Genomic DNA, 288358 nt, shown 5'->3' on the forward strand with positions numbered 1-288358 from the left:
CAGTCAGATTATATTACAGTCAATGTAAAAGCAACACAAAAGCAGATAAATGGACCTTGGACATTTACACTTAAATGTAAAGAACAGCATAATAAGTCTTGTACATTTATTCCTTTCAGGCAAGTGAAGACCATGAAATGTTAAAAATTAATTTAAATAAAACAAAGCTGAAAACTTTCTTATCATTCATTAGCTATTTTAATAAATACAGCTCATTTATCTTACAAAGTAACTAGTTCTTTTTTTCATAAATAGGATTATTATTATTAGGATTCCCTATCTTCACTTGAAGTGTAACAAGCTTCATTTACTCTGTGAAAAGATTTTTTAATTTAAGCTGGTCATGAACCTTCATCTTTTGTGGTCCAACGCCACCATGCTACCTTCATTCTATCCCAAACATTTTCCCAAGAATCTAAAGCAGGACGAACATCTAGAATTGCAAACTTTCCAGTCTGTACATTAACTTCACCACTATCATAATAGTCAATAATATACCGAACTTCTTTCCCACAGCGATCGACTATCCAGTCATGACGATCAAAAGGCAGTTCATAACTAAATTAAAAGTAAAAATGACATTGAGAAAAATTATAAAAAATAAATTTTTAAATATTTCAATTAGAAAACAGTCAAGACTAGACTACAAGTGAATAAATGAATATTTGGAATTTTTTTTTGATAAGGGGCTCAGCAAGATGCTGACACCAGACTAAACCAAGAACTCATTCAAAATTCTCATAATATTTTATATTACAGATGTATACACTTGAAAATCTTTTAATTGTACAAATGGTACAGTCAATTAATGTAAATACAATTCTTTTGTTGTTGTTAGTTTGCATTTCCCTACTTATCTGTTTCACATAACTGAATAAAAATACATATGGTCTATCTCATTAGAATCTATTTTTTGTTACAACTGCTTGTTTCTAAACAGGAGGAAAGAATGTACATTCTTTTCAATGTGTCTATAAATATGACTTTCATGTCAACATAGCCGTCAGATTATATTACAGTATATAATCTGACGTATATAATCCTATATAATTCCACCACTATAAAATGCCAATGAAATTTGCTAGGTGCAGAGACTGTGAAGAAATCAGGCACCAACTCAGCATTCTGATGGGCATCTATAAGAGTCTGAGGTGTAGGGTAAATACCCTCGAAGAAATTAATACGAGGGACTTAGCTGGTTCTCAGCTGCCCAACTCAACGACAGAGCTCACTCCTGTGCATCAGGCAACACAAGGGCAATCTCCAAGGCAGAATGTACTGGTCCCACAGGAACTAGTTATTGTCAGTGACTCTATTATCAGGGAGACTAGGAATATATTATACAAAAAGGATAGGTGGAACAGGACCAGGGTATTTCTGCCAGGGGTAAAAGTTAATGACATTGTAGGGCAGATATCATCTTTTAAGGGCACAAAAGGTGATATTGTTGTACACTTTGGCACTAATGACCTTAAGAGTAAGAGATCTACAGATTTACTTAACAAGTACAAGTCAATGCTGGGAAAAAGTCACGAATTAGAGTTAAATTTGAAAGTGTCTACAATTCTGCCCAGACATGATAGGAGGGAATATATGAGGAGAGTCTTGTCAAGCAATTCGGCCCTGAAGAGATTGTGCAAGGCTCATGGGACAGAATTTTTTTCAGCGTGGTCTGTGCTTCCTAACAGGAGAGACGGCTTCCACAGGGATGGATACACTTAAATAGAATGGTTGTGTGCAAGAATATTTGCTGATGCTATCGAGGCAGTGTTCGGTGGGTTGGAAAACTGCTAGCTTGAAGGGATTCACAGACTAAAAGATTAACAGTAGCTGCAGGCAGAGGCGAAAGCGGTTCTTGTGCTGCTTCTATTGTAATGAGCAGCAGCCTAGAGAGCAAGATGCTGAGGACTTCAAGAGCTGCTGGGAATCATCATGGAACAAGTAAATATATGGGCTGTGTTAGGGTGACTAAGAGTAAGAACAAGTGCATGTACACTAATGCTAGAAGTATAGTAAATAAAATTTATGAATCGGAAGTGCTGATCAAGACATCAAAGCAGATATTGTTGGGATATCAGAGCCATGGTGTCACACAAATATAAGAGTGCAGAATTACAATTTGGGGAGTACAATTTGTACAGAAAGGAGAGACAAGGTAGGAAGGAAGGAGGGGCTATGCTGTTAGTTAAGAAACACATAAAATCTAAGGAAGTGCATCCAGTTGACATGGGTGGACAGTGCAATGTTGAGTCTGTTTGGTGTGACATTAACACTGAGAAAAGGAAAATGAGAGTAGGAGTATGTTATAGGCCTAATGACTCTGATGAGTACAATGAACAGTTGTGCAGAGAAATAGAATGGGCCAGTAAATCAGAATGTCTTGTAACAGGGTATGTTAACTTTCCAGATATTGACTGGAACTTGTGGTTTGGTCACTCGCATGCTAGCAAGATTTTTGTCGATTTATTGGAGGATTGTTTTCTACAGCAACATGTTCGAGAGGCAACCAGAGGGGGTAATACCTCAGCAGGATTGTGATTTCCAAGATACTAATACTGGCACATATACTAATACTGCCAACCACCATGCATGTTCTAAGTTATTTAAATCTTTTGTCTTGCCCATTTTCCCACTGAGCTGCACACAATATAGCATCCCTACATATCTGGCTGGCTGCTTTATATCACATGGTACGAACACATATTGTTGTTACTGAATGGGCACTCCATTTCATGAAAAAGGCAGGTGTACCTAAAAAAGTTTATGAAGTACATGTGCCTTTATATTAGTTGAATGGAAAAATCTATGATGGAAAATAATGGAAACAAAATTAATTATTGGCCAAAAAACTGATATATGTAATCTCTGAATCTCTTATCAATGGAGGGTTCCTATGGCAGAAGTCACTTTCAAATTCTCAAGGAAACCTACTGTTTAAGTTGGCACACAGACTCCAACTGAATGTCATGTTCTCAGGAATACAAATTTTTGAATTTGCTCATAATGACAAGTCAGAAAAAATTTATAACATGTTGAGCCATTCTAGCCCAATCCATCAATTCCACTTGATAAATAAATATTACATAACAAAGTATGGCTAAGAAACTCTTTGGATGTAAATGCTCTTCTGATAATTCTTTCAGAATATACACTAATCAAAGGCAAAGCTTCAGGGAATTCTGTCTCAGCTTTTTGTTAATAACTGTAAACTAAGCTTGTAAGTCCCAGTACACTAAGACTGATTGTAAAATATTGCTATGTGTATGCAATATTAATAAAGTTAATTTCCATCATTCAAATATCAAACCTTTTGATTATTCCAACATTAATATTATACTCCAATAACACCATTTTTTATAGCAAACTTTGAACTTGTTGTACTGTATCACTGTGAAGAATCCCTTCATTCTTTTTAATCCTTCCAGTGTTACAACTGAAACTATGATTCTATATCATCTATAACTGACAGCAAAGTAGAGGAGAAATTGTTGAAGTTAAACATAAGAAAGGCACTTGGGGTGGATGGGATCTATCCAGTTATATTAAAGGAGGTGGCAAAGGTAATACAAAAACCCTTAGCCATAATTATGAGAGCATCCTTGGACTCAGGGGAAGTCCCCACAGACTAGAGATGTGCAAATGTATTCCCAATTCATAAAGGGTAACAAGTAATTACAGATCAATTAGTTTAACTTCTTTTCTGGAGAAAATAATGGAGTCACTGGTTAAAGATGTATTGCAGGATCATCTAGACAAGGCTGCAGAAATAATTCAGACACAGCATGGGTTTGTTAAGGGAACGTGTTGTCTGACAAATTTGATTGGATACTATGATGTGGTTACAAAGGAACTGGATGCAAAAAATAATTTTGATATCATATACTTGGATTTCAGGAAAGCTTTTGGCACTGCTGAGCATGGAAAACTACTCTACAAACTGGAGAAGTATGGTATTAAGGGCAAGTTGCTAAAATGGATAAAAGGGTAGTTGAGTGGGAGAAGAAAAGAGTGCTAACCAATGGACACAGCTCTTTGTGGACTAATGTTATTAGTGGAGTTTGAGCCCATTTTTTTCTATATCTAGCAATGATACTGATGAAGGTATATCAGGCTTAGTGTCAAAATTTGCAGATGATACAAAGGTTGGCAAGGTTGTTAATGACAATAATAGAAGTGTACTACTGCAACAGGATCTAGAAAAATTAGGCAGATGGGCAGAGGAAGTTTAACCTTGACAAATGCAAATTACTGCATATGAGCAGTAGTAATCCCAGAGTTACATACTGACTGTGTGGCACTACACTCAGGGTAGTGGAAATGAGAAAGAGCTGGGTATTTGTGCAGACAAATATGAAATTTTGTGCATAGTGACTTATTTATTATTTGGTTTTTTTTTTAGGAGCATTAGCAACTAAGGCCATATTGCTCCGGGATATGCGGTGGTCATTCCTGACCTTTCTGCATCCTCCGTATTTGGTGGTGACGGACTCGAACCCCGGTCTAATCAAGAAGCGTGTGCTGCTCCTTCCCACCTGGCTACGGAGGCGCCTTGTGCATAGTGACAGGCTGCCACAACAGCTCATGAGGTTTTGTCAATGATATATAGAAATTTTGCTATCAGGATAAGGAGGTGATTATCCCATTGTATAAGGTAATGGTCAGGTCACTTCTTGAGTAATGCTACAGGTCTGGAGGCCTAATTTTAGGAAGGATGTAGACCTGCTAGAACAAGTACAGAGAAGGGCAATGAGATTGGTGATGGGAACAAAAGGATGTTCTTACCAAGAAAGGCTCCAGTTCTACAAATTGCAGCACCTGTGAGGTGATCTGACTGAGGTATTTAAAACTTTGCATGGATTGAGCAAGGCAAGCTCAATGCTGATGGGATTCTTTCTCAGGCTATGCACATGAGGGGGCATAAATTCAAATTGAGGAAGGAAGGCTGCAGAAGAGATGCACGGAAGTTTTCTTTTAGGCAATGGGTGGTTGATTGCTGGAACAAACTTCCATCCTTTGTTGTAGAAGATGATAGCTTAAATAAATTCAACGAGGAACTATAAAAACTATTGGAGGGAATGAATAAGTGAAATGAGGTTTTTTTTTGCTGATGCTGCATAAGCTTGCTTTCTTGCATCATTTAACAATACTAATGCTAATCATCAGTGACCTCATAATAGTAGCTAACTAGATCAGGCAAGGTCCCAAGGTTTCTCCGCCCCCTCCAACTTTGTGAACCCATGCTGTGATTTTTTTTCTTACCAAGTTGGTCCTGTATGGTGTCTTTAACCATAGAGTCCATGATCTTGCTACTGCAGAAGTCAAATTCACCAGCCTGCCATCATTTTTCAAGATCATCCTTTATGGACTTGGAAAACTATAGCATCAAAATGAATATGGATATTCATTTTGTCTTGCCTGAATATATATAACCATGTTATAACCTTGCTGTTGTGTTATGATTATAACTGTGGTTTTAATCTAGTAAAATTAAAAGGATTTGTATTTATATTAATTAAAAGTAAAAACATTTATTATGCAAAATAATTAATTCAATATCAGACAATCCATTAAAATTAGCCTTATTTCCAAATATACAATCTAATTTCAAGGGAAATTAAAAAGTCTTTGGGAGGATTAACTTTAAAACTGGTATCATTATCAGAATATACAAATAATATAATAACATAAAACAAAATAATTACCCCAAAAAATTTCTTATTCTGGCTCTTGGAGAATATTCTTGAGCTTTACCACCAAACTTTTTTAACTTTGGATTATCACATTCCCTAAAGGAACAAAAAAATATTGTCGATAAGAAAAAGGTTTGAATATTTTTTAATGTATTTATTTACAATTGAAGAATGAATATATGACTTGTTACAATTAGTTAAATTTACAAGGGCAGAAAGTTGATCCTATAATGATAACTTAATCATATATCTTAATGAATAACTTAACAGTGAACATCTCTACTAATAAAATTCCCAAATAATGAACTGATGCTTGTTTCTATCAACCAGTTGGATTTCTTTTGAATACAGAAGACATCACAAAAATTTGGTCATATATTATGCTATTGAAGGTGAATTTAAAATTACCTAAGTGAAATAATAAAAAAGAAGAAGAGTTTTTAAGCAAAGCAGCAAGAGACACTACTACAGTCTAAATATTTTAATTTGGAATGTAGGTTTCATATTTAGATACATTTCTTACATTATTATTATTATTATTATTATTGCTCTTATATTATTTCTCCCAGATTGGGGATTCCACCTCGTGAAAGGTATTACTATCAAGTACACAGGGTAGTGGTTGTTATTTATGTCTGGTGTTACTGTTGGTCAAGGAACTCTCTGACTATCCTACAGGTGAGGATTGTGACTTTCTTGAGTTCCTTGTAGGTGTTCGCTGGTAGACCTATTGCTGCTAGGCTGTTATGTAGTTGACACAATGATCGGGATGGTAGCTACTTCTTGCATATGCCACATCTCTTTGATCTCCTGTCTTAGGTTCGTGTACATCCTGATTTTTTCCCCATGGGTTTTCTGCAGGTTGCCAGTGTTGGGTACCGCTATGTCAATCAGATAGGTAGCCTTTTCCTTCTTGTTCACAAGGGTTATGTCCGATCTGTTGTGCGGGATTGTCCTATCCGTTATTATGGCACGGTCCCAGTACAGATTGTGGGTTGGGGTCTCTAGTACTGCCTTGGGTTCGTACTTGTAGTATAGTGCACTTTCTTCGATCAACTGGTATTTCCTTGCTAGCTTCTGATGTATTATCCTGGCTGAGTACACTATGAGTGTACTCAGTCTGGGTGATCACCTTGCATCCTGCTGTGATGTTTTGGATCATTTCTGAGGCCAAGGGGCATCGTCGACATGTGTCATCGGACACTCCGGGCTCCTTGGCAATGTATTTTCTATAGTTCCTGGTGTTGGATGGCGCGCATGAATCCTTCAGTCTCGAGGAAGAGTGTCTCGCTCATGAGCCATGCATTAGAAGCAATGTTATCTATGTGATCTTGATGGAGATCATTGTAGTGTCTGCCATGGAGTGTCTTTTTTGCCCATCTTTCTAGCTTTGTTTGTGCCTCCTGGTTGGGGGTGACTTAGGAGGGGCTCCTCGCTTAGGTTGAGTTGGGTATACCACTTGTCTATCTTCCGTATGGCCTGCTGCTTATCATTATTATTATTATTATTATTATTATTAGCGTATTAGCTATATGGTGCAAGGAAGTCTGAGGCTTATGTGCACCAGGCAAAAAAAAAAAAAATTCTGAATTACCCTGAGAGAGAGAAGTAGAAGGGAATCACCAAGAAAGAGAAGAATAATGATATCCAGCTCAGGACCCTGGGTGTGACAAGTCCATACTCACCAGATGTGAGCCCCTGGGGATAAATTAGTTTCGCAAAAAAAAAAAAAAAAAAAAAAAAAGAAGAAGAAGAAGAAACCGCAATTGACTACAATTTTACCAATACTAAAAAGTAACTATTCAATTCTGCCTTTATCTTTGTTATTGTTATTTGGTTTTTAGGAGCATTAGCAAATAAGGCCATATTGCTCGGGGATATGCAGTGGTCATTCCCTGACCTTTCCACATCCTCCGTATTTGGTGGTGACGGGCTCGAACCCCGGTCTAATCAAGAAGCGTGTGCTACGCACTGCTGCTCCTTCCCACCTGGCTACGGAGGCGCCTGCCTTTATCTTTTTCACATCTTCTAGATGGGAAGGAAACTTATTACAATGATCAGAATATGATGCCCAAAGATGAACTTTATGAGAGCTTCCACTGATTTCCAAAATTTTAATTTGTCTCTTGTTCTAGTTTCACCTGTCAGCAAGAATATACTTCCCTTATTCATTTTGCTGATTCCTTAAAGATCCTTAAACTGTGACCAGGTTACCGTTAAGGTGTTTTTGTCTCCAGGTTCTGTGGCTAACTATGTCTTTATTATTATTCTTTTTTTTTAAGTGAGGCCTTCAGACCTGAATAAAAATATTTCCCATTTTAAAAAGAAGATAACATCTTTCTTTCTGTTTGTAAAGGTGTCCTATAGATTACAGATAGTACGCCTTGAACTTTCCATCATACTTGATGGTAAATAATACAATGGAGCAGTGTGGTGTCTCAAATTGTAATAAAAATGGTGGTGCTGGACATGATAGATGACAACTTTCTTTTTAACTTTTTGAAAGAAAGCTTGCTTTTTTTTTTTTTTTTTTTTTTTTTTCTTGGGAGTATACTAAGATTTCTGTTTAATATTTTTTAATCAATTTCGATGCTTAAAATTTAAATATTTAAGAAATAGAAATATAATTCTTATATATTTTTATATATAGCATGCTATGCTTTTTACACCTTTTATTTAAAAAAAAATATATATATATATATTATTGGTTCTCCTATAAGTCTTTCCTATTTTCTAGTTTACAAAATCACTAAGCATGCAAAATTTAAAACATGTACATATATTTATGCTTATTTTGTATCTAAATATTTTTTAAAAAGTTAAAAAAAAACTTATACAGTAAATGCTTTAAAACACTGTGCCTTCGGGGATGGATAGGTGCCACATTTAAAAATTTCCCAATTTTAGAGAGATATACCCAGCTTTAGAAGAGCACATTTCAATAAATATTAAGCACATACAATTGAACTTATTTGCATCTGTAAACATTTACATTATCTATCTTTTCCTTTCACCTGTTTTTGTGAGCAGCAGGATTTAAGTTGTATGGAAAATGCAATGGTCTCAATTCTCACAGCAGACTTGAACCTGGGCAGGACTCTCTTTACAAATTCCAGCTGTGAATTACAGGCTCCAAAAAAGCTCTAATGTAAAACTAGATAACGTAATACATATCACTGCAGTTAGGATTCTAGTAGATGTGTAATATTGATAATTAATTAATTAAATTTATTGATCTTATCAATTTTCAATATCATGCCTCAGACTAGAGCAGCAAAGCAACGGGCACAAAGTGGCAGGAGTGCTGTGACTTGGGGGAGAACTGAGGGTGGCAATTCTCCAACGCATCACAGCCTAAAAAAATGTGCAACTTGTGAAATGTTTGCTGAACTCGCTGTAACAGAACATGATCTAGCCAAGGAGGATGTCTTTGTGTGTGTGTGCTAGGTGCAGAGTGTCTAGAAATTAGGCACCAACTCAGTGTTCTGATGGGTGTCTACGAGAGTTTGAGGTGTAGCGAAGATGCCCTCCAAGAAATTAATATGAGGAAATTAATATCAAGCTCTCAGCTGCCCAATTCAATGCCAGAGCTCACTCTTGTGCATCAGGCAACACAGCAGCAATCTCCAAGACAGAATGCGCTGATCCCACAGGAGTTAGTTATTGTTGGTGACTCTATTGTCAGGGAGATAGGCAGCGTTGAATCCAAGGGGTTGACTGGAGGTGAATTTCACCCCGGTGGAATAAAATCCCCCACCCCAGCAAAAAATAATAATATTTATTTTAACATTCGTTCCAAGACCTTTGACACTGAAATTTTCGTCACATTTTTTGTTTAATTTTAATTGAAATTTTCTTCTTACTGCACTCTTTCTGGACCATTTTATCAGTTTACAGAGTGTTGAAATTATAAAATATGAATTCGATAAATTTATCTCAAATAACAAAACAAAAAACACATCAACTAAAGCAGTGTTTCCCAAAGTATGGTACTCTTACCACCGGTAAAGATAATTAAATAGGCAACATTTCTGGCTGCATAAATTGTAACTAAAAGCCACTATTTTGTGTCTGCATTTTCGTCTTATGGTTGTCAGGTTCCACTATTTTCACACAAACCATCTCTTGTTAAGTGTTTCACACAAACCTCTACTCGCAACTAATTCTTTGTTTGTATATTGCAAACAAGATAAAAGGCTGGATCTCAGGCCATGAATAGATTCATCTGAATTGATTCCTCAGTGACGATTACTAATGTAATTAGTGTCCTGCAGCTTTAAGGGGGGGAGGGCTAAACAATATCTGGGCAGAGAGAGAGTGTGAGAGAGAGGAGTCTATTGCAGCCACTATTTCAATCTTTGGCAGGTCCGCTTTATGGCTTTCAGGTTCCCTTCATTTTGTTTTTTTTTCATAGCAAGAGTCTACTTGTGGCTAATTCTTTGTTTGTATACTCCAAACAAGATGACTTCTGGCAGCATATTCATTTTATAACATTTTTATTATATATATATATATCTGTACTATATGTAGTTTGTGGTGGGATCATCTGTTGCCAGGTTATCTTGATGAGTCTTGGAATTTGATGAAAATTTGCCCTTCAAAGGACAAAGAAATAATAAAGCTATATACATGCATGGAAAGCTGAAACAAAGAAAAACGTGCAGAAACTGAAATGAGAAAAATTCAGCAGATCACAGGGATATCACAGAGTATATGATGAGAGCCTTGTCGATCAATTCGGCCCTAGAAAGATTGTGCAAGGCACAAGGGGTAGAACAGGAAATAACAAAACTTGAACAGGCGCAATATAGCCGAAGTTGCTCTTGCGCCATTAAACCCCAAACAACAACAACAACAACAAGGGGTAGAATTTTTTTCAGCCTGGACTGTACTTGTAAACAGAAGAGACTGCTTCTACAGGGATGGGATACACTTAAATAGAAAGGGTGCAAGAATATTTGCTGATGCTATCGAGGCAGTATTAGGTGGGTCGGAAAACTGCTAGCTTGGGGGGAGACAAAGACAAATAGATTAACAGTAGCCACTGGCAGAGGTGAAAGGGATTCTTGCACTGCTTCTATTGGAATGAGCAGAAGTCTGAAAAACAATATGCAGGATATTTCAGAGACTGCTGGAAGTTATTGCGGTACAAGTAAACATATGGGTTGTGTTAGGGTAGCTAAGAATAAAACAGGTGCATGTATACTTGCATGTACACCAATGCTAGGAGTTTAGTATATAAATTTGATGAATTTGAGGTTTTGCTCAAAACATCAAAGGCAGATATTGTTGTGATATCAGAGACATGGTGTCACACAGATATATAAGGAATGCAGAACTGGAATTTGGGGAATACAACATCTACAGAAAGGATAGACAGGATAGGAAGGGAGGAGGGGTTATGCTATTAGTTAAAAAACACATAAAATCCAAGGAAGTGAAGCCAGTCGAAATCGATGGACAGGGCAGTGTCGAGTCAGTTTGGTGTGACATAAGCATGGGTAAATCAAAATTGAGAGTAGGAGTGTGCTATAGGCCTAATGACTCTGATGAGTATAATAAGATACTGTACAGGGAAATAGAATGGGCCAGTAAATCAGAGAGTCTTATAATGGGGGATTTTAATTTCCTAGATATTGACTGGAATTTGTGGGTTGGTCACTCACACACTAGCAAGGCTTTTGTGGATTTATTGGATGATTGTTTTCTACACCAGCATGTTCGGGAGGCAACTAGAGGGAGTAATACTCTTGATCTGATTATCAGTAGTGATTCTATATGCATTAAGAATCTGCAGATAAAGGAACCACTAGGTGGCAGTGATCATAGTGTGCTGAAGTGGGATTTACTCAAGGAGGTAACTACCATCAGAGGTAAAGGGAAGGGTTTTTGCTTTCGTAAAGGCGACTATGATGGGCTGAGACAGTATTTAAATTCTATACATTGGGACCAACTGATGTGTTACCAACAGCAAATTCAAAATGGGAAGCATTCAAGGAACTAATCTTGGAAGCTACCAGGCTTTATATACCAACCAAGAAATATTGTCCAAGGTTCAGGCCTAAATGGTTATCAGATGAACTAATGAGACATATGGCAGAGAAGAAAAATGCATGGGATACATACAAATTAATGGGTGACATGGAAGCCTATGATAGATATACGTTGGTCTGTAACCAAGTCACAAAGGAGATTAGGCAGGCAAAGGCAGATTATGAGAAATCCTTGGCAAAGAATGCAAAGAAAAACAGAAAACAGTTCTTTACCTATTTAAACTGAAGAAGGAAAGGGATGAATCAGATTGGTCCACTGGATGTTGATGGTTCAACAGTTGAGGATCCTGCTCAGGTGGCTAACAATCTAAATGAGTATTTTGCATCTAAATTCACACATGAGGAGTTATTCAGGAAGGGGAATGTCGTAGGTGAAGTAAACATTGGCAGTGAGCTAGATGATTTTCTAATAACTGAGAGGAAATTGGAGGAGAAATTGTTGAGGATAAACATAAAAAAGGTACCCGGGGTGGATGGGATCTATCCAGTTATATTAAAGGAGGCAGCAAAGGAAGTAAGCAAACCCCTAGCCATAATTATGAGAGCTTCTTTGGACTCAGGGGAGGTACCCATAGACTGAAGACGTGCAAATGTAACCCCAATTCACAAAGGAGGATCAAAGGCTGACACAAGTAATTATAGACCTGTTAGTTTAACTTCGGTTCCAGGAAAATTAATGGAGGCACTGGTTAAAGAAGCACTGCAGGATCATCTGGACAAGAATTCAGTTATAGCTCAGACACAGTATGGTTTTGTTAAGGGCAGGTCTTGTCTGACCAATTTTATTGGATACTATGATGTAGTCACAAAAGAACTGGATGCAGGGAATAACTTTGATATTATATATTTGGATCTTAGAAAGGCTTTTGATACTGTTGCGCATGGAAGACTGCTGCACAAACTGGAGCAGTGTGGCATTGGAGGCAAATTGCTGCTATGGATAAAGGGATGGTTGGGTGGCAGAAGACAGAGAGTGGTAATCAATGGACACTGCTCAACGTGGACTAATGTTATTAGTGGAGTTCCTCAGGGTGCAGTGTTGGGTCCATTGTTGTTTTCTGTATTTATAAATAATATAGATGATGGTATATCAAGCTTAATGTCCAAGTTTCAGACGATACAAAGGTTGGCAGGGTTGTTAAGGACACTACTGATGCTGTGCTGCTGCAACAGGATCTGGAAAGGTTGAGCAGATGGGCTGAGAGGTGGCAAATGAAGTTTAACATTGACAAATGTAAAGTACTATATATGGGAAACAGTAACCCCAGATCAACGTATCAACTCTGTGGTACTACGCTGACAGTGGTAGAGAATGAAAAGGACCTGGGGGTAATTGTGCAGGCAGATATGAAGTTCTCTGAGTAGTGCAGACGAGCTGCAAGAGTAGCTCATGGTGTCTTGTCAATGATATACAGGAATTTTTCTAGCAGGAATAGGGATGTGATTATTCCCTTGTATAAGGCATTGGTCAGGCCACACCTTGAGTACTGTATACAGGTCTGGAGGCCTCATTTCAAGAAGGATGTAGAGTTGCTGGAACGAGTACAGAGAAGGGCAACAAGATTAGTGAATGGAACAAAGTGTTGCTCTTACGAAGAAAGGCTTATGTTTTGCAAATTACAGAGTCTGGAGACTAGGCATCGGCGAGGTGATCTGATAGAGGTGTATAAGGCTTTGAATGGCTTGAGCATGCTCAATGCCGATGGGATTCTTCCTCTTGCTCAGAATAATCACCTGAGAGGGCATAAATTCAAATTGAGGAAGGACGGATGTCGGATAGATGTGCGGAAATTTGCCTTTAGCCAGCGGGCAGTTGGTTTGTGGAATAGACTTCCATCACTTGTTGTTGAAGTTGATAGCCTAAACAAATTTAAGGCTCAGCTGGACAGGTATTTCGAACGAACGGAGGGGTAAAATGGGAGTAGTGGTTGTGCTTTTTTTTTTTTTTTTTTTTTTTTTTTTTGGCTGATGCTGAATAAGCTTGCTTTCTTGAATCATATGCCTCTACTAATGCTAATGCCCAACTTTCATTGTTTTATCTTTGCTACCTTTTACAAATTATATCATTCAAAGTCATGCAGACAGTGCAGTTGGGATAGAATACTTTTTAAATCCAATGAAAACAGTGAAAGGAGCAAAGGTGGAGTTTGCTTTCTGGTCCATAAAGATATAAAAAACATTTTGGAATTCAAAAGTACATCACCAAAGGTGTCAAGAATGATACTCAAGATTTCTAAGAGGTAAAAGCTAAAGGTTATAATAATTTATGCACCAACATCGAGCCATGATGATGAAGAGGCTGAAGAAATGTACACCGAAATTGAGAGTCTTCTATATGAGCCAAAAACCCACTACACTATCATTATGGGGGACTTCAATGAGACAAAACAATGCAGAAAGAGGAACCAGGAAATTTTGGAATTGGTGAAAGAAATGAAAGACTTTTGGAATTTGCAGAATCTCGAGGAATGTCAGTGATGAACACTTTTTTCAAGAAAAGGGTGAACAGAAAGTGGACATGGAAGAGCCCAAATGGATTAACAACTAATGACATCAACTTCATACTTACTAACAGAAGATATATCATGATCGATGTTACCGTCCTGAACAAGGTAAATGTTGGAAGTGATTACAGAATGGTAAGATACACACGTGATATAGATATAAGAAAAGAAAGAAAAAACTGACTCAAGTAAATAACACGAAGGTCTTTGAGATAACAGAGGAGGAGATAAAGCAGTATGTACTGGAACTTAAGAACAACTTTGAGCTTCTGTAGACTGTTCAGGACCAAGATATCAATGAGAAATACTACAACTTTCTGAAAGTGATAAAGCCCAAGGAACCTATAGGTAAAAAGAAATCCAAAGAAAAAATTAGTCAAGAAACACTTGTCGTGACAAACCGAAAACGACAAATGAAGAGCAAAATAAACAGCAGCATGGATAAAATTGTGTATACTGAGTTAAGCAAAGCCATTAGAAAGCGACTCAGAGAGAACATAAAAAGATTTAACACAAGAAAAGTAGCACAAGCATTAAGGGAAAACAAAGGACTTGAATCAGCAGCCATGAGCAGTAATACAGAAAGACAAATGACACTGAAACTGAAGAATAGTGACGGTGTACTTATAAACAGCAGAGAAGGCATAATTCAAATAGCAGAAGCCTACTATAGAGAATTATACAAGGAGAGAGGGAATGATGCAGGCAGCGGGGAAGATGGATCACAAATTACTAACACATTCGACATACCCGATATCCTTCCTGATGAAGTAGTACATGCGTTGAAGAAAATGAAGGATCAGAAATCCCCAGGAGAAGATGAAATTACTGTAGAGTTATTAAAATTGGGAGGAAGAGACAAGACAAAGAAACTGGCAAGACTTCACAAAATGCATTAGAAAAGGCATGACTCCTAAGCAGTGAAATAATGCTATCATAGTTTTGCTGCATAAGAAAGGAAATAAATCATCAATCAGATTAAAAAGAATACTTGATGAGAATCAACTGTAAGAGCAAGCTGGCTTTAGGACAGGATTCTCAATTATGGATCACCTTCACATAATATCACAGCTAATGGAGAAAGCAAATGAATATTAAACACAATTATGCCCGGAATTTGTGTATGGTGAAAAGGCATTTGACTCCATACAGCATAAGGCAATGTTTCAGGCACTGGAAAAACAAGGCATAGATACCCTATACGTTATGATTTTGAAGAATATATATGAGAATGTGACCTCCTTTATTAGACTAGACAAAGACAATGGCAAATTTAATATTGAGAAAGGAGTTCGACAAGGAGATACAATATCTCCGAAGTTGTTTACTGCTGCCCTTGAGGAAGCTTTCAGAAGATTAGACTCTAAATAAGTAAATGGTTTAGAGTAACTAAACCATTTACGATTTGCAGATGACATTGTGATCATAAGCCATGATCCCAAAGAATTAGAGGAAAATCTTAGTCAGTTATGCAGAGTTATTAAGGATTTTGGACTAAAGATGAGTATGGCTAAAACAAAAGTAATGATAAACGAGTATTCCACAGAAAGAGATATAATCATTGAAGGAGCAGTAATTGAAAAGGTGGATTCATATACTTATCTGGGACAAGTCATTAGCTGTAATAATGATAAATGGCTGGAAGTAAAGAGAAGAATAAATTTTGGATGGACAGCATTCAGGAAATACAGTCACATACTGAGGAGCAATATCCCAATCTGTCTGAAACGCAAAATAATGAACCAACGTATACTCCCCACCATGACTTATGGAAGTGAAACTTGCACACTCACCAAAAGAAATTAGTTGCTTTTGAAAAACAACTCACATAAGTTGTTACAGCAAATCACAGAACTTGTGGGAAAATAAAAGCAATTAACCTTGAACTAGAAACAAACACAATTCGAAACTTTGTGGTGTTGGCACCTGTCAGGTCCCACACCACTCTTCGGGTTATGGAGCTTCCTGCATTTGTATTTTAACAGACCTCAACCCCAGTTGATGCCTTAAAATCCTGAGTGACATTTTGCAGGGATGTCTGATAAGATTGCTATACTGCCCTTCTGAGGAAACTTTAGTCATGTGGAGTGAGCTTTCGTAGCCTACCTATGGACTGCAGGATGACTGGTATTGTCACACTTTCATTTCACGATAACCTCACTGATGATTCACTTCTGATGATGCAGGCTGTCAGCAACCACATAAATCGACAAGCCAGCAATGTGACACCCAATAATAACATTCCGCTTAAAATCAGTCATCTTGGCGCTGTGCCATGAAAAGAACAACTAACTTGTGTGACACATATACCTTCTTTATATACCGGTGTGAGCCATTTGTTTATCTGGGAAGGACTATGAAAACAGATATGTGCAGGTACTTTTTAGAAGATAGTGTATCCAAGCAAAAATTTTAAAATTCTTGATTAGCTATATTTTCTATGGCACTACTGAATATCAAAAATAAATAAACTCTTTTATATCATAATGAATATTATTTCAGAACTGTAGCATTACCTAGCATGTAAAGCTTCCCATTTTAATACTTCCTGCCATGCTACTTCATTATTGATATTGTGAATACGAATTATGTGAGCCATATCATTAGGAGACAAGTCATCATCTTTCCACTTCCATCCTTTTCTAAGCATGGCATTCCAAAACATCTGTTGCGATGGGTATACCCAATGTTCATTTTCTGTACCTGCTTTGGGTATTGTGGATACCTCACGAGCAATGGGCAGTGGAAATGGTTGATCAGGTGCAGGCCTTTGATTTGGAGGAGTTTCCTAAAAATGAAATGAAAGATAATTTTAGGATAAACTCCAGAAACCTTACTAGAAATTTTGGGTAAAAAGGTCAGTTAATAACTTAAAATGTTAATTAATGAATATCGAGTTATCTAAATAAATAAATAGTTTTGGGGGAAGACATACAATATATATTTTTTTATTAAGTACTACTTGTAGTTTTAATGAGTATTTGTGGTAAAGTGACTTCATCACTAATTACTTGGAAAGGTATGGATTCCATTCTTTCATTACTTGAAGAAACTAGGTTATAAAGAGACTTTTTTTCAGTGAGCTGCAGTTAGCTTGATTAATGTGTACATTTCCTTGCTGGATTTATTCTGAACTTTTAAACTTACAAATATGTAATGACAACCTATCACATCACTAGGTCTACACTGCCACTGGGTGGGAGGGGGGCGGAAGTTGGGTTGTTACAGTTGTTAAAGAGCATGGGGGAACCCTATTTAAAGATTTTGCACAGCATGGCAAAATTTGTAGTTTCATTACTGCAATATGAAAATGCTGATGATCCCACACAATCCTCCATCTGAAATAGGGGATTTAAAAAAGCACTGTGATTGGTTGACCCTATAGAGATGGAACAAAAATTTGAACAGTAAAAAAAAAGACCATCTGTAGCTCTGATACAGGCTTCAACAAATCTAACAGTAATAGCAAAAAATTACAAAATATTAACAAGTAAATGAAAAAATAAGATAATGTATGCACTTGCATTATTTCAGGAATGTTTGAATTTTTTTTTTTTTTTTAACCCATAAATAATTTCTGGAATTACTTTTTATTTAATTATTTTTATGTAATAAAGTACTATAAATCCATGACCATGGCATGTAGTATTTTCTACAGAACTGCTCCAAGGTATATCTGGCTTTGTGTATGAAAAATTTTGAAATTCATGCCTTATCTAGGTCTTGTCAGATGTGTGACAAACTAATTACAAACCAATATCAGTGCTCGTCCATTGGCAGCACTCTGTTATGGCACAAATCTTATTGATTAGAGTTGTAACGTATTATGAAGAATAACTGCTGTCATTTTCCTTCATATGTCATAACGCAGTTTATTATGATAGTGTGAAAATGAAAGAATTATCTGAAGAGGTAGTCTGATTTGTTATATAGCACATTTGATAAATGTACAGGTGCCAATATTTGACTTGGAAAGCAGGACATTTTTGTCATTTTTATCAGAAAAAAAAGCAGATTTTTTTAAATTCAGACTTTGGCCCTGATATTAAATTTTACTGACAACAAACACAATTTATATTAAAATATAATTATTCACCATTATAGTATGCTTTAAACTATTAGTGCACTCAGGATTTTTTTTCTTGTGGATTTCTGTCTTGGGTTATCTGTTACACACTACTCTTTATCATTACTTCAAGACAAATACTGTTGCAGTCCAAGTTTTCTTTTGTTTGTAACAATGGTTCTGCATATGGGTGTCAAGAGCATTTAGAAAGTTTCATCACAAAGAGGAGTTATGAACTGAGTTTTAATTTTTTAATTTTTTTTTTACTAAGTTTCAATAGCAAAAGCTTAATTTTTTTTTTTTGTGAACAATTTTCTAGTGTTTCTCTGTATCATTGAAGATAAAGAAAGAGATGAAGCAACTGATGTTTTGCAGCATCTAGTCCAACATTTTTAATGTTTGAACCTACCTGAAGCTATTTTGAAAGCAGAAAGAACTGATGTACAATGGATCTTAGTTGAGGAACTAGCAAGTGCAAAAAGAATGACATATAGCAAATTGTCTGAACTTGACATTTTAATAATTCTTCATAGCAATGCAGTAAAAAAAAAAAAAAGTTAAATGATGTGCTGGCAACTAGTAAAATTTGTAACATTTATAAGATTATTTTTCAGTGTAAGCTTGTGCACTATTCAGCAGTAAAATACTTCCACAATAAATAAAAGACAATTCTCTTGTTTCAGACTCTCCACAACCTCTGTAATGGTGATCAATTTTCAAAGGGGAAAAGGACAAAAGATTTAACAATTGTTGGCTAAATATTTGATTGAATAACTATGCCTGAATTTTCAAACACTAGCATAAGAATGAAATGGAATAAGCGAAATAAATTATTCAAGCCAGAAGAAAGGGTGATGAAGAACCTTTTTGCATGTGTAAATTAGCTTGCCTAGATTGATTGGTATGTAGATAATGTAAATATATTAAAAGGAGGAATGAAACAATTTTAATCTAAGTAAGATCTAAATATCTGTTCATTTCCAGTTGAAAACAAGTAGCAATGAGAGTAGCAATCACTGATGAAGTGGTAGGAACACGAGATTATATGTCACACGAAAAATATGTCAGATTTCCATCTGTTTGTAATTTACAAACAGAAATAAACAGATATTTAAGAATCCAAAAAATCTAAATATTTGTATTTAAATATATAAGTGTTTCATTCCCCCTTTTATATTTGTAAAATAATAAGAGAAGTTTACCTCAATATAGTAAGTAGAACACTTCCGTATGATACTCTCCAGAAATTAAAACGAAAAAAAACGAAATTCAGAAATTATCTATGACGTTTTGGTCATAGATAATTTCTGAATCACTGAATAATTTTCTCAGCAACAACTGAGGAAATTATTCAGAACACAAGATAGGAACTATTACCAGTTACAAAAGAAGCCAATTAGAATGTTTCCAGAAGTTGCAGAAGTCTTGGAACCAACATATAAAGTAAGATGCAAAAATGATGCATGAATTACATGTCAGTTAACTATTTTGCAATCCGAGGCTTATAGCCTTAAAGTGCTCTATAATCTTAATTACTTGCACACCATCAGACACCTTTTATATTGTGGAGTTATACTTCGCAATTGGGTTGTCATCATTTCAACGCCAGGGTACCTGCCTACCCACCGATGCGGAGCCAGCAAGCTCCGAAACAGTGCTGTCTGAGAGGTAGTATCCACCGAGAATAAGTAACAGTAGCCTTCTCCGTTGGTGAAGCGGTAATTATTCAAGGTAGTGCAATATCATGGTAACATGTTGTTAATACCTTCATCATCAGTGCAATGCCATGGTAATTCATTGTGAAGGTATGGTAACGCACTGTGCATGGTAAGGCGTGAATACCTTCACAACGCGTTACCATGTTACAGATCCTAAAATTTGAGAACTTGCCACTCTCTGCATGGCAAAACCTGACTGAGATATGTTGCTTTCCCAAATTTCGCATTAAAACCGACTGATTGACTAAATTTATTGAATTTTTCCTTTTTCTATGATTAATAAATAAATATCTAATTATCTCATTACCAATTAATTACTGATATATCCCATAAGAAACACCAATTTTACTTGTGACTTTGCAGATAGTAAAATGGTAATCATTTTTGATCAGATCAGGAGCAACTGAACCACTGATTTTTGAAGTTGAAGGACCATCTCCCTTGGATAAGCAGGCATCTTTAAACTTTGTGAACCACTGAAAAGTCTTTGAAGACATGTGGCATCTTCTTGAAGAGCTGTTTTCAACATTTTGTAAATTTCTGTTAAATATTTTCCCTAATTTTAAAAAAAATCAATACAAGTTTGCAATAAAATCATTCATTTTATAATGTGATGTGATGAGACACAGAAAACACCTATTCAATGAGTGCTACTTCAGATTGAATGCTGATAAATAGGTGATACATGTGTTCATGTCTAGATGAGTCAGTGAACATGCCACAGTATCTTGATACTGCAGCACTGGTGAGTCCCTGAACTTTTTAATCATATCTTGCACTCATTATCTGATTTTTCAACAGCTTATCTTTCTAATTATAAAGCAATTAACAATGTATATTGAAAATCAAAATTTTACTGAAAGAATACTAGAATTTACACTAACATTACTTTACTGTTAAAGTGATGTTAATATATTTTAAAGTATTAAAATTTTTAATACTTTAAAAGTATTTGCAATATAAGAAAGTTTGTACAATTAAGTGTCTAGTATTTCAAAACAAATTTGTTTTTGAAAATACTTTGCACAGTTACTTGATCATTTTTACAAATTTCAGTTAAAATTTTTAAAAGAAATGAATGATCTGCATTTTAAGTAGTATAAAAAAACAACAAAAATTACAAATCATACCTTTTATCAAATGCACTGTATAACAAAATGTTAGGTAATTCATGCAGTATGTCATTTGGGCATATCAAATTTTTACTTCCTAAATTTATCAGGTTTTCTCTTTTTCTGTGATTAATAAGTAAATATCTAATTATTTTATTACCAATTAATTACCCAGTAAAACTGTTAAAAAAAAAACACACAAAAAAGCAACAGTTTTCATATTAGCAGACTAAAAACATTTCTTTTCTGCAGGTCTACCACGCTGCCTATTCATTCCTCCAAGAAGTGCATGTCAGCAAAAATAATATCCAGTGCTTCAGCTACGATATACAGTATATTGTTCAGCTACAATAAACAGAAAAAATATATATAATAATAATTGCTGGATTTCTTTTTGTCTGAGTTTTTAATGAAATTTGGAACCTTAATAAATGTTTTGAACATCCACCAATGGAAGTCAAGTTGTTAGATGTGAATGGGCAGACATAGTACAGACAACAGACACTTTATGGAAGAATGCCTAAAAAGAGAATGATATTTACCTTCAGATAATGTTCATTTTCATGCTATAACAATAAAAGCTGAATCTCACTGGTTAGAGAGCTATTATTTTTCATCATATGAGACAGATCCACCAGTCAAAATTCATGCCGAAACAGGGAGATGCCAATGATTAATTGGTGTCTCTCTGTTTCAGCATGCTGCTGTAATGGTCAGCAATTAATCATCACACATTTGACAACACACTGAATAAGGTTTAAATAAAAAAAAGTTGTTGTTTTTTTAAACATTGTGTGATGTGTGTCATTCCAAAGTTTTGAGGAAAACACTTTGGAACAGCACTGAAAAAATTGCTAGGCATTCTAATAATTTTAAGAGCCACAGCAATTGACCATTGTTATGCTGTATATGTGACATGCTGAAGAAATAATTTTATTTAAAGGCATTGGGACTTTGATACTTCTGACTACTGATAGTTTAAAAAAAAGGTTAGTTGGTTGGTTGTTTGGGGGGGGGGGGACTCCTTAGCATTAATAAAATATTTATTGACTATTTTGGTATAGCATACCCACCAGTGGCGTAGCTACCACGTAGGCAGGGAAGGCAATTGCCGCCGGGCCCAGGCCCTTTAGGGTCCCGGTGTCTTTGGCTGTCTCCTGTTTTTGTAATTTTCATTAATTAAGTAGGGACCCGAACATGTTCTTTGCCTCCGGGCCCAAAAAAGGGTAGCTACGCTACTGGTATCCACCCATATTGCAGATGTTATTTTTATCATATATTACATCTGTATAAAGTGTGTGCTCATGGATTGATTGACATGTTTTAATTTTGGTTTTAAAAATACTTTACTTCTCACTCACTTTTATAAATTTCAATGAACCGAATCATATGCATTTTATGTAATAATAAAAAAAAAAAGCTACAAAGTCATGATAAAATTTATCAAATGCACTGTATAACAACAAGTTATACAGGGGAGGACTGAGGGGGGGAAGTTGTCCTCTGAATCACAGTCTATTGAAATGCACTGCTTGTTTGATGTTTGTGGAGCAATCAGGAATGGGACATGATATTGCTAAGGGGAATGTCTTTGTGTGTGCAAGATGTAAGGAGTGCGAGGAAATCAGGTGCCAACTCGGCATTGTTATGAGCTTACACGAGAGCTTGAAGGACAGGGTGGATGCCCTCGAAGGATTTAAATTGAGAGGACAATCAAGCTCTCAGCTGCCCACATCAATACCAGAGCTTGCACTTGAACATCACACAAAATGCAGTGACAACCTCCAAGGCAGAATGTGCTGTTCCCAAAGGAACTAGTTGTTGATGGTTCTATATGTTCCCCATTTCTCTGACTCTATTGTCAGAGAAATGGGGAACATATCGTGCAAAAAGGATAGATGGAACAGGACCAGGGTATGTCTGCCAAGTACAAAGGTTGATGACATTGTAGGGCAGATATCATCCTTTAAGGGCACAAAGGGTGATACTGTTTTCACATTGGCACAAATGATATTAAGAGTAGGAGACTGGAAGAATTACTTAACAAGTACAAGCCAATTATGAAAAAAAGCTGTGAGTTAGGGTTGAATTTGAAAGTGTCTGCAATTCTGCCCAGACACGATAGGAGGGAGTATATGATGAGAGCCTTGTCAATCAATTTGGCCCTGGAGAGATTGTGCAAGTCTCAAGGAGTAGAATTTTTCGCAGCCTGGTCTGTGCTTATTAACAGGAGAGACTGCTTCTACAGGATGGGATACCCTTAAATAGAAAGGGTGCAAGAATATTTGCTGATGCTATCGAGGCAGAGTTAGGTGGGTCAGAAAACTGCTAGCTTGGGGGGATCACAGACAAATAGATTAACAGTAGCCACTGGCAGAGGTAAAAGTGATTCTTGTACTACTTCTATTGAAATACAATTGAGCAGCAGCCTGGAAAGCAAGGCAATGGGAATTTCCAGGACTGCTGGGAGTCATAGTGGAACAAGTAAATACATGGGCTGTGTTAGGGTAACTAAGAGTAGAAACAGGTGCGTGTATACTTGCATGTACACCAATGCTACGAGTACAGGTAATAAATTCTATGAGCTTGAAGTGCTAGTCAAGACATCAAAGGCAGATATTGTTGGAATATCAGAGACATGGTGTCACACAGACATAAGCAGTGCAGAACTGTAACTTGGGGAGTACAATGTGTACAGAAAGGATAGACATGACAGGAAGGGAGGAGGGGTTATGCTATTAGTTAAGAAACACAAAATCTAAGGAAGTGCATCCAATTGATGTGGGTGGACAATGCAATGTTGAGTCTGTTTGGTGTGACATAAGCACTGGGAAAGGAAAAATGAGAGTAGGTGTGTTATAGGCCTAATGAATCTGATGAGTATAATGAGCAATTGTGCAGAGAAATAGAGTGGGCCAGTAAATTAGAGTGTCTTATAATGGGGGATTTTAATTTCCCGGATATTGACTGGAATTTGTGGGTTGGTCACTCACACATTAGCAAGGCTTTTGTGGATTTATTGGATGATTGTTTTCTACACCAGCATGTTCTGGAGGCAACTAGAGGAGTAATACTCTTGATCTGATTATCAGTAGTGATTCTTCATGCATTCAGAATCTGCAGATAAAGGAACTACAGGTAACCCCCGCTTAACGCTGATAATTCGTTCCGTAAAAACAGAGCGCTAAGTGAGCGCCAAGTGAGCACCGCATTCCCATAAGGTAACATATGTATTTGTGAGTTGCGGTCGGTGCCATAGGATATTTCCCAATCAATAATAAACAGTAGTGAAAAGATGCACAAATGTCGGTCAAAATATTTAATATTCAAATATTTGTACATATAAAATATTCTGCATTACATACATATATAATTATGTGGTAACTACTCATGTATCAAAATTAAACTTAAAATTCCAATTAAAATCATGAATTTAATTGATTTAATTTAATTGATGAATTTAATCATGAAAAATGTGTCGATTTTGGGTTGAACTTTGGCCCTCTTCCAAATAAACTAAAAGGGGTATTAATTTTAAATCCCCCGCAGTTTAAGTACCACCCAACAATAAAGTCAACCGATCCTTCGCCGCTTTGAAACCTGGCATGTTTTTTAATTCTCTCAATATGAAATTTCTTTTGACATTCGTTTCCACAAAAAGTCCTGCTTCATCTATGTTAAAAACTTGTTGAGAAGTACAGTATAACAAATAATATCCCTCTTCAATAATTTTAACAAGTTCTTTTTTGAAAGTTTCGGCTCCTTCTGCACTTGCAGCTTCTCCCTGGATTTTAAATTTATTCAACCAGCCCTTACTAGTTTTAAATGGATCCACAATTTTTTTTTTTTTTTTTGGTGAGTTTTCTTTAGATCATCATATTGGCTAAGCTCTTTCTCTCTCTTTATTTTTTTTAATAATATTTAACTTACCTGAATTCTCCATTGGATATTATTTTCTATAAAATTAGTTAAAGTCTTTCAATTTCAATTCTAATAGCCGGCCTGGCCCTAGTTGCTTGCAGTGGAACAGCTATCTTTCCCGCTGCTAAAATTAATTCTATATTTTTTTTTATATTTGTTCTTACAGTTAAACTTGCAAGTCCTAAGTTATGGCACACATCCGCTTGTCTTTGAACGGAATCGATTTGCTTCAAAACGTCTAATTTAATTTTCAAATTCAGTCTTTTTCTTACATTTATAGTCTTCGTACTGCGCTCAGACGTTGCTTTTTCATTCTTATCGGCCATTATTAACTCTTCGAAAATGTACTGCATTGGTTGCATTAATTATGATACAATGTTCAAGTAAACTGTCCGTTTTGCATGATGTCTAATACGGTACAGAGTGATGACTAGACTTTGGATAAATGCATATAACGCAAATATTACAAGCAATATACTTGATCATTTTTTAAAATGTTGATCTCGGAACTATGTAACAAGTCACTGTACTGCAATTAAATTAGCATGCAAGAAAATTTCACTGAGCGTGGGAAAATTTCTCAAGTCAGCGTGGGAAACGTTTTAATGCTATTTTCCTATTCATTCTCAAGCTATCGACTCTATCAAATGAAACGATTTCGTTAAATATGCCAAAAATGCAATTTGTAAAAGAGCGTTATAGTGATCTGTGACAGCGTTTTAGTCAGATATGGTTTATAATATAAGAACAGCATTATAGCGAATCAGCGTAAAGCGAACCGCGTTATAACGGGGGCCTGCTGTACTAGGTAGCAGTGATCACAGTGTGCTGAAGTGGGATTTACTGAAAAAGGTAACTACTGTAAAGGGTAAAGGGAAGGGTTTTTGCTTTAGTAAAGGTGGTCTGAGACAGTATTTAAATTCTAAATGGTGCAATCAACTGATGATGTTACCAATAGCAAATTCAAAATGAGAAGCATACAAAGAATTAATCTTGGAAGCTACTAGGCTTTTCATACCAATAAAGAAATACTGTTCAAGATTTAGGCCTATATGGATGTTAGATGAACTAATTAGACATGTGACAGAGAAGAAAAATGCATGGGATACATATAAATTAACATGTGACACAGAAGCCTATGATAGATATAAGCTGGTCTGTAACCAAGTTACAAAGGAGGTTAGGCAGGCGAAGGAAGATTATGAGAAATCTTTGGGAAAGGATGCAAATAAAAACAGCAAAGAATTCTTTACTTATGTAAATTCTAGAAGGAAGGGGAAATCAGATTGGTCCACTTGATATCGATTGTTCAACTGTTGATGATCCTGCTCAGGTAACTAATAAACTAAATGAATAATTTGCATCGACATTCACACATGAGGAGTTATTCAGGAAGGGAAATGCCATAGGTGTATTCAACCCTCACAGTAAGCTAGATAATCTTGTAATAACCGAGAGTAAAGTGGAGGAGAAATTGTTGAAGATAAATACAAGAAAGGCACCTGGGGTGGATGGGATCTATCCAGTTATATTAAAGGAGGCAGCAAAGGAAGTAAGCAAACCCTTAGCCATAATTATGAGAGCTTCCCTGGACTCAGGAGAGGTACCCAGGGACTGGAGATGTGCAGATGTGACCTCAATCCACAAAGGAGGATCAAAGGGAGACACAAGTCATTACAGACCTGTCAGATAACTTCTGTTCCAGGGAAATTAATGGAGGCACTGGTTAAAGAAGCATTGCAGGATCATCTAGACAAGACTTCAGTTATAGCTTGGACACAGCATGAGTTTGATAAGGGGAACTCTTGTCTGATTAATTTGATTGGATACTATGATATATTCACAAAGAAATTGGATGCAAAGAATAACTTTGCTATCATATATTTGGATCTTAGAAGAGCCTTTGATACTGTTGCACATGGAAGACTGCTGCACAAATTGGAGCAGTGTGGCATTGGAGGCAAATTGCTGCTATGGATAAAGGGATGGTTGAGTGGGAGAAGACAGAGTGGTAATCAATGGACACTGCTCTTCGTGGACTAATGTTATTAGTGGAGTCCCTCAGGGTTCAGTGTTGGGTCCATTGTTGTTTTCTGTATTTATAAATGATATTGATGATGGTATATCAGGCTTAATGTCCAAGTTTGCAGATGATACGAAGGTTGGCAGGGTTGTTAATGACACTAATGACAGTACACTGCTGCAACAGGATCTAGAAAAGTTGAGCAAATGAGCAAATGAAGTTTAACATTGACAAATGTAAGGTACTACATATGGGAAGCAGTAATCCCAGAGTAATGTATCAACTCTGTGGTACCACACTGATAGTGGTAGAGAGTGAATTGGACTTGGGGGTAATTATGCAGGCAGATATGAAGTTTTCTGAGCAGTGCAGATGATCTGTAAGAGTAACTCATGGTATCTTGTCAATGATATACAGGAATTTTTCTAGCAGGGATAAGGAGGTGATTATCCCCATGTATAAGGTCAGACCACACCTTGAGTACTGTATACAGGTCTGGAGGCCTCATTTTAAGAAGGATGTAGAGCTGTTGGAACGAGTATAGAGAAGGGCAACAAGATTAGTGAATGGAACCAAGGGTTGCTCTTATGAAGAAAGGCTTAAGTTTTGCAAATTACAGTGTCTGGAAACTAGGCACCTGCGAGGTAATCTGATTGAGGTGTATTAAGCCTTGAATGGTTTGAACATGCTCAATGCTGATGGGATTCTTCCTCTTGCTCAGAATAATTGCCTGAGAGGGCATATATTTCAAATTGATTAAAGACAGTTGTAGGATAGATGTGCGGAAGTTTGCCTTTAGCCAGCAGGTGGTTGATTGCTGGAATAAACTTCCATCTGTCGTAGAAGTTTATAACTTAAGTAGATTCAAGGCAGAACTAGACAAACATTTGGAGCGAGTGGATGGGTGAAATCAGGGTTTTTTTTTTTTTTTTTTTTGGCTGATGCTATATATGCTTGCTTTCTTGCATCATATGCCTTTGCTAATGCTAAAGTTAAGTAATGTTCCTGAAAAAATAAAAACATTGAATAACTTAAACAGGGAGAACTTTACTGGCTTCATCTGAAAGCGACTAATTAGCCTCAACTGAAGAGACCTTTAAGAATTCCTTCAGATGTGAACTCATGCTGCTAGAGTTTGCAGCAACTTTTGCATCAAGTGAAACTATTCATTATGATAATCTGACAGAAGAGTAAACCAGTTATAAGATGTGTACATTTCAATAATATACTATCAGGCATCTGGCTCTGTGATTTGATTTTTTTTTTTTTTTTTTGTCTGCTAGATACATTCAACTAAAAAAGTAAATTATAAAAAAATTCTGCATTAATTTCAAAATATCTCTATATTTTCCCTTGGTTTTAAACAGATCATATTTTTTAAAATAGAATGCCTCTTTTTAATTACAGCATACAAAGTACTATATTAAAACATTACCAAATACTAACCATATTGTTGGGATTAATAGCATCTTTTTCTTCAGCATGTACTGGACACTCCATGGGATAATTTTGTGAAGTCAAAACATCATTTTTCATACCCTGATGAAAAGGACACTCGTTTGTTGACAGCTGCACAGCATCTTTAGTAACATTAAGCGAGTCACTTCTCTGCAAAGTAAGTGTTCTTGTACTCCCATGGATTGGATAAGAAGCATTTTCTTTATCCTTTAGTTCATTTACTGCAGCAATGTTTCCAAGGGCTTTGTTAGCTGGTGTCAATGCTGAAGCAGAATTACCCATTATTCTGAAGAGCACAATTAGGAGGAAAAAAAAAAGTTGTAATTTAATTTTAAAAACTAATTATTAAAATTATAAAATAGAAGTCAATTACTGTAATTTTATATTAACTTTTTTTGAAAAACATACTTTATTCTGTAATTACTTAAAATTATCATATTATCAGCTTATTCTTGCTTGCACTTATTTGAAAACTAAGGTGGTGTTTGTAATATGTCTGTTTGCAAGTTATATACAACATGCAAGTGTCTCAGGCTTTCCACTATGAAACAGGCCATTCTCTTTCTGTCTCTCTTTACATGTATTTGAAAATTTTCTCATTGAACAAGCTACATGAAATCAAAAGGAGACCAATTCTTTTTTAATAATCATTAATCCTTCTTAATAAATATACTTATGGCTGTTTAATGCAACGACAATCACCAAGATATTGGAAATTCTTTAAAATTCAGCATAATCAGAAGAAACATGTTGCATGTAACAGTGTGTGTCAGCCTTGTGTAACATAAATACTAGGAAAACAAAAATGAGTAAGAGTCTATTACAGGCGAAGTGACTGTGAAGTGTATGATAAACAATTATAAAGACAAATGAGTGGGATTGCAAATTAGAATGTCTTATGGGAAATTTTAACATTCCATATATCAACTGGAACTCATGGGTTGGTAGCGTGCTCAGTAAAACATTTTTATGATTTGTTGGATGAATGCTTTTTACACACCAACATATTAGAGAGGCAATAATATTTGATTTAATTACCAGCAGACTTATCAACAGTTTTGGCACATTTTCTTGATCTGGTTATCATGACGTATTAAAAATATTCAAGTAAAGGAACTTTGAATGGCAAGACCCACAGAGTATTGATGACTGATTTATTCAAATAATAACTACTGTCAAGGTAAAGGGAAGGTTTCTGTTTTCACAGCAGGCATTTATAATCCCCTTAATTCCTAAAGAGCACCAGCCCCTGGTGCTCTTTATGGATTAATGAGATAAGTGATGATTCACAGGGATTGATGTGTGGGTTTCATGTGCATAACTTTAAATTTTCAATATATGTGCACATAACTTGAAACATGATTTTGTAAGATGGCACATTATAGCATGATGTACTGCATAGTTATCTTCTTATCTAATTACTAAGATTATTAACTTTACCTTAATAAAATTCTAGTTTTACACCCTCTAAGCTTGGCTATTCATTTTTTTGGGTTGGAGGTTGACAACCTCCTACTTGGCTATTCATTCAACTTGGGTTGGAGGTTGACAAGACGAAAGAAGATATTTGGTGACATTGGACTTGAACTTCTGTAGACTAATTTTCAGGAAATATGTATGAAGGAAGGTTGTTCAAGAAAGCGGCAGTTGAATGAATAAATGAGGAAGATGAAAAGTTGGTTCTGTGAGTTTGAAGTTGAACAGTAAATGGATGTTGGCTGGTGGCGGCACATGTCCAGACTGTTTTGAAAGAGGGAGCGGGAATTATAGAATCCAATTCAGAAGAACAGTGCCCATGCAAGTATTTGTAGAAAAGGCATGCAGCAGAAACAGTATGCTTATGAGACAGCGAGTGGAGAGATTCTGTTAGAGAGGAGTCATTAATTAAATTAACTGCCCTGTTCTGAATGGATTCTAGAAGCCTGAGAGAGGTTTTGGGGGCTCCGCCCCAGATGTGGAAACAATATTCCATGGTATGGCTGATTTGCGATTTGTACAGAGTTAACAGCTGTTTGGAAGAAAAGTAATGCCGAGAGCAAAAGAGAAAACCAAGTTTTTTAGATGCAGAGGAAGCAATATTTGTAATGTGCTTGTGCCAAGAGAGATTAGAAGTCAGGGTAATCCCCAAAAGAGATATATCATTTTGCCTAGAAATCAGAGTGTCACCAAAGATAAGCATAGGAGCAGAAAAATCCTTTTTGCGAAATTTAAGACAAGATTGAGTTTTAGAAGGATTGAAATCAACTAAGTTGTCTTTGCCTAACTGGAGATCGGCATTTAAGGAATCGGTAGCAGATATTCGAGCAGTTGAAGCTGATTGAGCAGGGCAAGGTTTCTCAAAATGGAAATTGGAATGCAATGTGCTATTGTCGACAAAACTATGGATAGGATTTCCAGTCAATGGAAGAAGGACATTAACATACAAGATGAAAAGAGAGGGGGAAAGAACTGAACCTTTGGGGATATCAGCATTAGTGGAGAAGTTAGAAGACAAAGAGCCAGCTACCATCATCCTCAGTGAGTGATCAGAGAGAAAACTCGATAACCAATTACAAAAAACAGTTGGCAAACCATAAGATGGAAGTTTGTTTAGAAGACCTTTATGCCAAACACAATCGAAAGCCTTTGAGACGTCAAGAGCAACTGCGTGTGTTTAACCGAACTTTTCCATTGAATTTGTCCATAAATGGGTAACATATGCCAGAATATCAGCAGTGGATTTACACAGATGGAATCCATACTGGCAATCATTGATCAGATGGAAGGTTTCTAAGTAGTTTAAGAGTTGGCAGTTAATTGATTTCTCCATTACTTTAGAAAGAGTAGAAGTAATTGCAATGGGACGATAATTGGATGGGAGGTATTTGTCATCCTTTTTAGGAACTGGCTGGATGTGAGCAAATTTCCAAGCAAAAGGAAAAACACCTTTGGAATAAGAAAGTGAAAAAAGGTGGCAAAGAACAGGAGTAAGTTCAGGAGTGCAGGTTTTGAGAACAAGTGGAAAAATACCATCAGGACCTGGAGCTTTCTTAGCATCAAGATTCGTCAAAATCCATCTGACATCTTTTTGACGGAAGACCACAGGAGGCATTGAATGGAGCATTTTGGGAATGGTGGGAGGTGTTTCACCAAGATCATTAATACACAAGTTGGAAGAAAAATGGGATGCTAGCAGGTCAGCTTTATCCTTGGCTGAAGTGACAACAGAACCATCTGGTTTTGACAGAGGTGGGAGCAGAGATGGGCAAAAGTTGCCACAAGAGAACAGAATGCTCGGCTACCATTAGGGTAAGAAGCAAGTTTTCTACTCTTAGCCTTTTCAAAATCTAGTTTGTACTGATTAATAACTGCTTTACAATTGTTGCGAGCATTGGTGTAGGCAGAAAATAAAACTGAAGAACTGCAAACAAGCCAATTATGATATGCAACATTCTTCTTTTGAACAGCCTTGGTACATTTATTGGAAAACTAAAGTTTAGATAAAGGACGAGATTTTAAAGTGGAGTGTGGGATAAAGGATTCCATTCCTGCAAGAATAATTTCACTGACACGATCTGAGCAAATGTTGACATCAGAAGTTTTGAAACTGTAATCCGACCAAAGAAAAGAAAAGAAATCCTTTCTTTCATCATCCCATTTTGCATTTTTGTAATGCCAAACAACATGAGGTTGGGAATAGCCATGCGATAAACGCTCCACTGGAGAAGAGAAAATCGCCAAGTTGTGATCTGAGGTGCCTAAAGGACCACTCATTTCAACCGTGTACTTAGAAGGGTTGTTTGTGAGAAAATGGTCAAGCATGTTGGCTGTATGGTTAGGATTGTCCAGTATTCTTGTAGGTAAATGAACAATCTGTGCAAGGTCATTAGTAATTGCAAAAGCCTCAGTATCTCGACCAGCTGTGACTAGAAACCGGCACAAGGGCTTCATGTGCCCTAGGCAAGATTTAAAATTTGCACCCCCAGTTGTATTCTGTACCATCCATCCACCTATCTATCCATCAACCCTGCCTACCAACAAGCTTACCTATTCCCACCCATTCATCTATAATATTTATTTGCTTGCTGTATATTGGTTTTCATCAACAGTTCACTTTTCACCAGTGTTTTGGTTTAGATGTTCATTACGAATCCTGATAATATTATAGTTGAGTTTTCGGCATCAGAATTTTGGTGTAGAGGTTTGCACTACATTGTAGCTGCTGCGTGAAAAATAGAGAAGGCATCTGACATAAAATATTATCCCTTCTTCCCTACCTTTTCTATTAATATTTTTGGAAGTTTTTAATTAAATATCAAAGAGATGCCCTAACAAAGCAACCCCAAATGTCATAAAACCATAAAGAGGATTATGTTATAAATCAATCTTTTTTTAAAATATATTCTTAATATTTGATAAAATATTTAGATAATGTTATTTCTTTTTTTAGAAATAATTATTACCTTATTTAATTTAAATAATTATTTTTTTTAACCACTAAAAAAATTACATTTTGTTGGAATGCACCCCTAGGAACTTTGCACTCTAGGCAACCGCCTAGGTTCACCTAATGGATGGGCTGGCTCTGTATGCAAGCCAATTGCAATATGCAAAAATCTTATCTTCAACAGCCTTAGCACATTTATTGGAAAATCAAGGTCAAGATTTTAAGGTGGAGTGTAGAATAAAGAATTTCATCCTACAAGAATAATTCACTGACATGATCTGGGCAAATACTGACACCAGAAGTTTTAAAATGGTAATCCAACCAAGAAAAATAGAAATCCTGCAGATCAATCCAAGATTTTGCATTCTTGTTATGCTACACAACACAAAGTTGGAAATGGTCACAAAAGAAAGACTCCATTGGAAAAGAGACCATCTCCAAGATGTGATCTTAGGTTCCTAAAGGACCACTCATTTTGACCATGTACTTGGAAGGGTTCTTTGTGAGGAAAAGGTTTTAAGTGCTGGCTGTGTAGTTAATTGCCTGGTATTCTTCTAGTAGGTAAATGAAAAATCTGTGTGAGGTCATTAGTAATTGCAAAAGCATCAGTATTTTGACCAGATGGGTCTGTGTGACTAGAAAATGGAAGCCAAGTAAAGTTGTGAACCCAGGAAAATTACCTCACTGTTAGGAAAGTTACTGGAGAAAGTCAAACTTTAAAGAGAGGAAGTCAATGAGTTCCAAGTTATTAGTGGAGTTGGAAAAAATAGAGGCAGATGAATTTGACAGAATGGGGCAGAGAGAGATTTTAAGCCAGAGAAGATTAAAAAGAGGAGATTCCAAATTATTAAGTCTCTGACAGAGAATATCAGGGCAGACATATGCACAAGTACCACCTTTGAAGAAAATGGAATCATATAGTGAATAATTAGACAACTGAGATGAGCAGTGGTTGAATTAGGCAATAATTGCTATTCTGTCAGAATAAGTATGTGTAGCTTGGAAGACTATAAGTTGATATGAACATCACGGTTGAAACAACTGAGACCAAGTATATTTGTGAAATGAACAAGGATGTGTTTGTGAGGTTTAGTTCTTTTCACAGATAAGTTTATTCTATTCGTTTGACTATTCACAATGCATTCAATAGTAAGAAAAGGTGGGGATGACATGTTATATGAAATAATGAAATTTTTGGATATGGCGTACCCATAGCAAGAATATATATACCCAGCCTCGATATAATGTGGCCTCTACAATGCCTCATGCATATACACACTACTTGGACTCCCTCCAGTCACTAACTAGCGGAAGAGAGACAGTGAGATTATACATTAGCTGAAATGGACACCTGTTAGAGAGTCAGCATTAGGTTCGGTCAGGTGGATTATCTAGTGGCTGGTGTGTGAACATATTTCAGAGCCATACCCTCGAAATGTAAAGAAGATTGGATCTCACCACGATGCCAATGATAACCTCAACAGTCTTGATGGATGCAGTACACCCTCTGAAAAATGGTCTCCATAAAATAGGCAGAATAGGACCAAGGTATGACTGCCAGAGAAAAAAAGGTGATGACGTAGAGCAGATCATCATAGTGCCAATGTTATACTCATTGGCACTAATGAAATTACGAGTAGGAGATCTACAGACTTAATTAACGGGTACAGGGCAATGTTGAAAAAAAGTTGTGCAAAAGTTAGAGTTAAATTTGAAAGTGTCTGCAATTCTGCCTAGATATGATAGGAGGGAGTAAATGATGAACACAGTGTCAATTAGTTTGGCCTTGGAGAGATTGTGTAAGGCTCATGGGGTAGAATTTCTCTCAGTTTGGTCTGGGCTTGTTGACAGGAGAGACTGCTTCTACAGGGATGGGACACTCTTAAATAGAAAGGGTGCAAGAATATTTGCTGATGCCATCAGAGCAGTGTTAGGTGGGTTGGAAAACTGCTAACTTGGGAGGCTACACAGACTAATAGATTAACAATAGCCACAGGCAGAGATGAAAGTGATTCTTGCACTGCTTCTATTGGACTGAGCAGCAAACTGGAAACCAAGGTGCCAGGGATTTCAAGGACTGCTGGGAGTCATCATGAATCAAGTAAATACATGGGCTGTGTTAGGGTAACATGTATTTACTTGATCCAAAAGAGTAGGAACAGGTGCATGGATACTTCCATACACACCAATGCTAGGAGCACAGTAAATAAATTTGATGAATTTGAAGTGCTGGTCAAGACATCAGATATAGACGTTGGGATATCAGAGACAAGGTGTGACTGAGATATAAGCGATGCAGAATTTGAATATTGGGGGGGGGTTAAAATTGTGCAGAAAGGACAGGAGGGGAGTTATTCTCTTAGTTAAGACGCACAAAATCTAATGCAGTGCAACCAGTTGACATGGGTGGCCAGTGTAATGTTGAGTCAGTTTGGGAAAGCAAAAATGAGAGTAGGGGTGTGTGATAGGCCTAATGACTCTGATGAATACAGCGAACAAGTGTACAGATAGAGTGGGCCAGTAAAGAAGAATGTCTTATAATAGGATATTTTAACTTTCTATATAATTATTGCGACTTGTGGGTTGGTTGTTCATACATTAGTAAGAATTTTTTCGATTTATTAGATGACCATTTTCTACAGCAGCATGTTAGAGAGGCAACCAGAGGGATTAATACTCTTGATCTGATTATCAGCAGTGAATTAATCATGGAAGTTACTAGGCTTTTCATATCAACTAAGAAATACTGCTCAGAGTTTAGGCCGAAATGGATGGCTGATGAACTAATCAGACTTGTGGCAGAGAAAAAAAAATGCATGGGATGCAAATAAATTATCAGGTGACACAGAGAAGCCAATGGTGGATATAAACTAGTCTGTAATCAAGTTACAAAGGAAGTCAGGCAAGCAGAGGTAGATTACGAGAAATCCAAGGGTGCAAAGAAAAACAGCAAAGACTTTTTTACTTGTATAAACACTATAAGGAAGGGAATGAACCAAATTGGTCCACTTGATATCGATGGTTTGACTGGGGGGTGATCGTGCTGTCGTTGTTGACAAACTGAATGAGTATTTTGCCTTTACATTCACACAATTTTTTAGAGAAGTGCAGGCCAGACGTTTATCAAACTCTAATAGGGAGCAAAATGATTTTGTAATAACTGAGAGGAAAGTGCAACAGAAATTATTGAAATTAAACATAACAATAGCACCTTGGGTGGATGGTATCTATCCAATTATATTAAGGGAGGCAGTACAGAAAGTAGGGAAACCTTCAGCCATAATTATGAGCGCATCCTTGTATTCAGGGGAGGACCCTGTGGACTGGAGATGTGTGAATGTATCCCAAATTCACAAAGGGAGATCAAAGGGTGACATGAGTAATTATAGAACTATTAGTTTAACTTCTGTTCCAGTGAAAATAATGGAGTCACTGGTTAGCATTAGCAAAGGCACATCATGCAAGAAAGCAAGCTTATATAGCATCAGCCAAAAAAAAAAAAAAAAAAAAGCCCCTTTATTTCACCCATTGACTGCCTCCAAATGTTTGTCAAATTCTATCTTGAATCTATTTAAGCTATTAACTTCTACACTGATAGATGGAAGTTTGTTCCAGCAATCAACCACCGCGTGGCTAAAGGCAAACTTCTACACATCTATCCTACAATTTTAATTTATGCCCTCTCAGGCGATTATACTGAGCAAGAGGACGAATCCCATCCGCATTGAGAATGCTCACACCATTCAAGACTTTATACACCTCAATCAGATCACCTCGCAGGTGCCTAGTTTCCAGACACTGTAATTTGCAAAACTTAAGCCTTTCTTCATAAGAGCAACCCTTTGTTCCATTCACTAATCTTGTTGCCCTTCTCTGTACTCATTCCAACAGCTCTACATCCTTCTTAAAATGAGGCCTCCAGACCTGTATAGAGTACTCAAGGTGTGGCCTGACCAATGCCTTATACAAGGGGATAATTACCTCCTTATCCCTGCTAGAAAAATTCCTGTATATCTTTCAAAAGACACCATGAACTACTCTTGCAGACCATCTGCACTGTTAAGAAAACTTCATATCTGCCTGCAAAATTACTCCCCAGGTCCTTTTCATTCTCTACCACTGTCAGTGTGGTACCACAAAGTTGATACGTTACTCTGGGATTATTGCTTCCCATATGTAGTACTTTATATTTGTCAATGTTAAACTTCATTTGCCACCTCTCAGCCCATCTGCTCAACTTTTCTAGATTCTGTTGCAGCAGCATACTGTCATTAGTGTCGTTATCAACCCTGCTAACCTTCGTATCGTCTGCAAACTTGGACATTAAGCCTGATATACCATCATCAATATCATTTATAAATACAGAAAACAACAATGGACCCAACACTAAACCCTGAGGGACTCCACTAATTATTATTATTATTATTATTATTAGCTATATGGTGTAAGGAAGCCTGAGGCTTATGCTACACCAGCCAAAAAAAAAAAAAAAAAAAATTTCCCGAGGTACCCTAAGAGAGAGAGAGAGAGAGAGAGAAGTAGAGGGAAATCACCAAGAAAGAGAAGAATGATGGTATCCAGCTCAGGACCCTGGGTGTGCCAAGCCCATACTCACCAGATGTGAGCCCCCGGGGTTAAATAACATTAGTCCACGAAGACCAGTGTCCATTGACCACTCTCTGTCTTCTCCCACTCAACCATCTCTTTATCCATAGCAGAAATCTGCCTCCAATGCCACACTGCTCCAATTTGTGCAACAGTATCAAAGGCTTTTCTAAGATCCAAATATATGATATCAAAGTTATTCTTTGCATCCAGTTCCTTTGTGACTACATCATAGCTGTTATTGTTGTTATTTGGTTTTTAGGAGCATTAGCAACTAAGGCCATATTGCTCGGGGATATACGGTGGTCATTCCCTGACCTTTCCGCATCCTCCGTATTTGGTGGTCACGGGCTCGAACCCCGGTCTAATCAAGAAGAGTGCTACGCACTACTGCTCCTGCCCACCTGGCTACAGAGGTGCTCTACATCATAGCGTCCAATCAAATTAGTCAGACATGACTTCCCCTTAACAAAAGGGAAGGACATCTCAAAGGCTTTCGATTGTGTTTGGCATAAAGGTCTTCTAAACAAGCTTCCATCTTATGGTTTGCGAACTGTTTTTTGTAATTGTTTATCCAGTTTTCTCTATGATCGCTCACTGAGGGTGATGGTAGATGGCTCTCTGTCTTCTAACTTCTCCACTAATGCTGGTTTCCCCCAAGGTTCAGTTCTTTCCCCCTCTCTTTTCATCTTGTATGTTAATGACCTTCTTCCATTGACTGGAAATCCTATCCATAGTTTTGCCGACAATAGCACATTGCATTCCAATTTCCATTTTGAGAAACCTTGCCCTGCTCAATCAGCTTCAACTTCTTGAAAATCTACTACCAATTCCTTAAATGCCGATCTTCAGGTAATTCTCCAGTTGATTTCAGCCCTTCTAAAACTCAGTCTTGTGTTATATCTCGCAAAAAGGATTCTTCTGCTCCTATGCTTATCTTTGGTGACCCTCCGATTTATAAGCAAAGTGATATATCTCTTTTGGGGATTACCCTAACTTCTAATCTCTCTTGGCACAAGCACATTACAAATATTGCTTCCTCTGCATCTAGAAAAGTTGGTTTTCTCTTTCACTCTCGGCGTTACTTTTCTTCCAAACAGCTCTTCACTCTGTACAAATTGCAAAACCGCCCTACCATGGAATATTATTCCCACATCTGGGGCAGTGCCCCCAAAACCTCTCTCAGGCTTCTTGATTCCATTCAAAAGAGGGCAGTTAGGTTAATTAATGACTCCTCTCTAAGAGAGTCTCTCCGCTCTCTGTCTCATAGACATACTGTTTCTGCTGAATGCCTCTTCTACAGATATTTCCATGGGCACTGTTTTTCTGAATTGGCTTCTATAATTCCCGCTCTCTCTTTCAAAACAGTCCAAACATGTGCTGCCACCAGCCAACATCCATTTACTGTCTAACTTCAAACTCACAGAACCAACTTTTCATCTTCCTCGTTTATTTATTCAACTGCCGTTTTCTGGAACAATCTTCCTTTGTACGTATTTCCTGAAAATTAGTCTACAGAAGTTCAAGTCTAATGTCAACAAATATCTTCTTTCGTCTTCTCAACTGCCAACCGAGCACGGTACTAAGTACTATAGGTTCTAATACCTCTCGTGTTTGGGGTTTTCATAAAAAAAAAAAAAAAAAAAAAAAAACCAGTTAGGTACATGCCCTGAGAAAAGGCAACCCTGAGTTGCCATTTCTCAGGGCATCTTGCGAGATTTGTCAATGATATACAGGAATTTTTCTAGCAGGGAAAAGGAGATAATTATTCCATTGTATAAGGCAATGGTCAGGCCACATGTTGAGTACTGTATACAGGTCTGGAGGCCTCATTTTAGGAAGGATGTAAAGCTGCTGGAATGAGTATAGAGAAGGCAATGAGATTGGTGAGTGGGAAGAAAGGGATGCTCTTACCAAGAAAGCTTCAATTCTTCAAACTGCAGAATCTAGAGTGTCTAGGCACCTGTGAGTTGATCTGCTTGAAGCGTTTAAGGCAGTGGTTCTCAAACTGTGTAGCTGGGGTACCCCTGTGATTTTATCTGATGTGATTTTTAATTTATGGACTCATGTTCAATCCTGTAATTTCGTAACATGGTATTGGCCAGATTCTCTAATTCTGTAGTTATTTGCCTTCACTATAATGACCAGGTCATCAGCAAAGGCATCTGCTGTATTTGGATATTTTAAATTTTCGTGGGAAACACAGCGATACTCAACGTCTGTCGGACACCGCGCAAACTACTAGCTCGAGGTAGTTCAGAGTTTCAACATTATTTATTAAGTTGTTTGGACCTAACTGCTTAATAAACAGAACTGTTAGGTATTTCTTTTGGCCTAGGTGTGCTATGAAAAAATTGCTGAGAAGCTAAGGGCGCTGTGAAAAAATTACTGAGACGCTAAGGGCACTGTGAACTTAGAAAGTTTGGCAACCTCTTGGTTTAAGGCTTTGAATGGATTGGGCAAGCTCAATGCTGATGGATTCTTTCACTTGCTCAGACTAAGCACATGTGGGGGCTTAAATTGAAATCGAGGAAAGGCAGTTTCAGAACTGATGTGTGGAAGTTTTCCTTTGTGGTTGTGAGTGGTTGATTGTTGGAACAAACTTCCGTATGTTGTTGTGGAAGTTTATAGCTTAAATAAATTTAAGGAAGAACCAGAAAAACTATTGGAGGGAATATACAAAGGGTACTAGGAAAGTTTTGCAATATGACGCAACAATGAATCACAGGAAGCTGCTTGTTGCTGCATGTTGAGACATGTTCATACGTGCATAGTAGCCGCCGCGCCAAGTCGATGGGCTCAGTTATTCATTAGTAGCGAGAGTGTAAAGTGCTTGCGATGGCATCGTGGTCACGAAATGAGATAAGGACAGTTTTGCGGTATAATTTCGTGCGTGGTTTAACCATAGACCAGTGCTTAGAAGAAATGACTCTTGCACTAGATGATGATTGTCCACATCGTACAACGATATTCAGGTGGTATAGAGAATTCCAAAGGGGAAATTTCACTCTGGAGGATTCTGAGAGGCCGGGAAGGCCTACGAACGTCAGTTACGGAGGAAAACGTTACTGCTGTGAGGAAAATGCTTCACGAAAACAGGCGAGTGACCTACCAACAGATAGAGGATACTTTGGGCCTAAATGCACCAGCAATTCGCTCGATTCTGCAAGATCATTTGCACGTGAAGAAACTTTGTTCTCTCTGGGTGCCGCATCAACTGACTGAAGAGCAGATGACACGACGTGTGACTTGGTGCCGGGAGATGTTAAAAAAGTTTGATAAGGGACAATCTCGGTATGTGAACAACATCGTGACAGGTGACGAGACGTGGCTGTACTATTACGATCTGCAGACCAAGGCTCAAAACAAAGTTTGGGTCTTTGATGATGACGACACACCCGTAATTGTCAGAAAATCCCGATCTGTAAAGAAGAAAATGATAGCTGTATTTTTCAAATCGAGTGGAATTGTGGAACATGTCGTTTTGGACACGCAGAAGACAGTCACAGCTAAGTGGTATACTGAACAATGCCTGCCTAAAGTCATTGGATCTATGAAGAACCTGCGGCCAAAGTCAAGAATGGACACCTGGTACCTCCATCACGATAATGCTGCAGCTCACCGCGCCAAAGCCTGCACCGAATATTTGACCACGACAGGACTGAAACTTCTCGAGCACCCTCCCTACAGTCCAGACCTTGCTCCCTGCGACTTTGCACTGTTCCCGCATGTGAAAATGAAGCTAAAAGGGAGGCGGTTTTCCAGTGATAAGGACCTTCTACGGATTGGGACAACGAGTGTGCTTTACTCCCTAGTGAAACTTGGCAGAACTGGTTTAAAGATTGGTTTCGAAGGATGGAGAGGTGTATTGAATGTAGAGGAAATTACTTTGAAAAAATTAAATAAACAAAGATGTATTGCACTTTCCTAGTACCCTTTGTATAGGTGAAATCAGAAGTGGTTTTTTTTGGCTGTGATGCTGTATAAGCTTGCTTTGTGCATCATATCATCTGAATTATTAACAGCTTTGTTTACCTTTTTGCATTATCAGATGCTTAATAGTTATACTTTACAGTTATCCATTTTAATTTTTATGAGAGTTTTTTTCTGATACTTTATAGTTATCATTTTTATTTTTTTTCTGATACTTTACAGTTATCCATTTTTATTTTTATGAGAGTTTTTTTCTGAAAGTATACATCTTATTATCTAATGGAATTCTGTCTTCTTTTTCTCAGAGTGCATACATCATTAATGAAATTATAAAAGAAAGAAGACAATTTTCAATTAATTTTAAAACAGAAATTTGTTTTAAAAGACTAAATGGTTTATTTAAAGAAAAAAAAACGCATATAACAGAGAAATTCATAAGTGTTACCTTAAATAAATAGGTTAAAACTGAAAATATATTAAAAAACTGCAATAATAGAGATCCATTCATAAATACAAATACATTCATACCTTACAAAAAAAAATTAATTATCTTTCTCAACATCAAAATTCTACATGGTGCTCCACTATTTCAGATGAATTACCATTCGTTCTATCTTGCAATAGTCTCTTCCAATAAAATTTTATTAATTGTTGTTCCATTAGCAAAATCATTTGATAAAATCTGGGTGTAGTTATCAGTTTGGATTATAACGATTTTTGTGTAAATGGGAAATGCTTTCACTGGCTCATCATTCATCAGATAAAATTCTATAATGGTTATACTTATGACTGGATCTATATTACTGTTTTTTTTTATTATTATTATTTTTTATGTAATTTCTGCATAGTGCCAGCCTGAGGTAAATCAGTGCCCGTACGTGGTCTACTTTCAGCACCCCCTTACTATTGCTTTTTTTTGAGCACTTGGTTCTCCCTAAGATGATTCCTAAGCAACTGCTCAGTCGGCTGGTACCTCAAGTTGACTGTACATATTTTTGAATGTAAAATGTATGCATGTAAAAAGATGTTAGTTCAAAAAGAAATTTTATAAAATTTCTTTTTGAACTAACAACATCTATCTTTATAATTTCATAAATGATCTATAATACCCATAGAAATGGACAACAGTAATGAATCCAATGAAGGCAAAAAAAAAAAAAAAAAAAAAAAGAAGAAAAACAAAAGAAAGAAAAGGGGGGGTAAGCAACAGAATCCAATAGACAGGGAGAGTAATGAAAACAGAGTACATTTAATCTGTCACGAGATCATTGAAAACAGAGCATAGTTGACCAGTGAAATTGAGCACAGCCAACCAGTTCACTTGACCAATAAACAGGGGCAACAGTAAGATTCAACTGGAATTATATCATTATAGCAGGTTTACCCCATTCCATTCAGAAAAAAGTTTCAGTTTCTCAAAATTTCATGCATGGTTGTAGCTTTAATGGTTCTGGCTATAAGCCAAAAATTTCAGCAAGTTCCCTCAATACTATTGTTTTCCATCATTTTCTGATTATAATGTGACTTGAGGTATTTTCTTATATAATAATGAAGTGGGAGTTAAAGCTAGAATTACCATCTCTTCAAGTTTAACTCAGTTTTTAGGTTTGAGCATGTAATGTTTGGGTTTCAGGTCTTGTTGTTATTTGTCCATGTAAATTTTATATATATATATATATTTTTTAAATATAAAGTTTCCATTCCTTTTTGACACAAATGCTATATTACTTGTATATGTTATGTGAATTAAACATACTTATTTAGAATGAAACATACAGAAACATTAATATTTGTATAATGTACCATTGTATTTTAAATTATGGCACTGATGAGGACCAAAACTGGAAATTAGAGAGTTATACAAGTCAGTAGTTATCACAAAACTAGTCTTTTTAGTAAGTAACACAGATTACACTATACTGTTTAGAAAGTAATAATTTATTGCCACCGAGGGTTTCTGAAATAATCTAGCATTGCCATCTTCAGAATGGTTGAAAGTGCCACCCCCTTACTATTAATGTTTAGTTAATACCTATGCAGATGTCTTGAAATAGTTGTGGGGGTCCTTACAGTAATTTTTTCCCTAAAATTACAGGATTGTCCCCCCTCCCTAGAAATTAGGTCAGAGATTTTGAAAAGGTGGCAACTGTATTAAAACTTTGTTATGAAGTGTTATATGGCTGAGGTTGTTTTCTTTTTTTGGAAGGCAAACTTCTAAATCATTAACATTCATCTATAGTATTTTTGTGATGGACTATAAGGTAACTGTGTGTGTGTATATATATATACATAAGTTGGTAGTTGTGAAGGGCAATGTTTACTAACTTATGTAGAAATTATAATCGTTGGGTACTTTCTGCATATAGCAGTGTCCCAGGTCCATAATCCATTATTATTATTATTTCTAATATTATATATACATATATAATATTATATTATGTATATAATATATATAATAATATATATATAACCAGCAGAATTACTTAACAAGTACAGGTCACTGTTGAACAAAAGCCGAGAATTAGGGTTAAATTTGAAAGTGTCTGCAATTCTGCCCAGACACGATAGGAGGGAGTATATGATGAGAGCCTTGTCGATCAATTCGGCCCTGGAAAGATTGTGCAAGGCTCAAGGGGTAGAATTTTTTTCAGCCTGGACTGTACTTGTTAACAGGAGAGATTGCTTCTACAGGGATGGGATACACTTAAATAGAAAGGGTGCAAGAATATTTGCTGATGCTATCGAGGCAGTGTTAGGTGGGTCGGAAAACTGCTAGCTTGGGGGGAGACAAAGACCAATAGATTGACAGTAGCCACTGGCAGAGGTGAAAGAGATTCTTGCACTGCTTCTATTAGAATGAGCAGAAGCCTGAAAAACAAGATGCATGATATTTCACAGACTGCTGGGAGCCATTGCGGTACAAGTAAACACATGGGTTGTGTTAGGGTAGCTAAGCATAGAAACAGGTGCCGGTATACTTGCGTGTACACCAATGCTAGGAGTTTAGTAAATAAATTGATGAATTTGAGGTATTGCTCAAAACATCAAAGGCAGATATTGTTGGGATATCAGAGACATGGTGTCACACAGATATAAGGGTTGCAGAGCTGGAATTTGGGGAGTACAACGTCTACAGAAAGGATAGACAGGATAGGAAGGGGGTTATGCTATTAGTTAAGAAACACATAAAAACTAAGGAAGTGAAGCCAATCGACATCTCTGGACAGTGCAGTGTTGAGTCAGTTTGGTGTGACATAAGCATTGGGAGATCAAAATTGAGAGTAGGAGTGTGCTATAGGCCTAATGACTCTGATGAGTATAATAAGAAACTGTACAGGGAAATAGAGTGGGCCAGTAAATCAGAGAGTCTTATAATGGGATATTTTAATTTCCCAGATATTAGCATTAGCATTAGTAGAGGCATATGATGCAAGAAAGCAAGCTTATTCAGCATCAGCCAAAAAAAAAAAAAAAAAAAAAAAAACCACACCACTCCCATTTCACCCCTCCGTTAGCTCGAAATACCTGTCCAGTTGAGCCTTAAATTTGTTTAGGCTATCAACTTCAACAACAAGTGATGGAAGTCGGTTCCACCAACCAACCACCCGCTGGCCAAAGGCAAATTTCCGCACATCTATCCGACATCCGTCCTTCCTCAATTTGAATTTATACCCTCTGAGCTGATTATTCTGAGCAAGATGAAGAATCCCATTGGCATTGAGCACGTTCAAACCATTCAAAGCCTTATACACCTCTATCAGATCACCTCACCGGTGATTAGTCTCCAGACTCTGCTAGAAAAATTCCTGTATATCATTGACAAGACACCATGAGCTACTCTTGCAGCTCGTCTGCACTGCTCGGAGAACTTCATATCTGCCTGCACAATTACCCCCAGGTTCTTTTCATTCTCCAGCACTGTCAGTGTAGTACCGCAGAGTTGATACGTTGCTCTGGGGTTACTGTTTCCCATATGTAGTACTTTACATTTGTCAATGTTAAACTTCATTTGCCACCTCTCGGCCCATCTGTTCAACCTTTCCAGATCCTGTTGCAGCAGCATAGTGTCAGTGGTGTCCTTAACAACCCTGCCAACCTTTGTATCATCTGCAAACTTGGACATTAAACTTGATATCCCATCATCAATATCATATATGTGGACTAATGTTATTAGGGGAGGAACTCCACTAATAACATTAGTCCACGTCGAGCAGTGTCCATTGATTACCACTCTCTGTCTTCTGCCACTCAACCATCCCCTTATCCATAGCAGCAATTTGCCTCCAATGCCACACTGCTCCAATTTGTAGGCGCCTCCGTAGCCAGGTGGGAAGGAGCAGCAGTGCATAGCACACGCTTCTTGATTAGACCGCGGTTCGAGCCCGTCACCACCAAATACGGAGGATGCGGAAAGGTCAAAGAATGACCACCGCATATCCCGGAGCAATATGGCCTTAGTTGCTAATGCTCCTAAAAACCAAATAACTAACAGCTCCAATTTGTGCAGCAGTATCAAAAGCCTTTCTAAGATCCAAATATATAATATCAAAGTTATTCCCTGCATCTAGTTCTTTTGTGACTACATCATAGTATCCAATCAAATTGGTCAGGCAAGACCTGCCCTTAACAAAACCATGCTGCGTCTGAGCTATAACTGAATTCTTGTCTAGATGATCCTGCAGTGCTTCTTTAACCAGTGCCTCCATTAATTTACCTGGAACAGAAGTTAAACTAACAGGTCTATAATTACTTGTGTCAGCCTTTGATCCTCCTTTGTGAATTGGGGTTACATTTGCACATCTCCAGTCTATGGGTACATCCCCTGAGTCCAAAGAAGCTCTCATAATTATGGCTAGGGGTTTGCTTACTTCCTTTGCTGCCTCCTTTAATATAACTGGATAGATCCCATCCACCACAGGTGCCTTTTTTATGTTTATCCTCAACAATCTCTCCTCCACTTTCCTCTCAGTTATTACAAAATCATCCAGCTCACTGCCAATGTTTACTTTACCTACATCATTCTCCTTTCTGAATAACTCCTCATGCGTGAATGTAGATGCAAAATACTTGTTTAGATTGTTAGCCACCTGAGCAGGATCCTCAACTGTTGAACCATCAATATCCAGTGGACCAATCTGATTCATCCCTTTCCTTCTTGAGTTTAAATAGGTAAAGAACTCTTTTCTGTTTTTCTTTGCATCCTTTGCCAAGGATTTTTCGTAGTCTGCCTTTGCCTGCCTAATCTCCTTTGTGACTTGGTTACAGACCAACTTATATCTATCATAGGCTTCCATGTCACCCATTAATTTGTATGTATCCCATGCATTTTTCTTCTCTGCCACATGTTTCATTAGTTCATCTGACAACCATTTAGGCCTAAACCTTGAACAATATTTCTTAGTTGGTATGTAAAGCCTGGTAGCCTAAAAGATTAGTTCCTTGAATGCTTCCCATTTTGAGTTTGCTGTTGGTAACATCATCAGTTGGTCCCACTGTATAGAATTTAAATACTGTCTCAGACCATCATAGTCGCCTTTACGAAAACAAAAACCCTTCCCTTTACCTCTGATGGTAGTTACCTCCTTGAGTAAATCCCACTTCAACACACTGTGATCACTGCCACCTAGTGGTTCATTTATCTGCAGATTCTTAATGCATGAAGAATCACTACTGATAATCAGATCAAGAGTATTGCTCCCTCTTGTTGCCTCACGAACAGGCTGATGTAGAAAACAATCATCCAATAAATCCACAAAAGCCTTGCTAGTGTGTGAGTGACCAAACCACAAATTCCAGTCAACATCTGGGAAATTAAAATCCCCCATTATAAGACTCTCTGATTTACTGGCCCACTCTATTTCCCTGTACAATATCTTATTATACTCATCAGAGTCATTAGGCCTATAGCACACTCCTACTCTCAATTTTGATTTCCCTATGCTTATATCACACCAAACTGACTCGACACTGCCCTGTCCATCGATGTCGACTGGCTTCACTTCCTTGGACTTTATGTGTTTCTTAACTAATAGAATAACTCCCTCCCCTCCTGTCCTGTCTATCCTTTCTATACACATTGTATTCCCCAAATTACAGTTCCGCATTCCTTATATCTGTGTGACACCACGTCTCTGATATCCCAACAATATCTGCCTTTGATGCTTTGAGCAATACCTCAAATTCATCAAATTTATTTACCAAACTCCTAGCATTGGTGTACACGCAGGTATACATGCACCTGTTTCTATTCTTGGCTACCCTAACACAACCCATGTGTTTACTTGTACTGCAATGACTCCCAGCAGTCTCTGAAATATCCTGCATCTTGTTTTTCAGGCTTCTGCTCATTTCAATAGAAGCAGTGCAAGAATCACTTCCAACTATTGACTGGAATTTGGGGGCTGGTCACTCACACACTAGCAGGGCTTTTGTGGATTTATTGGATGATTGTTTTCTACATCAGCATGTTCGGGAGGCAACTAGAGGGAGTAATACTCTTGATTTGATTATCAGCAGTGATTCTTCATGCATTAAGAATCTGCAGATAAATGAACCACTAGGTGGCAGTGATTACAGTGTGCTGAAGTGGGATTTACTCAAAGCGGTAACTACCATTAGGGGTAAAGGGAAGGGTTATTGCTTCCGTAAAGGCAACTACGATGGACTGAGACAGTATTTAAATTCTATACAGTGGGCCCAACTGATGATGTTACCAACAGAAAATTCAAAATGGGAAGCATTCAAAGAACTTATCTTGGAAGCTACTAGGCTTTACATACCAACTAAGAAATATTGTTCAAGGTTTAGGCCAAAATGGATGTCAGATGAACTAATGAGGCATATGGCAGAGAAGAAAAATGCATGGGATACTTACAAATTAACACGACACAGAAGCCTATGATAGATACAAGTTGATATGCAACCAAGTTACAAAGGAGGTTAGGCAGGCGAAGGCAGATTACGAGAAATCCTTGGCAAGGGATGCAAAGAAAAACAGCAAAGAGTTCTTTACTTATGTAAACTCTAGAAGGAAGGGGATGAATCAGATTGGTCCACTTGATATTGATGGGTCAACTGTTGATGATCCTGCTCAGGTAGCTAACAAACTAAATGAATATTTTGCATCGACATTCACACATGAGGAGTTATTCAGCGGGTGGAATGCCAGAGGTGTATTCAACTATAGCAGTAAGCTACAGAATCTTGAAATAACTGGGAGTAAAGTGGAGGAGAAACTGTTGAAGATAAACACAAGAAAGGCACCCGGGGTGGATGGGATCTATCCAGTTATATTAAAGGAGGCAGCAAAGGATGTAAGCAAACCCTTAGCCATAATTATGAGAGCTTCCTTGGACTCAGGGGAGGTACCCATAGACTGGAAATGTGCAAATGTGACCCCAATTCACAAAGGAGGATCAAAGGCTGACACAAGTAATTAACCTGTGAGCTTAACTTCTGTTCCAGATAAATGAATGGAGGCACTGGTTAAAGAAGCACTGCAGGATTATTTAGACAAGACTTCAGTTATAGCTCGGACACAGCATGGCTTTGTTAAGGGGAAGTCTTGCCTGACCAATTTGATTGGATACTATGATGCAGTCACAAAAGAACTGGATGCAGGGAATAGCTTTGATATTATATACTTGGAACTTAGAAAGACTTTTGATACTGTTGCACATGGAAGACTGCTACACAAATTGGAGCAGTGTGACATTGGAGGCAAATTGCTGCTATGGATAAAGGGGTGGTTGAGGGGGAGAAGACAGAGAGTGGTAATCAATGGACACTGCTCATCGTGGACTAATATTATTAGTGGAGTCCCTCAGGGCTCAGTGTTGGGTCCATTATTGTTTTCTGTAATTATAAATGATATTGATGATGGTATATCAAGCTTAATGTCAAAGTTTGCAGACGATACGAAGGGTGGCAGGGTTGTCAAGGACACTACTGACACTATGCTGCTGCAACAGGATCTGGAAAGGTTGAGCAGATGGGCTGAGAGGTGGCAAATGAAGTTTAACATTGACAAATGTAAAGTACTACACATGGGAAACAGCAACCCCAGAGCAACGTATCAACTCTGTGGTACTACACTGACAGTGGTAGAGAAGGAAAGGGACTTGGGGGTGGTTGTGCAGGCAGATATGAAATTCTCTGAGCAGTGCAGACGGACTGCAAGAGTAGCTCATGGAGTATTGTCAATGATATACAGGAATTTTTCCGGCAGGGATAAGGAGGTGATTATTCCCTTGTATAAGGCAATGGTCAGGCCACACCTAGAGTACTGTATACAGGTCTGGAGGCCTCATTTCAAGAAGGATGTAGAGCTGCTGGAACAAGTACAGAGAAGGGCAACAAGATTAGTGAATGGAACAAAGGGGTGCTCTTACGAAGAAAGGCTTAAGTTTTGCAAATTACAGTGTCTGGAGACTAGGCACCAGCGAGGTTTGTTTGTTTGTTTGTTTGTGTTTTATTGGCGCATCAGCAACTGAGGCTATAATGCGCCAAATACCGGTCATATATAAAAGGTAAAAGATTCAGTGACCTAAGTAGTTAGGCCACCATGTCCATATGTATAATAACAAAGATATAAAAAGTAAACCAATAAATACGTAACAATAACGTAAATTTTTATATACAATTAAAAACTTTTATTAATTTGAAATAGCTAAAAACAGCAGACACGTTGTCGTTGTCGGATAAAATCTGACTGAGTGTATACGGCTCAGTCAGATGATTAAAAATGCTAGAACGGATATTGCTAAAATCTGGACATTCGATTAAAAGGTGTCTAATTGATATAATTGTGCCACAAGACGCATACATAGGAGGGTCATCAGCCCTCAACCAGCGAGGTGATCTGATAGAGGTGTATAAAGCCTTGTATGGTTTGAGCATGCTCAATGCTGATGGGAGTCTTCCTCTAGCTCAGAATAATCACCTGAGAGGGCATAGATTCAAATTGAGGAAAGACAGATGTAGGATAGACGTGCAGAAATTTGCCTTTAGCCAGCGGGTGGTTGGTTGGTGGAACAGACTTCCATCCCTTGTAGTGGAGGCTGATAGCCTAAATAAGTTTAAGGCTCAGCTGGACAGGTATTTTGAATGAACGGAGGGGTGAAGTGGGGTTTTTTTTTTTTTGGCTGATGCTGCATAAGCTTGCTTTCTTGCATCAAATGCCTCTACTAATGCTAATGCTATATACAGCATTAATATATTTCATGCTTACTCTTTCTCATACATGCATAGTTCAACACTTTTTATTTATAAGTTGGACTGAATGGAAGAATTCGTATAGACCAGCAAATTCAACCACAATTTTTTTTTTTTTTTAATACAGTCCTATATATGAGATATCATCATTTATTCTATTGAGTACTGTAGTAGCAAGCTCATCTTGTCTTAATGAGTACGATTGTAGCCTTCGGGCTCAAGTGTTTTCAAGCAATACTGAAAAAGGTTGTAAAGGCGTCTCTAAAGATAGTACTGGAGCACCTATGTGAACATCTACACTGAGAACGTACAGGGCACATTAATTGGAACGTTACTGGAGTGCTTGTTGTCCAATTTCTAACTTAAAACTCTTGATTTGGCTGCCAGAAACGATTTTGCTTTACCAATGCAAACTAAATGATTTGCTGCACGTGGTTTCACATAAAAACATAAGTGTATTGTATAAATGCACTTACGTTTTAATTTAAAGAGTACATGCTAGTAAAATATAATTCCTGGCACACTGTCCGAAGAAAACGGAAAATAACAAATAAATAAAAACTGAAGGCTTACTTTAAGATAACATTAACGGACATAAACATCTAATTTCAAGAAGCAACCAGCCATCACGTCTCGTACAGCAACGGAAATGTTACGAGAACAACCGGGTTTTTGCCCTAATACGATTGGTGAGAGAGTTTCTTCTCAGAGGTAGAATTATCTTTAGATCCCAATGGCGCCAAAGATGAAAGGTGGAGGTAAGAGATGTGGACGTTCTAAAGTTGCTAGCAGTGTTTATTATGCTACACTTAGCAAAAAAGATAAGCGAGCAGTACCAAGGTAATTACAACTATTTCATACAGTAGAGAAATTATAAACTGCAGTTCAAAAATTTTCTTTTCGTAAAACGACAGCATCCCGATACCACTGATCCATTACTTTTTTTTTTTTCCGTGTATTGAGGAAAAAAAATAAATAAACAAAATGGATAAATAAATAGTGATATATGCACGTAGGAGAGCGGTGCAAGAGACCAAACCCACGGGGCATCATGTTTGATTTTGTTGGGGGAAAATGATAATGAAATTTTACAATGGTTACATATGTGAAATCGATACATATAGTATATATATAATAGTATACATATATAGAAATAGTATATATATAATATTTTGCATATATGTATTTATATATGCACACACAAACATGATATGTTTATTTGTAATTATAAGAGCGAACTACAAATTTTGTACTCCCGCGAGTTACTCGAATTGAGTGGTAGTAATTGCAGTTATATGATATTTTTTAACAAGGATCATCCAAGACTAGAATGTATGTTTGATTGGCAAAACAAAAGCACAAGAAGTACCAATCTAATTGCAGGGAATGATGGTAGCCTTGAAGGAACCTACTATTAATAAGTAGTGACAACTGATGCAAGAAATCAAGCTTATATAGCATCAACCAAAAAAATATACAAAATACTTCCCATATCACCTGCCCATCCCTTCTAATAGTTTGGGTTTTCCTTGAATTTATTCAAACTACCCACTTCTGCAACACCAGATGAAGTTTGTTCCATCAATCAACTACCTGCTGGCTGAAGATAAATTTCCACACCTCTATTATGGGTTTTAAAACTCTCCCAAAAAGCTGATAATATTGAATCCCACAGGAGTTTTTTCTTTTTTTGTGATGTCTGATCTTGGTGTGAGTTGTAATTTATTGTACAGTAATAGAAAAATCTGGTGTCTATTAATGATCATTTAGTTTCACTGGAAATATCACTAAATTTCATGCTAATTTTTAAGTGCAGCTACTGCAGTGCAGGCATAATATCTTTTGCAGTGTTTCAGTGTGATGTTTTGCAGTTTCATTCATACATTATAAGAAACAGCCCTACTTATCATGAGCCAGTTGAGCACAATTTGCTCAACAATTTAGTACACCCATATCAACCCCGGAATTTGTACTGAGATAAGTCAATTTTTTTTTTTTTTTTTTAAAAATAGCGACTCCCAGCATGAAAGGTGGCACAGTGTATAGTACTTTAGTACTTTTCTGGGTTGGTATGACAGGATGCTTGTAATGCTGAAATTGAATTTCTGTAAATTGTAATTTTTAGGAAATTCAAAAGGAGAAAAAGTTTAGTAAGCTAGTAGTTGAGCTCTGAGTGGATATTGACTAACTAATGGATGTTTTTTTATGTGCAGTGCAATGTATAATATATGCAGTAAAGATTCTCGACTTCTAAATGGCAGTTATCAGTTAATGCTGTGAAGTTTTCGAAACTCATTGATATATTGAACAATGCAGTAATCAAGAAAATTATATATTCACAAGTATAGACATCTATGAATAGTAATGGTCTACATTCAATTAAAATCAAGTTTAATCACTAGCATTTTCTGAATGAGATAGAGTGAGTACATAGATAGCTTAGAGTTTGGGATATAATTATAAAATTCAGTTACTGATATTTTCCTGACACATTTATAATTAACTTTTATGATAACAAAGTGGGTTTGCAATTTGTTCTTGAAAAAGCTTATTTGCTTATTCTTAAAAGGTTTCTTTAATTTGCTGTGTAATTAGCCAATCTCAAAATTTTTTTAAGTAACTAGTAATTTATGTATTAATAAATTTGTAGCTCTCCCCCTCCCTCCCCATTTCACAGTGAGGTTTTATGCATCATATCAGAGTGGTTAGTATGTACAGAAGTCTTCCCATTTCACCCACCCATTCGCTCCAAAATTTTGTCTGGTTCTTCCTCGAATTTATTTAAAATATCAACTTCCACAATGACAGATGGAAGTTTGTTCCAGCAATCAACCACTCTCTGGCTAAAGGCAAATTTCTGAATATCTATTCTACAACTGTATAATCTTTACTATATATATATATATATATATATTTATTTATTACGAGGGGTTTCCGAAAAGTAAGGTAACGCATTTTTTTTCTTAATAATGGTGAAAGCTTTAGCAAAGGCACATGATGCAAGAAAGCAAGCTTATATAGCATCAGCTGAAAAAAAACACACACACCCTTCTCATTTCATCCATCTACTCGCTCTAAATGTTTGTCTGGTTCTGCCTTGAATCTATTTAATTTATCAACTTCTACGACAGATGGAAGTTTATTCCATCAATCAGCCACCTGCTGACTAAAGGCAAGCTTCCGCACATCTATCCTACAACTGTCTTTAATCAATTTGAAATTTATGCTCTCTCAGGCGATTATTCTGAGCAAGAGGAAGAATCCCATCAGCATTGAGCATGTTCAAACCATTCAACGCTTAATACACCTCAATCAGATTACCTCGCAGGTGCCTAGTTTCCAAACACTGTAATTTGCAAAACTTAAGCCTTTCTACGTAAGAGCAACCCTTGGTTCCATTCACTAATCTTGTTGCCCTTCTCTATAATCGTTCCAACAGCTCTACATCCTTCTTAAAATGAAGTCTCCAGACATGTATACAGTACTCAAGGTGTGGCCTGACCATTGCCTTATACAAGTGGATAATCACCTCCTTATCCCTGCTAGAAAAAGTCTTGTATATCATTGACAAGATACCATGAGTTACTCTTACAGATCGTCTGCACTGCTCAGAAAACTTCATATCTGCCTGAACAATTACCCCCAGGTCCTTTTCACTCTCTACCACTGTCAGTGGTAGAGAGTGAAAAGAAAACTTCTGGGGTTACTGCTTCCCATATGCAATACTTTATATTTGTCAATGTTAAACTTCAGTTGCCACCTCTCAGCCCATCTGCTCAACTTTTCTAGATCCTGTTGTAGCAGCTTACTGTCATTAACAACCCTGCCGACCTTCGTATTGTCTGCAAACTTGCACATTAAGCCTGATATACCATCATCAATATCATTAATAAATACAGAAAACAAAAGGGAATGAGATGAAATGCGGTGGACAGATAGATCGTTAATAACGTTAAAAAAACCTCACTGTCGCCTCACAGCAGATTCCAGTTGCAAAATGGTGGCTATCTTGCGAATGTGGTCCAAAACAGGTGTTCGTGAAGTTATTCACTTTCTGCAAGCAAATGGGACTTCACCAAGTGACATTCACCGTGAACTGGTTGCTGTGTATGGCGAAAAGGTGATGACAAAGAAGCAGGTGTGTTTTTGGTGCAATGAATTTAAAGCAGGCCGTGTTGACCTTGAAGATCGACATCATGGCCACAGTGTTCTTGGCTTGTTGTTGTTTGCTTGTTATTTGGAGCATTAGCAACTAAGGCCATATTGCTCCGGGATATGCGGTGGTCATTCCCTGACCTTTCAGCAACCTCCATATTTGGCGGTGACGGGCTCGAACCCCGGTCTAATCAAGAAGCGTGTGCTATGCACTGCTGCTCCTTCCCACCTGGCTACGGAGGCGCCTAGTGTTCTGGGATCGCCAAGGCATTCTGTTGGCGGATTTCTTGCTGAAGGGAGGAACAATCAATGCACAGCTTTACTGTGCAAAGTTGGAAAAAGTGAAAGCCAACATTCGATGCAAACCACCAGGACTCCTGACAAGTGGCGTGATTTTGTTGCATGACAACGCAACCCCACACACTGCCCACACCACTTGTGAATGGTTGCGTCATAATTGTTGGGAAATTCTGTCACATCCCCCCCACCCTCCACTTGGCACCTCTGTAGGCAGGAGCGTAGCACACGCTTCTTGATTAGACCGGGGTTCGAGCCCATGACCACCGCATATCTCCGGAGCAATATGGCCTTAGTTGCTAATGCTCCTAAAAACCAAATAACAAACAAACATCCCCACCCTACAGCCCAGACTTAGCACTTTCAGACTTCCATTTGTTCAGCCCTCTGAAAAAACACCTTTCAGTAAAGCATTTCACCACGGATGAGGAGGTTCATCAGGCAGTGCGACGTTGGTTACTGCATGTGGGCACAGACTTCTTCAGTACTGGTATTAATAAACTTATCCATCATTGGGAAAAGTGCATCAATAAAACTGGAGACTTTGTGAAGGAGTGCATGTTCACTTATGTCTTGGTGTGTAATTTCAACTTCATATTATTAAACATCATCGAGAGAAAAAATGTGTTACCATACTTTTCGGAAACCCCTTGTATATTTATTTTTATTTTATGTAATTTTTTTTTTTTTTGTTTTTAAGGACATATTGTTATCAGAAATATAAGGAACAAAAGGAAATAATTGAAGAAATAACTCCTGAAGATTCTGTACAAAATGTCAAATGGGATGTTAGTACTGAAATGACTGCTGAAATACTTAATGATATGGGTGTGTCTTTTCTTGATGATCATTCCTGTGATAGCAATCAAGAGTATGGGCCAACACCTCCAGTATCTACTGTGAATACAAATAATCCTCCAAAGGTGGGCTATTGTGAATTCTCATCATACCCAAAAATGGGTTTGTGCATTTATTTAATTAATGTTTAACTCGGTGGTGGGGGCAGAAAACTTATTATACAAAAGTTGGTACAGACAGGTGCCAGTTTTATTTTTAATTTCTGGAAAAAAAAACCTTTGATGTTTTTAAATGCTCCTTGGATAAATACAAATACTTTATCTTTTCTTAATGGATTACAATACTTATGTAAGTTTTTGTGTTTAATAAAAATTAAATACTTAAAATATGTTTTGTTTTTTTTTTTGCACTTGTTATTTTCAAAAAAATTAATTCTTCTGAAAATAATGAAAGACATTATAGAAAATGTATAGATATGAATCTGTTAATCTGGTCCATTTTCCAGTTGAGAAGACCATTAAGCACTCAATTTTAAATGTTTGCATGTGCATATATCTTTGCTTATTATATTTTAATATTTCTAAAAAAATTTTAAAAAGATATGTTATTGTTCTTCAATTCTACTTTAGAATTTTTTCAAAATTTATTTCAAATTTGGTGCATGTCACAGCATGTAAAATTTGATATCTATGTATCTTGCTTCTTGAGTGAATATAGGGTCTCATTTCTGTGGCTTTATTTATATGAAAGTAGTAAAAAGTCTTTCAAAAACAGGTCATGTGAGATAGATGTTTACATAACTTATGAAAGGAGAGAAAAATAATTTTGAACTTTAAGAAACATTAATTTTAAACTTCATATAAATGTCAGCTCCTATCAGTTCCCATGCTATTCCTCATGCAAATAAAAAAGTGTCACGTAAACAGTGCAATGGCACCTGATAGTTGCATGCGTTTAATTACCGTGCAGAAACATGAGAAAAAATTGCAGAAACTGTTGCAGTAAAAGTTTGACTGTACAGTATTTAGGAAGATAGAAAAAAATAATTGTTAAAGGGTAATGTGGGAGCATTATTTCTGATAGGCACCTGTCAGTTCCCATGCCACCACAACCTGGTTAACAAATGAGATAAATATTTAATGAAAATTTCTTCTCAAGTACTGAAATGGAATTCTGTTATTTTGCTTGAATATCATTTTAACAAGCTAATTGATTATATGTTTGTTTTTTATGTTGTATGTCAGGTGCAGAGATGGTGAGAAAATGAAGAAATTTAGTGTTTTTTGAATTTGAGTGTGTGAAGAAAAGAGATATTCTTCAAAAGAATTAAATCAGACTCAGTTGCACAAATCATTATTAGAATCTACCCTCATACGCCTGACTGCATGGCAGGATCACCAAGAGCAGAATGCACTGATCCCATAGGAGTTAATTATTTCTAGTGAGTCTTGTCATGGAAACAGGGACTGTTTTATAAAATAATGATAGATGGAAGATAGTTTTAAAATGATGGATTGGATAAGACCAGCATATGTCTTCCAGAGGCAAAAAGTTAATGATGTTGTAGAATAGTTATAATTTTTTGAGGGCACAAAAGGTGATATTGTTGTAATTAGGTGCTGATAATATTAAGCATAGGCAGTTTTTAGACATTGCCTAATATAGAAGGGGTGGTGTTGAGAAAGAGCTGCAAGTTATGGTTGAATTTGAGTGTCTGGAATTTTGAAAAGGAATGATAAGAAGTTCATGATGAGAATCTTGTCAGTCACTTTGGCCCTGGAAAGTTTGAAGAAGACTCATAGGATAGAATTTTTCTTATTATGGCCTGCACTTGAAAAAGATTAAACATAAGAGATTGTTTATATAGATGAATAGAAGAGTTGTAAGAACATTCATAATGCTAGGGATGATGTGTTTCATAAAACTACTAATTTAGGGGTGGATGGGTTGATTCTTGCATTGCTTGCTTCTAGTGGGATATGCAGTAGCAAGAAAAGCAGGAGGGTGGTCATAAGGCCTTCTGAGGGTCCACATGGGAGTAACAAAAAAAGTTCAGATATATATGACTGTGTTAGAGTTCTAAGAGTACAAATAGGTGCACTTATACTTGTTTATACAGAAATTCTAGGAGCCTAGTAAATACATTTTATGAATTTTAAATATGGTATTAATATTAATAGTGACAAATCGTGCAGGGAAGCAAGCTTATAGTGTTAGACAAAAGAAAAAACACCATCTCTATACCCCACACCTTTGCCATTTGTCCAATCCTTACATTTATTCAAACTGACCATTTCCATGATACCACATGGAAATTTGTTCCAATAATCAATTACTCTCTGTCCAAAAGCAAATTTTCATGCATCTGCAACCATCCTTTTTAAATTTATGTCCATTTGTGTGTGTCATCTGAGAAAGAGAAGGGCGCCATCAGTGTTTAGTTTACTCAATCCATTTAAATCCTTAAGAATACTTCAGTTGGGTCTCTTTTTGGGTATCTAGTTTTTAGGTGCTGCAATTTGCAGAACTGAAGTCTTCCTTGATAAGAGCACCCTTTTGCTCCCTTCTTCAATCTTGTCCTTCTCTGCACCCACTCCCTCAGATCCACATCCTTCCTAAAATGAGGCATCCAGACCTGTAAGCAGTGCACAAGATGCTGTTTAACCATTTCCTTATACAATAGGATTATCATCTCCTTATTCCTGTTGGAAAAATTCCAATATATATCATTGACAGAACCCCATGAGTTGTCTTTGCAGAACCTGTCTGCACTGCTCAGAGAACTTCATATTGGGCCCATACAATTACCCCTATGTCTGTCTTTTTCATTCTCCCCCACCTTGAGTGGTACTACCCAAATGATGCAGTCACAGGCAGTTCCTGCTTTGAGTTCCTGGGTTTACAAGTTCTTTTTTTTCAAGTATCAACAAAATCGAAAATATGAACATTAATTGCAATAAATAATTGCTAAACATTCATAAATACGGCACTTAAAGCCATGCCCGTAGCTATACAATACTACTGTATTGTGTAGCTATGCATACTACTGTGCGTGCATTTTTTTGTTTAGACAACTTCTCACTGACTCATGTAACATAAAGCAGTTATTTCCTAATGTTACAAAGAATGGTTGTGTTGCTCTTCATTTTCGCTGGGTAGCAGTAACCCCAGAGTAATGTACGAACTGTGTGGTACTACACTCGGGTAGTGGAGAATGAAAAAGACCTGGGGGGGGGATAATTGTGCATTCAGGTATGAAGTTTTCTGCAGTGCAGACAGGCTGCCAGAGCAGCACATGGGGTCTTGTCAATGATATACAGTATAATTCTTTTAATTTTTTAGCCATATTTAGCCGCTTATTGAATATTTTTTACATCAAATAATTTTTTGTAAGTAGCTTATAGACCTAGTAAGGATCGTTAGTTTATACTGAATCGAGACAGCGAGATTTGAAAGTTAATTAATACTTAAGTGTCCATAGGTTACCGTTCGTAAATTCCCGCCTTTGTCTTTGTCATACGATCGTTATATATCGAACCTAGATAGCGTTAGTATAGTATAGGTTATAATAGTTTCAGCGATCAGTAAAATCTATTAAACTTGTTGAACTTCGTTGGCATTTAAATTGCACTTTAACTAAATACATATACCGACTTAGATTACAAACGTAACATAATTAATTAATACATAACTGATACGGAAGTTATATAAAGGGAACTCGGAGATAGTTAATACTTGACACTAAAAAATATATATACCATTATATAACTGTGTTGGGAGATAAGTTAGGGCTATAAACTGAAATTGAAATTTTATTTAAATTAAAAGTAATCATGACTCAGACCAGAGCAGCAAAACAAAAGGCTCAAGCTAATGGAAGTGCTGTGGCTCAGAGGAGAACTGAGGGGGGCAGTTGCCTTCTGAATCACAGCCTTCTAAAATGCACAGCTTGCATGATGTTTGTGGAGCATTCAGGTACGGGACATGATATTGCCATGGGGGATGTCTTTGTGTGTGCGTGATGCAAGGAGTGTATCGAAATCAGGAAACAACTCAGCGTTCTTATGGGCCTATATGAGAGCTTGAAGGACAGGGTGGATGCCCTCGAAGGAACTAAACTGAGGGGCCCATCAAGCTCTCAGCTGCCCACATCAACGCCAGAGCTTGCACTTGGTCATCGTGAAACACAGCGGCAACCCCCAAGGCAGAATGCGCTGGTCCCAAAGGAACTAGTAGTTGTTGGTGACTCTATTGTCAGGGAAACGGGGAACATGCTTTGTAAAAAGGATAGGTGGAACAGGACCAGGGTATGTCTGCCAGGGGCAAAGGTTGATGACGTTGTAGAGCAGATATCATCTTTTAAGGGCACAAAAGGTGATATAGTTGTGCACGTTGGCACTAATGATATCAAGAGTAGGAGACCGGCAGAATTGCTTAACAAATACAGGTCACTGTTGAAAAAAATCCGTGAAATAGGGTTGAATTTGAAAGTGTCTGCAATTCTGCCCAGACACGATAGGAGGGAGTATATGATGAGAGCCTTGTCGATCAATTCGGCCCTAGAAAGATTGTGCAAGGCTCAAGGGGTAGAATTTTTTCAGCCTGGACTGTACTTGTTAACAGGAGAGATTGCTTCTACAGGGATGGGATACACTTAAATAGAAAGGGTGCAAGAATATTTGCTGATGCTATCGAGGCAGTGTTAGGTGGGTCGGAAAACTGCTAGCTTGGGGGGATACAAAGATGAATAGATTAACAGTAGCCACTGGCAGAGGTGAAAGAGATTCTTGCACTGCTTCTATTGGAATGAGCAGAAGCCTGAAAAACAAGATTCAGGATATTTCAGAGACTGCTTGGAGTCATTGCGGTACAAGTAAATACATGGGTTGTGTTAGGGTAGCTAAGAATAGAAATAGGTGCATGTATACTTGCGTGTACACCAATGCTAGGAGTTTAGTAAATAAATTTGATGAATTTGAGGTATTGCTCAAAACATCAAAGGCAGATATTGTTGGGATATCAGAGACTTTGTGTCACACAGATATAAGGAATGCAGAACTGGAATTTGGGGAGTACAACGTCTACAGAAAAGATAGACTGGATAGGAAGGGAGGAGGGGTTATGCTATTAGTTAAGAAATACATAAAATCCAAGGAAGTGAAGCCAGTGGACATCGCTGGACAGTGCAGTGTCGAGTCAGTTTGGTGTGACATAAGCATTGGGAGATCAAAATTGAGAGTAGGAGTGTGCTATAGGTCTAATGACTCTGATGAGTATAATAAGAAACTGTACAGGGAAATAGAGTGGGCCAGTAAATCAGAGAGTCTTATAATGGGAGATTTTAATTTCCCAGATATTGACTGGAGTTTGGGGGCTGGTCACTCACACACTAGCAAGGCTTTTGTGGATTTATTGGATGATTGTTTTCTACATCAGCATGTTCGGGAGGCAACTAGAGGGAGGAATACTCCTGATTTGATTATCAGCAGTGATTCTTCATGTATTAAGAATCTGCAGATAAATGAACCACTAGGTGGCAGTATGCTGAAGTGGGATTTACTCAAAGAGGTAACTACCATTAGGGGTAATGGGAAGGGTTATTGCTTTCGTAAAGGCGATTACAATGGACTGAGACAGTATTTAAATTCTATACAGTGGGACCAACTGATGATGTTACCAACAGCAAATGCAAAATGGGAAGCATTCAAAGAACTTATCTTGGAAGTTACTAGGCTTTACATACCAACTAAGAAATATTGTTCAAGGTTTAGGCCTAAATGGATGTCAGATGAACTGATGAGGCATATGGCAGAGAAGAAACATGCATGAGATACATACAAATTAACACATGACACAGAAGCCTATGATAGATACAAGTTGATCTGTAACCAAGTTACAAAGGAGGTTAGGCAGGCGAAGGCAGAGTACGAGAAATCTTTGGCAAGGGATGCAAAGAAAAACAGCAAAGAGTTCTTTACTTATGTAAACTCTAGAAGGAAAGGGATGAATCAGATTGGTCCACTTGATATCGATGGGTCAACTGTTGATGATCCTGCTCAGGTAGCTAACAAACTAAATGAATATTTTGCATCGACATTCACACATGAGGAGTTATTTTGTGAGGGGAAAGCCAGGGGTGTATTCAACTCTAGCAGTAAGCTAGAGAATCTTGTAATAACTGAGAGTAAAGTGGAGGAGAAACTGTTGAAGATAAACACAAGAAAGGCACCTGGAGTGGATGGGATCTATCCAGTTATATTAAAGGAGGCAGCGGAGGAAGTAAGCAAACCCTTAGCCATGATTATGAGAGCTTCCTTGGACTCAGGGGAGGTACCCACAGACTGGAGATTTGCAAATGTGACCCCAATTCACAAAGGAGGATCAAAGGCTGACACAAGCAATTATAGACCTGTGAGTTTAACTTCTGTTCCAGGAAAATTAATGGAGGCACTAGTTAAAGAAGCACTGCAGGATCATTTAGACAAGACTTCAGTTATAGCTCGGACACAGCATGGTTTTGTTAAGGGGAAGTCTTGCCTGACCAATTTGATTGGATCCTATGATGCAGTCACAAAGGCACTGGATGCAGGGAATAAATTTGATATTATATACTTGGATCTTAGAAAGGCTTTTGATACTGTTGCAGATGGAAGACTGCTGCACAAATTGGAGCAGTGTGACATTGGAGGCAAATTGCTGCTGTGGATAAAGGGGTGGCTGAGGGGGAGAAGACAGAGAGTGGTAATCAATGGACACTGCTCATTGTGGACTAATGTTATTAGTGGAGTCCCTCAGGGCTCAGTGTTGGGTCCATTATTGTTTTCTGTATTCATAAATGATATTGATGATGGTATATCAAGTTTAATGTCGAAGTTTGCAGACGATACAAAGGTAGGCAGGGTTGTCAAGGACACTACTGACACTATGCTGCTGCAAGAGGATCTGGAAAGGTTGAGCAGATGGGCTGAAAGGTGGCAAATGAAGTTTAACATTGACAAATGTAAAGTACTACACATGGGAAACAGCAACCCCAGAGCAACGTATCAACTCTGTGGTACTACACTGACAGTGGTAGAGAATGAAAGGGACCTGGGGGTGGTTGTGCAGGCAGATATGAAGTTCTCTGAGCAGTGCAGACGGGCTGCAAGAGTAGCTCATGGTGTATTGTCAATGATATATAGGAATTTTTCTAGGAGGGATAAGGAGGTGATTATTCCCTTGTATAAGGCAATGATCAGGCCACACCTAGTGTACTGTATACAGGTCTGGAGGCCTCATTTCAAGAAGAATGTAGAGCTGCTGGAGCGAGTACAGAGAAGGGCAACAAGATTAGTGAATGGAACAAAGGGGTGCTCTTACGAAGAAAGGCTTAAGTTTTGCAAGTTAAAGTGTCTGGAGACTAGGCACCAGCGAGGTGATCTGATAGAGGTGTATAAAGCATTAAATGGTTTGAGCATGCTCAATGCTGATGGGATTCTTCCTCTTGCTCAGAATAATCACCTGAGAGGGCATAAATTCAAATTGAGGAAAGACAGATGTAGGATAGACGTGCGGAAATTTGCCTTTAGCCAGCGAGTGGTTGGTTGGTGGAACAGACTTCCATCCCTTGTCGTGGAAGTTGATAGCCTAAATAAGTTTAAGGCTCAGCTGGACAGGTATTTTGAACGAACAAAAGGGTGAAGTGGAAGTGGTTTTTTTTTTTTTTTTTTGGCTGTGCTGCATAAGCTTGCTTTCTTGCAATATATGCCTGTACTAATGCTAATGCTAATTTTGCTAGCAGGGATAAGCAGGTGGTTATCTCTTTGTATAAGGCAACGATCAGGCCATACCTTCAGTACTGATACAGGTCTGGAAGCTTCATATTAGGAAGGATGTGGAGCTGCTGGAACGAGTACAGAGCTGGGCAAAGAGATTGGTGAGGGGAGCAAAGGGTTGCTCTTACCAAGAAGAGCTTATATTTTGCAAATTGCAGTGTCTGGAGACTAGGCACTTGCAAGGTGATCTGATTGAAGCGTTTAAGGACTTGAATGGTTTGAACAAGCTCAATGCTAATGGGATTCTTCCTCTTGCTTAGATTACACATCTGAGGGGACATAAATTCAAATTTAGGAAAGAGAGTTGTAGAACAGATGTGTGGAAATTTGGCTTTAGCCAACGGGGTGGTTCATTGCTGGAACAAACATCTGTCATTGTGAAAGTTGATATCTCAAATAAATTTAAGGAAGAACTGGACGAACATTTGGAGTGAATGGTTGGGTGAAATGGCAGTTTTGTTTTGTTTTTTTCTGGCTGATGTTGTATAATCTTGCTTTCTTATATGCTTCTATATGATATGCCTCTAATAATGCAAAGTCTAAATCCTTCCCTGTTTCCAAGCCCCTCCCCTGTGGAGGAATGTTCCCCCACAGGGGTGCCTCTCTGTTCTCTTAACTTCCAGTTTCCTGGTGGATGTCTTCCTATTATCCATCTACTTTATCTTCACCTTGTGTCCAACTTGAACTATCACCTCATAAAAATGTCCTAATTTTTTTTTTAAGGGACCCCTTTCTGCTCAGGCAGTGCTCAGGGTTCACCTATTGTGGATTCATTATAAGAATCCTTTTAGAGTAAAATTTTATAGGAAAACACTTTTGCACGAAATTTTACCAGTAGACACACACACACACATACGCACACACACCAAGGTGTTTTGTTTTTCACAAATTAAAGAATTAAAATCTGCAAGCATAATCTTAAAAAAATTTTACCTTTTCTTGTAGAAAATACTAAACTTAGATAAAATAACTTCAACATAAGCAAAGAACATATGAAACTGTGAACCAAGTATACAACTTTTATGGCACTCTCTATACAATGTGATTGACACTAAGCAAAATCCTATCCGAAAGGCAATAGTCCATGGTTCAGTCAGTATACTGATATTTCTGAGTTATTCATTTCACGTGCTTTTCCTTTTGCAGTACTCATTTATTGATCGCAATTAATTGTATGCACATGTGCATTAAACACAAAAATTGCAGTTTGTTTGATGCAATTTTGTATTCAGGCAGTGGACATGTTTATGGTGTAATGTGAAGTTTTGATTTTATTCAGGTTACAAATGATATGTAATGCTCAGTGCTTTTGTTAGAATTGTTTCCAATATATATGATAATGCAATTTTTTAGTTATTTATTCTTTTTTAGACACCACATGCTGATAGCCGTTCCTGTAATATAGAAAAAGGGTGCTTTAATATTTCCAATGAGTCTGTTTCCACTTCTGATATTGATGAATTTATACTATTCAAACGATGTAAGATTTTTGGAAGGCGTGGACAGGGTAAGTATTAGGGAGCTGAAGAATTAATTCAATTTAACTAATAATTTTTATAATCTACTATAAGGTTTACACCACTTTTGATTTAAAAATTTTTCAATTTTTATTTCAAGTAAAAGAAAGGCTATTTTCATTTTATGTGTACATTCATACTAGGTTCTAGCCTGTACTCAAAGACTCCAAACCAAATGTTTCCTTGCCAGTTGTATTGTGCTGTCTTGCTGATTAATTTTGTATTACAAGAGTAGGAATTATTTATTATTGTTTTCTTTTTAGATATTACTTCAGAGGCAGAAGTGCCATATCAAAATTAATTTATCTGATTTCTGGTGATGGACGGGATCTATCCCTTGTAATTATGTGGCATTACCAGTTTATAGACTGTCTAATGTATGATCTTTAATTTTCCCATTATTAAGTATATCCTGTTTTACAGAGTTTAGTATTATTGATCAGAAAAAAAAAAACCCTTATGATTCATTTATGTTTACATGGCCATTTCATGTTTAAAAGATTGAATGGAAAATGCACACATTTCATAACTTATGATACCTTGTAATATAAGTTAAATACATTTTTAAAAATCTATTGCCAATATAAAATGATATTTTATTTTTAACACTGTGGTATGCTCACTAGAAAAAGAAAATTTTCACTGAGAAATATCTATCCCACGGCAGCTTCATAAGATTTGAAATTTTTGGTTTGCAAAAATCAGCTGTAAGTTTAACCCATTGGTGTTGCCACTGCACCATAACTCCAAAATAATGATCCCATATTACCCTTTAAGTGATGATTAAAAATCTGAAAATTTTTTTTTTTTTTTTAACTTCCTAAGTATAGACAAAATTTTGCTACAGTTGTTTCTGAAGTGATTTTTTACAGCTTTCAGAAGAATTAATTACTTTTGATTTTTTGAAAATAAAAGGTGTAAAAAAATGTGGCATTCTCTAAACATTTAATTTTGTATTAAAATATGAAAGGTTGCATACAATACTTATTACAATCATTCGAAAAGATTAAATATTGGTATTCTTCAAGGGGAATTCAAAAAACCAAAAAATTTTTAGATATTAAAAAGAAATTGTATACCTGTCACAGTAGTGCCACTGTGTTTGTTGTACTTTAGGGCACCACCAGTGGCAAGTTAAGGCTATTTTTTAAAAAAAATGGCTACTGCCATTATGAATATAATATTTTAGGTTTAGAGGTGTTGGCTGTTTATAGTATTAATGAACAAAAAATCAAGAAGTATTCTTAAGTGATGGCATTATAAGTTTAAATTTTGTGTAATCTGCAATGTCAAGTGCCTAATTGTTACAAAACTAGTGTGCCTGCTGATCAGTTAATGGATTTCTACATCACCATAAAATGAGCATTAAGTTATTAAGACTGTAACTAAAGGATAAAGATTTATCTGCGCTTTTTTTTGAGATTAGCTAAATGTGAAAATATTTCGGTTCTTCCGGAATAATGCCAGAATGTTGCAAAATAGGATAATTAAGATTAACTAGGATTCTCATGATCTCTCTTTGCCAATAAACTTGTGAGAAAAATTTAGGACATGATAGCAATTTTAGAACATTTGCTGAATTCACCAATGCAAGAAAAGTAGACTTATATTAGTAGGTTAGCTTTGTAGTGTCAGCAATACTGTCTGGACATAGGTGAGTGGAGTATGAATGAATAAATTTGCAACTAGTAAAGTTAATGAAAAGCTAGACTTCATGGCTGCATTTGGGACAAGATGGAAAAGTAGTGAAATACTTTTGACTAATTAAAAAAAAATTGATTTGGCATTTTTTAATTGTCTGTTTTGCATTTGCATAGAAAGATGGGAGGCATTGGGTTTTGCATGCCAGTTGCATACAATATCTTATCTTTGAACATCTTTTGTGCATTTATTGTCAAATCAAGATTCAGATTAAACATGAAAATTTAGATTTGATGTCATAAATGTTTCGACTCCTCTTAGAATGATTTCAGTGATAAATTCAAAATAAAGAGACTAAAAACAGTAGTCCGATTGAGGAGAAAGAGAATAGCGGGCAGCAGTTGAGGAAATCTGTTAGTTTAAATTAGGAATAGTTCAGAAGGCTGTAGATGGTTTGATTTTGAGATCAGGTGAATTGTTTCTATAAGGACATAAGATAACAAAACAATATACACTGAGTGGACAGAAATCATGGGATACCTACCTAGTAATGGGTAGGCTCACTTTCACCTGGATAAGGGCAGTCACATGGCAAGGCATTGAGTCCACTAGTTCACAAAAGTGTTCTGCAGGTATTTCCATCCATGTTTGCTGCACTGCTGTCCATAATTTCATCACATTCCTGGGTTGAGGATCCAAAGCTCATGTTGACCTTTCCATAGCATCCCAAATATATCCACAGGGTTCATGTCCGGTGAACGGGAAATCCATTCTGCGGTGGTAAATTCTGCAGAGTGCTCTTCAAACCATGTTCTAGTCACCATGGCTCTGTGGGGAGGCGCATTGTCATGCTGGAAGAGTCCATTACCCTGTGAGTGCACAATGAGAAAATGACCATGAAGAGATGCAGATGGTTTTCAAGGATAGACACATAACCTGGACCATTCAGAGATGCATCTAGATGTATCAGAGGTCCCAATGTGTGCCAGTTGAACATGCCCCAGACCATTACCAACTGTCCACCTGCCCGAACAGTTCCATGTTGACGTGACAGGTGCATAGCGTCATGCGATTTCCGTCAGATATGCACCCTCCCGTTCGCTCGAAATAACTGGAAATGGGACTCATCAGACAAGGAGACCTGTCTCCAATTATCCAAGGTCCAGTGCCAATGTTCCTTCACCCAGTGGAGGCATAGAGTCTTGTGTCGTGGTGTTAGCAATGGGACTCTGGTGGGGCGGCAACTTCCATAACCTATTGTGGCTAATGATCGCCTGACTTGGTGAAGACGTTTCGGGCACCTACTATCATCCTTCTTTCAAAGTCAGTTAACTCACAACATTTATCCATACTGACATCAAATTTCCGTCTATGCAGTGTGCCTATATACCTGCCAAGCGGTGGGTTCATCTACTAGTGAGAGGGGTGACAGTGTTGCATTGCCCAGGAACCAGGTATCCCTTGAATTTTGTCCTTTCAGTGTAATGCTAAGGTTAGTAATACTACGTGGAGATATGTATTGGGTAAAATAAAAAGTTTCAGAAGGATTCACATTCTAAACATAAGTAAACCTAGACACAGTCTCTCTCAAGGTACTCTTGAGTAGTAATGCACTTTTGTCACCATTGGTGGCATTCTGGAACTGTTCTGGCTAGAAAGCACAGAAAGCATCTTAAGTTAGTATTAGTAGTGGCAAATAATGCAAGAAAGCAAGTTAATACAGTAAAACAAATAATCCATTTCTACTATTCGTCTCCTTCAATAGTTGTTGTCCTTCCTTCTTTCCATTTGTCCTTCCTTCAATTTATTCAAACCATCCACTTTACAACAATGGATGGAAGCATATTCCATCCATCAACCACCGATTGGCTAAAGGTAAACTTCTGTACATCTATTCTGCTACCATCCTTCGTCAAATTTTAATTTTTTTTCCCCTTATGTGCATAGTCTGAGCAAGTGGAAGAATCCCATCAGCATCGAGTTTGTGCATGCAATTCAAAGCCCTAAACACCTTAGTCAGATCACCTTGCAGATGCTTAGTCTCCAGACTGCAATTTTCAAAACCGAAGCATTCCTTCGTAACAGCATCCCTTTATTTCCTCACCAATCTCATTGCTCTTCTCTGCACACGTTCAAGCTCTATATCCTTCCTGAAATGAGGCCTCTAGACTTTTATGAGGTACTCAGAATGTGGCCTTATACAATGGGATAATGACCTCCTTATCCCTGCTAGCAAAATTCCTGTATATCATTGACAAAACCCCCAAGAGCTGTCCTGGCAACCTGTGTGCACTGCTCAGAGAACTTCATATCTCACTGCAAAATTACCAAGGTCCTTTTCATTTTTCGCTAACCTGAGTACCACATAGTTGGTATGTTACTCTGGGATTACTAGTATCCATATGCTGTACCTTGCATTTGTCAATGTTAACTTCAATTGCCATTTCTCAGCCCATTCAATTGCTTAATTTTTCTAGATCTTGTTGCAGCAGCACACCTTCACTACTGTCTTTGACCATCCCATCAATCTTTGTATCATCTGCAAACTTAGGCATTAAGCCTGATATACCTTCAGCAATATCATTAATAAATACCAAAAAACAACAATGGACCCAGCAAAAAGGCCTTGTGGGGGTTCCCCTAATAACATTGGTCCACAAAGAGCAGTGTCTATTGATAATCCTCCCTGTCTTCTACCACTTAACCATCCCTTTTTTCATATTAGTAACTTGGCCTGAATGCCATGCTACTCCAATTTGTATGGCAGTCTTATTGTTATTATTTATTATTTTTATTAGCTATATGGTGCAAGGCTTATGCTGCACCAGCCAAAAAAAAAATTCCCGATTTACTCTGAGAGAGAGAGTAAGTGAGTGAGAGTCAAAAGTAGAAGGGAATTACCAAGAAGAGAAGAATGATGGTATTCAGCTCAGGACCCTGGGTGTGCCAAGCCCATACTCACCAGGTGTGAGCCCCTGTGTAACAGTATCAAGAGCTTTCCTGAAATCTAAGTATATGATATCAAAATTATTTTTCGCAACCATTTCCATTATTACTGCATCATAGTATCCAATCAGATTGGTCAGACAAATCTCCCCTTGACGAACCCATGCTGTGACTGAAATATAACTGCACTCCTGTCTAGATGACCACAAATTACTACTTTAACCATTTCAATAACTTCTTGTTCACCGTGGAAGTGATTGCCTTGTAGACATTTCTCTTTTGGAAAAGAAAGAAGTGCACAGTGAAAATCAGGGGTATAAGGAAAGTGTGACAACAGAACAGTGTTGTGGGTGAAAATCTCTTATTGTATGAGAAATAAACCATGTTTGAATGCATTATTGTGCAACTTGAACTCTTTTGCTGCCTTTTTCTGGAAATTTTCCAATTGTTTCTCACAGCTGGTGCAATGCCTGTGTGCATCTTTCCTTATTCACAATGGCTCCTTGAAGAATAATTTCATAATAAAACAATTACACAATGGTAAAAAAAATTCTAACATTTTCTCTCCTTTCAACTTGTATTGAGATCAGGTGAATTGGTTTTTAAATTTAAAGAGCCTTGTCGATCAATTCAGCCCTGGAAACATTGTGCAAGGCTAAAGGGGTAGAATTTTTTTCAGCCTGGTCTGTACTTGTTAACAGGAGAGACTCCTTCTACAGGGATGGGATATACTTAAATATAAAGGATGCAAGAATATTTGCTGATGCTATCACGGCAGTGTTAGGTCGGTCGGAAAACTGCTAGCTTGGGGGGATACAAGGACTAATAGATTAACAGTAGCCACTGGCAGAGGTGAAAATGATTCTTGCACTGCTTCTATTGGGATGAGCAGCATCCTGGAAAACAAGATGCAGGATATTTCAGAGACTGCTGGGATTCATTGCGGTACAAGTAAACACATGGGTTGTGTTAGGGTAGCTAAGAATAAGAACAGGTGCATGTATACTTGCGTGTACACCCAGTGCTAGGAATTTGGTAAATCAATTTGATGAATTTGAGGTATTGCTCAAAACATCAAAGGCAGATATTGTTGAGATATCAGAGACGTGGTGTCACACAGATATAAGGAATGCAGAACTGGAATATGGGGAGTACAATGTGTGCAGAAAGGATGGACAGGATGGGAAGGGAGGAGGGGTTATGCTATTAGTTAAGAAACACATAAAATCCACGGAAGTGAAGCCAGTCGACATCACTGGACAGTGCAGTGTCGAGTCAGTTTGGTGTGACATAAGCATTGGGAGATCAAAATTGAGAGTAGGAGTGTGCTATAGGCCTAATGACTCTGATGAGTATAATAAGAAAATGTACAGGGAAATAGAGTGGGCCAGTAAATCAGAGAGTCTTATAATGGGGGATTTTAATTTCCCAAATATTGACTGGAATTTGTGGATTGGTCACTCACACACTAGCAAGGCTTTTGTGGATTTATAGGATGATTGTTTTCTACAGCAGCATGTTCCGGAGGCAACTAGAGGGAGTAATACTCTTGATCTGATTATCAGTAGTGATTCTTCATGCATTAAGAATCTGCAGATAAAGGAACCACTAGGTGGCAGTGATCACAGTGTGCTGAAGTGGGATTTACTCAAGGGAAGGGTTTTTGCTTTCGTAAAGGCGACTACAATGGTCTGAGACAGTATTTAAATTCTATACAGTGGGACCAACTCATGATGTTACCAACAGCAAATTCAAAATGGGAAGCATTCAAAGAACTTATCTTGGAAGCTACTAGGCTTCACATACCAACTAAGAAATATTGTTCAAGGTTTAGGCCTAAATGGATGTCAGATGAACATATGAGACATATGGCAGAGAAGAAAAATGCATGGGATACATATAAATTAATGGGTGATATGGAAGCCTATGATAGATATAAGCTGGTCTGTAACCAAGACACAAAGGAAATTAGGCAGGCAAAGTCAGATTATGAGCAATCCTTGGCAAAGGATGCAAAGAAAAACAGAAAAGAGTTCTTTACCTATTTAAACTGAAGAAGGAAGGGATGAATCAGATTGGTCCACTGGATGTTGATGGTTCAACAGTTGAGGATCCTGCTCAGGTGGCTAACAAACTAAACGAGTATTTTGCATCTACATTCACACATGAGGAGTTATTCAGGAAGGGGAATGCCAGAGGTGAATTAACTCTGGCAGTGAGCTAGATGATTTTGTAATAACTGAGAAGAAAGTGGAGGAGAGATTGTTGAGGATAAACATAAAAAAGGCACCTGTGGTGGATGGGATCTATCCAGTTATATTAAAAGAAGCAGCAAAGAAAGTAAGCAAACCCGTAGCCATAATTATGAGAGCTTCTTTGGACTCAGGGGAGGTACCCATAGACTGGAGATGTGCAAATGTGACCACAATTCACAAAGGAGGATCAAAGGCTGACACAATTAATTATAGACCTGTGAGTTTAACTTCTGTTCCAAGAAAATTAATGGAGGCACTGGTTAAAGAAGCACTGCAGGATCATCTAGACAAGACTTCAGTTATAGCTCAGACACAGCATGGTTTTGTTAAGGGAAAGTCTTTCCTGACCAATTTGATTGGATAGTATGATGCAGTCACAAAAGAACTGGATGCGGGGAATAATTTTGATATTATATACTTGGATCTTAGAAAGATCCAAATATATAATGTGATGTGAAAGTATATAATATATGTAATATAATAATATATATATATAATATTCCAAGTATATAATATAATGTGAAATACTATTGCACATGGAAGACTGCTGCAGAAATTGGAGCAGTGTGGCATTGGAGGCAAATTGCTGCTATGGATAAAGGGATGGTTGAGGGGGAGAAGACAGAGAGTGGTAATCAATGGACACTGCTCATCGTGGACTAATGTTATTAGTGGAGTCCCTCAGGGCTCAGTCCATTATTGTTTTCTGTATTTATAAATGATTTTGATGATGGTATATCAAGCTTAATGTCCAAGTTTGCAGATAATACAAAGGTTGGCAGGGTTGTGAAGAACAATACTGATGCTATGCTGCTGCAACAGCATCTGGAAAGGTTGAGCAGATGGGCTGAGAGGTGGCAAATGAAGTTTAACATTGACAAATGTAAAGGACTACATATGGAGAACAGTAACCCCAGAGCAATGTATCAACTCTATGGTACTACACTGACAGTGGTAGAGAATGAAAAGGACCTGGGGGTAATTGTGCAGGCAGATATGAAGTTCTCTGAGCAGCGCAGACGGGCTGCAAGAGTAGCTCACGGTGTCTTGTCAATGATATACAGGAATTTTTCTAGCAGGGAAAAGGAGGTGATTATTTCCTTGTATAAGGCAATGGTCAGGCCACACCTTGAGTTCTGTATACAGGTCTGGAGACCTCATTTAAAGAAGGATGTAGAGCTGCTGGAATGAGTACAGAGAAGGGCCACAAGATTAGTGAATGGAACAAAGGGTTGCTCTTATGAAGAAAGGCTTAAGTTTTGCAAATTAGTGTCTAGAGACTAGGCACTGGCGAGGTGATCTGATAGAGGTGTATAAAGCCTTGAATGGTTTGAGCATGCTCAATGCCGATGGGATACTTCCCCTTGCTTAGAATAATCACCTGAGAGGGCATAAATTCAAATTGAGGAAAGACAGATGTAGGATAGATGTGTGGAAATTTGCCTTTAGCCAGTGGGTAGTTGGTTGGTGGAACAGACTTCCATCCCTTGTTGTGGAAGTTGACAGCCTAAATAAATTTAAGGCTCAGCTGGACAGGTATTTCAAACAAACAGAGGGGTGAAATGGGAGTGGTTTTTTTTTTTTTTTTTTTCCTTGACTGATGCTGCATAAGCTTGCTTTCTTGCAATATATGCCTGTACTAATGCTAATGGCAAATTTCTTTGATTGTGGCAAGTGAGGTAATTTCAAAGTCAATGAATTGTGTTGTTTTTGGGTCATAGAGAAGGCACCAAACTTTGTTCTGTGGTTATGGACTCGGAAGTTATGGACTGCTATTGATTTTCATTCATTCATTGCATTGGTCATCAGTAAACATTCGAGGTACCACATGCCTAACAACCTGATGCATATTCAACTCATTGTTTAAAATTCCATGACAGCTTTTGTGCAAAATCTTTAAAGCTTTTGCAAGGTTATTAACAGTCACACGACAGTTCTTACTCTCACGTTATCTTGCTGTTTAAATTTTTTTAAGCATGTGAGCAGTTAAAGGTCTTCTGGAATGGTTATTATCTGTTAAACCTTTTCTTTCCTCTTTGAATGTATGATGCTATACACGTTCTTTTATACACGCACTGTCCCTAAAAATAGTATTCACTGTTGAAACAGCGAGACCTAATTCCATGCAGTAGATGACAAACTTTGTCCTGCTTTGTAATTCTTTATTAATCATCTAAATCAATTTTGTTTCGTTTCCTGGCATTGCCAGCACTTGCACTTTCCTTGGTCCCTTTCCCTTCATCATTGTAATAAATAAATAGGAATATTTAACTAATAAATATCATATCAATAAAATATTCTAGCGCTGCCAGCGCTTGCATCTTCTGTTGGTCCCTTTCCCTTCGCCATTGTAATAAGTAAATTGGAATGAAGAGAAGATTCTGAAAATTTATTAGTGATTTTTATGTTTGTTTGTTATTTGGTTTTTAAGAGCATTAGCAACTAAGGCCATATTGCTCCGGGATATGCGGTGGTCATTTCCTGACCTTTCTGCATCCTCTGTATTTGGTGGTGACGGGCTCGAACCCCAGTCTAATCCAGAAGCGTGTACTACGCACTGCTGCTCCTGCCCACCTGGCTACGGAGGTGCCTTGATTTTTATGTGATTGAAGGTTTCAGTGAAGGGGAACACATTTCACCACGTAAAATGTAACAACGTTACATTTTATAACATAACAACCCACACAATTCCAGTTATCGGTATTATCGCAAATGCAATAAGATCGAGTTTTCTACCCATTTATAATAGATTACACTAACAGAAAAGCCCAATAAACTGGAAAGTGCAAATTGTTTTTATTGTTTTCTGGTAGTGACATCCAGAAATGTGTTTTAGAAAAATACCACAAAGGCGTTCAAAATTGATTCTTATAACGGAACATATATAACAATGAAAGTGTAGTGCAATTTCCATTATAAAAACGACCTTTTAGAGAGATAAATACGTTTCCATAATTTTTTTAAGTTTGCACTGCCGGAAAAAACTTACGTAAAGTCGAATTTCCGTAAGTCGAGTATTACATAAGCTAGGGAGTGTCTGAATGTGATTCGTACTATTAAAATTAAACTTGTTTTATCTATAAACAAGATTATTTTACTTGGATTAACAAGGATTTATTCACTTGTGAATAAACATTTCCACTAATGCTTATTAAAACTCAAAACAATTACAACTGTATCATTACAACTATCTTAATTTTTATTTATTTTTTCTATACTTTATCACTCTGATTTGGTCACACTGCCTACTTTATTGCATCTTGCTACTTTTAGTGATAACATTAAGTTTGAACAGTCGGTATATGATTACCAACCAGACCCCATTTCAAGTCCAGATGATGAGCTGTTTTCCATTCAAATCGATCGACAGCAGCTTCGTCAAGCCATCAACTCGCTGCGTCCGTCATGCACCGCTGGCATCGATAATGTCCCACATTTCATCGTAAAGTGCCTCAGTCCATATATCCTTGATCCTCTGCTCTACTTGTTCAACTCCATCCTCTCTCATAGAGTGTTTCCGGCATCCTGGAGCAAATACAGTCTTGCCCCACTACCTAAAGATCAATTACCAAGCCAGCCGAAGCACTATAGACCGATTTCCACTGCATCCACGCTCCTAAAGCTACTGGAAAAAGTCCTTCTTCCGCATATAACACGCCATCTTCTTCCACAATCATCAAAACAACTCCATTATGTTCTCCCTAATAGATCAACTGTCTCCAACCTTCTGGCAGTCCAAACGGAAATTTTAAATGCATTTGAGACCAAATCAGAAATGGCAGTTGTTTATGCCGATATTGAAGCTGCTTTTGATAGCCTCAACATCTCAGCCCTTCTGAATCTCCTAACCAATTTCTTTCGGATCAAAGGTGACGTTTTCGCTTTTCTGCACTCGCTCCTCCGGAACAGAACAGTGTACTTCACTCATCATAACCTCTGCCATACCCGATCCATCAATGCTGGTGTGCCGCAAGGTGGCGTTTTATCGGGGTTACTTTTTACCGCCCTCCTTATTCCGTTTGTGTGTAACAGAGATGATGTCATTACCTACGCCGACGATATAAAGTTCCTAACGGAAATACCACCATCAGCCGACAGGGGAGTGATCACATCGGAAATCTGTAATAAGATCACAGCTTTCTGTAGCCATCTCAACCATTTCGGTCTCAAACTGAACCCCCAAAAATCCGTTATTATGGTTTTTTCTCTGAAGAAGTGTCCCACATCCATACAACCCTCACTGCAGGGTGCAGTTATTCCAAGTGTTACTAAACACAAAGATCTCGGTGTAACCTTCGACCCAAACCTTAGGTTCAACTGTCACATCGAATGTGTTCTACGCAAGATCAACCGAATGCGCTGGATTGCCCGTCAACATCTTCTTCATAACACAGACGCAAGAACCACAATCAGATATCTGGAAACCATTGTGTATCCTACCTTTCTGTATGCCTCTGAAATATGGGCATCTGCAGTACCTTCTCTCATGAAGCCCATCTTCGCCAGTGAATACTGGATATTGAAGTGGGCAACCCACAAGCATCGACTCCCCCCCCCCTCAGCAGAGGACCACCAGCATGGCTGACCAACTCCAAATCCCGCGGCTGCCTCAAATAATCAGCATGAGGAGAACTGTGACCACAGTCAAAATCCTGGTTGGAAAAATCAACTCCCCTGACTTCTGGGATATATGCCAGTGGCATGTTCCACTTCCGTCCTTACGAGCCACCCCTCTTCTTCAGCTACAACGGAACAGGCTGAAGATCAGTGACAGATTCCTACCTGGACAAGTACTTCCTACAGTACAAGCCCTGCTAATGATCGGAGTTGACCTGCAGAAATTCGCTTCTGATCTCAATTACAGGCGATCGTTGGCCGAACTTGTTCCCCTTTTGTTTGGCCCCTGATGTCGACTCATACTGATATCTCCATCTGCTATCTCCTATGAGGCGCATAACGGCACGTCGCAGGCAAATCGACGAACTATCTTCACAAGAAAATGCAATACCGAACAATAATTTGGCACTGTGAAATATTCTGACTTGTGTGAATATGCTTAAATATGTGCTTTGTACATATGAACGTGCACATACCTTGGTGTACTGTCTGCTTCACATCTATGTACATACTCATATCTATTGAATGGTTAATGCTACGTTTTTAATTGTTATGTAATCTTTTATACTGCACAAATTTTTATACTGTACATATTTTTATATTACCCTATATCATTGTCAAGCCCCTAGCCTCCTGGCTGTGGCGGGCACATTATTGTATCTTTACTGTACAATAAAGATTTTCTTCTTGGTGAGGGAAATACTTTGCAAATCTGTGACGAATGTGAAATTTATCTGTTAATTAGTCAAATGTTTCCTGCACAGGAATACAATGTTTTTAATGTCAGGCAAATAATATTACTCTTAACCTTTCTGCTGTGTTAAGCAAACATGTATTATTTGATCAATGTAATATTTATAGTGACCATAAGAAAATGTCATATGCTATATATAGTAAACCCTTAATTTTATGGACTAATGGGAGAAGGGGTTACACTATTGCCAAATGTCTTAAATTGAAAGTTCTTTTCCAAGACTGTTTTTACCCCTAGTTATTTCTTAATAGTAAAACAGTAAACACTGGATTTTACACAGTGGAATGGGGTGTCTGTTATTGGTGAATGTTAAATTGATAGTTTTTCGTTTTAAAACCATTTATATCCCACTTAATTTAAACAGTTACTCTGCATAGTTTTTTTTTTTTTTTTTTTTTTTAGAAACACAAAAAAAAAAACAAGCTTTTATTTACCTTGATTATATTGGTTGATACATAGTACATAGTCAGTAGAAGATAATTTATTGTGACTGCATAGTGGTGTCTGGAAAAAAAGAGTCAGAACATGGAGTCAAAATTTAAATACTGGCGAATATTCATAGTTTGGAATGGTATTCCCAATGTGTTCATCTATTTTTTTACCAGCTGAACTCACTTTTACAATGTGAACACCCATGTCAAGTAAGTGCTGTTGTACATACCACTTATAAACTGCATCTTTTAGGTTAATACTAGTTGCTTCTTTCATGTACTTTCTGTTGATAACTGTTGAAACACTTCTATCAGCACTGTACATCAGTGAACACTCTTTCATTCTGCAGTGTCACCATTACACCTGTCAGGTTCCTCTTGAAAATAATGAACCTGCATTAACTGTTGGAGCACCAATGGATTGTATTCTCTTTTTTGAAAAGTAGTGCAGTAGCAGTGAAACTTGTTGTGAGCATAAAGACCATTGCAGTAACATTATGATGCTTAGAATTGCATTTGTTTGAAAAAAGCATTAGATTGCTTTTAAATTGTCTGCAGCTATTTAATAAATAGGAGAGCTAACCTTTTGGAGATGTAATTTATTCAAAAGTAGTGCAATACCAGTGAAACTTGTTGTGAAGGCAAAGTTTGTTCTGCTGTGAACATAAAGAATAGTAGAATATACTGTCTCTAGTTATTTAAGCTTAGCCTTGCTTTTTGCAATATCTGATAAATTTCAGTTTTTCACTATATTTCTCACAGATTGTGGGAACAAGACACCAAATACTCTTAAGGGTGATACTATACGACTTTGTAAAATGCAATATATAGCATGCGTGTTCCCTATGAACATTGTGTGAGACTAGATGGGGTGTTAGAAGTGCATTGTGTAACACAATGTAGCAAACTATACAGGCATTTTTTATTAGGCTCATCAAAATGGATGTTATTCGGATTGATTTTGTGTCACCAATCTGTGTCCACTTAAAAATAACATCAAAAAAGAGAAATCGTGTTGTTGTTGTCCATCCAATGATTTGGAACATTCTAAGTATGTTTATGTCTATATAAGTTTCAATGATCAAAAAGTGCCTTCCAAATTCTTTTCATATTTACCATCTATACATAATAATCAATATATTTTGCAATTTTCTATGTAAAAACAGATTACACAATCTGTTTTTACATAGTGAAATTGTGAAAACAGATAAGTAATTGTTTTGTTTACTGTCTCCTATAAGCATAGTTCATTTTTATGGTGCTAGCAGGATTTAAACTGCCTAGTTAATACAATGTTCACAGCAGAAGAAACTTTGCCTTTGCAATTAGTTGCCCTGTTATTGCACTTCTTTCAAATAAATAGCACTGCCCAAGGTATTTTTGTCTGTTTTCTCGTCATTTACGAGGTGTGGCAATAAGGTTTCTGCCAATGTGCCATAAAAAATTAAACCAACCATCCAATAAGTTCCTGAATTGGTGCTGTTTCAGTTATGGTCAGTGAGTTGGAAGTAGGATGTTGTAGTTCAAACTTCCTCCAACAGATGATACAGAGATTGTCCAGTAGGCTGACAGGTTGCAAGTAACAATCAGTTTCATTAGTAGGGTAAACATTCTATATCACTATTTTGCAATGGAGCAACAAATAAATATCAAATTTATAAGTGGTTCAAAGATCGACCAAGAAGTGGACAAGACAATCTTAATTTCCTTGACCGTATTGCCACTGGAGATTGTTGCATGTTTCAGTATGACTCAGACTCAAAGTCGCAGAGCATGCAGTGGCTTCAAAATCATCAACAAAGCCCAAAAAAGTTTTGTTTACAGACAGGATCAAAACAATGCTGATCATGATTTTGGAAAAATGAAGTGATTCGTGATGAATTTGTGCCTGAAGGGAAGAGAATCGATGCTACATTCTATGCACAGGTGCTTCAAAGACTTGAAGTGCATTTCCTGGGTGAGGTCACAATTTTGGGAGAAAAGCAGCTGGTTCTTGTTGCATGAAATTGTCTCTGCCCATTCTGCAATGAAGACATTTCTGATGAAACACGCCACTGTACAGATCAACCCTCAATCCTACTCTCCTGATCTAGCACTAATGGACTTCTTCCTCTTTCCCAAGGTGAAAATTGCCTTCAAAGGAAAGGGATTTCAGAATGTTGAGCATATAAAAACGTAACCACTGAACTGAATATCATCTCTTTTGGGCACCTTCACTGACTCTTTTCAGAAACTTTTAGTACAACGTAATTCAGTCAGGTGGTGATTACTTTAATAAAAATATGACTATTTTTGAGCTCTGTATTTTGTATTCTTTTTATTGTGCCAGTCCAGAAACTTTATTGCTACATCTTGTATAATAGATACAAATTTATCTATTTTCAGAGAAATAATTTAAATATATGAAACATTATTCATAAGCTTATTTTATTATAAATACACATAGGCTGAAAGCTCTTGAATAAGTATGTATCCTGTAGAGTTCACTTAGTTCTTTTCAAAAATAAAATTGAGGGATATAATTACAGTTAAACACATACCAAACATTTAATATTTTGCAGATTACACAGTAATATCAAGGGTATTGCTGATTATACATTTCTTGAAAGATCTGGGGTTTTTAGAAGTAAGTAGGGGTTTGTTGATCTTTTATTAGGAATAAAGGAAAAGAAGAGCTCTAGTGATACGTGCATCAATTCTCACTTGCATATGCCTAATAATATATAGTGTATATAAAATATATATAGATACATAAAAAAAAATACATAAATTTAGAATATGTTAGACAAATAATTGAGCAAAAGGAAGAATAGTTGAGAATAAGGGTATTGTAGACAGAACATGTTTTGAGAATAATTTAGCAGTATCTCGTTGAACCCCCACACAGCTGAATTTCAAATTTCTGATTATCACTATAAAAAAAAAAAAAAAAAAACCCAACTAGAAACTTGCCACAACAGCATGACTAAAATAAACACGAATGAAAATAAATTAAAACAGACTGACTTTGAGTCCCATCTCATCAGAATTAACAAGGCTTACGATAGTTGTAGAATCACCACATTTCAAATGTTTAAATCTATTGCACTGGCTCTGATTATTTGTATTGATCCATGCATGCATGCACAGTGATGTGCATGTATGCAATGAACACAAATGATGATGGATTTTATTTAGTGAAAAATTAAAATATAGCAGGTGAAAACCCTCGCAATGTAAAGCCAAACTGCTAAAAGAAAGCAAAGTTGAATAAGAAAATGAAAAAAAAAAAAAAAACAGGCAACATAAATGGTGCATTTGCATCTCAGCCCACTGCTACTACCATGTAACATTCATTTAAAATAAACTCGAACTAATAATGTAAGTAGAGAAATACGACAAAAGAGAAGCTAGGATTGCTTTGAAATGCAATGATTCGGGGGGTAATTGTGCAATCAGATATGAATTTTTCTGAGCATTGCAGACAGGCTGCAAGGGTAGCTCATGGGGTTTTGTCAATGATATATAGGAATTTTGCTAGCAGGGATAAGGAGGTGATTATCCCCTTGTATAAGGCAATGGTTAGGCCACACCTTGAATATTGCATACGCCTCATACTAGGAAAGATGTTGAACTACTAGAACAAGTACAGAGAAGGGCAACGAGATTAGTGAGTGGAACAATGGGTTACTGTTACCAAAATTGGCTTAATTTCTGCAAATTGCAGCATCTGGAGACTAGACCCTGCAAGGTGATCTGACTGTATAAAGTCTTGAATGGTTTGAGCAAGCTCAGTGCTGATGGGATTCTTACTCTTGTTCAGATTACACACCTGAGGGGGCATAAATTCAAATTGAGGAAAGACAGTTGTAGAATAGGTGTGTGGAAATTTTCCATTAGCAAGCTGGTGGTTGATTCCTGGAACAAATGTCCATCTGTCATTGTGGAAGTTAACAGCTTAAATAAATTCAAAGCTGAACTAGACAGACTTGAGAGTGAATGGATAGGTGAAACGGGAAAGGGATTTTTTTTTTTTTGCTTTCTTCCATCATATGCCTCTACTAATGTTAATTCCATGAATGTTATTGGCTTATGGCATTCCTACAAAATAGGACTCAAAGATCAGTCTGTTTTAATTTATTTTGATGATATTATTGGTCATACTAGAAATTAGGAACCTACTGCTGTTGTGTAGGTTTCTACTTCCTTTCTGTAGTGATATTTCAGGCCATGGATTCCATAAAGAGGGCATCGTTAAATTTGTTTTTGTTAGTCAACTTCTAAATTCTTTTAGGAACATGTTCCCTCTACAATACCCTTATTCTAAAATCTTTTATCTCCCAACCCCTTCTCTTTAGTTGCTGTAGTAAATACTGGTTTCTTTGTATTGGTTTTTCACTAAGCTTAGCCATTCTGCTAACTTATTTTTGATTTATGTATTTTAATTTTATATTCCGGCAACGTCGTTGGTAATGTATTGCAGTCCCACACATACATATATATGCTATCTGGTCAAAATATTATGACTACCTACTAGTAGTGGGTATGTTCTTCCCCTGCTGATAGTACCACCTCCATGTGGTGAGACATGGATTGTTAAACATCTTGAACATTGCAGGAGGTATGTTGTACCATGCTGCCTGTAGATCTGTCATTCTACCTAATCCCAGAAATGGTCTTTGGGATTCATATCTGGCAAATTTGGCAGCCAAGATAGCACCTAGAAGTCAGTTTCATGTTTAGCCACAATGGATAGTTTTTAGCATTTAGAGTGCTGTATAGGGTTATGAGGCTTAAAGAGATTCTCAGGAAAACATCTCCCCATACTGCTACAACCTGCCTGTTTCTGTTGGACCAGGAGTGATCCCTCTTTGCAGTTTATTGCTGTACCCTCCTTGTACTATCTACATGGCACAGCAGGAAATGTGATTTGTTGGAAAATGCAACTTTTTTCTGTTTGGGTATAAAATTTATGCATTGTTGGAGATGGATGGCCATAAGCATGGGTACCTTACCAAGTGCCCACTCTGGAGACCCATATGGGGGAGAGTTTGTTAGATTGTGATCCTGGAAACACTGCTGGTCATTCCCAAGTCCACGGTGAACTGTTCCATCATTTTCTGTCTAATGGCTCACACAAGGTGTGATGGCCTATGTTAACTACAACCATCAATGAGGAGTGGATGCCTGCTGCTCTGTCCACTATCCGTCTGCTCTTTGATTTGAAGTTTCCGTACTTGATTGACATGACCTCAACCATATCAATCAAGTACTTTGTGTGAACTGAATGCCACAAATCTGCACCATCACATTTACTAGTTCTCATCACAACCTGTATGCCACCAGTGTGTGCAGGCTGAAATGCATACTGCAAGGTATACTCAGTGCATACAGATATACATATAGACATCTCTGTGTGCACAGAGATACCTTCAGACCCTAAGACATGGGAATTTTAGACATTGTCAGGAAGAAAAGTACATTTTACGATGTGGGAAATATTATACATATATATGAATAGGATCATTTTGTAGATTTTGGAACAGCTTTCCTTTGACCAGCAAACCTATTATACTGGTAAAAGTAAAATTATACAAATATTAAAAGTGATTCACATTTGAATTTTTATTCATTTATTTGTAAACTCATAATTTCTTCTCTCTTTAGATATGTATATATTTTTAAGTAATTTATTTATTTTGTGATTTTTTTTATTTGTACAAGATCACTTCTCTAAACTGTCAGATGAAATTATTCTTCATATCTTCAGATGGTTGCCAAAATCAGTTTTAGTGAAGTGTGCCCAAGTTTGCAAAAGATGGAAAAGGCTGAGGTTTGCTTATTTTATATATTTTATATTACTTTAAAGTGCTTAAATGTTTGCAATGAACAGCTTGCTGTTCCTATCATAAGGAGTATCTGGAAATATGAGGATCCACTTAAAAGTGCATGCTATTATTTCTCTTTCAGATAAATACTGTATTGTTATTGGAGTATGCCCACGAGCTGCGGTATATAGTTTTTTGGTGCAGAGTGTATTTACACGAACAGTGAAGAAGTCATGTTTGAATTTTCAAATGCACTGAGAGAGTGTTTTCTTCTCATTTATAAGTTAATTAGTTTAGACCTTGCACATGTGGTCTTTCCCAACTGTTTAGTGCCAGTCTTTCTTCTAGACTTGGTGAGAACACAATAAATTGAAGGATATTCTGACTTAGTCATAAGCATTTCTTCCACCAAGATCATGGAGAGTCTATTTCAAGGTTGGCAATCCTTTTTAAGTGTGCATGCCAAAATTGGCTAAAACTTTTAGCCAATTTTGCATTGTTGGAGATGGATGAATTTTAAAAAAACTACCCTCGTGTGCCCATAATGCAAAATTGGCTAAATCGTATGCCAAAATTGGCTAAATATTTAAAAAAACTACCCTCATGTTTCAGAACACAAAATGCATAATGCTTTATTATCCTTCAAAGCAAATCTTTCACTCCAAGATTCTTGAAATTCTCTGCTATTCCCCTCTTCATTTGAACATTTTTGTTTTTTTGCTGGTTGAACTGACATTCTGAACAATCTGTAAAGGGCAAATAGCAATTAAAATATTTATGAGAATTTATGGGAATTAATGAAGAATAATCTCCATGCCACTTACAAACTGAAATTAACAATGAAGGAGGCTACACTAAAATGTGGATAATATATCTCATATAGCTTTACCAATAACTTATGTTCTGAATAAATGTGCGAAATATACAAATTTTTTTTTCTTAATTTCATTTCCTTGAGGTTGTGACAGACATTCTCTCAGATATGCCAGACAAGCTGTACTTGCTACCTGGGAGTCTAAAACACTGATGGAACTGATATTTGGGTGACATTCAAGTTGAGGACCCAATTTTGGAGAAGTCCCGACAGTCTGTGACAGCCAAATCCTCTGCATGCTTCTTCACGATGATGTGACTGTTAGTAATCCTGGGTATAACTTTCATGAACATGCACACTGTGGGTGACCACCCGGGTGTGAACCAACGTAAGCAGGTGACAAGGTGTGAATCGCGGTCTTTAACGCGTTCATTTTGCATATGAACACGTTAAAGACTGCGGATTATGAAAGATCTGCTGTGGCAGAACATTTTTGGGAGGAGCACCATCAAATCTCCCCAGATGAAGCTGTTATCGTTGACCAGCACACAGATTTTGGGACCGCAAGTGACTCGAGAGCTTGCGGATTTGTTCCTCTGAGAACAATACCATTAATAGAGACGGGAATTCGCATTCATCCCCTCTTCGAGGCAGTGGCTGCCCTTGTTCCTGTGGAACCACATGCTGAGAACCGTGAGCCTGCTGATATTTAAGGATGTGCCATACGATAAGCCTTACTGTTGAAAAAGGAGGCGGATGCCTCTGAAAGCTACAGTTATTTTAGCACTTTTATCATTCTGTTCAGTTAAAATTCTTTGCAGTTTAAATTCATATTATATTGTACAGTCAATTTTTATCAGTTTTATTGGAATTTTATTTTATTTTATTTACAACATTATTTTAATACACTTAATACTATTTATAACATTGGTTGGTGTATTGTGTAATTATTATGAATATGAATATTCCCAACCCCAGAGGCCTATTTGAAGATGCATTTCCAAATGAGGATGTAAGTCAAATGTCGGCCTGCAACAGCTGTCGTGGCTCTCAAGAACAAAATGATTCTGGCTTTATCAAAGTGAAATGGTTTTAAATATCATCCAATGCCACAGCACTTGCCAAAACTAGATTTTTAACAGGACTTCTTGTATCTCTGAGGCTCCCATCCATGCAGATTCGTCACATGTGCATTTGTACGGTCAATACGGGATCATTGCTAAGTTATTAATGTTCACCTAAAGAAGTTTCATTTAACTTCTGCTATGCATGCACAGCACACACAATTTTTTTTTTTTTATACAAGAAATAACTTATAATAAGTTTGCCAAAAGTTTGCTGAATTGTTCCTCTTTATAATGATAATAATAATAATAATAATAATAGTAATAATAATGTGGATTAAGTTTGAATAGAACTTCTAATGCATAAGATTTTTTTATCATATACAGATTGGTATCTTTAACAGAAATGTGTTTTTTTTCACTATGGATCCATCCCTGGTCTGCCTATAATAACTCCAAAGGATTATTCACATGTTTTACAATTGTAGAATGATTTACATTTTTGAGAACTTTGCAAGCAGGCGAATGTGGACAAGGATTTTTTTGTCTAATTCCCACATACCAAATGACCAGTATAACAGATGGAGGCAGCTGCCGTTTCATTGGTGGATGTCCAGATGTACTTTTCTTCACTATCTTGATGAATTTCACAAATAGTATCATCATAAGTAGCAATATGATAATTCTTCCTCAAGTAAATGCACATAATCCAATCTCTAGTGATTATTTTCTCACGCTTAAGATGTATTTGAATAATTGAAGAATTAATTACACTGTGTTTATAACTAACTTATGAAATTATCAATTTATAGTTTAATTGTACTACAATTCCATCAGAGATTGCTTGCAGATATGTATATGTGTGTGAAACAAATAGATATCGAAGTTTTTGTATTTTATATTATTTATTTTATATATTTATATGATGCATGTGTATTTTACAAGCTGGGATAGAGAGTGTCATAAATTTTATTTATTTAAGTTTAATAATCAGTCAATTAAATGTTATTTAGTTCAATGATTATGTTAAAACAGCTAAAACTTATCGTCCAGCAGGTTCTTTAAATTGTTTTCTAGTGTGGTAGTTTTTACAGAGTGGTGGTTTTTATTTTGTGAAAAAGTATTAATTTGAAATGTTTTCTCTATAATTAATGTGTGGAGTATATTTATCTGAATTTCTCCCATTTAGTTTTGATGAAACTCTATGGAAAAGAGTAGACTTAGGTCGTAAACATCTTCAAGAAGGAGTACTTGGAAGAGTCATTAGCAGAGGTGCAGTTATATTGCGATTAGCAATGTGTGAAGTAAGTAATTTATTGTAGTTGACCTACAATAACCTACATTTTTTTGATCAGTGAAAATCAATGAATGGAATCTTCTAAACAAAATCTGGTTAGAAGACCCACTCTAAATGGGTCTGATGAGCTGAATAAATTTTTTCAATATCCATGGGTGAACTTGCTTTTAAATGTGACAGCAATAGAATCCAGATAACATTGTGATTTGAATGAATTTGTGAGTAGTGGCAAGAGACTGAAGAAAAAATATTGCACTTAAAATTGAACGTCACGAGGAGCTGATGGAATCATATATTAGATGTTATCAGCAGGAACCAATTTTCAAACACAGTTGTTGATTAATGATTGATCTGTGCTTTACCTTAGAGCTTATTGTACCAGATGATCACACAGATTCTCGATGGGATTTGTGTCTGGTGATTGTGCAGACCATGCCATAAGCTGCATTTTCCAGGAGTGCTTTGCATATGGTTCTGCACAATTCACACACTCTGTGACATTGTCTTCTTGAAACAATCTATTACTGTCTGTTATAACAGTAATGTTTTATGGTTCATCCCTTAATGCCGACATTATAATGCCAGTATTATGGTAAAAAAATTTTTATTGAGGATTGTTTCATTTAGGGCGCACTGCAGAGGGTTCATAATATTATGCAGGTGTTTCAAGATTGATATCAATTGATGATGCAAATTGGGCAGGGCAATGGCATTAATTGGAATGTGCTACTTCAAGATGATCTACATGAACTAGTCAGATTTGCTGAAAACAATCAATTGAGTTATAATAGCAGTTATATTGAGATTAGCAACAATGTGTGAAGTAAGTAATTTATTGTAGTTAGCATTAGTAGAGACATACGATGCAAGAAAGCAAGTTTATGCAGTATCAGCCAAAAATAACGCTCTAATTTCACTCCTTCATTCGTTCCAAATGCCTATCCAGCTCAGCCTTAAATTTATTTAGGCTATTTAGCTTCCACAACAAAAGATGGAAGCCTGCTCCACCAATCAACTACCCGCTGGCTAAAGGCAAATTTCCACACATCTATTCTACAACTATCTTTCCTCAATTTGAAATGTGTCCCCTCAGGTTTTTAGTCTGAGCAAGAGGAAGAATCCCATCAGCATTCAGCTTGCTCAACCCATTCAAGGCGGCGCCTCCGTAACCAGGTGGGCAGGAGCAGCAGTGCATAGCACACGCTTCTTGATTAGACCGGGGTTCGAGCCTGTGCGGAGGATGGGGAAAGGTCAGGGAATGACCACCGCATATCCCTGGAGCAATATGGCCTTAGTTGCTAATGCTCCTAAAAACCAAATAACAACAACACCAACAACCATTCAAGGCATTAACACCTCAATAAGATCACCTCGCAGGTGTCTATTCTCCAGGCACTGCAATTTGCAGAACTTAAGCCTTTCTTGGGAAGAGCACCCCCTTTGTTCACCTCAACAATCTTGTTGCCCTTGTTTGTACTCGTTCTAGCAATTCTACATCCTTCCTAAAATGAGGCCTCCAGACCTGTACACAGTATACTCTAGGTTTGGCCCGATCATTGCCTTGTATAATGGGATAATCACCTTCCTGTCCCTGCTACCAAAATTCCTATGTATCATTGACAAGACTTCATGACCTGCCTGGCAGCCCATCTACACTGCTCAGAAAACTTCATATTTGACTGCACAATTACGTCCAGGTCTTTTTAACTTTCCACTTCCCTGAGTGTAGTACCACAGAGTTGGTACGTTTCTCTTCGGTTATCTCTACCCATATGCAGTACTTTGCATTTGTCAATGTTAAACTTCAGTTGCCACTTCTCAGCCCATTTTTCCAACTTATCTAGATCCAGTTGGAGTAGCATACTGTCTTTACTATCGTTAACAACCCTGCCAACCTTTGTATCATCTGCAAACCTGGACATTAAACCTGATATACCTTCATCAATATCATTGATAAATAAACAAAACAACAATGGGCCCAACACCAAACCCTGGGGAACTCCACTAACAACATTTGTCCACGAAGAGCAGTGTCCATTGATTACCACTCTCTGTCATCTCCCACTAAACCATACCTTTATCCATTGTAGCAACTTACCCTTAATGCCATACCTCTCCAATTTGTACAGCAGTCTTCCATGTGCAACAGTATCAAAAGCTTTCCTGAAATCCAAGTATATGATATCAAAATTATTTTTGGCATTCAGTTCCTTTGTGAACACCTCCTAGTATCCAATCAGATTGGTCAGACAAGACCTCCTTTTAACAAATTCATGCTGTGTCTTAACTATTACTGCAGTCTTGTCTGGATGATCCTGCAATGCTTCTTTAACCAGTGATTCCATTATTTTCCCCGGAACACAAGTTAAACTAACAGGTCTGTGGTTACTTGTGTCACCTTTTGAACCCCCTTTGTGAATTGATGATACATTTCCACACCTCCAGTCCATGGGGACCTCCCCTGAGTCCAAGGAAGCTCTCATAATTATGGCCAAGGGTTTGCTTTCTTCCTTTGCTGCTGCCTCTAATATAACTGGATAGATCCCATCCACCCCTGGTGCCTTCCTTATGTTTAACTTCAACAATTTTTCCTCCACTTTGCTCTTAGTTATAACAAAATCACTTAGCTCCCTGTTAGCATTTGATAAACTTATGGCACTCCCCTCATTGAATGACTCCTCATGATTACTGACCTACAATAACCTACATTTTTTTATCAGTGAAAATCATGAATGGAATCTTCTAAACTAAACAAAAGTGGAAGGTTTGGGTCACAGTAATCTTAGAATAAGATTTCATTTCTGTAATCAATAATGAAATAGACTTGTTCAGTGTGACAAATTTCTGTTATCAGGCTGCTAGGACAGCACATTCATATACATAGAAACTTGACCTAGTGGGAATCAAGAGTTAATTTTTCACTTGTGTGAAGTCGTGATTAGACCTAACAAGTGACACCTTCATCTTGGTATTAAATTGTCATCGATGAAGTGCCACCTTCATTTCGACATTAAATCATCTTCTAACAAGTGACACCTTCATCTTGATATTAAATCATCATCTATGAAGTGATACTTCATCTCAATGTTCAGTCGTCATCTAACAAGTGACACTCTCATCTCGACATTAAATCATCATCTAATAAATGTTAGACTTAGTTCGAGTAGTAAGGTTTTTAATGTTGAGATTAGGGTGTCATTTGAATAAATGATTTGATTATTCCATTTATGATTTATTCTTTTATGATTATGATTTTTTCCATAGTTAAATGATCCAGATTAAATGGTTTAATCATCTGGATCCAATCATTTAATGATCCAGATGATTAAATAATATAACCTAACCTAATTAAATCATTTAATTATTTAATCTGGATCATTTAACCATGGAATAAATCATCTAGACATTTTAACATCTTGTAAAAACTGCAGTAATTGTGACACATTTAAATTATATTGAGCATACAGTAGTTAAAAAAAAAACAATCAGGCTTATCAATTTTTCATAAATTTTCAATTAAATTACTTACGACTTATGCGCTTTACGACTGATCGACTTACGACTGCTACTGCATCTCGCACCGCATTTCAGTCTGAACTGAGCATACATACAAGATTGTTGCTAGGAAGAATGCTGTATGCACATCAACCCTCTCTTAATGCAGTGCTCTCAGATTTTTCTACTACACTCACACACCCTATCCGTGTGGTCCCCGAAGACTAATGGGAACGGTTGTGCATGTAGTGCAGTGGTTTTCAACCGGGGTGCCGCAACAACATTCCAGGGGTGCCACGTAATTTGGGTTTAAGTTACTTAAACTTATTATTATTTTTTAATTTATATGTTTATTTCATTATAAAAAGGCATAGAGTATCTTTTTAATTTTGTGGTGGTCTATAATTGATGTTTACTTAGTACCTCTATATAAAGAATAAAATTATATACTGTATATATATAATTTGTATTATGAAATGTATTTTTTATAATTATATTATTGTAATAAATATCATATAACATATTTTTTAATATTATATATATATATATATATAGAGAGAGAGAGAGTCGGATCTCACAGGCAGAAAATTGAGTAGGGGTGCCGCAAAATAAAATAAATTACTTAAGGTTGCTGTTATTAAAAAAAGGTTGAAAACCACTGGTGTAGCATCAGCCCACTGCCCAGTAACGTGTGTTTGGCGCGAATAAGCCAGTCTTAACTGTTTAGTCAGCTTTGCCATCACAGTCGAACAAAACATCTTACCGATGTATGTATGTCGTGATTCATGCATCTCAATCTCTGTTTGCATACATTACGTTCACTATATTTGGTTCAGTTATATTTGTGTTACAATTAGCATTTTTTTAAAACCCCTAAACATGTCAACAAAGAGGAAAGTGCCTTTGTCTACTCCTAGACCTGTCAAGAAAGAAAGAAAAGCCATTGATTTAGACACAAAATTGAAAGTGATCAAGCAGCATGAAGAAGGAAAGAAGGTGAACACAATCGCACATGATTTTAAGTTGTCTCATTCTACAGTGTTGACGATTTTGAAAGACAAAGAAAGGATTTGTGAAGTTGTTAAAGGTTCGGCACCCATGCGAGCAACAGTGATAACGAAACAACGTACAGGGCCCATCCATGAAATGGAAAAATTATTGTTTCTTTGGATGGAAGGTCAGATACAAAAGCGAACACCCTTAAGCCTTCTTACAGTGCAGTCAAAGGCTAGAAGTCTCTCTCAGACGCTGAAGAAACGTGCCGAAAAAGATTACACTCAGACATTTATAGCAAGTACAGGATGGTTCAAAAGAAGATTCAACCTTCATAGGGTTTGAGTCACTGGAGAATCAGCAATTGCGGATGTGGAAGGAGCTCAAGAGTTTGTTAAAAGTCTGGATGAAATAATTACGGAAGAAGGGTATCAATCAGAGCAGCTTTTCAACTTGGATGAGACTGGATTGTTGTGGAAAAGGATGCCAGAAGGCACTTAAAGATAGGCTGACTTTGCTCCTTGGCGGGAACATCGCAGGTTTTAAACTGAAGCCTTTTTTAATTTATCATTCTGAAAATCCCCGTGCATTCAAGAATGTAAACAAGCACACTCTGCCTGTATACTTTAGTTCAAACCAAAAAGCCTGAATGACTCAAACATTGTTTGAAGAGTGGTTTCTAAATTGTTTTGTACCTCAAGTTCGTGAATATTGCTTCGAGAAAGAAATTCCTTTCAAAATTGTATTAATCTTAGATAATGCACCTGGCCATCCACCTCACCTAGACCACCTCCATCTAGATGTAAAAGTTGTTTATTTGCTGCCAAATACACTCCACTCATTCAGCCTATGGACCAAGGGGCGATTTCCACATTTAAGGCGCACTGTCTTCAAACTACTTTCGCCGAAGCTATAGCCGGAACAGATGCCGACCCAGAACTATCTTTGCGAGAGTTTTGGAAACAGTACGATATTTATAAATGCATCAGAAATATTGCGGCCGCGTGGGAGGTTGTGACAAAGAAATGCATGAATGGAATCTGGAAAAACTATGTCCAGCGTTTTGTTAATACTATTGATGAATTTGATAGTGAACATGAACTTGAAATGGTTATGGAAAATATTGTAACACTGGCAAATGGACTTTCTTTAGAGATTGAAGTGGAAGATGTTGAGGAGCTGCTACGGCAAGAATCTGGAGAACTTACGAATGAAGAACTTATCGCTTTGGAAGAAGAAAGAATAGCCGAAGAAGAAGAAAGGATGGAAGAAGAGAAAAATGAAGATGAGGAAGAACCAGAAAGAAAATTCACCACTAGAGGGTTATCTGAAGGTTTTTCTCTACTAAATAAACTTCTTACACATTTTGAGGAAATGGAGCCAAACATCGAATAATTTGCAGGGATTGAACGAATGGTACAAGATGCTTTTCGGCCATACCGTGAAATTTACAAGCAGAAAAGGAAACAGACAATTCAGACAAAAATCAACATGTTTATGAGAAAAACAACTCCCACTACATCAAGTGGCGGCATTGATGACCCGCGGCTTGACATATTTTATTGATGAGTGGTCAGTAAAATATTTCTTATGTATTTTCTACATATGTTTTGTTTAGTTCTTTAAGAAAAATTATTTTTTAGGTTTTATACAATATTTGATGTCTTTTTCATATTTTTTATTTTTGTAAATAGTAAACCAATTGTGTTGTACACAGTGTCTGATTTACCTAAACTGGTCCGACTTATGTCCAGATCGCTTTACAACCGGTCGGTCAAAACCTAACATGGTCATAAGTCGACGACTACCTATATAGGTAATGTTTTGGATTAGTTTTTATTAGGTGGATTAGTTGTGGTGGGTTTCTAGTATGATTTTTTGCAAAAATATAAATGCATATAGGGAAGTGTATATGTTCCTTATAGCTTTTAAATAACTACAACCACATTCATATAGATAAAACTATGCAATTAACTTTACGATATTAGATGCATTATGGCCCTTGGGCCGTAAAGCTCATAAGCAAACAAACAAACAAACAGAATGGATCCATGCTGCGGATCACTCTTTGGGAAACGCTATGTTAGATGCTTTGGAAATGCTTTTTAAAATTTCAGTGCAGTTTATTAATTTTTTTTCAAAATATCTGTTTCAGTTGGTTAACTTTGAGCCAGAAGGTTTCTGTATCAACTGTGTGGCACTACACTGACAGTGTAGAGAGTAATAAAGGATCTGGGGATAATTGTGCAGGCAGATATGAAGTTTTCTGAGCAGTGTAGACAGTCTGTAAGAGTAGCTCATGGTGTCTTGTCAATGATATACGGGAATTTTTCTAGCAGGGATAAGGAGGTGATTATCCCTTGTATAAGGCAATGGTCAGGCCACACCTTGGGTACTGTATACAGGTGTGGAGGACTCGTTTTAAGAAGGATGTAGAGCTGTTGGAACAAGTACAGAGAAGGGCAACAAGATTAGTGAATGAAACAAAAGGTTGTTCTTAAGAAGAAAGCCTTAAGTTTTGCAAATTATAGTGTCTGAAGACTAGGCACCTTGCGAGGTGATCTGATTGAGGTGTATAAAACCTTGAATGGTTTGTGCATGCTCAATGTTGATGGGATCCTTCCTCTTGCTCAGAATAATCGCCTGAGAGGGCATAAATTCAAATTGAGGAAAAACGTTTGCAGGAAACGTGTACGGAAGTTTGTCTTTAGCCAGCAGGTGGTCGATTGCTGGAACAAATTTCCATCTGTTGTTGTAGAAGTTGATAGCTTAAACAGATTCAAGGCAGAACTAGACAAACATTTGGAGCAAGTGGATGGGTGAAATGAGAAGGGTGTGTGGTTTTTTTTTTTTTTTTTTTGGCTGATGCTATATAAGCTTGCTTTCTTGCATCATGTGCCTTTGCTAATGCTATATAGAATGGCTATTCAAATATGTGAGAGTTATTTGATTTCAATTTCTAGCTTCTCATTTATGTGTGATTATAATATGATGATTTGAAATTTTCAAATCTTAAGCTTCAACAAGGAAAGGATCCCAAGATTTGCAAGATTCAGCTATGTTTCCAAAATACAGATTTCAGCCTGGCTGCATTTGAAAGTTTACTAAATGTTCCAGTAATATAGCAGAATATTATTTGTATTCTAATGTGTAAAATTATAATAAGGCATACAAAGTAATTGTATATAGTTAAAAAGATATAAAATGAAATATATGCTCACTAAAATTTTTTTAAAAATGCATGTAAGATGAAGAATTCACATATTTTGTGTATGGTTTATTAATTTAAAATATAACTCAATCAGCAGCAGCCATGGTAATTAGCTTTCAAATATTTATCTTCCTTAATATTGATTTCTTTGACAGGTGAAATCTCCACTGTTTGTAGATTTTCATTCAGTTGTTAAAAAATACACTCACCAAAGGTAAGCTTTTCAAATAAGATACACTTAATTCATGTGCCTTTTTAATGCCTTAATTTTTGCATTTACAAAAAAATTTCTGTTATTATCATTGAAGAAAATTGCTTGGAATTTGGTGATCTTCAGAGCATGTTATTAGTAAACTGCTAATACAATCTGGATGTTGGCAAAAACCTTTATAACTATGTCTTTGTTTTTGGGTAATTTTGGCACATCAGTGGCTTGGCCAATAGAGTGCCAGGTCATGTGGTTCTCTTTTTGTGTGTGTGTGTGTGTGTGAGAGAGAGAGAGAGAGAGAGAGAGAGAGAGAGAGAGAGAGAGAGAGAGATCAGTATTAGTAGTGGCAAACGATGTAAGAAAGGAAGCTTATACATCAGCCAAAAAAAAAAAAAAAAAAAAAAAACCCTCTCCCATTTCACCTATCTGTTTCCTCCAATAGTTTGTCTAGTTCTTCCTTGAATTTATTTAAGTTATCCAATTCCACAACAATAGATGGAAGCTTGTTTCGGCAGTGAACCATCCACTGGCTATAAAGGCAAACTTCCAACCATCCTTCCTCAATTTGAATTTATGTCCCCTCATGTGTGGGCTCACCAAAATGAATCCCATCAGCATTGAGCTTGCTCAATCAATTCAGAGCCCCAAACACCTCAATCGGATCACCTCACAGTTGTCTAGTCTCCAGATGATGCAATTAGAATAACTTACTGAGATAACGTCAAACTAATTAGACCACAGTTGTTACTGGATGAGAGATGTTAAGATGAGAATAGTGGTAGAGAAGAAAAAAATGCATTGTGATGATTATGAATTATCAGGAAACACAGAGAAGTCCACAGTAAGTACAAACTAGTCTGCAATAAATCATTAAGGGGGCAAGCTAAACCATATTATGAGCGGTCTGGCTTAGAATGCAGAGAAAAGTAGCAAAGAATTCTTTGCTTATGTTAACCCTAGGAAAAAAAAGTTATGAATCACATCGACCCACTAGTATGAATGGTGAATGTTGTAACTGTTGATGATCCCGGTGAGGTTGCTGAAAAAATGAATAAATACACTCATTAGCTAAAACATTATGACCACCTACCTAATAGTGTGTTGAGCTGCCTTTTGCCATGACAACCGCCTGCACTGGGTGTGGCATTGATTGCACAATATCACAGAAGGTGTTTTTAGGTATCCTGGACGAGCTAGACAGAAGGGTATCCTGGAGTGAGGCACTGATGTGAACTGGTGAATGCTGCATTCCACCGGATGGTACAAATGTTCAATGGGATTTGTGTGGGGGGAATTTGACGGCCAGGGAAGCACACAAAATGCTTCGACATGATCCTTGAACCATTCCTGTACAGTGTAGGCCTTGTGATATGGGACATTTTCTTGTTGAGAGTCCAATGCCATCTGGATATACAGTCACCACATAAGGCAAACTTAGTCCCATCCCATGCCATCTTTTTTCTGCTCTGTAACTTGTCAAATTAGAATATTCTGTATTTGTCAATCCCAGCATCCTCCTCTTACTATATATGGCTTTAAAGATATTCAATAATTCTAATGCATTAATCCTCCTTGTAATATCTAACTAGTTTATACAGGCCATACAACAACTTAAATTGTCATAGCCCCATTTCCTGAAATTATATTCCATGCTTTTAACAACTTCAACCTCTTGTCTCTATATTCCAGCTAAGGACTGCATGATTGCTTCCTGCTAATGGAAAACTGTGAGCCCTATGATGTCATCTGGTTTGCAAGTAATGATCAGGTCTAGAATAATCTTACACTTAGTATTTTTGTTTATTGTTTACATGCTGATGTAAACAATGATCATTTTAAAAATTTTGTCCCCGTGCCAAGCTTTCCTCCTCCTCCACTTGCTCTAACCAATAAGGGGCAAATCGTTACATCCTGTTCGTATTTCCATTCCGTCACTACCACTACACTTGTTTTATCTTTACATCCATCTTCTTCACACCATACAGATTTTATGCTGTCAAGCATAAATTCTGAATCTGGGAGAGCATTAGCATTTGTAGAGGCAAATGAGGGAAGAAAGCAAGCTTATATAGCATCAGCCAAAAAAAAAAAAAAAAAAATTCACCTATCCATTCACTCCAAATGTTTGTCTAGTTCTGCCTTGGACTTATTTAAGTTGGTGACCTCCACTATGGCAGATGGAAGTTTGTTCTAACAATCAACCACCAGCTGGCTAAAGGCAAATTTCCACACATCTATTCTACAGCTGTCTTTCCTCAAATTGAATTTATGTCCCCTCAGGTGAGTAATCTGAGCAAGAGGAAGAATCCCATCAGAATTGAGCTTGCTCAAACCATTCAAGACTTTATACACTTCAATCAGGTCACTTTGCAGGTACTTAGTATCCAGATGCTCCAATTTTCAGAACTTAAGCCTTTCTTGGTAATAGCAAGCCTTTTTTCCATTCACCAATCTTGTTGACCTTTCTCTACTCGTTCCAGCATCTTAACATCCTTCCTAAAATGAGGCCTCCAGACCTGTATGCAGTACTCAAGCTGTAGCCTGACCATTGCCCTATACAAGGGAATAATCACCTCCTTATCCCTGCTAGCAAAATTTCTGTATATCATTGACAAGACACCATACTGTGTCTCAGTTTAAAATTTTTCAGCCAACCTGTGCTTTCCTTAAAATCTTCATTACCTCTTAATTTTCGATTAAGAGGGAATGAAACTCAGAAAACTTCATATCTCACTGTACAATTACCTCTAGGTCTTTTTCATTCTGCACTGCCCCGAGTGTAATACCCCCACAGTTGGTACTTTACTCTGGGATTACTGCTACCCATATCCAGTACTTTGCATTTGTCAATGTTAAGTTAAATTTCAGTTGCCACCTCTCAGCCTATCTGCTCAACTTTTCTAGATCCTGTTGAAGTAGTGTACTGTTATTAACAACCGTGCCAACTTTTGTATCGTCTGCAAACTTGAACATTAACCCTGATATACCTTTGTCAATATCATTGATAAATAGAGAAGGTGCCTCCGTAGCCAGGTGGGCAGGAGCAGCAGTGTGTAGCACATACTTCTTGATTAGACCGAGGTTTGAGCCTGTGACCACCAAATACGGATGATGCGGAAAGGTCAGGGAATGCCCACCGCATATCCCCGGAACAATATGGCCTTAGTTGCTAATGCTCCTAAAAAAACCAAATAACAACAACAACATAAATAAAGAAATCAACAATGGGCCCAACATCGAACCTTGAGGAACTCCACTAATAACATTACTCGGCGAAGAGCAGTGTCCATTGATTACCACTCTCTGTCTTCTCCCACTCAACCATCCCTTTATCCATAGCAGCAACTTGCCCTAATACTGCTCCAATTTGAGCAGTAGTCTTCTAAGTCCCAGAGGATCACATTCTGTGAGTATGGGCTTGGGAAACCCAGGGTCCTGAGCTAGCTGGATATCCCCTCTCTCTCTCTCTCTCTCTCGTTTTTTTTTTTTTTTTTTTTTTTTTTTTTGCCAGTGTAGCATAAACCTCAGGCTTCCTTGCACCATATGGCTAATAATAGTAATGTGCAAAAGTATCAAAAGCAACTAAAAAGGTCTGTAATCACTTGTGTTACTCTTTAATCCTCCTTTGTGAATTGGGGACACATTTGCACATCTCCAGGCCATGAGGACCTCTTTCATAATTATGGTTAAGGGATTACTTACTTCCTTTGCTGCCTTCTTTTATATAACTGGACAGATCCCATCCACTCCAAGTGCCTTTCTTATGTTGAACTTCAACAATTTCTTCTCCGCTTTGCTCTCAGTTATTACAAAATCATTTAGCTCCCTGCTAAAGTTTGATAAGCTTCTGGCCTCCACTTCCCTACAGAATTCGTCATGTGTGAATGTAGATGCAAATACTCATTCAGTTTGTCAGCTACCTCAGCAGGATCATCAACAGTTGAACCACTGATATCAAGTGGAATAATCTGATTCATCCTCTTTCTTCCTTCTAGACTTTATATAAGTAAAGAAGTCTTTGCTATTCCTCTTTGCATCCTTTGCCAAAGATTTCTCATAATGTGCCTTTACTTTCCTAACCTCCTTTGTGACTTGATTACAGACTAGCTTATATGTACACTATTTTTTGTGTCACATGATAATTACATATCCCATGCATTTTTCTTCTCTGTCATGAATCTCTAGTTCATCTGACATCCATTTAGACCTAAACCTTGAACAGTATTTCTTAGTTGGGACAAAAAGCCTAGTAGCTTCCAAGGATACTTCCTTGAACTTGCTGTTGGTAACATCATGTTGATCCCATTGTATAGAATTTAAAATCTGTCTGAGACCACTTTAGTCACCTTTACGAAAGCAAAAACTCTTTCCTTTTACCCCTGATTGTGATTACATCTTTGAGTAAATCCCACATCGTGATCACTGCCGCCAAGTCGTTCTTTTACCTGCAGACTCTTAATGCATGAAGAATCACTGCTGATAATCAGATCAAGTGAATTACTCCATCTGGTTGCATCTCAAACATGCTGCTGTAGAAATCAATCATGCAATAAATCCACAAAAGTCTTGCTAGTATGCGAGTGACCACCCCCCAAGTTCCAGCTTATAAGAAAATCTGATTTACTGGCCCACTCACTTTCTCTGTACAGTTGTTCATTGTACTCATCAGAGTCATTAGACTTATAATACTCTCCTACTTTCAATTTTGCTTTCCCAGCACTTGTGTCACATCAAACTGACTCAGCATTGCACTGTCCACCCATGTCAACTGGATGCACTTCCTTAGATTTGGTGTTCCTTCACTACCAGCATAATCCCTCTTCCCTTCTTATCCTTTCTGTACACATTGTACTCCCAAAATTACAATTCTGCCTTCCTTACATTTATAAGGTATGTTCGTGTCAGACGGCACCTGGCATTTCTCCCATCTCCGCGTGTGTTTCGCGGAGATGGGAGAAACACTGTATCGAGGACAGTACACTGTCAAGCCAGAGACTTGAAAGTGTGTGGGCCGTGTCTGTGCAGTGTGATATGTTGTGCCCATTGTTTGTCCAGCTTATTGGCCGCCAGGGCCCAACATTGCCCATACCTTGCCACGTGGAGGCTAGCCGGGTGTATCCAGTATCACAACAAATTGCTCTGGCAGGTCCTGCCACCTAGTTTTCTAGGATTTCTTTGGCTAGGACCTAAAAAAAAAAAAAAAAATGCGTTTGACATTAATGCTTAATGAGATTGCTGTTAGAAAATCGCTGGTTTGGGGTTGAATGCTAAAGAGATGTGTTAAAAGCCTAATAGGTCGGGCAAAATTTTGATGTTATTAAATTTAGACATGTGAGGCTATACGCAAGATAAATGCTAATAGTGTTAGTTGTCTTGGAGATTTACACGAAACCGGTAGAATTTAGCGGCATTGTTTAAGGGTATACTTGGTCGATTTAGTGAGAGAGGGGGGAGACTGAAGACTGGGGGAAAACAGATAGAAGAATAGGGATGATAGAGTAGGCATCCCCAAAGAGGTCAGTGGAGACGAGCCCCACCAGGGAAAAGTATGGGGGGTAGGCAGGGAGGAGAGGAGACAGAGATCCATCTCCTCCCTACCCTGCCTGGGGATGGGGTTTTAAAAGGAACCAGGTTAGAGTACCCAGTTTAGATCGCTAATGGCGTGCTGGCAGCAAAGCCGCAGAATATCTTCGTCAGTGTCATGTCCAAGCAGTGTTGAATCCGGTATGAAGGTCAAGCTCCGGGGGTGGGATATGTTAGCTGGCAGTGTTCATTGTACTCATCAGAGTCATTAGACTTATAATACTCCCGCTCCGGGGGTCGGATATGTTAGCTGGCAGTGGGGAACCCACCAGGCGAGGGGATGGGAGAAACACACATTTACTTCATTCATAATCTGCATTCTCACTCTACTTGCATTCTTTTTTTTTTTTTTTTTAATTTTTTTTAATACTTTTTTCTTATTTTATAATTTTTTTTCCAAGTCTTTTATATATATATATATTTTTTTTTTTTCCCACTCAAATCATTCATCTTTTTCTTACACACCAGAAGGGGATGCAATGATGTGTAGTGTAAATTTAAATACTAATTAAAACTAGGTTTAGTGTGTACTTAACTGTAGCATTTATGGTTTGTGTTCTTTTTGTCACACATTTACACTTTTATTCATTCTTCTAGCTCTCATCTCATTTATTCGACTCTTACTTTCTGCACTACACTCTCTGGGCACCTCAACTTACTGTTATTCTTCAGTTGTGGTGCAGGCCTAGCCGCAAGTTTTTTTTTTTTTTTTTTTTGTAGGCCAGGGGAGAATGCAGTGATAGTGTTTATGTGGTTGGTAAATGTTTGTTAGTACAGTATATATAAAGTAATGTAGGTTATTTTTAACTTTGTATTCTTTTGGCCAATTACATTTGCTCTTCCACTCATTCCCATTCACTCTCTCTTTCCCCTCATGGTAGGTCACTCTTTCTTTCACCAAAACTGCCATTTATCCCCTTTTACCATAATTCCTAGTTCACTCAGTGCCCAGCCTATTTATTATATCTTTCATTTTCATTCATTCATTCTGTTTTCATTCTACATTGCATCCTCTTGATACTAGCTTAAAGGCGCCTCCGTAGCCAGGTGGGCAGGAGCAGCAGTGCGTAGCACACGCTTCTTGATTAGACCGGTGTTCAAGCCTGTGCCCACCAAATACGGAGGATGCGGAAAGGTCAGGAAATGACCACCGCATATCCCGGAGCAATATGGCCTTAGTTGCTAACGCTCCTACAAAAAAAACCCCAAAACCAAAATGTGCTACTAGCTTACTGTTATTTTTCAGCATTTAATCTGCTAAGACAAGTTAGGGTTAAATTAGACAGACACTGTCTAATTTAACCCTAACTTGCAAATTTTTTCAACATTGACTGTACTTGTTAAGTAAGTCTGCAGATCTCTTACTCTTAATATCATTAGTGCCAACTTGTACGATATCATCCTTTGTGCCCTTAAAAGGTATCTGCTCTACAATGTCATCAACTCTTGCCCCTGGCAGACATATTCTGGTCCTATTCCACCTATCCTTTTTTTTCACTATATATTTCCGTTAGTCATGCTCACGCTGCTTTTGATAAGAAGCATGACTGTGTGCTTATCTTGTCTTGTCTGTTTCTTCCTAAAGACATTACATACAGGGTGATTTATGAAGATATAGCCTCGATTTGCTGATTTCTGAGTCAATTTTCAGTATAAAAGTTTGTATAAATAAACATGGGTCTGATTTTGAATAATTACAGTTATATAATGTTCATAGAGTCACCATTTGCATCATTACATCCTATTCAGTGATGAATCACATTTCACTCTGGACGGTATCAAGAGCACATGCAATTTCCACATTTGGTCAGAAATGAATCTGTGGAGAGTAATTTTCAGCAGTGATTCAGTGTTAATGTGTGGTGTGGAATCTTCTATGATCAGATGATTGTCCATTATTTTTTGAAGGTTTTCTTACTGGGCAGGTCTATCTATAATTTTTGCAAAATGAATTGCTGCAACTGTTAGAACATGTATCTTTGGCTACACAATGTCGAATGTACAGTCAGTCCTGACGCCTCCATAGCCAGGTGGGCAAGAGCAGCAGTGCGTAGCACACGCTTCCTGATTAGAGCGGGGTTCGGGCCCGTGGCCACCAAATATGGAGGATGTGGAAAGGTCAGGAAATGACCACCGCATATCCCCGGAGCAATATGGCCTTAGTTGCCAATGCTCCTAAAAATAAAATAACAAACAACAACAAATAGTCAGTTCTCGTATAGCACAATAGATGTGTTCCTAGAAACCCTCTTGCAATATAAATAACAGACCCTATAGGAAAAATACGATTCGGAGCTGACCACCCAAGATTGAACACACATTTGTAACGAAAACATTACCAAACACAATAAATAATCATAATAAAATACGTAAGTATTTTATTATGACTATTACGTAATAAAATATTGCTAATGCTTTTTGCTTCTATCGTAAGCAAACTTGTTCTCTGTTTGATTTTCTATCCAAACAGATGACAGCCGTTCCATCTGTTCCAATTCTTTGTGTCTTGATCTAATGGATTTTGTTACACTTTGAGTTGTTCCTGCTATGAAAGTTGTTTTTATTTTCTCTGCATTCTTTCTAATTCTTGGCATTGCTTCATTTAGGTTTTTCATTTTGCTCAAATTGTTTCACAATTTCATATTTTTTCTCTCTCGACAGAGGCGGATTGGCCATAAGCCTTACTGGGGAAACCCCTGTGGGCCGGAGGCGAGTGTGATTTTGTCCATAAACATTAGTATGAGGCTGCTACAAATTTTCCCGGGTAAGAATTTTTGACCCAATCAGCCTCTGTCTATCGATATAGCTTTTCTTTCTTTTTTTTTTTTTTTCAGAATCTGTAGTGTCTTCACCAGAACGCTTCCTTTTCACACCTTTTAAGTATTTTACTCATTTTTAGGGAATAAAGCACAATTACAAAATGAGGAGGCACGATTGATACACGTAAACAAAGCTGCACGCGTGTAGCAACTGAAGGCTACACCGTAAAGGCAGAGACACACTATTAACACCTCACTATCTCACATTTTACTAAAGCACATTTCTGGGGGTTACTACCATAAAATAATAAAAACAAGTTCTTGTTGCATTTCTGTTAGTGGAATCTGTTATAAACTGGTAGTAAACTCGATCTAATTGCATTTCCGATAATATCCGATAGCTGGAATTGTGTGGGTTTTTATGTTATTATGGTGAAATGTGTTTCCCCTTCACTGATATAAAAAACATAAATACATTTTCAGAATCTTCTCTTCATTCCTATCATATTGTTCAGTTGGGGTGATTCTGCGTTCCACTGCCATTTCTTGTGAACACAAAGGCGAATCATGCATAAGCGAATTCGGTTTGTGTTATATACAATATCGTTCCCCTATTTATAAATTGTATATGATCGAATTTGTGTAGTGTAAACACGTGTTATACGAAGATTGACTGTACTTCCAACATGATGGAGCTCCTCCTCATTGTTTCTACATAGTGGTTACTTACCTCAGTGACTGGTTTTATGAGTGATGGATTAGTATCAATGGTCCCAAAGGTTGGCTACCTACGTCACTGGACATAAACTTTATTTTTTGCCTGTTGGAGTGGGTAAAAGACCTTGTATACCACACAAAAATGCAAACATGCTCATTCACTTGCTGACTGCTGTGGTCTCCATAAAAGATAGTCATGATAAGCTTAGGCGAGCAGCAAGCACGATTCATGAGTAGCAAAATGCATTAAAGTTGAAGTGTGAAAGTGGTGTTTTGGAGAATCTACTCTAGCCATATGTATGTACATATCTTTAAACAGGCTGTAACTTTCCTAAATAAAAATAAATTAATTAATTAACACTTTATCAGTTATGTATATGTTCTATTGTTATTTTTATTTTATATCACTCATAATTGCTTTGTTTTTTTGTTTTTTTAAGATTCAAACAGCTCTAGTTCTATAAGCATTCAGAATCAGACCCTTGTTTATATGCACTTTTTAACTCAAAATTGCCTCAGAAATCAGCTCCTGACATTGTCATATCATTGTGAATCACCCTGTGTGTATACCATAGTGAAACTCATCATCCTATTTTTCAGATGACATCATGTTTGTAGCATTGAATACTTTGTCCGTGGCTATTGGGACTCAGATGGAAGTGGCCATAGGAAATTCCCATATGAGTCACAAATTCATCATTTGCATAGGTGCATCTGTGGCATGTATTCAAGGTTGATCTAGTTGATAACCACTGCTCAACTGAGAATTTTCTTTATTCCCAATAGTGTAAGGAGTGTACCAATCTCAAATTAAAACCTTGTGAATTACTAGAATAATATAACTCACTGAAGAAAATATAACTGAGAGGTCATCAAAAATTTCTGAATGGTAGGGGAGCATGTAATTCCAGCTGGAGTTGTTTTTTTTTTATCTAAAAGTCAGTTTAACTTGCCTGCGGGCATATTCACCTGACTTTTAGTTAAAAAAAAGAACTTCATGGGCAACTGGGATAGTGAGATCGGCAAAAGGATAACCATATGACTTCAATTATTTAGGTTACAGAGCTTGGCAACAGGGCACCTCAGAGGTGACCTGATGAGGTTTATATGGCTCTGATAGGGATTAGTAAAATGCAAGGAGGAATTTTCACTGTTATGAATTTATGCCTATTTCCAGAACTAGGGGCTATAAATTCATATTACAGGGGTTAAGGTTTAGATTAGATCATAGGAAGTTTTCATTTAGCCAGCTGTTTTACATATTGGGTACACTCGTATTAGTGGTCAATTAGCCATTATATAATATAAGAAGAGGGTGAGGTCATCAGCCATGATACAATAAGAGGATATCTATCTTTCAAGTTTTGTTCCTCTGTGCAATGGGTAGGTATCCCTTCAAATTTTCCATGTGAATCTTCAGTTCCAACTAGAGCTGTTTTTCACTCAAAAGTTGGCTGCACTTGCCTGTGACTGATATAACCACATTGTAATTGCAGCAAAGTTTAGCCATGAAGATGCCCAAATTCATAAATTCAGTCATTTCATTAAAAAATAATTCATTTTTGAATATAAAAAAACAAAATTTTCTTTGCTCCTAAAAAGTTACAAACCGTGAAAACAAAACTGATCTGTAAAATGCACATATGGGTATAGCATTAAATCCACTGAATCTTATAAGTGCTTAGTAGAAACCAAAGTTGCAATGGCTTGTAGCAGCATCACATTTTTGTATTTTATCAAAAACATTTCTACAATCTTTTCCAATTCCATAAACTCCTAGATTTTGTAAATGTATAGTGCAGTTTTCTCCATTTTAGTAAATATTTAACACCTATTTTCTGTTCTAACAATTTATCACACATTTTGTTCAAGGAACTAAACAGTGCTACTGTTCAAAACAAATTGAGTACAATTTGTATTAAATAGTACCACTGATTTGTGCAGTCATGTAATCCAACAAATGCCACCTCACCAGTATTGCTTGATGTTGCCCAAAAAATTAGTCTGGATACTTTATTTTTAGATCTCACTGGCTCTCCTTCAACCTTACACTGAAGGTGTTCCTTATGAAGTGTGAAGATTACACTTTTCAGACATAGCAGTCCAGAATGAACTCTAGTTTACTGTTGTTATTGCTTGGGAATTTTTGACATTAGCTATTTTAGTCAAAGAGTACCATTTCATGGTTTATCATATGTTACACTGTGCAAAATGTGTGTTCACTGGCTGAATTATGTATTGTGCAGGTTGGTAGGCTTGTTGCAGGATCACCTTAACAGGAATGCAGTTATACAGCAATCATAGTATGGTTTTGCTAAGAGGAGACCTTGCTGCTGTGGATAAAGGGATGGTTGAGTGGCAGGAGATAGAGCATGATTATTAATGGACATTGCTTTTTGTCGACTAATGGTATTAGTGAAGTACATCAGAGGTTTCAGCTTTGGGCCCTCTTACTGCTTTCAGTATTTATTAAAGATATTGGTGAAGTCATATCAATTTTAATATTAAAGTTTGTGCAAAAGTGGTCAGGTGCTAAATGATAGTAATCATGCTATTCTACTCCAATAAGACCTAGATAAATTAGGCGGATAGGCTGAAAAGTGGGAGTTGAGGTTTAACATTGATTAATGCAAGTTACTGCATTTGGGTGTGAGTAATCTCAGAATAATATGCTAATAGGCATATTATTATATGATTTTAAAAAGATTATCTTTTCAAAAAAAAAATTTGTGAGGTTCTTTGGTTTTTTTTTTTTTTTTTCCTGATATAAACAGGAATGGAGAAAAATCTGAGCATGCAGCTGCCTTAGCTGAGCAAATCAACTATGACTCTACCTCACTTTCTGGAATGATCCAGCAAATGAGGCAGCTCCATTCAGAAGTGAGCTTCAGCAAAGATGGTGACCACTTATTTATATTAGGAATGAAATAAAAGGCTTAGTAGCTAGTTTCATACTTGATGCATTTAATAAATAGTTTTATATTTGGGTACTGCATTTTTTCAATGATAATTTACAGGGATTTCTGGAATTTTCAATAGAGATATCAAGGAAAACATTTTTTTTTTTTTTTTTTTTTTTTTGAAAAGTATTGGCAGTATCATTTGTTGTGTGGATGGACTGGATGAAGAACACAGAATTAATGTAGGATTTTGAATACCTTGCCCACACAGCTGAAAATGGCCTCAAATTCCATTCAGACTTGACTCCACGAAATACCTGTAAGAGATCACTAGCAGTTTATTAAATGCATTAAACTAGTAACTCAAAATTAGTAAATATGCTTGAAAAGTTGTGAAATGCTTATGATGGAGTTTAACTTTTTATTTTTATGTATGTTATTCATGGATTTAGGCAACTGGCACTCACCAAGACAAGCTTTATCAATGACTGATTAAAGCTGACACATTACTTCAGCTGTTCTTCTGAAATAAAATTTGTTAGTATCAAAGCAACCCAAGTGAGGCAACATGTCTGCACAAGAACAATTTGGTAAAATTCTAGCCCAAGACTACACTGCTTGACAAAATTAACAGAACAAGATGTTTTTCATGAATATTTTATTGTGAACAGTGTTGTCAAAGGCAAATAATTGATATAAATGACATCAAATTCCAAGTATACAATAAAAAATCGATCTACCACCTTGCAGACTGCACGTTATGCAAATTATTCATGCCTATAAAAACACAGGCTGCGACAACATCACTTCATTCCTGTTATTTGGTTTGCTGAGTGGGATAGCCAAATCTCCAGTATTTTGGATGAGTTGAAGCAGGCAGGCGGAGTTGGCATGTTGGCTTAATGTGCCATACAGTATTAGCACTATGGAAGCATTTTCAGGAGACAGAAACCATTACAAGAAGAGCTGGCCACGGTCACCCAAGGACTATGTCAATCAGAACAAATCACTATCTGGCTCTAACAGCAAGACAGAACCCTACGATGTCCTGTTATTAAATGTCTCTTGAGGTTGCTGCGACCACAGGTAAAAACATTTCCAACCACACTGTGTTAAGAAGGCTCAATTCGGTGGACTCTCCTTAAGGAAGCCAGTGATTTATATCCCACTAACACCTGACAAATGGGGTACAGTTCTGTTCTCTGATGAGTCCCGTTTTAGCCTACAAACAGATTCTAGATGTTATTTCATCTGGAGACAGCAAGGAATGCAGTATCATCCTTCCAACATCAGAGAAGGGGACACTTTCAGTGGACACAGTGTTCTTGTGTGGGGCAGGACAATGATCAACAGCCACACTCCCATTTGTGTTTTTGATAGGAGTACCATAACTGCGCAGAGGTACCGAGAACAGGCCCTCAAACTCTGTGTGACTTTTTTGGGGGTGCGGTTGGCCCAGATCTTCTTTTCATACATGACAATGCCACTGCACATAGAACTCAAGTGGTGGAGGATTATCTGGAAACTGAAGATGTCCAGTGACTGCCATGGCCAGCACGATCACCAGACTTAAATCTGATTGAACATGTGTGGAACACCCTTGGGTGTTAGCATTAGCATTAGTAGAGGCATTTGATGCAAGAAAGCAAGCTTATGCAGCATCAGCCAAAAAAAACCCACTTCCACTTCACCCCTCTGTTCATTCAAAATACCTGTCCAGCTGAGCCTTAAACTTATTTAGGCTATCAACCTCCACTACAAGGGATGGACGTCTGTTCCACCAACCAACCACCCGCTGGCTAAAGGCAAATTTCCGCACGTCTATCCTACATCTGTCTTTCCTCAATTTGAATTTATGCCCTCTCAGGTGATTTTTCTGAGCTAGAGGAAGAAGCCCATCAGCATTGAGCATGCTCAAACCATTCAAGGCTTTATACACCTCTATCAGATCACCTCGCTGGTGCCTAGTCTCCAGACACTGTAATTTGCAAAACTTAAGCCTTTCTTCGTAAGAACACCCCTTTGTTCCATTCACTAATCTTGTTGCCCTTCTCTGTACTCGTTCCAGCAGCTCTACATCCTTCTTGAAATGAGGCCTCCAGACCTGTATACAGTACTCTAGGTGTGGCCTGACCATTGCCTTATACAAGGGAATAATCACTTCCTTATCCCTGCTGGAAAAATTCCTGTATATCATTGAAAATACTCCATGAGCTACTCTTGCAGCCCATCTGCACTGTCAGAGAACTTCATATCTGCCTGCACAACCACCCCCCAAGTCCCTTTCATTCTCTACCACTGTCAGTGTAGTACCACAGAGTTGATACGTTGCTCTGGGGTTGCTGTTTCCCAAATAGCACTTTACATTTGTCAATGTTAAACTTCATTTGCCACCTCTCAGCCCATCTGCTCAACCTTTCCAGATCCTCTTGCAGTAGCATAGTGTCAGTAGTGTCCTTGACAACCCTGCCAACCTTTGTATCATCTGCAAACTTGGACATTAACTTGATATACCATCATCAATATCATTTATAAATACAGAAAACAATAATGGACCCAACACTGAGCCCTGAGGGACTCCACTAATAACATTAGTCCACGATGAGCAGTGTCCATTGATTACCACTCTTTGTCTTCTCCCCCTCAATTACCCCTTTATCCATAGCAGCAATTTGCCTCCAATGTCACACTGCTCCAATTTGTGTATCAGTCTTCCATGTGCAACAGTATCAAAAGCCTTTCTAAGATCCAAGTATATAATATCAAATTTATTCCCTGCATCCAGTTCTTTTGTGACTGCATCGTAGTATCCAATCAAATTGGTCAGGCAAGACTTCCCCTTAACAAAACCATGCTGTGTCCGAGCTGAAGTCTTGTCTAAATGATCCTGCAGTGCTTCTTTAACTAGTGCCTCCATTAATTTTCCTGGAACAGAAGTTAAGCTCACAGGTCTATATTTACTTGTGTCAGCCTTTGATCCTCCTTTGTGAATTGGGGTCACATTTGCACATTTCCAGTCTATGGGTACCTCCCCTGCATCCAAGGAAGCTCTCATAATTATGGCTAAGGGTTTGCTTACTTCCTTTGCTGCCTCCTTTAATATAACTGGATAGATCCCATCCACCCCGGGTGCCTTTCTTGTGTTTATCTTCAACAGTTTCTCCTCCACTTTACTCCCAGTTATTTCAAGATTCTGTAGCTTACTGCTAGAGTTGAATACACCTCTGGCATTCCCCTCGCTGAATAACGCCTCATGTGTGAATGTCGATGCAAAATATTCATTTAGTTTGTTAGCTACCTGAGCAGGATCATCAACAGGTGACCCATCAACATCCAGTGGACCAATCTGATTCATCCCTTTCCTTCTTGAGTTTAAATAGGTAAAGAACTCTTTTCTGTTTTTCTTTGCATCCCTTGCCAAGGATTTCTCGTAATCTGCCTTTGCCTGCCTAATCTCCTTTGTGACTTGGTTACAGACCAACTTATATCTATCATAGGCTTCCATGTCACCCATTAATTTGTATGTATCCCATGCATTTTTCTTCTCTGCCATATGTCTCATTAGTTCATCTGACAACCATTTAGGCCTGAACCTTGAACAATATTTCTTGGTTGGTATGTAAAGCCTGGTAGCTTCCAAGATTAGTTCCTTGAATGCTTCCCATTTTGAATTTGCTGTTGGTAACATCATCAGTTGGTCCCACTGTATAGAATTTAAATACTGTCTCAGACCATCATAGTCGCCTTTACGAAAGCAAAAACCCTTCCCTTTACCTCTGATGGTAGTTACCTCCTTGAGCAAATCCCACTTCAGCACACTGTGATCACTGCCACCCAGTGGTTCCTTTATCTGCAGATTCCTAATGCATGAAGAATCACTACTGATAATCAGATCAAGAGTATTACTCCCTCTAGTTGCCTCCCGAACATGCTGGTGTAGAAAACAATCATCCAATAAATCCACAAAAGCCTTGCTAGTGTGTGAGTGACCAACCCACAAATTCCAGTCAATATCTGGGAAATTAAAATCCCCCATTATAAGACTCTCTGATTTACTGGCCCACTCTATTTCCCTGTACAGTTTCTTATTATACTCATCAGAGTCATTAGGCCTATAGCACACCCCTACTCTCAATTTTGATCTCACAATGCTTATGTCACACCAAACTGACTCAACACTGCACTGTCCAGCGATGTCGACTGGCTTCACTTCCTTGGTTTTTATGTGTTTCTTAACTAATAGCATAACCCCTCCCCCCTTCCTATCCTGTCTATCCTTTCTGTAGACGTACTCCCCAAATTGCAGTTCTGCATCCCTTATATCTGTGTGACACCACGTCTCTGAAATCCCAACAATATCTGCCTTTGATGTTTTGTTTCAAATTTATTTACTAAACTCCTAGCATTGGTGTACACCCAAGTATACCTGCAGCTGTTTCTATTCTTAGCTACCCTAACACAACCCATGTGTTTACTTGTACCGCAATGGCTCCCAGCAGTCTGTGAAATATCATGCATCTTGTTTTTCAGGCTTCTGCTCATTCTAATAGAAGCAGTGCAAGAATCTCTTTCACCTCTGCCAGTGGCTACTGTCAATCTATTGGTCTTTGTCTCCCCCCAAGCTAGCAGTTTTCCGACCCACCTAACACTGCCTCGATAGCATCAGCAAATATTCTTGCACCCTTTCTATTTAAGTGTATCCCATCCCTGTAGAAGCAATCTCTCCTGTTAACAAGTACAGTCCAGGCTGAAAAAAATTCTACCCCTTGAGCCTTGCACAATCTTTCCAGGGCCGAATTGATCGACAAGGCTCTCATCATATGCTCCCTCCTATCGTGTCTGGGCAGAATTGCAGACACTTTCAAATTCAACCCTAATTCTCGGCTTTTGTTCAACAGTGACCTGTACTTGTTAAGTAATTCTGCCGGTCTCCTACTCTTAATATTATTAGTGCCAACGTGTACAACTATATCACCTTTTGTGCCCTTAAAAGATGATATTCGCTCTACAACGTCATCAACCTTTGCCCCTGGCAGACATACCATGGTCCTTGCATTGCAAGGTGTTGCATTGCAAGCCGACAGTTCTTGTCAATGCAAGTATTAGGGTACATATGATGAGTTCAAGTTTTACCTGATCACTAATCTTGCAAATAAAGTGCAAAGAATATGCACATTTAGTAATACTGTACATTTTCTTCCTCTGAGTTTTTGTTGTAAACTGTTCACATGTGTAGTAAAATTTCTCAGAATGATTCAGATATTTCCTTTGCTTCTGCTTAAACATTTTAACAATGCAATCCTAAGCAAAACACAGAAAAACAAAATATATGCTGATATGTATATAAACTGTGTACTTACTCACGTGATAACTAACTCTCTGTTACTGAAAGAGAGGTGGGAGGCAGACAGATAAGGTTGATACATTAGCCCTCCCAAACATGATTGTCATCTATGAGCACATGTAAGCATTATTATTTGCAGGTAATGCAACAGATCAGTGTAATATCTGCTTCCCTGAATTGCACTAAGATATACATATTATGGTAAACACAAAAACCTGTGTATGTAGAATTTGTGACTTTAAGTGAAATTTTTAGAATTATTTTTGAAATTCTGCATTAAATTTGACTGCAAACAACTGTTATATTAGTGGAAGCAAAAATAATGTAGGCTAGTGTTATTGGTAAATTCCTTAAAATTCCAAAGTCAACAAACTTCATGGAAGAAGTTGGTTGATGCTTTAGAACTTCACAAATAACATTATACAGGTTTACATACAAAAAAAAAAAAAAAAAAAATTAGTGTTGTAATTGTCACAAATATTAATAATATTAAAGGTGTATATTTTATTTAATAAACATAATAATAATATTAAGTGGCTGTTTAAAGTTTTAAACTGTGACTTATTTAACAGGTTTTATTCACAATACAAATTTATTGCAATGTCTGTAATTATATTTTATACCCACGATTTTCAGGTTCAGCAGACTTCAATATCTGGATCTTAGTATGGCTTCCATAATGTCAGATACATTAGCAGAATTATTGTCTGTATGTTCACAGCTAAGAAAACTTAGTTTAGAAAATTGTCCTCTTGATGATAAAGTTTGCAGGCAAGTGGGTAGAATTAATATATTCATATTAATCTAACCTTAAATAAATCTAATTAATAATCTAACCTTAAATAAATCCTTTAATAATCTGCTTATTAACTTAATGTTTTAATATATTCATATTAATTATAATTAATAAGACATTAATAATATAATTAACATTACTTTATCATAATTATAGAAAAGCTGTTATTTAGATTAATTACTTGTTTATTGCCTTGTGTAATTTGCATTAGCTATAATGTATACAGAATTTCAACATTTATATACACTCTTCAGAAATTATAAAGTTAGCAAAAATTTAAAACAAGCATCATTAACTGGTCCTGTCTTCAAGTAAGATAACTCTGTTAATAGATATTAATTTTTTAGCATTAATTAAATTTATATAAGTAAAGATAGTGGTAAAACTGTTGATCTGGTGAATGAGATCAGAAAATGCTGCGATGTAGATTATAGAATGATATAAGAATTGAAGATCACAGTTTGTTGTAAACTAAAGTTGTAAAAAGATTTAATATATAGTAGGGGCTCAAAGATTGCAGCCCTGATCATATGTGACTGATTTTCCCCCCTGATTTGTACTTATGTTAATGACTTGTGGTTATAACTTGTCTCTTTTATGATGGTGGTCACTGATGCGAGAGAGAAGAGAAGGAATGGAAAGGGGAAAGTCAACACATCATAATGGATGCTCAGTATTGGACAAGTAAAAATTCTATACTTGAACTAAATAATACGTTATGGATTAATAAGGATGATAATATGTGTCTTGAGCCTAAACACAGCCTCTCTTAAATGTACACCCTTTATGAGAATAAATTCATCTTGACTGAACTTTACTTATATGCATTTAATTTTCACAAATAAAGTTTATATATACACACATATATGGTGTGGGTGTGTGTTTGGAGTTTGTCTAGTTTTACCTTAGTTACAATAATTTTCTATAGAGGAAGCCCCTCTATAGAAAATTATTCAGGAGTACAAGGGACTTAACCCTTGTGTACTTTGAAACCCTACTGTATACTACAGTATACCATATATTTTGGCATACCTGGTTTTTAGGAGTTTGCCTTGTTTTACCTGGATTTACAGTAATTTTCTATAGAGGGAACCCAACTTATGTGGGGGGGGGTGCCAGGAACTAAACACTTGTGTACTTTGAGACCCTGCTGTATACTATGGTACACCATATCTTTTGACATACAAGTTAACTTCTATTTTTTATTTAAAATTTGTGCTTAACCATATGTTTCCCATATAGACTAATTCCCCTCTTCTCTTTTTTGCAGTAACACCTGCATTAAGAATCACTGTCTGCTTTTTAATTTAATTTTTTTTTTTTCTCTTTCTTTTAAAAGTTTACATTGTGACATTTCATTGCACTGCACTGCACAATCAACTGTAAAGAAACTGGTAAGCATATGCAGTTTGTAGAAGGTAAAGTCACCAAAACATACAGGCATAGGTGACATGATATGTTATTGATGCTATTTATGTACGTGAAAGGCTTTGATTATGTAACTGACCAGAGCTTTGAAAGTGTGGGGCGTGTTCCTCTGTACAAAGTTCAGTTACAAAGTCAATTTTATGAAGCACCTTTTTAATGAAATATAGACAAACCATCCCACTAATCTAAGTTTGAAGCATATTTTATTTCAGTCTTTGAGATTAAATGTATTGAAGTAGATATTAATTTATAAAATTATGTATACCAGTAGTTAACTTTCATGTCAGATTTGTTTATTTGAACTTGTGGAAGGGAATGTATGGTAAAAGTATGGGAATCCCAGAACTGCTGAGCTATTCTTTATTGTATATTTAGTACAATACTGCAAATCAGTTTCTCAGTAAACAAAGTTTTGGTGTGGAAGCACATTTCCTATACAACCCCAGGGGCTCATATCTGGTGAGTATGGGCTTGGCACACCCAGGGTCCTGAGCTGGATGTCATCATTCTTCTCTTTCTTGGCGATTCCCTTCTATTTCTGACTCTCTCTCTCTCTCACACAGGGTAACTCGGGAATTTTAAATTTTTTTTAGCTGGTGCAGCATAAGCCTCAGGCTTTCTTGCACCATATGGCTAATAATAATAATAAGAAGAAACTGACAATCTTGAAAGCTTACTTTATCAAAACTTGAAAAGTAAACTGGAAGATATAATGCCTGGTAAATAAAACGAACTGTTTCATTTTATTTGCCAGAATGAAAAAGATGAATAAGTTCTTAGGTTTTAAAAGGCAACCAACTATGTATATTTAAGTAAAAATATATATGTAATAAATTGTAAGTATATAAGTTTCAATTTGTGTCTTTCTAATCTTAAGTGCATGCCTTTAGTTCAACTTTAGGATTATATACTTGGCTTATAAGTCAAGCTTAAAATTTTAAAACTGTCCATACATGTAGCAGAAATTCTCGGGGTGATTCATACACTTTCTTTGCTTCTTCTTCTTCTTCTTCTTATTAAGCATTTTAACAATACAATGCTATGCAAAACATAGAGGAAACAAACAATATGCAATAGATATGCAGATTAACTGTACATGTACATGTACTTGCACTACAGTTATCTTTCCATTACTGAAAAGGAGATGTGGGAGGCAGACAGACATGATTGAACATATTAATCCTCCCCAACATTAACTGCTGTCTATGAGCAAATGCAAACATTATTTGTAGGTAGTACAACAATTCAACGTCATATCAATTTCCCAAATTGTAGTGAGATATGCATGTTAATGATAAACACAAAAACCTGTATATGTAGAAACTGTGATGTGATATGAAATTTAAATGTTATTTTTATGGTTACTAATACATTATCTAATGTATTAGTATCGTCACCACTAGGAGGGGTAAAAATCATTTTGGCCAGTGTAATGGAAATATTCCTGAAATATAACACAATGCATTACGTTTTAGGCACGTTACCTCACTAGAGATTACCTCACTTGTTCAAGATTATAGCATTTTGTTAACTGGGCATTCTTTGTTGTTTGTGGTTGAGAGCAGTTTTATATCATTAGCAGAAATCAAACAGTTACCTTTTTGTTAATGCATAATAATGGAATGTCATTAACATTAACTTGTTTTGACAACATAAATTTAAATATAAGTGATTCATCAATACCATATGATATTAATTTATACATTGCAGATAGTCTAGCAGTAATCTAGTTGATGAGTGGAATTTTGATGGTTTTTTTTTTTTTTTTTTTTTGATATATAGGTAGCAAATTACATTACTGTGGTGTCCAAAAATTTTTTTTTTTTCGCAATAGAATTACCACATGAAATTGAATCTTTATGGCTAGATGTTTTTGACTCTCTGCATGTTTTCACAAAAATAATTTGTAGGTTGAGGAAACCCATTGTAAATGGAAACACTCCTCTTGAAGAAGAAGATTCTTTCCACTATTTATAAGAATAAAATTACGTTTTAATGATATGAATTTGCAAAATATTTTCTAAAATGAAATACGCATAACATAATCTTTATTCATCTAATATTAATAGTAAACTATTTTGTTAACTGTATTATACCTATTATATTGTTACCTGTTTAATTATGCTTGTTATATTGTTTAGGCATATTGCTGCAAACTCAGATTTGAAAGTTCTAAATATGACACTGTGTAATGGATTAACACCTGCTGGGCTAAGTGCAGTTGCAACTAATTGTAAATGGTAGGTCTCATATTTTTAATTACCCAGATGTTATTGTCAACTAAAGTTGTTGAGATGGTTAACACTTTGGTGCATTATGATTCCTTACTTCTATAGAAGTTAAAAAAGTTTTTGTTTTCTTTTTATATTTAGTGCTTAGTTGTGTGAGAGCAAGCCAATATGATTATCACCAAGCAGTTTGTAATGTGCTGAACAGGCTCTTACTAAGTCAGTTCAGTATACCTATCACATTAAAATTTAACAAGGAGATGTATTACAGTAGGAGTAGAGAACTTTTTACCACTTTACACAGTAATTACACATATAAATGTGTAATTACTGTGTAATCTTTATTTATGTACAAAATCTTTGTTTATTTACATAGCTAAAAAAAAGTTTGCTACAAAACATATCATGCTTATATTTGTGAAGCAAGTCACTTTGAATTTCCCCATCTTGTACTTCAAATAAACATCGTTTATTTGGGAGAAGTATATTGCAGTTTATTTGTAAAAGTGTACCATTGCCCAGACAGCCATTTCACAGATTAATTATCGTCTTTCTATTAGGGTATAACTAGACACCGTCACGGTAGGACCTGACACCCAGCAATGAAATATTTACACAGATATTAGAAGCTTAAAGGTATCGATAGTAATTCAAACCTCAAGCATATTTAGAGAAAAGGCTCTTTGCTCTAAATATGCTTGCAGTTTGAATTATTAATGATACCCTATAGGCCTCTAATATGCTGGGTTTGAATTATAAATAAAATATGCTTGAGGTTTGAATTATTAAAACCATAAAACAGTACTATACATGAAGTGTAAAAGCCTCATTTGTATATGATTAAAAGCAAATGAAATGAAGCAATATGAGATTATTATGAAGCCAGTCACCAAAGATATATACCTAGATGAAACAGTCACATGCACACACATGTAATGGCGCACATTAGAAATAAATGGCAACATATTTTTTTAGGGAGCAGTGCTTTATTTGAAGTGCAAAACTGAGGCAGCTCACAATATGAAATTGATGCATTTTGAAGCAAACATTCATAAATTAGGCTTTTTCCAGAATGTTGAATTTTGAACAATAACCAAACTTAATATTTCTATAATTATTTATTTAATTTCATGCATGTTTATCAAAATCCATGGGTGTAAATAATGCTGTAAAATAAGTTTACTTGATTGCATATCTGCAAATTGGAATCAAGCTCTAGTCATTTTCTTATATATTGATTTCTGAGCATAGAAAGATTATTTTAACTCGTTGGCAGCCAGGTGAAATCATATGCAGTATTGACACTGAAGATATTTTTACCTTATTCAGTCCCCTTCCCCCAACATGGGCACTTGTATGTGGTAGGGTGCCTCCCAGTGACACTACTGGACATCCAGATTACCATCATAAGAATATAATGCCCACAGCCTAGGTTCCAGGCTAACATCAACGTCATAGGAATCTGGCTTGTTTGCTGTGACCATGGAAATTTGGTTGAGGGGCCCAGCTTCAACAAGATGGGTCGTCCTGGATGGCTAAGCCAGGATCAATCAGCTAGTGGGTTAGCCTGCAAGGGAGCAGTGTCAATACCATGCCTATACCTTCATGGTCCAAGGGGACAGGATTCAGGCTGGAGGTGGTGTGGGTATCTGGTTGGCCCTAGTATCTGATATCCCATTCCAAAGCATATTTATTGCTTTCCAGGAAGTGGGTGTCCAATTTGGGCTCGATGGTGGGTGGGAAACCCGGACACTGAACCAAAATTAAAATACAGTAGAGCATCAGTTATCCGGAATAATTGATGTCAGACCTGTTCTGGATAGCCAAATTTTCCGGATAATCAGACCTGAAAATTTCCTGGATAATTTTTCCGGTAAGGTTCAATAAATATAATCTAATTATTTAATTAAATAAATTTCATTAAATAAGGGTCAATAAATTTCATCTTACCTTGCACCTTCACGATGGTGGGACTGTTAGTAATCCTGGGGTATAACCTCCATGCACAAGTACATGGTGGGTGACCACCCAGGTGTGAACCAACGTAAGCAGGGGTCGAGGTGTGGCACCCAAACCACATGCAGGAAAGCCGCCCTCTATGTTGCCAGGCAGTACTAGGTGGTAGATGACTCTCATCAACCGGTGCAATACCACCACTCTGCTTATTGGAGGCTTCAAGTGGTGGAACCCATGTTTAGTCTCTAGAGCTAAGTTCCGGTCAACCCTTCCCTATCTCTTCCATCGTGCAGTATGATTGATGAATTTTGAGGTTATGATGAACATCGTGGCGAGATCCAGTATTCCTTACACTTCGAGGGTACAGCTCTAAAACAGTGTTCGCAGGCCGGCCGCTAGTTAGTACACCAGACCGAACCTATTGGTAACTCTCTAGGAGGCTTCCGGATCAGCTAGTGTATAATTCTGCTACCTCTACTCTGCCAGATAGTGACTGGAGGGAGTCCGAGTAGTGTGTATGTGGGGAGCATTGTCAAGGCCATGTTATGTGAAGGATCTCGGTATATTCTTACCATGTGTACGCCATATCCAAACATTTCATTACTTCATACAGATTGTCCCACCCACTTTTTCTTACTATTGAATACACCATGAATTATCAAACTAATAGAGCAAGCTTATCTGCGAAAAGATCTAAACCTCCCAAGCACTTCCTAATTCATTTCACAAATATACATGGTCTCAATTCTGATCTTAACAGTGTCCAATTCCACTTGCAGTCTGCCAAAGCTCATGTACTTTTTCTGACAGAATCTCAGTTATTGGTTGATTCAACTACTGCTCATCTCAAATTCCCAAATTATTCGCTGTATGATTCCTTTTGCCTCAAAGGTGGTACTTGTGCATATGTCCGTTCTGATATTCCCTGTCAGAGACTTGGCAATTTGGAATCTACTCTCTTTGATCTTCTCTGGCTTAAAATCTCTCTACCTCATTGTGTAAAATTCATCCGTTGTCTCTACCGTTCTCCCAGCTCCACTAATCACTTGGAGCTTTTTGACTTCCTCTCTTTGCAATTTGACTTTCTCCAGTCCAACTTTCCTAATAGTGAGGTAATTTTCCTAGGTGATTTTAATGTTCACAACTGCAGCTGGCTTCCATTTTCTAGTCACACCGACCCAGCTGGTCGAGATGCTGAGGCTTTTGGCAATTACTAATGACCTTGCACAGATTGTTCATTTACCTACAAGAATACTGGACAATCCTAATCATACAGCCAACACGCTTGATCTTTTTCTCACAAACAACCCTTCTAAGTACACGGTCGAAGAGAGAGAGGTCCTTTAAACACTTCAGATCACAACTTGGTGATTGTCTCTTCTCCAATGGAGCCTTTATCTCATGGCTATTCCCAACCTCGTGTTGTTTGGCATTACAAGAATGCAAAATGGGATGACCCGCGAGATTTCTTTTCCTTGGTCGGATTACTGTTTCAAAACTTCTGATGTCAACATTTGCTCAGATCGTGTCAGTGAAATTATTCTTGCACGCATAGCAATTGTAACTTGCTATTTTCTCATCTTAAAACTTGGTAGAGGCATTTCTCTTTTAGTGGCTAGAGTTTTTCTTGGTTATGCTTTACATAATAAGCTCATCTCATCAACATTATAAACAATTTCTTTCTCATAATTTGCACAACTGAAGTGAACTTACTTTTAAAGGACAGTGCTGCCGATTCATGTGCAGAAAGTTTCTCTCCTTGAATGTCTAGTTCACATATACTGTGTCTCAGTTTAAAATTTTTCAGCCAACCTGTGCTTGCCTTAAAATCTTCATTACCTCTTAATTTTCAATTAAAATCCGATGCGTTTTCATACAACATTGGGCCATACACTGGTTCACCTAAACTTCACTTCTGAAGAAAATAAAAAAATAAAGTGCACTTTTTAAAGTGGCATTTTCAGGTTTTGACATATTCTTTTTCCTGCTAGATCCTCCTTCACTATCTATAATCGACACAAATTCTGTTATAGCATTAGAATTTTTCTTGATGTCATAAATTGTTGAAGTCTCCACATTTGGAGATTTCCTAAGTTTTCACCTTTTCTAACTCTATTAATAATTTTCGTTTTTGTTGCAATGTTAAAACTACGCATTTTCTTTTCATTTACATTTTTCCTTAAAAAATTGAGAAAAATAATAAATTGCACATGCCGATATTATTCTTACTGAATACTGAATCTGGAGCTAAGCTAATCTGAATTTCAATCATGGTTTCCGAGAAAACCCTGTAGTCTCTGTGATATTTTTCTAGGGTGCCTCCGTAGGCAGGTGGGAAGGAGCGGCAGTGCGTAGCACACGCTTCTTGATTTTTTTTTTTTTTTTTTTGTAGTTGTTGGCACATCAGCTTCTGTGGCCATAGTGCACCTCCCAAGGTTTTTGCAGTACTTTGATCCAAGCCCGAGGTGGGATTCGAACCCATGACCTTTGGGTTGCCAGGCAAGCACTTTACCCACCCGGCTAGCCCGGTCGGCGCGCTTCTTGATTAGACTGGGGTTTGAGCCCGTCACCACCAAATACGGAGGATGCGGAAAGATCAAGGAATGACCACCGCATATTCCTGGAGCAATATGGCCTTAGTTGCTAATGCTCCTAAAAACCAAATAACAAACAAAAAAAACAAAAAAAGATATTTTTCTAAAGCACATTTCTGTAGGTTACAGAATTCTAGAGGATACAACAGTAAAACAATAAAAACAAATTTGCAATTTTCGGTTTATTGGGCTTTTTGTTTGTACAATCTGTTATAAACGGGTAGTAAACTCGATCTTTTGCTTATTATAATCAAAATTCAATTTGCAAATGTGATCGCTATAACCGGCGCTTACTGTACTACCGTCAATTTAAAAAAAGAAGACAGATGAGTCTTTCAAATTATTCCCGATAACAGACGTTCTACTATACTATGAATCCTGATAAAAGTATTTCTTCTGGGATGGCGCCTCCGTAGCCAGGTGGAAAGGAGCAGCAGTGCATAACACACGCTTCTTGATTAGACCGGGGTTCGAACCCGTCACCACCAAATATGGACGATGCGGAAAGGTCAGGGAATGACCAGAGAAATATGGCCTTAGTTGCTAATGCTCCTAATAACAAAATACAAATACCTCTTCTGGGGCCCCTAACACAGTCCCTACCTGAAAAATTAGACGTTGACCCCAATAAAGTCACTTGAGCAAAAGGGCAGAAAACTGAAGTTATATCAGGTTCAACATCCCGATACCTGATAATGCACTCTACAAGTGAGAAACCTTTAGGGAAAATGTCGCCCTTCTTTATCTAGAAATGTTGGCAGTCTCTCTTAAATCAGTGAAATGTTGGCAGGCTCTCTTAAATCAGTGAAATGGCTGTTTGGACAACATCCTTGTAGAGACCAGAAGTGACAAACATTCAGTGCCATACACTGGTTCACCTAAACTTCACTTCTGAAGAAAATAAAAAAATAAAGTGCACTTTTTAAAGTGGCATTTTCAGGTTTTGACATAGTCTTTTTCCTGCTAGATCCTCCTTCACTATGTATAATCGACACAAATTCTGTTATAGCATTAGAATTTTTCTTGATCTGAGCCACATCTATAGATGTGGCTCGAACAGCTGCTCTGAGCCACATCTATAGGGGGAATGCCTACCACAGTTACCTCCACAAGACAATGAATTTATCCCATGGTGTCATCACTGAATGGGGGTCTTATGATAGTGTCTGAAGAGGAAATATGTTCTGAATTAAAATTACAAGGAGTGGCAGCTGTGAAACAAATATTCATGCATAGGGATGGGAGACTTGTTCCCACAAGCAACATCATCCTAACGTTTAATTCATCAACACCTCCTAATGAAATCAAAGCTGGCTATATCAACAGTCCAGTGCATCCATATGTCCCAAATCCTCTAAGGTGATTTAAGTGCAATATGGACACTCATAAATGACTAGTCGTGGAACTCTTGCATGCACTTGATGTGCTGCAAAAACCACGAAACTATATGATGTTCAGCTACAAACCCACCTGCATTAACTGCCAGGAAAAACACCCTGATTACTTGCAAGCATGCCAGAGGTGGACGGAGGGAAAAGAATTTCAAAGAATTAAGGCAGAGCTGAATATATCATATCATGAGGCAAGAAAAGTGGTGAAACCTACGAATACAAACAAACCTACCTGCGCTCGGAAGGTTGCAGGGAGATGTTTCATTGGAACTCAGACCAAAATGACCATCCTACCAAAAGAGTCATTCACTCCCATCGCATGCTACCTATTAAGTTCAAGAAATCCTGCACAGAAGGACCAATGAACTGCCACTCCTATATCTGTACCTCCTAATGCTCCACCAGTAACAAAAGAAATTAGTGGAGAAGAGAATAAGAAGCTTGAAACACCTCCTAGTTCTCAAGAAAAAAATGGTTGTTGAAGAAAGGAGATGCAGGACAAAATAGTCTTGGAACTCTTTGCAGAGGAAGAAATGGATACGGGACAATGTCTGTACTTCCCCAAAAGAGATAAATCCAAGAATCTAGGAAGCTATTAGGCTTTTCATACCAACTATGAAATACTGTTCAAGGTTTAGGCCTAAATGTATGTCAATAAATTAATGAATTGTGGCAGAGAAGAATAATGCATGGGATGCATATAAATTATCTGGCCACACAGAAGCTTGTGGTAGATATAAACTAGTCTGTAATCAAGTCACAAAGGAAGTTAGTCAAGCGAAGGCAGAGTACGAAAAATCTTTGGCAAAGGATGCAAAGACTTCTTTACTTATGTAAATTAGATTGGTCCACTTGATATCGATGGTTCAACTATTGTTGATCCTTCTCAGGTAGCTGACAAACTGAATGAGTATTTTGCACTTAGTTTGGACAGGAATTTTGTGGGGAAGTGAAGGTCAGAAGTATATCAAACTCAAATGGAGCTAAATGATTTTATGATAACTGAGAGCAAGGTGGAAAAGAAATTGTGGAAGTTAAACATAAGAAATGTACCTGGGGTGGTGAGATTTATATTATATTAAAGGGGTGGCAAAGAAGCAAGCAAACCCTTAGACATGATTATGAGAGAATCCTTGGACTCGGGGGAGGTCCCAACTGACTGGAGATGTGTAAATATATCTCCAATTCACAAAGGGGATCAAAGAGTGACACAAGTAATTACAGACCTGTTTGTTTTAACTTGTTCTGGAGAAAATAATGGAGTCACTGGTTAAAGAAGCCCTCCAGGATCATCTAGACAGAACTGCAGTTATAGTTCAGACACAGCATGGGTTTGTTAAAGGGAAAATTTGTCTGACCAATTTGATTGGATACTAAGATTTGGTCACAGAGTAACTGTATGCAAGAAATAATTTTGATATCATATACAGCCACTCCCTGATTAACATAAGGGTTGCATTCTGCGGAACGCTACGTAAGTCGGAATTTTCCTAAATAAGCATTTAGGGAAATTCCGGACTTGCAACTATGTGTGCTGAATTTGATAGAAGCAAAAAAGAAATGTTCAACGAACATATAAATAGAATTATTCAATTATTTTATCTCATGCGCAGGAAAAATTACAAAAGTGTACAAAATTACAATATTATAAAATTACAAAAAGAGAGAGGAGACAGGCATAACGTCAGCAAGTTTTACCTTTCGAGCATCGTTGCCACAATTAACTCTCCAGCTGATAAGCACGCCACTGCTGAAGTTGAGGACTGTGCAGATTTAGAAGGGGTTGTGTTTCCAAAACATCACAAAATTTCTCTGCAGCTGCAGAATTGGCACTGGCAATTTCACCACATACTTTAATGTTTCGGAAATTGATAATAATAATAGTAATAGTAATAGTAGTAGTGGCACATGATGCAAGAAAGCAAGTGTATGAACTTATGCAGCATCAACCAAAAAAAAAAAAAAAAAAAAATCACACCATTCCCTCCAAATGCCTGTCCAGTTCCTCCTTAAAATTTATTTAACCTGTCAACTTCCACGACAGATCAGTTTGTTCCATCAGTTAACCACCCGCTGGCTAAAGGTAAATTTCCGCACATCTATTCTACATCTGTCTTTTCTTAATTTGAATTTATGCCCCCTTAGGTTCGTAATCTGAACAAGTGGAAGGATCCCATCAGGATTTAGCGTGCTCAATCCATTCAAGGCCTTATACACCTCAATCAGATCACTGCGCAAGTGCCTAGTCTCCAGCCACTGCAATTTGCAGAACTTAAGCCTCTCTTGGTAAGAGGATCCCTTCATTCCCCTCACCAATCTTGTTGCCCTTCTCTGTACAAGCTCAAGCAAATCTACATCCATCCTAAAATGAGGCCTCCATACCTGTACACGCAGTACTTAAGGCGTGGCCTGACCATTGGCTTATACAGAGGGACAATCACCTCCTTTTCCCTGCTAGTAAAATTCCTATATATCATTGACAAAACTCCATGACCTGCCCTGGCAGCCTGTCTGCATTGCTCAGAAAACTTCATATCTGACTGCACAATTACTCCCAGTACTTTTTCATTTTCTACCACCTTAAGTGTAGTACCACAAGTTGGTACATTTCTCTGGGGTTACTTCTACCCATATGCAGTACTTTGCATTTGTGAAGGTTAAACTAGGTTCCGCTGCTTCATTAATACTTCTTGCTTGAATGACCATTAGATTCAAGGGCACTTGTTTCTGAATCTGATTTTCTATCCATGTTATTAATAGCTTTTTCCATCTTCGATATAGCACCTGAACGCTGTTTTTTGATCACTGTTGATCCTTTAACATGTTCTTTTATACGCACGCTGTCCATTAAAATAGTATTCACCGTTGAAGCAGCGGAACCTAATTCCATGCAATGACAAACTTTGTCCTGCTTCATACTTCTTAATTAATCATCTTCATTTCTAAATCAATTTTGTTTTGTTTCCTAGCACTGCCAGCACTTGCACTTTCCGTTGGTCACTTTCCCTTCATCATTGTAATAAGTAAATAGGAATGAAGAGAAGATTCTGAAAATTTATTTATGCTTTTTATATGAACGAAGATTTCAGTAAAGGGGGGAACACATTTCACTATAATAATGTAAAAACCCACCCAATTCCAGTTATCGAGATTATTGAAAATGCAATAAGATAGAGTTTACTTCCCGTTTATAATTAGATGCACGAACAGAAGAGCCCAATAAACCGGAAAGTGCAAATGGTTTTATGGTAGTGACCTCCGGAAATCGGTTTTAGAAAAATATCATAAAGGCGTTCAAAATTGATTCTTAAAACGTATCATATGATATCAATGAAAATGCAGTGCAATTTCCATAATAAAAATGACCTTTTAGAGAGATAAATATCTGAGTTATATAGCGAAAAATTCAATTTCCGAGGTCTTGGAAAGAATTACCAAAAAAAAATAATGTGTTATTGGGTTCACATTACGATATTTTCATGACCTCCATTTATTCCTACGGGATGCAAAATATGTTTCCACGATTTTTTTGTTTGTGCCGGCCGGCAAAAACTTACGTAGATTCAAATTTACGTAAGTCGGGGAGTGGCTGTACTTAGATTTCAGAAAAGCTTTTGATACTGTTGCACATGGAAGACTGCTGTACAAATTGGAGCAGTATGGCATTAAGGGCAAGTTTCTGCTATGGATAAAGGGATGGTTGAGTGGGAGAAGACAGAGAATGGTAATCAATGGAAACTGCTCTGTGACATGTCCTGACCAGCAGAAAATTGAATTTTGGCTTTTTTGGGATTGGTGAAGATGAATGTTTCCATTATTTGCTCATCAGTTTCATTTCTGGGGCATAGTGATGTACAAAGATAGGGAAGATAGAAGGGGTCGTGGTTTTTATCAAAAGCAAAATACAGCCTGAGCACAAAAAGAGCTTTTGCTGAGTCTGAAGTTAAATCTGCCAGCATAGAATTTGTGTGGTGTGAGTTAGTCGGAAGCAAAGAAACAATGAGAGTGTGAGTAATCTACAGGCCAGAAGATTGTGAAGAATATGACAAGAGTCTTTACATGCAGATGGAATGGGCAAGCAAGCACGAATGTCTTATTATGGGTGACTTTAATCTGCCCCAGATCAATTGGAATAAGTGGGAGTGAAACTCCCATTTATTCCAATGATTTCCTTGCCAGTTTTTAAATAAGGGTATAGGGGGAATATACATTATATTTGGAGTATAGTGAATGCATTACCTAGACGACTTGCCTGATAGCTGATATATTTCCCCTATGCCCTTGTTTAAAAATCATAAAAGTAAATGAAGCAGGAAATTATCATTGCTTCCCCTTTTGCTTCCCTGTCCAATCATTTCTTTTCTGATTTTTAAACAAGGTTGTAGGAGTGGATATTCACTATATTCAAAATATAGAGAATACGTTAACCAGACAACCTCATTGAGATAGCAAATATATCACCCTGTGCCCTTCTTTAATAATCAAAAAAGAGATTATCGAACAATGTGAAAAGGGAAGCATTCATAATTTTCTGCTTCATTCACTTTTCCAATGTGGGGAATAAAGGATGCACAATTTTGTGCATCCTTTATTACATGAGGCGGGGTGTATCTACTATTCTACAAAGTTTCTGAGTAACATATTCACTATATTCCAAATAAAGTGAATAAGATATTCAGTCATATCAGTTTGTTTCTATGATTTCTGTATTTATGTTTCTATACTAGAATTTGGGGACTTAGAGGGGAACAGGTATCCTGTGTGTTATTAGACACTCAGCCTAAAACACTGATGGATCCAATATCTCTCTATTACAGAAGATTTAGAAGAAGTCCGGTTGGCCTGCCTCCCTAAAATCCACTCATGCACACCTTCTCGATGGTAAGCCCTGTTACATCACTTAGGTGGCAACGAACGTGTAGAGTGGTTCTCTTCAAGACGCCTGGTCAGCGTGAAGAGGAAAAGACCAAACCCTCCAGCAATGAGAGCACAACAATACAAATGGCCCTCAGTCCCCAGCAGCTTTCACTCTCCCTCTCACGGCAGCGAGAGGATCAGATTGGAAGCAGAGGGTGCTAAGAATCTCTGGGTACGAACAGGCTGCCATGCACGGAAATTGAACTTGGCCTGTTATAACGTACGATCACTCATCGGTGAAGACAGGATATTAGAGCTGGAAAAGGAATTAGAAAATGTGAATTGGAATATCATCGGTTTGGCTGAAACAAGAAGAAGAAATGAATCACTTATAAGTTTATCAAGTGGAAATCTGCTGTACACCAATGGAAACAGTGAAAGGAGTGAAGGTGGAGTTGGGTTTCTGGTCCATAAAGATTTTAAAAACAACATTTTGGAATTCAAAAGTACATCACCAAGGGTGTCAAGACTAATACTCAAGATTTCTAAGAGGTACAAGCTAAAGATTATAATGATTTATGCACCAACATCGAGCCATGATGATGAAGAAGTTGAAGAAATGTACACTGAAATTGAGAGTCTTCTAGATGAGCAGAAAACCCACTACACTATTATTATGGGGGACTTCACTGCTAAGGTTGGAAAAAGGCAAAACAGCACAGAAAGAGGAACTATAGGAAATTTTGGAATTGGTGAAAGAAATAAAAGAGGTGAAAGACTTGTGGAATTCGCAGAATCTCAAGGAATGTCAGTAATGAACACTTTTTTCAAGAAAAGGGTGAACAGAAAGTGGACATGGAAGAGTCCAAATGGATTAACAACTAATGAAATCGACTTCATCCTCACTAACAGAAGATATATTGTGAATGATGTTACCGTCCTGAATAAGGTAAATGTTGGAAGTGATCACAGAATGGTAAGATGTACACTTGATATAGATGTAGGAAAGGAAAGGAAAAAACTGACTCGAGTAAATAATACAAAGGTCTTTGAAATAGCAGAGGAGGAGAAAAAGCAGTATGTACTGGAACTTAAGAACAAGTTTGAGCTTCTGCAGACTGCTCAGGACCAAGATATCGACGAGGAATATTACAACTTTCTGAAAGTGATAAAGCCCAAGAAACCTATAGGGAAACAGAAATCCAAAGAAGAAAAAATTAGTCAAGAAACACTTGTCATGATGAACCAAAGACGACAAATGAAGAGCAAGAAAAACACTGACAGGGAGAAAATTGAGTATACTGAGTTATGCAAAGCCATTAGAAAGAGACTCAGAGAGGACATAAGAAGATTTAACACAAGAAAAGTAGAACAAGCATTAAGGGAAAACAAAGGATTTAAATCAGCAGCCATGAGCAGTAATACAGAAAGACAAATGATACTGAAACTGAAGAATAGCGATGGTGTACTTATAAACAGCAGAGAAGGCATAATTCAAATAGCAGAAGACTACTATAGAGAATTATACAAAGAGCGAGGGAATGATACCAGCAGTGGGGAAGATGGATTGCAAAGTAGCAACACATACGACATACCCGATATTCTTCCTGATGAGGTAGAACATGCATTGAAGAAAATGAAGAATCGGAAAGCCCCGGGGGAAGATGAAGTTACTGTAGAGTTGTTAAAATTGGGAGGAAGAGACATAACACAAAAACTGGCAAGGCTCTTCACAAAGTGCATTAGAAAAGGTGTGATGCCTAAGCAGTGGAATAATGCAATCATAGTTTTGCTGCATAAGAAAGGAGATAAATCAGAAATTGGAAATTATAGACCAATTAGCTTGTTATCCCATATCTACAAGTTGTTCACAAGAGTCATTACTAACAGATTAGAAAGAATACTTGATGAGAATCAACCGAAAGAGCAAGCTGGCTTTAGGACAGGATTCTCAACTATGGATCACCTTCACGTAATATCACAGCTAATGGAGAAAGCAAATGAATATAAAACACCATTATGCCTGGCATTTGTGGATTATGAAAAGGCGTTTGACTCCATACAGCATAAGGCAATGTTTCGGGCACTGGAAAGACAAGGCATAGATACTCCATATATTATGATTTTTAAGAAAATATATGAGAGTGCTACATCCTTTATTAGACTAGACAAAGACAGTAGGAAATTTAAAATCGAGAAAGGAGACACAATATCTCCAAAGCTGTTTACTGCTGCCCTTGAGGAAGCTTTCAGAAGATTAGACTGGTCGCAGAAAGGAGTCAATGTGAACGGAGAGTACCTAAACCATTTACGATTTGCAGATGACATTGTGGTCATAAGCCACGATCCCAAAGAATTAGAGGAAAATCTTAATCAGTTATGCACAGTTAGTAAGGATTTTGGACTAAAGATGAATATGGCTAAAACAAAAGTAATGATGAACAAGTATGCCACGGAAAGGGAAATAATGATTGAAGGAGCAGTAATTGAAAAGGTGGAGTCATATACTTATCTGGGACACGTTATTAGCTGTAATAATGATAAATGGCTGGAAGTCAAGAGAAGAATAAATTTTGGATGGATAGCATTCAGGAAATATAGTCACATACTGAAGAGCAATATCCCAGTTTGTCTGAAACGTAAAATAATGAATCAGTGTATACTCCCCACCATGACTTATGGAAGTGAAACTTGGGCACTCACCAAAAGAATGGAAGAGAAGCTAAGAACTACACAGCGAAGAATGGAACGAATTATATTGGGACTGTTAGATAAGAAGAGAAACACATGGATTAGGCAGCAAACTCAAGTAAAGGACATTCTTATCAAAACTAAAGAACTAAAATGGTCTTGGGCAGGACACATAGCTCGAAGACATGATGACAGATGGACTAAGAAAATAACAGAATGGTACCCAAGAGGAGCTAGAAGAAAACCTGGAAGACAAAGGCAGAGATGGATAGATGAAATTCATGAGTTTTTGAGTAGTAAATGGATGGCCAGTGCTCAAAACAGAAGGAACTGGAAAGTTGCTGGAGAGGCCTTCATCCTGCAGTGGATTGAAAATGGCTGATGATGATGATGACTAGAATTTGTAAAGGCATCTTTCCTAAAGAGAAAAAAAAAAAAAAAAAAATTTATTTATTTTGAATTGTTAATTTTTATAAGTTACCTTCATCATCCATTTGTCAAATTGAACTTGAAAATGGAAAGATTTACTGTATCAGAGTGGTACATGTCAGAAATAACATGAAAAGTGTTGATATTTTGAGCATTGACAGTAACATACATAATATGAAATCCTTAACTCATATATTTCTAGGTGAGGGTAAATACTTATTAATCTCCCTATATTTATTGAAATGGGCTCCTCAAAACTACTCAACCACATAGTATACCTCTCAAAAATCCAGAAAATTTTGAAATGTGGGACTTCTCAATCCCAAAGGTGCTGGATTTTAAAGAGTTTACTGTATTTCATTTTTTGTGAAAACAAAATGCAGTAAACAGTAGTAAATATATTACCCAGACAACTTGTCAGATCGCTGATATATTCCCCCTATGCCCTTGTAAATATAATCAGCTGAAAAATTACATGAAATATTTAGAATGCACTTTTTGTAACATCTGTTCAGAAAAGTTCAGTAACATTTTTGAAAAAGAGGAAATTGTTAACACGTATTTTGGGGAATGGAAGGCTAACCTTGTAAGCTGTGTGCAACTTTCAGTATGCAAATTGGCAGTCCTAGTTTAGAGAACAATTTCACAAATTGATTATTTTCTTGCACTTACTTTTCCATAATACCAAAACTTTTTTTTTTTATACAAACGTAAACAACTGTTCTCTCTAAAAAAATTCATTTGCAAACTTTGTGAAAAGTTTATGAGTGTATAAAATCTGGCTTATCTGAATCTGAAATAGCAAGTGGTTTATTTTTTCCTCAAACAAAAGCACTAATTTCTAAACAGTTAATGATAAATGTTTCCAGTATTGTATTTCAGACCAAGCAATTTCTTTTGAATTAGCTGTCTCTTAAATGTGAAATTATATTCCTCATCTTTCAACAAATTTTACTGATATCTTCTTCAGTTGAAGAATGAAGTTGTTCTTTTTAGTAGCATGGTGTGCAGGTACATTAAAATGAGAATAATGAAATTTAAGCACTTCAACCTGTGTTAAATAAAATTCCTTTAATTTCTTAAAGGAATTCAGATAATTCTCAGACATTTCCATATCTGAGTGGTTAGGTGTGAGGATACATACGTACACATGCTTTTAGTGACTGTGGTTTGAGCCTGCATGATTACTAAATATGGTGCTGTTTCTTGTATTCTCTCTTATATTGTGAACTCTCACTGTTTATAAACCTGGAGTATAAACAAAAAATTTATTTCCTGTTCCACTTCTTTGGTTGATTAAGTTGGTGTAACTTTTGGTTGCAAAACTTCTTCATCATTTGGTTGCATCATTATCTGATGTGTAGTTCAATTCCCTTTACAAGTAGTGACAGCTTTTTTCCTCTGACAAACCAGAGAATTAAAGCTTCAAGTAATGTTTGATACATTAGGTCCTGAATAGCTTACTGTCCTTAATTCAAAGAATACCCGGCTCATGAAGATCTCAGTATTGTTATTAGCATTAACAAGGGCACATGATGCAAGAAAGCAAGCTTATATAGCATCAGCTAAAAAAAAAAAAAAAAAAAACACACACACACACACACACCTCCTTCTCATTTCACTCATCCACCCACTCCAAATGTTTGTCTAGTTCTGTCTTGAATCCGTTTAAGCTATCAATTTCTGCAACAACAGATGGAAGTTTGTTCCAGCAATCAACCACCCGCTGGCTAAAGGCAAACTTCTACACAGCTACCCTACAACTGTCTTTCCTCAATTTGAATTTATGCCCTCTCAGGCGATTATTCTGAGCAAGAAGAAAAATCCCATCAGCATTGAGCATGATCAAACCATTCAAGGCTTTATACACCTCTATCAGATCACCTCGCCGGTGCCTGGTCTCCAGACACTGTAATTTGCAAAACTTAAGCCTTTCTTCATAAGAGCAACCCTTTGTTCCATTCACTAATCTTGTTGCCCTTCTCTGTACTCATTCCAACAGCTATGCATCCTTCTTAAAATGGGGCCTCTAGACCTGTATAAAGTACTGAAAGTGTGGCCTGACCATTGCCTTATACAAGGGGATAATCACCTCCTTATCCCTGCTAGAAAAATTCCTGTATAATATTGACAAGACACCATGAGCTACTCTTGCAGACCGTCTGCACTGCTCAGAAAACTTCATATCTGCCTGCACAACCACCCCCAAGTCCCTTTCCTTCTCTACCACTGTCAGTGTAGTACCACAGAGTTGGTACGTTGATACATTGCTCTGGGGTTGCTGTTTCCCATGTGTAGTACTTTACATTTGTCAATGTTAAACTTTAGTTGCCACCTCTCAGCCCATCTACTCAACTTTTCTAGGTCCTGTTGCAGCAGCGTACTGTCATTAGTGTCATTAACAACCCTACTGACTTTTGTATCATCTGCAAACCTGGACATTAAGCCTGATATACCATCATCAATAGCATTAATGAATACAGAAAACAAAAATGGAGTCAATACTGAATCCTGGGGACTCCACTAATAACATTAGTCCACGAAGAGCAGTGTCCATTGATTACAACTCTCTGTCTTCTCCCACTCAGCCATCCCTTTATCCATAGCAGTAATTTGCTTCCAATGCCACACTGCTCCAATTCGTGCAGCAATCTTCCATGTGCAACAGTATCAAAAGCTTTTCTAAGATCCAAATATATGTGACTTTGTGACTACATCACAGTATTCAATCAAATTGGTCAGACAAGACTTTCCCTACAAAACCATGCTGTGTCCGAGCTAGAACTGAAATCTTGTCTAGATGATCCTGCAATGCTTCTTTAACCAGTGCCTCTCTTAATTTCCCTGGAACAGAAGTTAAACTAATAGGTCTGTAATTACCTGTGACTCCCATTGATCCTCTTTTGTCGATTGGGGTCACATTTGCACATTTCCAGTCCGTGGGTACCTCCCCTGAGTCCAAGGAAGCTGTCATAATTATGGCTAAGGGTAGTATAAACATCCCTTAATTATTGTTGAGCTCTAAAGTAACATTAAAAAACACACTTCTGGAATGTATAATAAATAAGTGAAATACTAATTTGCTAATAGGTGGGGACCATGGACTCAGCTCTGTAATTTCTTTGTGCAGTAGTGGTGGGGGGATTAGCCAGATAGTGGGGTGGTTTTTGGCATGTACACAAGCTTTCCACTATGAAATGGAAATAAAATGTCCACATTTTACTTCTTAAATCAGTATCAACTGTTGATCTGACCCTTGTGGAAGTCATGAACTGTCATCAACTTGCCATTTCTTAACATTGTAGTCTGCTTGCATGTGTGCCATTAAAAGTTTATAAATGTATTACATACATTTATAAACTTTTGAAAATATGCTGTGTATAATTTCAATGTAAAAAGCATAAAATTTTTAAGCTTGAAATATTGTTGACTTTAACTTCTCTTAATATGTAGCTCTGTATTTATGGTTGTACAGATTACTTAATTTGAATGGCGTTAAATAGTAAAGTTTATTTTTCCCTGACAAAATTAATAATTTTATTTTTATATATTTTAATATCTCAGTTTAGAAAGTTGGAATATATCTTGGACCAGTCTCAGTTCTGAATCTGTTCACGTTCTTATCAAAAATATGCCTTCATCAGTTAAATACTTGAATTTGAGTGGGTGTCGTCATACTCTTTCTGATGACCGTAAGTAAATTCTAAAAACGGTTCTATTTATGTATTAATGTTTATAAATATGACTTCTTTAATTTAGTGATTTCATTTGGATTTTTTTTTACGGATAAATATGGTGTAATGTACCAATGTCTTAGTTGGGCAAAAACCAGTTTGGGCGGAGAGATGGGGAAATTTCATATATACATATAAAATTTAAAATAATAGTTAAGTCCAATGAATATAAAAAGATAGAAGTATAGTAAGAGGATGGAATTATAATTATAATTTAAATTATTCTTGGCTTTTTCCCTCCTTTCAGATTTTATTATATTTCACTGTTGCTATACCTCCATCCACGATTGCTACCATTTTTATATTTTTTAGCCTTATATTTTTAAATTGATATACAGTAATACCCCGAAGTTATGCGATAGGTGGGTCCAATGAAAATCGCTTAAGTCGAATTCGCATAAGTCAGGGTACAACTTTGCATATGAATACATATAAATTTTGTTTAATTGGGAACAAGGACTAACAAAAACACTAGTTTAGAAGAAAAATATTTAATAAAATTGTAGTTCTTTATACATATTAATAAAAATATGTATTAAAAAATAAATGAGTTACGTAAAAAAGTTATTTCGATGTCAATGGCTTCATAAAATCTAACAAATTCATCTGACGACACAGCGCCTTCTTTTTTTCACGCAGAATTTCTTCGTAGCAAGCTAATAATTTTTTTATTTCTTGGTTTGTAGCTATAATGCGTTCTCCATTGGAGTCTGTTTTCTAAAATTTTTAAGCCCTTTTCAATTGAGCTGAGACCTTCTGTCAAGCTTGCAATTGTCATGTGCTTTTCTGGTGGAACTGGATCTGAAGTGTCGGATACTTCAGTGATGTTTTGCTCATGCATCTCTATGAGCTCATTCATTGTCAGCTCCTGACTATGTGAATCCAACAGCTCATTGACATCATCACCATTGACTTCCAAATCTAATTGCCTGGCAAGATTAACAACTTCTTCTATCACATGAGCGACATGATCAGTTTCTAGTGTTGTTTTCATCTCGTTTTTGAAAAAAAAATGGACAAAGTTTCTTCCAGACACCATTCAATGTTTTTTTTGCGAATTTCATCCCAAGATTCTTCAATGATTCTTATGGCATCTAAAAGATTGAATTGTTTCCAAAATTCTTTAACAGATATCTCACTATTTTGTCTCATAGCTTCATTCAGACGTGCAAATGAACGCCTCGTGTAGTAAGCCTTAAATGTTTTGATGACTCCCTGGTCCATCGGCTGAAGCAAGCGGGTTGTTTGGAGGCAAAAACACAACTTTCACATGTGGGTTGAAATTAATTAGGGTGGCAGGAGGGTAACCGGGTGCATTGTCAATAAGAAGCATCACTTTAAATGGAATCTGTTTAGACTTGCAATAACGTTTGACTTCGGGTATGAAGTGGTGACCAAACCAGTCCTCAAAAACGGAAGCTGTCACCCAAGCTTTATGATTTGACTTCCAAATCGCTGGTAAGCTAATTTTAGATATATACCAAATGAAAAAATCAATAACCACGTAACTCAGAGTTCGCATAAGTCGGTATTACTGTATTTAAGCAAAATTAGCATCCACTGTTTGTGCATGGTATTTCATCATGGCTTTCATGTTTGTTCATATAGCCTTTATATATGTTTTACTCTTTCACACATTTTATTCATATTTTATATAATGTATATAATACATAATTTATAATAATGTATAAAATTAATAGATCAGATGTTAATTTGCATAAAGTTGATTATTTTGATTAAGGACCATTAAAAAGTAAGGGCTTGTGCCCTGTGAGATGCAAATACAATTAAAATCAGTACAAATATACAGAAAAACAATGAAGAGATGGGAATAAGTCTAAATTAAGAATAAAAGTGTTCGCAGAAGTAATATGGCGATACTTAAATGTGATAATTTAGAATACATTAAATAAAAGGCCAAAACAGCTAATTTATAAGCCAATTAATGGTAAATGTGGACTGGCACCTTTTGATATCCTGAACCGAATAACACAAAATATCAATTAAATCACTGCTGAAAACCAATTGCAGTGGCATGCTCAATATATGAAAACAAAAAATTAAAACAGTGACCAGTGAGTGTTAACTCGTTGGAAGATCATGAGGACAGCAGTGTTTTTGCATTTTGATTATTAACAGTATTAGTGAATCAACCTGAAACTGACAAATAAGTTATCAGCATTCTGATGCAATATATTTGCATAATGGCAGCCTTTATATGGCGGGAAATTAACCCACTGTATAAAGTTGCCATTATGCAAATATATTGCATCATAAAGAACAAGAAGAAAAAATAAACTAGATTACATGTAGTGGTATGAGCAGTTCTTAGCATCTCAGGTTATTACTATCATTTTACATGAATTGAAATAAAAAGTAATTGCAGGGATACTGAAAAATAAAGAAAGTTAAAAGAAAGGATACAAGTATTAGTGGCTGAAAAGCATAACCAGCTATATGTTGCTTAAAACTGGTGATAAACATAATGAAATTATTAATACTAATTATTTCAATTTTGAAATATTGACTATGTGCAAATTGATCAGTATGAAAAGAACATTATGTTCTTTTCATGCAGATCATCAACAAGAAAACTGGTAGGGGAGAATGTAGGGATTCAATCTGATGTTATCTAAACTAAAGATAGTGCTGCTACCATTGGGGCAACAGTTTCGTTATTTATCTCTCTCTCTCATGATTTCATGATCTACTAATTTGCATAAAGTTGATTATTTTTATTACGGACCATAATCAATTATGCCCATTATTAGTTAAAATGTAAGTTTAAATTACAAATGCAAATTAAATTAACAAGTCGGCTGAGTAAGTTCTGCGAGATACAAATACAATGAAAACAAATAAATAGAAAAACTGAAGAGACGTTTTCATTTTGTTCTCTTCATTGCAGGAGTATGTACCTGGTAATTTAGAATACCTTAAATAAAAGGCCAAAACAGCTAATTAACAAGTTAATTATGAATAAATTTAGATCAGTAACAGAACCAAAAAAATGTGAAATGATGTTTCTTTCAATATCATTATAATGATACTGAAAAACAACTACAACAGTATGTCCAATAAATGAAAACAAAAATAAAGCAGAGTGACTATTGAATCCCAACTTGTCAGAAGGCCATGAGACAGCAATGGGTTAATTTTTCACTGCATAAGGGCAGTGAAAAATCAATTTTATCAGTGTGGTTATAGATTTTCAATCTCAGATTGATGCACTGACTTGTTTAACTTTTGATATGCAGTGATTCCATGACCATTGTTGTCTTGTGATGAGCTAGGACTTGATATTCGCTGTCTTTTAATTTTTTGTTTTCACATATTGGGCTTGTTATTGTGATTGGTTTTCGGTGTTATTATAGTCACATTTCATGTTATTTGGTCCAGCAGGTGCCAGTCTAAATTTATTCCTAACTGGCTTGTAATTTAACCATTTTGGCCTTCTATTTAATATATTCTAAATGATCGGGTACATAGTACTTCTGTAAACACTGTTATTCTTAATTTAGTTTTCCCCCATTTCTCTTTATTGTTTTTCTATATATTTACACTGGTTTTCATTATATTTGCATCGCACAAGGCTCAGACACTCTGCTGACCTATCAATTTAATTCTACAGCAAGTGCACAGTGGCCATTACTCTACATGATGTGTTGTCCCTCAAGTGCTGCATTTTTGAAATTTTCTTTTGGCAAGAAATAATTCTGAATTCTTCACATTTTTGATTCTTTCACAATTATGAACACAATTGTGAACAATGTTATTTTATATTGAAAACATATATTTTTAAATATTTTTGTTTAAAATAATACCATTTGGCATGCACATTTGTTCTTGTTCAAACTCATCTTGTACTCTTGTGATTAGCAGAGAATGTCATTTATGAAAAAAACAAAACTAACACATTCTTCAGTATTGGTGCTGCAGTTGTTTATGTTGGCACTTTTCATTTTCATTTATGAAAATGAAACTCCCATGTACTTTGGTATTGGTGCTTGAATTGTTTTTGGAAGCATGTGTGCATCATCAATTAAAGCTACTTCTAAACACATGATGATCGTGCACTGACAGAATTGTAGAGAACAATCCTGCTGATTTTAAATTTTTAGTGACTGCATACATTAGGTTTAATGAACATGTTATTTTATATGTCTATGGCCAAACTTCTTCATTAACAAAATTAATGATTCAGATCAAAAGGAAACAATAATTGAGGAATGCTAAAATTGACATTGATGCTACTCTGGTAGACAACTTTTTATTCTCATTTAATGACCATCATAGCACGTTTTGGTCACATGTTCCCACCACAGGGTTAATTTGCATTTGTAATTTCAGTTGCTATGTTTAGATAACATGTGGTGTTGGCTAAAGATAGATAAGGACAAGCACCAGTGGCTTTGCAGCCACTGACACTTATCTTTATTTATCTTTAATTTTCTTTATTCTTCATTATCACTTCAATTATTTTTAATTTCAATATAATGAAAAGCTGAGTTGGTTCTTCATTAGCAACATCTGCCTGATACCTCATGAGGCCACCTGCCCATAATACAGCCTGTAGATATCATGGCATGGCCTCTACAAGGTATCCTGTGGTAGTGCTATCCATGCATTACATAGTGTGCTCAGTAATGTCCACATATTGTCAGGTGGATGGTCATAGTATCGAATATCTTTTTCCAGTAGATCCCAAACATGCTCATTAGTTGAGATCTGGTGAGCTGGGTGGCCATGTGAGGACAGAAAATTCATTATCAGATTCCTGAAAGCTGTTAGCAACCTGCTGGGCTTTATGGCATGGTGCATTATCTTGTTGATAGAAGCTAAAGTTGTCTGGATGCACTGTCATCATGAAGGGGTGTACATGATTGGTGATAATGGAAAGGCAGGCGTTCCCATCAAGCTGTTGATTAATGGTGATAAGATGACCCAGGACATGCCATAAAAATGGCCTCCAAACTTTATCACCACTGCCTCCAGCCTGCTGAACATCAATAGTGCATCGAGGTTCTATGGTCTCACGTTGCCTTCTCCAAATGCAGATATGGCAGATATAACAGCATGATAGAGTTGGAAATGGGATTCATCAGACCAGGCAACAGATTTCCATGTCAATGTTGATACTGACATGCCTGTGTAAAGTGTAGTTTCTTGTGTCTTGAAAGTGAGCATGAGTTGCCGTGGCAGCTGTTGACTGCCATAGCTTGTATGAGCTAATGTCCCATGCATAGTCCATGTGGATGTTGACCTTGCTATTGCTATTCCTACATTGTACAGGATGGTTAGCTGGGCTGGACCACTGTGCTGTGTTATGAGATGAGATACATTATGCTCGTTGTGGGCATTGGCTACACATGGGATAGTCATGTGTGGCCTTTGGCTGGTTGCTCGACTGCTGTTAAGCAAGCACAGTAGACTTTGGACACCACAGAATGGGAGAACTTAACCATGATGGCTGTTGTTGAGATCCTGACACATTCACATCTTGTCTCACATTGAGGTGAAAAGAACTTGATACCAAACCAGTTTTCCCTCACAGCCACTCAAAACCTGATTATCAAGTGTGCACACTTCAATCTTATATCAGTGGTTCCTGACTCTGAACTTTCACCACTGTCACAGATCAGTTTATTTCTATACTGGGTAGAGGAGTTGCTGCTAATGCAAAACCAACTCAGTGTATATAATTGTGATAATGCTATATTTTTCAAAGAAATTTAAAGGATGGTTCAGTAGCATTAAACTCCATACATATTTTTTATTTATTTTTATTTATTATTATTTTTTTTGCGAGAGGATTTAACTACATCTCCCTGGCAATGTTTACTGGGTTAAGGAAAACAAAACAGAAGGTTTGTTAATGACAATATGCTACTGCAACAGGATCTAGAACAGTTGGGCAGAGAAGTGGCAACTGAAGTTTAACATTCACAAATGCAAAGTACTGCATATGGATAGCAGCAACCCTAGAGAAATGTACAAACTGTGTGGTATTGCCGTCAGGTTAGTGGAGAATGAAAAAGACTTGGGGATTATTGTGCAGTGAGAACAGGTCATAGTGTTTTGTCAATGATATACAGAAATTTTACTAACAGGGATAAGGAGGTGGTTATTCCCTTGTATAAGGCATTGATCAAGCCAAACCATGAGCACTGCATACAGGTCTGGAGGCCTTATTTTAGGAAGGATGTAGAGCTTCCGGAACAAGTACAGAGAAGGTTAAAGAGATTCTGATTTCTTAAGCAGTGAAACTTTAAAATTTGCTACTAGCAAAGAATAAATTTTCTATTTGAGTCTTGTTATAAAAGATTGTTTATATATATGTATGCATGGTATTCATTTTATTTGCACTATTATTTTAAAAAAGTGATTAAAGGATTTACAAAGTGACTCCCATAGCTATTAAAACAATTTTGATATCATATATTTGGATTTCAGGAAAGCTTTTAATACTATTGGACATGGAAGAGTGTTGTACAAATTGGAGCAGCATGGCATTAAGGGCAAGTTGCTGCTATGGATAAAGGGATGGTTGGGTGAGAGAAGACAGAGAATGGTAATCAATGTACACTGCTCTTCATGGATTAATGTTATTAGTGGAGTTCCCCAGGGTTCAATGTTTGGCCCATTGTTGTTTTGTAAATTTATCAATGATATTAATGAAGGTATATCAGGCTCAATTTCAAATAGCAAAGCTTAATAGGTATATCAGGCTTAATAGGTATATCAGGCTCAATGTTGGCAGATGACACAAAGGTTGGCAGGGTGCACATACTGCAACAGGATCTAGAAAAGTTAGGCAGTTGGGCTGAGGGGTGGCAACTGAAGTTTAACATTGACAAATGCAAAGTACCATATATAGGTCACAGCAACCCCAGAGCAACACACCAACTGTGCAGTACTAAACTGAGGGTAGTGGAGAATGAAAAAGACCTTGGGTTATTTTGCAGTCAGATATGAAGTTTTCTGAGCAATACACAGAGGCTGCCAGAGCAGCTCATGGGTATTGTCAATGATATACAGGAATTTTGCTAGCAGGAATAAGGAGGTGATTGTCCCCTTGTATAAGGCAGTGATCAGGTCACACCTTGAGTACTGCATACACGTCTGGAGGCCTCATTATAGTTTGAGGAAGCTCAGTGCTGATGAGATTCTTCCTTTGCTCAGATTATGCACCTGAGGGGACATAAATTCAAATTGAGGAAAGACAGTTGTAGAATAAATGTTTGGAAATTTGCCTTTAACCAGTGGGTAGTTGATTGCTGGAACAAACTTTCATCTGTCATGGAAGTTGATAGCTTAAATAAATTCAAGGTAGAACTGGACAAACTTTTACAGTGAATGGATGGGTGAAATGGGAAGGGTGTGGTTTTTTTTTTTTTTTTTTTGCTGATGCTGAATGAGTTTGCTTTCTTGCATCATATGCCTGTACTAATGCTTAAAAAGGAAAAAAAAAAAAACTTGTCTGTCCCTTCCAATAATTCACTATGTAACATAAAATTTTTATGTTTATATTTGATTGTTCTTTATATATATTTTGTATACTGAATCCAAGTGTATCATTGATTTTTCTCTTGTCAGTATTTACAAAGAGTTGAAGGTTTTATGTTTTTGTGATGTGTATATGTATTACATAAGTATGTACCATTACTGTGATATTTAAAAACCTGTAGTATTTATAAAATTAAGGTTTTTGCAATTTTCTAGCACTACCAAATGAAGTTTAACTTCATTCAGTAGTCATTAAGTGTATGCCTTTTGCTGCACCTTGAATATGGAGAGAGCCCAAAAATTATGACAACTTCTTATTTTCTGTGGTGGATATATCAAAGTTTAAAAAGGCTGCAGATTGAAAAGAAGTACTGTATCTCAATATACCATTGTTGATTGCACTGTTAGCACACAATGAAGACCTGCTAATTGCCAATTTGCCTTCCAGAAACGAGTCTCCAGACTTAAATGATCAGCCTGGTGAATGAGATCACACCTCGGAAGTCTCTGTCTCTTCAAGTAAACTGCCACATTTTCCTAATTAGCAATAATTGGTTGACCTTAGTGAAGGACTTTTGTCTAACAAATCTAGTGCAAATATCTTGACATCTAATTTAAAATAATGGAATCTACTAAATCCCATCTGCAAGGCTTGAAGAGTCTTGCAGAGAGGCTTTTTTTTTTTTCTTTTTTTTTTTTTCGTCATTGGTAGCCAGGAATTGCAAGTCCTCAACCCCCACTATTTTCTCCATTGCTGGCAGTTTAACTCCTAGAATTGGCAATCTTTCAGAGTAGCAGTTGCTTTGTGGGACTTGTCTACAGGAACATTGTCATAAAGAAGCAAGACATACCATGTCAATTTCTCCCTTCCTCTGTTCTTTTATGGCTCCTCTTAAACTTTTGAGAATAGTAGCATAGGTATCTCCAATGATTGTTTTCTTGTTTGGCATGTAGTCTATCAAAAGAATTCCTATGGAATCCAAAAAATGATAATGATTGTGATCTTTCTAACATAGGGTGGAGTCCTCAATTATTTGGATGGTGGTGACCCATAATTTCCTTTGACTCCTGTTTTGTTTCCAGATCCCAGTAATAAATCCAGATTTCATCACAAGTTAAAATTCTTTAGAGAAACTCTTGTGGATCTGCATCATGCACGTGTAAATTTTCCTCACAAATTTCAACTTTGCACCCTTTTGAAGAGGTGTAGAGTAGGCTTGACACCCACCAAGAATTGACCTTTAATATGGCCAAGTGTTTACCAAACAGAAGATAAGAAGTCTTGTTTCCCAAACTTTTTATTTAGATACTTTTAGTATATAATGTTCTTATTATAAATATAATAATAATTACAAAATATTAATGAACATAATTTCATATTTCAGAAATTGCAATTCTTGCAAAAAGATGTCCAAGCTTGGTAGAACTTGACATTAGTGATGCCACCCTGTTAACTGGAGCGACAATTGAAACAATTGTTACCTGTCTAACACATCTAGAACATCTTCATGTTAATCGTTGTTATAATATACCTCCACCCCATTATCTGTAAGTGTTAGAATTTGTTCCCTCTTTCTGTCTCTCTCTCTCTCTCTGAGAACTTTTATAAAACTAATAATCATACTATTAACATAAAAATATTAGAATAAGTACTCATTAAAATGGACAAACTGATATCCTCAATTTTTTTTTTTTTTTCCCAATGAAAATCCCACATTTTCTTTGATGTGTCAGGTTTTACTGATATGTATATCATGATAATGCATGTGAGTGATGCATACCAAGGCAATCATCTTGGTGATTTTAATGTTCACAACTGTAGCTGGCTTCCGTTTTCTAGTCACACCGACCCAGCTGGTCGAGATGCTGAGGCTTTTGCAATTACTAATGACCTTGCAGAGATTGTTCATTTACCTACAACAATACCGGACAATCCTAACCATACAGCCAATACGCTTGATCTTTTTCTCACAAACAACCCTTCTACGTACACGGTCAAAATGAGTGTGTCCTTTAGGCAGCTCAGATCACAGCTTGGTGATTGTCTCTTCTCCAATGGAGCCTTTATCTCATGGCTATTCCCAACCTTGTATTGTTTGGCATTACAAGAATGCAAACTGGGATTACCTGCAAGATTTCTTTTCCTCGGTCGGATTACTGTTTCAATTATTGTTATTATTCTTGTAGGAATGGAAAATTTCTGATGTCAATGTTTGCTCAGATCATGTCAGTGATATTATTCTTGTAGGAATAGAATCCTTTATTTCACACTCCACTTTAAAATCTCGTCCTTTATCTAAATCCTGGTTTTCCAATAAATGTGCTAAGGTTGTTCAAGAGAAGAATGTTGCATATCCTAATTGGCTTGTTTCTAATTCTTCAGTTTCATTTTCTGCTTACACCAAAGCTCACAACAATTGTAAAGCAGTTATTAATCAGTCCAAACTAGATTTTGAACAGGCTCAGAGTAGAAAACTTGCTTCTTGCCCTAATGGTAGCCAAGCATTCTGGTCTCTTGCCAAAACTATTGGCTGCACCTTTTGCCCATCTCTGCTCCCACCTCTGTCAAAACCAGATGGTTCTGTTGTCACTTCAGCCAAGGATAAAGTTCACCTGCTAGCATACCATTTTTCTTCCAACTCCTGTATTAATGATCTTAATAAAACACCTCTCACCATTCCCAACACCCTCCATTCAATGCCTCCAATCAGAAGGATTTTGCGATGCTAAGAAAGCTCCAGGTCCTGATGGTATTTCTCCACTTATTCTCAAAACTGTGCTCTTGAACTTACTCCTGTTCTTTGCCGCTTTTTTCACTTTGTTATTCGAAAGGTGTTTTTCCTTCTGCTTGGAAATATCCTCATATCCAGCCAGTTCCAAAAGAGGGTGACAAATCCCTCCCATCCAATTATCGTCCCATTGCAATTACTTCTACTCTTTCTAAAGTAATGGAGAAATCAATTAACTGCCAACTCTTAAACTACCTAGAACCCTTCCGTATGATCAATGATCGCCAGTATGGATTCCATCAGTGTTGATCCACTGGTGATATTCTGGCTTATGTTACCCATTTATGGACAAATTCAATGAAAAAGTTTGGTGAAACACAAGCAGTTGCTCTTGACATCTCAAAGGCTTTCAATCATGTTTGGCATAAAGGTCTTCTAAACAAGCTTCCATCTTATGGTTCAATTTCAATCCTTCTAAAACTGTCTTGTCTTAAATCTCGCAAAAAGGCTTCTTCTGCTCCTATGCTTATCTTTGGTGACACTTTGATTTCTAGGTATCTCTTTTGATATCTCTTTTGAGGATATCTCTTTTGAGGATTATCCTGACTTCTAATCTCTCTTGGCACAAGCCCATTACAAATATTGCTTCCTCTGCATCTAAAAAACTTGGTTTTCTCTTTTGCTCTCGGCGTTACTTTTCTTCCAAACAGCTGTAGGAATCACCAATCCGCCCTACCATGGAATATTGTTCTCACATCTGGGGTTTCCCCCAAAACCTCTCTCAGGCTTTTAGAATCCATTCAAAAGAGGGCAATTAGGTTAATTAATGACTCCTCTCTAACAGAGTCTCTCAACTCTCTGTCTCATAGACGTACTGTTTCTGCTGAATGCCTCTTCTACAGATATTTCCACGGGCACTGTTCTTCTGAATTGGCTTCTATAATTCCGGCTCTCTCTTTCAAAACAATCCGAACACGTGCCGCCACCAGCCAACATCCATTTACTGTCCAACTGCAAACTCACAGAAACAACTTTTCATCTTCCTTGTTTATTCATTCAACTGCCATTTTCTGGAACAACCTTTTTTTTCATATGTATTTCCTGAAAATTACAGTCTACAGAAGTTCAAGTCTACTGTCAACAAATATCTTCTTTCGTCTTCTCAACCTCCAACCCAAGCACGGTACTAAGTACTATAGGTTCTAATAACTCTCGTGTTTGGGGTTTTCATAATAAAAAAAATACCAAGGCAACCCATAAATATGAGAAGGATTCTGTATGAGAGATTTGTGCTGTTACTGTAAAAAAAAAAAAAATATATATATATACTACCATTAAATATTGACAAAAGTTACATTATAATAAAATAAATAATCGAAATTATATAGGGGTTTCTGGGCTATTATTTATGTCTAACTTTTATTCTTCTTTTTCGTTTGTTTGTTTATTTGGTTATTTTTATGTTAATTTTCGCTCTACAGTTTTTGCCATACTACTGGCTTATGTTTTATTTTATTTAATTTTTAAAAAATATATATATACCCACACACACACACACACACACACACACACACACACACACACACACACACACAGTGCTTTTTTTGTAAAAAAATAGGTGCTGGTACTCATTCTTTGCTATTAGGAAAAAATGAAAATTAAAAGGACATGAAAAGTACAGTACAGTCAGTCCTAGTATAGCAAGATAGTTCTGTTCCTAAAAACCTTCATGCAATGCAAAATCGTGCAATATAAATAACAGGCCCTATGGGAAAAATACGGTTAAGTGCCGACCACCCAAGACTGAACACACATTTGTAACTAAACCATTACCAAGCATTAAAAAATAAGTAAAAAAATATGTAAATATTTTATTACAACTCATCATCAGCCATTTTCAATCCACTGCAGGATGAAGGCCTCTCCAGCAACTTTCCAGTTCCTTCTGTTTTCTGCAATGGCCATCCATTTACTACCCGTAAACTCATGAATTTCATCTATCCATCTCCGCCTTTGTCTTCCTGGTTTTCTTCTAGCTCCTCTTGGGTATCATTCTGTTATTTTCTTAGTCCATCTGTCATCATGTCTTCGAGCTATGTGTCCTGCCCAAGACAAGACCATTTTAGTTCTTTAGTTTTGATAAGAATGTCCTTTACTTGAGTTTGCTGCCTAATCCATTTGTTTCTCTTATCTAACAGTCTGATTTCCAATATAATTTGTTCCATTCTTCGCTGTGTAGTTCTCAGCTTCGTTTCCATTCTGTTGGTGAATGCCCAAAAGAAGAGAAGAGAAACTTGTTCACCATTACTTTTGTTTTAGCCATATTCATCTTTAGTCCAAAATCCTTACTAACTCTGCATAACTGATTAAGATTTTCGTCTAATTCTTTGGGATCGTGGCTTATAACCACAAGGTCATCTGCAAATCGTAAATGGTTTAGGTACTCTCCATTCATATTGACTCCTTTCTGCGACCAGTCTAATCTTCTGAAAGCTTCCTCAAGGGCAGCAGTAAACAGTTTCAGAGTTGTTGAACTCCTTTCTCGATTTTAAATTTGATACTGTCTTTGTCTAGTCTAATAAAGGAGGTAACGTTCTCATATATTTTCTTCAAAATCATAATATGTGGGGTATCTATGCTTTGTTGGCGCCTCCGTTGCCAGGTGGGAAGGAGCAGCAGTGCGTAGCACACGCTTCTTGATTAGACCAGGGTTCGAGCCCATCACCACCAAATACAGAGAATGCGGAAAGGTCAGGGAATGACCACCGCATATCCCAGAGCAATATAGCCTTAGTTGCTAATGCTCCTAAAAAAAAAAAACCAACAAACAAACAACAAACATCTATGCCTTGTCTTTCCAGTGCCCGAAACATTGCCTTAAGCTGTATGGAGTCAAATTCCAGGCATAATGGTGTTTTATATTCATTTGCTTTCTCAATTAGCTGTGATATTACATGAAGGTGATCCATAGTTGAGAATCCTGTCCTAAAGCCAGCTTGCTCTTTTGGTTGCTTCTCATCAAGTATTCTTTCTAATCTGTTAGTAATGACCCTTGTGAACAACTTGTAGATGTGGGATAACAAGCTAATTGGTCTATAATTTCCAATTTCTGATTTATCTCCTTTCTTATGCAGCAAAACTATGATTGCATTATTCTCCTGCTTAGGCATCACACCTTTTCTAATGCACTTTATGAAGAGCCTGGCCAGTTTTTGTGTTATGTCTCTTTCTCCCAGTTTTAACAACTCTGCAGAAACTTCATCTTCCCCCAGGCCTTTCTAATTCTTCATTTTCTTCAATGCAGGTTCTACATCATCAGGAAGAATATTGGGTATGTCATATGTGCTGCTAATTTGCAATCCATCTTCCCCACTGCTGGCATCATTCCCTCGTTCCTTGTACAATTCTCTATACAAGGAGCGAGGGAATATTCTATATAGAGAATATTCTATTCTCTATATTATGCCTTCTCTGCTATTTATAAGTACACCATCGCCATTCTTCAGTTTCAGTATCATTTGTCTTTCTGTATTACTGCTCATGGCTGCTGATTTAAGTTCTTTGTTTTCCCTTAATGCTTGTTCTACTTTTCTTGTGTTAAATCTTCTTATGTCCTCTCTCAGTCTCTCTCTAATGGCTTTGCATGACTCAGTATACTCAATTTTCTCCTTGTCAGTGTTTATCTTGCTCTTCATTTGTCGCCTTCAATTCAACATAACAAGTGTTTCTTGACCAATTTTTTATTCTTTGGATTTCTTTTTTCCCTATAGGTTTCTCAGGCTTTATCACTAACACGAACCTATAGAACTTAGTACAGTGCTTGGGTTGGAGGTTGAGAAGACAAAAGAATATATTTGTTGATATTGGACTTGAACTTCTGTAGACTGTAATTTTCAGGAAATAGGTATGAAGGAAGATTGTTTCAGAAAACGGCAGTTGAATGAATAAACGAGGAAGATGAAAAGTTGGTTCTGTGAGTTTGGAGTTGGACAGTAAATGGATGTTGGCTGGTGGCGGCATGTGTTCGAACTGTTTTGAAAGAGAGAGAGCGGGAATTATAGAAGCCAATTCAGAAGAACAGTGCCCGTGGAAGTATCTGTAGAAGAGGCATGCAGCAGAAACAGTACATCTATGAGACAGCGAGTGGAGAGACTCTGTTAGAGATGAATCATTAATTAACCTAACTACCCTCTTCTGAATGGAATCAAGAAGCCTGAGAGAGGTTTTGAGGGCACCACCCCAGATGTGGGAATAATATTCCATGGTAGGGAGGATTTGCGATTTATACAGAGCAGCTGTTTGGAAGAAAAGTAACGCCGAGAGTGAAAGAGAAAACCAACTTTTTTAGATGCAGAGGAAACAATATTTGTTATGTGCTTATGCCAAGAGAGATTAGAAGTCAGGGTAATCCCCAAAAGAGATATATCATTTTGCCTAGAAATCAGAGTGTCACTAAAGATAAGCATAGGAGCAGAAGAATCCTTTTTGCGAGATATAACACAAGACTGAGTTTTAGAAGGTCTGAAATCAACTAAGTTGTCTTTGCCCCACTGGAGAATTACCTAAAGATCAGCATTTAAGGAATTGCTAGCAGATTTTAGAGAAGTTGAAGCTGATTGAGCAGGGCAAGGTTTCTCAAAATGGAAAGTGGAATGCAATGTGCTATCGTCGGCAAAACTATGGATAGGATTTCCAGTCAATGGAAGAAGGTCATTAATATACAAGAGGAAGAGAGTGGGGGAAAGAACTGAACCTTGGGCGACACCAGCATTAGTGGAGAAATTAGAAGACAGAGAGCCATCTATCATCACCCTCAGTGAGCGATCAGAGAGCGATCATCTTATGGTTTGCCACCGATCGAAAGCCTTTGAGATGTCAAGAGCAACTGCTTGCGTTTTACCAAACCTATCCATCGAATTAGTCCATAAATGGGTAACATAAGCCAGAATATCACCAGTGGATCTACACTGACGGAATCCATACTGGCGATCGTTGATCAGATGGAAGGTTTCTAGGTAGTTTAAGAGTTGGCGGTTAATTGATTTCTCCATTACTTTAGAAAGAGTAGAAGTAATTGGATGGGAGGGATTTGTCACTCTTTGGAATAAGAAAGTGAAAAAAGGCGGCACGGAATAGGAGTAAGTTCAGGAGCACAGGTTTTGAGAACAAGTGGAGAAATACCATCGGTGACCTGGAGTTTTCTTAGCATCAAGATTCGTCAAAATCCTTCTGACATCCTTTTCGCGGAAGACCAAAGGGGGCGTTGAAAGCGTGTTGGGAATGGTGGGAGGTGTTTTACCAAGATCATTAATACATGAGTTGGAAGAAAAATGGGATGCTAGCAGGTCAGCTTTATCCTTAGCTAAAGTCACAACAGAACCATCTGGTTTGGACAGAGGAGGGAGCAGAGATGGGCATAAGTTGTGGCCAATAGCTTTGGCAAGAGCCCAGAATGCTCGGCAAACATTAGGGCAAGAAGCAAGTTTTCTACTCTTAGCCTGTTCAAACTCTAGTTTGGACTCATTAATAACTGCTTTACAATTGTTGCGAGTTTTGGTGTATGCAGAAAATGAAACTGAAGAATTAGAAACAAGCCAATTACGATATGCAACGTTCTTCTCTTGAACAGCCTTAGCACATTTATTGGAAAACCAAGGTTTAGATAAAGGACGAGATTTTAAAGTGGAGTGTGGGATAAAGGATTCCATTCCTGCAAGAATAATTTCACTGACACGATCTGAGCAAACATTGACATCAGAAGTTTTGAAACAGTAATCCGACCAAGGAAAATAAGAAATCATCCCATTTTGCATTCTTGTAATGCCAAACAACACGAGGTTGGGAATAGCCATGAGATAAAGGTTCCATTGGAAAAGAGACAAACACCAAGTTGTGATCTGAAGTGCCTAAAGGACCTGTCACTTCAACCGTGTATTTAGAAGGGTTGTTTGTGAGAAAAAGATCAAGCGTATTCGTTGTATGAGTAGGATTGTCCGGTATTCTTGTAGGTAAATGAACAATCTGTACAAGGTCATTAGTAATTGCAAAAGCCTCAGTATCTCGACCAGCTGGGTCGGTGTGACTAGAAAACGGAAGCCAGCTGGGGTTGTGAACATTAAAATCACCAAGGAAAATTACCTCACTATTAGGAAAGTTGGACTGGAGAAAGTCAAGTTGCAAAGAGAGGAAGTCAAAGAGCTCCAAGAGATTAGTGGAGTTGGGAGAACGGTAGAGACAACAGGTGAATTTGACTCAATGAGGTAGAGAGATTTTAAGCCAGAGAAGATCAAAGAGAGGAGATTCCAAATTGCCAAGTCTCTGACAGGGAATATCAGAATGGACATATGCACAAGTACCACCTTTGAGGCGAAAGGAATCATACAGTGAATAATCTGGGCATCTGAGATGAGCAGTAGTTGAATCAACCGATAACTGAGATTCTGCCAGAAAAAGTACATGGGGTTTGGCAGACTGCAAGTGGAAATGGACATCATTGAGAATAGAATTAAGACCATGTATATTTGTGAAATGAATTAAGAAGTGCTTGGGAGTTTTAGATCTTTTCGCAGATAAGCTTGCTCTATTAGTTTGACAATTCATGGTGTATTCAATAGTAATAAAAAGTGGGTGGGACATGCTGTATGAAGTAATGAAATTTTTCGATATGGCGTACACATGGTAAGAATATACCCAGATCCTTGACATAACGTGGCCTCGACAATGCTTCCCGCATACACACTACTCGGACCCCCTCCAGTCACTATCTGGCAGAGTAGAGGTAGCAAGATTATACACTAGCTGATCCGGAAGCCTCCTAGAGAGTTACCAATAGGTTCGGTCCGGTGTACTAACTAGCGGCCGGCCTGTGAAAACCATTTTAGAGCTGTACCCTCGAAATGTAAGGAATATTGGATCTCGCCACGGTGTTCATCATAACCTGAAAAGTTATCAATCATACTGCATGATGGAAGAGATAGGGAAGGGTTGACCGGAACTTAGCTCTAGAGACTAAAAATTGGTCCCACCACTTGAAGCCTCCAATAAGCAGAGTTGTGGTATTGCACCAGTTGATGAGAGTCATCTACCACCTAGTACTGCCTGGTAACACAGAAGGGCGGCATTCCTCCATGTGGTGTGGGCACCACACCTCGATCCCTGCTCATGTTGGTTCACACCTGGGTGGTCACCCACCATGTACTTGTGCATGGAGGTTATACCCAGGATTACTAACAGTCCCACCATCGAGAAGGTGCAAGCAGAGGATTTGGCTGTCACAGACCGTCAGGACTTCGCCTAAATTGGGTCCACTTGACTTGAGTGTCACACGAGTATCAGTTCCATCAGCGTTTTAGACTCCCAGCTATCAAGCAGCTTTTCTGGCATATCTGAGAGAAACTCTGTGACAACCTCAAGGACCGTTTCTAATGATTTATGCACCAACATCGAGCCATGATGATGAAGAGGTTGAACAAATGTACACCGAAATTGAGAGTCTTCTAGATGAGCAGAAAACCCACTCAGGACCAACCTCTTGGTCCTGAGCAGTCTGCAGAAGCTCAAAACTGTTCTTAAGTTCCAGTACATACTGCTTTTTCTCCTCTTCTGTTATCTCAAAGACCTTTGTATTATTTACTCGAGTCAGTTTTTTCCTTTCCTTTCCTACATCCATATTAAGTGTACATCTTACCATTCTGTGATCACTTCCAAAATTTACCTTATTCAGGACAGTAACATCATTCACGAGATATCTTCTGTTAGTGAGGATGAAGTCGATTTCATTAGTTGTTAATCCATTTGGACTCTCTTCCATGTCCATTTTCTGTTCACCCTTTTCTTGAAAAAAGTGTATATTACTGACAATCCTTGAAATTCTGAAAATTCCACAAGTCTTTCACCTCTTTCATTTCTTTCACTAATTCCAAAATATCCTATAGTTCTCCTTTTCTGCACTGTTTTGTCTTTTTCCAACCTTAGCATTGAAGTCCCCCATAATAATAGTGTAGTGGGTTTTCTGCTCATCTAGAAGACTCAATTTCGGTACATTTCTTCAACCTCTTCATCATCATGGCTCGAAGTTGGTGCATAAATCATTATAACCTTTAGCTTGTACCTCTTAGAAATCTTGAGTATTATTCTTGACACCCTTGGTGATGTACTTTTGAATTCCAAAATGTTGTTTTTTAAATCTTTATGGACCAGGAACCCAACTCCACCTTCACTCCTTTCACTGTTTTCATTGGTGTACAGTAGATTGTCACTTGATAAACTTATAAATGATTCATTTCTTCTTGTTGTTTCAGCCAAACCAATGATATTCAAATTCACATTTTCTAATTCCTTTTTCAGCTCTAATATCATGTCTTCACTGATGAGCAATCTTACGTTGTAACAGGCCAAGTTCAGTTTCCATGCATGGCAGCCTGGTCGTACCCAGAGATTCTTAGCACCCTCTGCTTCCACTCTGATCCTCTCTCTGCTGTAAGAGGGGGAGTGAAAGCCGCTGGGGACTGAGGGCCATTTGTTTTGTCATGCTGTCATATGCTGGAGGGTTTGGTCTTTTCCTCTTCACACTGACCAGGTGTCTTGAAGAGAACCACTACAAGTTCGTTGCCACCTAAGTGAAGTAACAGGGCAGGCCAACCAGACTTCTCCTAAATTATTACTACTATTACGTAATAAAAAATTGCTAATACTTTTGCTTCTATCATAAGCAAACTTTTTCTTTGTTTGAATTTCTAACCAAACAGGTGACAGCCGTTCCATCTCTTCCAATTCTTGTGTTTTGATCTAATGGATTTTATTACACTTTGAGTTGTTCTTGCTATTAAAGTTGTTTTTATTTTCTCTGCATTCTTTCTAATTCTCGGCGTTGCCTCATTTAGGCCTGTAGCATGTGCAATATCACATGTTCTTTCATTTCACTCAAAGTGTTTCACAATTTCATATTTTTTCTATAACAGAGGGGGACTGGCCATAAGCCTTACTGGGGAAACCCCAGTGGGCCGGAGACCAGAAGGTGATTTTGGCCATAAATGCTAGTATGAGGCCGCTACACATTTTCCCTGGTAAGAATTTTTGACACAGTCCGCCTCTTGTCTATCGATATTGCTTTCCTTTTTCTCTCTGAACCTGTAGTGTCTTCACTAGGATGCTTCCTTTTCACACCTTTTAAGTATTTTAATGAGTTTTAGGGAATAAAGCACAATTACAAAATGAGGAGGCTTGCTTGATACACATAAACAAAGCTGCGCACATGTAGCAACTGAATAAACAACACAATAGTGTCTCTGCCATAAAGGCAGAGACACACTATTAAGCACCTCACAAGCCCACATTTTACTAAAGCACGTTTCTGGGATTTACTACCATAAAACAATAAAAAGAATTTCCAGTTGCATTTCTTCTAGTGAAATCTGTTATAAACTGGTAGCAAACTCGATCTAATTGCATTTGCGATAATACCAATAGCTGCAATTGTGTAGGTTTTTATGTTATTATGGTGAAATATGTATCCGCTTCACTGATATAAAAAATATAAATACATTTTCAGAATCTTCTCTTCATTGCTATCGTGTTGCGTTCAGTTGGGGGTGATTCCGCGTTCGACTGCCATTTCTTGTAAACACAAAGGCGAATCGTGCATAAGCGAATTCCGTTCGTGTTATATGTGATATTTTTCTCCTATTTATAAATCTTGTGTGATCGAATTCATGTAGTGTAAACTCGTGTTATACGAGGACTAACTGTACTCTAAAAAATTATTTCCTGATATTGTTACTTTAATAGTAATGTTTTTGGAATAAGAACAACAAATCAAGTATATTAACACAGTTTACTAAGCATAGATTTATTATTCAAGTATATAAAAAATAAGTAAAATGTGTAAAATATAAGTAATAAGTAAAAAAATAAGTAAAAATTAGTAAAAGTAATTTCATAATAAAATTTTTATAGAATATTCCAAATTTTTATTCGGTTCTCATCCAACACACTATGCTGACTTCTTTTTTTACTGTTTGTATCAACATATTTGCTGAATTAAAGTGTGTCACCGGTGGGCCTACAATTTTAAGAAATAATAGTGCAGAAATTGTTTTTGTCATCTACGAAGCTCCTGTTGGGCTGACAATCAGATTCATTTGTGAAAATCCTCGTTCACATTCACTCGATGAAATTTGTATCGTACTTGTACTCAGGGCTTTCATCAAATGCTTCAATTCTTCCGAAACCATCTTATCAATTAGGTATTCCCGAAATGCATGAATTGTATCTCTTTCATTTAACTGAAGCTTAATTGGCAATTTTCTAACTTCCTTCTCACCAAATGCCAACATTTCATGTTTAGAAGGTTGGTTTAATACCTTCATTGTCTTCATTTTCCTTCTCTCATCATCAATATTGCCACTAGTTCTTAAATTTGAATTTTTTCTTTCTTTCTTTTTTTTTTTTTTTTTTTTGAAACTGTCCAGAATGTCGGTGTCATTCGGGTATTCAGCTACTGTGACCAAACAAAGATAGGGAAAATTTGCGATAAAACGCATTTCGGCAAAACAACAGATGATTATTTGTCGGGGTAAAAGAAAATCACTCCCTCCTAATTCTCGAACAGGGTGCTTACAATTGATTCACAGCTGGGTCCAACCTACGGCCCGTGCAGAACGTGAATTAAAACAGCATTTTAAATTTTGTTGATTGTCAAAAAAATTTTACTCATCAATTAAATGTTTTGTTTAGTAAATCTAATCATGTATTGTACTTAATAAAATTTTCAAATATTTTCAATTTTAAGTGTATCATTATTTTTATTTATTCACCTTATATTCTTAAGCAGTGATCCTTTCAGGTTGTAAATTTTCTGAAGTGAGCATGTAAAGGCAAAAGTAAGGGTTTTTTTTTGATAAACAAAAGAAAGTATATTTTTTATAATTTTAATAAAATCTAAAAAATAAATTAGTGACACATAAAAGTGTTGGGAATTTGCATTTTTTTATATATAGCCTGAAAATAAGAAAGTGTAGCACGAAAACTGAAACTTCCTTTTACATGTAACAAGATACGGAAAATGTAATGCACTAATTTTTCTCGAATCACTCAGTGCGACCCCCGAAAGAAATCTAACTTTGAATATGGCCACTGTACGGGAAAAAGTTGGACACCACTCGAGTAGAAGGTGGGCCTGAGCCCATTGGGAATACACTTGATCTGCTTACTGTTGACTAGCGCGGCTTCTCCGCATGTGGGACAGATGATCAGATAGGTTTTACCGGGTACCACTGAGTTGTAGAATGGTAATCCGTTTAGCGCTCTCAATTCTTGCGTAGCAGCAGCACTAATTTCCTAAGTTGTCTGAAGGCCAGAAGTGCAAATAATGTGTGCCCAGTTAATCTCTCCTAAGCCGTTTGTTATCTGAAAATTTTCTTTGCTCAACAGAAACTATTTTAAATGTAATTTCCAAGGGGATTTCAAAAAAATTGCTATAAAAGGAGTTGTTAAACAGAAATCCGACTGAGTAATTTAGAATTCTAAAAATAGTTATAAAGTTTTATATAGAGAATATCTTAACAATAGACAGCAAAAAATGCAAATTTAGTTAAATAACTTTAAGCTTATTTGAATAGTAGGTAAACGTGAAAAAAAAAATCGGAATATTACAAATTTCGAAGTGTACTAAAGGTGCCGGTATGCCGTACCGTCGCTTACCATCCCAAAAAAAGCACTGTATACAGTAATACCCCGACTTACGCGAACTCGGAGTTACGCGGTTCTTGATTTTTTCGTTTGGCAACGCTGCCGCCCACTATCTTCAAGGTCGTTTTTCATATGTTATCGATATACGGTGCGACGGCGGAGAATGAGAGCGAAAGATGAACAAAATTCAACTTTGCTGTTTTTATGTTTTTTATAACAGTGAAGGGGAAACACATTTCACCATAATAACGTAAAAACCAACACAATTCCAGCTATGGGTATAATCGCAAATGCAATTAGATCGAGTTTACTACCAGTTTATAACAGATTTCACTAGCAGAAACGCAACTGGATTTTTATTGTTTTATGGTAGTAACCCCTAGAAATGTGAGGTGTTAATAGTGTATCTCTGCCTTTATGGTGTTGTTTATTCAGTTGCTACATGCGCGCAGCTTTGTTTATGCGTATCAAGCATGCCTCCTTGTTTTGTAATTGTGCTTTATTCCCTAAAAATGAGTAAAATACTTAATTAAAAGGTGTGAAAAGGAAGCGTCCTGGTGAAGACACTGCAGATTCAGAGAGAAAAAGAAAAGCAATTATCGATAAACAGAGGCGGACTGGATCAAAAATTCTTACCCGGGAAAATTTATAGTGGCCTCATACTATGGTTTATGGCCAAAATCATACCGGCGCACAGGGGTTTCCCCGGTAAGGCTTATGGCCAGTCCGCCTCTGTCGATAGAGAAAAAAATATGAAATTGTGAAACGCTTTGAGCGAAATGAAAGACCATGTGATATTGCACGTGCTACAGGCGTAAATGAGGCAACGGCGAAAAGCATATGACAATTGCAAACTTGACAGAAGGTCTTAGCTCAATTGAAAAGGGCTTAAAAATTTTAGAAAACATAGACTCCAACGAAGAACGCGTTATAGCTACAAAGCAAGGAATAAAAAAATTATTAGCTTGCTACGACGAAATTCTGCGTGAAAAAAAGAAGGCGCTGTGTCGTCAGACGAATTTGTTAGATTTTATGAAGCCATCGACATCGAAATAACTTTTTTACGTAAGTCATTTGTTTTTTTAATACATATTTTGTATTAATATGTATAAAGAACTGCAATTTTATTAATATTTTTCTTGTAAACTAGTGTTTTTGTTAGTCCTTGGTCCCAATTAAGCAAAATTTATATGTATTTATATGCAAAGTTTTACCCCGACTTACGTGAATTCGACTTACGCGATTTTCGTCGGACCCACCAATCGCGTAACTTCGGGGTATTACTGTATATATATATATATATATTTTTTTTTTTAGTAGTAGTAGTAGTGTAAAAAATCATGGTACTTCAAATAAACTGCATTTCCTTGTTTCGATATTAGAATTTGTGTAAAACCAAAGCAGTTCACTATAAAGATAATGAATAATGATCCATATGAAAGAGAGAGCCTTATACTTTAAATAGTGCAGTATAATAGCATCTTCTTGTAAGGGTCGAGGAGGGAGAAGAGATCTGTGCCATTAGCCATTAAAGGAAACTTGTTTTCTTTTTTAATATAAAAATCATTATCTGCAGTAAAAGGTACTTCCTCATTTTAATTTCAAAATAATGTGACACCAAGGCAACTCGTGAAAGTGGAGAGTGCACCATATGAGAAATTTGTATTGTCGCAGAAATACTATTTCCTTTTTCTGTTCCAAAAATGACTTTAGAGAATCAAGAATAGTTACTTATCTGTTGTCATTCCAGCTTCTTGCCAGGTTTATAAGAAAACCAGTCTTCTCCATTTAGCTCTATCTTCTCACCATTCCTCTCTCTCCAGCTCTTCCCAGCTGCCTTTTCTCTCTGCATCACTTTTCACCTCTACTTGCCTTCTTCTTTTCGGTCTTCCTCTTGGTCTGTTGTCCTCCATTTTTATTTCTAACATCCTCTTTGGCAGTCTATTATCCTCCATTCTCTTTATATGATCAAATCATCTCAGTCTGTTCTTCTCAATCTTTTAGTCAAGAATACTAAAAGGAAATATATCCAACTAACACTGCACTTCTTCAAATAAATAACACTTCACTATTGAGAGAGGAAGTACTGTTAATAATAAAAGCTCTATATTAGGCAAATTAGAATAAAGTTAATCACAATTGGATGGAAAACAAAATCCAGTGAAGTCTTTACATAAAATTATATATGTAAATATATAATTTTATGTAAAGTTTTTTTATGTATAATTTTAGTGCCTTGGGCACTAAAACAGTCCGATGCAGAAACAAGGGCCAACATTTTAAAAAGAAAAGTCAGCAACTGTCAACAAACATAAGAACTGGTATAAAAATTTTAAATTATGCTCATAACATTAACAGAAATTTGTTTTTATTTTGTATTGTTCAAATGACATAAATGGCATTAACCTATTAAAGAAAGGTAAGATACTGAGAATTAATGAGAAATTTGTTCAATAGTCAAGTAGCAGTCTTTTTAAAAACAACAAAAAGCATATCTATTGATATATAATATATCAAACTACATACATCACAGAATAACATAATACCTTTATTTGTTTGTATACTGAAATTAAGCACTACTAAGTATTTGTTTGGGATTGATTTAAAAAATAGTCATAAGTCCAAAGCCATATGTGATTTTAGGTGAAAGGCTCAATCTATAAGTCTCTTGTTGACATTTCTACAAAAATCTTGTCTTGTATACAATATGAAGTACAATTTAAAACAGATTATCTTCAAATATATTTAGATATCAATGATGAATATTATTTTTGATCATATATCATCAGAGAAAATGTATTAAACATAAAAAAACTTGGAACTTCTATTAAATGGAAGTTCTTCCAAACGTCAGTGATAGCAATAATGTTACACAACCAGTGTTGTATGTACCATTAGGCTAAACCAAATGTTTTTATTTGATGAAGATAATACTAAAGGAATTCATTATGAAGCTGGCAAGTGCTACTTAAGATAGCATTTTCATTTTGAAATACAGCAGCCAGGTGCATGATTTGAGATTGAGTTTTTAGTATTATTATTATTAATAAAGACCAAAAGCTGTAAGGAAGTCAGGCTGTTGTTGCATCAACCAGGGAAGAAGAGAAGCAAACATACACAGCATGTTAAACTTAATTCACTCATGTCATACCTTTTCCACTGCTAGAAGGTACTGATCCATTGCCTCTTAAATTTCATTAGACTGTCAACCTCACCCATCCAGGAAGGAAATTTATTCCAGTGATTGAAAACGTGCTGATCAAATGTAAACTTCCAGGAGCATAAAAATAAGTAATTAGTTTCCCTAATTACTTATTTTTATGCTCCCTTGTTTTTATGTTGGTTTCAATGTGAAATCTTTCAGTTTGCTATCTCCCTCCCCTTCACCTTATACATTTCCATCAGATAACATCACTCCTTCCATTTAGATTATTTATTTCCAAGCTGTGCATGCATCATCCACACCTTTGTAGTCTTCTTCTATGGATATCTACTTGCTGTTCTCACCAGTGAGAACAGCAAGTGGTGAATTGTACATATTTGGGCTCTCTTTTGTTAAAGCTGTCTCACCATTGACTTATATAACAGAACTATAACCTCCTTCTCCCTAGATGCAGAAATATGATAAATCATTGATAAAACACACCGCATCTTTTGGACTGCTTGCATACATTGTAGTCTAACATGGTAGATTGTATCAAAAATGCTCGAGTTTTTCTTTCTTTATGCTTTAACTCCATAAATTATTCTTGAGTTATTATTTCCAAAAAAAAAGGTAGAACCTTACATTTGGCAGCATTAAAACATAATGAAGTCCAACATGACTTAATTGTCCTCCAGGCCTTTTATATCATCTTCAAATTTTAACATGCCCTTTGTTGCCTTGTTGATACTCAAGAAAATCAGACACTAGAGTGGCACTAGCACCAAACCTTGAGGAACCCTGCATATAACTCTGGCCCAAGCCGAAAAACTACCCATTAAAGAGGCCTCTGGAGTCAGGAATTCGATAATTAATTTTTAATGTCACTAACAACTGACTCAAAAATGCATATATAACTTTATTTACAATAAAACATACTAGTAAATTAATAAGAGGAGTTAACCTCAATATAGTACGTGGAACACTTCCGTATGATACCCTCCAGAAATTAAAACGGAAAAAACGAAAAAATCGACAACTTACCGGTACATTAAAGTAAAATATAAATAATTAAAGTAAATTATAAATAATTAAATAATCAATTTAACACAATTCAAAATCAATTCAAAACAATTAAAATTCAAATTAACGCAATTAAAAGAAGCTAACGAAAATATTCAAAACGATTTTCCTTCCTGAAGCTGACAATGCTTTTCGACCGACTGTCGTGATCACAGGAATGAAAACCTCTTATTAATTTACTATATCATTATCAACGTAGAACATATTGAGTATTACAGCTCTGATTCATACTATCTAAATAAAACATACTATAAAATAAAATAAATGTGTATATTACGATAATATATTACGATAATATAAAATCACTGATTAAAAATTTTTTAAATACATTTAAAGGTTGAAATCACTTAAAACCACTATAGAATAACTTCTGATAGCAACAGCTGCCTTCATCAGCTGAGATGGTTACGGGTTATCCACAACATATATATATACCTACATATATCCCAGCAAGTCCGCAAGGTCCACTACGACACATGAACACTAGTAACTTCCCATACATCGGAACCAGAAATGGCTCGGGTACGCATCATTCTAAATCACCATTCCCTCCCTAAAATGAGAGACTCAAAAAGCGAATGAATGCGCCAGCGCTTATTCCTATTAATACTATAGCATCTGGACGAACATATCCGTAAGCTCTCTAGCCACTTCCGGTTCCAGAAACCACTAGCTCTGTCGACAACCAACACTCTTTTGGCTGAAATATCATGCCCCATTTCCTAAGCATGTTCGGCTATGGCTGAGCTTCCATAATCAGTCGATTGTGGAAGCTCCAGCTTAGCTTCCAAAATCAGATTGCACGATCACCTGAGTGAACATGATAGAGTCGTCAAGGCGGCTGATTATGGACGGCCACTCATAACCGAACATGCTTTGGAAACGGGGCATGATATTTCAGCCAAAGGAGCGTTGGTTGTCGACAGAACTAGTGGTTTCTGGAACCGGAAGTGGATAGAGAGCTTGCAGATATGTTTGTCCAGGCACTATCCATAATCAGATTGCGTGATCACCTAGGTGAACATGATAGAGCCATCAAGGCGGCTATAAGCATGAGTGTCATAGTCGGAATTTACTTTACTGTATATGCATGTACTCTACAGATCCCCCCATCCCCCACATGACAATGTATGTAATCCAATAGAGCCACATAAAAATTGTATATATATGTAAATACTTATTTTTGGGTTAAATGATTCTTTGTTAACTGAATAGATTTGTGTAATATATTACTGTGATTATATTAAAACACCAAGTGTCATGGAATTTTTAAATGAAATTAAATATTGATATTTTGATATTTTTTTAAGCATACTATTCTGTTATATAAAAGCTTATTTTTTGAATACATGTACCATAAATAATTTTTCTTACTTATTTCAGCCTCTTGTCTAAACTTCCATTATTAAAAAGTTTGCAAGTATTTGGACTGTTGGCTGAGTTTGCACTACAAACTCTTCGGCACACACTAGCAAATCTGGATATTAATAGACAGATATTCTCCACTATAGCCAGACCAACCGTTGGTGTTCGTCGAATCAGTATTTGGGGTCAGCGTATTAGAGATTAAGAATTTTAGAACATGGCTGTGCATAATTTTTAAATTTATACAAAAACAGTATTTTGTGAATGATAATTTTTTTATTAATCATCTTCATGATATTTCATTAACATTCCTTGGTTGAGCAAACATTGAAATAATATTTTAAGCTTATTCTCGCATTCATACCAGTATATTTTTTATCATTAGTTTATGGTAGAAACTCATATCTACATGAATATCAAAGAAATTCATAATCTACAAAGAGTATCAGTAAGTTTTGAAATGAAATAGGTTATGTTTTTAAGAAATCGATTATAGATATTCAAGTTTTAGTAAAGACATCTATAATTTATTTTTAATGTACAATTCATCTTTTTGAAAGGCAGTACTTGCACTGTCTTGGAATCTGCTCCCTCCAGAGAGGTGCATCATGGCCTTAGTCACCCTTGCATCATCATCAAAATTTCCCCTCCAGAGAGAGAGCGAGAGAGAGCATCGCAACAGCCATCTATTCAGTGCTTTATAATGATAGTACTTTACATTAGTACTTCTTTTAGCCAGGGAGTGGGTGCACCTAACTCACAAGTTGCTCTAAACAAGCACATTAGAGATGATTTTTACCCTATAATGGAACCTTTGTGTGGAAGTGTTAGCTTCCCAAATATATATATGCATAAAGTGCACTCAAGATTTACATCTAAACCCTTGCTGGTATATTTTTATGTAATGTCAGATTATAAGTAAATAATGTATGATAAAAAATCCATCTAACAACTGTCGTTTATGACTTATCTGAATAAACAATCCTTTTGATGAGTGGGGGAACCTTTCTGAGGATTTGCACTGTGTACTCAGTCAGTCATTTCCAAGCAGAGTAATAAGTTTTTTCCTGTTGAAAAAGGAAAATCTTCTACTATACAACCAGATCTGTCACCATAAAGTGTCTGTGTGGTGGGGAAATTGGTTTGGTATGGTTGTTAAAGAGCATGAAGGGTGAGCAAATTTGTAATTTTGCTACTGTTAAAAAACCGATTCTTCGTGCCACAAAACAAAACAGACAAATCAACCAGTGAAACACGAGTAATTTACAGAAAATACAAAAGACATATCAGCCTTGAGTTTCTTTTGTGCTGATTTTAACAAATTTCTTGCTGTGAAAAAAAAAAATATATGAAGTTAGTCTTATATTGTTATAGATCTGTTCTTCCCTCTTAACTTTATTATCTGTTTATTGAATGATAATCTCATAGTTCTACTTATATTTTGAAAGAGCTGCTGCTAGTTAATATGATTGTAATTTAGTTATTAAAAATACAAGTATATACATTTATGTTTATTTGCATTGCATTATCCTGCAGTAGCCAGCAGTATATATTTCCACCTCATTTCATCAGTAAAGAATGAGTATTAATTGAACAGTTGCAGTTTGATACATGTATATTATACTAATGTTTAGACGAAATGTATATTTTTTGGAAAGAGAATTTTTTTTCCCTACCTCTATGCTCATCAAACATCACTCTCTCTTTATATCTCTTATTTATCTTTTGGACCCGAACTACATGCAAATTATGTAGTTCATGTGGGCATACACTTGTATAGGATAAATGATCACATCTAATACAATATGAATTAACACACCGCAATCAAAAGAAATAGATGCATCAAGGAACTGCATAAAGTAATCGATTAATGTTTTAAAACTAAACATTTAAACAACTACACTAAACACTGCTTAGTTTCTTGCACATTTCTTTCCTTTTAAAGTATTCAGTAATAGTTTCATCTTGAAAGCCTTAGACCAAACACAAATTTTCTTTCATTATATAGATTTAGATTTATTAACTGTTTTTTACTTGTAAAACCATTTACATAACCCTGAAAGTTCTCAGAAGTTTTCTATTTGAACATGCTATGAAAACCTTCAAATTAATGTGAACCCTGATTAATTTAAAACATAAATATTAAGCAAAGGCAGTTTTTCTACCAAGAATTAAACAGAACTGAAAAATCACTAAACCAAGAGACCAAGTGCAGAGTGAATCTGCTCTGCCAAAGGAGAGAATTTAATTTAATTTTTGCTATTGCCTAAGTAGGAGTTTTTAAAGGATATTTTTGCATTTCTTTAGTCAGTACTAGACTGTGGTCAATCCTTTAGAATTCTGAGACATAAAAGACCTTGAAAGACTAAGAGACCTTGAAGGATGACAGACCAAGGGACCTTGAAAGATAAATGAATTTTAGACATTCATAGAGTAGAAGTATTTTAACTTATCTGTAGTTAAAATAAGACACTCAATATTACTGAGTGCTTTATTTGGCTTGCTCAAGCCATAAAAACTGTGTTCCAAAACAAATACTAGAGTAGTTTAGAAATGATGTTCCCCACTGTCATTTTCACTCTAGAATGAAAGAGAAATAAATATCATCTGGAATAGGTATTAATGCAATAATGCATGCACTTTAATATGATCTTTATATGTGCCCTCTGCAAACCCATTAAAATTTTATACTCCTGATTTTGGAATCGTTTTATGTTTCTTCCTTCCAAGCCTATGATAATAAACAGCAGTAATTCTCAGAGAATCTTTAAACCTTTTATTCATTCCACCATTAAATTATTAATGGATGAACTGCAGAAATCTGTAATTTCTTCAGCATTTATTCCTACTATGGTTTTTTAGTATGTACTGTTTTTTTAGTAGCTTTAGGATAAGTTTTTAGAAAACTTATCCTAAAGAAACCCTGTGAGCTGGAATTTCAAAACTGTACAGATTTCTGCAGATAACCTGTTTTTGTTAACAGGTTTATTGTTTTATTCATATGAATAAAATTGTGACGGTTAGTTTCTCAGTTAATTGTATGAAATTTTTAGATCTATATCGGTAATGTTAGATTTTTAAAATTGGTTCATTGTTAGTTCCCCCCCACTTCATTTGTTCAAAACCTATTTAACTACAGACTTAAAATGTATACAGAATTTTGCAGCTTATTTATTAAAGGAATGTAAAAAAATATGTAGCGCATACAAGTTTTTCTATAATTAGAAAAACTTGTTTTATGTTTTGTTTTTTTGTCCTTGTTTTATGTATAGTGCTATCATCTTTTCTAGTAATTTCAAATTTTACTTTTGAAATTCTAAATTGAAAATTTAGAATGTCAACCTGTTGTTCTGATTTTGTAATTTAAAACTGTTCTGCATTGAATTTAATAATGTACTTTTTTTTAATGTACACACTATATTATTATTATTATGTTGGTGTTTTTTCTTTTATGATACAATTACATTTATTTCTGAAGTGTCTTTTTTTTTTTTTCTTTTTTTTTTATTATGCATGTTTCACTGTACACTGGTGTTCAAAGTGCATCACCTAGGAATTTCATATTTCTAACCCTTTTTTGCGATGATATGTTACATTAATGGCTAACATCACAAATAGAAATATAAACAAAAGATATTTATTAATAGTTAAGGCAAAACTTGACAGTTTATTAATAGCACCTGACTATTTGACAGGTGCTCTCAAAATATTCCAAAATGAGCATTTGCAATCTTTATACAACAGTTTTGGTAAACACAACAATTATGGCTGAAATGTTATCAGAAGCCCTCAATTTGCTTCAGTTTATCATTTTAAATGGAAAACAAAATGAAAAGTTCACCAGGTGCAGACTAATATTTAGTTGAACCGCTTCTGGCCCTGATGATAGCAGCACACTGTCAAGGCATTGATAAGATCAATTTCTGAAGATAATCAACTAATAATTCGTAGTTCCAAACACGAATTATGGCTTCCTGAAGTTCACAAAGGGTCTTTGGTTTCTTTCTGGCAATTCCAGATTCCACATGGTGCCAACAGTTCTCTATAGGATTCAGGTCCGGGCTGTTTCCTGTCCAGCTAAGAGTTGTAATGGACCGTTCTTACAACCATTTTTTCACCTGTAACAAATATAAACACATTACTGTTGGACCTCTAATGTAGAAATGAAGCTAAAATAACTACAGAAGTGCCTACTTACACTTTTTGCCCGATGACAAGAAGCAGAGTCATCCTGAAAGATGCAGTTACTTGGCATGTTGAAATGGTCTCTAATGGTTGACAGCAGTTTGCCTTCCAGTATACCCAGGTATCCGTTGGCATTTACGAACCTTTTATGAACTGCAGGTGACCTACTCCGCGATACAAAATGCACCCCCATATCATTTGGCTGGTGGGGAATTCCACTGTAGACACCATACAGTCTAGATGGTATTCTTCACCATGTCTGCGGCGAATCATTTGTCTCCCATCAGAGCCATGCAGGTTGAATTTCTTCTTATCTGAGAAAATAACTTACTTCCACTGCTTGGGGGTCCATTTGACATGCTCCTTACACCAAATTAATCGGACCTTTTTCATTTTTGTGTGAGGAGGGGCTTCTTCTTAGGATGACAGGCTACAAGTCCATTTTTGAAGAGGTGTTTTCTGACTGTTACTGCACTTGCTACCATTCCTGTATGCTCTTTCCATTCTCTTTTCAGCTCAGACGAAGAAGCTTTATGGTTTTTAAGGCATAAACGCCTCAAAACGTGGTCCTGTTTTGGCATAGAGACTCGTTTGCATCTGGTTCCTTTTGTCCTATCAGCAGAACCGGTATTCTTGAGTTTGGAAGGAAATCTACTCACTGTCAACTGATTACAAGACACTCTATAAGCAGTATGATGGGAAGAACATCCTTCCTCACGTAAAGCAACAGTAGCACTCTTTCTTTGTGGCATCAACTGCATGTAACTCGCCATCCTGACATAAGCAAGGAATGACTGTAATTCTAGCAGGGTATGCTTATATAGCTGAAAGTAACAGATGATGCAATATTACGTCATCACCTATGCATGTCAATCTCATGTGATGCAATTTGTAAGAAATATTGCCATATACTTACGTTATTCAGACAACAATTACAATTTTAAATGGTGATATACTTTCTTTTAAATCAGTGTATATGTTCTTTAAAACCTGCTTAAATATTTGAAGATAATTTAAAAATAGCAAGTTTGTCACAAACGAACCAGTTTTGAAAAATTTATATTTGAATCCCGTTGTGAACAGGAGAAACTTTGTAAGCTTCATTGAGTGAGTCTCTTAGTCTCTTCCTGAAAGATGCAGGTGATTTTCCTGAAAGATGATTTTTATTATATTTTTTTTTTTTTTTTGATATTGTTGGCGCATAGGCTTCTGTGGCCATAATGCACCTCCCAAGGTTTTTACAGTACTTTGATCCAAGCTTGAGGCGGGAATCGAACCCGCGACCTTTGGGTTGCCAGGCAGGCAGGCACTTTACCCACCCGGCTAGCCCGGTCGGCCTGGTGTTATATGTTCAGATCTGTATTCCTAATCTTCATGTATACAAATTAAGCAGAGACTGTAATGCTGTATAAATTGTAATACTGTAGCTATTTAGCAATATACTGATTAAATTCTGTCAACTGCTGCAGGACTCCAACAAAAATAAATTTTAAATATTTCAACCATAAAAATGTGACTAAGCACTGCATATTTTATCTGTCATTGGGACAGTTCATATGTAATATCTTTTAATAGTATGCATCACCACTACTTAAATATGTATATTTTTTTAAGGTACAAGTTAAATATTTGTGTACAATAGAAATTATCCTGTAGTGTAAGGGATTTTTTTGGAATTGTTTTTATTAAATTATTTAATGTGTTTTTATGGCATAAAATGTGGCTTTCATTAATCATTCTTATAGGTTTCATTATTATGTTTCATATAATAAATGGCAGGAGGGGACATGCATTGTAAAAGTTAACAAAACTAAGCTATTCATTTAACTTTATTTATGTATTTTTTTGCTTGAAAGTTTGTGTAAAATATAAATAATTTTTATTCAGTGTTTTCACAGGCCCCTCTCTTTTTTTCATAAACATTTCAGTATTTACTTTATTCTTGCATAATCAGTAAATTGAAGATTATTCCAACAGTTTCTCTTAATTTGCTGAAGTTTACTAAGTTACGTGTTACACTTTAACCAGTAAAAAAATGATATTAATGTTATTAATATAATTTGCATAACATATTACATAACAGTTGCGTTACTATATATTTTTATATATATTTAAAAAAAGGGTAAACTGCAGCCATTATCACCCCACTGCAGGATGGAAGCCTTAACAATTCATGTCGAGGGAAATGGACCATAATCTGCCACGCTGGTCGAGTGTGGGTTGGCAGATCAACCATATTTAGCGGTCAGGGGCTTGAACCCCGGTCTACTCAAGGAGCATGTGCTACTGCACTCCCACTCCTGACCACTGGGCTACGGAGGCCTTATTTTTATATATATATTATATAATTTGTCTGTTCACTCATTGAATTACCTTTGCCAGAAAACTAATGAAACCACTTGCAGTATAAAAACTTTATTTACATATTTTTATAATGGTATTTACATAACAAAACAAATACCAGTATAAAAATATACTGATATTTGTTTTGTTATCATCTTAAAATTAATTGAAATATAAAATTAGTACACTTATTTGTGATGTGATTTATACTTTTTAGCACCATCTATTAATTTACTGTCATTAAAAAAAAAAAAACTTTAAAATTATTAGTTTACTTCTGTCTGTCTGAAGATGTACCGTATTTGCACATTATTTTTGGCTGATAAAGGACATCAAGCATGTTGGAAGAATGCACAAATTTATTTAGATTTTCAAAATTTCTCCATCTATACCACCGTTTGTTAAAATGAAATTTATAAATGAACAAAGACTGTTTCAGGTCATGATGTATACAAACTTGAAACAATGTAGAAAATTATACATCTTGCTTTAATTTTAAATTAGATCACTGACTGTATTATAATGCTATTATCAAAATACACTAGGTAGCCCTTAATAAGATCACTTTTACGAAATCTATTAACTGAAAATTAGATGTTGCATGCTTTGGGAAAAAAATCAACAAAATCCTGGTACGTGTATATCTTTCAAAACATGAAATGGAACATAACGTAATAAATAGAAGTCATCACCACCATCCAAATCTGTTATAGCCAATGGGTATATAGGTCATTGTGATGGTGCACATTAGTCCTTCTGGACTATCATGATGTGATAGTCCAGAAGGTGTAATGTGATTTATTTATTATTCTTCTATTCATTATTTTCTTCAATTCCATGCTATCCCATTTCTTGTTAGGCCTTTAGGTCTATTACGATTTCTCTTTACACTGAATATCTGTTTAGCTAATCTCCCTTTTTCCATCCTTTCTATATGCTTATGCTATCTTAGGTTTGCTTCACTTCTTTGATTGGATATTTTTTAATCAAGATATTTTCTTATTTCTAGTTTTTTTAAGATGGTCTTGCCTTTATTTCCATCTATTAGTTGCATTTATTTTTCTGAATATTCATACTTTTGATCAATGCCTTTATTTCTTACTTAGCTCCATAGATTGAAATAGGCATAAAAATTAGGAGGAGCAGTAAGAAAGTAATGCCTCCTGTTTTTTCCCCTCAGAAAATTTAATTCCTACAATTATGCTTTTACATCAATTAATCTTCAGTCATTAATAAACCCAGTTATTTTCCACAAAGACACCATCATTTTCTGTGCATTTCTGCCATCTCTGAGTCAGATTTATTTGTGTGGGGTATTGCTTAATTATAGATGCTAATTGCATATAAATGGGGGGTAAAGAGTCAAACATTCTACAGCAACAGTTGACAATTATTGTGATCTTCTTTTTTGTTTGCTATCCAAAAATAATTTTACCCACTCCTGAACCACATTCCTCTCAAACAAGTATGTGAAAAGTTCTGAGGAAACATCTCTTCCTTTGGTCTCATAAATTGCAACACTTGTAAAATGTAATACAGTGGATGACAGAGTGCAATATTATCAGTTTTGTAGTCAGATATCACATACTTGTTTAAAATTTGTTCTTAGTGACAAGGCAACATTCTGCATTTCTATAAAATGTTAAACCTGCCATGTTCGAATAAGGGAAGTAAAAAGCTCCATGCCTATGTTGAACACATTAGAATTAGCTTTAAGGTGACTGTAACAAAATATATAGACATTCTTTGCTAGATAGATAGTCATTAGTATTAATTACTGGTGACTGCTGGCATAGCTTTTTTATCAGCCAAACTGGATGTTCTGTTTCAACAAGGTAGGGCACCATTGTATTTTCAAAATGGAGAGTCCTAAATGAGTAAATTCTCGATCACTGAATCAGGGGTGAAGGACCATTTCATTGGCTAGTTCAGCCTGTTCACCTGGTCTTCATCATCATCAGCCATTTTCAATCCACTGCAGGATGAAGGCCTCTCCAGCAACTTTCCAGTTCCTTCTGTTTTGAGCACTGGCCATCCATTTACTACTCAAAAACTCATGAATTTCATCTATCCATCTCCGCCTTTGTCTTCCAGGTTTTCTTCTAGCTCCTCTTGGGTACCATTCTGTTATTTTCTTAGTCCATCTGTCATCATGTCTTCGAGCTATGTGTCCTGCCCAAGACCATTTTAGTTCTTTAGTTTTGATAAGAATGTCCTTTACTTGAGTTTGCTGCCTAATCCATGTGTTTCTCTTCTTATCTAACAGTCTGATTCCCAATATAATTCATTCCATTCTTCGCTGTGTAGTTCTTAGCTTCTCTTCCATTCTTTTGGTGAGTGCCCAAGTTTCACTTCCATAAGTCATGGTGGGGAGTATACATTGATTCATTATTTTACGTTTCAGACAAACTGGGATATTGCTCTTCAGTATGTGACTATATTTCCTGAATGCTATCCATCCAAAATTTATTCTTCTCTTGACTTCCAGCCATTTATCATTATTACAGCTAATAACTTGTCCCAGATAAGTATATGACTCCACCTTTTCAATTACTGCTCCTTCAATCATTATTTCCCTTTCCGTGGCATACTTGTTCATCATTACTTTTGTTTTAGCCATATTCATCTTTAGTCCAAAATCCTTACTAACTGTGCATAACTGATTAAGATTTTCCTCTAATTCTTTGGGATCGTGGCTTATGACCACAATGTCATCTGCAAATCGTAAATGGTTTAGGTACTCTCCGTTCACATTGACTCCTTTCTGCGACCAGTCTAATCTTCTGAAAGCTTCCTCAAGGGCAGCAGTAAACAGCTTCGGAGATATTGTGTCTCCTTGTCGAACTCCTTTCTCGATTTTAAATTTCCTACTGTCTTTGTCTAGTCTAATAAAGGATGTAGCACTCTCATATATTTTCTTCAAAATCATAATATATGGAGTATCTATGCCTTGTCTTTCCAGTGCCCGAAACATTGCCTTATGCTGTATGGAGTCAAATGCCTTTTCATAATCCACAAATGCCAGGCATAATGGTGTTTTATATTCATTTGCTTTCTCTATTAGCTGTGATATTACGTGAAGGTGATCCATAGTTGAGAATCCTGTCCTAAAGCCAGCTTGCCCTTTCGGTTGATTCTCATCAAGTATTCTTTCTAATCTGTTAGTAATGGCCCTTGTGAACAACTTGTAGATATGGGATAACAAGCTAATTGGTCTATAATTTCCAATTTCTGATTTATCTCCTTTCTTATGCAGCAAAACTATGATTGCATTATTCCACTGCTTAGGCATCACACCTTTTCTAATGCACTTTGTGAAGAGCCTTGCCAGTTTTTGTGTTATGTCTCTTCCTCCCAATTTTAACAACTCTACAGTAACTTCATCTTCCCCCGGGGCTTTCCGATTATTCATTTTCTTCAATGCATGTTCTACCTCATCAGGAAGAATATCGGGTATGTCGTATGTGTTGCTACTTTGCAATCCATCTTCCTCACTGCTGGTATCATTCCCTCACTCCTTGTATAATTCTCTATTCTGCTATTTGAATTATGCCTTCTCTGCTGTTTATAAGTACACCATCGCTATTCTTCAGTTTCAGTATCATTTGTCTTTCTGTATTACTGCTCATGGCTGCTGATTTAAATCCTTTGTTTTCCCTTAATGTCTTAACCCTCTTCAACCTGGTCTTAACCCTCTTCAACTTTGGAATGTGCATGTGTATAGGTAGAGTTGAAAAATGAGTTGCCATAATGGTGCAACAGGAATTTTATTTAGAAGTCGGAATTAAATGGTCGTTTCATCTTTTAGCTTATTATCTAGAAACAATGTAGTTTGCAGAATAAATTTATTTATCTGTTATATTTATACATTCTCTCAGCAACAGCAACTTAATAATATCAGTATTTAGTCTTAAGCGTAACATTTTTACATACAGTAAAAGCAATTGTTCCAATGGTGAATAATGTGAAAAAAACACCCAAATTCAAGAAATGTTTCCGAAAATCTTTAATTTTGTTTTTCTCTCTCACAATGAGTCTCACTGTTCCCACAAGATGTTCATTGCTCCAACAACTATAAAAATTGTAAAACAGTAAGCCTTCAAAAATTTAAGATATCAAGATATTTAAGATATTATATAATATACATAACATTAAGATTGTATAATATTATGCATACAGAAAGGACAGACAAGAGAGGATGATGGAAGGGGTGGGTTAAGAAGCATATGGACTCTAAACCCAAGTTGCCAATGTAATATTGAGTCAGCCTCACATGACGTTTGTCATGTGAGGCTGACTCAATAAAAACAAAGGTGACAACTGGAGTCTGTTACAGATCAAATGACTGATGAGTATAATGAACAGCTATACAGATAAATAGTATGGCCAGCAAATAAAATGTCAGAATTTCTTATTGCGGGGGATTTTAACTTTTCAGATATTGATTGGAATTCATGGGTTAGCAGCTCATACAGTACCAAAGCATTTCATGATTCATTGGATGCTTTCTATACCAACATGTTAGAGAATGTAACAAGGGAACGAAATCTTTTTTTCTCTATTTAGCAGCAGTAATTCATTATGTATTAAGAATCTTCGTGTAGTAGTGATCATTGCATTTACATTGATACGAGATTTATTTAAAGAAGTAACTACTGTAAAAGGGAAGGGATTTTGTTTTTGCAGAGTTTATTTATTTAACTCTTTTCAGTGAGACCACTGATGTTATTAAAAAACGTAAATGTCAAATGGGCATTTACTTTTTTGATATTTTTATAGTCCGAGTCATTATTTTAGTTTAGAGAGATAATCTTAGGGCCACTAAGCATTTTATACTGATTAAAGATTGTTAGTTTGGATGTCAAATGAACTGCTGAGCTTAGTAAGCAGATCAAAAATGCACAGGGTGATTATAAATTATCAAAGGACACAAAAATTCTACAATAAGTACAAACTAGTATGTAATCAAAAAAGTAAGGAATTAGACAGATTATAAAAATTCCTTGCATAAGAGGATTAAAAAAAGCAGTAAGAAATTCTCTGTGCATGTTAGAAGGAAAGGGGCAAATAACTTTGGTCCACTGGAATATGAATATTACAGTTGATAAATTGAATAAATTCTGCATCTACATTTACACATAAAATTTTTAGACATAAGGTTAACAGAAACCTATTGAATAATGACCTGGAGTAAAACCACTTTATAATAACAAAAAGCAAGGTTGTAGAGAAATTGCCGAAAAGCTACAAATGAACAAAGCACTGGGGCTGATGCAATCTATCTAATTAAAGAGAAACTGCAAAAGAGATAGCTAAACCTTTGGTCATAATGATTCCACTGTTTTCTGTTGTCCAGAAAAGAGTGGAATCATTAGTTAAAGAAGTAATGCAAGATCATTTGTTCACCTTGTTCCGTGTGGATTCATAAGGCAATCACAGCACAGGTTTGTTAAATGGTTATCAAGTCTCACAAATCTGATTATCTACTGTGAGGTTGTCACAAAGGAACAGGATGCAAAGAATAATTTTGACTTAACCTACTTAAATTTAAGTAAGCCTTTGATGCCATACCACATATACAATTGTTGTATGAAATGCAGTAATGTGCATTTGGGGTAAAGTACTGCTAGTTAAAGGTATGGTTAAGTGGCAAGAATAATAGAGGTGGATATAAATGACTACTGCTCTTCATGAACTAATGCAATGAGTGGAGTTCCATGGGCTTCATTGTTGGGCCCCATTCTGTTTTTAATGTTTATTAATGACACCGACGAAGATATTTCAAGTTTGCCGATGATACAAAGGTGGGCAAAACAGTTAATAACAGTAATCAGGATGTGTCACTTCAAGTGGATCTAGATAAAATTATGGGTGGGTTTGGAAAATGGCAGTGGAGGTTTAACAGCAAGGTACTTTATAAATGCATAAAGTAACTTTATAAATGCATAGTACCTTGATAATTGCAAGGTACTTTATAAATGCATTTGGGTAGATCACTTTGTACAAATTAAAAGAACAGTTAACTTTCCATAACTCATGTAAAATACTTTGATGCCAAACGGAATCAAATATCCCCTTAAAATCTATAAATAAAGCTAATCATAATTAAATCTTGAATTATGTACATGATTTAGCAGTGCATTAGTTGCATTTTCAGTTGAGACATTTTTCTTGAACCCAAATTGATGACACAAGGTAATTTTCCTATTTATCAGTAACTGCTGTAATCGCCCATACAAAAATCTCTCATACAGTTTACCAAGATTAGGTAAAAAGGCCTTTGGATTAATAATTTCCTTACCTGGTTTCCTGGTTTAAATTTCAGGAGTGCATTCTTCCAAAAATCAGGAAAAATACATTCCAATAAACATTTATTATCCATATTTAAAGCAACTCTTGGATAACAATCTATAAATTTAATTATTGCAACATTCTCTGCTAAATCCAGCCCAGGAGTTTTATTAATATTTAATTGTTTTAATGCTGAATTCAATTCAGCAATCTCAAACAAAGAATCATTATCATCTGTAAAATATCTAGCATTACAGGTCCTGATCAAAGTTTGTTCCTCATTCTCATACAACACATTACCTTCTGGACACACCAGTGCAATCACAGCTTGTACTGTTGATTACCAATCCATTGTTTTACAATTAGTTATAATTGTGTGAAACACCTGTGTTGTTTTTTTGTTCATTGACAATCTGTATAACAGTCCCCATGGGTCACTGTTTCCAACTGTAGACACCAATGACCTCCAAACGCTCACTTTATGTTCATATATAGCCTTGTGATATTTCTTTCTTTTATTTCTAAACAATTCTTTAAAATTATTGGCTTCAGCAGCATTCCAAGATCTATGGCTTTGGTATTGTTTTCTTAAATGAAATACTTCCCTACATAATTTACTAAGGTCATTTGACCACCAAGGTACATTTTTTTTAAGCAACTTCCTTCTCTTGGCTGCATACAATAAAGCTCTATAAAGTGTATTCTTCCCAAATAGAGCATACTCTGATGCATTTAGAGTTAAGTGTAAAATACCTATTATTCCCAAAGTATAGATCAGTGGCTGAATTTTTTCCAATTAATGCTTTTACACAAAAATCTAAGTTGCTCCTTAGACCTCAACTCATTACCCAAATCTTTTAGTCTTAAATGAAATCACAATGACCTATGGTCACTATTAGTCACTTCAGTGTTCACATACCAGTGACATATTCTATTAGTCACATCTATATTGGACTCACCATTAGTTGTACTGAATGTAAAAGGTTGGTTTAGAACATTAATCACAGTTAAATTATTAGAGATTATAAAATACAGTAAGACCCCCGTATCTGCAGGGGGGGGGTACGTTCCAAGACCTACCATGGCTGAAACTGCGGATATAAGCGAACACCTACTGACCCCCATATATAACATGATTTTCTTGAACATACATAGGTATAATAAAGTTTAATTGATAAATTAAACATACAGTAAGACATTATCAACATTAAATACAGTAATAATAAAATACATCATACTCTCGATTTACTGGGATTGGATTAACCAAGACACATACACCTGCACTCGGGCAGAATCAACCTGTGGGCACTGTGCCCAGAAGGGGCATCAGTATAAGGACTTCCCCAACAAAACCAGCGAGCCTGTCTCCACAAACTGCAAAAGCTCAAAACTTCCTCATAATCACTCAATAAGAGACAACAGTTGCCCAGTTTATCTAAGCTCAAAGTGAGCACAACAAAGTAGAACCAATTATGGGCCTATGCCTTAAACAGTTCAACAGATCAAATTCATCCAACTTAATGCGCAGCGGACCAAGGCAGTTCCAGACCAGCTAAAAGTAATTGCAAATGAGGAAAATATCAACATCATGATCCTTCAAGAACCTTATATCCATGCCAAGCAAGTGCAGGGTTACCCACTTGCATACAAAATAATCCAAGCAGATAATGAAACTCCCTGGGCAGCAATTGTAGTCAGGAACCCAGAACTCGCCACCATTAAAATATCAAGTCTGCGCATCCTGGGCACTGTGCCAGCATGTCATAGGCTCCCTTGGAACCTTTTATGTGGTTTCTATATACAGGGTGATTCACTAACAGTGTGACAAACTTGCAGGAGGTGTAGGGGGCGCAAAGACGAATCGGAATCACATAACCATTGCAGGGTCCGAAATACCTTCGTCATGCAGTAGAGGACGTTGAACGGGAGGTCGCGTGAACAGCGATCCCGCTGGAAGTCAGCATTTGCGAACCGTTTCTGTTGAAGAAACCAAGTAGCAAAAGTCCTCCGGAGTGGATAATCCGCAGGCTCCAATGATTGGACGCATTGCAGATGGTATGAACTAATTTGGTTTGTTGACAGTATCCTCCATACAGTGGATTGGGAAATACCCAATCGCTTGAGTACTCATACTCGGATTGCCTTCTGGAAGACGTAGGACATTCTCCTCATTGTCTGGCGTCCTCGTCGTTCGCTCTCGATTCATGGTACCTCTCGTGAAACAACCAATCTCACGTAACCTTCTGTGCTCATGTGCGAAAATCGTATGGTGAGGAGCACGCCGGTGCTGGAAACGTTCCTGGTACAAGAGCAGAGCGGCGCGCCCGTTACAGTCCGCAGCTCCATATGCGAGGTGCATGTCGGCCAGTTCAACGTTTGAATACTCGTCCATCCTACTGCCTCGGGAACCGATTCGCAAATGCTGACTTCCAGCGGGATCACTGTTCACGCGATCTCCCGTTCAACGTCCTCTACCACATGACGAAGGCATTTCGGACCCTGCAATGCTATGTGATTCTGATTCGTCTTTGTGCCCCTACACCTCCTGCAAGTTTGTCGCACTGGTAGTGAATCACCCTGTATAACAGACTTGGAGAGGATATTCTACCAACAATGAACTATCTGTTTATGGGGACATGTATTAAAAAGTTTAACACTTCTATGATTAAAATCTTTCAATTAAATGCGCAGAGGATCAGAGCAGTGGCCAACCAGATCCGTGTCAAAGCGGATGAAGAAAATGCTGACATTATCATACTCCAGGATGCATATGTGAACGCAAAAAGTGTTAGGGGATATCCCCTGACCTACGTAATAATTCAGATGGATGTTGACACCCCCTGGGCAGCTATCCTAATCAAGAACCAACATATCACTGCTACCAGAATTACACAATTTTGTACACCTTGGGCTGCCTGTGCCCACATTATTACAGCCTTGGGCGCCTTTTACATTGTCGCACTATATTGTAGGCTCAGAGAAGAGATCACTTTTTGCAATTAATTGCTTACAACACTTCCTTGATGTATTTCTAAATAAAAAGATAATTACCATACACTGTGGAAAAGCCACCCGACTATGACAACCCAAAGGCAAAACATATCACCAACAGGACTTCTCCTTTAAATGGAAGAAGATTATAACCGGTAACTTGATGAGAGACTGCAAATGCAACTTCAACAACCTGAACTGCAAGGACGGGACTTGTCCCATGAATGACCCACAATCCTAGAAGTTGACATCTCTTTAGAAAAACTAGAACTTAAATAGAAGACCTACTATGGACTTAGTAGGCCACAGGATGATCTCCTATGCCACAGGAGATCCTATACCTGTGCTCTCTTGCATGGTACTTTCTTTCCACTTCCCTGGGTAGGAGAAGAGATGGTTTCACTGTCTCCTCGCCCTCCTTTTCCTCCTGCTGGGATATGGGCCTGTCCCACTGACCACAGGGGTCATCTCCTCTACTGACCCCTTACTTCCTGTTTCCTCCCCCAGCCTTCAGTCTCTCCCTTACTCTATTCACTTTCACAGCGTAACCCCACACAGTCTAAATTTAAATTTAAAACTTTGACCTGGGCTAACCTTCCCTATTAACTCCATATTTCTGCCTTTTTCCCCTGTCTTTAGTCTCCCCCCTACTCTGCCTAAACACCAGCTAACACTCCATACAATGTCAAAATTTTAAAAAATTATCAAAATTCCAACTGCATATGAAAACCCCTCTCGGCCTAATCTTTCAGTGACTACTTCTCAAGGGCGCCTCTGTAGCCAGGTGGGAAGAAGCAGCAGTGCGTAGCACACGCTTCTTAATTAGACCGGGGTTCGAGGCCGTCACCACCAAATACGGAGGATGCGGAAAGGTCAGGGAATGGCCACCGCATATTCCCGGAGCAATATGGCCTTAGTTGCTAATGCTCCTAAAAACCAAATAACAAACAATAACATAATAACTACTTCTCAATACTATTAAATAATTATTATTTTTTAATATATTTTTTTATTTTATTTTTTTAGGTCCTTGCCACTGAAATCTCAGGAAATTAGGTGGCAGGATCTGCCAGAGTGAAAACTTAAAATTACTTGGTACCTGGTCTGCCTCCACGAGGCATAGTGTGGACGACGTTGGGCCCTAGCAGGGGTCTAGCTGCTAAATGGCCAGAAGAACAACGATACACAATACTACACTTACAAAATCCATATGCTTTTCAATCTCTGGCCTTCCCGGTGAGCTGGTACACCTACAATGAAAGCAACGCAGAGATAGGAAAAACCCCTGGTGCCGTTAGACAGGAACATACTATACACTACCCCACAGAATTTATCAATTAATAAGGTCCAAATTTAAACCACGCTTACATAAACATCTCTCACCCTTTTATATTCTAGCGTTAACCCTCTATCTCTCTCTCTCTCTCTCTCTTTTTTTTTTTTTTTTACATAGGCCCTTGCCACTGGAATTTTCGGAAACTAGGTGGCAGGGCCTGCCAGAGTACAAAATAATATCTACTGGGTACCTGACCTGCCTCCCAAGTGCAGTAACGATGGGACCCAAAAGGGGCCCAACAGCTAAATGGTCAGAAGAACAACGGTACATAACACTACACATCCTTCCACTCCCCCACACACTTTTTAAATCTCTGGCCTTCACAGAGCAGAGTTCAATATTACACAGAGTACGCAACATGAAGATGGGGGGAGAACCCCTGGTGCCATCAGACAACTAACACACTTTGCACTTTGAATCTTGGCACCTCCGTAGCCAGGTGGGAAGGAGCAGCAGTGCGTAGCACACGCTTCTTGATTAGACTGGGGTTCGAGCCCATCACCACCAAATACGGGGATGCGGAAAGGTCAGTGAATGACCACGGCATATCACAGAGCAATATGGCCTTAGTTGCTAATGCTCCTAAAAACCAAATAACAACAACTTTGAATCTTACAAATCTTATGCTGTTTCACCTTGACTCTGCCATCACAGACTTTATGAAGTTCAGTTCGCTGAACAGAATCAGCAAATGACTCTCTCATTGACTTTTTTGACAACTCCCAATCACTGATGAACTCCATCCACAAATATGCCTGTTCTCTTGACCTACAAATTGACTAGCCCTCATTTGTTTATGCAGTTTATTATTACTTTTCTATATATTTTAAAATATATAAAATTCTCTATTCCCTAATTAATTTATTTATTATTTGTTTTACAAGTAACTTAACTTAATGCATACCTCTTTTGTACATATAATTTTAATGTTTCAATCTATATCAGTGTTTATCTTCCTGTTGGATCTCTTGTTATTGTTATCAATTGTTCCTTGTTCTGCTCTCAGATACACTGTTAATGGTTACCTGTTGTGATCTTATTAAATAAAAATAAAAAATATGTAAATACATATGCACACACGCATACTTATATGGACATGTTTACGCACATGGTCCTTGAGGCTATCACAGACGTTCTCTCAGATATGCCACACAAGTGTACTTGCTACCTGGGAGTCTAAAATGCTGATGGAACTGATATTTGGGTGACACTCAAGTCAAGTGGACCCAATTTCGGCGAAGTCCGGATGGTGTGTGACAGCCAAATCCTCTGCTGGCACCTTCACAATGGTGGGACTGTTAGTAATTCTGGGTATAACCCCATGCACAAGCACATTGTGGGTGACCACCCAGATGTCAACGAACGTAAGCAGGGGTTAAGGTGTGCCACCCGTACCACATAGAGGAATGCCACCCCTCTGGGTTACCAGGCAATACTAGATGGTAGATGACTCTCATCAACCAGTGCAATACCACCATTTTGCTTATTGGAGGCTTGAAGTGGTGGTACCCATGTTTACTCTCCAGAGCTAAGTTCCGGTCAACCCCTTTCAACTACTGATTCAACTACTGCTCATGCCGTATGACTGACGACTTTTGAGGTTATGATGAACATCATGGTGAAATCCAATCTTCCTTACATTTCGAGGGTACAGCTCTAAAACGGTATTCGCAGGCCGGCCGCTAGTACTCTGGACCGAACCTATTGATAACTCTCTACAAGGCTTCCGGATCAGATAGTGACTGGAGGGAGTCCAAGTAATGTGTATGCGGGGGGCATTGTCAAGGCCACATTATATCAAGAACTTGGGTATATTCTAGGCAGTTCGAGCCCATCACCACCAAATACGGATGATGTGGAAAGGTCAGGGAATGACCACCGCATATCCCGGAGCAATATGGCCTTAGTTGCTAATGCTCCTAATAACCAAATAACAACAACAACAACAACAACAATATTCTTACCATGTGTATGCCATATCCAAAAATTTCATTACTTCATACAGCTTGTCCCCCCCCCCACTTTTTCTTACTATTGAATACACCACGAATTGTCAAACTAATAGAGTAAACTTATCTGTTAAAAGATCCAAACACTTCCTACTTCATTTCACAAGTATACATGGTCTCAGTTCTAATCTCGATGTCTATTTCCACTGGATCTCAGTTATCGGTTGATTCAACTACTCCTCATCTCGGTTTCCCAAATTATTCGCTGAATGATTCCTTTTGCCTCAAAGGTGGTATTTGTGCATATATCCATTCCAGTATTCCCTGTCACAGACTTTGCAATTTGGACTCTCCTCTTTTTGATCTTCTCTGGCTTAAAATCTCTCTACCTCATTCTGTCAAATTCATCTGTTGTCTCTACCATTCCCCCAACTCCACTAATAGTAGTTTTCACTTGTAGTTTTTTGTCTTTCTCTCTTTGCAACTTGACTTTCTCCAGTCCAACTTTCCTCATGTTGTTTGGCATTACAAGAATGCAAAATGGGATGACCTGTGAGATTTCATTTCTTATTTTCCTTGGTCATATTACTGTTTCAAAAATTTTGATCTCAACGTTTCCTCATATAGTGTCAGTGAAATTATTCTTGTAGGAATGGAATCTTTTATTCCACATTCCACTTTAAAATCTCGTCCTTTATCTAAACCCTGGTTTTCCAATAAATGTGCTAAGGTTGTTCAAGAGAAGAATGTTGCATATCATAATTGGCTTGTTTCCAGTTCTTCAATTTTATTTTCTGCAACATCAAAGCTCGTAACAATTGTAAAGCAGCTATTAATCAGTCCAAACTAGATTTTGAATGGGCTAAGAGTAGAAAACTTGCTTCTTGCCCTAATGGTCGCCTAGCATTCTGTTCTCTTGCCAAAACTATTGGCCACAATTTTTGCCCATCTCTGCTCCCACCTCGGTCAAAACCAGATGGTTCTGTTGTCACTTCAGCCAAGGATAAAGCTGACCTGCTAGCATCCCATTTTTCTTCCAACTCATGTATTAATGATCTTTGTAACACACCTCCCACCACTTCCAACATTCAATGCCTCCTGTGGTCTTCCGTCAAAAAGATGTCAGATGAATTTTGACGAATCTTGATGCTAAGGAAGTTCCAGGTCCTGATGGTATTTCTCCACTTGTTCTCAAAACCTGTGCTCCTGAACTTACTCCTGTTGTTTGCAGCTTTTTTTCACTTTCTTATTCCAAAGGTTTTTCCTTCTGCTTGGAAATTTGCTCATATCCAGCCAGTTCCTAAAAAGGGTGACAAATCCCTCCTATCCAATTATCCTCCCATTGCAATTACTTCTACTCTTTCTAAAGTAATGGAGAAATCAATTAACCACCAACTCTTATAAACTACCTAGAAACCTTCCATCTGATCAACGATCGCCAGTACAGATTCCATCAGTATCAATCCACTGGTGATATTCTGGCTTATGTCACCCATTTTTGGACAAATTCAGTGGAAAAGTTTGGTGAAACACAAGCAGTTGCTCTTGACATCTCAAAGGCTTTCGATCATGTTTGGCATAAAGATCTTCTAAACAAGCTTCCATCTTATGGTTTGCTAACTGTTTTTTGTAATTGGTTATCGAGTTTTCTCTCTGATCGCTCACTGAGGATGATGGTAGATGGCTTTCTGTCTTCTAATTTCTCCACTAATGCTGGTGTCCCCCAAGATTCGGTTCTTTCCCACACTCTTTTCCTCTTGTATATTAATGAACTTCTTCCATTGACTGGAAATCCTATTCATAGTTTTGCCGATGATAGCACATTGCATTCCACTTTCCAGTTCGAGAAACCTTGACCTGCTCGATGAGCTTCAACTTCTCGAATATCTATTACCAATTCCTTAAATGCCGATCTCCAGGTAATTCTCCAGTGGGGCAAAGACAACTTAGTTGATTTCAGTCCTTCTGAAACTCAGTCTTGTCTTATATTTTGCAAAAAGGATTTTTCTGCTCCTATGCTTTTCTTTGGCGACACTCCGATTTTTAGGAAATATGATATATCTCTTTTGGGAATTACCCTGACTTCTAATCTCTCTTGGCACAAGCACGTTAAAAATATTGCTTCCTCTACATCTAAAAAACTTGGTTATCTCTTTCACTCTTGGCGTTACTTTTCTTCCAAACAGCTGTTTACTCTGTACAAATCACAAATCCGCCCTACCATGCAATATTGTTCCCACATCTCGGGCATAGCCCCAAAACCTCTCTCAGGCTTCTAGATTCAATTCAGAAGAGGGCAGTTAAGTTAATTAATGACTCATCTCTAAAGAGTTTCTCCACTTGCTGTCTCACAGACGTACTGTTTCTGCTGCATGCCTTTTCTACAGATATTTCCATTGGCACTGTTCTTCTGATATGACTTCTATAATTCTCGCCCTCCCTTTCAAAACAGTCGAACATGTGCCGCCACCAGTCACATCCATGTAGTGTCCAACTTCAAACTCACAGAACCAACTTTTCATATTCCTCATTTATTCATTCAACTGCCGTTTTCTGGAACATCCTTCCTTCATGTGTATTTCCTGGAAATTACAGTCTATAGAAGTTCAACTCTGTCAACAAATATCTTCTTTCATCTTCTCAACCTCCAACCCAAGCATCGTACTAAGTACTATAGATTCTAATACCTCTCGTGTTTGGGGTTTTCCGTAAAAAAAAAAAAAAAAAAATACATAAATGGACATGTGCATACATAATGATCATGCACATACACAAATGCATATGCACACAGGCATACGTAAATGGACAATCACATGAGCATACATATATGGACATGTGCAGATATTTTGTGCACATGCATACTATGTGCACATAGAATCTTTAACTGTGGCATAAAATTATTCCCATCATAGCATGGTGGCGCCAGGGTCCATTTATAATGTCCATACATGCATGTGCATGTCTAGAATAGAATAGATGTATGGAGATCTGTTCTATTCTATGTGCAAACATATATACACATAGAATAGAATCTTTAATTATAGCATTCAATAATTCCCGACTAGGCATGGTGGTGCCAGGGGTTTACAATATATATTTACATCATAACCACAACAGAGATACACATACACTTTACAGATACATTTTATGCACATGCTCACGTGCATACATATGTGCACACTCATACATAAATGCATATGTGCACACATTACGTGTGTGCATACATAAATGCACACATGCAAGTGCATACATGAATGTACATATATGCCTCTTCTGGGGTATGATATGCTGCAAACCCTTTCTGGGGTAGGATTAAAACTTTGCTGACACCACACATCTTTCTTCCTTCTCACTTTAATTTTCCCCTTGCTTTCTTTCTTTCTTTTTTTTTTTTTTAACTTAGTCTCTGTCAGGAAGCTCAAGCGACCCTGGCAGAAACGTCAGAATATGATGGGCAGCTTGGCTCACCTCTCAGTTTTGGTGGCAGGCCCTGCAGCCAGTCACAACAACAGAACATAACACTATTCTGACAAAAACCAGACATTACACTTTTTCTGGCTCTTACAAAAGATTCTGTACTTCACAAACTACTTAGGCGCAGATGCAGGAAACCACCAGTGGCACCTTCCGCAAAACATTACGCCACTACACACCTTTCTGGCTCTTTGCAGAGTTCTGTATCATCACAGTGTACTGCTGTAGAGTTTAACTAAAGTTGTGGTGCCACCCTGCCTAAGATACTATACATGTCTACATATGTAAATGTCACCTTTCACAACCTGCATTGGGTTGGGATGCATACATATATGTTGCGCCTCTGCAGAACACTTATTCGCATAAACGTATATATTTTTGTTCTTATCGCTTTTAGTACTTTTATCACTTTGACCATTTACGGTGTATCTGCATATATTTTATTCTTAATAAGTTTCTGACATTGTATTTTATCTTTACTGTATTTTTAATAGTTTTATATTTATACTTAGAACTTGATGCCATGTTTGCTTCTCCAGGACTCACACAAATTATTACTAACCCAACCAGAGATAATAGCACACTCGACCTCCTATTCCATAATCTTACCAGCATCTCTGTGATCACCTCCTCTTTTAAATTCTAATCTGACCGACCACAATCCTATCACATGTGAAATCTCCTTACAGGAAAATCACAATCTTTATCTGCCTTCCCCCCTTTATCTCCCCTCCTGACATAGCCCTAATCCATATGGCTATTCCAGGAAATATGCATCACTACCAGAACCTCCGCATGGTTTAATCAAACCATCAAACAAACTTTCCTCCAGGAGTCCTACCGACAATGGAGAAAATCTGCTGATGCCAAAGACTTTAACGCCTATTAAAAGGCAAGGGCTCTCTTCTTAAGACAGAATAGATTTGCCTGCAACCAACCTACCCTGGATAAGCCAAAAAGATCTAAAAGACTGCAAAAACAAAGCCACAAGAAAATCATTATGAAGGAAGAAATATTTCTTCCTTTATAGTGATTTGCTTTTTTACGGAAATATAAGATCATAAATAGTCATCTTACAGAGCTGTTTTTGAAATAATCACTTTGCATTTATCATCTGAACATTTATTTTCTTAATTGAAGATTTCCTCTTGTCAATAATAAATTTTAAAATAGTTTTTAAAACTAAAAGTTTAATTTATATTGGAATGCATCAATATATGAAATTTTATGGAATCTGAATCAGTGTGAATATGGCAATATCTGATCACATCTAATAATGAAGAATTGCATCATCTGCTATGTTATTTTCAGATACAGATAAAAATAAATTATAGAAACAAAGTTCAGCTTGTTTACCTGTAGACAGCACTATCTGAAAAACGAACTTGTCTGATATGAAGATTATTAACCATATCAATCTTTACTCTTCCTTTTGTTCTGATGTGAACTCTGCTCGGATTAATAATGTAGGAATCATTCCTCCATATGTAAAATTCCCCATCATTGTTTCTGAAAAGAATATAAATGACTAATTTGAAATACTGTGTTCAAGTATAGAGATCTCATCCGAAAAAAGACATGGAGCTTCTTGAAAGGGTTCAAAGATGAGCAACCTGCATGGTGAGATTGGCAAAAGGGCAACCATACACAAGGAAGGACTCTGATTATATGAGCTATAGAGCTTGGCAACCCGGCATCTCAGTGGTGAACTGATTGAGGTTTATAAGGCTTTGAGAGTGATTAGTAAAATGAGCAAATGGGTGGAATTTTCAGTTATAAAGAATTCCAAAACTAAGGGCCATAAGTTCAAATTACAAGGGAAGAGATTTAGACTAGATTGTAAGAAGTTTTCTTTTAGCCAGTTGTAGTTGTTTGCAGGCTTTACGGCACAAGGGCAGCAAAGGCCATAATGCGCCTTTAGCCAGTTGATTGCTGGAACAAGTTGCCTTCACAGATAATTGAGGCTGACAGTTTGAATAAATTCAAAGATCAACTGAATAGTTACCAATGTGAGGGGGAAAGAACATAATTTGTATTTTCTTATCTACTTTTTTTTGGGAAGTGTAGCAAAAGCCTGTGGCTTCCTTACACTATATGGCAAATATTGCTACTATTATTAACAAATTAGTTCTTATAAACAGATTCAGGGCAAACTGAAGTTAATGAACAGTAAACAAAGTAGTCAAAATAATAGCAACTTCTTTAAAATATTTCTTAGAATCATGGGATGAATTAAATTTCTCTACTAATAAATTTATATATGCTTTATCTTTGATGACTAGGAATGTGGAATGTGCTTCACAATTTTTGAGGATAGAAATAAGTGTTCAATTCCAATGTTTCTGGAAATTCACTTGATTTGAACACAGTTTGCTGCATATTTTAACAAAATGTTTCTTTGGTTGGGTTGGATGCTAGAGAAAGGTTGCTGTTATGAGGCCATCTGGACAGCAACTTTTTCAGGGGCTGCTAGGTGGAACTTTATTGCTTAAAAATTACTGTTATTTTAACTTTTCATAATAATATATTATTATTATTCGTGATTCCCTCATTAATTTATTGAATTTTGTTAATTACTTGGCCTTTGTAATTTCTTAAGAAACTACAATCGACTTTTGCTGCCATCGTGTTGTTTCAATAAGAACGCTGAAATTCTGACAAAATTGTTAGAGTACTGACATAAGTGAAACTTGGAGGGGGTTCTCTATGCGATTTTGTAGCAATATAAGAAGTACCAGTATCAGAAAATGACTATCAACTATACTTTATAACAATACATGTTTTAGTAATGTGACTTTACATATAGAATGTAACGTCATCTAAAAGTGTGACATTTACTGCTGTTAAATAAGTGGGAATAGTGTTCAGTTATTCTTTTCAATCTCTTGGTTTTGTGAGTTGTTTTTAAATTAAATTTAGACTAAAATCTTTCCTCAAACTAGAGCAGCAAAGCAAAGGGCTCAAAGTAGCAAGAATGCTTTGGTTTTGTGGAGAACTTCTGACAACATTTCTCCAACAAATAAGGATTATGTTGTGTGTTGCTTGTGCTTTTTTTGCAAAGCTAACCCTAGCAGGATGTGATACAGCCATAGGGAATGCCTTTGTTTTTCTTTGTTGTAAAGTTTATGAGGAGGTTAAGTACAAACTCTGAAGGGATTATATGAGAGCTTGAAGAATAGGGTTGAAACCCTCAAAAGATTAAAAGAGAGGGCCTTGTGAAGCACTTGGCTGCCCAGCCTAAGTCCATGTTCAGACAATGCAAAGACATCCTCTGCAGCAGAAATCTTTGGACCCACATGAAATAGCTATAGCCCCCTCCCAGGGGCTCACATCTGGTGAGTATAGGCTTGGCACACTCAGGGTCCTGAACTGGATCTCATTATTTTTCTCTTTCTTGGTGATTTCCTTCTATTTCTGTCTCTCTCTCTCTCTCAGGTGTAACTCAGAAATTTTTTTTTTTTAGCTGGTGCAGCAAAAAGCCTTAGGCTTCCTTGCACCATATGGCTAATAATAATAATAATAATTGTCAGGTAAGTGATACTGTAGTACCAATTGCAATTCATTGCAAAACACAAGACTGGTTATAGTTACAGTTCATCACTTGCACAGTTTAAACCAAATGCACTTTATACACATAGTTAAAATGATAAGAGTGCACTATAATAAAAAAGATATGTACAGTATGTGGATGATTTCCTTTAAGTCCATTTTATTTGAAATGTCACAGTACAACATTCAGTAGTAGTCTGCTAACATAATTATGTTTGTTACAAGAAACCTTTGTAGCAATTTTCTGTTAACCGTTCATCACTCACTGTGTCAAAGATTCCAGAGGAGAGAAAAAAAAGGTCTAAATGCAAAAAATTAAATTTCAGTGACATGTGACATCCTACATCTTTATATGCATCAAGCAATTTCTGAATGCCATTTTGGTATGTGGGAGACCTGTGGTTACCCAAACATTTCCACTAAGTCATTTGAAAGCCTGGCAGCTTTTAGTTGCCTTCATCTTGCAGTTCCTGCTTTAAGTTCCTACATTAACTTTCATTTTATTAGCATGTAAGAATATTTATACATCAGTGATTTTAAATAGCTGCATATCTATTTCTAGTTAGAAACGTGACAAACTACCAAGTTTATCCAATATTGTGTGCTAAGGCTTTCAATGGACTGAATAAGCTAAATGCTACTGCTGGCATTCTTCCTCTTGCTAATACGACATACATAAGGGCAATAAATTTAAACTGAGGAAGGATGTTTGCAGGATGGATGGGTAGAAGTCTGCTTTCAGCCAGTGGTAGGCTGAATAAATTTAAGGATTAGCATTAGTAGAGGCATATGATGCAAGAATGCAAGCTTATGCAGCATCAGCCAAAAAAAAAAAAAAAAAAAACCCTACTCCCATTTCATTCCTCCGTTCGTTTGAAATACCTGTCCAGCTGAGCCTTAAATTTATTTAGGTTATCAACTTCCACAACAAGGGATGGAAGTTTGTTCCACCAACCAACTACCAGCTGGCTAAAGGCAAATTTCTGCACATCTATCCTACATCTGTCTTTTCTCAATTTGAATTTATGCCCTCTCAGGTGATTATTCTAAGCAAGAGGAAGAATCCCATCAGCATTGAGCATGCTCAAACCATTCAAGGCTTTATACACCTCTATCAGATCACCTCGCCGGTGCCTAGTCTCCAGACACTGTAATTTGCAAAACTTAAGCCTTTCTTCATAAGAGAAACCCTTTGTTCCATTCACTAATCTTGTTGCCCTTCTCTGTACTCGTTCCAGCAGCTCTACATCCTTCTTGAAATGAGGCCTCCAGACCTGTATACAGTACTCAAGGTGTGGCCTGACCATTGCCTTATACAAGGGAATAATCAACTCCTTATCCCTGCTAGAAAAATTCCTGTATATCATTGACAAGACACCATGAGCTACTCTTGCAGCCTGTCTGCACTGCTCAGAGAACTTCATATCTGCCTGCACAATTACCCCCAGGTCCTTTTCATTCTCTACCACTGTCAGTGTAGTACCACAGAGTTGATACGTTGCTCTGGGGTTGCTTTTTCCCATATGTAGTACTTTACATTTGTCAATGTTAAACTTCATTTGCCACCTCTCAGCCCATCTGCTCAACCTTTCCAGATCCTGTTGCAGCAGCATAGTGTCAGTAGTGTCCTTAACAACCCTGCCAACCTTTGTATCATCTGAAAACCTGGTATACCATCATCAATATTATTTATAAATACAGAAAACAACAATGGACCCAACACTGAACCCTGAGGGACTCCACTAATAACATTAGTCCACGATGAGCAGTGTCCATTGATTACCACTATCTGTCTTCTCCCCCTCAACTAACCCCTTTATCCATAGCAGCAATTTGCCTCCAATGCCACACTGCCCCAATTTGTACAGCAGTCTTCCATGTGCAACAGTATCAAAAGCCTTTCTGAGATCCAAGTATATAATATCAAAGTTATTCCCTGCATCCAGCTCTTTTGTGACTGCATCATAGTATCCAATCAAATTGGATACAAAACCATGCTGTGTCCAAGCTATAACTGAAGTCTTGTCTAGATGATCCTGCAGTGCTTCTTTAACCAGTGCCTCCATTAATTTTCCTGGAACAGAAGTTAAACTCACAGGTCTATAATTACTTGTGTCAGACTTTGATCCTCCTTTGTGAATTGGGGTCACATTTGCATATTTCCAGCCTATGGGTACCTCCCCTGAGTCCAAGGAAGCTCTCATAATTATGGCTAAGGGTTTGCTTACTTCCTTTGCTGCCTCCTTTAATATAACTGGATAGATCCCATCCACCCCAGGTGCCTTTCTTGTGTTTATCTTCAACAATTTCTCCTCCACTTTACTCTCAGTTATTACAAGATTATCTAGCTTACTGCCAGAGTTGAATACACCTCTGGCATTCCCCTCACTGAATAACTCCTCATGTGTGAATGTCGATGCAAAATATTCATTTAGTTTGTTAGCTACCTGAGCAGGATCATCAACAGTTGAACCATCGATATCAAGTGGACCAATCTGATTCATCCCCTTCCTTCTAGAATTTACATAAGTAAAGACATCTTTGCTGTTTTTCTTTGCATCCTTTGCCAAAGATTTCTCATAATCTGCCTTTGCCTGCCTAACATCCTTTGTGACTTGGTTAAAGACCAGCTTATATCTATCATAGGCTTCTGTGTCACGTGTTAATTTATATGTAGGATGATTTAGGATGAACTAGAACAAATTATTACTGGGGTTGTACAGGTGATGTCGGAAGGTTTTTTTTTTTTTTTACTGATGCTGTATAAGTTTGTTTTCTTGCATCACTCGCCACTACTAATACTAATATCAGCTAAGAGTTTAAGGTATGAACAGGGGTTAAGGTCTGTACAAACACACTAAGCAATGAGCCGCATGGCCGTGGTTTTCACAAGAGAGTGGAGATGCACGAGTCAAACATCAATTGCAGTTAATAGTCTCAGTTCATTGGTACAGGAAATATGACAGATCAGCAAAAATTGATTCTAGTAAGTGCCAAATCTTGCTATATCCTATTCTGATTAAATGGGCAAATGTTGTTAATGTCTGCTGAGAGCGTGCACTGGCCAAAACTGAAGTTTGGAGGAGGTGGAGTTATGATATGGAACTGTTTCTCATAGTATGGTCCAGAATCTTTTGTAGTTATGCAAGAAACCACCATGAATGCACATGCCTGCCTTAACATTTTGGTAAATTCCATGTGTCCTATGATATGGCAATTTTGGTACAGACTCATGTTTATTTCAATAGAATAATGCCATATCCTGGTGCTGCTTGAGAATGGTTCATGGACACGAATGTACTAAAGTTGGAATGGCTGGCACAGAGTTCAGTTTGAACTGGATGGAATATTAAGCGAATGCCAGACCAACATGGTTCATGTAGGGGGGGTGTCAAACTGGTCACTGTTCTGTAGGAGGAATGGAAGACTATCTGCTGCAATCTATTGTTTGTTGGTGGAAAGTGTATCCAGGAACGTGGAGTATCATAGAGGCCAGAAGGAGACCAATGCAGCATCAACGTCAAGGGCAGTAATGTCCCGATGCAAAACCAACATATGTTTGAATCCTTTTTGAGGATAGTGTATAGGAAGCCCCAAAGCAATGTTATCTTGAGAGGTTTTCTGTATTATTTTAATGGCGCTGGAAACTGTAGCCCATCTTTATCATATCTGTTTGTAGAAGTGTGTATTCTTGAGCAAATTTTGTGCGGGCCAAAAAACGCAGTATAACTTATGAAAAAAATTGATGCTATAACTAATTGCCTGAGAGTGAATAACTATGAATATTAGCCATATAGCACAAGGAAGCCACAGGCTTTTTCTGCACTGGCCAAAAAAAAAAAAAGTAGATAAGAAAATACAAATTATGCACTTCCCTCCTCGTGTAGATAACTATCCTGAATGGCACTATAAACTGTAGACTGAATGGCAGAAGACAGGAAGTTCCTCATTTCACTGACTGTGATTGAATCCAGAGCTCTCCAAAGGAGGCAAACATAGCAGCAACTAGATAGGTGGAGTATTACTTGTAAATAATGTAGGCAGCATGTGTGCTTCATTTTTAGTTGCTTGAAATTTTTTTGATAAATTATTTTGTACACTAAAAAATGCATGGTGTTTTGTTGTCCTCCCACTGACTTCAACAGTTTCTTCTGCTGTTGAGCATGAAGAAGTTTCCATAAATATTAATATGGAAATGTTTATTTGTGAGATATAATCACTTCAAGAAACATTAGCAATATAAATTTGCAGCATGACGAATCATTTGGGCCAAACTTACATTCAATTTAAATTGTAATTTTATTGAATCACACTTGAATAGTGTCCTCCGTGGCACCTTAGTTGACATGATACAGCCCTGCTTGCCACTCATTTGTAGAGGCCTGAGTTCTGCTTCTCGATGACTGGAGGAATTTTTTAGGCCTCTTCAACTGGAGCTGTAGTTAGCCATTCTCAGGCAGAGGGAGCATGGCCTTTCTGCACACCCAACATGCAAATTAGCTTGCAGACACACGTCATACATATAATTAGTATTAGGATGTCACCCAATATGGAAGGATGGTGTATTAGATGAATATGAAAGGTAATGGAATTTCTTTTCTACTGACAGCTGCGATTGATGGTAATCATGTTATACTTATTAAGGCCATTTATAACTCAGAGGAAATCCTTTGGGCTGATATGGGGCTAAATAAATCCTTTTAGCAGCAATCAATATCAAAAATGTTATAGGGCCCTCGTGTGTAGCACAGTTAGTATAATCACTGTCCTCCCCACCACCAGGTGGAAAAGACCAGAGTTCAAATCCCATCAATGACTGGAGGAATTTTTATGGATCTTTTTCACAGCATGGCTGAATTAGTCAGTCTCAGGCAAGGGGTTTTCTCCCAGAAACTTTTGTTTTTTGTCCAGCAAACAGAAAATCGACCCCAAAACACATGCAGTGTACAGACATACCACATACAACACAATATGGCCTCAGTTTCTGATGAGCCTAAAATCCTACACCCACAAAATTACACCAATGTTATAGGAAAGTGTTCTTGGTCTACATTGCCTGAGTAGTAGTAGTAGTAGTAAAAGTAGGCCAAATGATGCAAAGAAACAAACTTATTTTGTGTGGAGTGTAATCTGCCTTTAATTTCTTAAAGACAAATTATATTCCATGCATGTTCATCTCTTGATATACCTGCACACCATACTGCTAAAAGAATATTTACGAACGTATTCTACATCAACCAAAAAAAAAAATCACAATTTGCCTATTTCTAAAATAGTGATACAATTTTGCCTTGAATTTCATTAGACCAACTCCCTGCTTTATCTTGGGGGCAGTTTATTCCAATCATCAAAAACATGCTATATATGGCCTAATTAGTTGGTCTCAGTAACGTTTGCATGGTTTTCCACCCACTGGGAATTCAAGTTTTTCGTCCAGAAAACAGACAAATCGACCACAGAATACACCCAATTATAGCCATGACATACTGAAGCCTCGTAGTGTTAGTGAGTTTGGCAATTAACACATACACACACAATAGGTAAAAACAAGAAAACTGAATGATTACTATATTGAACCTGAATGGACATTTTTTTGCCAATGGCTACAAACCTCTCCCTTGGCCGTTTCCTAGGTGCAACATCTTTTCCTCTGAAAACTTCAGCAAACAGGTCTAGAACATATCCAATTTACAGACATGAATTTATATGCTGACACCTCGGTCTTACTTTACCTTAACCCAATCTGTGAATAACATAAGGCAATAAAGAATGTAAACTTTCCAGATATTAGGTAACCTTGGGTAAATAATAATGCTTAACATATTTGACCATTCAAAAATCTTACCCTGGACACATGAGAACAATACTTTTTCCAACTTCTTCATACAGGGTTTCTCTCTTTGCAAAAGCTGGAAGTGCTGGTAATGGCTGATGCATGGAATAAAATCCCTTGCTGTTATCAACAGTGTCGATTACTTCTCCTGTTTTGTCTGTTATAACTGTAATTCCAGCGAGAGTGGGACAAGGTATCTGGAACCAAAATTTTATGATATTGGGTCATATATAGGGGAGGTTTGGTACCAGTTCACAGAAATATGGAGTTCCTTTCTATTTCAAATTGCATTTGAAATAGATTCACACAGAAATAAGCAACACTCACTCATTCACTCACACTGGTAGTAGCAATGTGGCTAGCATTGCTACTCTCTGACACCAAGTGAAAAAAGCCTGAATTTTATTCCTGTCATTGGCTGAAGTTGAGAAATATTCTACTTCAGGATGGATATAACATTTATACTTTTTTTTTTTTTATGTGAAAACATCTTTGGTGGCACCTTCAGACTGAAGTAAAACCAATTTGTCAGAAAATTCAACGTGGAAATGACATAAATTATGTCAGTTTATAAATGATGCTAATTATTATTATTATTATTAGCTATATGGTGCAAGGAAGCCTGAGGCTTATGCTGCCCCAGCCAAAAAAATTCCTGAGTTACCCTGAGAGAGAGTCAAAAGGGAATCACCAGGAAAGAGAAGAATGATGATATCAGCTCAGGACCCTGGGTGTGCCAAGCCCATACTCACCAGATGTGAGCCCCTAGGATTAATGCAGTCACTAACGTTGATTCTTGATGTGAAAACATCTTTGGTGGCACTTACTAAATTTCGGTCCGACAGTCAGTATTCAGCCTGTTGGCAAAAATGTGAAACGGAAATAGCGCAAATTATGTCACTTCCAAAATGACACAAATGCAATTGCTAACATTGATTCGGTAGAGTAAGTAGTGGCCGTGAGCATAAAATGTTACATGGTTATTTCGAACTGAAGTAAAACCGATGAACAATGTAAGTTGAATGAACATTTATGTCATTTAGGAAGTAGCAGCAGCAGCAGCAGCTGTGAACTTACGTTCACACACGCTACTTCCTAAATGACGCTAACTTAGTCACTGACATTAATTCAGTAGACTAAGTAGCGGGCATGAGCATAAAACGTTACATCGTTCATAACTTCAGTCCTATTTTAAAATGGTTCTGATTTTCATCAAAGGTATTTTCACATAAAACATCTTTCGTGCGTACAGGGTATGCATTTTTTTATAAGAACGTTAGCATATGTACGCATAAAGTGCCTGTTCTTTCGAAAATCCCAACACTGGATAGAAAAAGGCCCGTTTTGAAACCCGTGAATGACATAAGGAACTTTTATGGGCTTTTTTTCACTCTGTGGCTGAGTTAGTCAGACTCAGTGTGTGTACAGCAAGCTCCCCCCCCCCCCACCCAGAAACTCAGGTTTTTTGTACAAAACAGGCAAATCACCTGAGAACGCAAGAAATTTATGGACTTATATCACATGGGCAGATGAGTTAGTTCTCCAGTGGCTCTAACATGACACTTCCTTATTCACTTCACCATGTCCGTCTGCAGATAACTTGATTCCTATTGAACTAATTTTCACAGAATTTTATATTTGCCTCTTTTCAACTGATTTTTCAAGCCTCCCCAAATTTAGTTAAAATTAGACCAACAGAATTATTTTGTCAATTATATTTTATTATTTATTCTCATTTATTTACACTCTGTTCCATCAAATTAAAGTCATTGCATTTTGCTCATTTGTCATAAATTAGTACTATTTGCTGACGTGCAAGAAATGTAATGCACTACATACATTATCTAACAATGTGGCCAAAATTTAATTTTTTTTTTTTTTTTTTTTTTTTTCTTGATTCTGAAAACAGTAAAATTGCCTACAGAATACACAATTTACAAATATGATATCCTCTATGGAAACTCAGTTGGTACAATACATTGCTGCCTGCCATTAATTTGAGGCAATCTAGGTTCGATTCCCATCTGTGACTGGAGAAATTATTTGGTCTTCTCAAATCAGGATTGTAGTAAACTGAACTCGGACAGAGGGAGCTGGGTTTCCCCATGAGTTAATCTGGGGCTTTCCCTGATCATAATTTTCGAGGTGTGTCTTAAGTGCCAAAGAAAAGAAAAACACAAGGTGTCAGCCCTTGCAAGTAGCACAGTTTGTATAATCACTGTCCTCCCCACACTGGGTGGAAAAGACCTGAATTTGAATTCCATCAACAATGGTAGAAATTTTTGTGAGCCTTTCTCACAATATGGCTGGGTTAGATGGTCTCAGGCAAGGGAAGAATGTTTTTTATCTTCTGTAAAGTCAAGTTTGTCAGGAAAACAAAAATTGACCAAAGAACATACACACATTTTTTTGGAGATAGTATATACGGTGCAATATGGTCTAAGAAGCTGATGCGCCTAAAATCCTATAACAACAGAGCCATCAGTATAGTGGCATAGTATTTAGGGTTAGGCGCAGCCAGTGTTTTCCCACATCTGCGCCATATGTACTCTGTGATTGAATGCAGAACTACTGCAAAAGCCAGGAAAAATGTAGTGTCTTGGTTATGCAGTACAGCCACTCCTCGGCTTACATAATACTCAACTTACGGAAATTTAACTTTACACGTTTTTGCTGGCCAGTGCAAACTAAAAAAATTCATGGAAATGTATTTTGCATCCCGCAGGAATAAATGGAGGTATCATGAAAATATCGTAATGCGAACCCAATAACACATTTGTTTGGAAATTTGTTCCAAGACCTCAGATGTTGAAATTTTCGCTATATAACTAAGCTATTTATCTCTCTAAAAGGTCATTTTTATAATGGAAATTGCATTACATGGGCAGATGAGTTAGTTTTCCAGTGGCTCTAACATGACACAGAACATCGTTCTCATATGTTCTGTTATAAGAATCAATTTTGAACACCTTTGTGATGTTTTTCTAAAGCACATTTCTAGAGGTCACTACCATAAAACAATAAAAACAATTTGCACTTTCCAGTTTATTGGGCTTTTCTGTTAGTGCATTCTGTTATAAACAGGTAGTAAACGCGATCTTATTGCATTTGTGATAATACTGATAACTGGAGTTGTGTGGGTTTTTACATTACGGTACTATGGTGAAATGAGTTCCCCTTCACTGAAATCTTCAATCTTATAAAAAACATCAATAAATTTTCAGAATCTTATCTTCATTCCTATTTACTTATTACAATGGTGAAGGGAAAGGGACCAACGGAAAGTGCAAGTGCTGGCAGTGCTAGGAAATGAAACAAAATTGATTTAGATAATTAATTAAGAATTACGATGCAGGGCAGGACAAAGTTTGTCATATATTGCAGGAATTAGGTCTAGGTGCTTTAACAATGAATACTATTTTAAGGGACAGTGCACGTATAAAAGAACATGTTAAAGGTTCAACACGTTTAAGATCAGCAGTGATCACAAAACAGCATTCGAGTGCTATATTGAAGATAGAAAAGCTATTAATAATGTGGATGGAAAATCAGATTCAGAAGTGAGTGCCCCTGAGTCTAATGGCCATTCAAGCAAAAGCAAGAAGTATTTACGAAGGCAGTACGATGAACCCCAAGCCAAGTTCATGGCAAACAAAGGGAGGTTTAATAGGTTCAAGCATCGTGCTGGTTTCCAAAACATTAAAGTATGTGATGAAGTCGCCAGTGCCAATTCTGCAGCTGCAGAAACATTTTGTGATGTGTTGGGAAAAAACCCTTCTAAATCTCCACAGCCCTCAACTTTGCAGCGGCATACTTATCAGCTGGAGAGTTAATTCTGGCAATGATGCTCGAAAGGTAAAACTTGCTGACGTTATACCTGTCTCCTCTCTCTTTTTTCTAATTTTATAATTTTGAAATTTTTGTAATTTTCTACACTTCTGTAATTTTTCCTGAGCATGACATAAAAAATTTGAATAAATAATTCTATTTACATGTCCGTTGAACGTTTCTTTTTTGTGTCAATAAAATTTGTGAGTGCTGCATAAGCATTTAGGGAAATTCTGCAGAGTTCCATAGAGTTCCATCATTGACTGTATTGTGTTAAGTAAAGTGTAAATTGTGTTAGTTGACTGATGGCACCAGGAGTTTTCCCCATCTCTGTGTTGTATTCTTTGTAAGTGACACAACTCTGTGGAGGCCAGAAATTTAAAAAGTGTGTGTTTGTTGTGTAGTGTTATGTTCTGTTGTTTCTCTGATCATTTAGCTGTTGGGCCCCACCGTTGCCTGCACTTAGCCACGAGGAGGCAGGTCAGGCACCCAGTAGATTATTTAAGTACTCTGGCTACTGGGTGCCTGACCTGCCTCCTCGTTGCTAAGTGGGATGAACACTAGAATTAGAATTTGGCCAAAAGAGATTTACAAGAAAGCAATAGAATTTAGAATTTGGCGGCATTGTTAGGGAACGTACTTGGTCGGTTTAGTGAGGGGGAGACTGAAGACTGGGGAAGACAGGTAGAAGGATGGGGACGATAGAGTAGGGGCTTAGAGGGGAACAGGTATCCTGTGTGTTATCAGACACTCAGCCTAAAACACTGATGGATCCAATATCTCTCTATTACAGGAGATTTAGGAGAAGTCCGGTTGGCCTGCCTCCCTAAAATCCACTCATACACACCTTCTCGATGGTAAGCCCTGTTACGTCACTTAGGTGGCAACGAACGTGTAGAGTGGTTCTCTTCAAGACGCCTGGTCAGCGTGAAGAGGAAAAGACCAAACCCTCCAGCAATGAGAGCACAACAATACAAATGGCCCTCAGTCCCTAGCAGCTTTCACTCTCCCTCTTACGGCAGCGAGAGGATCAGAGTGGAAGCAGAGGGTGCTAAGAATCTCTGGGTACGACCAGGCTGCCATGCACGGAAATTGAACTTGGCCTGTTATAACGTACGATCACTCATCAGTGAAGACAGGATATTAGAGCTGGAAAAGGAATTAGAAAATGTGAATTGGAATATCATCGGTTTGGCTGAAACAAGAAGAAGAAATGAATCACTTATAAGTTTATCAAGTGGAAATCTGCTGTACACCAATGGAAACAGTGAAAGGAGTGAAGGTGGAGTTGGGTTTCTGGTCCATAAAGATTTTAAAAACAACATTTTGGAATTCAAAAGTACATAAACAAGGGTGTCAAGACTAATACTCAAGATTTCTAAGAGGTACAAGCTAAAGATTATAATGATTTATGCACCAACATCGAGCCATGATGATGAAGAGGTTGAAGAAATGTACACTGAAATTGAGAGTCTTCTAGATGAGCAGAAAACCCACTACACTATTATTATGGGGGACTTCAATGCTAAGGTTGGAAAAAGGCAAAACAGCACAGAAAGAGGAACTATAGGAAATTTTGGAATTGGTGTAAGAAATGAAAGAGGTGAAAGACTTGTGGAATTTGCAGAATCTCAAGGAATGTCAGTAATGAACACTTTTTTCAAGAAAAGGGTGAACAGAAATTGACTTCATCCTCACTAACAGAAAATATATTGTGAATGATGTTACCGTCCTGAATAAGGTAAATGTTGGAAGTGATCATAGAATGGTAAGATGTACACTTGATATAGATGTAGGAAAGGAAAGGAAAAAACTGACTCGAGTAAATAATACAAAGGTCTTTGAAATAACAGAGGAGGAGAAAAAGCAGTATGTACTGGAACTTAAGAACAAGTTTGAGCTTCTGCAGACTGCTCAGCACCAAGATATCGACGAGGAATATTACAACTTTCTGAAAGTGATAAAGCCCAAGAAACCTATAGGGAAACAGAAATCCAAAGAAGAAAAAATTAGTCAAGAAACACTTGTCATGATGAACCAAAGACGACAAATGAAGAGCAAGAAAAACACTGACAGGGAGAAAATTGAGTATACTGAGTTATGCAAAGCCATTAGAAAGAGACTCAGAGAGGACATAAGAAGATTTAACACAAGAAAAGTAGAACAAGCATTAAGGGAAAACAAAGGATTTAAATCAGCAGCCATGAGCAGTAATACAGAAAGACAAATGATACTGAAACTGAAGAATAGCGATGGTGTACTTATAAACAGCAGAGAAGGCATAATTCAAATAGCAGAAGACTACTATAGAGAATTATACAAGGAGTGAGGGAATGATACCAGCAGTGAGGAAGATGGATTGCAAAGTAGCAACACATACGACATACCCGATATTCTTCCCGATGAGGTAGAACATGCATTGAAGAAAATGAATAATCGGAAAGCCCCGGGGGAAGATGAAGTTACTGTAGAGTTGTTAAAATTGGGAGGAAGAGACATAACACAAAAACTGGCAAGGCTCTTCACAAAGTGCATTAGAAAAGGTGTGATGCCTAAGCAGTGGAATAATGTAATCATAGTTTTGCTGCATAAGAAAGGAGATAAATCAGAAATTGGAAATTATAGACCAATTAGCTTGTTATCCCACATCTACAAGTTGTTCACAAGGGTCATTACTAACAGATTAGAAAGAATACTTGATGAGAATCAACCGAAAGAGCAAGCTGGCTTTAGGACAGGATTCTCAACTATGGATCACCTTCACGTAATATCACAGCTAATGGAGAAAGCAAATGAATATAAAACACCATTATGCCTGGCATTTGTGGATTATGAAAAGGCATTTGACTCCATACAGCATAAGGCAATGTTTTGGGTACTGGAAAGACAAGGCATAGATACTCCATATATTATGATTTTGAAGAAAATATATGAGAGTGCTACATCCTTTATTAGACTAGACAAAGACAGTAGCAAATTTAAAATCGAGAAAGGAGTTCGACAAGGAGACACAATATCTCCGAAGCTGTTTACTGCTGCCCTTGAGGAAGCTTTCAGAAGATTAGACTGGTCGCAGAAAGGAGTCAATGTGAACGGAGAGTACCTAAACCATTTACGATTTGCAGATGACATTTTGGTCATAAGCCACGATCCCAAAGAATTAGAGGAAAATCTTAATCAGTTATGCACAGTTAGTAAGGATTTTGGACTAAAGATGAATATGGCTAAAACAAAAGTAATGATGAACAAGTATGCCACGGAAAGGGAAATAATGATTGAAGGAGCAGTAATTGAAAAGGTGGAGTCATATACTTATCTGGGACAAGTTACTAGCTGTAATAATGATAAATGGCTGGAAGTCAAGAGAAGAATAAATTTTGGATGGATAGCATTCAGGAAATATAGTCACATACTGAAGAGCAATATCCCAGTTTGTCTGAAACGTAAAATAATGAATCAATGTATACTCCCCACCATGACCTATGGAAGTGAAACTTGGGCACTCACCAAAAGAATGGAAGAGAAGCTAAGAACTACACAGCGAAGAATGGAATGAATTATATTGGGAATCAGACTGTTAGATAAGAAGAGAAACACCTGGATTAGGCAGCAAACTCAAGTAAAGGACATTCTTATCAAAACTAAAGAACTAAAATGGTCTTGGGCAGGACACATAGCTCGAAGACATGATGACAGATGGACTAAGAAAATAACAGAATGGTACCCAAGAGAAGCTAGAAGAAAACCTGGAAGACAAAGGCGGAGATGGATAGATGAAATTCATGAGTTTTTGGGTAGTAAATGGATGGCCAGTGCTCAAAACAGAAGGAACTGGAAAGTTGCTGGAGAGGCCTTCATCCTGCAGTGGATTGAAAATGGCTGATGATGATGATGACCCAAAGAGATGAGCCCCACCAGGAAATGTACAGGGGAGGCAAGGAGGGGAGGAGACAGAGACCCCTCTCCTGCCTGGGGATGGGGTTTTAAAGGGAACCGGGTTAGAGTACCCAGTTCAGATTGCCAAATGGCATGTGAGCAGCAAAGCCGCAGTATGTCTTCGTCGGTGATGGTTGTCAGGTCCGTGTAGTGTCGAATCCAGTAGGAAGGTCAAACTGCCTATCCCGCTCTGGAGGTGGGACATGTTAGCTGGCAGTGGGGTACCCATTAGGCAAAGGTGTGGGAGAGAGACATTTACTTCATTCATAATCTGCATTCTCACTCTACTTGCATTCTATTTTTTTTTTTACTTTTTTCTTATATTTTATAAACCCCCCCCCCCCCCCCATTTGGTTATATATATATATATTTTTTTTTTTTTTTTTTTCACTCGCTCATTCATATTTTTCTCACACACCAGGGGAGGATGCAATAATATGTAATTTAATTTAAATACTAATTAAAACTAGGGTTAGTGTGTTTTTAACTGTAGCATTTATGGTTTGTGTTCTTTTTCTCATACACTTGCACTCTCTTTCATTCTTCTGGCTTTCAGTTCATTTGTTCGCCTCAACGTACTGTTATTCTTCAGTTATGGTGCAGGCCTGGGGAGAATGCAGTGATAGTGTCTGTGTTTGTTTGTTAGTATATATATAAAGTAATATCAGTTATTATTAACTTTTTATTCTTTCAGCCAATTACATTTATTCTTCTACTCATCCCCATTCACTCTCTTTTTCCCTTATGTTAGGTCACTCTTTCTTTCACCAAAACTGCCATTTATTCCCTTTTACCATAATTCCTAATTCACTCTTTCACTCAGTGCCCAGCCTATTCATTCTGTCTTTCATTCGTTCTCCTCATTCATTCTGCTTTCATTCTACATTGCATCCCCTTGCTACTAGCTTACTGATATTTTTCAACTAATTTGCTTCCCTGGCTGCCTGTACATCTCCCTCCCCTACATGATTACTTATTTGGTGTGGGATCACAGATTCCTATACATGGCAGCGTAGTCCTGGGGGGGGGACCAGGTCAATCTGATTTTGTCATATCAGGTTTCTGTCAGGGCACAGAATACTGCTATCCTGACAATTTTTAAGTCATTGTCTGAACGTGGTGGGAAATGTGGGCAATTTTAACTATTCGTTATTGTTTAATTGCTGGGTGGCTGAATTGCTATTCTTTGGATAGTTCTGCACATTTTGAATACTTTCTGTGTAAAGGAGGTAAAGATTTTAATTTTCCTCTTCTATGATGAATAGATGTTCTTCTCCCCATAGGAAGGGGTTCAGTCTGTGCTATTAGCCGTGTTCTGGGAATGTCATAAATTATACATTCATATAGAATGTGTGCCCAGACTTCACTCTTACCACAGGTGCAGTTTGGGTCATCAGTCAGCCCTAAGGAGGTTAGTTTTGCCTTTAGGGAGCCATGACCTGTCAATATAAATTGTTGTAAAAGTCCAGGGGCATACTACTTAGGTGGCTTTGGGCTAACCATTGCCACCTCTGGCAGAAACCTTTTGTTAACCAGACCTCTGGTTTCCATGAACTACGGCAAACAAACTTTGCAATAGCTCGTGGAGCTTTGTGGCTATTCTTTTTCTTTCAGCGTTGAAAGTGTTGGCTGTATCAAAGGGCAACCCCAGAAATTCTGTGGGTTGCCCTTTTAAGTCTATAATATAAGCCTCTTTTGGTTACTTCCAGGTAAAGTGGGAGAGCTACAGCCAGCAACTGTAGCACAGCTGTGCTTACTGTGCGACATGCTCTGGTAATAGTGAGCAGTATTTTCCTTTCTATCAATTCTAAGTTATTTCTATTTCTTACTATGGCCAAGCGGGTGAACCATGCACCCATAGATAATAACATGTAGGAACATTGCACGGCATATGATTGCCAGGGTCTTTCTTTTGAGCCCCCCAGTCTGCTCGACTGATCCTGGCAATTATACCTGCATAATTTCTCACTTTCTTTGCCAAGTAGGTCAAATGGGGATAAAAAGTTAATTTTGAATCAAAGACCACTCCAAGATATTTTAGGTATGTTACCATTTTTATAGTAGTTGTGTTAATTTTGATTTGCAGACGTCTTCTTATGTCCAAATTGCCATTTAGAAGAATTCGTTTGGTTTTTTCAGGTGATATTTTGAGCATGTGCATTTGTGCCCACACCTGAAAGTGCAAGAGGGCGGAATTTGATCTTTACCTTTTACAAGGAAAATCACATCATCTGCAAAGGCCAGGCTTTCCATGGAGCCCAGATCCAAGGCCAGAAATTCGTCCAGAAGAAAGGGCCAAGGATTGGGCCCTGTGGGCAGCCTTTATTCACGAGGTGTGTCAATTCCTGGAACCTTATGCATACTGAGACACTTCTGTGTGTAAGGTAGCTATTTATTACCTTATAGAGGTTTTGTGGGGGATTTGCCCAACAGAGTCTCCTAAGGACACTAGGCCACCAGAGTGAGTCAAATGCCCAAAGTCAATAGAGATTGTCAGCATAAATTTCTCCTCTGAGTTTTTAACTGTTGTCAGTAGGTGGTTCATGGCATCCTCTGTAGAGTTGCGCTTCTTAAAACCATACTGATTGTTGGAATGTAAACCTGCTTCTGTGTAGTATTGAGCTAATTTACTATATATTAGTCTTCTGTATATTTTCCCTAGTACAGGAAGTAAGGCTATTGGTCTATTTGATTTGGGGTCAGTAGGTGGTTTCTTGGGGATTTTTAACCAGCTTTTATCCATATTTTGGAAATATACCTTCTGTCATACAGTTGTTATATAGTGCTATTAATTTGTCTGGTGCTGTTTCTGCTAATTTTTTGATAATCTCACCCTCTAAGAGGTCAAACCCTGGGCGTTTATTGTTTTTGGTTTTAGATAGAGGTTCTGTTTCTAATAGAACATTAGATAGTGCTATTTCTAAGTCTTGTATAGTAAACAGAGGTTCAATATTGACATTGTCTTGTCATATTCAGTGTTCTCTTTTAGATAGTATGAATCAGAGCTGTACTACTCAATATGTTCTACGTTGATAATAATATTAGTAAAATAATAAGAGGAGTTTACCTCAATATAGTGCGTAGAACACTTCCGTATGATACCCACCAGAAATTAAAACGGAAAAAAAGAAAAAATCGACAACTTACCGGTACATTACAGTAAAATATAAATAATTAAATAATCAATTTAACACAATTCAAATCAATTTAAAACAATTAAAAATCAAATTAACACAATTAAAAGAATCTAACGAAAATATTCAAAACGATTTTCCTTCCTGAAGCTGACAACGCTTTTCGACCGTATGTCGTGATCACAGGAATGAAAATTACCGAATCGGGTTAAAATTGATACTTAAATAGAGATTATTTGTCTTCGCGCATGCGCGTAAAGGTCCACACATCGGAGATCAAATATGGCCGCCGAACATTAACAGAATTCTCGTGTAATTTAATTTCAACGGTTTCTGCAATTAACAGTCGCATATAATTACGTTGAACGTTAAGTATTTTGGCTTCGTTAAATAAAAAAAAGTATGTTTTTCGTTAATGGCATGAAAGGCTAATTCTGACGCTGCTGAACGAGAAGCACTAACTGAGGCTTCATATTGATTTACATGAATATTAAGAGAAAATTGGGTCGAACCCTGATAAGACGAGTCGCAATCACTGCAAGAAATGTTGTATACCAGATCATTAATTTGTGTTGCGAACGCTGAAAGAACCGAGCGATTGTTCAGTATAGTGTGTAACTTCTGTATTGGCCTAGCTACAATTTTAAATTCGGTATCTTTAAAGAATCTCTTAAGCTGTTTGCGCCACTGTTCAACATATGGGACAGAAATAAAGTATTTTTCGATATTACTATTGTTGATTGGTGTAGTATTCTGTATCCTATCCTTAGCTTGTACCCTAATTCGGTTTATTGTGGTAATGGAATAACCCCTGTTTAAGAATCTGCTAGTTAATATTTGTATTTCTGAGTCCAAACCAGATTCCGTCGTTGAATATTTATAGGCATTAAGAAATTGATTAAAGATAATCGATCTTTTGTAGGTGAACGGGTGATAGCTATTATAATGTAGAAGCATACCGGTGTTTGTAGGTTTTCGATAGATGCTAAATTGTATTTTATTCGAGTCCCGGGTAAGCGTGAAATTTAGAAAGTTTAATGACTTAGTATCCGTATCCTCCCTTTCCAATGTAAATTTGAGTCTAGAATGAATATTATTAAACGAATGTAAAATGTCTTGGATAGTATTACTATCGGTAATAACTAGAACATCATCTAAATACCTCCCATAGTATGTGTACCTTGGTTAGTACCACCTTCAGCAAAGTTTTGCATACCACACTGGCTGGTATACACATGACTGTCACTGAAATGCCGCCTTCCCTTGCCCCCCCCCCCCATTATTGAAAAATTCCAGTTTCGAGGCAACTGGATTACTGGGGGCTACTCCATTGTTGTTATTAAAATTGCAACTATCATTTGCAGTGGATTGTATCTGTATATTGCGCTTCTCGTCATGAATTACTTCTGAAGAGGAAGATGTATTATGTGCTTTTGAGATTTTAGAGCTGTGCAGAGCAGAAGGAATGCCAGTATCGTTCCTTTCTTTGGCATTTGATGGAGAGTTGGATCTGTCAATTTTACTAGAATTATCAGGCTCACTTGCCTTTCCTTTGGTTTTCATCACTTCGTTTTGTGGAATTTTCTTATGTGCATGCTTGGCATAGGTAGAGTTTCCTCTTTGCGAGTGCAACTTTAAGAGATTATTGACACAGCAGGCCCCTAGGATAATCGAACAGCTGACACGTTGAACAGTCAGCGAAGCAAGCTTCTGACACTGACTGCACGTAATCTTTTCGGCATTCATGCTTATCTTTGTATGGGACTTGGCATATTTAGGCAATAAACAACTTTTACAAATTAGCAGAAGTGGAATAGTTTGTTTTTCTGATTTGGAGGGAAGGTTTTAAAGCAATTCGTTACAACAATGAATAGCAGATATATTCCAGCTTATACGTCGTTAGCAGCAGGTCACTAGAGAATTGATTCCTTAAGTGAATAAGGGATTTAAACAACCCTCTTAAGTGCTAACCTTGACCTCAAAAGGTTTCTGAGTGGATAGCTTTAGTGTTGCCAGGATGGTAGAAGGTTAACTTTGTTCTGATAGGACATAACTGATTAGTTGAATTATAATACACAGAAAAATGAAAATAAAAGTTTACCTGTTACATGGAATAGCACACTCGATCTGCCAATGGGTTCCTCATACTAACAGGAATGTCCTGTTATATGATTCATCATGATAAACTGTTTTAAACAATATATTTTTTACACTAAACACGGAGCACCAAATTGCGTGGCCGCATTTCCCATCACTGTCCAACTAGTTGGAGCAATCAGTATATTGTCTGTAATTGCATGTATTCTTCAGTTCAATTTGCTGAATGAAAAACCTTAGTTTCTAAGAAAATAAAAAAATGCAAACCTCACTAGAGACTGACTAATTTAGCTATGTTATGAAAAACATCCATAAAAATACCTTGCATCATTGATGGGATTCCAACTCAGGACTTTTCACCCTAATGTGGGGATTATAATCACCATGCTACCACAAGGGGTACACAACGTGCAAATTTGTAAAGACAAAAGCCACATATTAGGATTAGGCAACCAATGTGGGCTGAGAGAGCAAAGTCACAGATGAGTCTGAAATGGATGCTTCCCTGTCCACAGTTGAGGCTGTGAGGCTGTGAGGTAATCATGTTGCATGAATCCAACGCCATTATAATAGGTTCACCACTTATAACTTGTTTGGAGAAGTCTAGGTTGTAATCCCATGGAGACTGGAGGAAATCTTAAAAGTCCATTCAAATTTACAGCATAGCTAGCTGGTTTCGATTAGAGAGAGAGAGAGTATGGTCATTCCTTATGAATTATATCATGTGTTTTGCTTTGACTACATGCAAATCAACCAGTGAACATCCTCCCAAATGATTCCATTGGGAGGATCCAAATGATACAGACATATTATGCAATAAAAACCACATGAATGGCATGGCACAGGAACTGGTGCATTATGACCAAAGTAGACAATTTCCAAATAAATGTAAGCTATCATTACCGTTCACTGTGGATGGAACTAACCAATCATGTCAATGACTGCTATTTTTGAATGACTCAGATTGGAGAAATGAATGAGAAATACAAAAATAAAATTGAGTATCTGAATATCCGCTCAACCACTGAACTAGTTAGAGTGACCAACTACCTATTTCTGTTCCTCCAAAAATCTGATCATTAGAAGAGGGAAACACAGTGCTCAATGGAAACTGTCCATGGAGCCCTAAATCAGAATACGAATACTCAGTACCAAACAAGTCTTGTCTTACAACAAAGTGAATTGAATAGTCCTTTCCATAATTTAAATCTATCTAAGATACAGGTAGAGCTTTTGGGATCTAGGTTAAAGGAATGGATTCACTACAAGAAAAATAAAATACAACTATATTTGTATTTTGTAAATAACAAAAATAGCTTTCTTCATATTTTGCTATCATAATGAAGTTGATGAACTGCTCGATACCCTTGGAATAGAACAAATCAAAAGAATAGAAGCTTTTCATTGACTCTTCAAAATTAAGTCTAAAAGCTGTTCTATGTCACCGGGGAAACAATCCACCTAAACCAATGGACTAGGCTATCTACATGAGAGAATCCTAAGGCTGACTGCATAAGCTGCTGCAACAAAGAATGGCATAGTTTTTAAATTTCATTCATTCATAGTGTCCGAATGTCAATAGTTAAATTTATTGAATTCCATTCTCCCATCCTCATATGTTTATTGTATGTGTGTGTGTATGCTGAACATTACTAAATACTGGCATCTGCTCGAAAAATACCTGGCAAAATCCTATCATAAATTCGCTTGGTCTTCTCTTGATCTCTGGAATATTCTGCACAGATGGAGGAAGGTGAAGAGATCGACATGGCAATCCATTTATGAATTCTTTTAAAATAACAAGATCCTTTGGGTAAACCTGCTCTTGTGGATTCAGTTTCTATCCAAAAAGACAGTAACAAACTTGTATTTAAAAAATAATAAAATAAATAAAAATAACAGACTAAATGAGAACAAAATCATTTATTAATATAAAATACAATTTTTAGGAATTTATATTTCCCATTAATTGTATTAACTTTAAAATTATATTTTGAGATTAATACGAACTTTTTCTAAGCCTGTGTTTTAAAAAAATCAGGATTTAGGAATTTTCATAAAACAAATTCAAAAACATCCTCAAATAAGCCCATGATTAAAAACACACTCCATTATGAACTGCAAACAAAACAAAATATAAATAAATAAATCCCCAAGGTTCAGTTTTCCCTCTCACTGTTTTCCTCTTGTATATTAATAACCACCTTCCATTGACTGGATATCCTATCCACAGTTTTGCTGATGACAACCATTGCCCTCCACCTTCCAATTTAAGAAACCTTCACAATCAGCTTCAACTTCTTGGATATCCACTACCAATTTCCTAAATGCTGATCTCCAGTGGGGGCAAAGATAACTTAGATGATTTATTATTATTATAATCATTAGCTATATGGTGCAAGAAAGCCTAAAGCTTTTGCTGCACCAGCCAAAAAAAAAATTCTGAGTTACTCTGAGAGAAAGAGAGACCAAGAGTCAGAAGTAGAAGGGAATCACCAAGGAACAGAAGAATGATGATTTCAATCCTTCTAAAATTAAGTCCTGTTTTATATCTCACAATAAGGATTCTTCTGCTCCTATGCTTATTTTTGATGACACCCTGATTCCTGAGCAAGATCGTATATCTCTATTGGGGATTACCCTGACTTGTAATCTCTCTTGGCATGAGCACATTACAGATATTGCTACCTCTACATCTAAAATACAGGGTTTTCTCTTTCACTCTTGGTGTTACTTTTATTCCGAACCAGCTGTTCACTCTGTAAAAATCACAAATGTGCCCTACCATGGAACGTTGGTCCCACATCTGGGGTGGTACCCCCTGAAACCTCTCTCAGGCTTCTGGATTCCATTCAAAAGAGGACAGTTAGGTTAATTAATCACTCATCTCTAATAGAATCTCTCTCTCTCTCTCTCCTCTCTGTCTCATAGACATTTTGTTTCTGCTGCAAGCCTTTTCTATAGATACTTCCATGTGCAGTGTTCTTCTGAATTGGTTTCTATTATTCCCATTCTCTCTTTCAAAGCAGTCTGAACACATGCTGCAACCAGTCAACTTCAATCTCACAGAACCAACTTTTTTTTTTATTTATTAATTCAACGTCATTTATTTATTTATTCATATGTATTTCCTGAAAATTACAGTCTACAGAAATTCAAGTATCTTCTCTCATCTTCTCAACCTTCAACCCATGCACAGTACTAAGTATTATAGGTTCTAATACTTCTCATGTATGGGGTTCTCGTAAAAAAAAATAGTAAAAACAAGAATCAGCACAAAATCAAACAGTGCAGGAACAGTGACAGAACAATCACATTTTATACTAAAATTACTATCAACCTGATATTATAAAATGAACAGCAAAAGCGACAGCAGCGTCAGAAGTGGAAAAATGGCAGAGGCAGAATCAGCAGCAATATCAGAATTTGTGACAAAGGCAGAATCAGAGTCAGGTCTGAATCAGCGGTAGAGCCAGTAAGAAGCAAAGGCAGAATCAGTAGCAGAAGGAGCAACAGTGGTCATGGCCGGATAAAGATAAAATAGGCCCGCAGCCATATTTAAATTTGAGGGCCCCTTTAATATATACATATAAAGTAGAGCGTTGAAAATCGATAATCCAAACGAGCCAGCATTTTTTTCTTTTTTTATGCTGGTGCAAAAAACATAATTGCGATAAGTGCTGGTTATTGTGATCACGTTTGCAAATTGAATTTTGGTTCTATTAAACTGCAATTGTAATAATCGAACATTGGAGGGATATTATCCACAGGCTATAAAAATGAAGACATAAAGCACAAATTTATACTTTTATTTTATCTTACCAATTAACAAAATTAAATGATGCATGAAAATTGGAAGATGAAAATTATTATCCACAGGTTAGTAAAATAAAAATAAATTTACATTTATGTACATAGTTTAATTAATATACAGTACATACAGTACTACCTAAACATAACACTTTGTAATCTGATATTTCTGTTCACTGACTTTTTTTTTGGATTGTAAAATCTAAAATAGTGAAAAAAAGATAAGCATCAATTACAGCATACAGAAACTAACATGGTACACACAAGTGAGATACAGAGTAAAGTGTTTACTCTGTATCTCACTTGCGGTCTTCTTTTAAAAGGAAGCAGAAATTTTTAACAATTAAATCAAAGATTGAGAATTTAAACAGACTTTCAAAGGGAGAAAGCAGGTATCCATTATTTACAAGGGTTGGAAAGTCAATCATAACAGAAATTAAAAACAACAAGAAAAAAAATTTTAACGTTCGCAACAAAACTTGATTCAGATGATGGAGCAAAAAAAAAAAAAAACAGAACGGTTAATGACCCATCCCTCACAGATGCTCTTTGTTGTTGTTGTAGTTGGGTTCGGGAAGCATCAGCAACTACCATATTGTTCCATGTATACTGTCTGTAAATTGTGTGTTGTGTGGTCGATTTTCTGTTTGCTGGACAAGAAACCATGCTACCCTCGCCTAAGACTGGCTAACTCAGTAATGTTGTGAAAAAGGCCCATAAAAATTCCTCCTGGCATTGATGGGACTAGAACTCAGGTCTTTTACACCCAGGGTGGGAAGGATGGTAATTCTACTGTGCTACCCATTACGGCTAGGTATGAGCAACAAGCTGAATACTGTCCAACTCAACTACTCTTGCTGAAAAGAGAGAGATCTGGCAACAAAGAGACAAAGTTCGACAATGGTGAAGCAAAAAATAAGCCGTTATTTTCGTTAAAGCCTATACATATGTGTTATTGTGGCTGAAAGTTCCATTTGTTGTGTTACCTATGAATAAAAAAAAAAAATGCATAAGTAAAATTTAGTGTTTTTATTTCTAAACTTACTAAACCCTTTTTTTTTTTATTCTTCAGAACAATATTTTTGATAAGTTGGAAAATCCGGACAAATCGGAAATCCGACCTACCCCCAGTCCCAATTAGTTCGGAGGATTATCGAAGCTCTACTATATATATATTATACATACAGTATACTGTAAATACAAATACTACATTTATATTCACAATCTAAATATAAAATATGTTTTTGTATTTATATTGTGAATAATAATTCTTTGATCAAAATGTAAACTAAGAGGTCAAAAATGTTTTGTTTTTTTACTTGAAAAATAAAGTAATAATAAAAACAATTTTAATGGAAACTTTTTAACTTATTTATTGTACAATAAAAAGGTGTATAAGAATAAATTTTCCATTTCTTGGTTTATTATTATTATTAGAAATATCACTACTTTAGAAAATATTTACATTAAAAATGAGGACCCCACGCCGTGGCTGGTTTGGCCGTAGCGTTAATGCAGTAGCCATAATTCGGAATGTCCATGATATAACAATTATTAATACTAAACATAGGAATAATAAATGTGATGGCTGTAATCAACGTTCCTCGATTCTAGTGGGTCCTAATATTCCGGACAAATCGGACCCATTAAACCCATTATTATGTGGATAATGCTTATTGAAGTAGCTGTTGACAAAACCGAATTAGGCCTTTTCATTTAAATAAAAAAACGGCTATGTGTGGTATTCCCAATTTCTTCATGGCTATTGACAATGCTAATAAATATTACAGAATTATATTTGGAAAAATTCAGAACAGGTGAACACTCCATGAGGAGAAAAGTAAGAAGGCAATGATTGATTGGTGGCGATCCCTCCCACTCACTGCTTTCTCCTCGCCGTACATTACAGGGAAAGGTCATGTGACGGATCTTAAAATTAGAAAATTATTGCAATTAGAAGAGAGGGAAATTCGTTTCCCAATTTTAAACCAGCACCAAGGAGGAAGGAACTCGTTTCCCGATTTTACCTTTTCGTCCGTCACGTGACCTTTCCCTGTAACGTACGTAGAGGAGAAGAGGGGGGGGGGATAACCCCAGGGGCTCACATCTGGTGAGTATGGGCTTGGCACACCCAGGGTCTTAAGCTGGATATCATCATTCTTCTCTTTCTTGGTGATTCCCTTCTACTTCTCTCTCTCTCTCTCTCTCTCTCTCTCTCTCTCTCTCTCTGGATAAATCGTTTTTTTTTGTTTTTTTTTTTTTTTTGCTTGCGCAGCAAAAGCTTCGGCTTCCTTGCACCATATAGCTAATAATAATAATAATAAAGCCGTGAGGGGGGGGGAGTCTCCACTGTTCTGCCAATGATTTTCATTAGAAACTATATTATATGTCTTAATCGTAAATTTAGACTGGCTTAAGTTGTTATTATTAGCCATATGGTGCAAGGAAGCCTGAGGCTTATGCTGCACCAGCCAAAAAAAAAAAAAAAATCTCGAGTTACCCTGAGTGAGAGATAGAGTAGAAGCAGAAAGGAATCACCAAGAAAGAGAATGGTGATATCCAGCTCGGGACCCTAGGTTTACCAAGCCAATACTCACCAGATGCGAGCCCCTGGTTTTTTTTTTTTTTTTTTTTTTTGATATTGCATTTAATTAAAATTGTCGTTATCCGTATTTGTAAACATTTATTTTAATTTAAAAACTTTTCTTTCTGCTTCTCCTCCCCTTTCTTCAGTTAGGTGCACAAACATATCAAACCTTAGGTTTTATACATCTTTGCAGTTATTATAACGATAAAAATTAAGGTGTAGAGGATTAAGTTAAATTATGGATTAGTTTCTAAAGCTTTAAGGCATAGATGCAGTGCCGGATTATATTACGGGCTAGCAGGGCCCTAGGCAGGGGTGCCACAAACAGAAGAACAATGAGACAAAAACTATATCCTTAGTAAACTTCGAAAATCTTTCTGGCCGGGGCGCGAAAACACCTTGGTCCGGCCCTGCATAGGTGACACGTTTATCTTTAACTAAAAGAATGCAAGATTTTTGTAATAATATAGTTACAAATTATATTTGTAACGAAGCACAATTTCCTCCTGTTTCACGCTCTATAAAATTCAGTAGAGAGAACAAAGAACGATCCTGAATCTTCTAATCGCAGCTTTTCCATTTATATAATATCAAACTTAAAACAGGAATAAATTAATACTATGGAAAAAGAAACGCTAATTACCATGAAACAAATTTATACCACAATTGGAATTATACATGGCAAGTTGCGATTCTGCTAAGCAAGATATCCTAATAATAAAAAAATAAAATCATAAAATTTCTGTACCAGGTACATAATGTGTCCTGCCGCTAGCATATTTAAGGTGTTTTACATTTACATCGGCAAGCGTTAAAAACGTTTTAATTTTCAGATATTAATAAAATTCATGGATAATAATATAACAATGTTTTTATTTTATTAATAATAATTACATATCGGTTACCGAAAGTATTGGTCTGTGATGACTAAACCAGGATATATAATTTTTACATTGAAGAGATTTTAGTTCACGACTAAATACGCCATCTATAGTTGTTCCATTACGTGTAGCATTTATCGAAAGATCTGATGACATGTCCAAGTTGAAGAATGTTTTCATAAAAGTGTAGAACTCTTTTTCCGGCCTCAGAGTTTAATTGTTTTTCGTTACAAATCTGAAAACAAACACCAGGTGACTTGAAACCAGATGCGTTTTCGAATTAACGCATTTCCGAAAGTTTTCTTTTTTTGTATCTTAAAATCTTAATATTTCTGTTTCTAAAAATTCCTCAGCTTTCCAGCGATAAGCTATACGTCCACATTATCGCGTTTATTACGTGAGAAAATTTCATTGATCACATTTTCATATTTTCCACCATCCTGGAAAAACGACTGCAATTTTCAGAGGTTTGAAAGTTTTTCCTCTAGTACAGAACTAAGAAGCTCCGTGCAAAATTTCATTAAATTTGGTCCAGTAGAAGATAAATTATTGTTGCCATCATACAAGCATGATTGCAACAATACAAGTTACAATAATTCGCTTCTGGCGGAAGATGGAAATGACGTAACTTCCGTAATGCTTTTCGCATGACGGTTTTTCCTTACAAAATTTTTGGAATAACGCCAGTAAAAATGCTTTTAACGTCAAAAAATTAAACGACATAGAACACTCACCCTATTTTTTGACATTAAAATTTTTTGTTTTTTACATACATACACACTCTAAACTAAAAATGATATTTACTCACATTCTCAGCAATGACCCAGAGAACATTTTGTACAAAAATTATCTATTTTATGTCAGTGGAATCGAGAGTTCGCCCCCCCCCAACCAGAATCTAAGTATATATTTAAACACAGGGGCTCACATCTGATGAGTATGGGCTTGGCACACACCCAGGGTCATGAGCTGGATATCATCATTCTTCTCTTTCTTGGTGATGAGTCCCTTCTACTTCTCTCTCTCTCTCTCTCTCTTAAGGTAACTTGGGAATTTTTTTTTTTTTTTTTTTGGCTGGTGCAGCATAAGCCTCAGGCTTCCTTGCCACCATATAGCTAATAATAATAATAATAATAATAATAATATTGGAACAAATACTGTGTTTTATATTAAGTTGTATAAACTTTTCGGTAAAGAGTGATTAAATATTTGAAATAAATTGGATATCAACATTATATGGACTCTCCTGTCATAAAAGGTCTGGATGCGCCCTGTTTTATTTTATAGATCTTATTTTCAAATATTTCTTATTACCTTTAGAAAAAGAAAAAAAAAAAAAAACCTGTCGATACTGTTTGAATGTCTGAAAAAAGTGACAAGAAAAAATATCTTGAATGAGAATTACTGGACACCTACTCGTTAAACAGGTTAAACACCTACTCGTTAAAATAACTCTTGCCATAGAATAAGTTAGTACTTTTAGAGTTTTTCAGGAAATCTAGACAAGAGTTTGCTAGGATGGGGGAGGGGGAGTGTAAATTACAGGGATTATTCTCTATTAAGATAGTTAGCAGTAGGGGTAGTAGAAGACAGTAAAAGTCTCAAGTAACAACATAATATGTAAAATGATGGATGTGATTCAGGCAATAGCAGATAAAACTGAAAGGAAATTCGAATTCAAGAAACAAAAAAAAAAAAAAAAAAAAAATTGACTTTCCTACATATTTAATTAATTATAAAAACTGATTTTGAATAAATACAGAATGTATTAAATGTTCCATTTATAACTAAAAATGGTGGAACACAGTTTTAACAAACTGCAGGACTAATCATACACCCAGATATGATCTTCCAGATTTTCTCTTAAATACATTTCGTATCTAAGAGAAACCCTATTAGCATAGGGTTACCAGACGTCCACGTTTCAGAGCAGTTGTTCTAGTTTTTAGGGCGTCCTCGTGGATTTTACACTTGCGTCCTAGATTTTTGTAATTAAAAAAAAAAAAAAAAATCATCTCATCATAAAATGAATTTTGCCCCAAATATTCTGTACCTTGCACCTTCGGTCAATACAACAGAATAAATTTTATTGAATGCGTTTTTATTTATTCTGTTGTAAACAAATTTATTACTAAAAAATAGTTTTTAATACTAAAATATAATTTTTAAAATGTCCTCGTTTTAAAAAAAAAAGTATACAGAAAAAAAATTTTCTGTATGCTTTTTCTCGATTATTGTCTTCAAGGTACTATTGAGCGCTGAAGACCATATTTCAGTCGATGACTGAAATATGGTCTTCAGCCAAATGTCAAACAGAGATGGTGCTTGTGAATTCCCTAACTTCATTTAATTCTATTACTTTATTTATTATAAAGTAGCACTCATGCTTTGGTGGATCTGTCTACCGTCGACTGTTTGCACTGCTTTTTTCTTTTTTTTTATTTATTTTTAAGATTATTTTATTTTGGATAATAGGGTATCTTGGTAATCAGGTAGCAGAATCGCACAGAACCGAGTATAACCTAATGTTTGCTGTATTTGTAATTTGTGTTTCTTTTCTTTACAAATCTTGGAGACAACCACGTCAGTCTTTATAACAAAGGAGCATAAAAGTAAAATGCTTAGAGAATGACCTGTGCGGTTGAATAGGTCATTGTGATTCCATGCGGTTGAACAGGTCATTGTGATTCCATGCGGTTGAACAGGTCATTCTCTAAGAATGACCGTTCAACCGCATGGAATCACAGCGTGATTTACGGTTTTCGGTTTATTATGTCATGACAATTCCCAGAAGGTGCTGAGTTTTGGAATCTATAATCCTTGGAAGTGGAACCATTTGATGATTCTGGATACACAAGTGACCGAAGAAAACCTTTGCAGGAAGTTCTGTATTCAAAATTCCTCAGGGACTTATTCGCGTCGCCAATTATATATTTACCTTAACTGCGCACTTGAAACTGACTAAGAATTATTCTGTTAAGAACAGTCGAGAAGTATAAGAAGATATAATCAAAAGAAAAGGGTGAGTAATTTCAAAGTTGTTTCTCGATGTTGTGAGAAAGTCTGAAGTCACATAAAGTATGATCTTCAGACTTTTTATATTATGTTTAATTCTTCTTGTAGCATATATACATAATTTTTTGAAAGGAAAAGTTCATAATTATTCATTTGCTTATCCTAAATTAGAGTCACCATACGTCCTCGTTTCCGAGGGCATGCCCTAGTTTTTTAGGACATCCTCGAGGATTTTACACTTGCGTCCTATTTTATTATTATTTTTTTGTCATTTAAAAAAAAATCATCTCATCATAAAATGAATTTTCATTAAATATTCTGTGCGTTGAACCTAAGGTCAATACAATAGAATACATGAAAACAATGCGCTGGTTGCATTAAGTGGACTGTATCATCATTTGTCTAATTTAAAATCGATGATAGAGATTATTTGACCAATTTATGAATTTTAAGGAATTTGTTTCTGATAAAAAAAAAAAAAAAAAAATGATAATTGGGAAAAATTATTAGCCAATAGAAAGTGGACTGAATGACAGGATAACCAGTGCAAGAGTTCCGAGCTTTTTTTAAAAATTGTTCAATATACTTTTTTTTTTTTTTTTTTTTTTTTTGCCCACGATGGGAACGTAGAGCGTGTGTTTTCATTAATTAGCAATCAATACGCAACATTAGAAATAAAATGGAAACAAATACTATGAATAGTATTTTGTTGGTTACTTATAATTTTAAAATGGATTGTAAAACATTTTATAATTACTTCTGACTGAAAATGATTGGCAGTAACGATAAATATGTATTGTAATATATGTAGTATATGTATTATTTATTACTAAAAATTTATGTACATCATAAATTTTTAGTAATAAATATAATTTTCTTAAATTTTCCTAGTTTTTTTCCTATTTTGTCTTGGTAAAAAAAATGCATGTCCAAGTGGTAAGCAGATAAAACTGTTATATTTTAGTACATCATAATTGGCATTAAGCAATAATTAAATTACGATTTAAAATGTACAGATCATTCACACAAATTCATACATAAACATATAACAGTTTAGAACGACAGTGGTATTTACACACCGAGTTGTTAATAACTTTGATAATATTCTGCCTATATTTAACATCATTATAAAACTTAGACGGATCAGTATCAAGCAGATTAATTAGCCTGATAAACGAATGAGGGAAAAAAATGGTCAAGTAAGCGAATTCTGTTGGCTATAGAGGAGTGATCGTTTAGTATTTATGCTCGTATATCGGTTGCAATACAATGGTAATAAATTGCTCATGTTCTTAAATTAGGGCAGGATTAAAGTCCTTAAGATCCTATTTACATCTGGTTCGCAGGTCCTTTGGTAGTTACATTTTTATGTATGTATCGATTTATATATCTTGGCTGATTTTTATTTTATTTTTTTCCCAGATAGCAACGGGCAGTAACAGCTGGTTTGGTCACTGTGCTAATTGCAATGTTGTTACGAATTAAATATGTTTAAAATCGTGCCAACAATTTAATACCATTACATGTGCATATTTTTTCGCTAGTCATTTACACTGCTTTAAGAAAGTGTCTTGTCACCTTGGAAACGAACTGTGAAAGGAAATGTTCTTTTTCTAAGCTGGTTAAAAAAAAAAACTACAAACAACGCTTCGCATTCCTTGCGTTGATCTCTATTGAGAATGAGATTATGCGAAAAACCATCTGAATATGTTATTAGTGCCGATTTTTCATGAAAAAAAAAATGTCTAAACTTTCTCTTCTGTTATTTTATTTTATTTTTTTATTTTAAGAAAGTAAAAAAATGGCGTTGACATGACTGCTTCTTTATGTATACACTGTGTCATTCCTTGCTATATAGAAATTTATTCAACAGATCATTGTTGCTGTTTTTACCATCATACAAAGGGGGAAAAATTTTTCCTAGGTCCCTTGGTTTTTGTAAGGCTTAAGCACAGTGCCTACTGTACCTATTAGATAATGACGACCCTGTATTAAATGAGATGTTTTTTTTTTTTTTTTTTTTCAGATGATATTCAACAAGTAATACGAACAAATGAAACTATACACCATGATAGATATTTTAATAAATAAGCATCACACGCTCTATAACTAGATCGTTGTTCGCATGCACAATGAGTAAAGACAGGGTTACAAACCTGTCTTTCTCAAATTGCTGACGTCATACCTTAAGAGTCTCTAATCCAGTGCTTAGAGCGAGAACACTATGCGCTGGATTAGAATTATCAAACGTTTTTACAGTTTTGAGGATTGCGGGGAGGAAGGCCAATAGGCTGTGACAAAACTGCCCACTGGATTAGAAAGATGTCTTTCTTTTTGCTGCCTCAGTCTGTTTTCATTCTCTCCTCATTTCATTACGGCTTACGATGATTCATTTGTCGCTCCCCTTCAGTTATGTTTTCTAATCCACTTACAGTGTGTGACTTTAATAATGAAAAGGCGATTTGAATCTCATAGTAATGGCAAACTTCCAGCATTTAAAAATAAAAGTATTCTAGTTAATGTTCTAGCAAAGGGTGGTAGTACCTTAACTGTGCAGATACCAATTCTTCGTCTTCGTCCCACTTTTCCGCAACGGTTACAAGCACCCCATTCAGACCAGGCGCTATAGACATAAAGGTTTTCTTCAAATAGCTCCAATCCATTTAATCTTTTAGTGCCTCTTTTTCCGGACTGTGCAATCTAACGAATAAAAAACGTTTTGCCAGGGGTATAATACATATTAACATTATAATAATAGATACATATATATCCATCTGTAACTTTGCCTTACAGATCAAAGGTTTCAGAAGGATATTAACAAAGTACAAGAAAATACATCGAATAGCATAGAGCAGTGTTTCCAACATTTTTTTCAGGTACGGGCCAATTTTACACCTAAGGAGAGGCCACAGATTCCAAAAAAAGTATTAACCTATACATGAAAATATATTAATAACTGTTTTTTTAAATACAGTACGTGCTCGTACTTAACATATGTAGAATACTGTATGTTATACGCGTACCTCTAGCTCCCATTGCTGTTAATTGGATTGGTGCCTACCGAAAAAAAAAAAAAAAAAAAGTTGCTTCATTTTCAAAGTCTCATGGATCACTCTCATAAGTTAAGTGAACCACAAGTGGTCCGCTAACTACAGATGACTGCACCATTTTTCTCTCCCAGGCGGGAAATTGGGTTTTGTTGAGGTACACTGTGCCTCAACCTTAGTTGCTTTCCACAAAAATCACCACCACAATAATTCGAATAAATAAATTCGTACACCACAACCCGATCCCCTGCTAACTCAGTTCCGTTTGTCAAGACTTTCAATCATCAACGCTATTTGCATTATACAGGAGAGTGGAAAACTCAATCAGCTGCAGGGCTCAGTGGCATCCTCAGCTGTTTTGTTACTTATGTTAGGTTTATATATATTCGTAGTTTTCACAAAAAATTATATTCTGGTACTTGAGAGCTTGTTCAATAAAATCACTGTTTAAATATGGCTAATTTGATTTTACTGAACCAAAGGTACATTGTCCCCCCATATCCCCATTTGTCGCCATTTTATTTCTTAACCAAATTTGAATTCTCTTGCGATGGTTACTTAAACTAATCGGATTAAGTTTTGAAAATGCACAGATCAGTTAAAATAACCGTGAATATAGTTTTACTTACATAGCGGTGAGGCTCTGCATCAGTTATATCAACGCTGTACTTAGCAAACACCTGTTGACCTTGTTGACAAATATAGCTCCCACTGTCACTTCTCCAAGTAGTGATGATCTCCAGAGACAAATCAGCTAACACACGTGTTCTTCGACCATCTAAATGAACAGGCATTAATGTAGCCGACGCAGGCAGTAAACGGCGCCATAAACTTTCGGCTGATGTTTCTTGAGGAAGACTTAGAAAGAATTCAGTGAAACGATATTATTTTTGGCATAACTAAAAATGACAATAGCGTAATTTCAATATTTTCAAATAAAAATATGCATATAAGAATGGGCCTAATTGAGTGCTGGTGTTCCAAGTCAGTTCTTATAACCCCAGGGGCTCACACCTAGTGAGTATGGGCTTGGCGCACCCAGAGTGCTGAGCTCTCTCTCTCTCTCTCTCTCTCTCTCTCTCTCTCTCTCTCTCGGGGCGCCTCCGTAGCCAGGTGGGAAGGAGCAGCAGTACATAGCACACGCTTCTTGATTAGACAGAGATTCGAGCCCATCACCACCAAATACAGAGGATGCGGAAAGGTCAGGGAATGACCACCGCATATCCCGGAGCAATATGGCCTTAGTTGCTAATGCTCTTAAAAACCAAACAACAAACAAGGTAACTTGGAAATTTTTTTAGCTGGTGCAGCATAAGCCTCAGGCTTCCTTGCACTATGTGGCTAGTAATAATACTAAATAATAACAGTCGATCTTACAATTATTATTCTTTTTTTTTTTTTTCTAGAAAGGAAATGAGAAATTTTTAGACATAAATTTATGACCTCACTTTGTATATCTTAGACAAAACTAAGATATTCTAAGTAGAACTGCCATATTTTCAAATATTGAAAGCATGATACATGGCATCAAATGGGAGGTCACACAGCACGTGTGAAATACTGTATTGCTTTCGATTATCTACATTTAATTGTTAATTAAATGTAGATAATCTTTTTGAAAGTCATCGTTAAAGTTACAGCTTCTTTCGGCCATGTTAGCCAAAAATAAGGTTTTTTTTTTTTTTTTTTTTTTCTTTTTGTTTAGAGATTTCCACATTTAAGTTTTAATAGTATCGGACGCCGAAATCCAGTATGAATAATCCAGTATTCCATGATAATATAGTAGCTTCCTCAATTGTGATTCGTTTGGAGAAATCATTGTTCTAATCGTCTAGGAGACAGCAAAAATTCTTAAAAGCCTCTTCAATCGTGGCAATAATAGCCCATCGGGAGGAGGGAATAAGTTATCTCTACGTGAGCTGTTTGGAGTTTTAGCACGCAAAATGTGAAAAATTGGTTCTTGAACAGGCCGATACAGACATAATACACTGGCGCAATATGGTCTAAGACAGGCCTGGCCAACCCAAATCGTTCTGCGGGCCATCCTGACGAATTACAATTTTCCGCGGGTCACACAAAATAAAACAATCTTTTAAAAATAAAAAATCAACTGCCATAAAAATGTATTTTTTTCCATCATTTTTATTATATATCTGCATCAATGAGATGTTTGCTTTTCTTTGCGATCACTCAATTTTTTAAAATCTACTTCAATATTGGTAGTTGCACATCTTAATTGATTTTCCAGATTTTCATCTATTACTATACATTTCATTTTTGAAAAGAAAGTATATGGATCACAAACGTATGTGGATCCGAAGGCGCTCAAAATGTTTTGTGCAAAAAATCTTAATTTGGGATACTTTCCCGTGTTGCAAAAGTTGATTTTTGATGTCGTGGCGTGAATGTGTTTTTATTCATCGTTGCACTGTAAATCAATCACTTCCATCTGCAGAGTTTCCGAGACAGTGGAAACGTCAATGTGAAACGGAGAACAAAATATCTCGCACACTATATCATATTTTGCGAGTTCTGAGAAACGGCAATCAAATGCTGCTGAAAGTTTTTTTTATATCATCGGCATACTTCGAGAAATTCCTATGATGACCGTTTTTGAAGTCGTTTAACATTAAAAAATGTTCAGCATTGTTATTTCTAAGTTGGCGCTCAAACAACAATAATTTCATTCGGAATGCTTTGATGTGATTACAAGCATCAGTAATTAAATTATCTTGCTCCTGCAACTCCATGTTTAGTTGGTTAATTTTTTTAGTTATATCTACCAAAAACCATAGGACCGACAACCACTCTTCATCATTTAATTCAGAAACTAGTACTTTCTCCTCGTTCATAAAAATTTCTATTTTTTTTTTTTTTTTTTTTTTTTATGAGAACCCCAAACACGAGAGGTATTATAACCTATAGTACTTAGTACCGTGCTTGGGTTGGAGGTTGAGAAGACGAAAGAAGATATTTGTTGATATTGGACTTGAACTTCTGTAGATTGTAATTTTCAGGAAATACGTATGAAGGAAGGTTGTTCCAGAAAACGGCAGTTGAATGAATAAATGAGGAAGATGAAAAGTTGGTTCTGTGGGTTTGAAGTTGGACAGTAAATGGATGTTGGCTGGTGGCGGCACGTGTTCGGACTGTTTTGAAAGAGAGAGCGGGAATTATAGAAGCCAATTCAGAAGAACAGTGCCCATGGAAGTATCTGTAGAAGAGGCATGCAGAAGAAACAGTGCGTCTGTGAGACAGCGAGTGGAGAGACTCTGTTAGAGATGAATCATTAATTAACCTAACTGCCCTCTTCTGAATGGAATCAAGAAGCCTGAGAGAGGTTTTGGGGGCACCACCCCAGATGTGGGAACAATATTCCATGGCAGGGCGGATTTGCGATTTATACAGAGTGAGCAGCTGTTTGGAAGAAAAGTAACGCCGAGAGCGAAAGAGAAAACCAAGTTTTTTAGATGCAGAGGAAGCAATATTTGTAATGTGCTTGTGCCAAGAGAGATTAGAAGTCAGGGTAATCCCCAAAAGAGATATATCATTTTGCCTAGAAATTGGAGTGTCACTAAAGATAAGCATAGGAGCAGAAGAATCCTTTTTGCGAGATATAAGACAAGATTGAGTTTTAGAAGGGTTGAAATCAACTAAGTTGTCTTTGCCCCACTGGAGAATTACCTGAAGATCGGCATTTAAGGAATCGGCAGCAGATTTTCGAAAACTTGAAGCTGATTGAGCTGGACAAGGTTTCTAAAAATGGAAAGTTGAATGCAATGTGCTATCATCGGCAAAACTATGGATAGGATTTCCAGTCAATGGAAGAAGGTCATTGATATACAAGAGGAAAAGAGTGGGGGAAAGAACTGAACCTTGGGGGACACCGGCATTAGTGGAGAAGTTAGAAGACAGAGAGCCATCTACCATCACCCTCAGTGAGCGATCAGAGAGAAAACTGGATAACCAATTACTAAAAACAGTTGGCAAACCATAAGATGGAAGCTTGTTTAGAAGACCTTTATGCCAAACACGATCAAAAGCCTTTGAGATGTCAAGAGCAACTACTTGTGTTTCACCGAACCTTTCCATTGAATTAGTCCATAAATGGGTAACATAAGCCAGAATATCACCAGTGGATCGACACTGACGGAATCCATACTGGCGATCGTTGATCAGACGGAAGGTTTCTAGGTAGTTTAGGAGTTGGCGGTTAATTGATTTCTCCATTACTTTAGAAAGAGTAGAAGTAATTGCAATGGGACGATAATTGGATGGGAGGGATTTGTCACCCTTTTTAGGAACTGGCTGGATATGAGCAAATTTCCAAGCAGAAGGAAAAACACCTTTGGAATAAGAAAGTGAAAAAAGGCGGCAAAGAATAGGAGTAAGTTCAGGAGCACAGGTTTTGAGAACAAGTGGAGAAATACCATCAGGACCTGGAGCTTCTTCTTTGAGACCTATTTCTTCCTGTAACTAAAAAAAAATTGTTTTAAACATTTTCTGCGAGTCAGCCATCTTACATTGGTAAAATACACGATTTCACCGTATTCGGAAATAGTTCGTTCAGGAATTCCTTGAACTGGTGATGTTGAAGCGCATGGGATCGATTGTAGTTTACTGTTTTTATAACCACATCCATGACATGGTTCATAGACAACACTTGGGTGCATAAAATTTGCTGATGTATCAAACAATGTATGACAAATACATTACTGGTTTGAATGGTTCTCGCCTCCAACTCGATTATTTGCCCTTTTTAAACAGTACATTACTGTAAACCTATTATATTTATTTTAAGCAATAAGTATAATAGCAATGGTGTTTCTGTATACCGGTATTTGTTAGTATAAATAAAAAATAAATAAATAAATAAATAAATAAAAAAGGTAAACTGCAGCCATTATCAACCCACTGCAGGATGGAAGCCTTCTCAACAATTCATGCTGAGGGAAATGGACTATAATCTGCCACGCTGGTCTAGTACGGGTTGGCAGATCACCGTATTTAACAGTCAGGAGCTTGAACTCCGGTCTACTCAAAGAGCGTGTGTTACTCCACTCCCGCTCCTGACCACTCGGCTACAGAATAAACAGACACGAACTCGGCTCGGATTAGATAGCCACAAAATCCTTTTGTAGCGATTCAATCCTAGAGTTCCTGTCGTTCACTCAAACACCAAAACTTTCTTCTTTCATATAATTACACGTGTATGCAATATTGAACTTACATCTACTAAAAAAAAAAAAGAGAGAACGGAATATAAAAATGTATTATTTGTGAACAAAATGTTCCATGCAAGGACTTTGTGGCCATCTGATATACACTATTCAGTCAAACACTGTAACTACAGTACTCCGCAAACAGCCCACAAGATTCGCAGTTTCTATGATACTGCCACCCTTCAACTGGTATACAACAACCTTTCGTCCCTTACCCATGTCGATCAAATATTCGTATGGATTGCATTCCAACGAATCTCCAGTATAATATTTGCCGCCTTCAACCGCGACACGTGAGCGCCAGAAGGGGAAGGTACGGCCGAATGCTAAAATGCGGAGTGGTCATAATGTTTTGACTGGACAGAATATTGAAGGTTGGTGTGGTATGGGGACCTATCGATGCTGTTCGAGACATGAAACGAATTGATGCTGTGCGGGACGTTTGGTATTCCCTCAGGGGTATTCAACCTTTTTTACTTTGGCTAGGTGCCAACACAGATAAAATACAAAAATGTCTCCAGACGCAAGCAGAAAAAATTCCTTATGCATTTTTCAAAATAGAATTTAATTTTTGTTTATTACCGTTTGTATTTACGGTTTAATTTACATCTAATGATTAAATAAACGAAAATTCAACACTATTATTAAATTACAACTACTCTTCATCATTTAATTATTAACACTATTTTTAAATTACAACTACTCTTCATCATTCAATTATTAACACTATTATTAAATTACACTAATATTCTTGATTATAGTTGTAATAATATTGTTAAATATTGCGATAAAATAAACTTAAAAACGGAATACAGAAAAACCGAATATTGCGAAAAATAGATATTTTCAAAAGTCAGAAACTATATTTTGTGTTAAGCTAGTTAAGTCCTAAATGGGATGGATGTTGAGGGGGAGGGGCTCAGAGAAGCGTACATGACGGCAGTATTAATGGACACAATGTCTCATTTGTCCATGATGAAGAGCGGCTGCTTGTAGAAAAAGTTTTGAACACTAACAATAGCAGTGAAAAAAAAAAAAAAATAGACGGCTCAAGGTCAAAGTACGCAGCGATTCGTAGTGGTCTTCTCTGCCACAGCGTTATTACGAGTGGGAAGACAAGTGAATGACCTCGAGTCGCTCGTTGTTTTTCACTCTGCTATAGAAAAATTATTGTTGAGTTGTGAATATACTGATTTAAAGTACTATCTAATAAAACAAATTAAAGATTAAACTTAATACAAAAATTAATTAATGTCGACTAGAAAACAGTATTGGTAAACTCTGAATTACAGAAACAAAAGAGGAAATTACATATATAAATAAAAGGTAATTTTTGTGTACTATATTTTTCGGCGTATAAGTCGACTCCCATAAAGTTCATTATATATGTGTAGTAGTAGTAGCAGGGTTTTTAGGAGCCTCATCGACTAAGACCATCATTGCTTCTTCCCATTGTCACACAGACCACTGTGCTAGGGGTGGTTCTGGATCACAAATTAAGCTTTCACCCCCACCTCATCCATCTCACCTCCAAGGTGAAAAAATTTTCAGGCTCAATCATCAGAATCACCAGGAATGAATGGGGCCTGTCCAAGCGGTCACTTCAGCTGTACTATAAAGCCGTCTTCCTTCCGATCGTGACGTATGCTGCAGGTGCTTGGTTCCACAGGGCTAGATTGGTTAATATGATATGCAAATTAGGCTCTATACAACGGACAATGCTTCTGGCTACCCATAGGGTATGCAGGACAGTATCCACTGCTGCTATACAGGTCTTAGCTGGGACACTTCCACTGGACTTGTATGTAACCTTCCGTGGCCTGACCTTTAGAATCAACAAGAAAATTCCAACCAAGATCTTAGACATTGAGCTAAACCTGAACACTGACCCTAAGGCAGAGAAAAGACGCTGTTACAATGAGATGATAAATATCTGGCAGACAAGATGGGATACTTCCACCAAAGGAGCAGCTACAAGGAGGTTCCTACCAGATGTGACTTTCCCCTCTTCTAAGTCGGCACAGAAGTGGCTCTCTCTAACTCTTGAGACATCATTCCTAGTCACTGGGCATGGCTCATTGAACGAGAAGCTCTTCCAACTAGGCATAATACCCATAGACGTTTGCTACTGCAGGGCCAAGGAGAATTGGTTCCACCTTCTCTATGAGTGCGCTCTCTATGAGGACCTGAGGCAAGACCTAGCAAATACCATCCCTCTCACTGAAAACCAACTGCACATTCTGTTGCAGACACCACAGAACCTTGCTGCCTTCCAGAACTTCTCAATGCAAGTATTCAAGCGCAGGAAAGCCTCCTGCAGAATAACGCAGGCTCCGAATGGGGATCCCCAGACAGCAGCTTAAAACTTTTATTTTTAATTTATTTTATTTATTTATTTTATTTATTTTTTTTTTCGTCTTCCCACTCTCCACTAGTGTAGCTTCTCTCTCAATTTTTTTTTTTTTTTAATTACACCACGGGATTTTTTTTTTTTTAATTACACCACGGGTTTTTTTATTTATTTATTTATTTATTATTATTTTTTTTATTTTATTTATTAATTACATCACGGGATCTTTTTTTCTTTTCTTTTTTTTTTTTTTTTTTTTTTTCACTTCCTCTGGAATGGGCCCCCAGAGGAACCTGGTCCACCTTTTGACAACATCAGGTGAATCAGAGTTTCGTTTGAGACGGTACGTGTTTTATTGGGACTGGCCCACCTTCCCGTGGTGTGGACGAGTACCCAGAATCATCTGTCCAGGTGACTGATGCTTCTGGGTAGCCAAGAGGCCAGAACAGAACAACAGAACACACACATAATACACACAAACCTACGTCATTCACATTCTGGCCCATTTGTAGTGATACTGTACTTCACAGAGATACCAGGCGGAGTTGAACAGACGTTCTAGGAGCCGCCCTTTACAAAACACATGTCCACATGTCCATTGCTTCTTATCGGAGTTTACGATGGATGAACTTACAGGAGTTTTGAAGAAGCTTAATCTCACAAAATGTCCTGGAATTGATTTAGTCGAGAATATATTTATAACGAGGTTCTATAAGTCTTTACCTAATGTCCTTTTATTAATGTTTAACAAATGTCTAACAGAAGGGCTGTTTCCAGCGCAGTGGAAGATTGCATTATTGAAGTTAGTTAGAAAACCTGTGAAACCACTAACTGAACCTAAATCATATCGACCTATCGCTCTTTTGGTAAAGCTTGGTAAAATCTTTGAAAGGTTAATGGCATTACGGGTAACCGGCCTGCTAGTGCAACAGGATATGATATCGCCTCAGCAATATTGGTTCACTCCTGGGAAATCCTGTGAAGATTGTCTAGTGGCATTTCGAACGCATATTGAGAATTCTACATCCAAATATGAATTAGCAATGTACGTGGATTTCGAAGGGGCATTTGATGCTGTTTGGTGGGAGGCAGCGATGGCTCAGTTACGAAACGCTGATTGTTCCAAGGAATTATATATGCTTTTCAACAGTTACTTTTCAAATAGATATGTGCTAGTGAAGTCCAAGCACTTTGAACTAGGAAAACAGGTTGTGAGAGGATGTCCTCAAGGCTCCGTCTTTGGACCCCTTATTTGGAACCTAATTTTACAGAATTGGTTGGTTCGCACATTCCCTAATTGTAAGGTGTTGGCATTTCCAGACGATCTGACAATTATAATTGCAGGACGATCTCGCTCACTCTTAGAACAGAGAGCTAGTAGTGTGCTGACAGACTTAAGTTCTTGGGCTCAAAGCTTTAAGCTTGCTATTAGTCCTTACAAAACTAAAATGATGTTATTTAAAACAGCTTTAGATATAAATCGACCTCCTCAGATCAAGTTGAATGGTGTACAGTTACCTATGGTCCTTGATACCAAATACCTGGGAATTAATGTGGACAGTAAGTTATCATTTCACCAGCACTTATTATATTTAGCAATAAAATCAGGAAATTTTCTGGTGCTATCATTAGAATTTCAAAATCTGACTGGGGCCTATCACATAAAACACTGTTTCTGTATTACAAGGCAGTATTCCTTCCTATAACTACGTACGCTGCAGGAGCCTGGTTCCATCGAGTTAAAATAGCTACGTTTCGGGCTAAACTAAATTCCATACAACGCATCGTGCTTCTTGGTATTGTAAGAGTGTGCAGAACGGTGTCCACTGCCGCGCTGCAGATGTTGGCCGGAGCGCTACCCTTGGATCTACATTTGTTGTATCGTGGTTTTTGCTACCGTATTAAGAGGGAAATTCCTACAGAACTTTTTGGTATAGAGATAAATATTCGCTCTGACTACAGAGGCGAAAAGAAAAGATGTATGAATGAAATAATCAATTTATGGCAGACAAGATGGGATACCATAACTACTGGAAGAGTGACCAACTTGTTTATCCCGAACGTGACTTTTCTGAATGATAAAAAGGTTCGCAATTGGTTTACCCCTAGTTTACAGTCGTCATTTTTGTTAACAGGGCACGGGTCAATGAATGAGAAATTATATGCATTAGGATTAAGTAACACGGACCTTTGTTTTTGCGGGGCCAGGGAAGGCTGGCGGCACATACTATATGATTGTCGAATATATGACAATGCCAGGACAGCGATACGTGAAATTCTTGAGAGTATAGCTCCAGGAGAAGAAGCTATATTTTTAAGAGACTCTAGTAAGTTTCAGATGCTCCAGGTATTTGCTAAAGAAGTATTTGAACTAAGGAAAAGTATGATTCCAGTGATACGAGGTTGATCAAATCCATCTGGCTGGAGGCACCGAAGTGTTTTGATGCTGCCGTTCTTACTGGTTGCACCGGAAGATCTACTGGAAGATCTACCCTTTTCTTGATCTCTCTCTTTCCCCCTCCTTGGTTTTTCCCTTTTCACTTTTTGATATATATACTTATGCATGTTTGCGTATATATGCTAAAAACCAATATATATATATATATATATATATACTTAGTATATATATACTAAGCGGTTCCTCCCTTCTGGGGAGGAACCGCTAAATTATTTATAATTGGCATTAATTTAAAATTACATCGTTTTTATTAATTGGGTTTAATGACTAAATTATACAGGGGATTATCGACTACTTTTTTGTCTTATTATTACTCTTACTTTCCCTTCCCTGTTTGTTTATTTTATATTATTTTACGTTGTTTTTCGCTCTACTTTTTTGCCGTACTACTGGCTGATGTTTTTATTTTATTTTAAATATCAAATTTATTTTAATTATCAGATATAATTAGGCTTCATGTGGAGGATTTGCATTTGCTGCCTCTAATGATAGCTTTATATTTACTTATTTTTATTACTCTTGTTTAACTTTTATATTACATCATATAATTAGTGGCAGTAGTGGGTTGATATGCTAATAAGCAGCGCCTGTGCCGCCATCTATTCTTTTCTTTCTATTATATAAGCTGGTTAAGCTTACATTATGTCAGTGGTGTGGCTCTGATCTAGAGTGCTGTCTGTTCTATAGATTATTTCTCGCTGCATAAGGACCACCGCCATGCAAATCCTCTGCATTGGTTGATCTATCGAGAATGGTAGGGTGGTATCGTTCTTCGATATTTCCGCCTTTGCGATGGTTTGTATGACGATTGAAATGCAGCGATTCCATGACCATTATTGGCCTCGTGGTCCTCTGTCGATATGGGGCATGATGGTCAGTCTATCATTTCGATATTTTAATTTTTTGTAGTTTCTTTAACCCCCATTTTTGGTGATATTTCACGTCTTTCGGAACTGGTACCTTCTGGGGAGGAACCGCTAAATTATTTATAATTGGCATTAATTTAAAATTACATCGTTTTTATTAATTGGGTTTAATGACTAAATTATACAGGGGATTATCGACTACTTTTTTGTCTTATTATTACTCTTACTTTCCCTTCCCTGTTTGTTTATTTTATATTATTTTACGTTGTTTTTCGCTCTACTTTTTTGCCGTACTACTGGCTGATGTTTTTATTTTATTTTAAATATCAAATTTATTTTAATTATCAGATATAATTAGGCTTCATGTGGAGGATTTGCATTTGCTGCCTCTAATGATAGCTTTATATTTACTTATTTTTATTACTCTTGTTTAACTTTTATATTACATCATATACTTAGTATATATATATATTTATTTATTTATTTACTTTTTTTATTATTATTATTTTTTTTGTTATCTTAGTTAATTATTTTTATTCATTTCTTTCTCTTCCTTTCGGGTTATTTATTTATTTTTTATTTATTTATGTATTATTATTTTTTTTTTCCCTCTGGAGTGGGCCCCAGAGAAGGAAAAAATTTTTTATTTTATTTTATTATTTTTTTATTATTATTTTTTTTTTGTCTCATACTCTGAGACCATAGGTGTCCCATCTACTGGAACTGGCCCACCTTCCCGTGGTGTGGACGAGTACCCAGAATCATCTGTCCAGGTGACTGATGCTTCTGGGTAGCCAAGCGGTCAGAACATAACAACAGAACACACACATAATATACACAAACCGACGTCACACACATCTGGCCCATTTGTAGTGATACTGTTCTTCACAGAGATACGAGGCGGAGTTGAACTGACGTTCTAGGAGCCGCCCCTTACATAAACACATGTCCACATGTCCACATAGCTTCTTATAACTGTCTGTAAATTGCGTGTGTTCTGTTTGTTGGATGAAAAATCCGGGAGAAAAACCATGCTACCCTCGTCTGAGACCGACTAACTCAACCACATTGTGAAAAAGGCCCATAAAAATTCTTCACGTCATCGACGGGATTCGAACTTAGGTCTTTTCCACCCGGTACGGGGAGGACGGCGATTCTACCAACTGTGTTACCCACGAAAGTTATATACATGTGTTCATAAAACATAGGCAAGAAATAGGCCAAATGATATGAATAACATATATTACTAGTAAAATTTTATTAATAATTATATCTTTACAAAAGATACAATTAATGTCATTCATCGAATTCATAATTTTCGGTTAACCAACAACACAGGGAAGGACACACATAAATATATATACTGTATATATATATATATATATATAATATTTACCACAACTTGCACGTCAACAGGAGTTTGTTTCCTTCAATCATTAATATGGCTTCCGGGGGATCTTTCGGTGCAGTAACATTACCATACTTCTTTTTACACTTCTCATAGTCCTCAGCGGTTCTTTTGGCAACAGGAGGGTGCTTTATTCCTCTGGATTATATATATATATTTGTTAATTTTAAAAGCATGATAGTATATTAAACATAACTAATTATACAGAGTCGTACTAATATTGAAGCTCGAAAGTGATTGCATCTATGCGCCAGTGCTCATGTGCAACAAAATCAGTAAAGTATTATACGATATTTGCATCTGACGGAGGGACAATATTTCTTTCTTCGCTTCTACACGTTATATACTCTGAGACAGGATTGGCCAACTTCTGATCTCAATTGGTCAACTGTGATAAAATTTACCTTGGCTACTACGTGGGGCATAATGCCAAAATCATCAATTACATATATCTAAATAATAATATTATATACCAGGGGTGGCCAACGAGTCGATCGCGGGTTTAATTTTGGTCGATCACGACGAATTTTAACTATACAGTCATCCCTCGATTTGTGCAATGAAATTTTTGAGATGGTAGATCGCGGCGCATTTTGAAGGAAAAAAGTAGATGCATCACATATTAAGTTGGCCACTCCTGTTATATACAATACAATATTATAAACACTATTCATAGTATTTCTATGAACTCACCCGAAGCGCTGATATCTACTGGTCAGGGCCGTGGAAAGGTACTTGGGGTCGGTTCCGGATGCAAAAGGCATTAAGGGCCTCGTTTGTTGACAAAAAATAATATACATATTGTGGCCCCTAGATTAGATTGTGACCCTGATGCTGAGCATACAATGTACTCCCATTTGCACGGTCCTATTCTTGGGAACATACGTCTCAAGTCTTTGACATTGTTGAAACTGATTCTGAGTGGGAGCCTTGGGTCCACTTGACTACTTCCGGGAATTTTTATCAGGTCAGTGATATTAGAGGCATCATGTCGTCCTGTGATTAGTCTGGCCAGTGCAAGAAGGTTAACTGTCACAATCTGTTGTTTCCATTGGGTAACTTTGTATGCACTTGTGCATGCTCGTGCCGTGCGCATGTCCATATATGTATGCGCGTGCGCATTTAGCTATGCGTATCTAAAGGGACATATTCTTCAAAATTTGAGGAAGGAAAATCGTTTTTCAAAATTTACGTTCAACTTTTTAAATTAATTTTTTAATTGCTTTCTATTTTTTTTACTGTAATCATTTTGGGTTAATGTTACATTAGTTTTAATTGCTGGAAAGCATCATACGGAAGTGTTCTACATATCATATTGAGATAAATTTCTCTTATTCTTCTACAAACATTGAAATCAATGTAGACGAATTATTGAGCACTAGAGCTCTGGTTCATACTATCAAATATACAGAAGAAGAATCTTTATTGCAATAATAATAATAATAATAATAATAATAATAATAATAATATACAAAATACACTTTATGTTGCAACCTACCCGTTGTGGCCACAGGCCAGGGGTTTGCATGTTCAGGAACCAATGAATTTGAATTGTAAATGAAAAGAAAGCGGTATTTACAAACATAAACAAAGCGGCTAATATTTAAATAAGATTGAAATAAATAGGATTCAAAAATAAGAAATTATTATTATTATTATTAACCATATGGCGCAAGAAAGCCTGAGATTTATGCTGCACCAGCCAAAAAAATTTTCTGAGTTACCCTGAGAGAGAGAGAGAGAGAGAGAGAGAGAGAGAGAGAGAGAGAGAGAGAGAGAGAGAGAGAGAGAGAGAGAGAGAAGTAGAAGGGAATCATCACCAAGAAAGAGAAGAATGATGATATCCAGCTCAGGACCCTGGGTGTGCCAAACCCATACTCACGAGATGTGAAAAAGACTGCTCCTGAAAAAACTGTCCGTCTCTTCAGGTTGAAATGGACTCATCTGTTTAACAAAGTATATACTTAAGAGCTTGTTTTTAGACCTGAGACGACTTCAGTAATCATGTTAAATAACAGACATCCAGACTATTGGAAGGCAAGGCACTTCTAAATTTTCAGTTCGGCGAGGATTCCCTTCCTGTATCTTTTGTTGTTGACCACTTTTTGGAGGTCACCGTCGATCGCTTGCAGTGAGGGCAGCATTTGCTTTGGCAGAATCTGTCGGTTAGTACTAGCCGGTTATGGTCGGCTAGCAGCTGTGCTGAAGACCGGAGGTAAGGTGGAGGAATGCGCCAAGAACAGCGATTCGAGAAATTCGGCTCTGTAATTTTCCCGGTGGCCATCTTGATCGTGAATAGCAGCCTTCTTTCTCCGTAGGATCGGAGCCTGCGCAATCCAGACTCCAGACAATCTTTCTTCCCTGCAGGCCTTTGCATCTGGCATTTTTACCCTGCGAAAGACCTTATATGCCAATGCCAACCAAACCCAGACAAACAATTCTACAGCCTAGATTTCACACTTGTGATGGGGAAGGCTAAATTCAAATTTTTTATTTTCTACTTTTTTTAAAAATTTAATTTGATCATTATTTTTTTAATTTTTTATTATTTTTTAATTATTATTTATTTATTTTAGTTCGGTGTTTTTTTGTTTTTTGTTTTGCTAAATTTGCCATACGTATCAATTTTTATTTTATTTTATTTATTTTTATTTCTCATATATAAATATATTACTTTAATGTTACCTGCACCACTAGCTTTTTTTATTTATTCTATTTTTATTTATTTTTTTTAAATTTTAATTATTATTATTTTTATTTATTTTTATTATTATTATTTATTTTTATTATTTTTTTTTACAGCCTGCACCACGGGTAGTTTTTTTTTTTTTTTTTCTCCCCTCGTCCGTCTGGAATGGGCCCCCCAGAGGGTCCTGGCCCATCTGCTGACAACACCAGGTGGGTCAGAGTCTCTTTCGAGACGGTACGTACGTGTTTTACTGGGACTGGCCCGGCTTCCCGTGGTGTGGACGAGTACCCAGAATCATCTGTCCAGGAGACTGATGCTTCTGGGTAGCTAAGCGGCCAGACACAACAACAGAACACACACAAATACACACAGACTTACGTCACACACAAATCTGGCCCATTTGTAGTTATACTGTTCTTCACGGAGATACGAGGCGGAGTTGAACAAACGTTGTAGGTGCCGCCTTTACATATACACATGTCCACATGCGCAGTTGAAAGGCATCTGCTAACTGTGTTGATCTGAGAGTTGGGGGAAGGTGGAGTTTGGTGTTGGCCCATTTTAGAAGCCAGAATTCGGCAGCAAATATCCTTTTAAGGTTGGAGTCAGCAGCCGAGGCCCATATCTCTGAAGCATATAGCCCCGTTGGGTATAGGTTTGATACGATGTACCTCCTTACCAGGTGTCAGTCGTTGGTGTGCAGCAGCTGTTGCTTGACGATCCAGCGCAGTGAAGTCAGCCTCGAATGTACAGTATAAGGTTAATGTGATCGGTGAAGGACAGATTGGAGTCGAAAACGACCCCGGATCTTACTGCATTTCGACACTTGGAACTGAGGATTGCTGGACTGCCCAGTGAGAAAATGATTTGTGCCGATTTCAGAGGATTAATCTGGAGGTTGAATGCGTATGTACATAATATGTGCATTCATGTATGCGCGCGGACATACACATACATAACAATTTATTTTATAAATGCACATACATTTTTATGTATGTGTATGTGTATTTATGTTGACACAAAAAGTAATATACACACTTGGGTCTCCCTATAGCAGGAAGTCCTGGTGTGATGCATTCATTGCACACCCCCCTCCTTTGCACGGCCCTGCTACTGGTGATTAGCTATGTATGCACGCATGTGCACTTATGTATGCGTGCGCACATGTCCATATTTGTATGTGTAGGATAATCCTACCGTTTGATAAGTGAAATACCCATATTTCTTTACATACCATTTGCAATATGTTTCAGTGACCGCATTATTCAATTTTTTCAGAATTTTATCATATAGCGTTTCGAAATGAGTACAAAAAGTTCGGGAGGGGGAAATAAAGTACTTGGATTTTTGAGCATTTTAATAAAGAATTATATGAAACAACTTATTGAAATACGCAGAAATCAAATTTTTATGGGAAATTTCCTTAGATTGTTGAAAATGCCTGGGTTCGAATTCTCATGATGAGAGGAACACTTACGGTTGTTTAACAGGTCCGCGTGGCTCGTACTTTTTTAGAATTTAGAACTATTTAAAATTACTGTTTGTTTACTACATAGGAATATTAACTGTTTCAAATTACTGTTCCTATGTGAACAATATTAATATATATAAATTATACCTGGCAACAATCTGGCCTAATCCAGATGCATCAATGTTCGTAAATAAAAATAGGAAGCCGCAGAGAGCAAATAGTCTCATTCTTTCTTATTTCATATAAAGTACACTTGGAATTAGCAATAGGTTCACTTGTTCTTAAATAACTGTTTAAATTATTCACACAGAACTGAACAATGAGTAATGCAAAAAAAAAAAAAAAAAAACATTGTTTACTTTTAACGTTTATTTAACAATACTTCTTGATGAACCAAAAAGCTCCAAACTCTAAGAAACAACTTTAAATATTATTCCTGGACGTACAAACAGCTTTCGACACGCGCAGCACAACAGAGCTAGTTAAAATTTTGAAGCACTATTTCAGAATTGGACCTGACCTTCTTGCTATTCTTAATCAACTTCTCATCAGCAGGCAATTTTTTATTAAATATAATCATCGATTGGAGAGGACCACCACGACCTCTGTCGGCATCCCATAAGGAGGAGTTCTTTAATCATGATATTTTGCCACAGCGTTAAATCCCTTCCTTGCGAAGCACCTAAACTTCATTTCATACGCTGATGATCCTAAGATGCTGGTCACATCCGATGATCCAGCAAAAGTTGAGACAGTCGCATATGAAAATCAGATAGCATTGTTTGAACTCCAGGATTATCTAGGACGTCTGGGGCTTAATCTGAATCCTTAGAAAGTGGCTCAGATGACCTTCACAAAAAAGAGGACTAGTAATGAAATTATGCTCACAATCAACGGGACCGCCATTAAAAAGGCTTTCACACGGATTTGAGATTGAAGTAAGATGACGCGTTTACTTTTAAAGACCACCTCAAGATGGCAAGGCTAAAAACGCTTGCAGCGCTCTGGGAAATCCGGCAGGAGTTGGTCGGTCTTATGTCTTGAAGATTCCTCTCTGAATACATCCGAAGGAAAGGTCAGGGGCCTCCTCTACTCAACTAAAGCGATTTCTTGGGGTTGAATATTGGCTCAATAGATGGCTAAACAGGGAGATGGGCTACCCTTTTACCATCTCCAGGAGCGTGCTGTATGCATACCTTGGCATGAAATCCTGGGAACCATCATCAAAGAGAGGAACCTGCACACTTTGGCACAACTTCTATGCCGCGAAATGGATTCGCCTGACATATGGAAAGTGATGACAAACCATCGGATCTCAGAACGAACCCGGTGCAGTTCAGCACCTTGTCCACGATCTTCCCTGTAAAACGTGCAATACCTTAGATCAGTGTTTCCAGCGAATACGTTCGGAATGTATAACTCCCTCGGAATTGACGCCTCATCTTTCTGCAGCTCGAAGCGCTATAGACAGAACACCCTGATAGAAGTCTATAAACATGAACAATAATCATCATGTGGAAGGCTTTCCTGGATTCACCGTTGGGTTTTTTTTTTTTTTTTTTTGTATTTTCAATCTGCAATCTGTTTTGATTTCTTGTAATTCCAATCAATCAACGCGAATCAAGTAATCAACTCAAATTTGCATAATGTACGTACACCCTTCTAGCCGAACCAGACTGTTCCGGGGGTGCCCACTGATGTGAAAATAAAATTTGTTAATGATAATAACTGTCTCTTGAGGTTGCTGCGGCCACAGGTGAAAACGTACATTTCCAGCCAGACTGTTAAGAAGGCTCAATTCAAGTGGACTAAGGAAACCAGCAGTTTTCATCCCGATAACCCCGCTCCAGGTGACTGATGCGTCTGGGTAGAACACAATAGAACATGCACACTACTTTCAGAAACCTACGCTACTCACATATCTGGCCTTTTACTGTGTATATGTAAAGGGCGGCTCCTAGAACGTCACTTCAACTCTGCCTTGTATCTCTGTGAAGAACAGTACCACTACGAATGGGCCAGATATATGTGTGACGTAGGTTTGTGTGTATTATGTATGTGTTCTGTTGTTCTGTTCTGGCAGCTTGGCTACCCAGAAGCATCAGTCACCTGTACAGATGATTCTGGGTACTCGTCCACGCCATGGGAAGGTGGGCCAGTCCATGTAAAGCACGTACTGTCTCAAAAGAGATCTGATCCACCTGGTGTTGCCAGAAGGTAGGCCAGGATCCTCTGGGGGAGTCCATTCCAGAGGGGAAAAAAAACGACCACCCATGGTGCTGGGTATGGAAAAGAAATGAATAAAAATGAAATAATAAATGAAGTAGAAGAAAATAAACTATGTATAATAAAAATAATACAAAAAATAATAATAAATAAATAGAAGGTAGGCCAGGATCCTCTGGGGGAGTCCATTCCAGAGGGGGAAAAAACGACCACCCATGGTGCTGGGTATGGAAAAGAAATGAATAAAAATGAAATAATAAATGAAGTAGAAGAAAATAAACTATGTATAATAAAAATAATACAAAAAAAAAATAAATAAATAAAATAAAAATAAATAAGTAAAATGAAAAGAAAGAAGGTAGTGGTGCTGCTAAAAAAATAAATAAGTAAACAAATAAAAATAAAAGAAAGTAGTGGTGCTCCTAAAAAATTATAAAAATAAATAAATACATAAAAGAAAGAAAGTAGTGATGCTGCTAAAAAAAGAAAAGTTAAACGTGGAATGCTATACCATCTCTCCAATATCAGAGACAGAGAGACTTACGGTGAAGGCAGAGTTCCTGTGTGGGATGGAATGAGAATTAACCGCAGCACCCCTCTTCGTGTTTTTGATAAGGGTACTGTAAATGAGCAGAGGCACCGAGAACAGATCCTCGAACCCTAAGTGCGACTTTTTAGGGGTGATGTTGGCCAAAATTTTCTTTCCATGAATGACAACGGCACTGCACATTGTGGTGGAGGAATCTTGAAACTGAAGATACCAACGACTGCCATGGCCAGCACGATCACTAGACTTAAATCCGATCGAACATGGGAAGATTTAGGCTGCCGGCGTGCAATGCGACGCCCAATGGCATTGCACGCCGACAGCCAACTCCTCACTTGGTAAAATAAGGTCTGCGCTGGTGGAAGAATGGGATTTGTTTGCACAGAATCTTATACTCACCCTCATATCGAAATGGTTCACCGCTGTCAGGACTGTTTTTAGCCGTTGAAGGGTATCATACGCCATACTGATGTCGTGTGGCCATATATTCGAACATCTTGTATCGACTTCAATGTGATCTTTTTGGTAATTCTTATGCAACTCCTATAAATGTCCCTTGTACCTGTCCGAAGTTTCTCGCTGTTTTCTCATTTCATCCTGACTCTGTGGTACACACCAACCCAAATTTTGTCCCGCTTCATTGCAAGCTGCACCAGTTATACCACGTTTTCTGCGTGTTCTGGTAATTTTGTCGAGCAGTGTATCAGTGAAATAGACATCTTAATCTCTTCATCAGAGTTTTTCAATTTGTTTTTATTTATTTATTTATTATTATTTTTTTTGGCCGCAGAACTTCGTGCATATCTGTCTTCCACGGAACCCTTTGACAGTCTAAATCTTCAAAACTTTGATATCTTTAAAAGCACTAATATTGGTAGTTTCTGATTTACGTAGATCCGAATTATCATTTCGATGTAACTTCATTTTCAATTTTAGAATAATTCTAAATTTAAAAACTTTCGCTTTTTCTTTCACCCATCGTCAAGAAGTATTATAAGCAACAAAATTTGAACAGGATTTTCCCTATTTTTACAGCGTATCTGATCATCCTATTCGCAACGCTGAAGATCTAGATGATAATATATGTTTTGTCCTGTCAACAAATACATCTTTGTTGCAACCAATAGATCAAGGGGTGACATTCGAAGCCGATTATCTCCAGCTGACCATGAAACAAGTGATATCTGAAACAGACGCCGAGGACCAGTCATCAGTTTGAATTCTGAGGGAATACAATATTAAGAAGTCCATAGAAAAACATTGTGACATAACGGGAGTAAATCACTTGGGCTACAAAATGGTATCTGGGAAAATGCATGGCCGGACTGCTTTCATGGTGTTCAGCAATTTGCCAGTATCCCCGAAATTCAGTTACAGATTGTTGATTTGGCAAGTAAGTTCGACTTCGAGGTGGACATCAGTAACTTGATGAAGATGCTGCAATAGCATGGTGCCCAGCTAACCTAACAAGCATCTGACTGAGTTAAAGCAACAAAAGCCAACACCACAAGTAACATAGCTCAGACACACTGAATTTTTTCAATATTCTCGAGAAAGAGGTGGTCATTCTTGTTTAAGATGATCCAAACACAGAATGGAGCAACAAAGTTGGTCGAAGATTCAGTGATTTTTTTTTTTTTTTTTTTTTTTTTTTGTTGCACTGCTCTAATGAGCTGTGTCAAGAATTGACGAGTTCTATCCTTGACTTCTTAAAACTTGAAGAGTGTTGTTATATTCCACCTCTCCTCACCCTTTAGTGTGAGTGTCCACATCTCTCGCATTTGTAGTGAACAAGACGCGCGCACCTATAGCCTCAGTTACACCGTAAAGAAATGTTCTTTCATTCCTTGAATAAATTCAAGGAAGAACTAGACCAATTCTTGTAGAGTACAGATGCGCGAACTGTGTAGGTTTTTTTTTTTTGTTTGTTTTTGCTATATAGGCTTGTTTTCTTGCATCCTGGAGATAAAGGTGTCAACTGTAACTGTGAATGATTATGTAGTACATGAAACTATGAGTACAACTGTGGGTGGGTAACTATGATGTAATTTTCGTCTAGATTAAACTGTAAATAAATGTTTTGTTTGCTTAAATACCTGATTTTGTAAAGTTCATCGTCAGACCAGTAATTTACACACCTTTATAAATTATTTCCCTAAAACAATTAGAGTGCAAACTTAGATTACGAAGTTTAGCATTAGCATTAGCAGAGGCATATGATGCAAGAAAGCAAGCTTATTCAGCATCAGCCAAAAAAAAAAAAAAAAAAAAAACCCACTCCCATTTCACCCCTCCGTTCGTTCGAAATACCTGTCCAGTTGAGCTTTAAATTTGTTTAGGCTATCAACTTCAACAACAAGTGATGGAAGTCGGTTCCACCAACCAACCACCCGCTGGCCAAAGGCAAATTTCCGCACATCTATCCGACATCCGTCCTTCCTCAATTTGAATTTATGCCCTCTGAGGTGATTATTCTGAGAAAGATGAAGAATCCCATTGGCATTGAGCATGCTCAAACCATTCAAAGCCTTATACACCTCTATCAGATCACCTCGCCGGTGCCTAGTCTCCAGACTCTGTATTTTGCAAAACTTAAGCCTTTCTTCGTAAGAGCAACCCTTTGTTCCATTCACTAATCTTGTTGCCTTTCTCTGTACTCGTTCCAGCAGCTCTACATCCTTCTTGAAATGAGGCCTCCAGACCGGTATACAGTACTCAAGGTGTGGCCTGACCATTGCCTTATACAAGGGAATAATCACCTCCTTATCCTTGCTAGAAAAATTCCTGTATATCATTGACAAGACACCATGAGCTACTCTTGCAGCTCGTCTGCACTGCTCAGAGAACTTCATATCTGCCTGCACAATTACCCCCAGGTCCTTTTCATTCTCCACCACTGTCAGTGTAGTACCGCAGAGTTGATACGTTGCTCTGGGGTTACTGTTTCCCATATGCAGCACTTTACATTTGTCGATGTTAAACCTCATTTGCCACCTCTCAGCCCATCTGTTCAACCTTTCCAGATCCTGTTGCAGCAGCATAGCGTCAGTATTGTCCTTAACGACCCTGCCAACCTTTGTATCATCTGCAAACTTGGACATTAAACTTGATATCCCATCATCAATATCATTCATAAACACCGAAAACAACAACGGACCCAACACTGAACCCTGAGGAACTCCACTAATAACATTAGTCCACGTTGAGCAGTGTCCATTGATTACCACTCTCTGTCTTCTGCCACTCAACCATCCCCTTATCCATAGCAGCAATTTGCCTCCAATGCCACACTGCTCCAATTTGTGCAGCAGTCTTCCATGTGCAACAGTATCAAAAGCCTTTCTAAGATCCAAATATATAATATCAAAGTTATTCCCTGCATCCAGTTCTTTTGTGACTACATCATAGTATCCAATCAAATTGGTCAGGCAAGACCTGCCCTTAACAAAACCATGCTGCATCTGAGCTATAACTGAATTCTTGTCTAGATGATCCTGCAGTGCTTCTTTAACCAGTGCCTCCATTAATTTACCTGGAACAGAAGTTAAACTAACAGGTCTATAATTACTTGTGTCAGCCTTTGAACCTCCTTTGTGAATTGGGGTCACATTTGCACATCTCCAGTCCATAGGTACCTCCCCTGAGTCCAAGGAAGCTCTCATAATTATGGCTAAGGGTTTGCTTACTTCCTTTGCTGCCTCCTTTAATATAACTGGATAGATCCCATCCACCCCAGGTGCCTTTTTTATGTTTATCCTCAACAATCTCTCCTCCACTTTCCTCTCAGTTATTACAAAATCATCCAGCTCACTGCCAATGTTTACTTTACCTACATCATTCTCCTTCCTGAATAACTCCTCATGCGTGAATGTAGATGCAAAATACTCGTTTAGATTGTTAGCCACCTGAGCAGGATCCTCAACTGTTGAACCATCAATATCCAGTGGACCAATCTGATTCATCCCTTTCCTTTTCGAGTTCAAGTATGTAAAGAACTCTTTTCTGTTTTTCTTTGCATCCTTTGCCAAGGATTTTTCATAGTCTGCCTTTGCCTGCCTAATCTCCTTTGTGACTTGGTTACAGACCAACTTATATCTATCATAGGCTTCCATGTCACCCATTAATTTGTATGTATCCCATGCATTTTTCTTCTCTGCCACATGTCTCATTAGTTCATCTGACAACCATTTAGGCCTAAACCTTGAACAATATTTCTTAGTTGGTATGTAAAGCCTGGTAGCCTCCAAGATTAGTTCCTTGAATGCTTCCCATTTTGAGTTTGCTGTTGGTAACATCATCAGTTGGTCCCACTGTATAGAATTTAAATACTGTCTCAGACCATCATAGTCGCCTTTACGAAAACAAAAACCCTTCCCTTTACCTCTGATGGTAGCTACCTGCTTGAGTAAATCCCACGTCAACACACTGTGATCACTGCCACCTAGTGGTTCATTTATCTGCAGGTTCTTAATGCATGAAGAATCACTACTGATAATCAGATCAAGAGTATTGCTCCCTCTTGTTGCCTCACGAACATGCTGATGTAGAAAACAATCATCCAATAAATCCACAAAAGCCTTGCTAGTGTGCGAGTGACCAACCCACAAATTCCAGTCAATATCTGGGAAATTAAAGTCCCCCATTATAAGACTCTCTGATTTACTGGCCCACTCTATTTCCCTGTACAATATCTTATTATACTCATCAGAGTCATTAGGCCTATAGCACACTCCTGCTCTCAATTTTGATTTCCCTATGCTTATGTCACACCAAACTGACTCGACGCTGCCCTGTCCATCGATGTCGACTGGCTTCACTTCCTTGGACTTTATGTGTTTCTTAATTAATAACATAACCCCTCCTCCCCTCCTGTCCTGTCTATCCTTTCTATACACATTGTATTCCCCAAATTCCAGTTCAGCATTACTTATATCTGTGTGACACCACGTCTCTGATATTCCAACAATATCTGCCTTTGATGTTTTGAGCAATACCTCAAATTCATCAAATTTATTTACCAAACTCCTAGCATTGGTGTACACGCAGGTATACATGCACCTGTTTCTATTCTTGGCTACCCTAACACAACCCATGTGTTTACTTGTACCGCAATGACTACCAGCAGTCTCTGAAATATCCTGCATCTTGTTTTTCAGACTTCTGCTCATTTCAATAGAAGCAGTGCAAGAATCACTTCCACCTCTGCCACTGGCTACTGTTAATCTATTAGTCCTAGTTTGCACTCTAATTGTTTTAGGGAAATAGTTATTGCAAATCAAGAACTGAACCGAATTTCACAAGAATTCGTGTAGTTCACAAACCTGAAAATGTACTTTTTTGCTACAGTTCATTTGGTGCACATAAGAAAGCTGCCTTTGAGCTGTACCATACACTATGCCAGTGGCCTCCAAAGTGGGGTGCGCGAGATAATCCGCAATAAATCAATATTTATTAATTATAAAAATTTTAGTTTTTCGAAACGTAATCGAAAATAAAAATTATAAATAAATGTTTTTTTAATGCTTCAATATGCGGCTTTGTTTGATTGCGCGGCTTTATTTCATCGTGCCATCGATCATTCACGTTCAAGTACATGCATTTTGTACTTGAACTTCAATTTAATTTTGTTTTGTATTTTTTTATTTGTGATCTTTTAAAATTATATGTGATTTTAGATGTAATGCCTTCCATGTAAATGATTTATAATATATATATATGTTTTGTTCTGTTGTTGTCTCTGGCCTCTTGGCCGCAGAGCCCCTACGTTGCCCGTCATCACCACGGGGAAGGCGAGCCAGGCTGCCCATCATACTTTGGCTGATGGCATGGGGATTTTCTTCAGCACATCGATGATCGTTGTGAAAGACTACACCATACCATTCTTTATTGTTGCTGTCCTTCGGATGCTCTCGCCAGCATTTTCTTCAACGTGAGTGAGGATCCGTTCTTCTAAATCAACAGTTCTTGTGCTGATGTGTTTACCACCATCTGAAACTTGTTTACTAAATGAAACAATTTCTGCAAGGCGTTCGTGTATTCTCTGAAAGGTCTTTTTGTGCCAAATCGTCATATGGGAAATTAGTTTAGATACATGACGATTAGGGAAGTTTTCTGCCTACCTCTGCCGAGGCATGTCTTGCCTCGGCTGCATTCCATCTAGCAAGTGCATACCGAGATGCAAGTCTACCATCTCTCGATTTGAATTAGCCTCCATTATCACAGCAAATGAATAGTATCAAAATGTTAATAACAAGCTCCAAATGCAGTGCCCTTATTCAGGAGAACTAACTAAAACCATTCAAAGAACCACAGAGAAGTAAGATAGAAGTTAACATAACAACAGTAAGGCCCTCTATGAGATATCAAGAATTGTAAACAATTGAATGGAGTTTGCTATGCTCAGTTTGTGGAAAGAATTGCTGTAACGCAAAAATGGCTTATCTCGGAAACAAGACGAAATGTTCACATGAACTTTTTATTATTATTATTTTTAGTTCCCAAATCCTTCCCTGAAGTGGGTCACACACGTTATGATACATCCTGTGTGTGTGTGTGTGTGTGTGTGTGTGTGTGTGTGTGTGTGTGTGTGTGTGTAAAGTGGGAAAAAAAAATTCCTCTTTTTTCCATTTTTCTGCCTCCATTTTCTTGTTATTCTATTCAATATATATCTTTGCTTAATCTGCTTATTATTTTTTTATGTATAATAAAATTTTGACGTTAAAAACTTTTTTTACTGGTGTTATTCCAAAAATTTTGTAACGAAAAACCGTCATGCGAAAAGCGTTACGAAAATTTATTCCAGTTTAATTTATCTACTACTGGACCAAATTTAATGAAATTTTGCACGTTGCTTCATCTTAGCTCTATACTAAAAACTTTCAAACCTCTGGAAATTGCAGTACTTTTTTCAGGATAGTGGAAAATATGATCAAGGGAATTTTCTCACGTAGTAAACGGGATAATGTGGACGTATAGCATATCGTTGGAAAGCTAAGGAATTTACAAACAGCAATATTAAGGTTTTAAGATACAAAAGAACTTTCGGAAACTGGGAAATGCGTTAATTCGAAAACGAATCTGGTTTCAAGTCATCTGGTGTTTTCAGATTGAATGCAAAATTTTTTTGTTTTACAATTAAACTCTGAGGCTGGAAAAGTTCTGCACATTTATGAAAACATTCTTAAACTTGATCAGATCTTTCGATGAATACTACACGTAATGGAACAACTATATATGGCGTATTTAGTCGTGAACTAAAATCTCTTCAATGTAAAAATTACATATCCTATTTTAGTTGTCACAGACCAATAGTTTCAGTAACCCACATGTAATTATATTAATAAAATAAAAACATTGTTATATTATTATCCATGAATTTTATTAATATTTGAAAATTAAAACGTTTTTAATGCCTGCCGATGACTCTTAAATGTAAAACACGTTAAATATGCTAGCGGCAGGATACATTATGTACCTGGTACAGAATTAAATTTTTTTCTTATTGATAAAATAAAACAGAATGATATTTTGTTTTGGGAATACGCTAGCAACCCTGGAAATCAAAGGGGAGGGGTGGGTTTAGGTTGCATGACACTGCTCGAGATCAGAGATAATTCAACAGAGATTAAGCTAAGGACCCTACTTCTGTTAAAAACTAAGTTACGTTTTCTTACATTCCATTTCTATTAGAAAATTTTGTCATTGGTCCTTATAAATTTAGAGAATTTCATATCTGAAGTAAGCGGTACGTCAACAATTGTTAATTGCCCGTATTGGAAAGAAGAAGAGGAATAAAAAAAAAAAAAAAAAGAATAGTTTAACATTCTGTCAGTGATATCGTCAAGTGCATTGTACTGTGTTCATGCCACACTCCCCTGAGATTAGATAGGCAGCGTGTATTGACAATGCCTTTAATGCATCTACATGGATACAGTAAATAGTTTTTGGAACAACCCAGTTCTGTATTAGAATAAAACTCATACTTTATTTGTGTTAAAAAATCATGAACGCGCCTCATTCTTTTCATACGTTCAATGTTTAAGGCGATATCTAGACAAGAGTTAATTAAGACTGTATAACTTTTAATCAGAGCGGTGCAAAGGCAATGCAACTATTGAGTAAGCGAAGGGTGCCAATAGAGCTGTTCCCACCCCCTCGATCCTCCCCAATATATTATTTTATTCTGGTGCGGTTTACGAACTAGGTGTGAGGCGTAGCAATATTCACAAGATACAAAATCATTTAGCTATGGCCAGTTCTAATACAGTTTAATGTGGATTTCCGATATGTTTTCAGTTTTAGTACAGTACAGTACATATTAGTAGTGGAAAATGATGCAAGAAAGCAAGCTCTCTCATTTTAAGTTATAGCTTTTAATGATTTTCCGCTTTAATCACGTCATTTGAGTAACATGAAATTTATCACCATAGAAAAGCTGGGTTCAATAGCAGGTTTAATTACTGTCAAGGATAATACCTGTTGTCTATTTTAAATTTTCAAGAGCTATTTCATTAAAAAAAAATAATAATAATAATAAAAGGTGCGAAATACGCCCACCTATCTCATATCACTCGATGTGATGTTATTGTTCTATTCGGAAATCACATTTAAATACACTAATAATGTCTAATTGTCTAAAACACAGAAGAATGCATTAACATCACTGACATTATGTAAACGACAGTTATGCACCCAAGGCTATGCAAATGACGGGGTGACGTACCTGGTTGACGACAGAGAAAAGTATCACCCAAATGTTTCTTAAAAGATTATACTATACTCGTAATAAAATAAAGTCTCCCCCAAAAAAACACTAACCATGCACCTGGGCTCTGAATACCATTGGGGAGTACTGGGCACACTCAGAAATTTTTGAAGGTTTATCCGCCCCGCCCCCATCGTGGGTGCGCCTCTGGAACTGTACAAAGCTGCAATGGGACCGGATAGCAGAACCATAGCAGCATACAAAAAAAAAAAAAAAAAAAAAAGCGCTGAAAGGAAATGACATTTCGATTCACACAGTCCACTGTGCACAGAGTGTGGAGACCTACATATATGAGGTGTGGCTATTATATAACGAAACTGTTACAATGAAATAAATATACAGTAATGAAATACGAGTAGTTCGTATTTCATTATATTTCCTTGGGCTTGCACACACTGTTCTATACGTTTCTTTCAAGTACAGGAACATTTCAGAAAGTCATCTTCTGCAAGTCCTTTTAATACTTTGGTTATTTTTTTCTGAATGTCCTCATTGGGCTGAAAATGGGTTTCCTAAAATTACGAAAGGTTCGGGAAGCGGAAAAAAAAAAGTCATAAGTAGTAGTAGCCGTAAATGATGCAAGAAAGCAAGCTTATATAGCTTGCTTAAAAAAAAAAAAAAACACTTCACACCTCTGTACCCTCCAAGAATTTGTCTAGTTTTTCCTTGAATTTATTCAAACCATCCACTTCCACAAAAACAGATGGAAGCCTGTTCCAACGATCAATCATCCGTTGGCTGAAGGCAAACTTCCGAACACCTATCCTGCAACCATAGTTCCTCAACTTGAATTTATGCCCTCCCCCTCATATGTGTAGTCTCAACCAAAGGAAGAATGCGCCATCATTTAGCTTACTCAATCCATTCAAGGCGTTAAACACTGCAATGAGATCTCCCTACAGGTGCCTAGTCTCCAGAAGCTGCAATTTGCGGAACTGAAGCTTTTCATGGTAAGAGCTTCCTTTTGCTTTCCTAAAGTTAGGCCTCCAGACCTGTATGCAGTACTCAAGATGCGGCCTAACCATGGCCTTGTACAAAGGAATAACCACCTCCTTGTCCCTGCTGTCAAAGCTTCTGCATATCATGACTGTCGTTAACCATCCTGCCAAGCTTTGAATCATCTGCAAACTTAGATATCCAGCGTGATATACCTTCATCAATATCACTAATAAATATTGAAAACAACAAATGGGCCAGAAATGAACCCTGGGGGACTCCATTAATAAGAGCAGTGCCAATTGATAACCACTCTCTGTCTTTTTCCACTTAACCATCCCTTGGGGCTAGGTCTGGCCAGTAGGATGCAGTTCATATACACACACAAACAGCGATTTGTTTTTAAACTGGCATTTTTCACACAGCTTTGTCAGAAGGCTATCTTCAATGTAGTATATTTGACAGTCTGATTTGGTTTGACATATTCAGCCATAATAATTCATTTAATATTGAAACAAAAAAGAATCATAGTTTTCATTTTTGATTTTGACGTTCTTGCTTTTTTTTAGTCCACTGGATTCATTATCTTTTAGTTTCCTGGGTCGGACTGGAACAGCCAACTTTCACTGCACCGCAGGTAATTACAATACACCCAGGAAGTGAATCTTCCTCAATTTTTCTCAAAACATTTTCGCTAACTTGGAGTCTTCTCATTGTTTGATCTTTATTCAAAATTTTTGCCCCCAACTTCGCACATACACTTTTCTCATGCCCAAATTTTCAGTTAAAATTTGTCTAACTCTTTCTTTGTTCATATTAAGTTCTGATGCAATCATTCTAATGCTTAAATGACGATCACTTCTAATTACCGTCCTTACTCGGTTCACATTTCATCGTCTTCTGTATTCTCTCTTCCTTACTTCTTTTTTAAACAGCTACAGCGAAGCTGTTTAGAAGAGAAGTAACACCGAATGCGAAAGAGAAAACCCAAGTTTTTTTAAATGAAGTAGAAGCAATATTTGTGATATGTTTATTTCAAGAGAGATTAGAAGTAGGGGTAATTCCTAATAGAGATACGTGATCTTGTCTAGAAATCTGAGTGTCATCAAAGATAAGCATAAGGGCAGAAGGATCCTTTTGTAAGATATAAGACAAGACTAAGTTTTCTTTGACCATTGCAGAATTACCTGGAGATCAGCATTTAAGGGGTTGGTAGTGGATATTCCAGAAGTTGAAGCTGTTTGTGCAGGGAAAGATTTCTAAAATTGGAAGGTGGAATGTAATGTCATCAGCAAAGCTATGGTTAGGATTTCCAGTTAATGGAAGAAGATCATTGATTTACAAGAGGAAAAGAGCGATAGAATGAACTGAACCTTGAGGAACACCAGCATTAGTGGAGAAGTTAGAAAACAGAGAGCCGTCTACTATCGCCTGCAGTGAATGATCAGAGATAAGGGGTATTGTGAATGAAAACACAAAATTTTTGAATAATAGATATTATATAAATAGGTATTGCGAATTTCGGTTTATGTATAATAGGTATGATGTTACATTATTTAATAAGGACTCCTCATACCATGCTACAGCATAGAATGGAATTGTCCACAATGTCAACGTACAGAAGGTAACAACGCCTCCACCAAATTCCATATTGGGATGACAGTGTGGTGCTATGAAGTATCCCCGGGGGCTGGGAAGGTTATATAGGCTTAGTGGGATAAACCCCCAAGAATACCTTGTTTTATATTATTTAATTGCTATAATGGACGCTGCCATATCCGACGTGGTCAGAAGTGAAGGTACACGTGCTGTGAGTGACTGGAGTTCAAGAACGTGACTGCTAAATACGGTGTATTCTTGTTGTTGTTGTTTGTTTGTTATTTGGTTTTTAGGAGCATTAGCAATTAAGGCCATATTGCTCCGGGATATGCGGTGGTCATTCCCTGACCTTTCCGCATCCTCCGTATTTGGTGGTGACGGGCTCGAACCCCGGTCTAATCAAGAAGCGTGTGCTACGCACTGCTGCTCCTTCCCACCTGGCTACGGAGGCGCCTGTGTATTCTTGTATTCTTTTGATTTTGTGAACTCCTCACCGTGTGGCAGTCTGCGAGTATGAAAGAGAAAATTTATTTTAAATGATTAAAAATGTTAAACAGTAGTTTTACTCAATAAGTGAATGAAACACAGTCATCTGCCACTCTAAAACTGGCTCCCATGCATACTCATAGTGACGGTTTCGAACTTATTATTATTATTATTATTATTATTATTATTATTAGCCATATGGTGCAAGGAAGCCTGAGGCTTTTGCTGCACTAGCCAAAGAAAAAAAAATTTCTGAGTTACCCCTGAGCGAGAGTGAGAGAGAGAGAGAGAGAGATTAGGTAGGTAATCACTGAATTGTGAATTGTGATCACCTACCTAATATTGTTTTGGGCCACCGTTCGCACGGATAACAGCTACTATAGTCTCCATAACTCATCTGGTGAGTATGGGCTTGGCAAACCCAGGGTCCTGAGCTGGATATCATCATTCTTCTCTTTCTTGCTTTCTTGGTGATTCTCTCTCTCTCTCTCTCTCTCTCTCTCTCTCTCTCTCTCTCTCTCTCTCTCTCTCTCTCAGGGTAACACAGGAATTTTATGGCTGGTGCAACATAAGCCTCAGGCTTCCTTGCACCATATGGCTACAAAAAAAAAAAAAAATAAAATAAATATAAAAAAAAAAAATAAATAAATAAATAAAAAATAAAATAATAATAATATTCGCCCAGGCACTGGACTCCACTAGATGTCTGAATATATCTGCAGCCATGCTACCTGCAAGACTTTCCACAGTGAGAAGATGACTGTTGCTTGGCTGTACGCCTCAGTTCCTGTTCAAAAATATCCCACGGTTGTTAAATTAGATTGATGTTAGGCGAATTTGGAGGGCAATCAAGATAGGTAATATCTTGACTGTGTTCCTCGAACCACTCGTGCACAGTACGGGTCGATGACAGGGCTCATTATCGCCTTGGAAGAATGGTCAAATCTGGAGTTAGTCTTCCTCAAACACCTGGTGGAATTCAAGCTTCGAAGTGTACCTGCTGTAATTTGGGCAAAGGGTGGCCTCCATTAGAACAAGGTTTCTAATTTTTTTGCGTATATATACAGGGTGATTCACTACCAGTGCGACAAACTTGCAGGAGGTGTAGGGGGCACAAAGACGAATCGGATTCACAAAGCATTGCAGGGTCCGAAATGCCTTCGTCATGCGGTAGAGGACGTTGAACGGGAGGTCGCATGAACAGCGATCCCGCTGGAAGTCAGCATTTGCGAACCGTTTCTGTTGAAGAAACCAAGTAGCAAAAATCCTCCAGAGTGGATAATCCGCAGGCTCCAATGATTGGACGCGTTGCAGATGATATGGACTCATTTGGTTTGTTGACAGTATCCTCCATACAGTGGATTGGGAAATACTCAATCGTTGGCCTATCGCTCGAGTACTCGTACTCGGATTGCCTTCTGGAAGACGCAGGACATCCTCCTCATTGTCTGGCGTCCTCGTCGTTCGCTCTCGATTCATGGTACCTCTCGTGAAACAACCAGTCTCACGTAACCTTCTGTGCACATGTGCGAAAATCGTATGATGAGGAGCACACCTGTGCGGGAAACTCTCCTGGTACAAGCGCAGAGCGGCGCGCCCGTTACAGTCCGCAGCTCCATACGCGAGGTGCATGTCGGCCAGTTCAACGTTTGAATACTCGTCCATCCTACTGCCTCGGGAACCGGTTCACAAATGCTGACTTCTAGCGGGATCTCTGTTCACGCGACCTCCGTTCAACGTCCTCTACCGCATGACGAAGGCATTTCGGACCCTGCAATGCTATGTGATTCCGATTCATCTTTTTGCCCCCTACACCTCCTGCAAGTTTGCCCTGTATATATATTTATTTTGTTTTGCGTGCATATTTTTATTCGATATAAAAATTCTTCTTAATATATCAGCTTCCTTGATTTTAAAATCAAGCAAAATTATCTGTTATGCTAGTACAATTCAAGTTTGTAACTATATCATTTTCAATAGATAATATTGTTACTGAATTTAATCTTGGCTGTGAAAATGATAATCGCGAACATGTTCTGATAAGCTTTAGTGTGTTGAAACTTGAAAGAACTAAACAAATTATTGGAGGAGACAGACTGGTGATGTGGGAAGGGTTTTCTTGGATAATGCTTTATAAAAATAAATAAGCTTGCTCACTTGCATCATTTGCTACTATTAATACTAATATACATTCAGTGATCACTGAATTACGACCACCTATCTAATACCGTATTGGGCCACCGTTTGCACAGATAAGAGCCGATATTCGCCTAGGCATTGACTCCACTAGATGTCTGTAGACATCCAGTAGGGATCTCCAGCCATGTATTCTGCATCACTTTCCACAATGTCGGAATATATGATGGTTGAGGGTCCATATGCCTCACTTTCCGTTCCAAAACATCCCACAGGTGTTCAATTTACTATGTTCCTCGAACCACTTGTGTACAGTGCCGGCCCGATGACATGGTTCCTTATCATCTTGGAAGATCCCATTTCTGTGTGAAAAAAAAAAAAAAAAAAAAATGCAATACGGTAGGGTGCACATGGTCTCCTAAGAACTGTCGGTAGATCTCACCAATGAAACGTTGGTCCACATGCACCAGGGGTTCTAATTCTTGCGAGCAAAACCTACCCCATATTAAGCAACCACCGCCACATGCGCGATGGGTCCATTGGCTCGTGTTTCTTGTGCAGACATCCAGTAGGGATCCCCAGCCATGTATCCTGCATCACTTTCCACAATGTTGGAATATATGATGGTTGAGGGTCCATATGCCTCACTTTCCGTTCCAAAACATCCACAGGTGTTCAATTTACTATGTTCCTCGAACCACTTGTGTACAGTGCCGGCCCGATGACATGGTTCCTTATCATCTTGGAAGATCCCATTTCTGTGTGAAAAAAAAAAAAAAAAAAAATGCAATACGGTAGGGTGCACATGGTCTCCTAAGAACTGTTGGTAGATCTCACCAATGAAACGTTGGTCCACATGCACCAGGGGTTCTAATTCTTGCGAGCAAAACCTACCCCATATTAAGCAACCACCGCCACATGCGCGATGGGTCCATTGGCTCGTGTTTCTTGTGCAGACATCCAGTAGGGATCCCCAGCCATGTATCCTGCATCAACTTCCACAATGTTGGAATATATGATGGTTGAGGTCCATATGCCTCACTTTCCGTTCCAAAACATCCCACAGGTGTTCAATTGGATTGGGGTCAGGCAAAATTGGAGGCCAATGAAGATATCTTTAACTATGTTCCTCGAACCACTTGTGTACAGTGCCGGCCCGATGACATGGTTCCTTATCTTCTTGGAAGAATCCCATTTCTGTGTGAAAAAAAAAAAAAAAAAAAAAAGCAATGCGGTAGGGTGCACATAGTCTCCTAAGAACTGTCGGTAGATCTCACCAATGAAACGTTGGTCACATGCACCAGGGGTTCTAATTCTTGCGAGCAAAACCTACCCATATTAAGCAACCACCGCCACATGCGCGATGGGTCCATTGGCTCGTGTTTCTTGTGCCACACACGAAGGCGTCTGTCGGCGTGTTGCACTATTTGAGCTCATCCGACCAGCACACTCGTTTTCAGTCCTGCAGCGTGTTGACACCAAAGCATTCGCCGTCGACGATGATCAGTGGTGAGGATAGGGTGTCTTTTGGGTGGTTTGCTGTGGCACCTAAATGTGAATGTGCGGCGCATAGTCATTTGGAATATTTTTTTGCATTTTCCAGTATGGTATTGCGATGTCAGCTGTCGAACAGTGACCCGCTTTTGAGCCCGTACAACGCGCAGCACCTTTCGCTTTACCATAAACTTCGTAATTCTTTACAGTTCTATCGATGGGAGGTGATTTGACCAGGTCGACACCATTCTTGTGTACCTTAACCACAGCGATGAGATGCGCCGTGAGGAACGGACAAGGCGTGCCGTTTCCTACGAGTCCCCACAGTCATACCCTTATCATCTTGACTTACACGACCAGATGCAAATTACCATTGTTCGAAGCTGTTCGGCTTTTTATACTGCGAACTATGCGGCATAGTCCATTACGGATGGGTTGGTCATAATTCAGCGATCTGAGAGTATTTTGCACACATTTTTGCGTATCGCCCAGACTTCATGCTCATAAACTGGATGCAATTTGTAGTACCGAATCCTTAGTAGCAAGGCCACTGCCTACGGGTGTTCATGGTATGCAAAAAAAAAAAAAAAAAACCAACAACAAGAACGATCAACGACGAATCGTTTTTCCCCTCCTCTAAACGACTAAAGGCTGCTATCATTATAGATAAGGGCTTAATGGGCAGATATCATTCTGCCTATCTCGGTTAATGTATTTGCCTTAAAAACCGCCAGTTGGAAGCCTCTCTGTAACATAGCACAGTACTTATGAACGTAGTTCTTTTATGCAGTGTGGAAAAAGTCGGGTGCGAATCCCGTAGAGGGGGAAAGAATTTTTGGTATTAGTAGTGACAAATAATACAAGAAAGCAAGCTTATAAAGCATCAGACAGAAAAAAAAAAAAAAACTTTCCCACATCACCTGTACGCCTCATCCAATAATTTTTCTATTTGTTCCTTGAATTTATTCAAATTATCACTTAACTAACACAACTTTTTTTAGCGTTTTTCTCACTGAGCTGAGACAGTCGGTCTTGGCAGAGAATAGTATGGTTTATCTTCTGAATAACGGATTTTTCGCCCAGCACACAAGAAAACCGATCGAAAGTACACGCCTGTTACAAACACAAAATACTTAACGCCACATGGCCGTAGCTGCCTTTATTACAGAATACACATAGGAACAGGACCATCCATTGCGAGTTAAAATGCTATTTTCATTAAAGAAACCTGCCCATTAGGAAAAACATGTTATCTGCAAAAAAAAAAAAAAAAAAAAAAACCATGCTATTTGCATTAAAAACATGTGCATTAAGAAAAAAAAAAAAGCCTAAATATTTTCCCATTGGGGAAAGATTCCACTTTTTCCATTAAGAAAATTGCCCATAGAAAGAGTTATTTGTACTACAAACCTGTTCATCAGAACAGAAAAATACCATTTGCATTAAAAAACGTGCCCATCAGGAAAAAAAGCGTTATCTGCAATATATAAAAAAAAAAAAAACAAAACAACAACAACAAAAAAACTTGCCTTAGAGTAAAAGGTATTTGCATTAAAAATGTACCTATTGGCCGAGAGGAACAGAAGAGACCTCCTCCATCTCTTCTTAGGTTTCCAAAATCTCATTTATAATTTCACCGATTAGATTCCCTGTTGTCAGTATAGTGTGAATGAGAACCAGCGTATGCTTTGTGCTGTTGACAATACAGTATACGTTTTCATACTTGTATACCTTGTTGATACATATAAAACTAGTTTTCTAGTTTTAAAACTCTATGTTTTAAAATTAATCACTGACCAGCTTACTACTCTTTTCTATTTTAAGTCACCCAATTTCTTTTTTTTTTTTTTCTTATCTTCTCTAATATCCCATAGGCAGAAATATTTGTGCCAAACTTTTTTATCGTCTTCATTCAATCTTTGTGTTTTAAATTCTAAGGTAGTAAACTGTCAACCCTTTCTAATCTTGGGATATTATTTCAGGCTGAATAGTGTTTTGCATTTTCGGAATGTTGAATCGTAAATGTTTGAAAATTTCAATCGCCTGAAGTATTATTTCATAAATTACGAGATGTTGCTTAAATTAAATAGTGTGCTCTTCACAATGTAAATAACTTACCAACGTTCGTAAAATCCCAAGAGATAATTGTTGACATTCACCTGTGATTGGCAGACATGTGAAGTGAAAGTGGCGCCGTGGTGGTGTAAGTTCGTGAGGTGGAAAGAAAATTAGTTATATTTTTTCATTTTTATCGGTTTATCTGGAATACTTTTGGGGGAAAAAAATGGCAAGTTAAAATGATCAGAGAATTTCCAGGTAACAGAATAATAGTAGGAGATAAATAAATTATTATTAATGTTTCATTTTGCAAGAAAATATCTTGTGTATGTTTTGGTCTGTCCACTAAAGGCATAAACGTGCTCGTGGAGCTTAGCTACTGCTGTGTAGCAGTAAGCATATATAAAACAGCATCTGGTTTTCTAGCTAGATTTCGATTAAGTTACTCGTACAGGAAAAAAATATTAATTACTAGCCAAGATTAATACCATAATTTACGAAACTAGCAGAGGCTGTTTTTGTCTGTATTACTTGCTCCGTTATTCATAATCAAGCATTCTGATTTACTTAAGTCATTATCATCATTGTGGAAAACATGAGATTCTTACTACTATTAATGTGTCTCTTTAACCGTATATATTTCCGAACAGTAGCAGTTACATTTAGTTTTTTGGATTAAAATAAAATATACAGTGTACTTACATAAGTTCTGTTAGAAAAATTGTTTATGCATTAATCGACATTTTTGACCCCAGAAAGTAGGACAGCGCTTTTCCTGACCTGGATATCTCTATTTGTGTGTGTGTATGTATGTATATATATATATATATACATACACATACATATATATATATAATGTTATGGCACCTTCAAGTTTTCAATTTGGAAGTCTGTAATGCTTTTCCATTTGTTGGGCTTCAAAATTTCCAAGCTGCAACTTGCTGCTTTATCAGCGAAGTGCCAGCCACGTTACGGTTTTGAGTTCAACTTGCTGATTAACCCCTACATAATTGTATTTGCGAAGCAAATTTCAGATTTTCCTTCATCAATAACTTTTGTGTAGTTTAATGCTGTGCGTCTTATTTCAGATATAATGTCAGTCTAATAGGTTTTCAATTAATATAAAGGATTTGTTTGTGGCATTAATATGTTGGCATTCAGTTAACGAGGAGAAACATGCCCATTCACAAAACGTGAGGAGACTCGTTGGCACTGACAGACCTTGATATAAAACTGACAAAAATATTACCTATGATTGAAAAATCCACACACCCATACATATATGTCAAGCACAGGAGTACTTATTGCAGAACTGTTGAAGTTTTTAAAAATAACTTTCTTGCTGCAGACATTGAGTGATTGTTATTGAAAAAGATAACATTTGAAATATACTTCCAGAAATAGCGGTCATACTGGATTTAATGAACCCAGGAACAAATTATACATGTAGCAGTACACTAAACAGTATTTGATAGACTAAAAGGTGAAGTGGAGTGAGAGTGAGTGTGTGGGATGCAACTTATGACACCTATGAGATAAAAAGCACAAACTCTTTTTCTTCATCCTTTAGGCTTAGTATTAACAATAGACTGGTGGTTATCATATTACATTACTATCTTAATCAGAGCTCTCTGAAGTGAGTGTTGTGACACTGAAGATGTCATGCCACGTCAAAAAGGGTGTTGTTAAATTTGGCATCATGTTAGCATTGCTTTCACTTTGATTTCCTTTCAGTGTTAAACTGATATAATTGATTAATTGAAATATAATTACTGAGTAATACATTAAAATTTTATGACATTTATTTTTTGTGATCAGTAAGCTCTGGGCATACTCTTTCTCCCTGAAATCTAATAACTGATGCAGTCAGTTATTAACTTTCATATATGTCAAGCTAATGAAGATTTTCTTAATACTACACATCTTACTTTTGTGTACATATTTTCTGGCTCAAAACAACAGAAGCCATATATTGTTGCATTTACTGTCAGCTTAAAGAACAAAAGGGATGGGGCATTGAATAATTGCATAATTCTGGGTGGAGTTTCGCAGTACTTTTGGCATGTACATGGCAGCATAAAAAAAAGGTTGGAAACACTGATCTTAATGATGGAATGAGAAACCATTATAATTTGCTGATTCTGCCTCAAAAACAGGATCGTTTTGTTATCAGTTGTGAGTAAGGGATTGGGATAGATGCTGTGTTGTAATGGTTATCCTTGTTTTGTAAATTTCTCGTAGAATAAAGTTATTTGTAATATTCTGGGTGTACCGGCAACTTAACTCTGTGTTTGTATATTTATATGTGGTGTGCTAAAAAAATTCCAGGAATGACTTTGTAAGTTAAATTAAACTTGTCAATTATTTGATTTTGATACCATCAGAGTAAGTAGTGCCCTTTTGCAGCTCTACATGAAACCATTCTCTTCTGCCATGGTTGGAAGTGTTTCTGGAACTCATTTACTCATTGATTTAAGGTGCCCTATATATATTGCATATACACCAATGCTACAAGTATAATAAATAAATGTGATGAATTTGAAGTGCTGATCAAGACATCAAAGGCATATATTGTTGTGATATCAGAGACATGGTGTCACACAGATATAAGCAGTGCAGAATTGGAATTTGGAGAGTACAATGTGTACAGAAAGGATAGACAGGACAGGCAGGGAGGAGGGGTTATGCTGTCAGTTAAGAAACACATAAAATCTAAGGAAGTGTATCCAGTTGATATGGGTGGACAGTGCAATGTTGAGTCAGTTTGGTGTGACATAAGCACTGGGAAAGGGAAAATGAGAGTAGGAGTGTGTTATAGACCTAATGACTTTTATGAGTATAATGAACAGTTGTGCAGAGAAATAGTGGGCCAGTAAATCAGAATGTCTTGTAATGGGGGATTTTAACTTTCCAGATATTAACTGGAACTTGTGATTGGTCACTTGCACACCAGGAAGACTTTTGTGGATTTATTGGAGGATTGTTTTCTACAGCAACACGTTCGAGGGGCAACCAGAGGGAGTAATACTCTTGATCTGATTATCAGCAGTGATTATTCAGGCATTAAGAATTTGCAGATAAAGGAATGAATAGGTGATAGTGATCACAGTGTACTGATGTGGGATTTACTTAAAGATGTTACTACCATCAAGGGTAAAAGGAAGGGTTTTTGTTTTCATAAAGGTGACTACAGTGGTCTCAGACTGTTTTTAAATTCTATATAGTGGGATCAACTGATGTTTAAAACATTGAATTATAAATGGGAAGCTTTCAAGGAATTAATCTTAGAAGCTACTAGGCTTTTCATACCAACTAAGAAATACTGTTCAAGATTTAGACCTAAATGGACATCAGATGAACTAATGAGGCTTGTGGCAGAGAAGCAAAATGTGTGGTATACATATAAATTATCAGGTGACATAGAAGCCTATGGCTGATATATGCTAGTCTGTAATCAAGTTACAAAGGAGGTTAAGCAAGTGAAGGCTGATTACAAGAAATCCTTGGAAAAGTATACAAAGAAAAACAACAAAGACGTCTTTACTTATATAAACTCTAGCCCAGTGGTTTTCAACTGGGGTGCCGCAACATTCCAGGGGTGCCAAGTAATTTGGATTTAAGTTACTTAAACTTATTATTATTTTTTAAATTTATATATTTATTTCATTATAAAAAGGTGTACAGTATCTTTTTAATTTTGTGGTGATCTATAATTGATGTTTACTTAGTACCTCTATAAAAATAATAAAATTATTATATACTGTATACAGGGTGTCTCAAAAATACACGGTATAACTTCAGGAATGAGTTCTTCAAATGTAGACAATAAAAATATTTTATATCAATATAGTTCTGGAAATGTTTGGTGAGTTATTAACCGGACATCCATTTAGGCATAGTTCATCTGACATCCATTTAGGCCTAAACTTTGAACAGTATTTCTTAGTTGATATGTAAAGCCTAGTAGCATTCTAAGATAAATTCTTTGAATGCTTCCCATTTTGAATTTGCTGTTGGTAACATCAGTTAGTCCTACTGTATAGAATTTAAATAGTCTCAGACCATCGTAGTCGCCTTTACAAAAGCAAAAACCCTTCCCTTTACTCCTGATGGTAGTTACCTCTTTGAGTAAATCCCACTTCAGCACACTGTGATCACTGCCAACTAGTGGTTCCTTTATCTGCAGATTCTTAATGCATGAAGAATCACTACTGATAATCAGATCAAGAGTATAGTATTACTCCCTCTAGTTGCCTCCCGAACATGCTGATGTTCGGGAGGCAACTAGAGGGAGTAATACTATAGTAGCCTCCCGAACATGCTGATGTAGAAAACAATCATCCAATAAATCCACAAAAACCTTGCTAGTGTGTGAGCGACCAACCCACAAATTCCAGTCAATATCTGCGAAATTGAAATCCCCCATTATAAGACTCTCTGATTTACTGGCCCGCTCTATTTCCCTGCACAGTTTCTTATTATACTCATCAGAGCCAGTAGGCCTATAGCACACTCCTACTCTCAATTTTGATCTCCCAATGCTTATGTCACACCAAACTGACTCGACACTGCACTGTCCAGCGATGTCGACTAGCTTCACTTCCTTGGATTTTATGTTTCTTAACTAATAGCATAACCCTCCCCTCCCTTCCTATTCTGTCTATCCTTTCTGTACGCATTGTACTCCCCAAATTCCAGTTCTGCATTCCTTATATCTGTGTGATACCACGTCTCTGATATTCCAACAATATCTGCCTTTGGTGTTTTTAGCAATACCTCAAATTCATCAAATTTATTTACCAAACTCCTAGCAAGTGCATGTATACTTGCGTGTATACATACACTTGCTAGGAGTTTGGTAAATAAATGTGCATGTATGTACACGCAAGTATACATGCACCTGTTCCTATTTTTAGCTACCCTAACACAACCCATGTGTTTACTTGTACCGCAATGACCTCCAGCAGTCTCTGAAATACCCTGCATCTTGTTTTCCAGGCTGCTGCTCATTCCAATAGAAGTATAAGGTATGTTCGTGTAAGACGGCACCTGGGATTTCTCCCATTTCTGCATGTTTCGCTGTATCGAGGACAGTACACTTCAAGCCAGAGACTTGAAAGTGTGTGGGCCGTGTCTGTGCAGTGTGATAAGTTGTGCCCATTGTTTGTCCGGCTTATTGGCCGTCAGGCCCCTAGTGGGACCTGACGTTGCCCATACCTTGCCATGTGGAGGCTAGCCGGGTGTATCCAGTATCATCCAATAGAAGTAGTGCAAGAATCACTTTCACCTCTGCCAGTGGCTACTGTTAATCTATTAGTCCTTGTATCTCCCCAAGCTAGCAGTTTTCCAACCCACCAAACACTGCCTCGATAGCATCAGCAAATATTCTCGCACCCTTTCTATTTAAGTGTATCCCATCCATGTAGAAGCAGTCTCTCCTGTTAACACAGACCAGGCTGAAAAAAATTCTATCCTTTGAGCTTTGCACAATCTTTCCAGGGCCGAATTGATCGACAAGGCTCTCATCATATATTCCCTCCTATCGTGTCTGGGCAGAATTGCAGACACTTTCAAATTCAACCCTAATTCACGGCTTTTTTTTCAGCAGTGACCTGTACTTGTTAAGTGATTCTACTAGTCTCCTACTCTTAATATCATTAGTGCCAACGTGTACAACTATATCACCTTTTGTGCCTTTAAAAGATGATATCTGCTCTACAACGTCATCAACCTTTGCCCCTGGCAGACATACCCTGGTCCTGTTCCACCTATCCTTTTTACATACCATGTTCCCCGTTTCCCTGACAAGAGTCACCAACAACTACTAGTTCCTGTGGGACCAGCGCATTCTGCCTTGGGGGTTGCCGTTGTGTTGTATGATGACCAAGTGCAAGCTCTGGCGTTGATGTGGGCAGCTGAGAGCTTGATGGACCCCTCAATTTGAGTAGGGGTGCCGCAAAATAAAATAAATGACTTAGGGGTACCGTTATTAAAAAAAGGTTGAAAATCACTGCTCTAGAAGGAAGGGGTGAATCAGATTGGTCCACTTGATGTTGGTGGTTTGACAGTTGATCCTGCTCAGATAACTGACAAACTGAATGAGTATTTTGCATCTACATTCACACATGAGGAATTCTGTCAGGAAGGGGAGGATAGAAGTTTACTAAACTCTAACAGGGGGCTAAATGATTTTGTAATAACGGAGATCAAAGTGGAGGAGAAATTGTTGAAGTTAAGTATAAAAATGGCACCTGGGGTGGATGGACTCTATCCAGTTATATTGAAGGAGGCAGCAAGGGAAGTTATCAAATCCTTAGCCATAATTATGAGAGCATTCTTAGATTCAGAGGAGGTCCCCATGGACTGGAGATTTGCAAATGTATCCTCATTTCACAAAGGGGTTTCAAAGAGTGACACAAATAATTATATAATTATAGACCTGTTAGTTTAATTCTGTTCTGGAGGAAGTAATGGAATCACTGATTAAAGAAGTGATGTGGGATCACCTATACAAGGCTGCAGTAATAGTTCAGACACAGCATGGGTTTGTTAAGGGGAAGTCTTGTCTGACCAATTTGATTGGATACTATGATGTGGTTCCAAAGGAAGTGGATGCAGAAAATAATTTTGATATCATATACTTGGATTTCAGGAAAGCTTTTGATATTGTTGCACATGGAAGACTGCTTTACCGATTGAAGCAGTATGGCATTAAGGGCAAGTTGCTGCAATGGATAAAGGGATGGTTGAGTAGTAGATGACGGAGAGGGCTAATAAATGGACACTTCTCTACGTGGACTAATGTTATTAGTGGAGTCACCCAGGGTTCGGTTCTAGGCCCGTTGTTAATTTTTGTATTTAATAACAATATCGATGAAGTATATCAGGCTTAATGTTGAAGTTTGCAGATGATACAAAGGTTGGCAAGGTTGTTAAGGACAGTAAAGACAGTATGGTACTGCAACAGGATCTGGAAAAGTTAGGCAAATGGGCTGAGAATTGGTATCTAAATTTTAACATTGACAAATGAAAAGTACTGCATATGGTTAGCAGTAACACAAGAGAAACTTACCAACTGTGTGGTACTACACTCAGGGAGGTGGAGAATGAATATGACCTGGGGGTAATTGTGCCGTCAGATATGAAGTTCTCTGAACAGTGCAGACGGGCTGGCAGAGCAGGTCATGGAGTTTTGTCACTGATATATAGGAATTTTGCTAGCAGAGACAAGGAAGCGATTATCCCCTTGTATAAGGCAATGGTCAGGCCACACCTTGAGTACTGCGTACAGGATTGGAGACCTCATTTTAGGAAGGATGTAGAGTTGCTAGAACTAGTACAGAGAAGGGCAACAAGATTGGTGAGAAGAACAAAGAGGTGCTCTTACCAAGAGAGACTTAAGCTCTGCAAGTTGCAGCATCTGGAGACTAGGCACCTGCAAGGTGATCTGATTGAGGTGTATAAGGACTTGAATCACTGGTTTTCAACCTTTTTTTTTAATAACGGCTGAGGGGATTTTTTTTTTTTTTTTTTTTTTTTGTTAGTTGTTGGTGCATCAGCTTCTATGGCCATATTGCACCTCCCAAAGTTTTTGCATTTTACTGTGATCCAAGCCGGAGGCGGGAATCGAACCCGCGACCTTTGGGTTGCCAGGCAGGCACTTTACCTACCTGGCTAGCCCGGTCGGCGGCTGAGGGGACATAAATTCAAACTGAGGAAAGACAGTTGTAGAATAGATGTGCAGAAGTTTGCCTTTAGCCAGCGGGTAGTTGATTGCTGGAACCGACCTCCATCTATTATTGTGGAAGTTTATAGCTTAAATAAATTTAAGGCTAAATTAGGCAAACGTTTGGAGTTAGTTGACTGCATGGGTGAAATGGGAAGGGATTTTTTTTTTTTTTTTTATTGGCTGATGCTATATATATTTCTTGCATCATATGCCTAAACTGATGCTAATACTAACATTTCTTACTAATGTATCTTTCCTGAAGACCTAAATAGTTTTCCTTTCAGTGAAGTTTTGATACTTGGGAATATTAAATCTTTCATAGATGTGCCAAAAAGAAAATTCAGTAGTGAGTGCATTGATATATTTTATTCAAAATCAGTTTTTTTTAAAGGTAAATGGAAAGAAATAGTTTATAATGAGGCATTTTAAAATTTTATTCTGAATTCTGAAAGTATATTGGATAATGTGAAAAAATAATCTTTTGTAACATCTGTTATCAAAAAAAAAAAAAATAAATATGGCCATTTCATGGAGCACAGATGAGTGAAAGTGAAACAGAAACCAAAACTGTGGAAAAACCACCACAAGAGTGAGCATGCAATGTGCATTTTGCACAAACATGGAGCTGTAATGAATTTTTTTACCATATTTCAAGTTCAAAAATGATGCTGAAGATCGAAAGTAAACGTGATACTTGAAGAATAGTAAAATTTGTGATGCCATTCCAGTATTTGTACTAGTATCATGATGCATTGCAAACCAAAAAAAGAAAATAGGTAAAGAGGCTTGTGCACTCTGAATTCATTCTGTATAAGTTATTATGTTGCACAGAGCGAAATGGAAAGTAAAATAAAATAAATGACAGGTTTAATGTTAAATATGTACAGTACAAAAAAAGCTTTTGGTTATTAAGGTAACCTTCATCAGTTGAACTTAAATTTTAGGAATGTAGAACATAGTGTGTAGTGCCAGTCATGCACAGTAAACTGCTTGATGTAACAACTAACTGTTTGATGTTGAAGCCTGCGATTGTGATGTATGCGAACATTGCAACATTTGTCAGTCATGAGAATGGTTGCCTCAATAATAGGGTGGACACGACATCCACTGTTTCTGTTGACCTAAGTATTAGAGCACGTGATGTGCAATGACTCCAACCAGGCACGGCGTTGGTAATGTGCAGGACCGATCGATAACAACCACGACATTACGGCATGGGTCAGTGTCGTGTTGGGTTGACCAGAAGTGCTCAGCAATGGCCAAGTGTTCTATATCTGCTAAAGCGGATGGCTCTTTCTTGTTCTGAGATATGTTTGCCGGACCTTCTCCCAGTTTCTCTGATGTAGCAACCAGTGCAGTCGCGGCAAGAAATGCGGTAGACTAGTCCACTTTGTAGTAAGGTGAGAACCGGTGTTTTCACTCTAGAGATGGATTGCAATTTCCTGCCAGGGAGCTGTACGCACTTTATCCCATGAGATTTCAGGACCCTAGAAATCTCCTGTGATAGGTTCAGGTGGTATGGGATAAAGGTGCTCGTGGTGGAGTCATTACCTTGAATGTTCCTGTTGGTCGCTATGTGGTCACGTGCGTATAGGTCTCACCTGTTTAGGGTATTGGTGGGATAGCCACACCTCGTAAGATCCATCTTGACCCTAGCAATCTCGGTGTGCCTCTCATCCGTAGAAGTCGAGTGGGTTCGGGCACGAGTTAACAAGGTCCGTGCAGTGCCAAGAAGAGGACTGCACGTGTGTGCTGACAAGTAGTTGGTAAATTGGCCAACACACATAGTCTTCCGATAGAATGTTGTCTTCAAGCACGTGCCCTCATGTCGGAGAAGGGTGTTTCAGTATGGCAGCGTATTGTCCGACTCTAGTTCGATGGTGAATTTTATGAAAGGTGACAGAGAGTTGAGGTGGTCTAATAATCAGTTGCCCGAATCTCTGGGAATAACCACAAACACATCCTCTATGTAGCGACACCAAAAGGTAATGGGATCTGGCATACTCGTAAATGCATGACCCTCCAATTCTTCCATTGCGATGTTTGCTGTGCCTGAACTAACTGGGGAGCCCATGGCTGTGCCGTGCACCTGTTGGTAAATGGAGTCATTGAACCTAATTCCTCCTCCAGTTAAGCACAGTATGAGGGTGGTGAAAATATCATCTGATGTTAGTTTGGTCCTGTTGCCAAGGGTGTGGTCACTAGAGTTTCTTGGCACATGTGATGGCAGTGTCCCTTTTTACTTCCATCCCAGCTCAACTGGGATGGAAGTAAAAAGGGACACTACATCAATTGATGCCATGATTTGATCTTCTGAGATGGATAGGGCTCAGATCCGTTCTATAAATTCACCATGGTTGGAAACGGTGTTGGCCGTCTTGCCTACTAGGGGACATACGTAAGAATAAATTTATTTAAGCTATCAACTTAATAAATTTAAGGCTGAACTAGACAAACATTTGGAGTGACTGGATGTGTGAAATGGAAAATTTTTTTTTTTTTTTCTTTTTGGCTGATACTGTATAAGCTTGCTTTCTTGCATCATATGCCTCAACTAATGCTAATGTTTGACCATTTACATACATTCTTATTATTTTAATTTTCTGAACCAAATCGATCACTTTCCTTTTCTTGGTAGATTTATAGTACCAATTTATAATGGTCAAAATGAAATTTTCTCTGAATTTCACAGGGTTAAGGTGGAAACACAGGTATTATCACCTCGCACAAGCTCACATTTTACTAAAGCACATTTCTGGAGGTCATAAAACTATTGACAATTTGCAGTTTCCGGTTTATTGGGCTTTTCTGTTAGTGCAATTCATTATGAACAGGTAGTAAACTCAATCTTATTGCATTTGTGATAATACCAGTAGCTGGAATTCTGTGGATTTTTACGTTATTATGGTGAAATGTGTCCCCTTCATTGAAATCTTCAATCATATAAAAAAAACACAAATTTTCAAAATGTTCTGTTCATTCCTATTTTTTAAACTTGTTACTCCGTATCTGACTTGTGCAATTTGTGCGTGCCGTGTTCGTCGTTATTGATTGATTTTTTTTTTTTTTTTTTACTGTCTTGAATTATACAATTCTAAAAAAAAAAAAAATTATGTAAGTCTGAAGTTACATAACTCTGGCTTATGTAAGTCGGGGGCTTACTGTACTTTATGGTAGTCTTCTGTTATTTGAATTATGCCTTCTCTGCTATTTATAAGTACACCATCACCATTCTTCAGATTTGGTATCACTTGTCTTTCTGTATTACTGCTCATGACTGTTGATTTAAGTCCTTTTGTTTTACCTTAGTGCTTGTTCAACTTTTCTTATGTTAAATCTTATGTCCTCTCTGAATTGCTCCAGACACCCACTGGATCAGTGTTCTCCCCAGAAAATTTTTCCAGCCGGGTGGCATTAAGAAGTAGCTGGATGGGGAAGTGTAATACTTTGCATGGTATGTTCGAATTAAAATACTGATCGAGATCAGTGAGCAGTACTATATTGTACTGCGAGAATCGCTTAAATTTTAGACGGGCGGTCAGTTAAATTCATTGGGCGGTGTACCCATTCAGTAGATCCTGGGGAGAAATTGTGGATTGAACAAGATGGAACTCTAAAGTTCACTCAGTCAGGGCTTTCCTGCAAGCTAGCAGCATTCTTTCTGATCATCCATTCCTCCTTGTATGGTTCAGTCTCTTCTTCTGGTTACCTTTAGCTTTATTACTTATTCTGACCTTACCAGCAAAGGTGGAGATATCAGTAACTTCAGCTCCCACTAGCATTACTTACAGGTTATTAATAGCTTCTGAGACCTCCCACCAAACCAGTATAGTAACTGGGGGAAGGAAATCTCAAATGCATGATATTCATTTTGGTCTAAATATTTCTTGGTGTAAAGTGCATAGTAGCCTTTATCATTACCTCTCTAAACAATAATGGGATTAATAGTAAAATCACATACTATTGTGATTTTACTATTAATCACAGAAAATAATGAAGAAAACTTCATTATTTTCTGTGGCAGAAAGGTTAGACATACAGGTTGTAGTTACCCATTTCATCATTTGAACTGCTCTTTAAATAGGAGAATTTGCACATTGTCAGTTTTCATTCTAATAGAGCTTTAGTCCATGGCCTTTTTGAGTCCAGGGACCCCAAATATCTACTTATATTTTTTTATGTTAGGATATTATTATTAATTTGTAAAACATTTTTTATTTATTATTTACAGTACATATAGACACTCGTGACATTTGAATTTTTAAAGGATTAATGGTTATTACGACCTTGAAGCAGATTTTCAACCAAAATTCTATACAAATCTGAGGTTTTCACGATTAGAATGTTAGTGGTAGGGGATACTGCACTTGCTCTGACAAGAACCTGGTAGAACCAAGCTCCCACTTTTCATAGTCTAACAACATTCTAAAATATGTTCCTAAAATATTATGTGTGAACAATATGATTACTATGTTTACTAACAATATCAAATGAATATTGATATTGTTAGGACAAAATAGGAAAAAATTAGGATATTTTTAGTTTTAAAAATGAGGACAAAAAGAGAACATTTTAAAAATAATATTTATTACTAAAAATTTATTTTTTTAATAATAAATTTGTTTTATAAATAAATTTTTTTTGTTTACAACAGAATAAATAAAAGAACATTCAATAAAATTTATTCTGTTGTATTTACTGAAGGTGCAAGGCATGGAATATTTGGGAGAAAATTCATTTTATGATGAGAAAAGGTTTTTTTTTTTTTTAATTGAAAAAAAAAACTACGACACAAGTGTAAAATCCACGAGGACATCCAAGGATATCCCTGAAAACTAGGATGTCCTCGAAAACGAGGATGTCTGGTAACCCTAATCTAATAGCTCCTCTTATTTGACCAATTATATATTATTCAGTAAGTGACCACATTGATTTAATTGATTATGCCATGTGCATTATACTAATATCTAAAAGGGGCCCACTAAGGTGCAGGGGCAGATCTAGATTCTTGTGTGCCCTGAACCCACAAGAATCTAGATCTGCCTCTGCCTTCATTAACAGTATTAATGAAGGCATGGGCAGATCTAGATTCCTGTCTTTATTCTTATCATGCCATCATTAATACTGTTAATGAAGGCATGTCACATTTAATGTCTGAATTTGCTGATGATACAATATGTTGACAGAGTGGAATAAAGAGTAAGATACACTACTTCAATAAGACCTCTAATAATTATATTATTAAAAGAAAACTATGTAGCTTTTATAGTAATTTATTAGATAATAGCAGTTTTCATCATATATTTGAAACAAATTATGAACTCATTTTTTTGAAATGAATAAGAATTCATAATTGGCCTTTTTGAGGCTTTTCTTTAATTGTATTTGGGACCAATGGTGAATTGACATTTGTGGCTAGGACCACATTTACCATACCCCACTCCTCTCATTTTTGAAAAGTAATTTATGTCCGGGTTCCCTTATGTGGGAGTAGCTTTTGCACAATGAATTTAGATATATAGAAAAAAATTCAGAATGAGTGTAAATTGGCAACAGTGCATAGTTGCCTCCATATTGCTATACTTTATCAAAGTTTGCAACAAAATGTTAACATTCGAAAAAAAAAAAAAAAAAGTTATTTTTGAGAATTAATGTTTAAAGTGGGACTCCATTTTTGATGCCCTCTTTGTACTCTGTTAATATATGGAAAGGTTAAAGTAATTCTATGCTGTTATTTAATTTTTATATAAAAAAAATCTAAAATTTGATTTGTCTTTGACTGATAGCATGGGACATAAGGCAGCCATTACTGAAAATACTGCAGGCTAGCCTTGTTCTTCAATTAAATCAGTTGATTTAAATGTCACATTTAATGTAGTTTTGCTCCTTTTTTTCTTAAATATCTATAGCCTCACTTGAACTTGATGACAAACTTGAACTTGTTTTTGTTGTATTTTCATAGTATCCTGTTTGAACATTTCAACTATCTGAGGAGTATCAGCTATGCCAATTTCAGGAGGTATTCCATTCAGTTATATCCTTATTTTATAGTATATGTTAATTTGTAAAAATAAAGTATTTCCTATAACAATTTGAAGTAAATTTTTTTTTTGTAGTGCTTTGTTTTTTTCCACTTACAAGGAAGAGAAGGAAATAAAGTTCTTAACCTGATTAAACATAGTAAAACAAATACAGTAAACCCTCATTAATCCAGACCCTGGTAATCCAGATGTGACTTAATCCGGACAGCTCTAAAAAAATTAAAGTGTAAAAATCAAACGACGATCAGCTGAAAGGTCACGTGTATTGTGTCCGAGGTCATTGGGCCTTGATGACTCACGCTGCACAAACAACCTGGTTCCCAGCTGTGGTTCAGACAGTTGTTTGTCGTTTGCTCCGCAATTACGTGCTTCTATCTTTTGTCGTTTGTGCTGTGCAGTTAAACAATGTCTTTTAGACATTGTTTAACTGCACAGCACAAACGACCTAGTGTAGGACAGAAGCGTAAGCATAAAATGCTTTTCTTCATGATAAACTATCAGTGATAAAAGGAGCTTCAGTGACCAGCATCTGTCTTGAGTACGGCATCGCAAAACAGTTAAACAATGTCTTTTAGACATTGTTTAACTGCACAGCACATTTAGTTAAAATGTGCTGTGAAATGCTAGTTTAACTATATACAGTATATATATATATATATATATATAAGCCTAGTGTAGGACAGAAGCGTAAGCATAAAATGCTTTTCTTCACGATAAACTATCAGTGATAAAAGGAGCTTCAGTGACCAGCATCTGTCTTGAGTACGGCATCGCAAAACAAATCATATCTCACATTAAAAAGAAAAAAAAGCGAAATTCGTAATTTTGTTCTCAAGTTTAATGTGGGGAAAGAAAAAAGTAAAGTTAAATGAATGCGGATGCCTACTGATAAAGCACTAGATGATGCTGTGTACAAATGGTTTTCCCAACTTCGTTCGTCTGGTTTGGCTGTGCAAGGAATAGAAATTCAAGCAGTGGTGGAGAGACTGGCTAAACAGTTAGGAATTGAACAATTTAAAGTGAGCTCAGTCGGCTTTTTTTAGATTTAGAAGAAGGCATAACATTTCAAACAAGAAAATGTGTGGGGAAATTCTTAGTGCTGATTTTGAAGCTGTTGAGCCTTTCAGGAAACAATTGAATGATTTTATTCAAAAGGAGGGTTATCAATTGAACCAGGTGTACAACTTTGTTACACACTAGACATTACAAAGCATATTTCCTATAATCCGGACTTTCATTAAAACGGACACCTCTCAGCCTCTATTAGTCTGGTTTAATGAGGGTTTACTGTAATAATAATAAAAAAAAAATGCAATTTGCCTTGGCATAAACCCTACCAGGTCGATAAATCTTTGTTTATACTTGGTATGACCATCATGACCTGAGGAGGTGCCTCCGTAGCCAGGTGGAAAGGAGCAACAGGGCGCAGCACATGATTCTTGATTAGACTGGGGTTCGAGCCTGTCACCACCAAATACGGAGGATGCAGAAAGGTCAAGGGAATGACCACCGCATATTCCCAGAGCAATAATGGCCTTAGTTGCTAATGCTCCTAAAAATCAAATAACAAACAAACAAACAATGACCTGAGGAGTTTTCAATTTAATCATAACTCTAACAAACACTTCCTAGTTCATTTCACAAATATATGTGGCCTCAATTCTGATCTCACAATGCCCATTTCTATTTGCAGTCTGCCAGACCCCATGTACTTTTTCTGACAGAATCTCAGTTATCAGTTGATTCAACTACTGCTCATCTCAGTTGCCCAAATTATTCCACCTTTCGCCTCAAAGGTGGTACTTTTGCATATGTCCGTTCCGATATTCCCTGTCAAAGACTTCGTAATTTGGAATCTCCTCGTTTCGATCTTCTCTGGCTTAAAATCTCTCTACCTCATTGTGTCAAATTCATCTGTTGTCTCTACCGTTCTCCCAACTCCACTAATAACTTACAGCTGTTTGACTTCCTCTCTTTGAAACTTGACTTTCTCCAGTCCAACTTTCCTAACAGTGAGGTAATTTTCCTTGGTGATTTTAACGTTCACAACTCCATCTGGCTTCTGTTTTCTAGTCACACCGACCCAGCTGGCCGAGATGCTGAGGCTTTTTCAATTACTAGTAACCTTGCACAGATTGTTCATTTACCTACAAGAATACCGGACAATCCTAACCATGCGGCCAACATGCTTGATCTTTTTCTCACAAACAACCCTTCTAAGTACACGGTTGAAGTGAGTGGTCCTTTATGCACCTCAGACCACACCTTGATGATTGTCTCTTCTCCAATGGAGCCTTTATCTCATGACTATTCCCAACCTCGTATTGTTTGGTATTACAAGAATGCAAAATGGGATGACCTGCGAGATTTCTTTTCTTCTTTTCCTTAGTTGGATTATTGTTTCAAAACTTCTGATGTCAACATTTGCTCAGATCGTGTCAGTGAAATTATTCTTGTAGGAATGGAATCCTTTATTCCACACTCCACTTTAAAATCTCATCCTTTATCTAAATCTTGGTTTTCCAATAAAGGTGCTAGGGCTGGTCAAGAGAAGAACATTGCATATCATAATTGGCTTGTTTCCAAATCTTCTGATTCATTTTCTGCCTACACCAAAGCTCGCAACAATTGTAAATCACTTATTAATCAGTCCAAACTTGATATTGAACAGGCTAAGAGTAGAAAACTTGCTTCTTGCCCTAATGGTAGCCGAGCATTCTGGTCTCTTGCCAAAGCTATTGGCTGCAACTTTTATCCATCTCTGCTCCCATTTCTGTCAAAACCAGATGGTTCTGTTATCACTTCAGCCAAGGATAAAGCTGACCTGCTAGCATCGCATTTTTCTTCCAACTCATGTATTAATGATCCTGATAAAACACCTCTCACCATTCCCAACACACTCCATTTAATGCCTCCTGTGATCTTTTGTCAAAAGGATGTCTGAAGGATATTGACGAATCTTGATGCTAACAAAGCTCCAGGTCCTCATAGTATTTCTCCACTTATTCTCAACACCTGTGCTCCTGAACTTACTGCTGTTCTTTTTTGCTTTTTTCACTTTCTTATTCCAAAGATGTTTTTCCTTCTGCTTAGAAATTTGCTCATATCCAGCCAGTCCCTAAAAAGGGTGACAAATCCCTCCCATCCAATTATTGTCCCATTGCAATTACTTCTACTCTTTCTAAAGTAATGGAGAAATCAATTAACCGCGAACTCTTAAACTACCTAGAAACCTTCCGTCTGATTAATGATCACCAGTATAGATTCCGTCAGTGTCGATCCACTAGTGATATTCTGGCTTATGTTACTCATTTATGGACAAATTCATTGGAAATTTTGGGGAAACACAAGCAGTTGCTCTTGACATTTCAAAGGCTTTCAGTCGTGTTTGGTATAACGGTCTCCTAAAACAAGCTTCCATTTTATGGTTTGCCAACTGTTTTTTGCAATTGGTTATCCAGTTTTCTCTCTGATCGCTCATTGAGGGTGATGGTAGATGGCTCTCTGTCTTCTAACTTTTCTACTAATGCCGGTGTCCCCCAAGGTTCAGTTCTTTCCACCACTCTTTTCCTTTTGTATATTAATGACTTTCTTCCATTGACTGGAAATCTTATCCATAGTTTTGCCGATGATAGCACATTGCATTCTACTTTCCATTTTGAGAAACCTTTCCCTGCTCAATCAGTTTCAACTTCTCGAATATCTGCTACCAATTTCTTAAATGCTAATCTCCAGGTAATTCTTCAGTGGGACAAAGACAACTTAGTTGATTTCAATCCTTCTAAAACTCAGTCTTGTCTTATATCTCGCAAAAAGGATTCTTCTGCTCCTCTGCTTATCTTTGGTGGCACTCCAATTTCTAGGCAAAATGATATATCTCTTTTGGGGATTACCCTGACTTCTAATCTCTCTTGGCACAAGCACTTTAAAAATATTGCTTCCTCTGCATCTAAAAAACTTGGTTTTCTCTTTCGCTCTCGACGTTACTTTTCGTCCAAACAGCTGTTCACTCTGTACAAATCGCAAATCCACCCTACTGGGAAATATTGTTCTCACATCTGGGGCGGTGCCCCCAAAACCTCTCTCAGGCTTCTAGATTCCATTCAGAAGAGGGCAGTTAGGTTAATTAATGACTCCTCTCTAACAGAGTCTCTCCACTCGCTGTGTCATAGACGTACTGTTTCTGCTGCATACCTTTTCTACTGATACTTCCATGGGCACTGTTCTTCTGAATTGGTCTCTATAATTTCTGCTCTTTCTGTCAAAACAGTCCGAACACGTGTCGCGACCAGCCACATCCATTTAGTGTCCAACTTCAAACTCACAGAACCAACTTTTCATCTATCTCGTTTATTCATTCAACTGCCGTTTTCTGGAACAACCTTCCCTCATTTGTATTTCTTTAAAATTAGTCTACAGAAGTTCAAGTCCAATGTCAACAAATATCTTCTTTCGTCTTCTCAACCTCCAACCCAAGCACAGTACTAAGTACTACAGGTTCTAATACCTCTTGTGTTTGGGGGTTTCATAAAAAAAAAAAGAAAAGAAAACTTTTTTATGCAGCTGGTATTCTAGGGCAACATTTAATTAGGCACTTTTTTTTTTTTTTTTTTTTTTTTTGTACAAACCCAAATTTTGCACCAGATCCACAGCAGTCCCCTAATGTTGTGGTTCACCAACTCTAGTAACATAAGGATTTCTTTTAGCCTGAAAAATTTTCCACAGACTCCCGATGCTTTACAGAATTCTTTCTGTCTTCTGATAGATGTTATTTATGAACTCCTGGATTATTTCTAAGGGCCACATTTAAGACACTGCTGTAATATATTTAATGTGCAGATGAAGTTGCATCCCTCAATTCTTGGATGGTAGCTGGACATGGGTTCATAAACCTGACTTATCATACCTGTATAATGCAAGCATAGTGATATGGTTTCACTATCTTGCTCAGGTGTGTGAAACTCAAATTTTGATGTGGGCCAAGTTTAATTTAAAGCAAAATCAACTTGGATGCTCCTTGTAGACAAGTCAGGAACCTTACACTGTTTCACCTTGCCTCTGATACCACTGACTTTATGTAGTTCAGTCTACTGAACAGAATCAGCAAATCGGAAAACTACTCTCTCATTGACTATTTTGACAACTCCCAATCTGATGAACTCCATCCACAAGTTTGCCTCTTCTCTTGAACTGCAAAGTGACTAGTTCTCAACTAATTATTGTAGTTTATTATTTGTTTTATTATTTTTTATTCTCTAATTAATTAATTTATTATTTGTTTTACCAGTAACTTAACTTAATGCATACCTCTTTTGTACATATGATTTTTTTTGTTTGAATCTATATCAATGTTTATCTTATTGTTGGAGTCCTTATTATTCAACTCTGTTCATTGTTCTGCTCTAAGATACACTGTTAATGGTTACCTGTTGTGTATCTTGTTATTAATAAAATAAAATAAAATATATGTATACACACACATGCATATGTGTGTATATACATACATATACAGTGTGATTCAGGAAGAATAGTAAATATTTTGGGAGGTTATAACATTGATTATTCTGAGTAAAGAATTCATATAAACGTGTGCCCAATTCTCTATGGATATGGATATACAGCTGTTTGAAACTGGCACACCCACTTCCTGAATCAGATGTGACCAAGAAGCAGTTATAACCTAATGCTGTTTGGTATTAGAAGTGTTAAGAATGGCACTCATCTTAACACGGGCACCTCCGTAGCCAGGCGGGCAGGAGCAGCAGTGCGTAGCACACGCTTCTTGATTAGACCGGGGTTCGAGCCCGTGACCACCAAATACGGAGGATGTGGACAGGTTAGGGAATGACCATCGCATATCCCCGGAGAAAAAATAACAACATCTTGACACATGATGAATATGCTGGTATGGTGTTGTCTACGGTTTTTGTGGTGGAAATGCTAGTGTTAATATATATATATATATATATATATATATTAACACTAGCTCTTATAGTATTATGCCTCATTGCATGTATATTTATTATACTTGTGTGTGTGCACATGTGCATTTATATAATATCTTTATTGCAATCAGTGAAAATTTTACCTGCATGTCCGATGCAATACCCATAACAGCAACAATGCTAGGGGTTTAACATAGAAAGGAACTAAAACAGGAAAAAACAAAAAAACAAGTTGTAAACACGAAAACCATTCCCCCCCCCACAATGACAACATACTGATCAAGGAAAAACAATGACAGTCACTCAGCTGAAGACAATAGCTGCTCCCTGATGATACATCTATAGTCTTTGTCCTCAATGAATTTCACGTAGTCAGCATCCATCTCCTGTACATTTTGGGCATCTCCATGGGCAGATTCCTGCCAACGGAGATGCGCCCTTTCTGAGCTTCCATGCCATGCCACAGACTGTAAAGAAGGGAGGGTTTTAAGGGTTTTGGGGAGATTCTTCATATACCAAAAACTTCACCCATTATCATTCTAATTGAGACAACAAGATTTTCTGTAGTTTAGAAGTTTGGTCATTTCTGAACTGTCAGGAGTGAAAGTTTTTACATATGTGTGTGCACATGTTCATTTACATATGTGTGTGCACATGTTTGTTTATGTATGTGCATGCGCATATATGTGTGTATGTGCATCTCAATTGGCAGGAATCTGTTACCCTTCCTGAACCTCCACGCCACAGACTGTAAAGAAGGTAGGGATCGTAAGGGTTTTGGGGGGGATTCTTCATCTGCCAAAAACTTCACCTGTTATCATTTTAATTGAGATGAGCAAGCTTTTCTGTAGTTTAGAAGTTTGGTCATTTCTGAAATGTCAGGGGTGGAAGTTTTTACGTGTGTGTGCCCATGTTCATTTATGCATGCGTGTGCTTGTATGTGTGTGTGTTCAATTACATGTGCACTTGCACATATTCATTTATGTATGCACGTGTGAATAGGAAATTCAGTCTTGTGTAATTTTACCTGACGAAAAGTGCAGGAATGTTGTGTATGTTCTGGCCTTCAATTCCTTTAACTGAGCCATTTACTATGGCTCAGTTAAAGGAATTGAAGGCCAGAACATACAATATTCCTGCACTTTTCAGTCAGGTAAAATTATACAAGACTGGATTTCCTATTCGGCCTATTGTTTCCTAGGGAAACTCGGCATTTTCATCCTTGGCCATACATGTATATAGCATTATAAAACCCTTTAGACAGGCAATACAATTTGGGATTAAGAACTATGATACATTATTCAATAACCTTAAGGACTGTAGACTTGGCAATAATGATAATTTATTCTCATTATATGGTACCTCGTTGTATACAAATGGAAACGTTGAATTCACATTAGATATTATTTGGGATATGTTAAATAATAACTCTATACTGATTAATTATACGAAGCTTCCTATTAAAGAAATTTTTCACTTAATTAAACTCTTAGTTGAAGCCAACTATATCCCCTTTCAAGACAAAGTATACAAATAAATTTTTGGTTTGCCGATGGGATTGAGCTTGAGCAGCTTAATATCGGAGGTATATATCTCAACAATTGAGCATATACATTTGACGCCTTTTCTACACCGTATCACATACTATGGAAGGTATTTAGACAATGTTCTAGTTATTACTGATAGTAGTACTATCCAAGACATTTTACATTCGTTTAATAATATTCATTCTAGACTCAAATTTACATTGGAAAGGGAGGATACGGATACAAAGTCATTAAATTTTCTAAATTTCATGCTTACTCAGGACTCAAATAAAATCCAATTTAACATCTATCATAAACCTATAAACACCAGCCTGCTTCTACATTATAACAGCTATCACCCGTTCTCCTACAAGAGATCTATTATCTTTAATCAATTTCTAAATGCTTATAAATATTCAACGATGGAATCTGCTTTGGGCTCAGAAATACAAATATTAACCGGCAGATTCTTAAACAGGGGTTATCCCCTTGCTACAATAAACTGAATTAGGGTAAAAGTTAGGGTTAGGATAAATACTACATCAACCAACAGTCGTAATATTAAAAAATGCTTTATTTCTGTTCCATATGTACAGTGGCACAAACAGCTTAACAGATTCTTTAAAGATACCAAATTTAAAATTGTGGCCAGGCCAATACGGAAATTACACACTATACTGAAAAATTGCTCAGTCCTTTCCTCATTTGCAACACAAATAAATGACCTGAGATACAACATTACCTGTGGGGATTGCAACTCGTCATACCAAGGTTTTATGCGTTTTCCTCTGAATTTAATCAACACACAGCCTCAGTTCTCGTTCAGCAGCGTCAGAATTAGCATTTCATGCTGTTAATGAAAAACATACTTTTTTATTTAACGAGACCAAAATACTTACTGTCCAATGTAATTATACCAGACTATTAATTGCCGAAACTGTCGAAATTAAATTATGTGAGAATTCTGTTAATTTTGGCTGGCCATTTCTAATCTCTGATTCGTGGGATTTTGCGCACATGTGCGAAGACAAATAATGTTGATTTGATTTTTAATTAATTTTTACTGTAATGTAAGATTTTCGTTTTTTTTTTTTTTTTTTTTGTTTTAATTGCTGGAGAGTATCATACGGAAGTGTTTTACGTATTATATTGAGGTAAACCTCTTATTATTTTACAAATATTGATATCAACATAGAACGTATTGAGCATTACAGCTCGGTTCATACTATCAAATTATGTACTTGTACGTAGTAAAAAATGGGTTGAAGGAACCGAAAAATGAGACAATTAGTTTATTAGACATTTTTTATAAGTAAAGTTTATTGAAGTTACACTATTTTTGAGTCTTACGAATTAAGAATGAATTAGGAGTTTTTTTTATTTATTTATTTTTTTTTTATGTTATTTATTTTTTGCCGTATTTTTTAAAATAAAATTGTGTCGTAGCATTTATTTATGCCTTTAACTTTGCAATCAACTTTTGCTGGACAATCATGAAGAAGGTCATCCTTACAAAAATATTCAAGTGTTTGGTCAGTTTTTTTCAAGGACTTTCTTTAATTTTCAAATCCTCTTAATTGCGGGGACTTGTAGAATGAATCCTCGTAACTGCGGAGACTCGGTTAATGAATACTTGGATACCGGGGATCCCGCTGTACATGAAATTATTACTAATAAATAATGCATTTCATAAAATAGTATACTATAAATTTATTTGAAAGGTTTAAGGTTTTCAGAATGAAAATATGCACCATTACATTTAACTTTTGTTTCCAATTGGCAGAACTGAATCTAATAAAACCACACAAAAAAATTACAACATTAAATTTATATAATAGATATTTAAATATATTAATTCTATAATAAATGTGATTACTAGAATATGATTTTTTTGCTACCATCTTTCATTAACAAATTAGCCCTCCTCAGCTTTGAGATTGTAATATTGTACTAATACATAACAATTTCTGAATTAAACACAAAAAGAAATGAATGTTTGTGCTAGTCAGCAATGATGGTACCACAAACACTTGGTACAAGTTGAGTATCTGTTCCTGTCTAATCTGTGGGTGATAGCTGCCTAGGCAACCAAAGTTGATGATCTTGTTGGCATGACCCAGAACTTTTGAGTCTAGTCTGTCCTGGATTTCAGTTCTGGCATATGTGTGTGCCCTGAACGATTGTATTGCAGGAGCAGATTGCAGATGTCTACTTAATTCTCTTGACTTTACAATTGCCTTTTTTGTGTTATCTATTATAGTTGTAGAGTTAGTGCTGTAAATTTTCAAACTATGCTAACAGGGATATTAAACTCTAGCTTATTGAACACATCTTTGTATATACCCTGATTGAGAATTGGATATCATTAACTACGGTGGATTCTGGACTACCAAAGGAATCAAATGTTCTTAGGAATTTTTTCAAAAAAACCATAACTTTTACATAAAACAAGATTGCAGTTTTGTGATGTTACTTATGGTATAAGAGAAATTTATACAAGGGAATAATCACATTGCCTTATACAAAGGAATAATCACCTCTTTCATTGCTAGCAAAATTCCTATATATCACTAACAAAACTCTATGACCTGCTCTGGCAGCCCGTCTGCGCTGTTCAGAGAACTTCATATCTGACTGCACAATTACCCCAGGTCTCTTTCATTCTCCACCTCCCTGAGTGTAGTACCACACAGTTGGTACATTTCTCTTGGGTTACTGCTACCCATATGCAGTACTTTGCATTTGTCAGTGTTAAACTTTAGTTGCCACTTCTCAGCTCATCTGCTCAACTTTTATAGATTCTGTTGCAACAGTGTATTGCATTTACTGTCATTAACAATCCTGCCAACCTTTGTATCATCTGCAAACTTCGACATTAAGCCTGATATACCTTCATCGATATCGTCGATAAATACACAAAACAACAATGGGCTCAGCACCGAACCCTGGGGGACTCCACTAATAACATTATTCCAAGTAGAGCAGTGTCCATTTATTACCATTCTCTGCTGTCTCCCACTCAACCATCCTTTTATCCATTGCAGCAACTTGCTCTTAATGCCATACTGCTCCAATTTGTAAAGCAGTCTTCCATGTGCAACAGTATCAAAAGCTTTCCTGAAATCGAAGTATATGATATCAAAATTATTTTTTGTATGAAGTTACTTTGTGACCTCATCATAATATTCAATAAAATTGGTCAGACAAGACTTCCCCTTAACAAACCATGCTGTGTCTGAACTATTACTGCAGTCTTGTTTTGGTGATCCTGCACCTGTTATTCTAAGTAAGTGTAGACATAGTTTATAATATGTTGCAGGAAAAAAAAAGAAAAAAAAAAAGAATTTAAAATTGGAGGAGGAGTTGTGGCTATCTGCCATTATTTTATAATTTTTCCTTGCAAAAAAAGCAAATTGATTGTTTTTTGAAAGCAATAAAATGTAAACAAATAAATTCTTGCAAACATTTCATTACTTGCATGATATTTATTTTTGGTTAATGTTCACAAGCGGGTACCCCTTCTGATTGATTGTTGTGAGTAGTAGTGATTGACTAGTATTACGGTGTTTACCCCCCACCCCATTGCTGTTTTAAAATCCAAAAAGAGTTCCCAATTTTAAAATAGCGGCAGAAGGGGATAAACACCCTACCTAAGACTAACCATAGCAGGTAGGATCACTGTCACTTGCAACGATCACTGAGATCATTGCAAGTGGCAGTGATTGGCAGTGATTCTACCTGCTTGTAAACATCTTATTTTCAAAACTGAGCTTTTAATCAGTTGTGTGGAATGTAAAATGTAATTTGTATTACACTTGCTCTGAACCTATAATCCCCTGAGAGGCTCTGCTGTGTTCCAATGGAACATCAAGTTGGTCTCTGAAATCCAGAAAAAATACTTGCATTGTAAAGGATCAAGTAATAATCAAGTAATAAACATAAAAGGATCAAGTAATAATCACGTTAAACTTTTGTGTATTCCAAGTTTAGAATGTGTTCACTTATCTCTAAATGTCATGTTATCGCAATGCACAGAGTAAATGAGCAAAAAAATGAGCTACTATCACTCAAAGGAAGTGAGTAATAAAAAAAATAATGTGCATTACAGGCAACCGCCATATAACGTGGTATTATACAACACTGTTTTGCTCTAATGGAATTGATAAATTGCAGCAATTCTCCCACAACACAGTACTTATATAACACGGTTTCGCTCTAACACAGAGAATTTTAGTAAACCATGCATAACGGTATTTTTAAGCTTTTGTGCAGGGGAAACCCTGCTATTATGTTGGATGTAATTTTTCAACATTTCCACTCTTTTTTGAATCCCTGCTGTTGCCTCGCTAGTCTAGTCAAAAAAAAAAAAAAAAAAATGTTGAGAAATCCCTGTATTTTATCTTGTTGTTAAATCTCCGTGTTATGCTCTGTGCTATTGAACGTGTGCTTGTTGAACTTGTGAAAAAATCTAGATTTCAAAGTTTTATTACTAAAATAAGTTTTATTACAATTGGATAGCACACCAGGCCATCCAAAAGATTTAAGTCATCCAAACGTTGAAGTTGTGTTTCTACCTCCACAGTTGTACTGGGTTAATATAACTTCTTTCATTCAGCCATTAGATCATGGCGTTATATCCACCTATAAAACTCATTGCATCAGAAAATCATTACAATGAATTTTGGAAAAAAATGATTCCGAATCTTTTGAAGCAATGGAGGCATGGAAACATTTTTCAATTGTGGACTGTATCAGAGTCAGCTTTATCACTCAAAGGAGTAAAACCATCAATGTTAAATGTGTGTGGAAAAATGTATGGCCAGAGTCATCAATCTTCTCTTTCTTGGTGATTTCCTTCTATTTCTCTCTCTCTCTTCAACAAACCTCTTTCATGCCATCAGCTCCTACCTCTGACAGCGAAAGATAGAAGTCATAACCCCTTACCAAAGATTAATCAGAGAAGTACACAGAGGATGCCCGTAAGGGTCAGTTTTGGGCCCACTGTTGTGGAATTTCGTCTTTGATGAGTTCCTGCGTATCGACCTGGGAGACGTAAAGTCACAGGCATTCACCGACGACCTAATATTGACAGTAGTGGCTAACTCCAGAGCCCAGTTGGAAATAGCAGCAAACAGAGCCATCATCACTCTACAGGAATGAGCAGAAGCAAACTACCTGGTAATATCGCCCACCAAAACAACATCTGTACTCCTCAGGAAGAACCCTTGATCCAAGAAGACCCCCACAGATAAAAATAAACGGAGCCACAATCAGGTTCGCCACCCAAATAAGATATCTTGGCATAATCCTCGACACAAAGCTCACGTTTAGGCCACATCTCATACAACTCAGAAAGAAAATTAGAAACTATGCTGCCATGGTAGCCCAAGTCACACAATGAGACTGGGGACTAAACAAAAGAACACTGGATCTTTATTACAAATCCACTTTTATCCCCATAATCACATATGCAGCTGCCACATTCTACCACAAAATGATGACTGTAGCCAACAAAAGGATCCTGAACTCAATACAACGGTCAATACTGTTGAAAATAACGCATGCTTGTAATACAGTCAGCACAGAGGCACTCTAGGTTCTGGCCTGAATCTTGCTGCTGGATCTGGAAATCATTAGATGTGGCCTGACATACTACATAACGAAAGGGATTACCTTCTTGGGGCATACAATAGAACCGGAAAACGGAGAAAGCACGATTGCAGGCACACTTGAAACAAACGTGGCAGACCAGATGGTCCACTTCGCACAAGGGCGATGTAACGAGGAAATTCATCCCCCTTGTAAAAAAACCTACCCGAAGTCACCTGGATGGCTCCACCTGGGCCTCTACACAACCTTCATGCTGGCTGGCTGGCCACGGGCCCTTGAATGACAAACTTGCCATGCTGGGTATGCTCCAAGATCCAAACTGTCCTTGTGGAGAAAGTGAAAGCTGGGAGTATCTGATGTACCAGTGCCCCGTATACGAGGACCTGCGGGGAATCTTCATAACAAGGCTAAGATTCTTACCCCAACGGCAAGAACATCACCTATTGGATTCAAGGGACGAATACCAAATTCTGTCCAGATTTGCCTGGGACCTCTTCGAAATGCGGTCGGGAACTGACGAGAAGATCCACTGAAGAGCATGTCGTAAGCAAAATCCCACAAGGACAAGACATCCCAAGAGACAGAGTATGACTCAACTACAGTGATCAATCCTCAAGAGCACTCAAAGAAAAATTGAGATAACCTGACCCAGCCAAACAGCGATGGTGGATGCAGCGCCTGGCTGACAGTGATTCGCCACCAGCTAAGACAAATAAGGAACCAATCTCCCCAAAGAAAACACCCAAAGCAGGAATAAGAAAATACAAAATACTAGCCCCATAAATGATGCAACACTGATCACAGAATGGTAAGATGTACACTTGATATAGATGTAGGAAAGGAAAGGAAAAAACTGACTCGAGTAAATAATACAAAGGTCTTTGAAATAACAGAGGAGGAGAAAAGGCAGTATGTACTGGAACTTAAGAACAAGTTTGAGCTTCTGCAGACTGCTCAGGACCAAGATATCGACGAGGAATATTACAACTTTCTGAAAGTGATAAAGCCCAAGAAACCTATAGGGAAACAGAAATCCAAAGAAGAAAAAATTAGTCAAGAAACACTTGTCATGATGAACCAAAGACGACAAATGAAGAGCAAGAAAAACACTGACAGGGAGAAAATTGAGTATACTGAGTTATGCAAAGCCATTAGAAAGAGACTCAGAGAGGACATAAGAAGATTTAACACAAGAAAAGTAGAACAAGCATTAAGGGAAAACAAAGGATTTAAATCAGCAGCCATGAGCAGTAATACAGAAAGACAAATGATACTGAAACTGAAGAATAGCAATGGTGTACTTATAAACAGCAGAGAAGGCATAATTCAAATAGCAGAAGACTACTATAGAGAATTATACAAGGAGCGAGGGAATGATACCAGCAGTGGGGAAGATGGATTGCAAAGTAGCAACACATACGATATACCCGATATTCTTCCTGATGAGGTAGAACATGCATTGAAGAAAATGAAGAATCGGAAAGCCCCGGGGGAAGATGAAGTTACTGTAGAGTTGTTAAAATTGGGAGGAAGAGACATAACACAAAAACTGGCAAGGCTCTTCACAAAGTGCATTAGAAAAGGTGTGATGCCTAAGCAGTGGAATAATGCAATCATAGTTTTGCTGCATAAAAAAGGAGATAAATCAGAAATTGGAAATTATAGACCAATTAGCTTGTTATCCCATATCTACAAGTTGTTCACAAGGGTCATTACTAACAGATTAGAAAGAATACTTGATGAGAATCAACCGAAAGAGCAAGCTGGCTTTAGGACAGGATTCTCAACTATGGATCACCTTCACGTAATATCACAGCTAATGGAGAAAGCAAATGAATATAAAACACCATTATGCCTGGCATTTGTGGATTATGAAAAGGCATTTGACTCCATACAGCATAAGGCAATGTTTCGGGCACTGGAAAGACAAGGCATAGATACTCCATATATTATGATTTTGAAGAAAATATATGAGAGTGCTACATCCTTTATTAGACTAGACAAAGACAGTAGCAAATTTAAAATCGAGAAAGGAGTTCGACAAGGAGACACAATATCTCCGAAGCTGTTTACTGCTGCCCTTGAGGAAGCTTTCAGAAGATTAGACTGGTCGCAGAAAGGAGTCAATGTGAACGGAGAGTACCTAAACCATTTACGATTTGCAGATGACATTGTGGTCATAAGCCACGATCCCAAAGAACTAGAGGAAAATCTTAATCAGTTATGCACAGTTAGTAAGGATTTTGGACTAAAGATGAATATGGCTAAAACAAAAGTAATGATGAACAAGTATGCCACGGAAAGGGAAATAATGATTGAAGGAGCAGTAATTGAAAAGGTGGAGTCATATACTTATCTGGGACAAGTTATTAGCTGTAATAATGATAAATGGCTGGAAGTCAAGAGAAGAATAAATTTTGGATGGATAGCATTCAGGAAATATAGTCACATACTAAAGAGCAATATCCCAGTTTGTCTGAAACGTAAAATAATGAATCAATGTATACTCCCCACCATGACTTATGGAAGTGAAACTTGGGCACTCACCAAAAGAATGGAAGAGAAGCTAAGAACTACACAGCGAAGAATGGAACGAATTATATTGGGAATCAGACTGTTAGATAAGAAGAGAAACACATGGATTAGGCAGCAAACTCAAGTAAAGGACATTCTTATCAAAATTAAAGAACTAAAATGGTCTTGGGCAGGACACATAGCTCGAAGACATGATGACAGATGGACTAAGAAAATAACAGAATGGTACTCAAGAGGAGCTAGAAGAAAACCTGGAAGACAAAGGCGGAGATGGATAGATGAAATTCATGAGTTTTTGAGTAGTAAATGGATGGCCAGTGCTCAAAACAGAAGGAACTGGAAAGTTGCTGGAGAGGCCTTCATCCTGCAGTGGATTGAAAATGGCTGATGATGATGATGATGAAATGATGCAACTAGAAACAACGAAACAAAGTGTAGCTTAGTTGCCAAATGCCATATGGTGACCTGAAGAGGCGCCCTAGCCCCCTTCATCTTTGAATTACAATTCCCTGGGGGGAGGGGACAGTTTCCCCCATCTCCTCCCCTCCTCACCACCCCCACTTTTCTTCTCTAGTGGTGCATGGGCCTGCCCTACTGAAACCTGGGGCCACCTTCTCTATTGGCCCCATACTTCTGTCTTTCTCCCCCCACCAGTCTTCAGTCTCCCTCCCCTCTCCATCTATACGCTTGCGAAAACCCCACACACACCTAAATTTAAGCATGTCAAATCACCTTTTGCCCATATTTTGGCCTTTTCAAATTCAAGCGACACCACCCTCATGCAATCGATTAGTTTAAAAGATTTTTTTTTTTTTTTAGGTTCTAGCTACCGAAATCTTAAGAAATTACAAGGCAGGACCTGCCAGAGTAACCGAGTCTACTGGGTTCCTGGTCTGCCTCCATGGGACGAAAGTGGGGCAACGTTGGGCCTCAGCAGGGGTCTAGCGGCTAAACGACCAGATGAACAGCGGTACACAACATCACACAAATATAAAGCCCACACACTTTTAAATCTCTCGCATTCCCAGCGAACCGGTACACCCATAATGAAAGCAATGCGGAGATGGGGAAAACCCCTGGTGCCGTTAGACATCAGTACACTTTCACTTCTCTCTCTCTTTCTCTCTCAGGGTAACGTGGGGAATTTTTTTTTTTTTGACTGGTGCAGCATAAGCCTCAGGCTTCCTTGCACCATATTGCTAATAATAATAATAATTCAGAAAATATGGTTGAACTGGCAGAAAACAGAATCAATGTTATAGTAGAACTTGCTACGTCAGAAGGAGGGGAAGATTTTGATGGGGTGCCTCCGTAGCTAGGTGGGCAGGAGCAGTAGTGCGTAGCACATGCTTCTTGATTAGATCAGGGTTCGAGCCTGTGACCACCAAATACGGAGGATGCATAAAGGTCAGGGAATGACCACCGCATATCTCTGGAGCAATATGACCTCAGTTGCTAATGCTCCTAAAAAACCAAATAACAATAACAGAATTTGATGATATGACTACTGAAGCCCTCATAGATAGCACAGTTGACAAAATCACTATCCTCCCCACACTGGGGGGAAAAGACCTGAGTTTGAATCCCGTTGATGGCGGGAGGAATTTTTTCGGTCCTTTTCACAATGTGCCTGAGTTGCTCGGGCGAGGGTAGCATGGTATTTTTCTCCCGGAAACTTTGATTTTTCTCCAGCAAAACAGAAAACCGCCCTCAGGACACATGCAATTTATAGACAATATATACAGAGTAACATGGCCTTAGTTGCCAATGCTCCTAAAAAAATAAAAAAGATATGATTACTGAAGATGTTCAAGAATTACTTGTAGAAAAAGAGGCTGGCGAAGTGTATTTGGTGGAAATGGCATCGGAGGTAAAACCAAATCAATTCAGAGGATGATAGCTCAGATGAAAATTCTAAACTTCCAAATTTTACACTAAAAAGCATATGGGAAGGCATAAAGTTAGCTGAGCAATTAGAATCTTATTTTTTGAATGCAGATTCTTGAATGAAAGGAGCCTGAAGTTCAGAAGGGAGCTTCAAAAATGCTTAGTTCCATACGATGAAATTCACAATGATTTATCAAGCAAAAGCAAACAAACCCAGATTACTGATTTTTTTAAAGAGAGCAGAATATACATGAAATCTGGAATGGTGTAATTTTTTGTTAGTTTTGGAACATAACCCCCCACCACTCTTGTACTTTTTCTTAGTCCCGTATA

General features: G+C 37.2%; 4 protein-coding genes across 4 annotated transcripts in view; 2 read left to right on the top strand and 2 right to left on the bottom strand.

Moving 5' to 3' along the window:
• Positions 1-280: 280 nt before the first annotated feature.
• Positions 281-50752, bottom strand: Cchl (Cytochrome c heme lyase). Its single transcript, XM_090384048.1, has 5 exons — positions 50739-50752; positions 28534-28831; positions 16764-17035; positions 5703-5786; positions 281-558 (listed from the first exon to the last, which is right to left on the bottom strand). The coding sequence occupies exons 1-5, from the start codon at positions 50750-50752 to the stop codon at positions 342-344; spliced, it is 885 nt and encodes a 294-aa protein (XP_090240174.1). The 3' UTR covers positions 281-341.
• A 703-nt stretch (positions 50753-51455) lies between these two features.
• Skp2 (S-phase kinase-associated protein 2) lies at positions 51456-161961 on the top strand. The gene is made up of 11 exons (XM_090382910.1): positions 51456-51562; positions 55875-56097; positions 65158-65293; positions 83651-83759; positions 86822-86936; positions 92264-92750; positions 112769-112910; positions 116505-116603; positions 134074-134201; positions 143135-143297; positions 161775-161961. Exons 1-11 carry the CDS (start codon positions 51456-51458, stop codon positions 161959-161961), a joined length of 1896 nt encoding a protein of 631 aa, XP_090239036.1.
• Positions 161962-185677: 23716 nt separating this feature from the next.
• On the bottom strand, positions 185678-220836 carry LOC150078989 (Ig-like V-type domain-containing protein FAM187A). Its single transcript, XM_090382911.1, has 4 exons — positions 220672-220836; positions 219540-219695; positions 193720-193904; positions 185678-185834 (listed from the first exon to the last, which is right to left on the bottom strand). The coding sequence occupies exons 1-4, from the start codon at positions 220834-220836 to the stop codon at positions 185678-185680; spliced, it is 663 nt and encodes a 220-aa protein (XP_090239037.1).
• Positions 220837-256894: 36058 nt separating this feature from the next.
• Positions 256895-288358, top strand: part of LOC150078990 (patj homolog) — a 946782-nt gene continuing 915318 nt past the window's right edge. Inside the window, exons 1-2 of the mRNA XM_090382912.1 lie at positions 256895-257010; positions 270444-270500. Of these exons, the coding sequence (XP_090239038.1) occupies positions 270485-270500 (16 nt within the window). The 5' untranslated portion in view covers positions 256895-257010; positions 270444-270484. The remainder of the gene's footprint in view (positions 257011-270443; positions 270501-288358) is intronic.

The sequence above is a fragment of the Mastigoproctus giganteus genome, chromosome 10, assembly GCF_048544385.1.
Source record: "Mastigoproctus giganteus isolate SK-2022 chromosome 10, ASM4854438v1, whole genome shotgun sequence".
Classification (NCBI taxonomy): domain Eukaryota; kingdom Metazoa; phylum Arthropoda; class Arachnida; order Uropygi; family Thelyphonidae; genus Mastigoproctus; species Mastigoproctus giganteus.

Excerpts from the sequence above, each read along its gene's own strand:
- Cchl (XM_090384048.1), bottom strand. Across the intron at positions 17,036-28,533 it reads CTATTAATCCCAACAATATG|GAAACTCCTCCAAATCAAAG; the intron begins GTTAGTATTTGG and ends TTTCATTTTTAG. Across the intron at positions 559-5,702 it reads AGAATAAGAAATTTTTTGGG|TTATGAACTGCCTTTTGATC; the intron begins GTAATTATTTTG and ends CTTTTAATTTAG.
- Skp2 (XM_090382910.1), top strand. The coding sequence starts at position 51,456 with ATGGCGCCAAAGATGAAAGGTGGAGGTAAGAGATGTGGACGTTCTAAA. Across the intron at positions 56,098-65,157 it reads ATACAAATAATCCTCCAAAG|ACACCACATGCTGATAGCCG; the intron begins GTGGGCTATTGT and ends ATTCTTTTTTAG. Across the intron at positions 112,911-116,504 it reads CTTGATGATAAAGTTTGCAG|GCATATTGCTGCAAACTCAG; the intron begins GCAAGTGGGTAG and ends TATATTGTTTAG.
- LOC150078989 (XM_090382911.1), bottom strand. The coding sequence starts at position 220,836 with ATGCCTGTTCATTTAGATGGTCGAAGAACACGTGTGTTAGCTGATTTG. Across the intron at positions 193,905-219,539 it reads TTGGTATCTGCACAGTTAAG|ATACCTTGTCCCACTCTCGC; the intron begins GTACTACCACCC and ends TTTTGGTTCCAG. Across the intron at positions 185,835-193,719 it reads ATTGTTCTCATGTGTCCAGG|AAACAATGATGGGGAATTTT; the intron begins GTAAGATTTTTG and ends TATTCTTTTCAG.